Source organism: Megalobrama amblycephala, linkage group LG2, assembly GCF_018812025.1.
Source record: "Megalobrama amblycephala isolate DHTTF-2021 linkage group LG2, ASM1881202v1, whole genome shotgun sequence".
NCBI classification, from domain to species: Eukaryota; Metazoa; Chordata; class Actinopteri; order Cypriniformes; family Xenocyprididae; genus Megalobrama; species Megalobrama amblycephala.
The window spans coordinates 45930282-46156226 of record NC_063045.1 but is presented as its reverse complement, the minus strand read 5'-3'; the positions used below and the strand labels follow the sequence as shown (position 1 = coordinate 46156226).

Below are 225945 nucleotides of genomic sequence, written 5' to 3'. Positions count from 1 at the left end.
TTAAAATCAATTGCAGCCATGAAGAAACATTTCCTCGAATTACTTTTGTTCATACACAAAAAAATACATATTAACATTTATGCAACATGAATTAGCTGATTATATTTGCTATAATTGTACAGTATCATGTACAGTATACACTTGCCTGGCAAGTCCAGAATGATATATCTTCTAAAAGATATATTAGTCTGGTCAGTCCGCCCTCCGTCGCGCCTCGAGTCAACTCCAAACCGTACCGTGCAATCAGATTCGTTTATTTCAGTGACGCAGCCAGCGTCACTCTAGTGCGGCGAAAGTCCCTTCAATATCAACAAAGATTGCGCACGCGAGACCCGAGAGTTTGTTCTATTCAGCCGTGAATTCAGTTTTAAATGACCAAAAACACATTAATTATTTACTTTTCGCTGTTGACTCTCTTGTCGCTTTGCTAACGTCATATCCGCCCCTCTCTGATTGGTTTACTCCGCTTCCTGTTTGCTCGGATTTGCTCCGCCCTAGAAATCGAATTGATTCAATGGTGACCAGACTCATCCACTCTGGACGCTGGTACAGCGGTGAGGCTGGATTTTCCAGGCAACTGTATACAGGAAATCACTCATACGTTCTCATGTCATCATATCATTACATCAACCCTCCTTCTGTTTTTAACAGAGTGCATGTACCTTTCCAGATGCAATAGACAAAAAATACAGTATTTTCATGCACTGTCAAAAAAAAAAAATTAGCCTGTCACTGGGGCAGTACCCTTGAAAGGTACACCTTTGTATTTACGCCTAAAGGCTGCATATTAGTACTTTTCGAGTAACAAGATGCTGTGTAGTTTTTTTTTTTTTTTGTTGTTTTTTTTTGTCAGTGAATATGAAACTGAAGCACACCTTACACCTCACATTATGCCTTTGTTTCTATCGTATTGAGTTTTCTCATTCCCTGTTGTGAAGTTGGTTTTGGCTGAGATTCAGCTCTCTTCCATCTCTGTGCTATGCATGTCTAACTGATTTACACCATCCCAGATATCACAAAGAAATAACAGTCTCGCTGGCTTGCACAGTCAGTGTTTTATAAACACTGCAATGAGTTGTGTGACCACTGTATAAACATGTTTTCTTTATCACTGATATTATTTTCAGGATGAGATTTAACCTTATTCTGGTCTAAGCATTGTGATCTGTGGCCATTTTCACTTATCTATGTAGTCTGTAGCTACTACACAGTTTGTACACTTTTACAGCTCTTTTGTTTGTCAGTCATTATAAGTAAAAGGCTGCTGCAGAATATGGGGCAAGTTTTGTTATGTCTTTCCATTTTTCTCACCATCATTTATTGCCAGTGCTGTGGAACTTTTTTTTCTTTCTTTCTTTCTTTTCTTTTTTTTTTTTTTTTTTGCAAAGCAGTATTTTTTTTTAACTTGCTGCGATTTCTTTTATTTTATATTTTAATCATATTTTATTTTATTAACAGATACTTGTTACATAAAAATATCCAAGTCATAAAAGGTAACACTGTTTTACAGTGTCATTGTTACCTGTTACATGTAGTTACTGTTGTAATAACTAAAAATTATGCATAATTAAACCTATAGTAAGTACATGCAGTTAATTATTATTAACACTCAGTACTTAAAGGTGCTAAAGAGGATGTTTTGTTTTATACATTTTTTCAATATTACTTGAAACTGTCTTTACTAACTTATAAAAGACTATTTATTAGGTGCACTGAAAGAAATAATATTAATATACATCATCTGTGCACGAGGTAGGGCCTTAAAAACATCAGCCAATCGTTTATGCGATCATCGCGTAAACGATTGGCCCTCTGGCTTGTCAATCACTGCCATTACGTTCCTTGTGAGAGACGTGCGCTGATTGGCCCTCTGGCTTGTCAATCACTGCCATGACGTTCCTTGTGCGAGACGTGCGCGGCTGCGCGCTCCAGTAACTTTCCACACTCCACAGGCGCCGAATTTAATGTTTTTGTCAGGAGACAGGAGTAACAACTGCAGATTATGAGTTACCTGCGGTGAGTCCGACATAATGAATCCACTAACACGACACAGCGAATGCCGGTGGTAAACACTCGTGTTCCAGTACTCGTGCACGAGTTTTGGGAGGCGTTCCTTTGAAATGTGAAGGAGGGGGGTTGTTCTTACGCATGCGCTCATTTCAAAAACTCACTAACAGTCTTTGGTTTCTCAGTCGACGAAAAGATCCTCTTTAGCACCTTTAAATGTATAATTACACTGCAATACTGACACCTTAAAATAAAGTGAAACCCATAAAAATGATAGCAGAAAAAATATTATATTTACCATGTATAAAACCATAAAGCTTTGTGTGGGTCTCTGCTGCTGAAATGGGTTTATCAGGTAATCAAACATATGTCAAGCTTTTCCCATTAAAGATTATAGATAAGAATAATTGTGAATGTTCACCCTGCATTCCAGTGTAAAACCTCTGGTTTTGATATTAAACTTCAATGTTTTTTGATTTATAACATGAGATAAATTAAAAAGTGATTAGTGGGCAGTTTATGCTTTAAGATTTATCATTTCTTAAATGCTTTGGTAGAAAAACAAGGGAAGTCTCCATAGCACCATTCAAATTGAAAATACACATCAAAGAAAGATTCCGCAGTCTTGGACTTGGCTATTAAAACAAGTCTGCTACTCCCATCAGGTCGGTAGTAAATTGTAATGATCCCTGCATTCCTCATGGAAAAAAAGTCAGATGTATCTTTCATTGATTAGAATCAATGAATCGCTCTGCATAGTCAAAATTTGTTAAGTGAAATAGAAACGGTAAATGTCTCTATGAAATTTGAGTTATGCCAAATATATTTTAAATTACAGGACCGTCTTTTTGGCTCTTAGATCTTATCGTCCTGAGATGCTATAAATTGTTCTTGAAAAGTGCCTATAAAGAGGATCTGTTAATTAAGAGCAGATCTAGCTCAAAGAAAGGGAAGGTTTCTGCATTTTCTTAAATACAACCTCCTCTGTTCTCAATTTTATTCAAGCTGACTCAAAGTCACCCTCAAAATCTGTCAGATTCAGTGGGGAACACTCAAATTCAGTCCATGAGACTGTATTATGCTTTTTCTAACACTAGAAAGGTTGTTTTGCTCTTATAGCATGTTTTTTCTGTGTGTGTAATCTATCCATTCCTGTCTTTCTAAGGTACGTGCTTTCTTGCTGCATGTCTGATATGCCGGTTCATATTTGCTTTCTTAATTAACTTTTAAGTTGTCTTCCGCCATCCTAATCACCAACCTGGAAACTTACCAAAATAAATATTATTTATGGTCATGAAATATGTATATTTTTCATTGGTTAACATGGTAGAAGTGCCAAAGTGAGGATCTTTTATTTGGAGACTAAGAGAGATGGAAGAGGTCTGAGAAAGGTTATATCAGAAACAGCTTTATAATGTCACAATTGTTGTTTTACTTCAGAAATTCTTGCTCGGTTTCATTGTTTACTTTGTGTATATGTAAAATTAGATTATAATAACACTGCTGTAAGGAGTGCTTCCTCATTTAGGAGTTGTTTGTCGTCTTTCAGCAGTGGTGATCAATAGTGCTAACTGAGAAGAGTTTGTGGCAAATGCCCTCTCTCATGGTCTGTGCATGAACCGGAGCTGAATGCGGAGGTGGACAAAACTATACCAGACACGGCTGATAGATCGCATCAACAGCTCCTGATTTATGAAAGTCCAGGCTTGAGAGAGAAGGAAATAGCTGTAGAAGTAAAATACAGTTTGACTTCATCTTGGATTCTGGTCAACAGTGTCATGTCCTCTTAGATGTTTGACCTAATATGATTTTAAAGGGATAGTTCACCCAAAAATGAAAATTTGATGTTTATCTGCTTACCCCCAGGGCATCCAAGATGTAGGTGACTTTGTTTCTTCAGTAGGACACAAATGATGATTTTTAACTCCAACTGTTGCCGTCTGTCAGCCGGATAATGCGTGTCAATGGTAACACAATTTATAAGAGTCAAAAAATATGCATAGACAAATCCAAATTAAACCCTGCAGCTCGTGACGACACATTGATGTCCTAAGACACGAAATGATCGGTTTGTGCGAGAAACCGAACAGTATTTATATCATTTTTTACCTCTAATACACCACTATGTCTATCTGCATTCAGCATTCATTTAGTAAGGTCTGATTGCGCTCTGACAATGTCTTGCGCATATACTTCAATGAGTGCTAGACATCACTGCCGTTGTCAGAACACGGTCAGACCTCACTAAGCGAATGCTGAACGCAGTTGGACATAGTGGTGTATTAGAGGTAAAAAAAATGATATAAATACTGTTATACGGTTTCTCGCACAAAGCGATCGTTTCGTGTCTTAGGACATCAATGTGTCGTCACGAGCCGCAGGGTTTAATTTGGATTTGTCTATGCATATTTTTTGACTCTTATAAATTGTGTTACCATTGACACGCATTATCCGGCTGACAGACGGCAACAGTTGGAGTTAAAAATCATCATTTGTGTCCTACTGAAGAAACAAAGTCACCTACATCTTGGATGCCCTGGGGGTAAGCAGATAAACATCAAATTTTCATTTTTGGGTGAACTATCTCTTTAACTCTAACTTGCATGATTATTATAGATAAAACACATTTCATCAAGGGGCAGGACAATCTCATTATAGAAAGCTTTTGATTGGACAAAAATCTTTGTAGTGCAGGATGTCATCAATATTATTTCTTTGTTGACCCAAAAAAGAAAGACACAAAGCATATAATGTATTTTAAACTGTAATTTATTACTGTGCTGCATGGCAAAGCTCAATTTTCAGCATCATTACTCCAGTCTCCAGTGTCACATGATCCTTCAGAAATCATTCTAATATGCTGATTTGGTGCTCAAGAAACATTTCTTATTATTACGAATGATGAAAACAGTTGTGCTGCTCAATATTTTAGGGCTCTTTCATGATTAGATGCACATCTGAATCTAATATTAGCTTCAGTTCCTGTCTCCTGAGAGACCATCATCTGATGTATCATAGATGTATCATTCATTGCCTTTGATATCCCACAATCCTGTGCGTTCCATTCTGTGACAGTCAAGCTAAAAAATAAAGATGGAGCTGGCGGTCAATTTGTGTGTAAATGTACATGTTTTCCACTTTTGATGTCGTTTCTAGCACAAAATGACTATAAATTAAATATTTGCGTAGTTTTCACTAAAAGTTTGTTGTAGATCATTAAACCATTATGCTGCCTCAGAAGTCTGTACGAAATGATTTTCTTGAGGTACCTTTGTGCACAAACGCTGCCTGCAAAGTATTTGCTTGATAGTGCAGTGATAAAATCTTTTGCACAGTTCTGTGTTTTTTTTTTGTTTTTTTGTTTTTTAGCCCTGTCGGCATAAGACGGAAGGTTTCCTAGCTCCTAGCTTAAAGCAACCCAAAGCCATGTATCGCTCCTGCTTAGTGTCTTTCTGCCCCCACTCTATTATTATAACTTTCTGTTTCTGCTGGTTAAAATCAAGGGAGAAGCAGTGAGATTGAACTGTTGAATCAGATACAGGTTGGAGTCACAGCGTTCAGTAAATAGCCTCTGTTTTTCCACTCAGTTGCTGAGTCACTGCAGGTCTGTACTAGCATTGAGTCACAGGCCTGCGGCTTCTGCTCATTGTTACATCTCTTCACAGGGCTCTCACATCTCCCGGGGTGTCTGGAGGAGATGCACCCGAGAAAAGCATGGGAAAAAGTAGGGCGCTGTGGTTCAGCTCTGGAGACGCTTTTGGCAAGTAATTCATATAAACGTAATTTTGTTTAAAAAAAAAAAAATGACTAGCACCATTCAGATTTCTGTTCCTGCTTTGCTGAATTAAATGACTCAGCTGTTGTTTTGGATGCAGAGATGTTGAGTTACAAATGAAGATGATGAATAGATGTGCTGAAACAAGGAAGTTGTCAGCGTCTTTGTGTTGTAATGTGGCTGTTCATAAACAATTCCCTCCAAAGCTCTGACAGATTTTTTCCATTCAAGTGAATAAATGGCAGCATTTAGAGTTGAGGAGAATGGTGGATTATTTTTGAAGATCTAATGAGCCAAACAGTGTGACAGTAACAGTTTCCCACCTGGTTTTGATTTATCCACCCTCAATGACTGATCTAGCATTTGTGTACAAGTCGATTGTAACTCTGAAACTCTGAATATCTCACATAAACCCTGAATAAAATTGTGGAAGAAAAGTGAATTCAGATATCAACCTTAATGTTGTGTGAGAGAACAAGATGAATCACAGTTAGCAGAGGCTCTGAATCAGTGAATGTCAGTGTTCTCGTCACCTCCTCCTCTTTCGTGTGGTCTAAGTTTACCTCAACAGCAGGAAATAGGCCTCATCCATAACTTCTGCAAAGAGCTGCTCCCATTATCAGAGCCTTCTGTTGCCCCCTTTTTCCAGCACTCCCCCTGACAAGACCATGTTTACTTTATTGCGCAAAAATCCGTTAGGAATAAGATTTTTTATTTTTTCCCCCCAAAGAGCTCTCTCTCTCTCTTTGTTTTCTATGACACTAAAAGTAGAAAAATATCTAAATTGTTCCTCATTAACTAGAAAAAAAAAGGTAATGATGAATCTACAACATGTTTGAAATGTCATCTAAAAATGTGTATTAAGTTTACATATTTCATCATCTTTAATAAGTTAACTTTTGTGGACAGGGGGAGAACACATTATTTCCCAGAATGCATTTTTTTTATACAAGTGCAACAGTGCCCGCCCCCATTTTCAGTATTGTTTGAAGAAGTATTTTTTATATTATTCATTTTTCCCATACAGATTTTAAAAGTCTTCATTAAAGAGTTATAAGCCATGAACCAAGCCAACCAGCTATGAGGTAAATCACAACACTACAAACTTTGATTTGAAACTAAAAAGTTTTTTTAAAAAATCAGATAAAAAGACAAAGATACAACACTGTATACTTAACGGTTTTAGTGAGGGAAAGAACATTGCTAACAGCATAATCAAATCAAAAACTAAGGAAAAATATAAAACTACTCATTTGCAAATGTTGATTATATGCATAAACACAATAGTTATATATCTTCAAATATTTCAGTAGTTCAGTAGTTTGAGAGCGTAGGGAGATCGATTTGATTGGTCTATGTCATTCACATTGCTTCATTGGAGTGGGCGGAGCTTAAGAGCTATTTTGGAGTGTGCTGCTTTTTTTGACTCTGACTGGTGTAACTTTTTTACAGCATCAAGGGTAATATAGTTTTTTTTTTTTAAATCAGGAATTCCACTGTTAAACACGTTTATTTTTAAAATAAGCTGAAATAATGCCGATTGACGACTTCAGCAGAAGCAAATATAATGGATTAACAACCTTGTAGCTCACAGTAGGTCTGTCTTTAAAGTTTTGGTTCAAAATCAATTTCCTTAACTTCCAGAACCCAGCAGTTGCACTCTATTCAGTCAATTCCGCTTCTTGCCATTGCAATTTAAATTCCAATTCAACTTCCTGTTTGGTGTGGCCATTCCAGTCCAAGCCTATTCCTGCATCATACTCTTTTTATCAAACATAAGATTTTCCTGCATCGAACATAAGATCATAGTGACTGGATCACAATTTTCAAAAGCCAATACAATACTGTTCTGAATCACATGATCGCACATCACCTTGGTCATTTAGTTGCATTCAGACGAAAACTGTTGGATTACCAAAAAAAAAACAAAAAAACAATTCTTACAATTTCTAAAAATTTCTCAAATTATTTTAGAGCTTGGCATAATTAGAAAAACTTATATTTGTTATAAAAATACCCACAGCATTTTAAGATTTTATTAATTTACATGACTTCTACACATCTAGACATGATCCAGGTCTAGAAATCTCATATATCCAGGTTTTCCAAGATTGTTAGAACACTGCTTCTACAAAGGAAACAAACAGTTGTTGAGGAGGGAAACTTAATTAAGACATACCTTGATTTTTAGTAGTTTTAAATTATTTTAAAGGTGCCCTAGAATTAAATATTGAATTTACCTTGGCATAGTTGAATAACAAGAGTTCAGTACATGGAAAAGACATACACTGAGTTTCAAACTCCATTGTTTCCTCCTTCTTATATAAATATCATTTGTTTAAAAGACCTCCGAAGAACAGGCGAATCTCAACATAACACTGACTGTTACGTAACAGTCGGGGTGTACGGCCCCAATATTTTTCATATGCCAGCTCATGTTCAAGCCATTAGACAAGGGCAGCACGTCTGGATGTGCACAGCTGAATCATCAGACTAGGTAAGCAAGCAAGAACAATAGCGAAAAATGGCAGATGGAGCAATAATAACTGACATGATCCATGATATCATGATATTTTTAGTGATATTTGTAAATTGTCTTTCTAAATGTTTCGTTAGCATGTTGCTAATGTACTGTTAAATGAGGTTAAATTTACCATCGTTTCTTACTGTATTCACGGAGACAAGAGCCGTCGCTATTTTCATTATTAAACACTTGCAGTCTGTATAATTTATAAACACAACTTCATTCTTTATAAATCTCTCCAACAGTGTGTAATGTTAGCTTTAGCCACAGAGCATACTATCAAACTCATTCAGAATCAAATGTAAACATCCAAATAAACACTGTACTTACGCGATTAGACATGCTGCATGACGAACACTTTGTAAAGATCCATTTTGAGGGTTATATTAGCTGTGTGAACTGTGTTTATGCTGTTCAAGGCAAGCGCGAGCTCCGGGGGAGGGGAGCACGAGAATTAAAGGGGCCGCAACCTATATATCGGTGCATAGTTAATGATGCCCCAAAATAGGCAGTTAAAAAAATGAATAAAAAAAAATCTATGGGGTATTTTGAGCTGAAACTTCACAGACACATTCAGGGGACACCTAAGACTTATATTACATCTTTTAAAAAGACGTTCTAGGGCACCTTTAAAGCTTGTTTTGTCTTATTTTAAATCATTTAGGTCATCATTTCAGGCCCCTTTGGCCGTCTGGTGGGCCCCAGCCTCCTGGTTGAGAAGCACTGCTCTAAATGGTTTAAACTCTAAGACTTAATTCAGCAATAGAGCTCCTGCTTGTCCATTCAGTGACCTGTACCAAGAATGATGGTGTGCTTCTGAATTGAGACTTAACCATATCCAACAAAAAATATTTCACCCAAGGGTATGGCTCTGAATATTGAACAAGGAAATTTACTGCATTTATTTTATTTATGTTGGACATAAGGAGTCATATATAGTGTTTGGTTTCAGGAAGTAAATGTGAATTGCATTAGTGTTAGCTAGCTGGATCTAATACACTGTAGATCTTATAGTTTTTTTCAGGATTTTCTGGTTCAAAATAGGTTTTGTAGTGATTTCCACTCAAAATTAACTTTCTCTCTGACTGTCACACCAGTTTTTTTGTTTTTCAGTACGTCTGTTTGAAAACACATGACAGTGGGCTGTTGCTGTGCATAAAGCACCTCGGGCCGTACCTTAAATATTACCTTAAAGACGTACCTTAAATATTACGTCTTGGACGTGACCTTCTCAGACAGGAGTGGGGGTTCGGGTTTAACTCTGGCTCTCAGTTTCATCTTTCAGCACAGTCTGACTTTTGGCAAGACACTCAGATTGTCAGCAATATGTTTATGGCAATGTTACAGTACTGAAGGGGGAAATTTTGTGTTTGAGAAAAATACACTGCGGTCAGTGCAAGTAAAACTGAAGTGTTACTCTGAATTGTTGAATAAGGCAAAAGTGTTAAAAGCTATTTTACTTGCTCAGAAAATGTTAACCCAACAAAAGAGACAAATGAGGTGGAACCAAAGACTTAACAGGTATTAAAAACGAGTGTTTGACATGTGTGTTGAGATATTTACTGTAAGTGTCAACAAGTTAAATCCAGGGCTAAAAGCAGTCTCGTCAATACTACAAGGATAGACTCTACCCATGTTACTTGCATGCTTATGTTGTCCTGTTGTCTTCCATCCTCTGCCATTGGTCTTCATCCAGTCATCATCTGTGAAATAAGAATGTTTAGTACTAAGTTAAATTGCCTTCACAGTACATCTATATCTGATCAATTTCATGAACTTATAAATTTTCCTCTAAGTTCTGAGTGAGACTTGGTAAATGTAATTATGATCTATCTGTTTGTCTGTGTGTCACAGATCAGAGCCATTTGGACATTGAGGCAGAGCTGTTTGGACACTGCCAGAGATTTTATCTTAATGTTCACATACACACTGACACAAAGCTTTGAGTGAATTCCAAGGCATTGCATTTTAAAGCTACTATTTAAACTCTCAAAACAAAATAACCAATAACTAAATGAATCCAAATTAGTTTTTTTTTTTTGCTTTTGAGAAGGTATGCCTCTGCATCCATCTCAAACATGTGGTTTAATTGTCCCAGATCTTGTTTTATGGGACTGCAGATGTTACATCTAAACTGGTTTTCCAATCAAATCATCTTAACACATTTTGTGCATGACCTCATATTAATTGAGGCACTTTACCAAATGCATTTTTTTTCACAGCAGGTCCATTTAAATAAATTAGCAATTAAATTAATCCTGGATCTGGTTTTCATCTTTTTCATGCACATGCAGGCCCCAAAATCTGTCTAAGCTCCAGAAACTGTTGTGGAGATCTGAAGTCGACCCAGAGTAGCTCAAACAAGAGCCACATACTTCAAATGGAAAATATTCTTGACTATAGTACCATCTGCTTTCACTTTAGAGTCCAATTCCACACCTAAATAAAGATCCCTCCTGAACACTTTTATTGCTCTCCAACCCCCTCTTGTTCAGTTTTTCTTTTCTTTCTTTATTTTTCCTCCTTTCCCTATGGCTATATTGCAGCAGGCAGTGCACCTCTCTCTCCCACTGACCTGTATAAAACCTGCCCGTGTCAGATCGTATTGCTTGTTTGAAACATCAGGATTGTTTTTTATTGGTGTGTGATTCCTTTGGTTTGATTCTCTTACTCATTTGATTCGGTTGACTCATCTGTATTCCACTGTTTTATGTACAATAACTGACAGGTCCCAACTTAACAGCAACTATAAAAGTTCCTGAGGAAAAAGCTTAGTAGTATATGTTATTTTTTTTGACATTTTATTGATAGAAGCAAAGGATGTATATACAGGAGGAAATCCAAATGGTAGTTGATTGGCTCAAAGGGTCAAAACACTGCTTCACAAACTTAGAAACATTTAAAAAAATCTTTATGAAACTTCAAATCAGTGCTTCAGAGTATTTTAGCAAGCAAGGCTTCATAGTGGTTTTGGGAGTTGATCTAAAGCAAACTTATTAACATGTATTAAATGTATGGCTCATAAACATTTATCAGAATCTTCTATAAAGTCTTGAAACTTATGTCTGTAGAAATGTTGTTACTTGTTGGTACACAAAATAAGTTACAAATGCATAAAATGCCACATATTACAGAGATAATTATTTACTGGTATTTAATAATATTATAGATTACACTTTGTAGATTACTCTTAAAAAAACATTTTCCAAGTTTCAAAAACAAGTTTTGAACAGCTTTATGAAATGGAATTGGGACTAAAAGCATGGCTGCCCTCTGCAACATTTTCTCACTTAATAATTATTTTTCAACAGATGAAGTTGATAGAAGTGTTAGTAAAGATCTTAATTCAAATTGTGTCGTCTTGTCATCAAGGCAATGTGCTCTGCCAGGACGCTGGCCTGTGCTTTGGCATATAGTGCTTTAAATAAATGTTTGCCTTATATTGTGATAGGACAGTATGCAGACAAGAAGCAAACTGGAAGAGACAGAGGGGGATGGGACCAGGAAAACTACATGAGACGGGAATTGAACTCAAGGGGCCTCATATATAAAGCATGCATACGCACAGATTTGATCTTATGGTGTGCGTATGCTTAAATCCATGCCAACGCTCATATTTATAAAAACGGTCTTTGACGTGGAAAAGTGCTTAGCGCCACGTCAGGGTCTGAGCAGACGTGCGCACTATTCCTTGCGGGTTTTTGGAAATCTAAGCTGTTCTTGCAGCTTGCCATTCTAAATGAAAGGATTTGGATGATGACTGGTGATCTTTTATATGTAAATGACATTAATTGGGTGTTGTTTACAATGCGGAGAACTGAAGCCATTCAGCTGCACACAAGTTCAAGATCATTTGCAATATAAAGATTTCACATCTGAAAGAGAGGCTTATGCTCATTTTCTGTGTGTATGTTCATTCTATGAATCACACATACGTACATCTGAGAAATAATCATGAGATCAAATTTAGGACGGTTTCTGTGCAACATTTTATAAATGAAGCCCCAGGTCTCTCGAAGCACTAGCTCACCATGTGTCAGCATGCTGCCCACTGGGCTATTGGCATGAACACACCAGCCAGAGTATGATAAATATTAGAACCTCATTGTGTATTATCCATGGGGGAACAGAACCCGATGGCAAAAATCCAGCTGTCAGAATCCGTCCCTTCATCCAGCTGTCAGAATTCGTTCCCCCATCCCCATGATGAGAGATGTTTCTGTAAGTGGCTTAAAAGATGCTGATTCTGTTCTATATGTGGATGGATCTTAACCAGCATCAGCATCTTGTGATAGGACAGTATGTAGACAGGAAGCACAGTGGAAGAGACATGAAAAATACATGAGCCAGGACTTGAACTCAGGTCTCTCAAAGCACTAGTGTATTACATGTCAGTGTGCTGCCCACTGGGCTATTGGCATGAACAAAGCAGCCTGAGTTTGATCAATATTACAACCTCATTGTGTATGATCCATGGGAGGAACAGAATCTGACGGCAAAAATCCAGCTGTCAGAATCCGTTCCTATATTTGCTGCCCTTGGCCTGATATCCCCACAGAGGGGGAAAGATGTATATGGTAAAAAGTACATTGCCAAAATAGCCTAAATGTTATTATCTTGTTTTTCATCTGTGATTAAGATAATTCAGAATAGCTGATTGTCACTGAGTATTTAAAGTCCCCCTGAAATCAAAATTGAAGTTTTTTAGCTTTTAGTATATGAATATGTTAGCCTTAATGTTATGAATAAGCTGGTGTGTTCAAAACAATGACAAAATTGGCATTTAGGAGGTATAAGCATTCAAAACTTACAGGCTCTCACTTTCGCTAAAATGGATCACGGATTTTCATGACATCACATCACACTTCAGTTACTCGTCAAATCTTTGGTCCAGTCAAATGCTCTTTAGAATCTGAAATCCCACCCCCTCCTACACTCTTACAGATGCTGGAGCAGTGGCTGAAATCGGTCACTTGCTCACACATTTACTAGTTTCTACCTGGTAAATGGCACATAGTGGGCCTTTAAGTGTCACTGAGTGTTTAAGAGTCACTGTATATCCTCTGGCCCTCTTCGTTTAGGAGCCACACTTGCCTTCTTTACGGTGAAAAGTAACTTTTTTGTTTTTCAGGAAAAACAATGTAATACGTTTTTGTTCAATAATATTTTTTTGATTACTGTATAAAAAATTGAGGGTTCTTTATGATACAATGCAATATTTGTACAATTTTTATTAGCTATTTTTCCCCATTGGAAATAATACACATTTTTTTCTAATATATTTTTTAATTATTTTTACATTAAAGCAGTATTCCATGTTAAAATAGAGACAAGGCATTTGAAATCCATTTTTTGAAGGTAGATTAGTGCCATTTGGTGAGAGTAAAAAAAGAAAAACTTTTGCAATGCCATGTTGTAACCACTAGATTCCTATAGAGCTCTATATAAAGTGGCTTATAAATTCTCTAGTGGTTTTTGGACACAAACACTTATTTTTATTAAGTTTTGGATTTGGATTTATACTTAGACATTCTCAAAGACTACTTTTTGTCAAGGTTTAGATTTTTTTTTTTTTTTTTTTTTTTTTTTAAATGTTGATTTGAAGTGTTGGTTTTTGCATTAATTTTACTACAGTCAAACCTGAACACATTCTGTCACACTTAACATCAAAATTCAATAAAAAAATATAACAAAAATGAACAGGTGTGTTTTATAACAGCTTAATATATCTGGGTCTGATCTGATTTCATCCTCTTATTTGAGTTTTGGCTCAATTTTACCATATTGTTACAGCCACACTGGTTCATTTGTGTGTGTATAATGGTGTGTTGTGTGTGTGTTTGTCTGTGAATGTGTGTAAGTGAGTGGGTGTTTCTGTTTTGTACTCTCTGTGTTTTAAAGTGTAACCTCTTTTTTGCTGTTCTTTTTTTTTTTACTGCTTTGTGGCTGAATTTTTTATTTTATTTGTAATGACTGAGACAAATCAGACACAATTATTTGTTATAGTTAACCAATAATTGTTTAAAGCACTCTGGGGCCTGTCCCCCATCCCCCGAGAAGTTCTTAGTTACAAGTTTTATTGCACTAAAGAATGTGGTTATCACATTGAGAGCAGAGAAGAGACACACGAAAACGTGCATCTTTCCTGCATTATCCCCACATAACACAGACTCTCTTGCATTAATGTATAGACAGACTGTTCTATAAATGAACATGCACATCCCCAGGAAATGGTATCCATTATTACCGTTGCTGTATTACAATCATTGTATTCACATGTTTTATGATACATTTAAGGTAACTTCAATTATGCCATGTTTAGTGTCTATGGGTTCGTATCGAGAAGATTTAAATGCTTGTGTATGCAGTATTTCCATACCTGTGCAACACATCAGTATTACAAGAATCTTTAATAGTTCTTCTTCAAAAACTCAGCCAGTTAATCTTGCTCGGTAGTAAAAGCCCTGACAGGAGGTGTGTTGTCACCCGGAAATACAACATCTTCATTGGTCCGGTCAACAACTAGGAGGTGTGATTTTGACCAGAGGTTAAAATCCAGTCAACAATGCCACTCCCCCTCTTTCCTTGCTTCTTGGACAACTGAAGAGACCCCCTTCTTGCTGCAGGCCTTTTCAGGCCAAGGCCTGTAGAACCTACAACCCAGCCATGTGCTCATCTATAAGTTGTTTCATAGTATTTCATCTAACACAGAAGACACTGGCAACAACTTCGGACTGAATCAAGATTTCTCCTCAGCCTGCAGATCCGATGCTCCTCAGCCTGAAGGCATCTTGCAAGTATCACACATTTGAACACTAAACAGCGATTTAGTATTGATTTGTAAAATTTACCTTTGTCAGCAAAGGTGTTTTTATTACTGAGGAAACTGATGATTCTTTTCCAGATTGTCTTTGACTTTTCCTATAGCTCCATTAACGGTTCCCCTTCCAGTTCAACTCTATCATTGCTCATTCTTACCTACGTATGTGTGTGACCTGCGTGTATGTTATGTGTTTGTGAGTTAGTTAATAAAGAATTGTGCACAATACATGTTTGGTTCTGACTGCTAATAAATTGTCTCTTAAGTGATTTAGATCCTGACTACATGCTCTGAGTAGTACTGTACAATAAGAACGTTGTTTTTCCATAACCTGGAAATTAACATTTCTTAGAATTAATAAACAGTAAACACTGAGTGTTCACTGGACGAACAGGTTGATTGTAATATTAATCTTAATGTAGCTACATCCAGTTAATCAGATTAACTGATTTACATATTTATAATTAATCATAATTAATAATCATAATGAGTTATGAATAAGTATTAATATTTCCCCTTTGAGTTAATTCGCTACATATTTCACACATTTGTATAAACTTGCTGTCTTATAGTCCTGCTAGTTCATATATATATATGTGGGCGGTTGGGTGTGTCTATTTTGCACTTTTGGCATTTTAGAGTGTCCCCCCTTCTGTGCACTTCTGTGATTTGTAATTTGTACCAACAAAAGATTCTCTGAGTTTTCGTATTTTTTCGTATTTCCCATTCATTTCCTATGTCGATCGTTTTTGGCCGAAAATAATGTAAGTGTGACTATTTTTTTTACGACCCTTTAACATGTCCAAATCATGTCCTTGTTTTTTTTGTGTGTTCATATTGCTAATGCGACAAAAGTCACCAAGTGTCATCTCATTCCAACGAAACTATGATTTTTAACATTTCAAAATATAAAATTTTTCGATCAAAAATGACCGAAGAGGGCCAGAGGGTTTTTAAGTTGTAGGTGACTATATTTTACTGATATTTCCTTGGCAAATGCTAATCTACAGTATTTGTGACTATAAGGGGAAGTTTTTGATGTGTGATTCTACCTCAGGATCCCTTGACCTGGTCCACCTATGCCTCCCTGTTATATCCATATTTATGGCATTCCTGAACATGAATAAAGGATGAACTGCAAACCTCTCATATTTCCAAGGTGATGCTTTACCTCCTTATGGCACCAATGGCTCTTCTCTTTAGAAATGGGTGATTTAACCATCAACATATTTATTTGTCTGTTTGGACCTTTTGTGAAATTGATTTCCCCCAGGAGAGTGCTGGATTTGACCTATTTAGTGATTCCAGACAAACCTCCTGCACATTATCACTGGCAGATCAGGTTGCTGGAGAGATCAGACCAGGCATTGTGTTTTGGAAGTCACAAGAGACTTAATCCAGAGCCCTGCCAACCTGATCAGCTCACAAATATGATAAACCTTGACAGAAGGAAGAAATGACTCCATGATGGGCTGAATAGGGAGTTCAACACATTGCCTAAATCCATTAATTCATCTGAAGTCTGCAAGAGGTTTATAGGGTGGGGTGATGGGGCTTAGGACTGAGCGGTACTGGATCATGCTTTAAAAAAAGCCTGAAATGGATGTAAAGGTTGCTGGGAAAGGTAAAGACAGAAAAGGGTGCACACTTTTAGTCACGCAATCTAAAAGTCTTCACCTAGAATATTTTAAACTGTGTAATTTCATCCAAGTGCAAGTCACGCACCTTGGCAGTTTTATCCGCTAATAGTCATCGACGCAAAAAGCCTGATTCAGCTCCATGGAAATAAAATCCATCTGTATGGTCACAAGACTTCAGAGATGTAGTGTGAATCACTGACATGTTGCATGCTTTGATTTCATTTTCTCATGCCACTGCGTGCCAAACAGCCCCTTGTTTTTCAGTTGACACACAGGAAAGAGATGCTGACTTCCCAAAAGTGATGTGATTCTAGTCTGGCAGAGTATACAGCAAAAAATAACTTTGTACAAACACAACAATGAGTTTTGTTCAAAACAAAGTAGAGAGTAGAGTAATGCTCTCACTCATTATAGCAGTGAAAGATTTCTGGCTGAGCACTTCTGTGATGTAGTACAGTAAAATTCCCTTTTTGAGAACCACATTAACAAAAACAATAGAAAATAAATTTAGAAGAACTGGAAACATTGTAAAAAAAAAAAAAAAAAAAAAAAAAGATTTAAAAATAAAGAATAAAGACTGATATGTGAGGATGTTCTTAAAATATTAGCAGTTTTATTGTATGAGTAGTGTAGATGGTTGAGGTTTAACTTCTCTGATGTTTGCATATTAGATTTTTTTATCACATAAAAACATCAAAAAAATAAGTTTACGGTTCTCTGATGTTGGTTAATTTTAATGATATAATTACTTAATAGCTTTTCACTAAACTCACAAACCCAAGTCTAGTAAACCCTGTTGTTATATAATAATGCACTTCATGTTGATTACAAAAAAAATAATATACACTGCTCAAAAAAATTAAAGGAACACTTTGAAAACACATCAGATCTCAATGGGGAAAATATTATGCTGGTTATCTCATATGGACTGGGTAATGTGTTAGGAATGAAAGGATGCCACATCGTTTGATGGAAATGAATATGATCAACCTACAGAGGACTGAATTCAAAGACACCCCGAAAATCAAAGTGAAAAAATGATACAGCAGGCTAGTCCATTTTGCTGAAATTACATTGCAGCAACTCAAAATGGTACTCAGTAGTTTGTATGGCCCCCACACAGAGGTGGGTAGAGTATCCAAAAACTGTACTCAAGTAAAAGTACAAGTACTTAAATATGTTTTATGTTGTCGTTCACTAGTACGTCTAACATGTTTCATTAGAAACAAATAAATACAGTGCATCCTAAAATTGGTTGACATTTTTCATGCTTTACAGTTTGACTTATTTAAACATGCTGCTTTATATTCACTGTGAAAAGTGATATATCTGAAATTAAAGTTTCATTTTATTCAAAAGGGTGTTAAAAAAAAGTCAATTATTCAAAATCTAATTTATTAACATAAAAATGTGGTCATGAGTTTCACAAACAAACAAAAACAGTAGTCAGGCTGAATGAAAATTTAAACCACAATGAAACAGCAGAAATAGAGCTGTTTCCCATTTATGCACATGTAAGCTTATCAGTTTGACAGAATTGTCTACTTCAATGTGCCATAATAAGTCAAACTATATAATTTTCCATTATCATAGCATGTGTTATGAAAAATAGCAACCTACACATAGCCTATAGAAACAACAGAACATGTCACAGGTGTAATATAAATCTAGTGAATATATATTCCCTTAATAGATTATAAATTCTACAAGTTAGCCAAATTTACCATAATTACTACAATAAAAACGATATAAATTCTAGTTAGGGTGGGTTATGAATAGTTTAAAAAGCTCCCTAATAGCTAAATGTTGGCACAAGATGATGTTTGTCCTCTTTTTTTGAACTCAATAGAATTCAAATGGATCGCACATTTTATCATCAGTGTCGGGATGGCTCGTGGGAATCTTACCAAACTTTTGGAGCATGATAAGATTCAGAGTAGCAGCCTAGTATGTTTATGATTCCCGCACCACAAATGCATTAAATAAACAAGGCTTCAGTTGCGCTGATGGTCTTTTCAGTTTGTACGGGAACTTAACACTTATAAAAGCTCCGAACACATGATGTAGGCTATATAATTGGACCCACTTTATATTAAGTGGCCTTACCTACTGTGTACTTACATTTTAATTAATCATTTGATACAATGCACTTATTGTGTACATACATGTTTTTACATTGTACTTATATTTTAAAAACACCTGCATGTAATTACATCTGTAATTCATTTCTGTAATTACATTCATAATTACTCTGTTGACCCATCCCTTAACCCTTACCCCTACCCTTAAACCTACCCATACCACCAAAGCTTTCCCTAACCTTATCCGTATCCACCTCAATATCAGCAAAAGTGTTTTGCAATTCAATATGAACCCAATAAGTACATTGTACTTATTTTTTGATGTAAGTACATAGTAGTTAAGTAGGCCACTTAGAAAGTGGGACCATATAATTAATTAATAGTAGCCTAGGCCTATTATTTCGTCACCACCATATTTCTCACCCCGAGACCGCTGCAGTGAGAGAAATGCGCTCAACGCACTGCTCAAAACACAGAGCGGCGTTGATCGGAGTTCTCTCGCTGCAGCGCGAACACGCACTGTGAAGCCTGTTTTTTAGCCGATGATGAGCGGGAAAAGGTAGAATGACAGAAGTGCTCATGCACCAATTACAACAAAGAATAACGAGTTTACACAACAGCATTGGGCACACAGTTAAAGGGGAAGCTAACAGGACAATATTTTATGGACTTTCGAAGCAAAAAACAAGTGGGTGTACTCAAATACTGATCCTTAGAAGTCGTAATACGCAAACAGTCCTGAGCAAAAAGTAAGTAGCCTATAGGCCTACGGCGTATGCGTGCGTATCGCCCCGACTACACCACTGGCTCAACTGCCACTTCATCCAACGCTCCGAGTGAGAAACCGCTTCAGACGATTCAGTGCGTGTAGGGAAATTAACTCCTTCACACTGATTCGCGAACCAATTTAAACAGTTTGGCCAACTTGTTTGATCAAGGCTGCGTCCGAAAACTGGAAAATGCTGCCTTCGGAGGATACATTTCAAGGTAGGACGGCATTATGGCACGTCTAATGTTAGCTTCACTTCCTGTCTCCTGAGATACCTTCCTCAGATCGATTTTTCAAGGCAGCATAGATGTATCCTTAGCTACTTTTGATATCCCACAATCCTGTGCTTTCCATTCTGTGACTGTTGAGCTAGAAAAATAAAGATGGCGTCCGAAAGTTGCGTTTGCTTGCCAGTTTGTGAGTAAATGTACATTTTTCACCAACATTTTCCACTTTTGATGTCATTTCTAGCGAGTAATTACTACTGTAGTAATTAAATATTTGTTTAGTTCTCACCAAATCTCGCGCTATATTGCTGTAGATCATTAAACTGTTACGCAGCCTCAGAAGTCTGTCCTAAATCCTTTTCTTGAGGTGCCTTCATGCACAAACGCTGACTTACAAGTCTTTGCTTGATAAGGCAGCAAGTCAGCTACCTAGGTTTTCGGACACAGCCCAAGTCTTTAAACAGAATCGACTCAAAAGAGTGATTCATTTGTGAGTGGGACATCGTTCATGAAAAAAAGAGACTTGCGCCTAGACTACGCATTTACATGTAACGTTACAGTATTGCATTTAAATAAAGTAACGAGAGGAACGTTGCCCAGCGTAGTGAAGTAAAAGTACAGATTTTTCATTAGAAATGTACTCAAGTTAAAGTAAAAGTACCCACATTTAAATCTACTCTAAAAAGTACAAATTTCAAAAAAAAAAAAAAATACTCAAGTAAATGTAGCAAAGTAAATGTACTTTGTTACTACCAACCTTTGCTCCCACGTGCTTGTAGGCATGGGGCATTCTCCTAATGAGATGATGGATGGTGTCCTGGGGTATTTCCTCCCAGATCTGGACCAGGGCATTACTGAGCTCCTGGACAGTCTGGGGTGCAACCTGGCGGTGTCGGATGGACGGAAACATAACGGTGTTCTATTGGATTTCGGTCAGGCGGGGGCCATTAAATGGTATCAATTCCTTCATCCTCCAGGAACTGCCTGGATACTCTCATCACATGAGGCCGGGCATTGTCGTGCACCAGGAGGAATCCAGGACCCACTGCACCAGCGTAAGGTCAGACAATGGGTCCATAAATTTTTAATTTATAAATGCATTAATACTGGCTGTGATACTCAGAAGTCTGTTTCTCCCACTCTCTCTTCTCTTAGCCTGTGTATATCCCTTCTTTAAGGCAGTATTATTAGCTGGCAGAAGAGGAGAGAAAGTGATGGAATGCAGTAAGAACATGGATGCTGGGTTGGGGAGACAAACACACTCAGTACCCTTATAAGGGCATCACCATTGTGATTACAGCTTTGCTGACACATTCGCTCAAGATATGAGCTGAGCTGGGTTTTCTCAGGATGGATTCCTCATGTGGAGTGCAGCATAATGAGAGACTGTGTCTTGACGGTTTATGAAAGCTGAACGCTAGAACGTTCTGGTGGTTTATTGTTTGGGATTGGTCACAGCTCACACATTACAGCTATTTCTGCATGTGCTTGACATGTGTGTGGAGACTCAAACACTGTGCTCTCTCTCCATTAGTGTAATTAACTTCAGATCTGAATATAATCTCATAAAAAGGCATTGTTGAATAAATCTGGCAACATGATGCATTGAAATTTCATGCCCATATAATAATTACCTTTAATATCCTGTTTAGTCTGTGGATTTGTTCATCCATTAAATGCTACATATGATGTTCAGCTAATAAAATTTTTGTCAAAGGTAATTATTGTTCTGAATTAATGATTATTAATTATTTTTTTTTAAATATATTATTCTTGTTTTAGATGTTCATTTTAGATTGTCTTTTTTTAAGATTTATTGTTAAGCAAATCAATTAGCTATCACAAACATTACACTTCTCACCATTTGATTGGGTTTTACATTATATGTCTTTTATATGAAAACTTGCCCCTAAAGAAGAGAAACTTGTAAAGCAAAAACATTAAGAGCAGTATCATTTTATATAGATGCACACAGACTTCACTTAAACTTTTAAAATTCATGAGTATGCCAGTGCAAATACTCATGAATTTCAGTCAACATCATTAAGCAAAATGATCACCACACAACAAATGTCAACATCGATAGTTAGCAAAACAATGAGAATAAAACACTAAATGCATAATTTATTCATGCTGCAATGCATGCAGGGAGCCAGCAAGTGAGTAATGTTATTCAGCATGATTTTTTTTTTTTTTTTTTTTTTTTTGTCAGACAACATTGTAAGGCTATTTGGGAAACATGTAGGGGAATATTGTTGGTTATAACCAGTGCCTTTTTTTTTTTTTTTTTAAAGAATATTCATATAGTTTATATATAATATAAGTTAAAATATATTATTTAAGTTTTAGTTATTTTAGTATATTAAGTTATACTAAATGAAAATGAAAAATGTTGCTTGCCAAATAGCTGAAATAAAATAATTTTTAAAATATATTTTATTTTATTTCAGTTATTGTTTATTTTATTTCTTAGTATGCTGAATATAACAGTGTTGGATAGAATACTTACAACATAGTCAGTTACTGATTCCAAATTAAATGACAAAAATTGTAGTTAATGACGTAATGCGTTACATTAAACATTTAAGGTAATATAATCAGACTACTACAAAAGAACAAAAGCAGAGAGTTCTACACGGGTATCTTTACATGGTCACTGGTGCTCATTGGATAAACTGGAGGTAAACATCACATGTTACTCGAAATACTCCAAGGCACTCATGTGATGAAAGTAAAATGCCTTTAATTATCTGGGCTAAATCATTAAAAATAATTAAAAGTGTAGATCTGAATTTATTACAAAATTTATAATTATTTTTATGATTTATAACATAATTCATTGCTGTCACGATCCCTGCTTGTGTTTCCTGTGTCTGTTGTCATGGACTCTTATTTTGAAATTTTGTCTTTCCATTGTTCCTTTGTTCACCTCATGTTTCCCTGCTGCTCTGTTCCCTTGTTTGTTGTCATGGACACTCATTTGACCACACCCATCTTGTCAGTTTCCATAGTATTTCATTGGTTCTGCTCAGCAGTTATAGCCCTTCTTGTCACTAGTTTGTTTGTCAGTCATTGTATGTACATATCCTGGATTATATCACGTTTTCCTCCTGTACCATTGTTTACTCAAGCTACCTTGTGTTCTCTGACCTTGTGGACTCTTTTAATAAATCCAGCTGCACGTGGCTCCACTTCCCACCCTGCTCCTTTGCCTGCCTGAATGCCCTCGTTACATTTAATTTAGTTTCGTAATTAGATTCCAAAAATTAAGTACTTGTAATTTAGATTATACATTTTAAAATACTTGTAATCAGACTACATTACTTTATTATTGATTACATGATAACATGTTATTCTCACAGTGTCAGTAAATTATTCATAATTCATTGATTCTCCTTACCATTTCTTTTTTATCATTTAAATGTTCCTTTAAAAAAACCCTACTGCTTGTATATGTTCAGGTCTTTTGTGGAACTACACACAGACCAGCACTGAATTTACAGAAATCATTTCACTTTGAAGTGTTTTCTCAATATTGCAACTAACATTGCTATGCAACCAAGCTATATTTGCTGTAGACAAAAAAAAAAAAAAAAAAAAATATATATATATATATATATATATATATATATATATATATATATATATATATATATATATATATATATATATATATATATATATATATATATATATATATATATATATATATATATATATATATATATATCTCAGTATTCACTTAAGAAAGCTAATGCAAAAAAAAAAAAAAACAGACCAGGTAAATATATCTGAAGATGCGGGAAGCATTTCTAAAGTCCTTTTAGATATATACAGGTGCTGGTCATATAATTAGAATATCATCAAAAAGTTGATTTATTTCACTAATTCCATTCAAAAAGTGAAACTTGTATATTATATTCATTCATTACACACAGACTGATATATTTCAAATGTTTATTTCTTTTAATTTTGATGATTATAACTGACAACTAAGGAAAATCCCAAATTCAGTATCTCAGAAAATTAGAATATTGTGAAAAGGTTCAATATTGAAGACACCTGGTGCCACACTCTAATCAGCTAATTAACTCAAAACACCTGCAAAGGCCCTTAAATGGTCTCTCAGTCTAGTTCTGTAGGCTACACAATCATGGGGAAGACTGCTGACTTGACAGTTGTCCAAAAGACAACCATTGATACCTTGCACAAGGAGGGCAAGACACAAAAGGTCATTGCTAAAGAGGCTGGCTGTTCACAGTGCTCTGTGTCCAAGCACATTAATAGAGAGGCGAAGGGAAGGAAAAGATGTGGTAGAAAAAAAAGTGTACAAGCAATAGGGATAACCGCACCCTGGAGAGGATTGTGAAACAAAACCCATTCAAAAATGTGGGGGAGATTCACAAAGAGTGGGCTGCAGCTGGAGTCAGTGCTTCAAGAACCACTACACACAGACGTATGCAAGACATGGGTTTCAGCTGTTGCATTCCTTGTGTCAAGCCACTCTTGAACAACAAACAGCGTCAGAAGCGGCTACAGACAAAAAGGACTGGACTGCTGCTGAGTGGTCCAAAGTTATGTTCTCTGATGAAAGTAAATTTTGCATTTCCTTTGGAAATCAGGGTCCCAGAGTCTGGAGGAAGAGAGGAGAGGCACACAATCCATGTTGCTTGAGGTCCAGTGTAAAGTTTCCACAGTCAGTGATGGTTTGGGGTGCCATGTCATCTGCTGGTGTTGGTCCACTGTGTTTTCTGAGGTCCAAGGTCAACGCAGCCATATACCAGGAAGTTTTAGAGCACTTCATGCTTCCTGCTGCTGACCAACTTTATGGAGATGCAGATTTCATTTTCCAACAGGACTTGGCACCTGCACACAGTGCCAAAGCTACCAGTATGTGGTTTAAGGACCATGGTATCCCTGTTCTTAATTGGCCAGCAAACTCTCCTGACCTTAACCCCATAGAAAATCTATGGGGTATTGTGAAGAGGAAGATGCGATATGCCAGCCTCAACAATGCAGAAGAGCTGAAGGCCACTATCAGAGCAACCTGGGCTCTCATAACACCTGAGCAGTGCCACAGACTGATCGACTCAATGTCACGCCGTATTGCTGCAGTAATTCAGGCAAAAGGTGCCCCAACTAAGTATTGAGTGCTGTACATGCTCATACTTTTCATGTTCATACTTTTCAGTTGGCCAAAATTTCTAAAAATCCTTTCTTTGTATTGGTCTTAAGTAATATTCTGATTTTCTGAGATACTGAATCTGGGATTTTCCTTAGTTGTCAGTTATAATCATCAAAATTAAAAGAAATAAACATTTGAAATATATCAGTCTGTGTGTAATGAATGAATATAATATAAAAATTTAAATTTTTGAATGGAATTCGTGAAATAAATCAACTTTTTGATGATATTCTAATTATATGACCAGCACCTGTAGTAAACCCAAATAAACAGAAGGCCTATTATAAATGATCTCACTACAAACATGTGGCCTATAAAACTAAACTTAGTGGCTGGTTTCACCAGACTTGCTCTTTTCATCATTGTCTATAAAGCAAGAGCACAGGTGGGTTTAGGCAATGGGCAGTCTGGAAGAGAAGTGTATGCTAAATCTAGATGATTTATATACTCTGAGTTTAGCCGAATAGCTGTGGGTACAACTAACCAAAGAAGCGAACCATTATTCACACAGGTGTTCACACGTTATAAGAGACTGACTTCAAGCAGTGCCTCCCTTCAATTCCCTAACCACTGAGGCCCCCTGGCCTGTACCTATAAGACCCCCTCATGGGTCAAAGGTCACCCCCTTGCATTTATTTATCAGTACATCTTTCAGAAAGCAGTTCTGGATCAGATGACATCGGAGAGGAGTGTTCTGGAAAAGTTATTTGTTTTTGTGTGGCTACGTGTTTTATTTAGAGAAAGAGGCTTGTCGTTTTAAGAGGGGCTAAGGGAATGTTTGCTCACCCTCTTAATGACTTTGTTGAGGAAGACCATCCATCTTTCTCTCTGCGCATTACAGGACTGAACTCCAGGAGGTGACCGCCTGGCAGATACACACGGTTTACATGGAGCCATGCTGGAGACAATGCTATGGTAAACACAACATCACAAGGAGTGCATGCCTTTTTGTTTTGGAATGATAAACATTAGCAGATTTTGAATATTAGTACACAAACAATTAAATTTAGATTATTATGGCCACAGGCCTGAACATGAACTATTTATACTTGGTGAATCACATTGATTCATTTAAAATAAAACAAAATGAAGGAGTCGCGTTCATCTAGCACGCTATGATGTTTAAGCATGCAAGCATTGAAGCAAGATTTAATTATAAGCGCTTATAGTGTGACAAATTCTGACAGAAGAGGGTGAGAATTCAGCAAATACAGCAAGAATGACATTACCTATCAAAATTTCTTGTTTTGAATCGACTACGCTGCCTCAAGCAAACAGATTTGATTCCCGTTTGGTTTCAGCTCTATAGTTTTGATTGAATGTGAAATGATAAAGTGGTGTCAAGAGATATCCTGACATGAACACACCAATCTTGCTTTCACTCTTGCTTTTCACACTTGAGTGTCTTGTGACAATTTATTGATGGATCTCACAGGAGGACACACCTGTATTCACAGCTGTAAATTTGCTCTTTCCTTCTCTCTCGCCCACTTAGTATAATCAAATAATGTCTAACAGGTGAATTCTTTCTTAATTTTGTGTGTACTGAACCAAATGAATTACAGATTTCTCATGATAAAGGCTTAGAACAGTTAAGTCATTTTGGGTCTAAATTTTGGTCCTCATATATGGTTAAAGGTGATTTAAGGGGAACATTTAGATTCCTTGGTCAGAGACAGCTCTGTGGAGAAAACAAGCAGAATTTCTGCAGCTGGCTGCTGAGTTGCGTGTGAACACTTTGTCACAGAGTAATCTCCCACAAACACAGATGCACACACATATGCGTAAATACTCTCTCCTGCTATGCTCACAGAGAAAAACTCCAAACTGTGGAGGGCAAAGCCACATAGAGACTTTTACCTCATGGTGTTTGGAACGAGCAAGAGTTCAGTGCTTCTAAAATACAACAGCCCTGTTACTCGTTTAACTTTGCGGTTTAGATGCCTTGGCAATTCATTGTGGCCTTTTGGCAGCAGTTAGGCGACCATGTACTGTTACTGTTAAATGGGTGAAAGTGAAAGCTTCTCAAGCCATCCTTGACACAGTTAAAATCATTTAGGAAATTGTGGGAAGGTGCTATTGTGCAATTGCCTAGTAGGTGCTGTAAATGAAATTTCCAACCAAATAAATGTGTATCTATATAAATTCACATATAAAAAACAAGTTACATTTCAGACACAATATTGCCAGTCTATATTTGTTCCACCAGTGAAAATAGTTCCTCAGTGAATTAGTGTGTTTGAACAAATTGGTTGAGTAAATGATTCAATGAGTCACTCAAAAAGACATGAACTGATGATTCACTCATAAAGACAATCTTGCCGCCTCCTCATAGCATAATGATGTAACTTGCAGAAAGAGTCACTGAAAAATCCCCACCACTAATGCACAGACTGTCAAATTCAAGCATTAGTGTTGTTTCAGTATTATTTATACTATTATAGTATTTATTAATATTTTCAATTAGATTTTATTTATATATTTTTAAATTTAGTAATTTTGTTGTGCTTTTGTCACTTTTATTATTATTATTTTTTAAATATTCAATTCTACATTTATTTGTATAGCGCTTTTCACGATACATATCATTTCAAAGCAGCTTTACAGAGAATGCATGTCAACATTACAATTTAAAGAATGCAGTTAGCAAATAATGTAATAATTTAGGCAATTAATTTACAATCACTGTTAGAAGTTTAACTGAAGGTAGAAGCAATGAGCTCCTGGAAAAATGAATTGCATTAACAATAATTAGGATATATAGAAATTGGGCAATGTGCATGTTGATCCAGATGATTGCGTCTTCTGAAGTCCTCGCAGGAGTTGGCGCCGTCTCTTCATAGGTGTTGGTCATCTGAGGTCTTCTTAAGAGGCTGGATCCAAACTGAAGCTGATGTCCCGAGGTAAAACAGAAAAGCAAATGGAGAATAATTAGCGTAGCTGCTGTTTATAACATTAAGCAAAGATAGTCATGTGCAATTGATCCGATATGAGATGCATTATGTGAATGCTTGGCTAAAGAGATGCGTCTTCAATCTAGATTTAAACTGGGTGAGTGAGTCTGAGCCCCAAGCATTATCAGGAAGGCTATTCCAGAGTTTCGGAGCCAAATGTGAAAACGCTCTCCCTCCTTTAGTGGACTTAGATATCCTAGGTACAACCAGAAATCCAGAGTTTTGTGATCTTAAAGAGCATGAAGGATTGTAGGGCGATAGAAGATCGGTTAAGTACACAGGAGCTAAACCATTTAGAGCCTTATAGGTCATTAGCAATACTTTATAATCGATATGGAACTTAATGGGTAACCAGTGTAGAGATGATATAATTGGTGATATATGATCATATTTTCTTGACCTGGTAAGAACTCTAGAAGCTGCATTTTGTACTAATTGTAGCTTATTTATTGAGGAAGCAGGACAACCAGCTTATAATGCATTACAGTAATCTAGTCGAGACGTCATGAAAGCATGAAATAAATATATTTCTATTTAGCTTTATAGTTTTGGTAATTTTAGTACTTCAACTTATTTCTAATTATCAACGTCTCTAATTATCCTTTAAGGTTTTTAAGTTTAAAGGTGCCATCGAATGAAAAATTTAATTTATCTTGGCATAGTTAAATAACAAGAGTTCAGTACATGGAAATGACATACAGTGAGTCTCAAACACCATTGTTTCCTCCTTCTTATATAAATCTCATTTGTTTAAAAGACCTCCGGAAAACAGGCGAATCTCAACATAACACCGACTGTTACGTAACAGTTCATTAATATGTACGCCCCCAATATTTGCATATGCCAGCACATGTTCAAGCCATTAGACAAGGGCAAAACGTCTGGATGTGTACAGCTGAATCATCAGACTAGTTAAGCAAGCAAGAACAATAGCGAAAAACGGCAGATGGAGCAATAATAACATGATCCATGATTACATGATATTTTTAGTGATATTTGTAAATTGTCTTTCTAAATGTTTCGTTATCATGTTGCTAATGTACTGTTAAATGTGGTTAAAGTTACCATCGTTTATTACTGTATTCACGGAGACAAGAGAGCCATCGCTATTCTCATTTTTAAACACTTGCAGTCTGTATAATGCATAAACACAACTTCATTCTTTATAAATCTCTCCAACAGTGTAGCATTAGCCCGTTAGCCACGGAGCACAGCCTTAAACTCATTCAGAATCAAATGCAAACATCCAAATAAATACTATACTCACAGGAATCGATGTATGCATGGACACTTTGTAAAGATCCATTTTGAGGGTTATATTAGCTGTGTGAACTTTGTGTTTGCTGTTTAAGGCAGTTGAGAGCTCGCGGGGACAGGGAGCGGGAGATTTAAAGGGGCCGCACACGCTTAATCGGTGCATATGTAATAATGGCTCAAAATAGGCAGTTAAAAAAATTAATTTTAAAAAAATCTATGGGGTATTTTGAGCTGAAACTTCACAGACACGTTCAGGGGACACCTTAGACTTATATTACATCTTTTGAAAAGGGGTTCTAGGGCACCTTTAAGTTTTTCATCTATATTTTATTTCAGCTTTATTACAATTAACAAAATTCCTTAAATTTGTATTCCTTAATTACATTCCCTAATTAATTTACATAATACAGCATATTTTGCTCAGAACGTTTTGATTGAACTTTGGCCAGAGGAGTTTGAACAACGGCTGGCTCTGACAAACGAAGACAAACTGGTGCTGTGCGTCTCGTGGGAGCTGGTTTGGATCAGTCAGCAGCCTCTGATGTACCATGTCTCTGTGCTCTCTGGAGGGTGATTTGGGACGAGAGCTGTGGGCCGAGAGCAAGGGGATTCAGCAGCTGCTTCTAGTTGTGCTTCTTTGTGCAAATACACATATGAACATACATATGTCTGTGTTCATACACGCACAGCCTTTCGAAATGGCATCTGGTTCCTTATGAAAGATGTTGAGGTGGGATGTTGGGGTCATCCGTTGAGCCGGGAGTGCAGTTTGGTACTTAATCTCATAAACATGACTCTGGATTCTTCACAAGTGATGGCAGCATTCCAGAGCTGATCCCACAGGCTGCCGTAGTGCTCGGCATCCAGGAATCAGTCATCTGTGCTTTGGTCCGGACCCAAGTAACAAGAACCACACTGAGGGGAGATCAAGTACATACACAAGGTATGATGTGTCTTTTTGCTGCTGTAGCTCAGCTGGTAGAACATGGCGTTAGTAACTCCAAGGTCATGGGTTCAATTCCTAGGAACATATACACTGCGGGATATAACTTTGGAATAAATAAGAATGTTTTTGAAAGAAATCTCTTAAAAGTAAAAACAGTTCTGTCTTGACAACTCTCTTGAGTGTTTGACACGGTAATGGGTGGCGGAATAGAGCTGCTCCCTGCTGCTGCTGGTTATTGCTGCTACTGCTTCAGAGCAAGTATGGGACTTGCTACTGCCAATACATACACAACACACGGCTGTGAGCAAGTAAGACATGATGCTGCTGTACAATATAGTGTACATGAATTACCCGTAGCAGATCTATACAGGTGGAGCTGTGGAAGGTGGAGGGTTTCTGAAAGTGCACTGCTAAGGCAAATGCTAATCAAGCAATTGAAGGTTGAGCAGGGAGCTCATTGGTTACTGATACAGCAGGAACCAATCAGCTGTGCCCTATAGAGAATGACATGATTGCAAGCAGGTTGAGTTAAGGACCTATTAGCCTGTCCCATCTAGAGTTTCATGACAGAACTTTGTGTCAGTATTGTGAAATATTATTAGAATTCAAAAGAACTGTTTTCTATTTCAATATAAATGTAATTTATTCCTGTGATGGCAAAGCTAAATTTACTGCACTCATTACTCCAGTCTTCAGTGTCACATGATCCTTCAGAAATCATTCTAATATGCTGATTTTATCATCAATTATCATTGATACTCAATTATTAATAATGGTTCTTATTATCAATGTTTAAAAGGTTTTGTTTTTTTTGTGGAAATCATAATACTGTACATACATTTTTTTCAGGATTCTTTGATGAATAGAAAATTCAGAAAAACAGCATTTATTTGAAAGAGTTTTTTGTAACATTATAATTGTCTTCAATTGTCTATTGTCACTTTTGATCAATTTAAGTGTATATCTTCATTGCATCGCAATTTGACAGATAAAATGCAGTGCCTGTGTCAAACTGATTAAAAGCTTTGTGCATGTAACAGAGTTTTCCAATCACATGCACAAATAATAAGCTGTTTATTCGCAGATAAACAAAGACATGAATTATTTTAAACACAGAGACTAAAAAAAGGTTCAAATAATGCTTGGCTTAACAGTTTGTAAAATATAATCAGCTGATGTCAATAATAAATCTTTTCATGCTGGCATGTGTGCTGTCCAGTCTCTTCCGTGACCTTACTTACAATTGTTTTCCTGAGTTCAGTGATGAAAGAGTTAGTCAAAACCAGATTGTATTCAGAGCCAGAGGATGAACAACTTTATGTTTAAAAAAATAGCTTGATCAGGATCCCATTAGTGACCTTATTAGAGTTTTGATGAGGGACATGAAAATTTGGCAGTGTGAGAAGTACAAATCGTGCTATGCTGATGTGTGGCAGCTGTACTGGCCGGATTTCGTCTGTTATGACGTGCATCCAATTGTAAACTACCAAACTCACAAACATGTCACACATCTCAAGACGAATGCAGCCATTTAAGGTGAGCAAGGTTACAAAGAGGTTGTGGCTAGTTTTTAAAACATACATTCTCATGTAATCACTCATCTATGTAGGTTACAGCACCACCAAGTGGTTCGTCTAAGAGTCAATGACAAAAAAGGGTGTACAGAAACCATAAAAAGGAATATATTTATATCTTACATAAAAAATACATCAAATTTAATTTTAATTCAGAAATTGAAAACATGTTCATTATTTAGGTCTTTGTCTGTATGAATTTATGTTTTTGAATAAAGTAAAAGATATAAAAGAATAAGCATCTCATCATTGACCCTTAAGTTCAGGTTACCAAATAGTAAATAGTCTGAGACAGGCAAATGCAGCTATCAATAATCAGATTTCCTTTAATTTGCATATATTTTTGCCTAAACTAAAGTTTTGAAACACTTTTCTTTGTGGAGCTTGTTTTATGTGTGTAATGATTGTGGGTATTCACTTTGTGTGTGGGCAAGGTTTACAACATCACTGTATGTGTAAATCACTCGTTAAACAAAAAGTCATACGTGCAAGCTCCACATTACAGTTACAGTGTGGTGAAATATAAACCAACAAAAACAGTAAAAGCTCAACTTTGGCAGCTAAGGGAAACTTCTGAAACACCTCTAAAGAGTGGCAGGTTGTCCTGTTAACAGCCTTCACCTGCCAGATTAGGGTAGCTGCTTTACAAAACTATATTAGGAATGTATTTACACAGGGTTGAGAAGGCCAACAATTACATATTGCATTAATAACCATAAAAATATCCCTTTATGTTTTGGATGGTTGCTTGCTTGATTCTATCAGAGAGGTTAATATGAAATGAATGGCACCCCTGCTGAGATACTGAAGCACCAGGACCCTCCACAACGCTGCTAACCTGAGGTTTGGAGCTCAAACTCTCCTCTCGGGTCTGAATGCCAGCAGCTGCACCCTGTAGCCCAAGACCCTGTACATTGTTTTTGAATTACCGTAAAGCATTTTGTCACTCTCGCGTGAACGTGAACATGAGGCGAGATTGTGTCGGGTCGATGCAGCTCAACTTGCAAGTGCTGTATTCTGGCGTAGACGTGCCAGATGGGGTTAGTGCTCGCCTCAAACACACCACTACAAGTCAATTAACCATCGTAAGGACTTAGAAAATTATTTATGAAGGTAAAAAAAGTTACTTAGTTCTGTTTTAAATCAAAATCTCTTAGTGTGTGGAATATTTTTGCACATTTTTTTTTAAAGTAATATCATTAACCATATTGTTTAAACGCATATGATTTCTAATTTAAAAAGCTTTTAAAAGCATATCTATTATTGCATGTTGCTGGATCAAGTAGGCCAGACAGCAACATAGTGCGGCCCAGACCCGGCCCACAATTGGTACATGTGAATAACATGCGGATCAGATGAGGGCCGGATCTGGGCTGACACTTTGTTGCTGTCAGGGAGGCCTACCAGTGAGAAAAAAAGTAGGAGCACAAGTCAAAAAGGGACAGATGAGCCAGGCATGGCCTGAAGGACAGAGAAAAAAAACAGTAGCTACATGGTTCAACCACTTTAAAAAAACAGAGCGCCTTGCATCATGGTAAATTGTGCTGTCCTAAGGCAATAACGCAACATTTCAATGTTTTTGTGGGTAAAGATGGTTGAGGGCCACAAAAACAAAACAATAGTCCTATAATATCTTTCTAGCAGAGGTGTAAAAAGTACTCAAAAATGTTACTCAAGTGAAAGTACAAGTACTGAGTGAAAATTTTACTAAATTAGAAGAAAAAGTATCTGGCCAGAATCATACTTGAGTAAAAGTAAAAAAGTACTACATTAAAATTGTACTTGAGTATTAAAAAAGTAAAAGTAACAGCAAGAATGAAAACTAGAGATTCTTTTTTAAGCTTTTAATCTCTAAAAACATGGTGAATGAACCACATACAAAGTTTTATCCTCTTTTAGAACTGTTTGTGTTTAATTGTATTTAATTATCAAACTATAAGACTACTACCTAATGCCAGTATGCAACATGCTACTCAAAGTTGCAAAACCTCGGATTTAACTTAAGCAGAAGCTGATTTTCAAAATTGTGAGTGTCAAGCCTAGCTCTTTTGGGGCTAAAAATCAATCCTGCAGTGCCTGAAACACTGATGTCTGAAACACAGGCCAGATATCCATCCAACTCTTTGCTGGCTTCATGTGTTGTCTGTTTCAAAGAAGCGAAAAAATCTTCATCATCAGATGAACTGTTGGCCACAGGTGCTCTTGATTCTGTGGCTGATTTTTGACTTCCTCCATTTTCTTCCACTGACTGTTATAATTTCCAGGTCAACAAAGAGTATAGAACCCAAGAGGCGACACTCTGATACTTTTTAGGCAACAGTCACTAGATGGCGCTCCGGTAGTGCAGCCGCCATTATGGGGTGAAAATACTAACTGGAGCATTGAATCCTTCACATCTTACACACCCAAAATCGGCGAATTTCACAGCCAAATCAGAAGCGCAGTAGAACAGTTTTTTAAATTAAGTCACCAGTAAATTGTACGGCTCCCACAGTAAATGTTGTATTGTCCTATATATGTTTTATTTTACCAGTTGTGGAATCAACCATTCAACCATCTGAGGTAACGTAGTTAGCCTACTTTATTGAGTATTTCCATTTTATGAAACTTTACACATTTATTAATAGTAAATTAATAATTAATACATTTAAGATCATCATATTTACAGCGATCAGTATATTTCAGACCTAGTGGAGTAATAGTAATAATATCTAGGTCTGAATTGAAATAAGCTATATTATACGTTTTAATGGATCATGCTAAAAACATAATGATCTTATAATACATGATGCATTGCTGTGTCCGTTATTGCATAATTCCCACTTTTGGACACTTTTGCTTCAGTGGACTATAGACAACACTGCAAAATCAAGCTGTTATATTCATATATTTATTGCAATCCAACATTCCCAGTTTTTCTGATACATGTCATAATTTAATTTCATATGTCAGTATTAATTCAGTGTTTATAAGTCTAATACTAATACTAGATCTTTTAAAGAGTTTTAACCCAAACTGACTGAGAGCAAAAAGGTTTTGTGAAAAAGTTTTTTTTTTTAACAAAGCAGCTGATATTGCCATAGAAACTAGTGGACAGCCAAGTCGCCTTCACCCCAAAATGGCAGAAATGCAAGGCCGCTGCTGGACGCAGGTGTTGCAATGGAACATTCTGTTGAGTGTCGCTTCTTGTTAGTGTATATTCTTTGAGGTCAAGGTGCTGTGCATTGTGGTAATTGATGCAACATGACGTCACTTCCAAAGGACCAATGAACAAGTCTGACCAATTTTATGGAATGTGAAAATGAATCTCATTGAATAAATAACCATTAAATTAAACTGGTCATAAGCGCAATTCAATTGGTTTGGTAATAGCAAGGGAAAATAGAATGAAGTGATCTCCAAAAAATAAGTACTTTTTGACTGTAAATAAAATTGCAAGGAGTAAAAAGTAGTCTTTTTTCTCAAAAAATGTAATCAAGTAAAAGTAAAAGTATTGATTTTTAAATGTACTCAAGTAAAGTAAAAATCCCCAAAAATAATACTTAAATACAGTAATCAAGTAAAATTACTCAAGTACTTTACACCTCTGCTTTCTAGAGAAAATAATTGTGAATTTTATGTGTGAATTCTATGTATTTTGTAAATTTGAAAAATAAACATGCTTTTTTTTTACCTGAAGTCTACAAATCTTTGATATTCATTTACATTCAGTTCACATTTATTTCGTATAGCCTAATGTTTTTTTTCACAATTGTCTTTGCTGCTTTGCCTTGCCTTATACTGCCACCCTCTGAACAACAGAGGAATTTACTGGTTGCTGGATCTAGTGGTTTTCTTGTTATTTTTGTGGTCTGATATACTGTATAACATAATATAATAAATAGTTTTAAGTAAATATTTAAAAATTCACACCAAGGTTAAGCATCAAGACAGACTGAAGAAATGTGTTGTTGTTGTTGTTGTAGGTTATTATTAGGTATTTGATAAAAGTGAAATTAAGATATAATAATAATAATAATATTTTTTTTTAATCATCATCATCACCTTTTTCTTCTCTGTACGTTTAGTTTTTATTCTTCACACATAGTAGGTGATCCTGGTACCAATGCCGTGTGCATCGTCTGCTCTCTTCCCTTCTCATCATGGCTTCTTCCTCGCGCTAGCTGCTTATTCCACGTCGGTTAAAGGAAGGTCGGCGCCTGTCGTCAGATCCGCAAGGCATTTCGGGCTACTGGAGGCTGATTCGCCCAATAATACAAACAAGCCGCCGGACATAGTGGAATCGGTTGAACATGCGAAAAACCGCCTGCTTATGAATTAACATAAATTCAGCCTTCATGAATGCATGCTTTTATGATTCCCGCATTCTTTTGGAAGTGTCAGTGTTTGATCGCGCATGAACTGGGATAAAATATTCAGCACGCGTGTCAAATAGCTAATCCTAGAATAGGAAACACACAGGTAAGATAACATTTATAGTGATATTTATTAATGCAGTCCTTATCGCACTAAACAGTAAGCAGACATTGAATCAGTGAATTGCTGTGAAATATATAACAGCAAAAATTAATATGTGGCTTTACCTAGCGATCTTACGGTTCAAGTGTGTTATATCTGTTTTGATGCACGAAAAACGGGTTCTTTTAATGAAAGGCCCTTGGGCGACAAGGACCGTCACTTGGACATTGGATGCTTGAGGTAGCCGACTGTACCTGACACATTATGACAATGATGCGTTATGAGAAATAAAATGCTTAACTGTTTCACGGTTGAACGAGCCATATGGTCGGTTTACATTTCACTGCTGGTTATAAATTCTCCATGACTCTGTATGTGACAAATGAAATCTTGAGTCTTATTGATGTAATACATCATCGGAGTAGAAATCTTGAGCTGTTAGAGAAAAGATGTATTGAAGGTATTTGTTTCTCGAGGTGAATTTCATGAAGTCACTGTCAATGTCTCACCTGTTCGCCCAGGTAGTTGCCCACGCAGATCAAAGATTAGATCACCACTAGTTTAGTCTTAAGTAAACGAATCATTTTCGTTCTCGTCCATGTACTAAAAGTTCTTTCGTTTGAAGCTCCTCATGTTTTCAAGTATAGTACGAGCCAATAACATCGGAGTGCTGTCTGTGAAGGAGCATTTCATTGGTTGGACATATTGAAGAATCATTAATTGAAGGAGTCGCTGTCTAGGCTAATGATTTTTTCCCCCCAACAACAATAATACCCTCAGTCATTGCCAACAGTTGACAAAATATAGATAGAATTGCTTTGTTGTTTGTGAGGAATGACTATGACACTGTTTTTTGAGTCTTTTAGTAGATTTATAAGCATGCTTTAAAGGGTTAGTTCACCCAAAAATGAAAATTCAGTCATTAATCACTCACCCTCATGTCATTCCACACCCATAAGACCTTTGTTCATCTTTGGAACACAAATTAAGATATTTTTCATAAAATGTGATTGCTCAGTGAGGCCTGCATTGACAGCAAGATAATTAACACTTTCAGTGTCCAGAAAGCTACTAAAGACTTATTTAAAACTGTTCATGTGACTACAGTGGTTCAAACTTAATGTTATGAAGCAATGAGAATACTTTTTGTGCACCAAAAAAAACAGAATAACAACTTTATTCAACAATATCTAGTGATGGATGATTTCAAAACACTGTTTAATGAAGCTTCGAATCAGTGGTTCGGAGCGCGTATCAAACTGCTTAAGTCACACTCCCCATTGGCGAACCATTGAAATTTCGAAACACTTATGACGTAACAAAGCCTCATTTACTGAAATCATGTGATTTTGACAGTTTGATACACACTCTGAACCATTGATTTGAAACAAAAGATTCGTAAAGCTTCCAAGCTTCATGAAGCAGTGTTTTGAAATCGCCCACCACTAGATATTGTTGAATGAAATCGTTATTTTGTTTTTTTTTTCGTCGCTTCATAACATTAAGTTTGAACCACTGTAGTCACATGAACTGTTTTAAATATGTCTTTAGTAGTTTTCTGGGTATTGAAAGTGTTAATTGTCTTGCTGGCAATAGAGGCCTCACTGAGCCATTGGATTTTATCAAAAATATCTTAATTTGTGTTCTGAAGATGAATGAAGGTCTTACTGGTGTGGAACGACCTGAGGGTGAGTAATTAATGACAGAATTTTCATTTTTGGGTGAACTAACCCTTTAATAAAGGATGTAATTGTTCTGGTCGACTCTGTGTTTGCAAACTAATCTGTTGAGTGAATGACTCTTCGTAACACACTGGCATAATACAGAACTGGCAACTGAACGAATAGTTTCAGTAAATAGATTCAAAATATTCAAATTCTCTGAGAAGATTTAAAATCCTCACCACTAGTCTAGTCTTGTGTTGTTATAAAGAGCATCTTGTTACCATGCTAGTCCCTTGAGATTTAATTTTAGGAAGGTGCTTAATGAGGCAACATCACCTCAGCCAGCTTGAGTTGTGTCCTTTCACTGTACTGGTTGTCATAGATGCAGCCTTGGTTAGATGGCACGCTGCCTCCGCAAATCCTGTGGAAAATCACAGGAAAAAAGGCCAAAGTCATTGATGCATGTTTGTAGTATTATCATAGCTGCCAAATTACAGGCCTATCTGTTTTTCTTCCAGATTATTTTGTAGATCTTTGAAGCCATTGCGAAGTTCTCATGTAGCAAGGTAGAGCAACATAATGGCACTTAAGTTCCATAAAATATCTGTCAGTAGTCATCCACCCATCCATGTATCCATCAGATGAGCTGTAATTGAGGGTTTGCATGATTGACAATAGGTTGCAGGCACGTCAACCAAATTGATCCCAAATGATCATGTGTTTCAGATGTGCAGCTGCAGAGAATGTAATTCACATATGCTGGTTAATCAAGGGTGACACTGCAAGCCACAAATTGAATCATTGTTTTCTGGTGTAACGACATGGCATAATGAAATTGTGGCAAAGTAAATGGTGCTCATTTTAATGTCTTCAATAAGGTCACAGTATCCCACATTCCCTGACCATGGTCCTATCCCCTCCATTCCATCATTATAGTAAAGGAGCACTTGCACTGGCTCACCGCCATCACCACTTCTCACTGAGTGCAAATTTATTAATGCTAGTTTTCCATTCCTGTGGTTCACAGATAGGACCTGAACCATTAGCTTTTATCCTGCCTAAATTTCATGCTCCAGCACTCAAGAGAATTAAATGGCTCTTATGTGAAGGCAGGCTATGATGCCTCCGCTCAAATCAGGCCTCTGAGCACCGAGGCTCCCTCTCTGAGCGCCTGTCTAAAGCTGAAGCTTAGACAAACTTGCATGAGTCACATGATTGTTACATAGCTCCCCACATTCCTATATTTTCCTCAGCCCATTGAGGAGGCCGAGCCTGGGAGCTTTATGAGTACTAACAATGAAAGCCTGCTTGAGAAGTTGCTCACTCATCGCTGTGAAGCCCCTCCCGCAGGTGTGAGAAGAATGAGCTCTGAAGGAGTAACCGAAGGAAATATCAATGGAAATATCACAGAGGTATAGAAACTCACAGGGGGTTTTAACCAGGTTAATTGGTTTGAAGTGAAAGATCTAGTCCTTGAACTCCATGGCAGTTCCTTTTGTGGTAATGACTGGGTTTGGCTCTGTCAGATCTGATAAGTGCTTTTGATTAGAACATTCCTGAGTAAACTCTTTTCTGTGTTTTCGCCAAGCGTAGCTATGTGGAGTATAGAAGGCCTTGTAGATTTTGCAGTTAAAGGGAGATTTTATCCAAAAATACATTGTCAACATTTATTCAGCCTCATGTTTTGTAAAAAATGATGTGTTATGTAGAATGACAGCCAGCCTTGGATACCATTCACTTTGACCTTGTGAGATAGCCTGTAATAATCTAGTGCTTGTTGTCTGAAGTGAGTTCTGGTCTACATTGTTAATTAGCAGCTGTGAATTCATGAATATATTATTCTGAAATGTCACAGACAACCTTTTGTAATATATTGAAGAGCTCTCTCTGTTTTATTTTCTTATCTTTTTTTTGTCCTTATCTCACTCTCTCTTTCAGTAACACTCCGGTATGGCAGACAGTATGATGAGTAAAGCAGCCACTATGGAGATTCCTATTAGCAGTAATGGGGACTCTAGGAATCTGGCAGAAGATGACAGTCTGGAGCAGGTGAGTGATACATGGTGATTCAGTTACATTTGGGACACATTTTAAGAGTGATTTCAGTTTTAAAAAACGGTCCGGTTTACCTGAACTTACCCTAATGATTGAGTCCCCCTCCCCCTCCCTCTGTTTCCTAAACCTCATATCTTTAGAGTCTGAAATCTAGCTGTCTACCCAGTTTGTTTAGTTTTGTTTCACAATATCAGCCATGAGAAAAAAAATCAAGCTAGCAGGTGATTCAAACACTGCCGTTCATAGTTGCTCAGCTTTTTGTTGGAGATTTGAAATAATCAGTTACAAATTAAGGTTGTTAATAAGTAATAATAATATGCATTTGTTTCATAAAAATGGCTTGTGGTGATACTTTAGTTCAGAAGTCTAGCATGTGTTTTCTTGTCTTTGTGTCTCAGTAACAGGCTAATGCAGCCAAGCACAAAGTGTTTAAATCTCCTTATTGTTCAAACCACTGTAAATAAAAGGTAAAGTGCTAATGTTGTCACAAGACACACCTCTGTAGGACAACTGTGGCACTGGATCCGGGAGAAGACGTGTTGCGCAAACACAAGCGATTTATTTGCTAAGAGGTTGAATCGTTCCTATAGGGAACTAAAGGTTATTTGTTTTAATTTTTTTTTAAAAAAAAAATAGGTATATATTTCTTTTTTTGTCATTCTCATGTTATGTCCATTTTAAAAAGCCCATCCCAGGAGGATTGCGGCTGATCATGTTCACAGTTGCAATAATGTCTAAGCTAAAGGCAGATGGCACTTTGGCGTTACATTGTGTCTTTAAATAGATCAGGAGCATTGAGCCAGAATGTGAAAACACACTTTTTAAGTGTTCTTGTCTTTACCCAGAGATAGAAAGAGTGGCATTTTTTTCTTTTCTTTTTTTTAATCCACATCCTTTTGTTATGAAGAGGGTTTATTCATTGCTCAACAAGGGCTGAAATTATACAGAGCAGTTTAACTCAATGTATTTTTTTATTGTCAAGTCTGTCATTATTGTATTAACAGGTGCTAATCGGCCCTAAAATATGGATTCCGTTGTGTTTTTGATAGATTATTTCATCACCACTGTTTTCAAGTTTGTTTTGTTTCACATTGTGCTTCATTTTTGGTTTCTTTTCTTTCTTTTGTCTTTTTGTTGTCATGTTCTTCCCTGATGTCTGTGCAGGCTGCAAAGATTCAGTGGAGCTTAAGAGAGAAGGTAGGGAGTCCCGCAGGCCTCAGGGTGAGAAGGATCACTGGGAAGGGTGGCAGTGTGTGTGTGTGTGTTTGCTTGCACGTGTATGTCTTTCCAGCAGAAAATGGTTTTAGTTCTCCCCATAATCTTGTAACAATAAACAGGATGTTTTTCAAATCACATGCATTTTTTTCACATCACATTATTTTTTTGGCTTCTGTCAAACCATATTAATCAGTGTTTGAGGTTAGATGCAAATCCAAGTGATAAAGATTTTGTTTGTTTTGAAAAACATCCTGTTTTGTCGCTTTTTGGTATTAACCATTGGATAGTGGCATTTTAGTACCTTTTAACTCTATACAGTATGTTCAGCAGAATTTGTATTAACCTAATAATTAATTCTTTGTTATTTAAAGGTGTCACTGCATACAGTACAGAATGTACTGTATACCAGCATATGTATAACATGAGCCTGCTTATATCCTAGCAAAAACAACACATTCATTTGACATTTCTTTTACAGTGGAAATGAATTAAATTGTACTATCAGTGAAACAGGACTATATTCACTAGTACTACATATTCATATACTTGTACATTACATTTTAAATTGATTTTGTTCATCCCTCACTAAACTTTCTTCTTTAACTTTATTTAAAGGTACACTATGTAACTTTTGACCCTCTAGCAGTTAAAAAACAAAAGTGAATGCATTTTGTGGACGTTTAGATGGAAAGGATCTCAAGCTGACTAGCTGAAGAAAGACATTACTGTAGCTATAATCATTAATAAACACATTACTTCCTTGAAAATAAATTCCAGCATGGCGCTACAGCAACCATAATGAAATGACCCTTCACAATAGACAATGCTTTACAATGAACTCTTTTAGAGAGCTACATATGGCAATTTATCTATTCAGTAAAATACCTTAATCACCTGTTGAGTAATAAAAACGCCATCTCCGCATTGCTTTTACAACATTTCAAATTCCTCAGTTCCCGCCATCTCCGAAAACCTAAGCCAATGTTGATTCTTGTTTTATTACGAGCTCTGTCGTGTTCTCTTTTTGCCAGAAGACACTTTTGTGTTCGGCGTTTGTTTAAAATTGGTGATTCCCCAGAGGTTGGAGATTGTGTGCTCCATGTCAACCTTTCTCGTTTGTTGTATGCCACTCCCACACAGGTCAAAGTAGCCGGAGCATCTTTTCTCTATTTACAGTCCCGGATATGACAAGAAACGAATGGACGAGTGATGTAAATATTAAATTTTGCATGAAAAGCATTCCGCTGTCTAAATTAAAACACTAATAATAGGCTTACCATAGTGAATCAGGGTAAGACAAAAACAAACTTTGGAAGAAGGATTTATGGTGTATTAAATTTTGTTAATTTTGAACAAAAAAAAGTTACATAGTGCACCTTTAAAAAAAAAAAAAAAGTTTACTTAATATTGTGAATCTTTAACAAATAAATTACATACCCCCTGTTGAAGACCTGTTGTTGTTTGTTTGTAAGAAGGTCTTTTTCTTAGTTTATGGTCTCAGATATGCAGTTATCCCATTGGTGTGGGTTGTTGTCGGTTTTTTATAGTCACTAATGTGACTTGTTTTAGATAACTGTTCAGACTGTGTTTCCTTCCTTGTGCTGTAATTGCCTGGTAAGCTTTGGTGTCAAATTCCTTTACTACATCAAGGAAACACATGGAGGGGTTTGTTTTCACAGGAAGTTAAATATTATTATTTTTTTAATATCTCACAGGCACATGATTCTTGTTAATTCTAGGTTTAATGTGATTCTAACCCTAAAATGTTCCTTCTAACAATTTACAACTTTTGCCAATGTTTTTTTGTTTAGAACTTACACAATTGCCTTGCTATTTTGAATTCTTAAGATCTCTTTTTCTCTCTGTTTCCATGTGTGTAGGACTTGCAGCAGGTCATGGTGTCTGGGCCCAACCTGAATGAAACCAGCATCGTATCAGGTGGTTATGGAGGTACAACGGAAGGCATCATTCCGACCAGCTCTATCAAAGGTATAAGAAACTCTGTCATTCTTTAACTCGTCACTGTTCTTCACATCTTCTTCAAAAACCCAGTTGCTTCTGCCACACCTTGCTTCTGCAAAATTGCACATATTCGAAATAACATGCAAAGACATTCCAGTATAATTAGGCTGTTTTTAGATTCACGTGACCCTAAACAAACATTGACATTTGTACTTTCAGACACAAAAGCACTTTTTTTTTTTTTTTTTTTTTTTTTTTTTTTTGGAGATGCAGTTGGAATTGTACAATATTGCTTGCATAATTTCTTTTCTGGGTTTTCCACTGCTTTCTTTCCAATGGTGCAATCCAAATGAGACCCAGGGCCTCCGGCATTGGTCATTGTGTGTATAGATTGTGTGTGAGTCATGCTTTTATGGCTTTAAAGTTTGGCATTAACCAGAGTAAAAAAGGCCACAGATCCTCAGGGATCCTTTTTAAATGAATGTCCTCTGTAATGAAAAGTGAGGCTAACTTTTGCAGAGTATCCCAACCAAAACTGACTGCTTTTGATTTTATTTTAATTTAGCTTCATGTATCTAACAAAATTACTTTTTGTCTGGACAGTATATGTTCTAGAACCAACTGTAAGGTGATCCTGGGGCCTTAAAATGAGTGTAAATTTATTCCCTTCTGATTCCGTGAGGACCTTCTGTCTCTTTTACCTTTTCTTAGGCCCTGCAGTCCGTCTTAACCCTGACTTTCTGGGCAACAGACGCATTCCAAATGAAGGGCAAGGTCATTTATCCCTCATTTGTACCCCGTCTCAATTCTTTCTCTTTTTCCAACTTCCCATTGAATTATTGGCTTGAATTATTGTCCTGTTCAAAACCATTTTGTCCTATCCTAGGGCATGGGATGCTGTTCTGCAGGAATAAATTTAATCACTTCTGTTTTTCTGGGTTTTCCATTTCTCTCTTAGCAGATTGGAATGGGCTGCATTTTTCTTTTTCTTCTTTCTTCCAGGGTTAAGGTTGCTTTTTCACTAGCAAGAACTTTGTAATGAGGAACCTATTGTCATTTTGCTTTGGAAATCAGTTTGAAACTTTAATGTGGCTTTAATCTTGCTGACTTTATTGAGAAAATGTTTAAAAAAAAATCTGCTGCAGAATGGCTGGTTGTAAAGGATGTTTTTTTTTTTTTTTTTTTTTTTTTCATAACAGTTACTGTCTGATACTCCTAGTTGATACTCCTAGTCACACTGCGTTTCTGTGTTAATGAACACTTGTAGTTAAAAATAAATGATCAGACATATTGGGGTTTAAAATAACAGTTGTGTGTTGTTAAGTGAACTGTAAATTTTCTCCATCTGTTTGTCATGAGGCAGCAGATTTAACAAAGTATCAGTCATGTGCTTTCCTGTGTTCATTTCATCTCATTACATTATCGCCTTCTCTCTCTCATCCTCCCCTTTTCCCCTCTTTTCCCTTCCACCATCTTCCTGCTCTTCATTCACATACATACGCACTGACACTTCACTCTCATGTGGTTCAATCCATTCCATTGTAAAACATAATTTTCCCAATTGCCTAAATAATTTTTAAACTTCTTAACATATCCACCACCCACTCCCTGTTCCCCATAACCCTATATACCCCCAACATCCCCTGCTATTCCTGGCCATGACCCCCTCCAGAACTGCGAATGATGTCCAGGGGTGTTAGCATTGCCCCAAGCCAGATTGCAGCCTGCCGAATAGCCAGCCAATCAGATGACATCCCCTGTATCCCAGGTATCCCAAAGGGCGCTGGATCATTTAAGTGCTCTTTGGCAACATGTTCCCCCTATTCAGTGTAACACATTCATTTATTCTCTCATCTCTCATCTGTTTCACATATAGCTGATACACTGTCTGTCTGTCTCTGATGCAATCAATGATGGCCACAATATCTGAAAATGTGTAAATGATTGTGGACGTATAGAAATTTCTGTACGTGTAAAATACTATAAGCATTTTCTGTGTATCAGGGTCCAACATGCATCACACCAGTAGCAATTCCTCCATGACAGCAGAAGAAGCCACAAAAGGCATTGCAGTGGAGAAGTTTGACATCATGAAGAAATGGGGCCTGAACACATACAAGGCTTGTCAATTAACTGTTTGACATTTCTAATTAGATGTTATGTGCTGTTAGCCACTCCCATTTTGAAGCCTTTTGTATTTATGGGTTTCTCCCTTAGTGCACCAAACAGATGATCTCTGAGAGGTTTGGCCGAGGCTCACGTACTGTGGATTTGGAGCTGGAGGCTCAGATCGAGGTTCTGCGGGAAACCAAACGGAAGTACGAGAATGTGCTGCATTTAGCGCGAGCGCTAACCAACCACTTTTACAGCATGGTGCAGACGCAGCACGCCCTTGGTGACACTTTTGCCGACCTCAGTCAAAAGTCTCCAGAACTTCGGGTGAGACAGCATGGCCATCTTGAGATTTATGACATTTGTTGTGACTGCCATGCAAAATTAGGGGGGTGGTGTAAACTTACTCATGTATTTTTAAGTTGTTTCTGAATGTATAATTCAAACTGTCAGTGTTTAAAAATAACTAGTGCCACTGCTTACAGACTGAAAAAAGAAAAAAAAAACTGTCATCAAGCACTAAAAAGCTGTTTTTTTTTTTTTTTTGGTTTTTTTGAAGCTTTTGTGTTTTGCTACTTAAACACCTGAGCAGTCAAGAATGTCTCTAACATTGCTGGATGGATTACCTAAAACTAGTTTAACAGTCAACACTCTACAACATACTGGCTTTTTTTAAAAAATTTTTATTTTACCCGGCAAACTTTTGACACACACACACATATATAATATATATAGTACAGTCCAAAAGTTTGGAACCACTAAGATTTTTAATGTTTTTAAAAGAAGTTTCGTCTGCTCACCAAGGCTACATTTATTTAATTAAAAATACAGTAATAAACAGTAATATTGTGAAATATTATTACAATTTAAAATAACTGTGTACTATTTAAATATATTTGACAAAGTAATTTATTCCTGTGATGCAAAGCTGAATTTTCAGCATCGTTACTCCAGTCTTCAGTGTCACATGATCCTTCAGAAATCATTCTAATATGCTGATTTGCTGCTCAATAAACATTTATGATTATTTTCAATGTTGAAAACAGTTGTGTACTTTTTTTTTTTTTTTTTTCAGGATTCCTTGATGAATAGAAAGTTCAAAAGAACAGCATTTATCTGAAATACAAAGCTTCTGTAGCATTATACACTACCGTTCAAAAGTTTGGGGTCAGTAAGAATTTTTATTTTTATTTTTTTGAAAAGAAATTAAAGAAATGAATACTTCTATTCAGCAAGGATGCATTAAAAGTGGCAGTAAAGACATTTATAATGTTACAAAAGATTAGATTTCACATAAACACTGTTCTTTTGAACTTTCTATTCATCAAATAATCCTGAAAAAAAATATTGTACACAAATATTTTGTACAATTGTACACATTATATGTTTCTTGAGCAGCAGATCAGCATATTAGAACGATTTCTGAAGGATCATGTGACACTGAAGACTGGAGTAATGATGCTGAAAATTCAGCTTTGCATCACAGGAATAAATTACTTTGTCAAATATATTCAAATAGAAAACAGTTATTTTAAATTGTAATAATATTTCACAATATTACTGTTTTTTACTGTATTTTTAATTAAATAAATGTAGCCTTGGTGAGCAGACGAAACTTCTTTTAAAAACATTAAAAATCTTAGTGGTTTTGGACTGTACTATATATTATAATTTTAAGAAGATATATTCATGTGATATAATTTGAAGCTATAAACTAAAACATGGCAACCTTTATGGATGAAAATGTAGGAATGTCATATTAAACAGAACTTACAGAATTATGGTGGTTGAGACATTAATATTTATTCATATTTTGAATTGGCTTTTATTTTTATATTTTCAGGGTTTTTTTATTTTAGGTTTTCATTTTTTTTTTTTTTTTTCTATTTATCTTTAGTTTTTACTTCAGTTTTAGTTAATAATTTTAGTAAATCAACTTTAACTTTTAATTTAAGTTTATCTAAAATTTATAATGAATTTTATTTCAGCTTCATTTCAATTATTTTTTTTTAATATAATTTTAGTTTTAGTTAAAAATAGTAATAGAGTCACTGTCATATATAATATAAAATGTATTTTTTATTTATTTATTGATGTTTGTGGTATTGTTTACACACAGGATGAGTTTGGATACAATGCAGAAACACAGAAGTTGTTGTGCAAGAATGGAGAGACTCTGCTTGGTGCCATCAACTTCTTTGTGTCCAGTATCAATACACTGGTGAACAAAACTATGGAAGACACACTGATGACTATCAAGATGTACGAGAATGCCAGGTAAAAGCTACTTCGGCAATTGTTTTATTTTTATTTTTTTCACTTCTCTGCAATATGAAGAGGCCCTGGGCCTTGCTTTCTGTCAGGACTTGAAATTCAAGCACTTGAATTGTGTTTTAAGTTAATTAGCCTTTGATGTTACTGGATGTTTGAGAGGGTCATTATACGTTACAGTTGTCTGGGTTAGTATCGAATATTGCTGCACGTGCAGACGAGATGGTATTGAATGAACCAACAGGCACTGACACTGGCTGGCCCTCTTACTCAGTCTTTAGACTGAAAAGGAAGAAACATATCCTCTGTCACAGTTGTTTATTTGATGTGGTACATGCTGAGAACTTTGGGAAACATTTTGATGCTTTTGTGCTGTTGTCTGATTTACCTGGGTCCAGATCTAATACCATCTACATTTAGTGTCAGATTGCACCATAAGTAACTTTCAAATTTGGGCATCACCTTGTATAAAAAGTAATAATTGAATGTGCCATTTTTAATGATTTTTCTCTGATGTCCTGTAGGCTAGAGTTTGATGCGTATAGAGCAGATCTAGAGGAGTTGAACATGGGCCCGCGGGACGCTGTTACCATGGCTCGTATCGAGGCTGCTCAGCAGCAGTACCAGATCCACAAGGACAAATATGAACGTCTTCGCAATGATGTCACCATCAAGCTCAAGTTCCTGGAAGAAAATAAGGTGCCCAACCACTCGCATAACTTCCTTTTTAAGTCACTTAAAGAGCCCTTGATCTATCTGTTGTATCTGTCTTGAAATCTAACATGGTGTGTGTATGTGTATCACTCTCACAGGTAAAAGTGATGCACAAGCAACTTCTGCTGTTCCATAATGCCATCTCTGCCTACTTTGCTGGAAACCAGCAGCAGCTGGAACAGACCCTCAAGCAGTTCAACATTAAACTCAAACCACCCGGGGCTGACAAACCGTCTTGGCTGGAAGAACAGTGAAAGTTCCCATTTCTCGCTGGTTTCCTGTTATGTCTTTAGCCACACAGAGCAACACAGTAGGACCACAAGAGACCAGCGATCTGAGATGCTAGCAGAGACCGTGGCTACAACAGAGCCTCTTTCAACTAACTCTCTTCCTTGATTCTTCTCCTTCTCCTATTCTTGCTCTGAGACTTTCAAATGTCTGAATAGTCACCTCTGGTATGTAACCAGTCCCAATGGTCCAATCAAATGTCAAAGGTATCAGTTTAAGCTTCATCCCTATAAATATCATTAAACGGACTGAAACAATCCTTCTAATATGTCAGTCAGAACAGCTGTTTTTTTTTTCTTTTTCCAATACTATTCTCAATATTACACACACACTTTCTCTCTGTCAGTGAACACATTTTGAGGAACCTTTTCCTTTTATTTTCTGTGAAAAGTGTTTTATTTCGTCACTACTATATTTTTTTCTGTATTGTAGATTTGGTGTTGTAGCTGTTGGTGGGGGGGTCCATATCATTCCTATCACAGAGCTTTCAGTGTTCAGTGTCGGTGATTCTTACTAAAAGTGATTTTATTTGGATAAAATCCAGATATGAGTTTCTGATATTGGTATTGCATCCTTGTATGTTTACTAGGCCATGAGAGTACTGTTGAGTCAATGCTTGTCCAGTTGTCTCTCTTTGAAATACTTTGAATACATGAAATATTACATTTAATATTTTAAGCTATTTAACCTCAAATTAATAATTCTTTGACATCCATTTGATTATGGATAGAATTTCACCTATTGTGGGTGTATAGTTTCCTGCACATTTTAACAATGCCCAAAATAGAAGATGAATCTAATATCACTCTCTTATCAATATTGTTACATTTGCTTTATAGCTTTGAATAGATGAAACATGATTGTTTTCTCGAAGGCAGAGGAGTTTAATTTTTATTTTGACAATTATATTTTATTGTAGAATCATATTCCAATGCATAATACAATAGAACGTTTTGTTGCAATCATTTTAAGTTAATAATCAGAAGTTAATCAATGAAGTGTATGTGTGAATTGTATTTGATTAATTTAACATGGGCCAGTGCTTAAGAGGCAGATAATAGTGGGCCTTATCATGTATTCAAATGCCACCTTAGCAATTGGTTCTGATGCACCCTGTGTTTAATGCCTTTATTTGCCTTTGTTAACAAAACCAAATATTTTTTCCCCAAATGAAAGATTATATACTGATTAATATCATGGTAGCATTTTTTTTTACTATTTATTCCATTAACCCTAAATGTTCACAGAAAATATAGTACAAATTCAAACAGATGTGAATATTTCAAAATAACCTTTTTTATTTGTGATGAGATAGTATAATCAGATGAACCTTACTGGGTTTTCACTACATAATTTTTCACCTAAAATATCCACAGTATGCTCATTGCGATAGCCTTCTTTTTATAAATCAGTAAGGTTTGTTTTCTTGGAAATATGTTTTGATCTAAACAAACTTGATGCAGTGGTAATGGGGTTAAATGCAGACTGTCTGATTAGTTTGTCAGTCTAGTTTCATTTTTTATTTCATTACATAAGACTGAAATAACAACTATGATCTAATGTTCAGTACTTTTGAACATTGCACTAAATCTTTCCAAGCTTGAGATGAAGCAATACTGAAGATGTTTCTAGAAAGTTTATTTTCATGTATGCCTGCATTGGCTGTTCCCTGTTTGTTTTTGCATGGCAGGTCTGACATTAGTTGTACATTTCCATGCATTGTGATTCATTCCTGTTCAGTGCTTCAGTAAAACACTACATGGGTATTAGTGCAGGAAAATAATGTTTCTTGGAAAAAGAAAGGTTTCTCATGAATGTTAAAGAATGCTTGAAATTTAGTTTGAATGTCACTTAACCTAGTGAAGATTTTGTTTTTAAATTGCCTTTAATTTTATTTTTTGTTTTGTTTTGTAAGGACCACTCTGTAACCCCAGAAGAAAGAAAAAAAATGTGTCAGATGTTTTTATACCGAGTATTTTATTTGTTTTTTACATTCTGTACAGTTGTCGGACAGCAGAGACGGTACGGTGTGTGATCATTTTCTTCTTGAGAGCTGGAGAAAAGGATTCCATCTCAAGCCATAGAGACTGAACTGATCCATGAAGTGATGGACATTTGTTCCGGAGCAATAGGATTTTAAATGTAGACCTCAACACTAAATCTGGATATTATTTTCCAGGGGGATTATTGTTGTTGCTTTTATTTTGATTTCTGTTAACAGAAGTGTTTGGCATTGAAATGGTCACTCCATTAGTAGGCCTAGTTTAGCATAGCAGAATGAAAGGGTAATAAATATTACCATATTTATGTACAATCAATATTTTAGGCTGCTTTGTGGTATTGTAGTGTATGAATGATTGTATATATGTAAAGATAATTAAGACAGATTTTGAAACTGGAAACCCGTGATGTTAGCTTTTGCTCCTGGCTTTGACCAAACCTTTGACCAACAAATGTACAATAACCTACCAGATAAAATTTGAAAAGTTTGCAAAAATGGACTCTGTGTCATTTGTACTTACCTGATGTCCTGTTTTGCTTTGTTGCTTTGACCCTGTTTGTCTCCTAAATTGAACAAACACATCCAACAGAAGTACAGAAGTCAGGCCGTGCAAAATTAATGCTGACCATTAGAGGGAAATGTCGAATATGATACTACAGATGTTTCTTCAGTTGTAGGGCCAGTGCTCCAGTAACCTAATTAAATTTTTAAATCAATGGATGATAAATAAAAAAATTCATAAAAAATCCATTGTTAACCTTTACACAGTTGTAACATTGACTGAATAGATAACCAGCCCTTTCTTCCAAAAAAACCTTTACATCTGTTTCTGAGCTGAAAGAACATTTACTCAACTAGTAAAGATGTTAGACTGGCTGTATAAAGTCGATAGAGGGCATTATAACGTCATTTTTGAAGAAACATACCGTTTTATACACCGGAAAACGACATGGATTACCTTTAAGCTGCGGCTTCTCAGTTACAATTCAAACTGTAGACCTGTTTTAACCCAGCGTGTTGTGTTGTTACTAAAAATAAAGTAGCATACTGACCCAGTGTGTGTAGTTTCCTTTCTTCTTGAATTATGTACAATGTTCTTTATTTCTGAAGCATATTAAGGAGAAGAGGTGAGAGTTGCTCAGGTGGGGCGTGAGGGGTGTGGCTACTCTCATCCATTAAAGTGCTCGTGCTGGAAGTTGATGGCGTTTGACATGAGGATTGTCTGTTGAGTTTCTCCAGCAATGGACGTCAGTTGATTAAGCATTCATCAGCAGTATCCTAATATTATCTACTTACCGGTACGTACATATAAAATTTGATTAATTTTCTGTCACTTTCTGTTGCTTTTCTCGTGGTTTTCCTGTACTCGGTGATGTTTTACTGACTTTTAATTATTCACTTGTTTGGGAGTTACACATTTCAGAGTTTTGTAATTGTCAGTGTATTTTCACCAACATTTTGGACAATTTCGGAGTTAACTATTTTGTCTAAAACAGCAGAACTCCAATGTAGTGATCTCTATCACAGTATTTGTATCCTCGGCCTTTTTTGTAAACATACTTGTTGAATTGCTGTTGGCTAAGTTAAATAAGTCAAATCTTTTTTCTTTTTTTTTTGCTAGTGTAATTTTACGAAAAATAATGCTTTTATTAAAAATGTATATAAATTAATAGCCTATTTATATAAAAATTACATTAATATTTTCTAGGTAAATTATCATAATAACACAATGTGTAGGCTATATACAATGATAGCCGCGTCCAAAGCATTAAATTATTTTAAATGTTGGAATTTCCTCTTACACCTGAAAAGTACATTAAGCAGCCAATAGAGTTAAAAAGTAGAGACCAAAGTATGTGTCATATGCAAAGTTCTTTATGCCTGATAATGTTAATCAAATGTTTTATTTAACTGCCTATTGAAGTTCATGGGCGAATTGGTCTTGTAAAGTATTATCTGACTTTGTGGTTTGCTCACACGGCTTTTTCAAATAAGCAACTTGCTCTTCCAGTCTAAGTGTTATCATTGGAAATTCATATGTTTGCTGTTTTTAATTATGGACATTTGGTTGCATCCACCATATCCAACAAACATGCTGAACAGTCCACCATCTGTTCCTAAATTGTCTCTTTACTTATCATGTTATTGATGGTAGTAATCTTGGATGGCTAAAGTTATTTTTCAGAAGTGAATTTCATTCCAAGCAAGAGCATTAAATTAAATGTTCTTGCTTCTCTAGGAATTCTGGACCAGTTTTTGCCTCTCATTGTTATGTATTTTTATAATTTTTAAAAAAATATTTCTATCAGATCCCTTCAGCCAGTGAACTGGATTTGAGACCACTGGATGTCCACTCCGTGTCCTCCAATGGATGGAGCTCCAGCTGTTACCACGGCACCTCTACCTCCTGTTTCCTCCAGGTGCTTTCAAAATGAGAACTCACCCTTCAGACGTACCGCCCAGCCCCCTCCCCTGGGCCCTCCACCTCCTCCTCCCCCTCCACCACCTCCACTACCACCCCCACCGCCTCCACCTCCTTCACCTATGGGGGACCCCTTCACCCGGACTGTCCAACGGCGTTCAAAAATGCGCAACTTCAACTGGGACGCCATCCCCAGGCACAGCGTTTTGGGCAAGCGCAACGTGTGGACATCCCAACGCAACCTTGAGAACTTTGAGCTGGACACTAAGCGCATGGAGGAGCTTTTCAGCCACAACGAGCACCAGGGTTTGGTCCGTAAGGGTGGGACAGTCAGAAAAAGTGTGTGGGGCCTTTCGCAAATCACTACAGAAGCAGAAAATGTAAGTGCCTTTACTTAAAAATTGATTAAACCTGTTAGGTGCAATAGATGATTCTCTACAGTAACATTTTTTTCTTGTACTGGTCTCCTCATATCCGGATAGCAATCCCAATGTTAAACGGTCTAAATGTATTTTTTTATAAATGTATATGGTCTATGGAAGGTGTAGGACCATAATATGTTCATCCAATTTTTATATTCAGTCCAAATAAAATAATACGTGTCCTTTCTGCCTATCAGTTTATGTTTTTTACATCGCGCACCCTATTCGCGTGTCATCACACGTCATCAGCGCATTACATGCTATGCAGTTTATACAGTGAGATCTCAGTCACAAGCAACGCAAACAAACTGCAGCCACATTTGACAGTTCCTACCGAATCAAAACAATGAGCTTATGCTGCGTTCACGCCATAACTATCATAATTAAGAGATGGCAACCTGTGACGTTCTAACCGGAGCTGTTCAGTCAGACTCAGAATTGTGCATTTCCATGTCAACAGTATCAACACAATGAAATTAATCTGCAGCAGTCAGGTACAAGCTCTCTAAGTTGTTTGTTCATTATAATTGTTATGTTGACATGAGGTAGTTTAACACCGTCTCTTGTGATGCATTACCAAGAGCAGCTGTGTGTGTGCGCGAGCGCGTTCATGTGTTTTTTTTGAAGGAGGTGTGGCTTTGGATGGCGATTTGCAGGGTGGGTGGGATCATATGTTTTCAATGCTAGCAGGCTAACTTTAGCATTTAACAGATCACCAACTGCACCTTTAACTGTCACCTCCTTTTTGAGCATAGATGTGAAAATGCACTATCCGAACTTAAATGGTTTTAATTCATGAATGCTTTGTTATACAGACCTAAGGTTGGCCTCTTTTCAAAGATGCTTAGCAGTGTAAAAAAAGTTTTACTGTAAAGCAAATGTACTGCACTAAACATTTTTTTTCTTTTCTTTTATATAAAATATATTTTACAAAATAACAAAGCTATATGTCTAACCAATTTGTGTTCCAAATTCTATCTCAAAACAAATATGGAACATTGATTCTCAGTCTTTTCCAATTATATGTTTTGTCAACATTAGAAAAAATTTGATTTTAAAACAGTGCAGTAATTTTGTACAATTTAAAACATCAGACCAGCCTCTAGGGGGAGGAGCCAGCTAAAAGGTTTTAAAGTACTGTTTTTTTTTTTTTTTTTTTTTTTTTTTTTTTTTTTAATTATAATGCAATGTCCAATTTCAAAACTGTTATCACAAGATTAATTGAGTGTTTTTGAGTGTTCAAATAATAATGATAATAATTATGATTACCAAAATATGTGATAAGGAAAAAGGCAGTAAATGTATAAGGAGCCACTAACGGGACACTGACAGTTAAGCTGAGCTTGTTGTGAAGCTGAAGGATTTGTCATTAAAAACTAGTCGTGTATACCTATAGCTGTACTTTCCAGTGAGGCCCTTTGGCTGGGACAGCAATGCAGGGTTGAAAGACAGCTCAGATGTCATCTCTTGTGTATCAAGATTGAAAGTTTAGCAGCAAGTGGGTGAATTAAACATGCCATGTAGTACTTGTTCATGGCCTACATCAACCCAATCAATTACTCATTTGTGTCTCTCACCTTTCAAAAGGCAAATGATCTGGGGAGGTGACTCCAGTACTTATGCTCTGATAAAGCTTCAGTATTGAACATCCTGTCTTCTGAGACCTCATTTAGTTGGAAGCGCAACAAGATTATTAGCGTTGCTTGTTTGGTTTCCAGTGCATTCTTGTTTAACCAACTTGTCCCCGAGGCCATTTCAATAGCTCAAACAACATACTTAACTCTGAAGTATCAACTATAAGAAGAGATAAAATAAAAATAAAAGGTCTAGATGACATGCTTCAAATGTCCTCCATTAAAGAGGATGTTTTGTTTTATAAATTTTTGCAATATTACTTGAAACTGTCTTTACTAACTGATAAAAGACTATTTATTAGGTGCACTGAAAGGAATAATATTAATATACATCATCTGTGCACGAGGTAGGGTTAGGGTGGGGCGCGTAAACGATTGGCCCTCTGGCTTGTCAATCACTGCCATGACGTTCCTTGTGAGAGACGAGCGCGGCTGCGCGCTCCAGTAACTTTCCACACTCCACAGGCGCCGCATGCAATGTTTTTGTCAGGAGACAGGAGTAACAACTGCAGATTATGAGTTACCTGCGGTGAGTCCGACATAATGAATCCACTAACACGACACAGCGAATGCCGGTGGTAAACACTCGTGTTCTAATACTCGTGCGCGATTTTTGGGAGGCGTTCCCTCGAAATGAGCTGTGAAGGAGGGGGGTTGTTCTTACGCATGCGCTCATTTCAAAAACTCAGTAACAGTCTTTGGTTTCTCAGTTGACGAAAAGATCCTCTGTATCACCTTTAAGACATTTATATTAAATGGGCTCACAAGGATTAAACATTAATAAACACATTCACATTTTCCCTTCAAAAGTATTTAAAAGTATAATGAGGGATTAATTTCAATTTCAAATATACTAATATTATTTTGCATGTGCAGCATAGTGTTTCTCTCATTTAAAACGGCTCAAACATGCATTTTAGTCTGGGATTAGCTTAAGCCTTGTCTGTGAAAGGGTAATCTTTTATATTTTACTGTTATCATATAAACCTAAGTGTGACCAGATGATTTAAATGCTCGTCTGCCCTATTGCACTTTTGTTACACATCTATTTAAGGAACATGTACTGTTTGTGTGGAAGTTAATCTCAGAAATGTTGAACTTTTCACAACAATGTTTGCTCATGTCTTTTTGATTCCACTTCCATCTTCTCTTATACAATGAAATATGCATGTTAAATCAGCATCATGTTAAATCAGCATCATGCTTCCTGGATTTTTTTTAATTTTTTTTTTTTAGTTGCTGTCACTGAATATAATATATGCTATTTCCAGCTTATGAGAAACTGACACCATGTATCTGTCTTTTTTCTTTTTTTAGGTATCAATTCTCAACTCTAAGAAAAGTATGAATATTGGTATTTTGCTAAAACAGTTTAAAAGGTAAGGTGTGAAATTTAAATTGTCTGTTTTCCTTAATTCCTAATTTCAAAATTCACAGTAACATTTTTGCTTTTTGGAGTGAATCTTGTACTTGTACTATGATTGCCTGGTTAGCAAGACAATCTAAATTGAGTGTCTAGAAGAACCTTACACTGAATTACATCCATTATAAGTAATATGTGTGACAAGTTGCTGAGAGCTCCCAAAATAACTCCCAAGTAGCCATTTAAAAACATCTTATCTGTGGTTCCGTGCACTTTTCAGGACACCGAAGGACATTGTAGAGGCTGTCAGGCACGGTAACCTCTGCTTTGCTTCCGGGAAACTGAAGGAACTCAACAAGCTGTTGCCCGATGACATGGAGGTAAACTGGCTTTCTCTATATGACCACATTGGGCTGTGCTATTGATCAGCTATGTGATCAGTTATGTTTTTAAAGTGATAGCTAACCCAAAAATAAAAATTCTGTCATTTACTCCCCCTTAAGTTGTTCTAAACTTTTATGAGTTTCTTTGTTCTGCTGAACACAAAAGAAGATATTTTGAAGAATGTTGGTAACCAAACCATACAGGTTTAGAACACCTTGAGGGTGAGTAAATTATTTTTTTTATTTATCCCTTTAACACTGCTTATGTATTGACACTTTCCAGACAAAGAAGCTGATGTCATTCAATGGAGATTTATCTCTGCTAAATGATCCTGACCGTTTCATGGTGATGCTAGTTCAAGTGCCTGGGTGAGTTTTTCTGTCATGGTTCAAAGCATTTGAAAGGCCAATTTCTGTGCTGTTTTTGGGGTAAATTCTGTGGGAACATATTTAAACATGTTGAAATGTGTTAAACAGCTAATTGAAATAAGCTTTAGCTAAAAAGCTGCTAATAATTCTGTGACTTTTGTTTGTTTTCAGGTATAAAGTGAGATTAAAGAGCCTGCTCCTCAGAGAAGAGTTTTTTCCCTTTATAGAGGAGCTCAAGCACTCCATTGCTGTCATGACAACTGCTGCTAATGGTACTTCCAAAAGTCTAAGACCACCAGTGAAAATGCTTCTTTTTTCTTTTTCTTTTTTTTTACTAGAAATGATCAGCATATGAATGGAAAATTGGAAAGTGGAAAATTGGTTTGTGTAAAACCTGATGAACATGTTCTTTAACATTATTTGAAAATGGTCCAAAGTGCATATTGTGCTTCAGTGGACAGTCTGTACAATGCTCATCATTCTAATATGCTGATTTGGTGCTCAAGAAACAATTCTTATTTTTTTTCAGGATTCTTTATAGAACAGCATTTATATGAAATTATTAATGTCTTTACTGTTATTTTTCATCAATTTTGCTAAATAAAAATATTGTTATCTTTCAACAACAACAACAAAAAAAATCATGCTAACCTTGAACTTTTGTTTACCTACTAGAGTTGCTGGCATGTGATGACCTACATTCAATCATCAGACTGGTGCTGAAGGCTGGTAACTACATGAATGCAGTGAGTGTCACATGGTCTGTTCTGTTTGTTATAGATGCACTATTCCTGAGTGTGAACTACAGCTGGAGCAGATAAATGACTTATAATAATAAATGCTGTATCTTGTTCAGGGCGGCTATGCAGGTAGTGCCATTGGCTTCAGGATGACATCATTGCTCAAACTAGTGGACACCAAAGCAAATAAACCTGGCATGAACCTTATGCACTATGTATCCATGGTAAATTAAGTGATCACATTTTTCAGGACTTATTATTGGATGTTAATTCTTTGTGTGTGTGTATATATATATATATTATTTTTAAATGATGCAGTGACTTTTTTTTTTTTTTTTTTTTTTTTTTCTATTTATTACAGCAAGCCCAGCAGATCGATGAAGCTTTGCTGCATTTCCCTGATCAGCTTCAACACATTGGAATTGCTGCAAGGTAGGTATAATACATGTTTTGTAATGTATAGGAGATGCATTTTGGAGTATAATGCCACTTTGTTCATAAATTCTATATAGGATCCAAAAGCAGGAGGTGGAGATGGACCTTCAAAGGGAGTTGGAGAAAATTAGGGAAGCAAAGATGGATGCTAGTAAACAGCCAGATTTACAACATCAGATGGGAGCATTTCTTTGTGTAAGATATTTTGGATTTCTATGTAACCTACAATAAAATGCATTGAAATTGCAACATAATGTCAGGTGATTTGTTTTGTAATTACCTTAATAGGCAAAACAGCATGGAGTATCAGTATTTTGGGAATAATGTATGTCTGCTCTTGTACAGTTGGCAGACATTCGGCTTGCAGACGTGGAGGCCTCTCTTCAGGAACTGGACACCATCAGTGCCTCAGTGGCAGAGTACTTCTGTGAAGACCCAGCCGCATTTAAACTAGAGGAGTGTTGCTCTATCTTTCATTCCTTCTGTGAGAGGTTTGAGAGAGCTACACAGGTAAATTCTCATGTCTTATAAGGGCAAAATGCAGGGAACTTTATTACAAGTGTGGTGCTACAGGTGGTGTTACACACAAAACACTTTAAATACTTTCACTGCATGAAATTTCTGTTGCATATTGTTTACAAAAATGTATTCTGGTTTCAGATATGAAAACTTTAGATATTATTTGTTAGCTTTAAACTTTTTTTTTTTTTTTTTTGTCCCTAATTTTTTTCAGTGTGATGGAAGTGATAACGCAATTTTATTTGTTATTATTTACTTTTATTTAGTTTAAAATGCACACATCAAATTTGTTACAATCAAAGTAACATACATGCACATTTATGCATATAGTACAAAAAAAACTATTTGCATTTGCCAAAGCCTTAGAACAAATGAAGAAAATAATGAATATAGTGTGTGAAGGCCTGTTATGTAAAGCCTCTATAGTGGAGGCTATGAAAGCTTGTTTCCACCAAATAAATAAATAAAGGTAATTGTGACCTTTTTTTATCTCACAATTCTGACTTTTTTCCCCCCTCAGAATTGTGAGTTTATGTCTCACAATTCCGACTTTATAACATGCAATTGCTCGTTATAAAGTCAGAGATATAAACTCTGAGGGGGGAAAAAAGGTCAATCTTATAACTTGCAATTCTGACTTTATATCTTGCAATTCTCACTTTATATCACACAATTGTTTATATGTGTATATATATCTGAGAAAAAAAAATCAGAATTGTAAAATATAAACTCGCAATTCTGAGAAAAAAATGTCAGTCTTAACTCTTATCACACAATTCTGACTTCATAACTCACAATTCTGACTTTATATCATGCAATTCTGAGAAAGAGTCTGAATTGTGTGATATAATCTTGCAATTGCAAGGAAAAAAAGTCTGAATTGTGAGATTAAAAAGTCACAATTACCTTTTTTATTTTTATTTCATGGTTGAAACAAGCTTTCATAGGAGGCCCATGCTTTGATAAGAGCTTTTTTTCTTTGCTAAATTAACACAATATTGAAATGAGATTTAAATCTAAAATTAGATTTAAATGTAACTGTTATATTTGTTATTTACAGTTTTAAAGACTGGGACTAGGAAGGGTAATACAATAAAATCCGTTTACATTAGGCATTTAAAAGTTGCACAAATTGTTTCCAAGATTTTTGAAAACAAAAATGGGGGGAAACATCAAAATCTGTTGTCTATCTGTTCTATCAATGTTGGAGAAACACCCACAGCCTCTTCTGTCCTGTCCTGCAGGAAAACCGTGAGCGAGAAGTGGCCGAGACTCGCAAGCGACAGCAGAGAGAAAGAGAAAAGCTGACCAGAACGGCTAAGCGCCGATCCACCGGCACATGCTCCAGTCGGGATGCGGGCGATGAAGCCTCCGCTCTAGAATCTGTCCTGACCAGTTTCCTCAGTCAGCGTCCTTCTCGCAGGAGGCCCGTTGGGGACAGATCTGTCACAGACAGCCCCATCAAAAACATCCGCCCTCAGGTTAAGGAGCGTGAGGGCAGAGGGCATCTAGACAGCCCTGTGGAAACCAACGAGGAGAAAATTGAGATCTCAAGGGTGCAAGAACCAGAGGACATCCGTCGGAAGGAGGAGGCTCCACTCTGCAGCATTAATGATGTTCAGCGGGCACGCGCCACATCCAAAAGAGGACAGTGCATTGATGATGGACTGATTCCTGAATGCAATGACCATAAAAAAGGTGGGTGTAGCAACACCTCGACCAAACAAGAGTTTGTGGTCACTGAAGGTGGAGTGATGGATAAAGAAGTGGAGGAGACTGGAGACATGGATAAAGGAGAAGTGGAGGAGACTGGAGACATGGATAAAGGAGAAAGAGAGGAGAACGAGAATATAGAGGAGGCAGACAAAATGCCTGAGCTCTCTGGCAAAATCTTCCGCTTTCAGGATTGCGGCGGCCTGAGTGGAACCATTACACCAGATCGTTCCCGAGGCCATGGTGTGTGCATCTCTACTCCTCAACAGAGGAATATAAAAGAGGTGGATCTGGCCTTGCAGAACGGAATGGGAGGTCTAGGCTCACCGTGGACCATCCTCAGCCCTCGTATCTCTCCACATAACACTCCCCACCGGAGACACTCCTTCTCCTTCTCCAGGGTGGACATCCTTGATGATGGGGTGTGGGCGTTGCCTGACACACCTGTGCGCGACAAGCCCCCTTTCTCTCATAAATCAGGTGTGGGGACTTCATCCTCTTTACCAGACTGTCCTTCAAAGCAAACTCCAGCACACGGGATGTCTATAAGGTCTGCATCACTTACTGATGAAAAAGAGCAGGCATCTAACTTCAAATTTGGACAGATCTTTCAGAAACGTAATGGACAGGAGCTTCCTCCAGATAAAAGACCCGAAAGCTCAGGACTTGTATCTTTCTTTCGACGCTTTGGGGAAAGAAACAGGGCAGGAACTGTCGGTTAAGAAGACATGGCATGTCCTACAGAGTTTTATACTTTTAAGGATTTTACGCTGCCGTAAAGGATTTGATGTAGGCAACTGGGGACTTGTCTTACAACGTTCTTGATGTCTTTTGTGTTCTTATGCAAAACTACCTGATGATGTGTGCTGATGTCTTGATATCTTATTAGTTTTTAGTTGAAGTCTTAAGCATTGTTATTTCTAACATGTTGATTTTATTGGTTCACAACACTGAATTTCAGGGACTGAAATGCTTTTTATTTTTGTTCGTCTTTTAAAGTTTGTCTTATTTTTATGTAATAAAGTGTGGATTCCACCTTTAAAGCCTTTGTGTGTGCCTTCACCCTTCAACTAGTAATACAAGAGTTGCTGTATCAGTACCTTGAATCTTCTGGAATCACAAAAAATGTTGAAAACGAATAGCATTATCGTAATTATTAGCAGAAATAAGTGTTGGACAATAGACCTTACTCAGACCCTTACCCAACCCTAACTCAGTATGAAAGTGAGGCTGTGAGGGATGGACTTACCGTGTTTTCATTCATGGTTTTCATTGTAAAAAGATGTATAAAGCTCCTAGATTACTTATTTTCTACAGCTTATGTTTTCTTTTTGAAATTTTACTAAAATTTCTTGGATGGACAATTCAAAAACACATTAAAGGGTTAGTTCGGCCAAAAATGAAAATTCTGTCATTTATTACTCACCCTCATGCCGTTCCACACTTGTAAACCCTTTGTTAATCTTCGGAACACAAATTAAGATATTTTAGTTGAAATCTGATGGCTCCGTAAGGCCTGCATAGGGAGCTATGACATTTCCTCTCTCAAGATCCATAAAGGTACTAAAAACATATTTAAATCAGTTCATGTGAGTACAGTGGTTCAATATTAATATTATAAAGCAACGAGGATATTTTTGGTGCGCAAAAAACAAAACAAAATAACGTCTTATATAGTGATGGCCGATTTCAAAACACTGCTTCAGGTCAGGAAGCTTCAGAGCACAAATGAATCAGCGTGTCGAATCAGCTGTTCGGAGCGCCAAAGTCACGTGATTTCAGCAGTTTGGCGGTTTGACACGCGATCCGAATCATGATTCGATACGCTGATTCATTATGCTCTGAAGCTTCCTGAAGCAGTGTTTTGAAATCGGCCATCACTAAATAAGTCGTTGTTGTTGTTTTTTTTTGGCACACCAAAAATATTCTCGTCACTTTATAATATTAATATTGAACCACTGTACTCACATGAACTGATTTAAATATGTTTTTAGTACCTTTATGGATCTTGAGAGAGGAAATGTCATTGTTCCCTATGCAGGCCTCATGGAGCCATCGGATTTCAACTAAAAAATCTTAAATTTTGTGTTTCGAAGATTAACGAAGGTCTTACGGGTGTTGAACGGCATGAGGGTAAGTAATAAATGACAGAATTTTCATTTTTTGGTGAACTAACCCTTTAAATGACAGTACAACCCACTGAAGAAACCCTCAGCCTCACTGTCATTCCCGTTAAAAGGCAAAACGTTTGAAAACCACTATATTAATGAAATGTAGCACAAACGCTGTTATCAAGCAGTATATACAAGTGTTGAAATTCTAAAAGTATAGCTATACTTTTTTAAAGTAGGCCTATTTGAACTACTATTAGGTTAGTAATAATGACATAGAAAGCAATATAAGAAGTTTCCACTGTAGCATGACGGACTGGCAGCCCTGGACAGAATGGTTGATGTCACTATTCATTCATGTTCATGTTTCTCTTCCACTTTATTTTTGCTGTCTGAACGCAATACATTCTCTCTCTCTCTCTCTTTCTCTGCTCGTGTTCATCAAGATTAAAATGGAAATGAAGAGAATTTGCCATGTTGTCTAGGTAATGGTGTATGTTTACAGTGTGATCTCACTTGGCTGGTGTCTCAGTGAAATAATACCCCCTGGAAAAAAACTGCAGAGCACAAAGTCTTCTTTCATGCGGTCCTCCTCAGCTCTCTCACAAAGGCTGATTTTGTTCATGAAACAATCTAGAACTTCTACAAAATTATCTTCATGTAGCATGTTACAGTACATGTAATTTATCCTTTTTTATGTTTTGTTTAATAGTGTCCCACCATTTAGACCACTCCTAAATAATGGGATGCTTTCCATGCAAGTTGTTCATAAAATAATGCACAAGAAGTAGCTACATCTTGCATTGTGGAAAATGCGTGATTAGTGTGTGTGTGTGTGTGTGTGTGTGTGAGAGAGAGAGAGAGAGAGAGAGAGAGAGAGGACAGGAGAAAGAAAAAACGAGGAAGAAACTCGAGCTTTACAAAAGGAAAGGAAGACATGATCACTTTGTTGGGGACTGGGAATTCTTGACAAAACACATCTGCAAGACCTGTGATACTTTGGTGTCATTTAAAGTAAGTATATTATTTATTTAACAAACCTATTTTAATATTAGAAATGAAAAGAAGTATCCCTCATGCATAACTGCTACAACTGGACTACTACAATCCACATTTAAAAATGGTATTATTTTAGTTATATTAGCAAGTTAAGATTTTACTCAGTAGCGTGAGGTTTTTCATACATTGGGAGCAAATGTCCCAGAGAGAGTAAAACCTGAATCATTTAACGTGAGGGTGTGGGCTGTGTGTGTTATTTAAAATTATTATAATACATTTAAAATAGCTTAATTATATTGAGTATTGTGACGAAATGTAAACATTTTGACATGGAATCTTCAAATGTCTCGTTCATAGTAAGCAAGTAAGCTGTGGAGCGAGTTATACAAGGAATGACAGTGAACTGCCTTTGGGTTGTTAAACAATTAAATAGTACATCATTTCTGTTTACGTTTGTAATTAAATGTTATCTTAGTGGCTCAGTTGGGCTTTTCCCACACCTAGTAATTTAAAAAGTATCCAGGTATCAAAAGTGTCCAGGAGATGGCGCTATATTTTAGTAAACGATTTGACAACACCAAGTTCTTGACTTTTTTTTTTTAATTCAAAGAACAATAACATACGGTATGTGATGAAACAACAAAAGGAAGAGGAAAAAAGGGAAAAGAACAAATTACAACAAATAAAACAGGGTGCCAGGGGAAGTAAATATAAAAGATCAAAACATAGATAGAAAATATACATACATTTATATATATATATATATATATATATATATATATATATATATATATATATATATATATATATATATATATACATATCATATAGATATACACATACAAATCAAATAAATGTATTATAAAATTCACAAGCTTTCAAAGTTCTTAAAGATTTCTTGTTTAAATAGTCTCTGATACTGTCAATATATATATTTCAGTCAACAAAATCATAAAGTTTGGTATCTTATTAGTAAATTTGCACTTATGAATGTGAAATGTGGTTAACAATATAATTAGATTTATTAGATAAAAGCACTGTTCTTCTTGATCAGAATAATCAGTAAAGCCAAAGAGTACGTTTTCCCACAAGAGTGAAAGATTTTGAACACTGAATATTTTCTTTGATAAATCTTTGAACCTTACACCATAGTGTAACTGAGTATTCTTTGGGCTTTTTTTTATTTTTTTTATAGATTCTAAATAAACTTTAAGGGCTGTTTGAAAATGAGTAAAATTGGGTTTTGAGTTGCTCCATTTAGTTTATATAATAAAAGTCACATATCTTGGAAAACGATTTGACTTTGTTCTGTGCGTGTGAAAGCAACGTCATCACGCTAAAACTTACATAACTCCTTTCCCTGACTATTGTTTCTTTTTTATCTAACATAAAATAATAATAATAATAAAAAATTTAGCTCCTTTCCCCTGACTATTGTTTCTTTTTCATCTAACATAAAATGTTAATAATAAAAAAGTTAGCTGTTTTCCCTTAGTATTTTCTCTTTGTTTTTTGCTTGTGGAAACTGCTAGTAGACTTGAACTCACTTTCAGAATCTAGTGATTTATTAACTCTTTTTTTTTTGTCACATTTGTTTTGTCCTTCTTTATAGATCACACATAGTTGGAATGATGTCTCACTCTAATTTAGCTTGATTACTGAAAGCAGGAACATGTTGTGGTAAGTTGTTTAACTCCATATTATGGTTTGTGTTGGGAAATGAATCCTCAAGTGCATGAAATGTTGCATTTTGGTATTAAAATCTGTAATTGTGATTATCACAATTTGCTTTTCTCAATAACTCTTCTGTTGTGGCCCAGCATAAGTGGTTCAATAGACATGCATGGGAGGAAGCTGAGTAAGGTTGCAACTGATAGCAGGACAATGCTGGGCATTCACAGAGTCATTTCCGGGCCTATGTTTGCCGGAAAAGTGTGAAAATGGATGTGACCCTGTGAAGCCATCCACTGATGTATTATGTCAGTCATGAGTAACACTGGATTTCACCTGTATTTGACCTCCCACACCATTGAAAAAAGAGACTTACAAACAATGGTGACCAGATGATTCACATTCAATACCATTTAACATTAAGCATCAGAATGAATGAGTAGAGATAGTGAGAAAGACTTGTTTTGCAATTACTTGCTTTCATCACACCAGATTTTTCCTCTACTACACATGTAGCTGAGTAAGTAAAGTACAGCAGGACTATAATAGGTGAACTTTGTTCCTTAGTTGATTAAGAAAGACTGAGCTTTAAAACGGTTTTAATCCCTGTGGTTCATTCTCCGTACAATGCACTCATTAGTGCAGATGAGAGTTAAACCTTATTATAGTGAATATTAACGTTCTCTCATACCAGGCAGTTATTAAGTAATTAAGCACTGGTATTCCCTGTTTGCATATATTAAGATATTAAATATAATAAGACCCTGATAAATGCTGATGCATATCTTTAGCTTTAGACATCAAACATGCAACCAGTTGGTTATTCAAGCTTTAGATCAATGGCTTTCATCCTTTTTGACTCAAAGATCCCCCTTTGTCCAAGACAAAATGCAAATATAACTCCAAATATGATGTCAGGTTAATGTTGTACGTCTTTATTTTTATTGTTTTGTTTGATTTTAATTAGGATTATGTTAATATAACTCATTTGAACATAAGTTTTATTGGGTCCCCCCTGGAAGTTTGACGCCCCCTGGTTGAGAACCTCTGCTTTAGATGAGATGTTGGCAAGAAGAAAAGGAAAGAATGAAAAGGTTTTAACCTGGAAAGAAAATGTTTGTGGTGCAAAAATATTAGAAATATATAAATATTTGTTTGTGACATTAATGGGTGTTTACTGCGGGCATGTTTTGTGCCAGGCATGTTTTGTGCCATGTTTTGTGTTTCTTTCTTTCTTTCTTTCTCTCTCTCTCTCTCTCTCTCTCTCTCTCTCTATATATATATATATATGTATATATGGATATGTATGTATAAACCTGTCTTGAAAATGTATTTTTACATTTTGTCTAATTTTTTACCTTATCTGTACCTTATTTTAGATGCACTCTTAAACTATCCATCATAAAATTAAGATTTTATTTTAAACTATGATAACAATGATTGAAATAATTACAAACAGTTTTAATATTTATACACAAATTACTATCCTTTGATACAAGTCCCTCGTTTTTCTGCCATTTCAACCAACAATTTTTTCACTAATAAAGTTTTTTTCAATAGTTAGTAGACCTATACTTTGAAATATATGACCCATTAAAATAAAGAAAAATCTAGTTAAATATCACTTATGAAGTAATTTAATTTTGTGTCGTTTCTGAGTATACAAGAATGCAAAAACTGAAACCAACAATTTTGTCACTAATAATTTTTTTTTTCAATAGTTAGTAGGCCTATACTCTGAAATATAAGACCCATTAAAATAATGAAAAATCTAGTTAAAAGTCATATATATCATATATATATCATATGTGTGTATCATGAAAATGTTTTTTTTCCTGTTATTTAATTCAAAAAGTAAAACTTAAATATATTCTAGATTTATTAGACATAAAGTAAAATATTTCCAGACTTTTTTTGTTTTCATTTTGATGATTACAGCTTGCTGCTCATCAAAAGAAAAAAATCAGTATCTCAAGATATTAGAATATTTAATTTCAAGTTCTATTAAATTCTCAGGGTATAAATACTGGGTTTAGGTCAGTAATCCCAACAGCAGTCATGGGGAAGTCTGCTGACTTGACAGTTGTCCAGAAGACGATCATCAGGACCCTCTACAATGAGGGTAAGCCACAGAGGGTCATCGCTGAAAGAGCTGGCTGTTCACAGAGTGCTGCGCCAAAGCATATTTATGGAAAGTTGACTGGAAGGGAAAAGTGTGGTAGGAAATGGTGTACGAGTGAAAGGAATGACCGCAGGCTTGAGAAGATTGTCAGGCGAAGCCGATTTAAGAACTTAGGAGAGCTTCAAAAGGAGTGGACTGAAGCTGGAGTCAGTGCCTCAAGAGCCACCACACACAGAGGTCTTCAGGAAATGGGCTACAACTGTCACATCCCACGTACCAAGCCACTTCTGAACCAAAGACAACGTCAGAAGCGTCTTACCTGGGCTGAGGAGAAAAAGAACTGGACTGTTGCTTAGTGGTCCAAAGTCCTCTTTTCAGATGAAAGTAAATTTTGCATTTCATTTGGAAATCAGGGTCCCAGAGTCTGGAGGAAGAGTGGAGAGGCACAGAAACCATGTTGCTTGAAGTCCAGTGTGAAGTTTCCACAGTCAGTGATGATTTGGGCTGCTGGTGTTGGTCCACTGTGTTTTCTGAAGTTCACAGTAAATGCAGCCATCTACCAGGAAATTTTAAATCACTTCATGCTTCCTTCTGCTGACGAGCTTTATGGAGATGCTGATTTCATTTTCCAGCAGGATTTGGCACCTGCCCACACTGCCAAAGGTACCAAAAGCTGGTTCAATGACCATGGTGTTACTGTGCTTGATTGGCCAGCAAACTCGCCTGACCTGAACCCCATAGAGAATCTATGGGATATTGTCAAGAGGAAGATGAAAGACACCAGACCCAACAATGCAGATGACCTGAAGGCCGCTATCAAAGCAACCTGGGCTTCCAATACACCTGAGCAGTGCCACAGGCTGATCGCCTCCCAGCCACGCCACATTGATGCAGAAATTCATGCAAAGGGAGGCCCAACCAAGTATTGAGTGTATAGAACTGAACATACTTTTCAGAAGCCTGACATTTCTTTTTAAAATATCCTTTTTTTTTATGATCTTATGAAGTATTCTAATTTATTAAGATAGTGAATTGGTGGGGTTTTGTTAAATGTGAGCCAAAATCATCACAATGATGAACTTATTTAATACACGAGTTCCACAATTTGAGTTGAATTTCTGAAATTAATCAACTTTTCCATGACATTCTAATTTATTAAGATGCACCTGTGTGTATATATATATATATATATATATATATATATATATATATATATATATATATATATATATGTGCATATCATTAAATACAAGAGCAGACTGCAGTGTTGGCCAGAGTGTTTTTTAGTGCTCTTTGGAGAGTCTATTTACAAAACCACGACATGGGAATCTGCAGCATCACATGTGATGCCATCACCACCCCCAGGCTTCCTGAAGAGGTCTGCCTTCATACCACTAATAGAGCACACAAATACACACACTCACACACTGCTGAGTGCTGGCTTTGTGTTGCAGTCACATGCAATTTACACTATGGGTCCTGCAGGTCTGTGCTCTTCCTCTATGAGTTTACTCCAGGCTGTTAAGGAAAGAGAGAGAGAGAGAGAGAGAGAGAGAGAGAGAGAGAGAGAGAGAGAGACGACGAGGAGGAGGGGGAGCTAGGCAGCCTGCCATCTGGGTTCTGCTGCACTGGATGCAGTCTCCATGGTAACATCGCTCTCTCATGCAATCAAATCAAGGAATGAGATCAGGCCCAGCCCACCCCCCTCAGCGTGGATGCAGTTGTTGCTTTTGTCATCTAAGCCACACCCCCAGCGTTTTGTCTCCACCCATTCCAGCCCTTCGGTTGGTGCTTAGTGATGAATTGAACTCAATTTGCCACTCTAGATGTTGGTGATATGATATTACTTTGAAGGGTTGTGACTTGGTAGTCCAAGATCTCACCATGAGTCTTTGTCTTTCATTCGACAGAAAGGATATTTTTAGCTTGTCTTGGAAGACTGATGTGACTTAAGTGAATTTCTAGACTATAATTATGCTGGGACTTATTCTATGTATAATGTAGTGAATATCTACAGTGGTGGCATGTCTATCTCTTTCTCTCTGTAGTCATTTATCTTCATTAGCTCTCATGCAGTTACTGTCGTTATCTTGATAGTAAAAAGTCATTATCTTGTCCCCTTGATTTTTCTTCTATCATGTTATTCCTGCTATCTCTTCGTTTCCCCTCATTTCTCCTGATTGTGAATACAAATAAACCCTCCCCCTTACAGCATGCTGGGAAACTGAACAAAAGGGCTTTTCAGAGTCATGCCCATGTGCAAGCAGAAAAGATGTTATCATGCAATTTCTTTACACAAGAGAGTCATTAATTTTCTTGCATATTCACCTCCCTGATTTGACCTCTTGAGGACTTTCTCTTTGAGATAGTCACAAACATGTGATACTTTGTGTGTGTGTTTTGTTTGTTTGTATTGATATGTGGTGTTTTGCACTGCAAAAAATAATTTATTAATCAGTATTTTGTCATGTTTTCCATTAAAAATATCTAAACATCATTAAAATGTTAAATTTACATTGTTGGAAAAAAAATAAAATATTAATTTGTTTATGTTTTTTAGATAATTTATTTGGTATTAAGTTTATTTTTATTACCCCATTGGCATTTTTTATACATAAATCTAATGCTTCATAAAATGTTTTGACTATTTTATGCTTTATTATTTAATGGAAAAAATCAAGATATTCTCTATGAAAACAATCTACACTACTGTTTAAAAGTTTGGGGTCAGAAGAGTTATTTTTCTTTTCATGAAATCTATACTTTTATTCAGCAAGGATGCATTAAATTGATCAAAAGTGAAGTAAAGACATATTAATATGAATATATGAATATATTATTTATATTTTATTACAATATTAATTGTATTAAATATGAATATTAATTTCACAAGATTAAGCAGCACAACTGTTTTCAACATTGATAATAATAAAAAATGTTTTTTGTGCACCAAAATATTAGTGCTGTCAATGTTAACGCATTCAATTAATTTTTTCCAGTTTAACTTTTTAAAAATATTTAACATCCCTTTTTTTCTGCATCCATTTTTTTCATACTTCCTGTTTGTTAGACAGGTAGGAAGGGCACAGGTAAATTTGTTATGGGTTTATGTGAGGATTGTTTATACATTATATATGTAAATGTTATATTTTTGAAGCCTAATAAATGTAAAAAAAAAAAAAAAAAAAGAAGAAAAAAAGATAGCTTTCGGTTACACTGTAATGTTGAATGGCTATAATTCATGTTTAGAATTTGGTAAAAAAAAAAAAATGTAGTCCTGTATTAGTATCAGTGATACTGGCCTTCATTCATAAAAAGATGCCATCAAATAATTATTTAAAATATGCTGTCTTTATGTTGTTTCTACATTAACTGTGAAATTATTACATTATTAAATATATTAAAATCATATATTTTAATCACAGAAAAAATGTATGATTAATCTAGTTAATTTTTTCCGATTGAAATCTAAAATGATTTATTTAAAGCAAACTTGAGTTGCATTTTGTAACCATTTTGACCTCTGTTTCCAAGTGAAAAGAAATGTTCTATCGGAAATTTAATCATAAAAAATGGGTGTTCCATTCCAGAATAGAGCCAGATGAAATGTGACATGTAATTAGCTATTCGGCCATTGGTGAACATTATCCTATAGCATGTGTGGCCCAAGTGACATCAGTAGAAAATGAAAGTCATTTCAAAGGGAAAAGATTAAGAAGACAAACTCTTCTTGGGAATATCATGCACCAGTGAATTCACAGTAAGACAAAAATTGCATTTCATGTTGACTTTAAGGATGTTTAGATATTCTTAATTGAAAACAATACGAAAAATAATACGATTTTTGCAGTGTATATGGTATAGTGGCATCCCTTAGAAACCCTTAGAGACAGTAATAGAGATTCCTCTGTATCTAAAGGATGTCTTCTCTCTCTGCCATTTTCCTGTTGCCTTGCACCTTCACACAGAGCATTGGCTGACCGCATCCCCACCTCCCTTCCTTTCAGCCAATCCCCATCCACTATCTGCTCTTCCCCTCCCTCCCTCTTCATCAGAGTCTCTCTCTTCTCTCTCTCACACACACATTATACACCCTCATTTGCTCACACCCTGCTGCTGCTGCTTCTGCTGCTGCTGCTTCTTCTTCTCTCCTGTCTGCTAGTCTTTCCTGCTTTCTAGATTTGCTCCTTTAATCTGGCTGGTTCTTCTCCTTTGGGATGAGGGGCTGTAAGGCTGGACGGGTCTGTGCTCGGATGCTTCGCTGAGACCTGTCCGTATCTTTCTCTTTCCTTTTTCATCCCTCTATCTCTGTCAGCTGCGAGAACTCACGTGAGTACGGCGTCGGGGAGCTTCCCCCTTTTCCCTCCTTCTCTCTCCTTGTGTTGTGTCACCACTTTCGTTAAACTCTCCATACATCTTGTATGCGTTTTATCAAGCTGTCGTTGAGAAGAACTGTGATGAATAATTTACTGCAGTGTCTGGCCTCTCCCTTTCAGTCAGCTGGGCATCTCTGACACACGCATGCACAAACACACGGACATGATCACAAACACCCTGCCAGCCTTTCAGCGCTTATGTAAAACAACAGTGTGTTTGTGCGTTAAGAAATGAGCTGTGTTTGTGTGGATGTGCACGTAGATGAGTGTGTGTGTGTGTAAACACAAGTATGTTAGCTGTCTGCTTTGACATGTGTGATCAGTATTTGTTGGCTCTCTCTTTATTATCACCTGCTTTGCTGCTTGTACTTTCCACTTATCCGAGTCACGAAGGGGAAAACGTTCAGTTTTGTTGGTGGGATTTTAAATGGGTTGGTTTCAAATTTAATTGTACATTCATGATGAGTGTGTTCAAATAATGCCACAGTGGCTTCCTGTCTCTTAGCAATGATAGGAAGTGTCTGTAGACAGAAGATGTGTGATACATTTTAACGATCCAGCATCTGATGTATTCAAGAATAAAACCATTTTGTTTTGTTTTTAGCATTTATTGACTCACATGACACACCCTATTAGTGACATCATTTTACGGGTACAGTCATAGTAATCAAATAAACTGGCAGCTATAAATAATGTAATAATGACAATACAACTGTGCAATCAAGGGTAGGACTGGTGACAGTCATTCTAATAATGCTTTAGACATTACTCAAATACAGCTGTTGATGTCCTATAAAATTTTGTCTGTAATCATTTTAATTAGCTTTGATGGTTCCCAAGATGGAAATTATATTGCTCATAAGGTTGATCTTTTTAAAGTTCAAAACAATTACCAGAGTTCTCAGATATGATTCATTTGTCTATCAGTTCACTTTTCTCCTAACTTTGCAGTGTTATTATTTATATACTGTTATAGTATTTATTGATATTTTAAATTAGCTTTTTGTATTCGTTTTCATTTTAATAGTTTTTAAGTTTTAGTAATTTTGATTTCAACTTATTTTATTTCAGTTAGTTGCCAGAACCATTTCTAATTTTCATCTAAGTTTTTCATCTAATATTTATATTTATTTTATTTCACCTATTTTAATTCATTATTTTTTAAATAGTTTTAGGTATAATTAACAGACAATATTGCTCCTAACATTACTTAGACAAATAAAAGTAGACACAATGAGACGAGTGATGACATAAGTGTTTAGAGCTGTACAAATGTTTTAATTTTAATATATATATTAATTTAATATTATAATTTAATTTTATTAATTTTAGAATTAATGTTATAATCCAGAGGCACTCTTTCAGGAGAAAAATATGAGAAGTAGGTAGTGGTTTAATGGATCACAAAACTCACGGCTTGGACCATATTATGGTTGTTGAGTCACGGATCGGATATTTTTTCGGATCAGCAAGAAAAAAAATACTTTGCTTTTTATTTATCTCTTAAAGCACATTTTAAAGGTGCTCTAAGTGATGTCACATGTTTTTAGGCCAAAACATTTTTGTCACATAGCTGTCCGATAGCTGCCTGTCCCCTGAACACACTGTAAAAAAACGCGGTCTTTGTAGTCGCCACAAGCTCTGAAAACGGCAATAAAAACAAACTGGTCCAGCCTGGACCACGAATCATAATAAACATGCTCCAGCCAATAACCGACAAGAATGATTTTAAATGTGCGTTCATGACTTTTTCAGGAAGCATGGAGGGGAGGGGAGGGGGAGGAGGAGGGAGGGTCTAGCTAGCCTCTGTTTTGTTTGACAACACTTCGAACGTCAACAGGAAGTTACATCCACCCAGGATCGCTTAGAGAACCTTTAAGTACTTCGATACTACAGCAAAAACTACTAGCCCAACTAATTACGTTCAAACATTATTAAAGTAAACAGTCAGTAAAAAAAGAACAAATACACTAATTAGAAGCATAGATAAATACAATAGAACAAAGATACAAATAAAGTAGAAGTTTAACAGAAATATCCAGGTACAGAAATGTAATAATTAGCCCTAAATGTAAAATAACACTATAGTTTTCACTGTATAAATGATGAATCTTTGTTAAATCTGCACTTTGTTGTTTGATTAACATTAATGACATAGACTGCTGCCACTTTAAATGCATGGATACAGTATAATGATACACATTCGATTTCTTTCTCAACTGTTTACGTTCACTTAAGACATAACCGACTGTGTTTACGAGAATACAGATCACGGATTAACTATGATCTGTTTAACCCTTAGAAGTAGGAGCCTTTAGCAATTTGCTCTCCATTTAAGAAAGGAGAAATAACTGAGATACAGAGATCTCATCTGTGATTTTGCTTTCACACAGGCCGTTCCTTAGATATGAACATTCAATGTATGACACTACACAATATAATTTTTTCTTCTCACATTTTGCATAACAGTTTCACAGACATTAAGATTCACTGTTTGCCATTGCTGTATTCTGTACTGATCCAGCTGTTGGTGTGCTTTCAGAGGAATAAGATTATTCCAAATGTGCTGATCCTCTCTGTACTCTCTTTATCAACTCTGTGGGCCAGTAAAGATGAAGAACGTGAACTGAATTGAAGTGAATGGCACTTACATGCCATTATGTATGCATGTGTGTTGAAGAGGGAGGCCTGTTACAAAGGATAACAGGAATGTCCAACTGGCATTGACGTAATGGCTTCAGAGAAAATTAAGTAAGAGTTGACAGAGTATTCAAAGTCTCAATTAGAGTTAAAAGTAAAGTATGGCTTTTGAAATCCTGTCTTTTTTAACCCAGTTGGCAGTTTGGACTTGTACAAATGCAGATGGACAGCCAACAAACCAATTATGAAGCAAGCATTTCCTCCAAGGCTTTGTTTTCATGTGATAAAACCAAATAAAACCCTTTTTCAGAATGATTTTACTTAAGGTTTGACTGCACAATTCCTCTTGATTGATACTGGGAGGTCAAACAGGGATTGTCATAGTCACAAATGGCATTTGACGTCATTTGGTTGGAGATTATGATGGATGGAAGGGCAGTGAGATGGAGCTCAGCTGACAGATGTCTCTGCTTTAGTGTAGTGATGTGAATTGTCATTCATGGTCATTGTTCATGTATGTGTGTGTGTGTGTTCTTGTGCTCTTTCCACTGTAGGATCACATTAAAGGCCTCACCAGTGACATACAGCCTTTATAGTGATAGTTATGGCTGCCTGAGTGACCATTACTCTATCTAACCTTCTCCTTTAGGGTATTCTTATGTGTTTTGTTTGTGTGTGTGTGTGTGTGAAAGCAATTCACATGTGATGTGTGTTTCTTCTGTGGGGTGTGATAAATTTGTGATGTCGTTAATATGTTCAATAGAACCAGTTTAGCCCATTCAACATGGTTTATAGAGACCCAAGCAGTCATTCTAGTTCATCAACGCACATAAACGTACAGCTATTTTGATGTGACATTCATAATACAAAGACAAACCAGTTTCTATTTAAAAGCTTTTGCTGATTCTTATTGTACCTGAAATATGTGCATCTTTGTTTTTATTCAAAAGGGAAACTTCCTGAAGTCTATTGATATAATCAGTCTCATTTTATTGTGGCAGATATTATTTAAGCTTTTTTTGGCAGTTTTTTTTTCTTTCTTCAGTCACACTATTATTTGAAGTGTCACTTAATATTTATAGCACATGCAAGTGTAAAAATGAAATATGACATACATTATTCCTGCATGATCACACTGACTTTATATTTTCAGTTTGTACGTGTACAACTGTACATGTCAGTAGTGTGCAGAAGTCATCCTCTGAGCTAGTAGTTTGATTGACAGGGACAAAAGAGATCACTGTCTGAACTGGTTAGTGCTAAACTAATGGCTTTTTAGCCTTAGGATGGAAGGGTATGTTCCATGAACATAAAATATAAAATAAAACATATTTTGTTACCTTTTGGAGCTTGAAAGGGCTACGTTTGAGCAGATGTTTTATACCATCACCACTGTCCTCGTCAGAGCTCATTTCCCAGTAAATTAAGCAAATAATAGGCTAGTTTTATGTTTGAGGTCACGAATATGAGCCCATTCGTGATCTCAAACATATTCTCAAAACTCTATAATTTTCAACATCTTCAAAATCAATATTTCAATCACTAACAGCTTCACCAGATCCATCCAGTAAGAGTTACAGTCATATTTGATTGCGTTTAGTACTTACTCTGCAGTAAATTGCTGAGCCATTTCATGTTTTTCTTATTATTTCGTTTTCTGTCTAAATGAGTCGTTACTTCAGCTTTGTGTATCAGACATTGCCTCCTTGTGGAATAAAGGTGAATTGCACTTATTCTGTCATGTAAGATTCAATTATTGTTGTGAAGAAAAAATATACGTACACTCATACACACCTCGGGTCGTTAGCGACCCTATACAATTTTTACAAAAAATGAATACAAAAATAGGCATTCTTTTATAATTTTATGATTTTTTTCTTGTTATATTCTTTATAATGAATTGATCGAGGAATACCAAGAAGGTTGATGTCTAACTTTAAAAAATAAACGAGGAGGAGGGTAGTGAATGGTCACTAAAGACCCGAGGTATGCATTTAAGGGTTAAAGAAATTTCCCTCATATTAATAAGTAAAATGAAACCAAAGTGAAAAATGTTATACAGTATCTTTCAATGCCAGAACCTCTTAACATGTTGAACTCACTGACAGATCCAAAATGTTTGAAGAACTGATTTTAAAAAGACCTAAAGGAGACCATGGATCCTTTCCTTTTGAAGACAGCTGACTATAAATGTCAGTTTTCATGTGAAACAACATGAGAAAAGTATTATTATTATTGCCTCTAGATGCACTTGAGCAATGCATGGATGTGTTTGCATTATGTGTTTGTGTGTGTGTGTGTTTGATGCGATAAAGCGTGCTGTAATGCGATAAAACAAGCATGACACATGCACATCCTCAACAAAACAATCATTTTAAAACATTATCAAGTCATCTTACTTCTCTGCTGGGCTGTAGGGGATTTATTTTGAATCTGATTTATACTCCAGAAATCAGAGTGTTGTGTTATTTCTGTCAGCGTAAGGGGTCTGAGAGAGAATTAGTCTTTCTTGGCTTGGTTACAGACACTATTGTTTCTTGATTATGAAGGCATTCCTGAGAACGAGAGAGTTAGAGAGAAATGGAGGAATTAATGAAGGGTCAGGAGAACTTGAAAAAAATGCTGCCACACAGCGTGAGTATACTGATGGTGAACTATAAATGCTAAAGAAATACAGTCAAATTTAATGATCCTATTTGGTAGCGCAACTATTTTGCTAATTCAAGTCAGTTGACCCTTCTTGGTTTAATATCGCATGCTAACTTTGATAATGTTTCATATTAATTCCCAACTGTCAACATAAAACCACATTTGTAACTGATTTTAATTGCATAATGTGATGCATTTCAGAGTTAAACTGTGTTATTTAATAGGAAAATGATTACCCATCAGGGATTAGGCTGGATTGTCAAAAGCAGGGCAAACATACAAAATTGAAGCCAGACCTAAACCAGACCTAAATATAAGTTTGCATAATAATATTCTCTGAATAACTTTTTGGCGATTTGTTATAAATAGACTACAGCCTACATGATGTCACTGGAATAGGAAAGTAATTTTGATTAATTTGAATTTTAATATAATATTACGAAGACAAATTAAGAAAAGGAATGTCTAAAAAGTGAAATAGATATTTTGGTATTTTTGTTGAAAACACCACGCAATCTATTTCTTAAATTAATATTTTAAAGTCAGGTTCTGGAAGTAAAAACTCCATTCATTTTCTCCATAGAGAAAGTGATTTTTTAACGATAACTTTAAAGACAACCTTATGAGCCACGAGGTTGCTCGATAATATTGATAATATCTGATCCTTTTGAAGACTTCAGCCCGCATTATTTCAAATTAGTTTAAAATAATCATGTTTAACAGCAGAATTTGTGGTGAAAACTACATTACCCATCATGCTTTGCAGAAAATTCCACCAATCAGATAGTCGAAACAAGCAAACATGCCAAAAGATCTCATTAGCTCGGTCTCAATCGAGTCTGTCTTTCTACACTCTCAAAATACTTCAATATTTGAATATATATGCATATTTTGCAATAAACTTAGTGTATTGTTTCTATATACAGTATATAATCAACATTTGTAAATTAGTAGTTTTATAGCAATTTCTCCATTGTTTTCAATTCAATTAAGCTGGTAGCAATGCTTCATGGGATTTCCCTGACAAATTTTTCTCTGATTTTCAAATACTTTTTTGCTTCATATAAAAATTTGCACTGTTATGATTCACCTCATAGCTTGTTTGCTTGGTTCTTGGCTTATAATGCTTTCTGAAGAATTTTTTTAAATCCCTATGGGAAAAATGAATGGAAAAATAATTCCAGAGTCAACGCCCCTGGAAAAGTGGTTGATTTTATTATGAACAATTATGCATGTTTCATTTTTTAAAATTGTTTTGACCTTGTAATGTTTAATCAAAATTTCATGACTTAATCTTCTGGTGAAACAACAGACTTCTCTCTGGTGATTCTCCAATCATTTAGTGCATTTAAATCCTGCCCCTTTCTTACAACTGAATACAAGCTCGCATTCAGTTCTTCCTCCATCCAATCAACAACGAATGGATAGAACTATGTCCCCGCTCAATTGCAGAAATAAAGATTCTTTCCTGACAGCTAGTTCCGCCCTGATCTCATGCAATTGGTTGAGCCTGAAATTGATAAATGAGGCATGTTGAAAGCGCCATGGCCCAACCTTTGATTAGCTTACTTAAAGTTGTCTATGCACATTAAGGTTGGAGAAAAAAATTACACACTTAAAATCCAAAGAAAAATAATGCTGTTTGTGTAACGCAGCATAATAATTTAATGTATCTCGAAATGCCTTTGGCAGTGTTAAGTTATTCCATGTTTGCTCTGGTTATTTGAGAAGGTGTGCGTCACAGCCCACCAGAACTGCACCTCCTCTGAACTCTCAGGAGTCTGGTCCTCTACTCACTATTCAGAAAACACTTGTTCAGTCCTGAACCACAGAATGAGGACACTTCTGCATAATTTATACTCCTAAACTGATAAACATACTGTATAAGTGAGTTTTTCCACTGAAGCACCAGAGGCCTATCTGCAGGGTGACTCACACCCATCTGCGAAAAGCACATGTGCATTAGCTTCATTAAAACACTCCACTTTACATATGGCAAGTACTTTATTAAACTCAGAAGTCTTTGACCTGTTTGTTGGTATTGTTTATATGCTTAAGGCATTAAGTGTTCTTAAGCATCTCTTTTGAAAAAACAATAAACAGTAGTTATTTGAAGGATCAGATTATTTCTGGCCCGTCTTATGTACCCAGCTATGCATGCAGTCCCTCCAGGAATATTTCCACAGTGTAGAGAGAGCGAGAGACAGTGAGATATGATTAGGACATGTGGATAAGCTATTCATGGTCCACTGTCAGGACCAAGCCCGATTAAGAGCCCCTCTCACATAGGAGCGCATAGAGTCTCGTGCGCCTCTAACCAATTTTAAAAAGTTAACGACAATCCAACCCGTTTGCTTTGATCTTCTGTGGTTGACGGATATTTGATGACTGAATTGGAATTTCAGTGTCACGCCTCATTCTGTGTTTAGCAAGGGAAGTTCAGGAGTAATCACGTTTAAAAAACTGTCACTACTTTTCAGGATATTTCATTTTATTATCTATAAAATCTATATTTTCTCTTTAATATCTTGATTATCTTGATTGTTTCTCTACAGTAAGGATTTAAGAATATAGTCATTATTTCTATTTTGTTTTTATTTCTTTTTTTGTTTCTATTTTTATTTTGTCTTTCAATTCAATACAATTATCTTTACATTCTATTTATGTTACATTCCTTTATATATATATATATATATATATATATATATATATATATATATCACACACATATACACCGATCAGGCATAACATTATGACCACTGACAGGTGAAGTGAATAACACTGATTATCTCTTCATCAAGGCACCTGTTAGTGGGTGGGATATATTAGGCAGTAAGTGAACATTTTGTCCTCAAAGTTGATATGTTAGAAGCAGGAAAAATGGGCAAGCGTAAGGATTTGAGCGAGTTTGACAAGGGCCAAATTGTGAGGGCAAGACGACTGGGTTAGAGCATCTCCAAAACGGCAGCTCTTGTGGGGTGTTCCCGGTCTGCAGTGGTCAGTATCTATCAAAAGTGGTCCAAGGAAGGAACAGTGGTGAACCGGCGACAGGGTCATGGGCGGCCAATGCTCATTGATGCACGTAGGGAGCGAAGGCTGGCCCGTGTGGTCCGACAGATGAGCTACTGTAGCTCAAATTGCTGGTTCTGATAGAAAGGTGTCAGAATACACAGTGCATCGCAGTTTGTTGCGTATGGGGCTGCATAGCCGCAGACCACAATACGCTAACAGTGGGCATGTGAGCATCAGAACTGGAAGAAGCAATGGAAGAAGGTGGCCTGGTCTGATGAATCACATTTTCTTTTACATCACGTGGATGGCCGGGTGCGTGTGCGTCGCTTATCTGGGGAATACTAGGCACCAGGATGCACTATGGGAAGAAGGCAAGCTAGGAGAGGCAGTGTTGTGCTTTGGGCAATGATCTGCTGGGAAACCTTGTGTCCTGCCATCTATGTGGAGGTTACTTTGGCATGTATAACCTACCTAAGCATTGTTGCAGACCATGTACACCCTTTCATGGAAACAGTATTCCCTGGTGGCTTTGGCCTCTTTCAGCAGAATAATGCACTCTGCCACAAAGCAAAAATGGTTCAAGAAGGAGGAGCACAACAATGAGTTTGAGGTGTTGACTTTGGCCTCCAAATTCCCCAGATCTTAATCCAATCGAGCATCTGTTGGATGTGCTGAACAAACAAGTCCGATCCATGAAGGCCCCACCTCGCAACTTACAGGACTTAAAGGATCTGCTGCTAACATCTTGGTGCCAGATATCACAGCACACATTCAGGGGTCTAGTGGAGTCCATGCCTCGACGGGTCAGGGCTGTTTTGGCAGCAAAAGAGGGACCAACACAATATTAGGCAGGTGGTCATAATGTTATGCCTGATCGGTGTGTATATAACCGTGAGACATAACTGTGAACTTTAATAATGTCTAGATTTTATAGCCTGAGCAATAAAAGAAAAACTGCTGATCACATAAAAAAATGTAAGAATTAACATAGTGGAGCTTTAAACTTAAAGCTACTTTGTCACGAAGATCGCAGCAGATGCTTTTTCATCGCACACAGTTTTTAGCTTCTCTTTTACACAAGTTACAGCATGTATTCTCCCATATGCAAAAAAATCCAAGTTTAAGAAGTCCCATAGTGTAGCTCTATACTCCCAAATCTGTGTAATGACCAGTACAAGACCGTGACATAGGTAGAGCAAGATCTTTTCTTTCTCTCTGTTGAATCCCTCTCTCTCACTCTCCTGTCTGCGGTATCCTGACAGCATTCTGTTGAGTCATGTTTCCTGCGGCATGAGTACCTCTCCCTCTCTGCAATTGCAGTGACATGCTGAATTACATAACTGGACACAGTAAGAGGACGGTGCCTGAAGGCTCCATCTGAGCCGAGTGGACTAGATGTAGCATCTTATTACACTTTATGTAAAGATTAATTAATGCAGTTGCCAGGAAACTTTAATTACGCTTCACTGTGCTGTATGGGAGAGTGCCATATGTTTGGTTATTACAGAGATGAACACATAAGAAGAAATAAATTATCTCCAATTAAAATATCAAAACTTTTTCTGTTTGAGCTAGAATGATTGCAGAATGGAACTAATCATGTATTGCGATGGAGTTTCCCACAACGCTGTCCCATAGTTCCTTGCTGTTTGAGTAAGCACAGCCAGTTATGATCTACAAGCTTAGAGAAGGTATGGCCAGTGCAAAACCCCTGAGAGATGATATTAGCCCGCTTAGAAGGACAGGAAATTGCAGTGGATATACGTTCAAGATTTCAGTTGGCTGCCTCTCAAGGTTTGGTTGAACAAAGTTCCCTCTTTTTCAGAGCCAGTAAGTTCTCTACCTGGGAGCAAGCGGACAATATTTATAATGTCAGCCCAGATCATTAACCACAAAGCTACTCTGTTACAAAGATTAAAAATATATACAGACTAGACTCTTTTTCATCACACAGAGTTTCTCTGTCTTTAATTTCCCTTTTACACAAGTTAACAGCATGTATTCTCCCATATATACAAAAAAATCCATGAATAAAAAGTCCAGCTCCATTTGTGCCTGTTGTGTTGGAGCAAGTTTGAGCAGCGGCGTCAGTTAGAGGTGTAAGTGTTATCTGAAAACCAGCCGCCGTGGGAGAAATCAGACAGTCAATCCCTCCAGATTAATGACTGTTGATGTTTTCCATCTAATCTACTGACAGATTAAAAATGTCATCCACTCAGAATGTTTTTAAATCTATTTTAAACAAATAAATAATTATATACACAAATATGCAAAACTATAGGTAATAAGTCAAATGATATATTTTGATACATAAATTAAAGTATTGTTATTTTTAAATATCGATATTTATTAGTTATTACATTTTTATTTTATTATGTATTTGTTTATTTATTATTGAAATGTATTATCATGAAAACAGAGGTATTGGAATTCATAATCCTACAATCTGGAGTCACTCCACCCAGCTGTAATGACATCATCTCTTATATAACCATCATACCGAGTGATTGTTTTAATACTTTATATGTCAGTCAGTTCACAAGCAAGCAAAAGCAGGGCAATGTCTGGAGCTAAATCAAGATTAGCATTAATTTTGATGTTTTTTGACATGTTAAAATAGTTGAAACATAAAGGGAAATTAAATAACCTCACAGAATGAAACATCCCCGCTGAAACACTTTTTATGACTCAAAATAATTACTTTTACTCATTTTAAGTGCATTTTAGAAGCAGCTTTTTCCATCTTAAAGCTTTTTCCTTTAGAAGCAGGTGAACGGTGAACTGAATAGTGTTTTTACATGATCATTATGGTTTATTGTTCATCCTAAGCATTCACACACGCACTAAAGTCATTGCACTAAAAAGCTGGCATTCAACTTAAATCCTCTCCCTTTCCCAACCCACTCAATCTGTCAATAGGAATTGTTTCTCTGTGAGGCAATCCATGCCTTTGGGAAGATAACACTGAAAGGCCAATCACAGCAGAGCTTGTGGGAGGAGCAAAAACAGTGCATTCATCCTCAGCCAATGGTGTAGCCCAGTAGACGTGGTTTGGCTTTAGCCCAGCCGCCCCTTTGTGACATCACAGCTGTTGCTCGGGCAGTGAGAGTGCACTAGGCGTGGGGACGACGAGCGGTGCATTCATCTGGGGAGGGGGTCTAGAAACAGGGAAGGGGATCTGTTGTGCTATTCAGCCACCAGGCCCTACTGAAATCTCAGAAAACAACAATGGAACCTGCTTGAGAAGCATTCACTCTGCTTTTGCGTGTAAGTGTGATTCCTCTTTAACCCTCTAGTGCGTTTGAGTCTTGCTGTGTGCACGTGAACGGTTGTCAGTGTTTTTGCGTGTTCACCGGAGCAGTGAAGAGCTGTGGCTTTCAAAGAGAAGAATGCTTTTGTTTCTGTCTCCTGTTTCACATCTGGTCAGAGATGGTTTGAGGTTTCTGAACGATCTCATGCTTCACTCTGTGTCATGTTCACACCTTTACTGCCTATTCTGATTTGACCAGGTCTTTGTGGATGTCAGAAGCAGCTATATGGGATTGGAGTGTGTTTGAAAGGTGTATACACATGTGCCATGCACACAGTGACGTGTGGGAGTGCATTGTGGGATAATTTTGTATGAGGCGGCATGACACAATTGCTGATTGTTGTTGGCTTCTTTTTTTGAACAATGACACAGTGTTTGGTTTCTCAATTGTGGCTGTATCTGGGTCAGGGTTGCTGACCGGTGACTTGACCCATAAGATCTTGTTTTATGGGAACAGGTGGATTTATGTCAGTCAGCATTTAGAGCAATTCATGTCACATATAGTGTTTTGTTTAGCATGCATGTGGATCAGTGATATAACACTCTTTATGATAAGATTTGTTTTTAAACTCTGTATTACAAGTGGTTTTATATATATATATATATATATATATATATATATATATAAAATTAAGAAAAATCACTTTCAGTAAGTAGTTTACACACTACACACACACACACACACACACACACACACAGGTTTGTTTTTGTGAGGGACATTCCATAGGCGTAATGGTTTTTATACTCTAAAAACCGTATTTTCTCTCGCCCTACACCTAAACCTACCCATCACAGGAAACTGCACATTTTTACTTTCTCAAAAAAAACTCATTCTGTATGATTTATAAGCCTTTTGAAAAATGGGGACATGTGGTAATGTCCTCATAAGTCATCCTCTCCTTGTAATACCTATGTCATACCCATGTCATTATACAAATTTGTGTCCTTATATGTCACAAAAACACGCGCACACAGACAAACACACACACATATATATAACTGCTTCATTGCTTTTAAACATTTAAAAAATGTTGCCTGTCATGAGGTCCAAACAAAATGCAGAAAAAAAAACATAAAACAGAAAATTACACTAAAAAAATGAACTTTCACTCTTGTTAGTTTCACTCAAACCATCCATGTTCACATTACTTAAAAACATGTGTAACTTAATTTAACTGAGTTGTTTCTATTTTGTTCTATTTTGTAGAGCAAATAGTTAATTTAATAAGGTAAATTAAGTCAACAAATGTCTTCACCTTATGTAATAAACTTTTATAAATTTAACATTAAGTAAACTGCCTATATAAATACAATGTAACAGTGACAAATTCAAATGATTTGTATTTACTTAAAGAAATTTTGTCAGCTTTACGTGAATTTATTTTGCTCATACAACTAAATTGTTATTTGTACAAATTACTCAATATAGTTGCTTGAAACCCACTTAACACTGCTTTTTTAAAGTAAATCCACCAAATCATTTATTTATTGATTTATTTATTTTAGTGTATGCCATATAGGGGACCTCTGCAGAACCTCATGACTGTGTGAGGGTCAATAAGTTTCTTAAAAAAATCAGACAATGTGATCTTTTTATGACAAGACAAAGTTCGTTCAAGTCAAATGTCATGTAGTCAGACTCCCCAAAAATGTAATATCTATGAATTAATATGTATGTATATAAATGTAAGAAGAAAAAAAATCTTTTTGAAAATAATAATGTGTACTAATGATATGTACATGTATGCAAATCAGTTTTTTGTATATTTTTTATGAACACTGTGTCATTGACCATGTAGCGACTGCAGAAAAGGTTATATGCTTATTTTCAGATGTGTTTCTCATTTCAGACCAGTAAATCTAATTTCAAAATATGCTTTGCATTTTTAGTCACATGATCATGAATTCTATTTGTCAGTGTGTATTTGAGCTCATGTCAGCCCAGATACCTGCACTGGCTCCTCTTTCTGTGTTGTGCACAAGAATCTCAGCCATCCGCTGCTGGACGTGACCCCTTATTAAGCTTACCCCAGTGAGACATGCGTCTAAATATAGCCCGCATATATCAACACATCAAAACAGAAAGGATGAGGGGGGTTTGGAGGAGGAGGATTTTAGAAAGTGGGAGAAGGGAACTAATATCAGCTATAACACTCTCACGTTACCATCACTCATATGTCCATGAGAGCACATGTCAGAAGTATCAGAGCAACACTGGGAACAGAGGCACTGGAGTAAACTGAGAGCAAGACACTCGCTGTCAAAACATGACAGAGAGCAGAAGGGAGAGACTGAAAGTGTCATAATTGGCCTGCAAACTGATCAGACAGAGAGACTTTCCTGAATCAAAGGCCTTATTTTAGTTTTAGTTTTGATACGAGGCATGAATATTGAATCTGACTTGGGGTTAGATGTGTCATCCCCTTAATCTAGAAAATCGTGCATAATTTTGGTCACATGGCATGTCAACTCACATTTTTTGAGCTATCACAGGAGCAGGGTTTGTATAGGCTAACTACATTAAAAATAACTTATCTTATTTTAGTTAGTTCTAGTTCTCATATTCATTTATTTGAAATGTATTTACTATAATAACTCAAATTAATAATCTGGGGGGAAAAAAACTATAAAAAACTAAAAAATGATATAAAATTAAAAAATTATATAGACATTAAAAAAATCTAAATGACAAAAACACAATAAAATTACTAAAACTTTAACATTAAAATGAAAACAGAAAATATAATAAAAATAAAAACTAAATCAAAATATTAATAAAAAAAATTATAATAGTATCTCACTAAAATAACACTGCACAGGAGATGTTGATTATGTTTATTAAATTATTATGTCGGATTTGATCTAGGCCCTTTGTGCTAAACAAAAATCATATAGTAAGACTAATACAACTTTAAAGGTCCCGTTCTTCGTGATCCCATGTTTCAAACTTTAGTTAGTGTGTAATGTTGTTGTTAGAGTATAAATAAAATCTGTAAAATTTTAAAGCTCAAAGTTCAATGCCAAGCGAGATATTTTATTTAACAGAAGTCGCCTACATCGAACGGCCAGTTTGGACTACATCCCTCTACTTCCTTCTTTAATGACGTCACTAAAACAGTTTTTTGACTAACCTCCGCCCACAGGAATACACAAGAGTTGCGTTTGTAGAGTGTGTTTGTCGCCATGTCGTCGAAACGCTGTTATTTTCATCCCGCAGTCCAATCACCGGGTCTGATTCCGGCTTAAATTGATAGGGTAAAATTAAAGACATGTTTACAATAACACTGAGCGCGTGCATCTCCACGTTATGGTAAGAGGCGTGACCTTTCCGGGCAAGGTTCGCTAAGCTGCTGTCGAATCACAACACAGGAACCGCTGGCACAATCAGAACTCGTTACGTATTTCTGAAGGAGGGACTTCATAGAACAAGGAAGTCATCAGCCCGTTTTTATGACAGTGGAAACAGCAGTATACAAATAAGTAAATTATATGAAAAATACTGTTTTTTTTTTACACGTGAAACATGAACACATGTTATATTGCACACTATAAACACAATCAAAGCTTTAAAAAAACACGAAAAACGGGACCTTTAATATTTGTATTCATATTAATTAATTTTGAATAATATTAATATTATTTCCCAAATTATTAAGTTGTATAAAGTGTTTTTTGTGAACATATATATCATATACAGTATATTTGCACATATATTCACTGTGATTGACAGATGCACATGAAAAAGGAATTGCTGTGAAATCGATTAATCACAATTAATCGCATCTAACATAAAAGTTTGTGTACACACACACAGACACACATATTATATTTACAAACTTTTATATTAGATGTGATTTAGATGAATCAGTTTGACAGCACTAGAAAAAAGTGAAAAAGTTTTTATTTACTTAAGCTGAAAATTGCATGTTAAAGTACATTTTCATGCCAGATAATGTTCTTTGTCAAAGCAAATATATACAGATCTAAACCATGTAAATGATTAATTAATTAAATATCCATGAATTATTAAATGAACCTTTTTTTTTTTCGCTTTGGGGTAAAGTGTGTCAGATGTGTTGATACATGATGTTAGTGGATCAACTAATAATGATAGTAATTTTGCTTCTAATGCAGGAAGTACTGTAAGTAAAAATGGAACTGTGCATTAGTATTAAATTTTGTATTTAAATCGTAAATCACTAAACTTACTCCTTAACATGACACGGGTGTGTCAATGAATCTCTTTGAAAGACGGTCATATTTCTATGGCCCTTATGTTAGATGTTTTCTTTTACATCCTGAAATATTAGTTTTACCTCTGTCTCATATCTCTTTGCCTAGAGGACAAATAAAGTAAAAAGTGGCACAGCATGTACCCACATTGCAGGAGCTTGTAATGGCCTCAGCAGTAGCTCATGTCCTTGTATCAGTACTTATCTGTCTGCCCGCTGCTGTTGCTGCTCATCTGGAAAAGTGGCATGAAAATTGTCAGCATTTATTTGCCTCTACAACTCTGTAATCCATTTTTCCATGCTCTTCTCTTCTGATGAAATACAGTGTGTTCTTTGCCCTGCAGAATAACGGTTATTTTCCTGTGTTAAAGTTGCTTGTTTGGTAGCAGCTCAGCAGGCGTCACCTGTTATCTCACTCTCACGTTATCCTGTTCATACAGGAGGTTTTCTTCTCTTGCCATCTCAATATCTCTTTAAAGGGTTAATTCACCCAAAAATGAAAATTCTGTCATCATTCACTCATCCAAACTTGTATAAATTTCTTTGTTCTGATGAACACAATGATATTTGCATATATTTGAAGATATTTGGATGAATACCATTGACTACCATAGTAGGAAAACTAATACTATGGTAGTCAATACTATGGTAGCTATCCCTTTAAGAGATAGTTCACCCAAAAATAAAAATTCTGCCATCATTCTCTCACCCATCATTCTTTCACGTCAATCCAAACCCATCAAACAAATTAATATATTTTTAATGAAACCTGAGAGGTTTCTGTTCTTCCATTGACAGTCCAGGTAACCTAATTTTAAAAGATCCAAAAAGGTCATAAAGTCATCATAAAACAAATTGAATTGATATGAATTGATTGGTTTAATTCAAAACTTATGAAGAGATATGATCGCTTTATATGATGATCAGATTTATTTAGGCTTTTATTTACACCTAAACAATGATCGACACACATACATAGTGCACATCACATCTCGTATGTGTGTTTATATGTGAATAAAAGCCTAAATTAAATTTGTTCATCATAAAAAGCAATCATATCTCCTTACAAGACTTGGATTAAACTGTGCTATTCATATGGAGTCGCTTCATGATGCCTTTATTAACTTTTTGGACTGTTTTTCTGGACTTTCAATGGATGGACAGAAACCTCTCAGGTTTTATTAAAAATATCTGCATTTGTGTTTCAAAGATTAACCAGTTTTGTGGGTTTGGAACGACATAATTGTGAGTGAATTATGACAGAATTTTCATTTTTGGTTGAACTATCCCTTTAAAGGCCAATTCACTCTGTACCAGCAGACACGGAGGTCACGGACCAATGGCAACAGACGCTTTGTCAGGTTTTGTCAGATCAGTGTGTTACCCACGTCAGCATCTGTTGGCGTTGGTTGGCGCTTTGTTTCGAGTCATGGAATGTCTGAGAAGTGACGTACTGTAATCTTTTGATTGTCTGCGTTGGTTGCCCTTTTCATTATTTTAAAGTTAAGGGTGCAATATGTAAGAATTTTGCAGTAAAATATACAAAAACCATTAGGCCAGTGTTATATATTTTGTTCACTTGAGTACTTTCAATATCCCAAATGTTTGCAACTATTTGTAAATCGTGAGAAAATTGCAATTTTAACCAAGGCTCCGGGACGTGTGAGGAGTCGCCTGTCAATTGCGTCATACCCGCGTTACCCTCGGTTTCCGATTTTATTTTGTAGAAACCATTGAAACACCAAAAACGCTTGATTATTTATGTTTTAATAGACAAGGGAACAACTGTTTTGATATATTTGTAGACAGAAAACGAATTGTTGTTATATAGCTATGTTATATAGTCTTATTGTTCAAATCTAATATTCTTTATTTATTTTTTTGCGAGTACCATGCTTTACCATGCCTCAGAGAAAAACACTGTTTTGTCAAGAAGCTAACATAGCATAATCAGATGCAGCTTTATTTTTAGTAACAGTAATACAGAAATTTTTCCATCATACAATACATTTTAAAATGAATTGCATGCCATTTATCAACACAAGCCATCCAGCATTTAGTATGATATTCTAAAATCGATCTAGCTTACTGCAGTGTGTAACAGTGTCTCACAGCAGCTGCCGAGTGAGCGCACAGAGAACCGTTATAACATCACTACATTTTCAACAAACTCAAATGTATCTAATATGATAAAAAGAGCTGCATTACCTCATACTCATGACTGGAAAAGCAGAAGCGGCGCCGATGACTGTGGTATAATAACAGCTCCGCTGCTCACGGCGTGTGTTGCGCAAGCGCTCCAGCGGCCTCATTCAGCTCCCACAACACTCGGTACTGCTCTGCTTCATACTACAGTAACGTTAATAATCGCATCCATGAACATGATTTCATCCCATGTCCTATCCCGATTATTTCCACCGGCTGTGATGTGAAGACCACATGTGCCAAGATTCCGCGCTCAAACTTGGCATCATCAAGCTACGCCTTTGTTTTGAATAGACCTCTAGCGGACAGAAAATATTACATATTGCACCTTTAAAATGATGAAATGTGTTTTTTTTTCCTGTTGGAAGACTTTTAATAACTTCTGACTAATAGCATCTTTTTTATTTCAGGTTAAGGTGTGTCCTGGCCCTCGGCCCCCTCTGTGGATGTCTGTCACCATGGCGAAGTTTGAGACCGGCCGCACAAGCCCAGTGGTCCGCCAGATAGACAAGCAGTTCCTGGTGTGTAGTATCTGTCTGGACCACTACCACAACCCCAAAGTCCTGCCCTGCCTGCACACCTTCTGCGAAAGGTCTGTATTTGTTGCCAATATTATTGATAGTAGAGAGAGAACAGGAAATGATGGGGAGGAGGTCCGGTAATGAAGCAAGCCATACTTGAACTCATATTTCCAACATGAGCACTAGTGCAAGGCCACAGCTCACGGTTTTAATAATGTTCTTAATGATTGAAGCATAGAACAGTTGTTAACCTTTTGTTAGGATTGCAACTTTGTTCACTTACTGCTGACTATCCTTGGCATGGATGCTCTGTCTCTACCACAAATATTTTCTTCTGCATCGATGGCATGAGATGTGTGCTGTGTGACAATGAGACTCTCTGTGTCTTTATTTATCTCTTTGGGTGTTTTGTGCTTTGTATCTGTGGGGTTGAATGTCAGTGGAGTGTTTCCACTGTGATTGTTCGTATTGTGACTGAAATTTCAGCAACGCTTGCCCTCCTAGCCATCTTGCTCTCACACTGTCTCACAGGAGTACATCATTTATGAAATGTGAGATACGCCGCCATTCAAATGTTTGGGGTTAGTGAAGTTTTTTGTTTTGAAAAAAAGTTTCTTATGCTCACCAAGACTGCATTTATTTGATCAAAAATACAGTAAAACAGTAATATTGTGAAATATTGTTACAATTTAAAATAACTGTTCTCTATTTGAATATATTTTAAAAAGTAATTTATTCCTGTGATGCAAAACTGAATTTTCAGCAGTAATTACTCCAGTCTTCAGTGTCACATGATCCTTCAGAAACCATTTTAATATGCTGATTTGGTGCTCAAGAAACATTTCTTATTATTATCAATGTTAAAAACTGCTGCTTAATATTTTTTTCAGGATTCTAAGTTTGTTTGTTTTTTTTAAAAAACTGCATTTTTTGAAATAGAAATCTTTTGTAAATTTATAAATGTGTTTACTGTCAGTTTAAAGCTTCCTTGATTAATAAAATTATTAATTTCTTTAAAAAAAAATCCTATTAACCCCTTTTGAAAGATAGTGTATATTAATGGTTGTTAATATCTGTTCTTCAAAGATACTTTTACATTAAAGTTTACAATATACAGTATGATAAAATACAACATTTAAAATGTATGACGTTAAAATACATTACTTTATACCTATTTAAAGGGATAGTTCATAAAAAATGTCATCATTTACTCACCCTCTTTTCTTTTAAAACCTGTATGACTTACTTTGTTCTGTAGAACACAAAGGGAGTTATTTATAGCAAAATATATGTTACTCCTCTCCAAATAAAAAGAATGTGAATGTTGACTTAACTTTCAGTCATTTCCTCACACAAAGCTATCGTATGACTCTAGAATAAAGTGCATTTAGTCATATGGATTACTTTTATAGAGGTTTATGGTATTTGTCCTTTATTTGTCCTTTTTGGAGCTTGGTCCCCATCTACTTTCATTGTTAGGAAAACAGCAATGTGATCTTTCTTCAAAATATTTCCTTTTGTGTTCTACAGAAGAAATGAAGGGTTTGGAACAACATGAGGAGACCGATAATTGTGGCTGATTGATTTTGTTTGAGTTCGTTAATCATGTCTGTCCTTCTCTCTATCTCACAGGTGCCTACAGAACTACATTCCTGCTCAGTCTTTGACACTGTCCTGCCCGGTGTGCAGACAGACCTCCATTTTGCCTGAGAAAGGTGTGGCGGCACTACAGAACAACTTCTTCATCACAAACCTCATGGAGGTGCTGCAGAGAGACCCAGAATGCTCTCGGCCGGAGGCCTGCAGCGTGTTGGAGTCTGTCAGCGCTGCAGCCGCTGGGAAACCGCTCTCCTGCCCCAATCACGAGGGCAAGGTAAGCCTCTTACCATCTGATGATGAAACCAAATTTGGCAACACTTGGTGGGAACATGAAGGAGAAACCATCAAAAATTAGGTTGTTTGTGAAATCGCGGAATTCCTTTACCACCCCTGGTTTCTCTGCATTTAAGCCAATTTTTCATTGGCATAGGCTGCTGTTGCTTTCTCTTCTTTCTCTTCCCTCTGAAACACACCTAAAAGCTACCAGCGGTTTTCCTTTATGTGTCTTCAAAGTCATAATACACATGAGTGTGTTTACGCTGTTCAGGCCTGTTAGCGCACATTAGCTCCCTTTGATAATCCATTAGGATGCTGAATGAAATGTTTGCTCACTGGTGCCCCTGCAGGTGATGGAGTTTTACTGCGAGTCGTGTGAGACGGCCATGTGCCTGGACTGCACAGAGGGGGAACACCGAGAGCATGTGACCGTTCCACTGCGGGATGTTCTAGAACAGCACAAAGCAGTGCTAAAGAACCAGCTAGATGCTATACGCAACAGGTACATATGTGCCGTTCGTAACAGACAGCTGTTATATACAGTTAATCACTTCAATAATAATACCAATAGAACACACTACATACATATTGCTTTAAAGTTATTTTTTTTTTATTATTATTATTATTATTGTCATTATTATTATTATAAAACTATTTTTAAAAATTTATATATTTAAAAAAAACGATATAATAATAAAAAATAAAAAATAAATAAATAATGATAGCAAAAATAAATATATTATTATGTTAGTTTTAGATAATTTGTTATAAGTTTATTATAAGTATATATATATATATATATATATATATATATATATATATATATATATATATATATATATATATATATATGTGTTATGTTGTGTTAAAATGTTTTACTATTGTTACTGTTATTGCAATTATGAACAAATTATAATAATATTTTTTTAAAAATATAATAATAAAATCATAATGAATATATATAAATATATATGTAAATAGTATTATTAAAAATTAAGGAAATATTATCATGAGAAAAATGTTGATATACAATTATGAAAAAGTAATAATGATAATTTTAAAAAATATATAAATAATAAATAATATAATAATAATAAAATAAATATAATAATAATAAAATAAAAATATATTGATAATAGTAATAATTCTAATATAAATATCATATATATATATATATATATATATATATATATATATATATATTAGAATTATTACTATTATCAATATATTTTTATTTTATTATTATTATATTTATTTTATTATTATTATTGATAATATATATTATCAATATATAAAAATATATTGATAATAGTAATAATTCTAATATATATATATATATATATATATATATATATATATATATATATATATATATAAAAAATTAAGACAAAATGATAATGATAAAAATATTGATATAATGATATTAAAAAAAAAATATGAATATTAAATAATAATATATCTCCTTTTACAAGTAACTAAATATAAAACAAAATTATGCTTTTATAAGCTGTTTTAAGCAATCATTGTGAATAAAATTGCTGCCTGTTTTCCAAATAACTTGGATGTTTTCCATCATTTCTCTGATAAAATTCGTTTTTTTATTCGGTCAGGCTGCCCCAACTAACAGCGGCCATTGAGCTGGTGAATGAAATCTCTAAACAGCTGATAGAGAGGAAGAACGAAGCAGTCAATGAGATCAACATGACATTTGAGGAGCTCGAGAAGGCACTGCATCAACGCAAGGCTGCGCTCATCACCGACCTGGAGAACATTTGTAGCACCAAGCAGAAGGTCAGAAATTTCCTGATAGGTTAAACAGGATGTATTCCTTCTATATCTCTAACACTCCTTTCTGCTGTGTTCTCCATAGGTGCTTCAGGCACAGTTATCCTCCCTTCTGCAGGGAAAAGAGCACATCCAGAGCAGCTGCAGTTTTACTGAGCAGGCCCTGAACCACGGCAGCGCCACTGAAGTCCTGCTGGTCCAAAAGCAGATGAGCGAGCGGGTGAGCGCACTCGCCTGCCACGACTTTCCTGAACGGCCACACGAAAACGCCCACTTGGACTGCCAGATAGAGACGGAGGGCTTGCGACGCTCCATCCAGAACCTGGGCGTGCTGCTGACGACGGGTGCCGTGGGACACACGAGTGTGGCAACGGGAGAAGGGCTCAGACATGCCCTGGTCGGTCAGCATGTGACCGTAACAGTTACCACTAAGGATAAGGACAGCGAGCTTGTGCGGACCGGTAATGCGGTCCTCCGAGCAGAGATAACAGGGCAGGACGGAGTGCGGGCGGCAGAGGTGGAGGTTGTGGACAATAAAAACGGAACGTATGAGGTAGGGTACACACTTAAGAGCGAAGGGGAGTACTCCTTCTCTTTGACGCTGTATGGACAGCCCGTGCGGGGCAGCCCGTTCAGACTGCGGGCGATAAAGCCGTCGGATGTACCCCAGTCTCCCGACGATGTGAAAAGGAGGGTTAAATCTCCTAGTGGAACAGGAGGACACATCAGGCAGAAAGCCGTACGGAGACCCTCCAGCATGTACAGCACCACCAAAAAGAAGGAAAACCCCATAGAGGATGAGCTGATTTACAGAGTGGGTAAGAAACACTGGACAAAAACTTATTTATGTGCACAATAGGAAGTTAGACACGTTCGATTGTTGTTAAATATTAGTTTGATTTTGAATGGCAGTGTTTTTCCTTTGTCTGACCCCTCAGGCTCTCGGGGGAGGGAGAAGGGAGAGTTCACTAATCTACAGGGCATCTCTGCTTCCACTAATGGGAGGGTCATTGTAGCAGACAGCAACAACCAGTGTATACAGGTTAGTCAATATATAGCAATTTTATAAAAATGATAGGCTTCATTTCTAAAGTGATTTATTGGAACCAGTATGTCACAGTAATTGTACTTGGGTTCAGTACAGAGATATCGAAATATTTTCATTGCATTCAGTGCAAAATTTGATCATTTGTTTGCTTTTATGAAGGTGTTTACTAATGATGGCCAGTTCAAAGCACGTTTTGGGGTCAGAGGTCGTTCCCCAGGACAACTGCAGAGGCCGACAGGAGTGGCAGTCGACACAAATGGAGACATTATAGTAGCTGATTATGATAACAGATGGATCAGCATCTTTTCCCCTGATGGGAAATTCAAGGTGATGTTTAACAGTGTATATATGTGTGTGTGTGTATGTGTATAAAAACAAACTAAATCTTACTTGTATGCACATTAAATTGATCAAAAGTGACAGGAAAGAATTTTATATTGTTACAAAAAAATTCAATTTTGAAATAAATGTTCTTTTTAACTTTCTATTCTTCAAAGAATACAGAAAAAAATTATCACAGTTTCCAAAAAAATTTAAGCAACATAACTCAAGGAGCACAAGTCCTTAAAGGTTAGTTCACCCAAAAATGACAACCTTGCGCAAGTTGAGTTCTGGCGTAAGGGTGGCCTCTGACCCGACGTATGATGTTGAGGTGAGAGAAGACACCTCTCGTGGTTCAAACAAATATGGCTCGGCAACAAACTCAAGCTCCTCTTCTCTTATATCGAAGTCCTCCGACATTTCTCTTTAAAAATTCTCGCTTTAGACTTCTAATTCATGACCAGTGTTTTGTTTTGCTCTATCCTCTGCACTTCCGTGTTCATCAATACGTCATGCGTCGGGTCAGAGGTCACTCTTCTGCTGGAACTCGACTCACGTATGGCTGTTCCCAGAAGCCAGTGAATATTGTTATAAATATGGATTTTTTTAAAAAATGCATCGCTTCACTTCAGAAGGCGTTTATTAACCCCCTGGAGCCGTATGGATTACTTTTATGCTGGATGGATGTGCTTTTTTGGGCTTCAAAATCTAGGGTACCATTCACTCCAATTGTAAAGCTTGGTAGATCCAGGATATTTTTTAACAAATCTCTGATTATGTTTGGCTGAAAGAAGAAAGTCTAGGATGGTTTGAGGGTGAGTAAATTATGGGATAATTTACATTTATGGATGAACTAACCCTTTAAATATTGACATGAATTATGACTTTGAGTAAAAATTTTAATTATTCCAATTTAATTAGTTTCTTACCCACTCTGTAAATCATTTTTCTTACTCAATTCTATGAGTGACTAATTTTCATTTATTCATTTAGTGTAAACTTTTATCCAAATCAACTTACAAATGAGGACTACAGTAGTACAAGCTAAAACAAGGAGCAATAGTGAAAACAGAAAAATAAGATTTTTGTTTTGTTTTTTGAAGTCATTTAATTGTTCATGGAAGAGATGATTTATCAGTTTCTTGAATATTGTCAAAGATTCGGCTACTCAGAATCACGTTTTCCTAAGAGCCATTTAATATGGTCCTCTAAACGACCCTCTCTTTGTGTCTGTGCCCCATGCAGAATAAGATCGGTGCTGGCCGTCTGATGGGACCCAAAGGAGTGGCTGTAGACAGGAACGGTCATATCATTGCAGTGGATAATAAAGCCTGCTGTGTGTTCATTTTTCAATCTAATGGCAAACTAGTGACCAAGTTTGGAGCCAGAGGCACTTCAGACAGACAGTTCGCAGGTACAAGGATTGAACGCAGCCTAAACACTTTATCCTGATGCTAATAGAGCCAACATTGAATAATAAGATGTGGTTAACCTATCTAAGCACTAAAGAGTTGCAGAAGTGTTGTTGGCGCCCCCTGTTGTGTGCTGTGACTGCTTGTCCTCTAACATCTCTTCCTAATACCTCATTTGTCCAGCACTCAGGAACTATTCTTGTGACCTAAAATGTTCCAATTCAGTAACAAACTTTAAAGAAACAAGAGCTAAATGAGGTTTTACTACAAAAGCAACAACTAAGAACCATTCTGGGAAGACAAACGCTGCAAAAGGCTGGTGTTTTTATACAGAAATGGCCAGATTTACACAGGCTTCAGTTCCAGTGTTTAAAAGGATCTAGACCTGTATATTTTCCCTGCCTCAGTTCTGTTCCTGTTTCACTTTAGCAATAGCCATGTTTTCAGTTGCATTATCTGTCTGTATGATAAATGAAGGCCAATGCATGCATACATGTAAGAGCCTATATTCTTACTAAGATACTGATAGATACACAAATATTAGTCATGCTTTTTAAAGTTCATCCAGCACTTTTCTTCCTGCTGCTTATTTTACTATTTAAATACATCAGTTCCTTTTCCTAATCCTTGTTAAGCAAGTGCATGTGGCTTGCGGACTGGTTTGGGATGTGCATCTCTAGACAGTTTTCCATTGTTCTTCTGGTCTGCTCCACGTTTGTTCCAGCACTTAAAGATGATTTTCATCCTTGCACCATTTGAAATGTTTTTGAAGTAGCTCTTGCGCCTTTTTATTTGTCAATCCCTTCTGCCCTGTCATTTATTTGTCTCCGCTTACCCTTGTTTGTGTTTTTCCCATTCCTTTTTAGAAAAAAGTGGTGCAAAGTTTGCACTGGAGCAAAAGTTTAGTAAATCTGGCCCTGTGTTCAGTAAGTATGGAGTGAATTCTCGTCCCAGAATGTGGTGATTTATCTTATTGAAATTAAGTTTAATTTTAGAACTGAATTCAAGAGAATATGATTTTGTGCTTTGTGTTTCTAATCAAATGTTGACAAAAATCAAATTGTTCAATGATAAGGATGAAGGCTTTCATACACATTACATCACAAGATCTATAGGTGCATTCACGCTATATCGTAATTACTGTAACTACGAGATTCTGGCTCACGTCCTCGTAGAGCTCGTAATTACAAGTTGTAAGCTGAGAGTTTTCTGAAAGCTCCCACGTCTACCACATGGCTGCTGTACCACCTGACCGCTGTAGATTCATTTAGGCATTGATAGTGCCGCCATAGAAATGCATAATTGAACGGCTCCGAATATAATGTCACATGTTGTCATCTTAAGATTCCGGTAAATACGAGGTGGCGTGAACGCAGCATATATGATCAGCTGTGAGATCTTAATCACATGACATCCCTGCTCTCCTCTCCGCCCTCTTTCTGTGTCTTTATCATGTCTGAATCTTTCTTCTCCCCCATTTTTCTCTGTTTCCACACATGCAGGTCCGCACTTTGTTGCTGTCAACAACAAGAATGAAATTGTGGTGACAGATTTTCATAACCACTCCGTCAAGGTGAGTGTATCTCATGGCCGTACTTACAGTTTTCACTGGAAAAAAAAAGAAGAAAAAAATCCATAGATTTTAAAGTAAGGGACCTGAACCATATCCATATCATATATGTGTGTGTACTTTTAAATATATATATATATATATATATATATATATATATATACAGTGGGTATGGAAAGTATTCAGACCCCCTTAAATTTCAGACCCCCTTAAATTTTTCACTCTTGTTATATTGCAGCCATTTGCTAAAATCATTTAAGTTCATTTTTGTTTTCTCATTAATGTACACACAGCACCCCATATTGACAGAAAAACACAGAATTGTTGATATTTTTGCAGATTTATTAAAAAAGAAAAACTGAAATATCACATGGTCCTAAGTATTCAGACCCTTTGCTGTGACACTCATATTTAACTCAGGTGCTGTCCATTTCTTCTGATCATCCTTGAGATGGTTCTACACCTTCATTTGAGTCCAGCTGTGTTTGATTATACTGATTATACTGATATAAGACCTTACAGCTCACAGTGCATGTCAGAGCAAATGAGAATCATGAGGTCAAAGGAACTGCCTGAAGAGCTCAGAGACAGAATTGTGGCAAGGCACAGATCTGACCATGGTTACAAAGAAATTCTGCTGCACTTAAGGTTCCTAAGAGCACAGTGGCCTCCATAATCCTTAAATGGAAGACGTTTGGGACGACCAAAACTGTGTTTTTCTGTCAATATGGGGTGCTGTGTGTACATTAATGAGGAAAAAAAATGAGGTGACCTGCTCCATTTAAAAAAAAATAAAATTCTACTGACACGACTGGATGATTTTAAATGTATTTTCAAAAGTATTATTCATTTCTTATATGTAAAACTTAAATGAGGGGACAGAATTACAGAATGCATCTTTTATTGTAAGTGACATTGTATTTTATTTAATATGGGTGATTAAAATTTGTATTTCCTCAGGTCTACAGTGCAGATGGGGAGTTTTTGTTCAAATTTGGGTCCCATGGAGAGGGAAACGGCCAGTTTAATGCCCCCACAGGGGTCGCTGTTGATGTTAACGGCAACATCATCGTAGCAGACTGGGGCAACAGCAGAATACAGGTACTGAATCCTCTAAACATCCACTTCCTCTTTACAAAATCTCCAAAAAATTAGTCATTTTAGAAGCACTTTTTAAGATGACAATCTCTACAAAGCAAGTGTGTCTTTTTTTTTTCTCAGGTGTTTGACAGCGCAGGCTCATTTCTCTCTTACATCAACACAACTGCAGACCCTCTGTATGGGCCGCAGGGTCTCGCTTTAACCTCCGACGGCCATGTCGTAGTGGCCGATTCTGGTAACCACTGCTTCAAAGTCTATCGGTACCTGCAGTAACGTCTCAGGTACTGCCACAGGGTGCCACAAACTCTCCTGCGACTTCGGTTCATCATTGTTTGCATAGTCATATCAGCAAAATCCTCCAGAAAGGAAGAATCGAATGAACAAAAAGCACTTTTCTTAAATCTTCTACTGATTTTCATGTTCCAAAACAAAGAACTGCTTCTGTACTAAACCAGGAATGTTGATTGTAAATAACAGAAACCATATCAATAAGCACAGATTCTTATTAGAAATCATGTAAGTTCTGTATAAATAAAAAGTATATATATATATATATATATATATATATATATATATATATATATATATATATATAGCAAAACATTTTGTTAATCACGTCTTAAACCCTTGCCGAAAAGTCGATTATTTCCAAGATTTTTCCAAGATTCCTTTCCCGTCTCAGAGTGATTGACCTTCCCATGACTGCAACAGTTTTAATTCTGTTACATTCTGCATTTGTAAATATACAAATGTATGTACATATGAACATATTTGGTGTATGTAACATGTAAATGACACTGGCTTCTTGTATTGTCAGCATTTACCACTGAGATTTCACCATATCCGAGCTATTCAGTGAGTGCTCTCAGCCAACTGGGTGTTCAGATCATTCAGACTGAACATCTGAGCTGATTATCCCTCACAGATATCAGCAGCACAGCAAGTGAAAGTGCATCCCTGCTGTGCTCTTTTAAAAAAAAAAAAAAAATCAAAAATCAAACCAATTAACAAAAGGAGCCAAAAATGACATATTTTTTTCCATTCCAAATTATTTATTTTTCTAAAGCACAAGGCTACTTTACGTGTTGAAAAATCCAAGTTAACGAGGAAGTAGAAATATAATCAAACCCAAGTATTTCAAGTATAGGCCTATTGCCTCTGTTTTATGTTCTATAAAGATGATCCGCTGTATGGGATTATATCTCTTCTCTGTAAATAATCATGCAGACGCCAGATGTTTACAGTGTAGCAACCAAATGTTGTTTTTAGTCAGTATTAGTTTATGCTTCATTTGTCTATTTATTTAATGTTTTGTACACATTTTCCTTTGAGATTGTCCTTCATCACCAGCGAATGATTTCAAAATCACTTCCCTTTAATTTTGTGGATATTTCCTTTGTCTCTTTGAAGGTTTATGTGGCACCACGTCTCCTTAATAGGCTACTCTGTGTGATACTGTACAAGGTTAATGAACGGTGGCTCACAGCTGAAACGGTGAACGTATATCTTAATATCTGTGCAAATAACGTTTTTGCATGTTAATGATTTTACCAGCAGTCTGAATATGGTTTCTGCAGCAGCGAAATACTTGTAATGATTTGCTATTGCCAGACTGGAAATAAATTTTAAAAAATGTAATAGCCAAAAAAAAATATTCTATACTGTATATTAATTTATAATATATTTGAATTGCAAGTTGAGATAATTAGTTGCTTCTGTCATGATGGGCTCTTTTTTGGAGAACCATCATCAGTAAAGGCCTGTTCACACTAAGAACGATTAACTATAACCATAAAGTTTTAAAATTGCTCTAAAGGTGGTCACATTTACTATTGTTCAGCGAATTTTTGCAGACAAAATCCATGGGTCTGTCTGCGTCCTGCAGTACTACAAACCACGCCCCTGCAAGTTACGCCTCCCGCGAAGAAACAAGTTTGGATGTTGAGGAAAACAATCTTTTGGGACCCACTTTATATTAAGTGGCCTTAACTACTGTGTACTTACATTTAAATTAATCATTTGTTACAATGCACTTATTGTGTACATACATGTTTTTACATTGTACTTATATTTTAAAAACACCTGCATGTAATTACATCTGTAATTAATTTCTGTAATAACATTTATAATTACTCTGTTGACCCATCCCTTACACCTTACCCCTACCCTTAAACCTACCCATACCACCAAAGCTTTCCCTAACCTTACCCGTATCCCACCTCAATAGCAGCAAAAGTGTTTTGCAATTCAATATGAACCCAATAAGTACATTGTACTTAGTTTTTGATGTAAGTACATAGTAGTTAAGGCCACTTAATATAAAGTGGGACCATCTTTTGGAATCTATGGAATGTTTGTAAGGGTAACTTAGCTGTAATTTAATATTTAATAAAATCTAAAATGAATATATTAGGAAAACATAAAATAAAATAAAAACCTACCCTCAGCCCTAAACATTACCCTTACCCAACTCGTTCCATTAAATTAACATTTACTGTAGAGTTTCTTAAATAAATACTTTAAAAACTGAGGAAAACAAACTGGATGACTTGCGACATCTGGTTATTTATGTAATGCAATCTGTGTGCCTTATCACTAGGTGGCGATAGTGAAGCATTAAAAAGCTTAAAAAGTGAAGTAGAAGAAGAGCTGTATGGCTGTTTCATTGTAGGGGGCGTAATTTGTAGTAGGGGGCGTAATTTGTAGGGGCGTGGTTTGCAGGATGCAGTCGGACACACTCATTTCAATAGGAATCCACGTGATCGGGAACTTTGGGAGAGCAAAATAATTCCCCATGCAGATTTTGCAACATCGTCAAATTGGTCACATGAATGCGCCACGTTAACCAATAAAATAAATGCTTGTTTTGAACGTGTGAGCTGTGCTTCATATAGACAATGTGCCCATGAAAATTCTCTATTATGACCGCAGATTTCGGAATATCAGAATCGGAAGTCCACACCACAGCTATAAAAATAAGGACACAGAAGAACGATATTGTTGAAATGACTGAGCAATTTGTTTTTCTGGCTGATAATTCGACTTGAAAGTCGGCATGAAACGGAAGTTGCAATAGTCTTTTCTTTCTTATTGTGATGTATATCCGAGTAAAATGGCTTCTCGAACAAGAAAAAATGTAGGGCGGGACTTGAATTTGTGCATTGGGAATTGATCGGACGGATGTGGTTTGCTATTGCTGTGATCTCATGAGTGACAGGTTGTCCCGCCCTCATGCCAGTAAACGCATCATCAGAGATGTTTTGATTAAAGATTATGACACATTAATGAAAAAAATATTGATGTGCACGGATGAATAATTTATAATAAATACTGCAATATTCTATAAAAAAAATAAGAATTGACAATTTCAATTTCATGGTGACTTTCATGTCGACAACTGCTGCAGCAAACTTGGACTCAATAACGTTATCGTCCGTTGGTGCGAACGCTAATTTCGTTCTTGGTGTGGATGGACTTTAACTCTATCCAATGCATGATCTAGTGCTTGGACAGATGATTTAGTAAATGTGCTTCATGGGTTTAAAAAAAAACAAATCTTGTACAACAAAGAATCAACCGTATGTTCATTTTACTGGTCAGTTATTGCAGTTTAAAAATAAAACTGTATATACACAAGACACTTCTGAAATTTTGGCTTTAAAAAAAAAAAAAAAAAATGCGAATCAAAGTGATTCACTTTAAAAAATGTTATATAATCTGTATAATAAAGTGGAACTTCCTGGTTCTATGAAACATGAAATTAAAAAAAAAAATTGTTGTAATATTTTATTTTTAAATGACTGCAGAGGAAAACATTTAAGATTTTGCAGTGGTTTTAAGTAACACAAAAGTCAAATGTACTGATGGTGCCATCCAGCAGTAACACTCAAAGGTGATGTAACAGTTCTCTTACATCAGCAATTAAAAGAAATCCAAATTAAAAAAAAAATATATATATATATATATATATATATATATATATATATATATATATATATATATATATATAAACATACAAAGAGTCAATGTTTTCAAGTTGAACTCATTTCACATGAGGAAATAGACAGTGATTACTAAAGTACTAAATGTTAAATAAAACTTAGATCCTAGATTTATCATGGATCTGGGTAACACAACGTGTTGTGAGAACATGTTCACGTTAACAGCATATGTACAAAACATCTTAAGATCCAGAAGTGATCTGTTCCAGTGTTTTCTTGATCCTTTGTCAGCTCAAAAAACATTTTGTACAAATGACTGCTGTGGTTCTAATATATAACAAGTTCTGTAAATATCAGCATGAACAACAAACCATCTGAGCTCAATCAAAGGGTGCCGAAATGTCACTTTGTGCTTGTTTCAGTACAAAAGCAAACAAAAACGTACATTCCCAGCATCTCTCTTCACCGTCATCCCGCAAGACAAATTTGACTACCGCTAAACAAATCAAACAGATTAGAATTTTTAATATAATGGATTTGAAAAGTACATTAAAATGATGTAACATGAATGGCACAAAGCTTAAGAATGGACTCATTTACATAATTAAATGAATAAAAGGACGCTCCTCACAGCATATCTGTCCTACTTTGTTGTTGAAAACTCACATACTCAAAGTTGCATAGCACCTACTGCAGTCTGAGCTATTACGATATGTTCAAACAGAGCCTTTATGTAACACTCAATACATTACAGGGTAATTTGTCTAACAAAAACATCCCTTAAAAACGAAACCGCGGCAAAAATATGTAAACGTTTAAAATAAAGAAAAAAATATATGCCATAAAATGGAATACATAGTGATTAAAATGCCCAAATCATTTAACACATTTCTACAATTTGAAACTGATATCAACCATTAATACATTTTTGGCCTGATTTAGTCTTTATTTTCACCTCTACACTGATGTACAAAAGACAACACTGAGGTCTAAGACAAGACGACACAGAGCAGCTAAAGTAGACATTTGCGTAAAAACCGGCAATGCCTCTCTACCTGAATTTCAGTGGGGCTACATCATAATTCAAGAGCAAGAAAAATTCATTTCACTCCTTCAGATTATGGTGTATCAAAGCTCTACGCAACTAATTAATTCAGATCAACTGAATCCAAAGACACGGCAGAGCTTAAAAACAAACTTCCTCCCTATTCCAGGAAGGAAAATGCCCTGAAATGTTTACTTAGATGCAACAACAGGAGCATTTATCATTATTTATTTTATTTGTTGCGAACTACATGTACGCATCGCTTCGTTTTCAGTAGAAATGACATATTTGTAGTCGGCTACCCGGGTCGTTTTTCCCCGGGCTGAAGAAGGGTGAGACTGGCTCGTCAAAGTATGTGACAAAGTTATATATGCGTTTCATCGTAACGGCGTCGAAGAAAGTAACGTGGCCCCGGTCGTAGTCTAAGAAGACGCCGACACGAGGAGAGTTCCAGTAGTCCGCCACGGGTACGCGCGAGTCTTCTTCATTGGCGTACAGTCGGTCTTGGAGACACAGGCTCCAGTAGCCAGCGGAAGGTGAAAGGTTTACAAAACCTTTGCGATTGCTGTATTCGGTGGTGACGCCCAGATACCAGACCCCCTTGTCCCGCACGTCCACCTCCCAGTAGTGCTGACCGCTGGAATACTGGGCAGTGGCGAGCACGCCAAAGAAACGAGTGAAGCGCTGCGGCATGTCGGGCTCCTGGGAGCGCACGCGGCCTTCCTCCACCTTGGTGTCAAAGTCGCTGATGGCCAATGAGGGGTGAGCGGTGTCTAAATCTAGAGTCAAATTCTGAGGCACTGGAAAACAGGGAACATCTGGTTAGCCGTTTGTCATGTCAAAGGGTTAGTTCACCTAAAAATGAAAATTCTGTCATTAATTACTCACCCTCATGTCGTTCTACACCCATAAGACCTTTGTTCATCTTCGGAACAAAAAATTGAGATATTTTTGATGAAATCAAAATGGCTCAGTGAGGCCTCTATTGAGAGCAAAGCCATTGAACATCTCAAGGTCAATAAAGGTACTAAAAACATACTTAAAACAGTTCATGTGAGTTCAGTGGTTCTACCTTAATATAATAAAGCGGCGAGAATACTTTTTGTGCGCCAAAAAACAAAATAACGACTTTTCAACAATATCTAGTGATGGGTGATTTCAAAACACTGCTTTGGAGCTTTACTCCGATACCTCACTGAGCCATCGGATTTCATCAAAAATATCTTAATTTGTAAGATGAACGAAGTTCTTACAGGTTTGGAACGACATGAGGGTGAGTAATTAATGACACAATTTTCATTTTTGGGTGAACTAACCCTTTAACCAAACACTCACACAAAACACATGACTAGGCACCACATATCTCACAGACGAAGGTGCGGTCACATTTTGGCAAAATTTTGCAGACAAACAAAAGGTTCATTGTCTATTGACAATAGTGTTGCGATGCATGAAGCACCGCTTAAAGAGAAGGTCACTTTCAAACCAAGCAGCTTTCTGTTGGTCAACATGGTGATTTTGCATTTGCAGGGAAATCTTTTGCCCTCACACAAAATTCCCTGATCTTCTGGATTCCTACTGAAATGACTGGATTTCGCCCATGAAAAATTGCCAATGGTAAATGTGACCGCACTAAAAGCACTCACTTGTGTGTAACACGTGCATCATCTTCTTCCACATAATGAGCTGAAAGGGGCCTGTGAACTCAGAGAAATCTGGAGGAGAGTTAGAGGCCTGGACGCTGAGGTTAACGTGGCAGGGGCTATGAGGAAAAACACAATATGAGAGATAGAACCCTAAAAATACACAGAACAGGTTATAGAATTAACTTATTTAAAATAATACAGATTTACATACCTTAAGTATGAATTACTGATACTCTGGAAGGGAAAAAAGGTAAATGTTAATAATTTAATGGAGGTCACAGTGAAAATAATCTATTAAAAAAAAAAAAAACTGGGAGGTATAAATCCACAATTTAAAAAAAAAAAAAAAAAAAAACAGTTGCAATTTGCGAAATATAAAGACACATGGCGAGATATATAGTCATAATTGTTTTATTTAAAAAAAGTCAAATTATGAGAAGAAGTCACAATTAAGGGCTGTTTACACCAAGGGCGATACTTATAATGATAACTGTAGCTATAAAATTTATAACAATGGTAATTCTATGAGAATAGAGACTTCCACACCACAGATTTAACGATAATGACACAGAAACAATATCATAGGAATCACTTTCCAGCTGAGTCACAATCCACTCAACTTTGAAGAGCTTGAGCATTTAAGGCGGCAGGTGACATAACTGTTAGACGACATTTAGTGGATGCAAATATAGTTATAGTTACAGTTATCATTCTTAGTGTGAATGGGTGTTGTTTACAAAGAATAAAGTTGTAATTGTAAGAGATAAGAATTCGCAACTATTTTGTGTTGTTTTTTTTTTAAACGGGCTTCATATTAACAAATATGAAAATTAAAAGGTTCAAATTTCTAATTCAGTTAATTTCCAGTTTATGCTAACAACTACCAATAAAAATGTAGTGATTTCTTTCTATTTCCATTTAACATTTTATTATTAATTTACATTATGCATATTTTGCATCCAAATATACAGGGCTTGACATTGCTCACCAGCCACGGTGGCTAGTGGTTTTCCAACGTTACTAGCCACTCAGCATTTTCACTGGCCATGATTTTGACAATCAATACCATGGGGAAAAAATGCCATATAGATATTTTTAATATTATCTCATAATTTGGCAGCAGGTATATTAGGCTGCTGTCACTTTAAGACCTGACACACAGATCCATTATACTGTTACACATGCATTTTCTCTCTCAGTCAGTTAAGTTTTAAATGAACATAAACGGTTGTGTTTACGTGAATACTCACTAAGACTGGCATTATGAAATTTTTTTGTGCGTTTTTGACTGGTTAAGTGCAATAAGCATTGAAAAAAAGAACAATTTAGCACTGAGAGGTGGCTTTATGTGCACTTTAGGTATGAGCGCAAAATCTGCAGGAATATGTAAAATTATGCTCAATCCCACGCCAAAATTAAAAGCCTCTAACAATGAGTATTGGAAGCATTGGAAGCATTTCAGATATTTCAGTGTCAAAAAATGTATATTTTTTACTTAATTATTTCAGATGCCTTTTTAAAAGACTACAATTGAAAAATGTATACATTATATATAAAATCAACCCGCCAAAGTGTAATGCGAATAGCCCTGCAAATATATATATGTGTGTGTGTGTGTGCATGTGTGTAATTGGGAAAATTTTATTTTATAATACATGAGCTGTTGAAGTTCTTCACCTCAAAGTTAGCACTGTCACTCAGGTGGTTTTGAATTTCAGTGATGGCTTTGTCCACTTTGGCAGCCTCGCTCTCCACACGCTTCAGGTTCGCGTCGATCAGCCCGATAGTGGCCACCGCTTCGGCCTCCAACCTTTCCAACAGATCATCCTTCTCATCCAACAAAAACTGAACCAGGGCACCAACATCTTCCTCAATCTTCTCCTTCAACGCTTGTTTTTTGAGCTGTTGAGACATAAAATGTTTGCGATTCAGCATCAGGGCTTCCTCACAGACCATAAATCCACAGCAGGTTACATAACCAGCAATTTTGAGTCATTTGTATGTACGCAAAGTCAGCGTGGGAACAATCGGGCTTTCATACCTTGACATCAGATTTGGCCTGCTCGTCTGTGCTCTTTACTCTGGTACACATGGACTTCTGCCAGTTCAGCTTGATGAGTCTTAGCTTGAGCTCACTCTGCATATTAAAATAAGAGAAAATTTTAAACCTGAAGTGTTACAGCACAAATATTATTTAAAGTACAATCAATAATGGACAAAATATTTGTGTGAAGGATATGATGTGTTGTGGACATATATGGACCTTATTACTGTATCTTAAAGTTTGAAACAGTTAAAGGGTTAGTTCAGCCAAAAATGAAAATAATGTTATTTATTACTCACCCTCATGCCGTTCGGAACACAAATAAAAAAGATATTTTTGTTGAAATCCGACGGCTCAAGATCCATTAATGTACTGAAAACATATTTAAATCAGTTCATGTGAGTACAGTGGTTCAATATTAATATTATAAAGCGACGAGAATATTTTTCATGCGCCAAAAAAAAAAAAAAATAACGACTTATATAGTGATGGCCGATTTCAAAACACTGCTTCATTAAGCTTCAGAGCATGAATCTTTGCATGAATCATTGCATGTCAAACCGCCAAACTCCTGAAATCACGTGACTTTGGCGATTCGAACCGCTGATTTGACACAAAAGATTCATGACGCTCCGAAGCTTCCTGTGTTTTGAAATCGGCCATCACTATATACGTCATTATTTTATTTTTTTGGTGCACCAAAAATATTCTCGTCACTTTATAATATTAATATTGAACCACTGTACTCACATGAACTGATTTAAATATGTTTTTAGTATATTAATGGATCTTGAGAGAGGAAATGTCATTGTTGGCTATGGAGGCCTCACTGAGCCATCGGATTTCAACAAAAATATCTTAATTCACCTTCAGAAGATTAACGAAGGTCTTACGGGTGTGGAACGGCATGAGGGTGAGTAATAAATGACATAAATTTAATTTTTTGGTTAACTACCCCTTTAAGTGCAAAGGTCAACAGTTCCCATAGTGAAACTGGAAACTAGACTGTGAAGGAGTTTAGCATTGCAGACTTCAGCTCTACACAAGAATATTCAATCATTTAGATATGCTTGGCTGCTGCTTTGCATTACCATCAAATATTTGAGTATGTTTGACCTTGGGCTGTGAACAAGGAGTATCACAATAATCCAAAGGAACAGATAATTCACATGTGTGAAATGCGTCACACTTTCCTTAAGTGGAAGTTTCCAGAAAAGTGTAAAAAAATAAATATAACTTTTTGCCCACCAGTCACAGTGGCTGATGAACACCCCATTTTATCAGCCATTTTGATTTTTTAACCAGCCATTTTTATTTTACAAATATATTCAAAATTCAAATACATAACCAAATATTTGGAATTATACAACTATAGTTAAAAAAAAAAAAAAAAAAAAACATACATACATTTTAACAATATGTTAATAATCCCCTGTATAATAATTTATTAATTACAAAATATAAAATAAATAATTTTATGTACATAATTTATAATAATATAATATTTTAACAGTATAAAAGGGTGCTATTCATTAAAAAAAAATTAAATACACAGAGCTCTACATTAACAATGCATCTCAAAGTGAAATAAACAGAATGGTCAATGTTCATTTGGATGCAAATAAACCTCCTCACACACTTCTGTGTATCAGCCACAGTAGATGAGCAAACTTACCTGCTGCTGTGCAAAAAGTACAGCACCCTGTTCCGAACAACACTGGACTACTACAGCTTCTAACAGTTGTCTCGACTTGTAAAAACAACATAAAGACTGTCTGCAATCAAACAATGCCTAAGTGTTAGTGCTACAAGGCTGTGTGTTAAAGAAAAACACTTAAAGTGCTAAATGTCACATGTACATACAGCACTATGGTGACAGATAGTTACTCCTTGTTCCAGCCCCAAGGTTAGCCAAGAAAGAACGTCAATGGTTTCTGGTGCCAACTAAGACATTCAGACTGACATAACAAAAAGGAGGACAAGAAGAGAAAAAAAAACAGACACCACAAAAGAGTGATAGAGACAGAAATGCTCAATCAACCAACCAACAAAACCAAGAGGGGGAAAAGAAATCTAGAACAAACCTTCATGTCTTCAACAACCTCGGGTACAGGAGCAACATCATGGTGTCTAGAAAAATAGAAAATAAACACCATACGTCATTTTATTAAGACCATTTTTATGTAAAATGCTACAATTTTAATGCTACAACAAAGCACACCTGGACCTCAGACAGTGGTCAATGCATCATAACCGACTGAGCTGCTAACTTAGCGTATTTTGGTCATGATATATTTTGTCTAGGTAGATTTTGAGACACAGTCGCCGTCTGTGCTTGAATATGGGGGTCACCGAGCCTCACCTGTGCGCTCTTGATTCCCGACACACCACGCAGATGGGCTTTCTGTCCGTGTGGCAGTACAGTTTGAGTTCCTCGTGGTGTCGCTCACATTTCCCGTCCATTTTCACGGGTTTTGCGGGTGCAGAGGGCCTACACGTCTTCAGATAGTCGAAGTCGCTCAGTTTATCCACTAAGTTCTTTACCAGGTAATTCTTGGTGAAACTCATTTTTGCGAACACCTGCAAAAAAGGACACCGTTTTATGTACGACGCAGAAAAGCATTAGTGCTGTACTAACAAAAAAGGCTTCTGCGGCGATTTGTATATTGTGATTTAATAAACGTGGTCGGAGAAATCACACCTATTATTAACAACATGGTAAAGTACGATTATTATTTAAACTGTAGGTTTGAGTCACTCTGCATGATTAGGACGCAACTGTATATAAACCCGTTATGTGCATTTAAGCAGCTGTAACCAAGCAACCCAGAATGTAGCAACGTTTATCAAAACAAACCACGCACCATCCTGCACTCCGGACACTGGTAACCAACATCATCGCCTCCATTTTCCTCCCAGTGCATCAAAATGCACATGCGGCAGAAATTGTGACCGCATTTTAAAATTACAGGGTCATCGAAATAATCAAGGCAAATAGAACAGACTAATTCCTTCTGAAGCTCTCCTCTCGAATCTCCGGCAGTGGCCATGTTTCCCCAAGCAACAGTGTAACTGTTTTTCAGGGATAGAAGCGATTCTAGACGGAAGAGAGAGAGCCCATTCTGGACTCACTTCCTGGTCCATTCACGTGAGGGCCCAGTTGCAAATCTGATTGGTTCCGTTTTCTAGGCGTGTAGCACGAATCGGTTCTTTCGAAGAGCTAATTTCAAAGAACCGGTCCAGCATATGTTGTCACCTAGTAATTACGCCATTAATATTCAGAAATAAATGAAAAAAATCTAATAAGCCATTACAAAATGAAAAAAAAAAAAAAAAACATCCATGCAGTTTCTTGTGTAAATAAAAAGACGTAATGAATCGCAGTTGAGTTTGTTGCTGCGATGATTCAAAGACAATTTACACTTGCTAGGCTATTTCATTTTGTTGGGTTAGTTCACCCAAAATGAAATTAATGTCATTTATTACTCACCCTCATGCCGTTCCACAAGCGAAGGTAAGATCTTCGTTAATCTTTGGAACACAAATTAAGATATTTTTGTTGAAATCCGATGGCTCCATGAGGCCTCCATAGCCAGCAATGACATTTCCTCTCTCAAGATCCATAAATGTACTAAAAACATATTTAAATCAGTTCATGTGAGTACAGTGGTTCAATATTAATATTATAAAGCGACGAGAATATTTTTGGGGCGCCAAAAAAACAAACTAACGACTAGTGATGGACGATTTCAAAACACTGCTTCAGGAAGCTTCGGAGTGTTATGAATCAGTAGCTGTGTCTCATTTCATTTAATTTCAAAGGCTGCATCAAGAGGACGAATCCTGTGAAGGATGCGGTATATGGAGTGTCCTTAACCAGAATTAAACGAGACGTCCTTTGTAGGACACACAGGCAGGAAAGGAAACAGGAAGTATATCGTTGCTATGCCAACGCGTTCACGGCAGCCTCGTTGCGCTCTCAGCAAATGAATGAAAACTATGTAATTTGAAAATAAAATGTATTTACTTGTTTTATTTTGGTTAATGCTTGAGGAGCTGGCTTATGTACAACATATCTGTTACAGAGACAAAAGAGGAGGATATTAGGAAGAACAAAGTTTAAAACAAAAACAAGCATGAAACTACTTACATTTAAACACATCTTCGCTTGTATGTACATTTGACGCCAATTATTTATTTTATTTTATTTTTTCAAATAAACGATGGTTAACAGCAACGCAAAGAATTATCTGCAGCAGCGAAGGATACACCTCATGCATCCTCCGAATTCCTGTGAAAGAAGGGCGCATTCCAAGGTCGCGTTCGGAAAGTCCTACTTACTTTTCTGAAACGATACAGCCTCACTGAGGTATAAACCTTCGAATGCAACCTCCGGAGGATGCAACCTTCGAAATGAGACACAGCTAGTTGTCGAATCATAATTCGGATCGCGTGTCAAACCGCCAAACTGCTGAAATCACGTGACTTTGGCGATTCGAACCGCTGATTCGACACAAAAGATTCATGACGCTCCGAAGCTTCCTGAAGCAGTGTTTTGAAATCGGTCATCACTTAACTATATAAATCGTTATTTTGTTTTTTTTGGCGCACCAAAATATTCTCATCACTTTATAATATTAATATTGAACCACTGTACTCACATGAACTGATTTAAAGGTGCCCTAGATTCAAATTTTAAATGTACCTTGGCATAGTTGAATAACAAGAGTTCAGTACATGGAAAAGACATACATTGAGTTTCAAACTCCATTGCTTTCTCTTATGTAAATCTCATTTGTTTAAAAGACTTCCGGAAAACACGCGGATCTCAACATAACACCGACTGTTACGTAACAGTCGGGGTGTACGCCCCAATATTTGCATATGCCAGCCCATGTTCCCAACATTATGAAAGGCATTAGACAAGGGCAGCCAGTAATGTCTGGATCTGCACAGCTGAATCATCAGACTAGGTAAGCAAGCAAGAACAACAGTGAAAATGGCAGATGGAGCAATAATAACTGACATGATCCATGATAGCATGATATTTTTAGTGACATTTGTAAATTGTCTATCTAAATGTTTCGTTAGCATGTTGCTAATGTACTGTTAAATGAGGTTAAAGTTACCATCGTTTCTTACTGAATTCACGGAGACAAGAGCCGTCGCTATTTTCATTTTTAAACACTTGCAGTCTGTATAATTCATAAACACATCTTCATTCTTTATAAATCTCTCCAACAGTGTAGCATTAGCCGTTAGCCACGGAGTATATAGCCTCAAAGTCATAGAGAATCAAATATAAACATCAAAATAAATACTTTACTCACATAATTCAAAGCATGCATACAGCATGCATGACGAACATCTTGTAAAGATCCATTTGAGGGTTATATTAGCTGTGTGAACTTTGTAAATGTGCTGTAATATAATCGAGAGCTTGTGTGGCAGGGAGCACGCGAATTAAAGGGGCGGCGCGCTGAAAAAATCAGTGCATAGTTAATGATGCCCCAAAATAGGCAGTTAAAAAAATTAATTTTAAATTATTTTGAGCTGAAACTTCACAGACACATTCAGGGGACACCTTAGACTTATATTACATCTTGTGAAAAAGCATTCTTGGGCACCTTTAAATATGTTTTTAGTACATTAAAGGATCTTGAGAGAGGAAATGTCATTGCTGGCTATGGAGGCCTCACTGAGCCATCGGATTTCAACAAAAATATCTTAATTTGTGTTCCGAAGATGAACGAAGGTCTTACGGGTGTGGAACGGCATGAGGATGAGTAATTGTTTTACATTAATTTTATTTTTGGGAGAACTAACCCATTAAGAAAAACAATTCAATTCCTCAATATACGAGTCTATGAATTCACAACAAATGAACAGAACACATTTTTGTCACAGTAATAAGACTTTCAAAGTTTTCAAGTCTCAAGACTTAGTTTATTTTGTGCTTCAAGGCCCAGTACATAAAAATGCATTTAGCACTGGAAATATGTAGCTGCAAACCAAGTACAAAAACACGATATCTCACCATAAATACCATTTCAAACATAAAGAATATTTCATTGTGCCCGAAATGTCGTGCTTGTGACTGTTAAATAGCCTCCTCTGTGAATATGAAAACAATCCACTGATTTTATTGCATAGCACATTTCTTTTTAAATATTATCAGCCTGATGAATATATTTGTTAGGAGGTGATATGGATTTGACAATATGATGCTGGTTTTTCATAGATGAGTTATTGACTAATAAACATGTGAATATGTTTTTTGAATGCATACACAAACACTTGAACTTTGATGTGTCTAACAATGACAGTGAAGACAACAAAAATGTGATAGTTGATAGAACAAGCTAATTGGAAAAAAGTGGACCTGATCTGGAAAAAAAACAACTGCAAGAGATTCGACAGCAAAATACAGTGAAACACAAATGTGGAAATCTGAGGGATTTCCCGTGTCACAGTTTTCCCCTTATATTAAAACAACACAATATTTAATACATGCTGCTCTCGTGAATACTAACGCTTAAATTATAACAAACAAATTTTAATAAAAACAGCAGCAACAAGATGAAATTTGACAACATCTGAAAGACTGAATGTAAACTTTGTGACAACTATTTGACAATTTGATATGAAATGCATATTCAGCATTTCTCCATTGAGAGCTTGGCACTTGCTGTTAAAAACCAGCATGTCTGTAAAACACACCGAGCAGTTGAGAAAAATCATATTCTCCAAAGACATCACATATCCCAAAATACTGTAGCCAAGTAAACATTTAATACTTGAGATAAAGATTAAATACACAATAGCAGTGTCAGAGTTGTGATCTGTTCATTTGAGTGCACCATTTCACCACTTCATTTCATTAGAAATGACTCCCATAACATTTATTTTTCCTTTCAGAAAGTTATTTTTTGTAAAATGTCTCTTTATTGTACATATAGTGGTAGACACAGTATTCAAAGTGAGGGGTTCTCAGAGGGAGTTTCTTTAACGAAGACTTTCATACACAAGATTGTATTAACTAATGCATAGGATAGGATAGGAATAAATTACCTCAGGGTAGTTAATAATAATAATATTAAAAACAATAATCTTTCTTTCTTTCTTTCTTAAAAAAGAAAAACCAAAAGTTTTTTTTCTTCTCATTGGGGGTCCGCTTCTTTTTGTTCTTATTGATTTAAAATGTTGAACTATTCAAAACAAAACAAAACACAGTTCTGAAACAAAAGTTTTTTTTTTTTTTTCATGAATAATTCAAAATCTAAAATGGAACCAAATGAGCTCCTGTTTCTGTTAATACATCAAATTTAACAAAGGATAAATTCATTTATTTGTTACATTGATTTTATTTTTGAAATTGATTTATTTAAATTGATTTTAATGTACAATTTTAACACCCTAGTCCCCCAAGAGCTCTGAACACTGGACACACCTCAATTCATTTAGGACAAGGAAAATTCAGAGATCCTGTTTACAGCTTGTTTTAAGATGCATTTTGGTCGATTGGATCACAAGTAAACGAGGGAGACACATTCCTGTTTACACCTTGTGTTTTAATCCGTCTCTTTTGTCCACTTTCAACCACTTCTGTCCTGATTTCTTTGAGGGAAGGTTTTTTTTTTCAGATCTTCTGATCTAATGGACAAAAAAAGCTCATGCGATTTACATACGTGCCCGGAGACAATGGAAAAACACACAAAGAGCAGCAGCTTTTGTTTCTGCTCTGATAGCCACAGCACCACGCCGAACACTGTGAGTGTGTGAGTGTGTGTTAGAAATCAGGAATGGTAAGAGAACATTGTGATTGGTATGTTTTTTGTCTTTAAACCAAACTTGGGTCTTCAGCCGACAAAGTTTAAATCCCATCCGGTTCCACATTTATGCATTAGGTCAGTATAGGCGGAGAGTAAGTGGTCTTTAGTGGCTGTTTGAACACATTCGACCACATGAGTGTCCAGTCGAATGCGTTTTCAACTACTCTGGAAGTGGTCGAAAGTGGACGAGCTCAAAACCTTTTAGACCCCGTTCAAGTCTGTATTTAGCGTCGTCCACTTGTGATCCGATCAACCAAAACGCATCTTAATCCCAAGTGTAAACAGGGCCAGAGTTAAAACAAACAATGTCACTTGGCCATGGCATGAAGACTGGATGGCGATTTCTTTGGGCTGGTGATGAACTGGGTCGTGAGAGCTCTGTAAGATAAAACCTGTCAGAGGCACTTGTTTAAAACAAAGAAAACAAAACAAATTGATCCGATGAGTGACTAAGGAGAACAGTACAGTCTCCAAGTAGTCCATTAGTCCTTCAGACCTCTGAGCTGTCTCCATTATCAAGGCTACTTCTAACTATAACAGGCTGCAGGCTGGATGAGACACTTGGGGCCTTTTTTGTAGGTGTCCGCTTTGAGCGAACCATCAGTGCCAACACTACAACCACGAGGATGGTGAGGAGGAGTCCCACGAGGGCTCCTGCCACCATTACCGCATCCTCTTGGGCATCTCGCCCACTGAGCTCCTGTGGAGACAGTCCATCCGCAAACAGCTCCTCCCCAGGCGCAGCACGCCGACGGCTGCGGTCCAGCGCGACATGCATGATATTTGTTCCTCTGTTGTTCTCGGGTCCGATCTCCTCCGTCAGTATCGGGACGTCTCTGTTGGACCGTCTGGAGCGTCCTTTGGCCTCCGCTGGTACAAGGTCACCTGATGTTATTGAGTGGTACTCCACACTTCGCTTGCCAATGCCGCGCTTGGCATTGTCTTTTGAACGCACAGTGTAGATGGTGTGAATGAACCACTCCCTCCCTACCGCCACCTACAGACCAGAAGGATAATAGAGGATTTGATCAAGTCACGTTGATTGAAATAAACCTTTTAAATGACAGGAATCCAGCACAGATTTGCAGTCCCACTCTATATAATCACATCATAGCTAATAAACATTTAAAAGGATTAGACCTGGAAAAGAGGAGTAGAATCCAGCCTGAATCCGTCAGATCCTGGCTGCTTCACCAGAGAGAGGGCAGAGGGGTCATCTACAGCCAGCAGGGCTTTAAAACCTACATCCCCAAAACTCTTGGCCTGAGTCTCTGGCTGAGCTTTGTCCTGGAAGCAAGGTGAAGTCATGGGACTTTTTTAGACAAACTATACAAATTTTTTAGAAATTTTAGAAACATTTCTCAACAGACCAGTTAAAAAAAGTATATCAAATTAATGTATTTCAATTATATTATAAAATAGATCATTTATTAAAATAATTTATATAATAATTTGTTATAAAATAAAATATAAAAAATATTTGACTTATAGTTATTTTAGTATTATTTATATACTATTCGAGTATTAATATTTAGAATTTTTTGTATTTTCAGTTTTCATTTTAATTTTAGTTTAAGTTTTAGTAATTTTGTTTTTTTGTTAAAGGGATAGTTCACCCAAAAATGAAAATGTGATGTTTATCTGCTTACCCCCAGAGCATCCAAGACAGAATTTTCATTTTTGGGTGAACTAACCCTTTAACTCCACTGACAGTCTGTCAGTCTTATAATGCGAGTGAATGGGAACACAATCAATGAGAGTCGAAAAAAACTTGCATAGACAAATCCAAATTAAACCCTGCGGCTCGTGACGACACATTGATGTCCTAAGACACGAAACGATCAGTTTGTGCGAGAAACCGAACAGTATTTATATCATTTTTTTACCTCTAATACACCACTATGTCTAACTGCATTCAGCACTCGGTTAGTGAGGTCTGATCGCGCTCTGACAACAGCAGTGATGTCTAGCACTCATTGAAGTATAAGCGCGAGACATCACTGCCGTTGTCACGAGCCGCAGGGTTTAATTTGGATTTGTCTATGCAAGTTTTTTCGACTCTTATTGATTGTGTTCCCATTCACTCGCATTATAAGACTGACAGACGGCAACGGTTGGAGTTAAAAATCATAATTTGTGTTCTACTGAAGAAACAAAGTCACCTACATCTTGGATGCGCTGGGGGTAAGCAGATAAATTTTCATTTTTGGGTGAACTATCCCTTTAATATTTTAATTGTTTTTTTTTTATATTATTATTTAGGTTTAATTTATATTTCAGATTTGTTTTAGTAATTTTAGTAATTCAACTTACACTTAAAAAGCATTAAATTTAGAAAGTTTGCCTTGGCAATTAACTGAAACTAAAAAAAAAAAAACATTTTCTAATTATTTAATTTTATTTCAGCTGTATTTCAATTCCTGAAAATTATTTAAATTTTTTTTGTGTTTGCTGACACAATACTGCTAACATACTCACAATAATTTTGAATCGGTAGAGCAGGGAGGGAGAGTCTGCTAGGCATCCGAACTCAGATTTGGTGGGGTTGTATTTAGGAACATATCCGTCAGCTCCGGTGCACAGATACACCTTTTCGATGTTACAGTAGAAAGAGTCCCCCAGGTTCTGCACAGGATCCACCATCACTCGTCCATAGATTGTGTCACCTTGAGGAGAACAAGCTCAGTGTTAGTATAACCTAGAACACTGCTGGAAACAGAATTCACAAGAATGGCAGTACTAGATGTTTACTCAAAACTTAAGAATTAAACAACTGAAACAACACAGTGGTTGTTCCAGTAGATGTACCCTCAGAGAAAGCTGCATCACTCTCCTGACCGAAGCCCATAGATCCATCTGACAGCCACAATGCTTTCTTAGACAACAGGAACATCTGTGTGTTTAGACTAAACTCCACAGCGACAGGGTCACTCACCTAAACAAAGCAAAGACATTATGCACACTGGTGTCTGTTAACATTTTTTCTAATGTAATACACTGTTTTCTATTACAAATTATGTTATAAACATAAGTTGAGTAAGCATTTGAAATAAAAAATTAACAATTTTGAGAATTTTTTTCACTTCCTCTTTAAAGACCGAATATTTTAGTTTACCTGCTGGAAGCGGATGTCAAGATCAAAAGTAACCGGCTCTCTGGGGTTGCAGACGGGAGGAACAGTGTACTCCACATTCAGTGCTGTTGTACAGGGGATCAACTTCACTGTATATGTGCCTGAATAATCACGAACCTGCGGGTCACAGACACACAGGTATCATACATGTTTAACACTGCAATAGTTTTTCACAAATCTTCAGGACCCAGATTTTGAAGTGGCGACCCAAAATTGTTTATCATACAAAGTAAACAAAACTGTATAATCCTGTAAAGCTTGACATATGAAATAATCTAAATAGTTTTTTTATTAAATCATTTCATTAAGAGATTCAAAAGAGATTTTTTCTGATTATTATTTCACGTGTCAGGCTTTACACGGTTAGGTAGTTTGGTTTACTTGCATTTAATGGTTTGTTGAACCAAATATTAAATATTAAATATTTTTGAGAATCATATTTAATAAATCTGGCTTTTATGGCTCATATAGTATGATATTGGAGAATATAGAGCTCATACTCTAAAACAAACACCTCATTTTTATTTAAAATAAACAATGTGGTGCAGTTGTTAATATTTATATGGCCAAAAAGAAAGATGAAATCCTGACAGCTTGTAATATAAATAGATCTTTACTTGCATGAAATGCATATATCAGTTGTCTATGGAAGCTTGTTTCCACCACTAAATAAAAAAATTAAGTTAATTGCGACTTTTTATCTCACAATTCTGACTTTTTTTCAATTTGCGATTTCAGAATTGCGTGTTATAAAGTCATAATTTTGAGATATAAAGTCACAATTCTGACTTTTTTCTCACAATTGCGAGTTTTTAATCACAATTCTGACTATATCTGACAATTCTGACTTTTTTTCTCAGAATTGCGAGTTATAAAGTCAGAATTGTGAGATATAAACTCACAATTCTGAGAAAAATGTCGTCTTTTTCCCCTCACAATTGGACATTATAACACGCAATTGCGAGAATTCTGACTTTATATCATGCAATTCGGAGAAAAAAGTCAGAATTGTGAGATAAATGTCGCAATTGCCTTTATTTAGTTTTATTTTTCATGGCGGAAACAAGCTTCCATAGTTGTCACTCTTTATCTCCCAAAAATATGTCTTATGTATTATGTAAAGCGTTATTTAAATGCTTAGTTTTACGATCAAAGCCTTGTAGTTTTTATTGCTGGGGCAAAACATATAATGCACTGCAATACAATGATGATTGATATATGTACAACTAAATGTTACTCAAAAGCCTGATGCATCATATTTGAGATGCACATTTTAACAAAAATGTATGGATAGACAAGTAAACCGAAGTTGCTTCAGTCCAGTAAGTGTTCATCAGTTCTGACTTTTTTCTCACAATTGCGAGTTTTTAATCACAATTCTGACTTTATATCTGACAATTCTGACTTTTTTTCTCAGAATTGCGAGTTATAAAGTCAGAATTGTGAGATATAAACTCACAATTCTGAGAAAAATGTCTTTTTTCCCCCTCACAACTGGACATTATAACACTCAATTGCAAGAATTCTGACTTTATATCATGCAATTCTGAGAAAAAAGTCAGAATTGTGAGATAAATGTCGCAATTACCTTTATTTATTTTTATTTTTCATGGCGGAAACAAGCTTGCATAGTTGTCACTCTTTATCTCCCAAAAATATGTCTTATGTATTATGTAAAGCGTTATTTAAATGCTTAGTTTTATGATCAAAGCCTTGTAGTTTTTATTGCTGGGGCAAAGCATATAATGCAATGCAATACAATGATGATTGATATATGTACAACTAAATGTTACTCAAAAGCTTGATGCATCATATTTGAGATGCACTTTTTAACAAAAATGTATGGATAGACAAGTAAACTGAAGTTGCTTCAGTCCAGTGTTCATCTTAAAATATTACTAACAATATAAGTTATTCTTGTGTCCACTTTATAAAAACCATTAGAGGTTTTTTCAGCAAAAAGTATATGTACAACAGGCTTTTAGCAAGTTCTGATCATGTTGATAATTTACAGGTCTTAGAAATGTGTGTATTGAAAATCACACAGTATAGGGTTAAAGTCAAAAACCTGGGAAAGAGATCAACTCACAGCAAAGTCTGATATGAACATCCATTGCTGGATGGGCTGGCTGTAGGTCGGCTCAGTCCTAACCAGAGTGAGGTTAAAGGTCAAGCCCGGGTGGTCTGCACTCAACACTATGGACTTCACAGAGGATGCTGGGTAATCAGGTGAGAGATAGCAAGTTAGTTTAATCAAATCAACTTCAAATCAAAAACAAGGCATAAGTTTTATATGCTATTTACTGTACATGATCTTTTGATTGTACCTGCAGTCTTCAGACCCCCCAGATTTGCCGCTGGAAAGAAGACAATACATTTAATATAATACGATTTTATTAAAGGTCCCGTTCTTCGTGATCCCATGTTTCAAACTTTAGTTAGTGTGTAATGTTGTTGTTGGAGTATAAATAAAATCTGTAAAATTGTAAAGCTCAAAGTTCAATGCCAAGCGAGATATTTTATTTAACAGAAGTCGCCTACATCGAATGGCCAGTTTGGACTACATCCCTCTACTTCCTTCTTTAATGACGTCACTAAAACAGTTTTTTGACTAACCTCCGCCCACAGGAATACACAAGAGTTGCGTTTGTAGAGTGTGTTTGTCGCCATGTCATCGAAACGCTGTTATTTTCATCCCGCAGTCCAATCACCGGGTCTGATTCCGACTCAAATTGATAGGGTAAAATTAAAGACATGTTTACAATAACACTGAGCGCGTGCATCTCCACGTTATGGTAAGAGGCGTGACCTTTCCGGGCAAAGTGCGCTAAGCTGCTGTCGAATCACAACACAGGAACCGCTGGCACAATCAGAACTCGTTACGTATTTCTGAAGGAGGGACTTCATAGAACAAGGAAGTCATCAGCACGTTTTTATGACAGTGGAAACAGCGGTATACAGATAAGTAAATTATGTGAAAAATACTGTTTTTTTACACGCGAAACATGAACACATGTTATATTGCACACTATAAACACAATCAAAGCTTCAAAAAACCACGAAAAACGGGACCTTTAACAGGAATATAATTAATAACATAAACAAGATTTCATATTTGGAAGACTTTTAGAGAAGGGAGATTTACCAGAATGTACCGCTACGAACAACCCCCTGAAGCGAGCTTCTGTGCGGAAGTTCACCACAAGCTTCCCCTGCTCATTAATCCTCATGCTGGTTGGATATAAAGCTCCTGCAGAGTAAACATGGTCCAATATGAATATCTTTGAATTATAAATATTGAATGACTTTTCACTTTTGCACTAGTTCTGCATTCCTCAAGGGGCAGCTGTGGCCTAATGGTTACAGAGTCTGACTTGTAACCCGAAGGGGTTGGATTCTCAATACCGGTAGGAAAAATGTAGGTGGAGGGAGTGAATGAACAGCGAATGACTGTTTACTTTACTTTACTTCACATGTCCACGTGACATCTGTTACTGTATTTCCCATTTCCCTGATAGCCAAACATAACATAAAAATTACAAACTGTGCGCATAAATAACAAAATTGTATTAAAAATATGATTTTATGTTTGTAGAAAAGGTGTGAAATTTCCCTGATTTGAACTCTCTTTAAACATTTATTATAGAAGAGAAATTTGAATAAAACAAGAGAGAAATTCTGGCCAATTTAACATTAACACCAGTCGTAAATGGGAAAAAGGTCATTTAAGAGGCACAATAAAATATTTAAAACTATTATAATATGTCCTTTGAAACCAGAATGATTTTTATAACATTATATATAACATATAGCAATATATAATTTATATAAAATTTTTCTCAACTTAGAGGAGAGGTTTTCAAAATAGGGTCCGTAGGACCCTCAGGAGGCCGCAAGAGAGTGCTAAGGGGTCAGTGGAAAACTATGTAAATGTGTAAAACATAAAAAAAGGTAAAATAAATAAAATTTGATTAAAATGTATTAATATAAAAAAACACAAATTTTATTTAAATAATACATCTAACAGTTCAGTATTACACATATTTATAATGTTAATTTTTCAGTCTAAATTGAGATTTTATACATGAAAATATATAGATGCCTTTTAAATTTTAGAATGGGGGGGGGGGGGTGCCTCCCACAAGGATGATCATATTTATGGGGCTAAAAGATTTTGAATACCCCTGACTTGCCTTGCAGTTCTGCCTGCGGAGGGCTGCCAACACCATCCTTCCACAAGATGGCAGTGTCGTACACAAAGGTGAGCCGCAGCTCAGAATGCAGGTCGAAGTGTTGCCAGCCTCCTGCGCCCACAGGGGAATGAAACACGTATGAGACGTGGAGAGGAACTCGCAGGGTCACGTACGACTGCACCAGGTTCAGCACCTTTTAAAAACACATTCAAATAATACTAAAGATGAATATCTATTGCAAAATGCAAACATACATGCGTCATGTAAAAAGATGGACCTATTACGCTTTTTTACATGTTTAAATGTCTTTAGTGTGTATGTGTAATGTTGCTGTTTGAGCATGAAAAAGGTCTGCAAAGTTACAAAGCCCACTCCAACGGAAACATTCTCAATATCAGTAAGCACTGTTTCTGAACTCCCTGAAACGCCTCGATTGTAGTCTTGATATTTGTGACATACACATCACAATTGTACTCACTTAAATAAATCCCAAGACATAGGCAAAAAGGGGGTGGGGCAGATGGTAAGGGGCGTGACATTTCCGAAACATGCTTGAAGCTGTTGACACACTGGTCCAAGCTGACCAATCAGAGCACATTGCGCTTTTCAGAAGGAGGGGCTTCATAGAGACAGGAACTAAACAGAGCATTACCAAAGACATGTCACTCGTATTGTTTTGAATGGGAAAAAGTGTAACGCGCAATATGGCGGAATAAGTCCCGCCTTCAAAATAAGAGCCAATCGCCGACTGGTAAAGTCATCGCGTCACTGCAGCGGCGAAGCACTGGTTTCAGACGCGCGCCTCCGACATGAGGCACAAGAGACGCGCATTTAGGTCTGCGCATGCGCATTAGCTTGATCCAGCCTAAAAAATTGTTTTTTTGTCATGATTCGAGCGTTTGGGGGAAAAAAAATTATGAGACAGTTGATGTCAGATTTCATTGGTGATTTCAAATATGAAATTTAATCGAAAGCTTGGCAAACAGCTTTGGAGAATTTGATGTTTCCCCATTCAAAGAGACTGCATGATGCCCAGGATGCCCGAGAGGCGTTTCAAAGATGGCCGCCGAGTGAAATGACTTGTCTTAAAGGGACTTTGGCATTACTGACAGACTGGGAAAAACAGTGCTAACGTTACAAAAATGTAAAATGTGTAAAAAATAATGTTTGTTTTTTTTAACATTCAAGCATGAAAACCTATAGTGTGGTGTGGGATTGATGCATTTTTGTAGGCTAAAACCTGAAAACGAGTTTGCATTTTAGTATTTTCATTTCCATTGTCCTCAAGTCAGTGTTTTTTTTGTTTTTTTTGAATGGCTTTTTGGTTAAATGCTTGAGGTAAGGTCTCTGGTGAACACAAGCTCAAGATATAAGGCGGTTAAGGTAAAAGGCGGTTGCAAAGTGGCTAAATGGGACTACAGAGGTTGTCTGTAAACATCATTAAACATCACCACAGTGAACAGGTAAACGCGCTCACTAGTCCGCTTTCACAGCCTCGTTGTGTTTAAAATTGCGCTCTTGCAAACTATTACAACTCAAATTTCCAGGGAAAATGTTTTTAAACAATAAATGACAGACGGAAGATTAGTGATGGTGACGTTGAAGTCATGTGACATTGGTGTTGTTCGTTTATAGCCCACGTTTAGCTTTCGACTTCTGCCAATTGTATTTACATTGTCGAGGGAACCAGGGTGATGCTAACTTCTGGGCTGGCCTACAAAAATATGTCATCCCTGCACCACTCTATTCTAATAGACCCCAAAAACAAAATCAAGACTTTGCAAAAGGGCAAAATAGGTCTTCTATAAGATTTTTTAAAAAGAGTTACTGACAGACTAGGAAGAATGGTGCTGCAAAAATGTAAAATATGTGAAAAATAGAGGTTGCTATTAATGAGCGCTGGCTGTTAGACAAAGTAAAGTTCATCAATAAGCCAGGAAACATTTTGTCAGAGGAAAAGATTAGCCGTCTCAAAGCATACTCTGTTTTGATTGAATGAAACATTTGCTAATTTACATAGTCAATTATAATCAAAAAACCAGGCTATAAAAATGTGCTCCTCAGTAATGAGGCTGGTCTGAACACCTGCTGGACTGGGTTTAATCAAGACAAGAAAAATCCCCATGAACACTGTCAAATTCCCATCCTGAGGGAAAGAGGAGCCAGGCTTTTCATATTCAACCAGCTCCTTTCAATATCCTCAGAAGAATCCGAGTATGTCCTTTAGATGAAGTGTTTTGAATTCACATCTTGTTTTACGAGGCTATTTTAAGGCTTATTTTTTATAATAACATAGATCATTCAGACATTTAGACACCAGATTACGAAGGGGAGCCATTGAAGCAAGACCTCAAATTCTGAAATGAAATGAATGAACACAAAAGCTCAGCGGGTTACAGCAAAATCAGTCTCCTCTTCTATTGAGAACAACGAGGAGTGTGGCAGAAATAAAACCCAAGGAAAGCCATGGCTGCCAGTTTATGCTGTGCATAATAATAGATGAAAACAAAGAAAAGTCCAAAAGCAGAAACCTACCTATGGAGATGTGTGTTCATGGAAAGGTGTTAATCAATTTGATGTAACTTGGATGTTCTGTTTAAACATGCCATCTCCTGTTATTATACTCTATATCACAGCAGATGACTGGTACTCAAACATACAATGAACCTAGTTAAGGAAATGATGGGCTAAATTCACACCGCATTTTGATTTTCTGCTTAAAGGGATAGTTTACACAAAAATTTAAATTATCCCATAGTTTACCCACCCTCAAGCCATCCTAGTTGTATATGACTTTCTCCTTTCAGCCAAACACAATCGGAGTTATATTTAAAAATATCCTGGCTCTTCCAAGCTTAAAATGGGAGTGAATAGTGCCTCTTTTTTTTGAAGCCCAAAAAAGTGCATCCATCCATCATAAAAGTAATCCATACAGCTCCCAGGGGTTAATAAAGGCCTTCTGAAGTGAAGCGATGTGTTTTTTTGTTAGAAAAATATCCATAATTATAACTTTATTAACTGAAATTACTAGCTTCCGGTAATGACTGTACACACGTTCATTTGAGAGTCGAGTTCCAACGTATGACGTAGGCGTAGCGTAAGCTTAGGTGAGCGTAGACGCCTCTTGAGGTTCAAAGAAATAGGGCTTGGCAACAAACTCAAGCTCCCCTGGCATTTCTCTATAAAAATTCTCGTTTTAGACTTCCAATTCATGACCGGTGTTTTGTTTTGCTCTATCCTCTGCGCTTCTGCATTCAATATGTCATGCATCGGTCACTCTTCCAAAGGAACTAGAATCACGTACGATGTTTTTAACAGTTAATCATTTTTCAAAGAGTTAAACCAGGCAGGCTTAAACTTTCTGTAGTACTCAACACTGATTACTGTCAGATGGCAAAGGTGAATTTACTATAGAGACTTTACTGTAATGTCGTTACATGTAACTAGTTACTCCTTGTATTTGGCTGAAAGACAAAAGTCATTTACACCTAGGATGGCTTGAGGGTGAGTAAATTATGGGATAATTTTCATTTTTGGGTGAACGTTCCCTTTAAATCAGCCCTTTTAAATATGGCATATTTTGCTTCTAAACTTTGCATCATACAGATTTCCTAATACCTTTTAATATGATACATTTTGTTAATACATGAAATTATAAGAACATTGGACTTCCAGTCTTAAAGGTGCCATTGAACGTTTTTTTACAAGATGTAATATAAAAGTCTAAGTTGTCCCCTGAATGTGTCTGAAGTTTCAGATCAAAATACCCCATTTTTTAAAATTATTTTTTTAACTGCCTATTTTGGGGCATCATTAAATATGAGCCGATTCATGCTGCGGCCCCTTTAAATCTCGCGCTCCCCCGCCCACGGAGCTCGCGCTTGCCTTTAACGGCAAAGTTCACACAGCTAATATAACCCTCAAAATGGATCTTTACAAAGTGTTCGTCATGCATGCTGCATACATTGATCGGATTATGTGAGTATTGTATTTATTTGGATGTTTACATTTGATTCTGAATGAGTTTGAGGCTATGCTCTGTGGTTAACGGCTAATGCTACACTGTTGGAGAGATTTATAAAGAATAAAGTTGTGTTTATGAATTATACAAACTGCAAGTGTTTAATAATGAAAATAACGATGACTCTTTTCTCCGTGAATACAGTAAGAAACGATGGTAACTTTAACCACATTTAACAGTACATTAGCAACATGCTAACGAAACATTTAGAAAGACCATTTACAAATATCACTACAAATATCATGATATCATGGATCATGTCAGTTATTATCGCTCCATCTGCCATTTTTCGCTATTGTTCTTGCTTGCTTACCTAGTCTGTTGATTCAGCTGTACACATCCAGACATTAATACTGGCTGCCCTTGTTTAATGCTTGAACATGAGCTGGCATATGCAAATATTGGGGTCATACATATTAATGATCCCGACTGTTACGTAACAGTCAGTGTTATGTTGAGATTCGCCTGTTCCTCGGAGGTCTTTTAAACAAATGAGATTTATATAAGAAGGAGGAAACAATGGAGTTTGAGACTCACTGTATGTCATTTCCATGTACTGAACTCTTGTTATTTAACTATGCCAAGATAAATTAAATTTTTAATTCTAGGGCACCTTTAAAATTATGCATTAGCTTATTTATATAAACATATTTGAACTATATTACAGGGGTGGCAAACCTGGAGAGCCACAGTCCTGCAGAGTTTTGCTCCAACCCTAATCAAACACACCTGAACAAGCTAATCAAGGTCTGAAGGACAGAGATTGTAAATTATAGGGAGATGAGGGGGTCTGTATCTCTTACCATTGGAGAAAGCATAACGGCTAACTTAATCACGTGCGGCACCTCTCAGCCTATCGTGTAATGGCCTCTGGTCTCCTTCCCTGCCCGGTACCGCCAGAGCGTTAGCATTAGCAGTTATGCTTTTTTGGCTAAAGGTTGCAGGCAAGGTTACTAGGAAGCTACAGGCAGGTGAGTTTTTAAATCAGGGTTGGAGCAAAACTCTGCAGAACTGAGGCTCTCCAGGACCGGAGTTTGCCACCCCTGCTATATTATATAATTTAACTTATACTGTCAATATTTTCATACTGAATATTTTGCAATTCCTATTTTTTTATGGCAAGCATGCAATCATTTGTCTAACGTTGAGTTTGACTGAAAAAAAAAAAAAAAATGGAGAATTCACATAAAAATTATATGAATTTTAGCCTGACTGTTACAATATGTATTAGATTTATTTCCACACACACTAATGTTCAAAAGTTTGGGGTCGGTAAAACTTCGTAATGTTTTCTAAAAGAAGTCCCTTATGGTCACCAAGGCTGAATTTACTTGTTCAAAAATACAGTAAACATTAATACTGTTAAGTATTATTACAATTTTAAAATAAATGTTTTCTATTAAAATGTGATTTACTCCTGCATGGCAAAACTGAATTTTCAACATTATTACTCCAGTCTTCAGTGTCACATGATCCTTCTCATTCTAATATGCTGATTTGGTGCTCAAGAAACATTTCTTATCATTATCAATGTTAAAAAAAAAAAGTTGTGCTGCTTAATATTTGTTGAAACTGATATTATTTCTGGATTCTTTGATGATTCTTAGAAAGTTCAAAAGAACAACATTTATTTGAAAAGGAAATCTTTTGTAACACTTTAATGCATCCTTTAAAAAAAAAGAAAAAAAAAAAGACAATCTTACTGACTAACTTTTAAATTGTACTCTATGAAAGTGACCCAGATCAGAACTGAAAATGTCAGATTCATGTAATTGACAAATCTGGTGCACTTTGACAGTTTGAACTTACCTTAATGGAGTTTTGCTATGGCCTGTAGATCTGGCTAAAACTATAGTGGTGTAAACACGTCTACAGGAGTGAAGAGATAAATGAGGAACCAGAATATCTATTGTCTTCTCAAACCTAGGATTCTTTTAAGTGCATTTTTTAGCTCTAGGACAAGAACAGTGGCGATTTATGAACCATTAATCATTAGAATTCAGAGGATTCTGAAAGCTGCAACGACGTCTCACCTGCCCATCTGTTCCGATCGTTCCCCCGCAGTCTGTGAGCAGCTCAGACATGTCATAATAACTCACAAACTCCCACAGACAAGCCTCCAAGTTTAGGTTCCTGTAGAAGCGTAGAGCGCTCTGGCCTCTGAGGACAGGGCTGTACTGATATGGCAAAGCCTCACCGACACTCTCTATATTCTGCGTGGCCTTGGTCAGGAAGCCATGCCGTGTGGACACCTCATTAAAGTCCAGCAGATTGGAGCACCTGTGGTTTCCCACACGAGTGCCATCGGGGCTTAGAGTCAGCTCAAAATTGGACAGTGCACGAGTGGAGACCACAGGGAGCATGCCTGGAGCACATAAATGACAATTAACAAACTAAAATCACATTCATTTTACTGCCATGATATTAAAGAATGTGTCATACCACTATTAATAAGCTATAACACTGAAATATAGATGTGAAAAAGAAAAATCTTAGAAGCATTACATAATATAAGGTATAGTTCACCCAAAAATAAACAATTTTCAAAAACAATAATTTTCTTATTATTTACTCACCATTTTTTGCTAATTTTTCTGTATATTATTTTTATGTTGAACACAAAAAGGAGATATTTTGAAGAATGTGAATGCTCCACTTTTCTATATAACATTTTAGTCATCAAAACAACAAAAAAAGGCAATAAAAGTAGTTATGACACAGATTCAATTCTATACTTGCATATTAGTGCAAATGAGATTTTCATTGAATAATGTCTTAAATTTTGATTTTTTCCTCACACAAAGCTATCATATGGTTTCAGAAGATGATAAATATGGCGTACAAATCATATGAATTACTTTTATAGTTATATATAAAATATATATAAAGTTATATTCAAGAATGAAAAGCTATAAAATTTTCATTTATATTGTTTTTTGAATATTTTCAATAATGAAAAGCTATAAAATTTTCATTATATATATATATATATATATATATATATATATATATATATATATATATATATATATATATATATAAAGGCAATCCAAAAAGCAATATAAATGAAAATTTTATAGCTTTTCATTATTGAACAATCTTCAAAAATGGTCAATTATGTTAGAAGTTTTATGTAAAATAATCGTTAAATTGTTCATTTTTGCATGCAGTAAAGCAAGTTATCGCAGGGTATCATGGTATTGTAGGAAAATTTATGGAAAAGTATGGTTAAAAGCAGCTTTTGATGACTTAAGAAGTAATATTAACACATCCATTTTTGGTCTTGCTTGGCCTAGATTTCTGATGTGAAATATAACTTGACATTTTTTTCCCAAAATACTTCAAAATGCTGCACCCTTTTATTATTTTCATCCCAGAAATCATTTTGATGGAAAACGTTGCAGGCAAATTTGTGACATGACACTTCATGTTTATGTATCTTTCAGACTTTGATTTAGGCTTTTGAAGAGGGCTGTAATATTTAGTTTTGACAGCAAATAACGCATAAATCCCAAAAGAATACCATCCCCCCCCCCCCCCCCCCCCCCAAGGGGATATACGAGAAGTGTTTCTTTCGAAGGGGCTGAACTAAGCGAACAACCTGGCAGCCAGAGGGGAAATAATTCTCTCACCGTCTATGTGGGGCATGGTGACAGTAAGCTTGATGAGATTGGCATATTCAGAGTCTTCAGCGCCTGTATAACGTAGTTTGGCAGAAAAGGGCTCAGCACCTACTGTGCCCAATTTACGTGGCTGGCACATCCCTGCCCAGGAACATCAAAGACATGAAACATTACTTCAAGCATATTACCACCTACTGACAGTCTAATTCCACATTGCAAATGGTATATTATAACCAGCAGCTCAGGAAGAGCATAATGTTCTTTGGTGCTGCTATACAAAGCAAAGCATTTTTATATGATCCCACTTAATGTGATGGTTTCAGGCTCACCTTCCTCCATGCTAATAGACACAATGGGGCTGCTCAGCTCCAGCCCTTCATTGCCGTTAGAATTCACGGCACGGGCCGCGCACTGCACTCTAGAGCCCGCTTGGAAGTAAATGGAGTCTAGGGTTATCATTTTGGAAGACGTAAAGAAGGTATCAAAGTCAGCCTCTCTCATGGGGCTGGTGACGCCATCCGGACCACTGGGGGCGCTGATGAGCCATCGGTAACGAGTCAGTGTGTCGTTGATGTGTTCGCTTATACAGATAGAGCCTGTTTTGTCATAGTCAGGATATTTAGGGTTGCAGGCCTGGATAAGTCAGAGAAATATACAAGAACAAGAAATAAAATATGATCGTGGAGCCACAAGGAAAACACTACCGTTCAAAAGTTTGAGGTCAGTATGATTTTTTTTTTAAAGAAATGTATATATAAAAATGTTTCTTGAGTGCCAAAAACAACATATTAGAATCATTTTTGAAGAATCATGTGACTGAAGACTAGAGTAATGGCTGCTGAAAATTCACCTTTGCCATCAATACAATTCAAGGAATAAATTACATTTTAAAATATATTAAGTTATTTTTTATATTTAAATTAAAATTTAAATTATTTAATATATTAAAATATTAAAACAATTATTTTAAAATCATAATAATTACACTATATTTTTGATCAAATAAATGCAGTCTTGGTGAGCATAAGAGACTTTTACTTTCAAAAACATAAAAAAAAAAAAAATCTTACTGACCCCAAACTTTTAAACAGTAGTTATATTATATTAATAGTTATAATATAATATAATATAATATAATAATCGTGATATATATATATATATATATATATATATATATATCGTATAATATATATATAATACAATATAATAATCGTGATTAATCGCACCCAAAATAAAAGTTTGTGTTTACATAATATATGTAAATTTTATATATATAAAATGTATATTATATATACACACACACACATTTAAATATTTTATATATAAATATAACATATTTTTGTGAAATATATACATGCGTGTGTGTATTTATATATACAGTACATAATAAATATACACAGTACACACACATTATGTTAACACAAATTTTTACTTTGGATGTGATTAATCACGATTAATCATTTGCCAGCACTAAAATATAATATAATACATGAATATGGTAATCATTGAATACCATGGTACACATTTCTGTGGTAGCAGTCCTTTACTGTAAGGGAAAAATCCACACAACAAGGTTCGCACACAAGCGACTTCTGTTTAATAATTTATCACAAGGAACAACACAGAGGATTTAAAAGATTAAACATTGTTTGTGTTTCTTGTGCTCTTTCATAAAGTCCTTATGATTTAAGAACATCACAACTGTGAGGCCTTTATTACCATATTTTTTATAGCTTAAGATTTGAAAAATCATTATAATCTTATAATCTTTTTCATTCACTTGTACCTCAAGGACCAAACAAAACTTGATAAAACAACCACATAATTAGTATTAAAAATGCATTGAAACTTAATATATTAATGATGTTGGTCAAGTGGGAAACCTTCTGAGAACCTTCTGACTGACTTATCTACTGACAAACCTACCGTGACACAGACGACGGGGTATCCGGCAGGTGGGTGGGCATTTTCTTTGGTTCTTCTGACATCATCATAGTGTAACAGTGACACAACATGAGGCAGGGAAGGGAATGTGACGTCAGCCATACTGTTGCTCTCCTCAATGTACACTATGGCTTTAGTCATCTGCCAATACATGAGACAGATTTTAAATTCACATTAATTGTTCATTAAACTTAAAATCTGAAGAATGTACCGCGAGGAACATTATGAACATTTCTCACCTGGATTTCAGCAATCATGTTCTCGTCTGGTTTCAGGTGGACTGTGAAGGCCTCTCTCATCTCTCTTACGCTATCAAACAGAATCTCCACCTCCACTACATGCTCGATCTCACCCGTTTTAAACTCGACATCTGCACACACAAAATATCTAATTGCATACACTAAAAGATAAACAACATCCTGATATTTCTTCTCCTAAATGCTTCCACACCTGATTGGATTTGTCATTTGCATTCTGAACTCTATATAACCTGATGTAGACAGGAAATGCATGCATGTGGAAGCTGCTGGGAGCCACCTGCCAATCTACAAAGGATAATTAGATGCTGCATATTCAGAATGCAAATGACCCGTTCTGGCCTCTAGAAGCCCTACCGAGGGAGATGGGATGGTAGTCTTCTCCGGATATGGCAGAGCCGTCCTTTGTGTGCACCCTCACCAGAGACACTTTCGAAGCATCTCCTGTCCTGCGGATGGGGATCTTCACCAACGTCATCTGCCCTGACTCTTTTGGTTCACTAACACTGAACTTTGTCTCGGCAAACTTGATGATAGGCTCTGACAGTGGAAAATAAATGGTTAGAGAAGACAGATGAGAATTGAGAAGTTTTTGTTCATTAAAAGATTCTGAGCCAAAGAGAATCTGTAAGAGTGTACTGAAGTTTGACCCAAATTCTAGAAATCTGAAACGAAATGTCAGGTATTTACATTTAATATTCATCTAAAGTGCATTTCAAATGAAAACCGCTGTGATGAAAAATGTGTCTTTCTTACTGTCAGTGTTGTCATTGATCTTTACGAGCATTTCGTTCTGAATGCCTATGGACGCTCCATACGGCGAGTCACTCTTCGCGCTCCCCAGAACCAGCCTCAGTTCCTCCTCCTCCTCATGAATCGAATCATCCACAAGTTTTAGCACACACGGTTTGTCAGCCTCACCTAGGGATCAAAACATGGAGACCAAAGTCTGAACAAAGAAAACAGCTTAACTATTTTTTCACCGTTCTAGATCTGACATTGTCTTGTGAGATCATGACCTCCTTTTTGGACAAATGTTTTTCACTTGAATGGCAGATATCAATTAAAGGTAAAGTGTGTCATTTTTACTTGTATATTTCAGGTTTTATTCGTTCATTCATTCATTTCTTTGTTTGTTCATTCATTTATTCAGTTGTATTCTTCCTATTACATATCCTAGCTTACAAAGTGGTTCATCAATTTCATATTACAAAAGCCACTTTTCCACCATCATGCCAAACAGTTCTCATTGTTTAAAGGTGCCGTAGAACATCTTTTTAAAAGATGTAATATAAGTCTAAGGTGTCCCCTGAATGTGTCTGTGAAGTTTCAGCTCAAAATACCCCATAGATTTTTTTAAAATTTATTAAACTACCTATTTTGGGGCATCATTAAATATGAGCCGATTTAGGCTGTGGCCCCTTTAAATCTCGCGCTCCCCGCCCACGGAGCTCGCGCTTGTCTTTAACAGCCTAAACACAGTTCAAACAGCTAATATAACCCTCAAAATTGTTCTTTACAAAGTGTTCGTCATGCAGCATGTCTAATCGCGTAAGTATGGTATTTATTTGGATGTTTACATTTGATTCTGAATGAGTTTGATAGTGCTCCGTGGCTAAAGCTAACATTACACACTGTTGGAGAGATTTATAAAGAATGAAATTGTGTTTATGAATTATACAGACTGCAAGTGTTTAAAAATGAAAATAGTGACGGCTCTTGTCTCCGTGAATACAGTAAGAAAAGATGGTAACTTTAACCACATTTAACAGTACATTAGCAACATGCTAACAAAACATTTAGAAAGACAATTTACAAATATCACTAAAAATATCATGATATCATGGATCATGTCAGTTATTATCGCTCCATCTGCCATTTTTCGCTGTTGTCCTTGCTTGCTTATCTAGTCTGATGATTCAGCTGTGCACATCCAGAAGTTAATACTGGCTGCCCTTGTCTAATGGCTTGAACATGGGCTGGCATATGCAAATATTGGGGGCGTACATATTAATGATTCCGACCGTTACGTAACAGTCAGTGTTATGTTGAGATTCGCCTGTTTTTCGAAGGTCTTTTAAACAAATGAGATTTATATAAGAAGGAGGAAACAATGGTGTTTGAGACTCACTGTATGTCATTCCATGTACTGAACTCTTGTTATTTAATTATGCCAAGATAAATAAAATTTTTAATTCTAGGGCACCTTTAACTGTTCAATTCCATGCCAGTCCAGCCAAGCAGATAGGGTTTCATTTTCCACTGTGAGTTAACAAACGACATGATTTATAAATAGCGACCGTGTTATGGAGGATGATCAGATATTTCTTTTAATTTTATTATTAGCTTGTGTTAACTTTTGCTACAGAGAAACCGATAGCCAGTCAACAGACAAATGACAAATCCTGAGTGGTGATGTCACTATACACAATATTCATTAATTACTCACCCTCATGTCGTCCCAAACCCGTAAGACCTTCATTTGTCTCCGGAACACAAATTAAGATATTTTTGATGAAATCCGAGGTTATCTGATCCACACATACGACATTGCACCTTTTGAGGTCCAGAAAGGTACTAAACTGTATGAAATACTAAAGCAGTAAGAGAGGGGACAGACAAATTTGTTCGTTATTTTTGTTTTGTTTTTGCTCACAAAAATTATTCTCGTCACTTCACTGTAGTCACATCGACAGTTTTAATGATGTCTTTAGTACCTTTCTGGACCTCAAAAGGTGCAATGTCGTTGCTGACTATGTGTGTATCAGATACCCTCGGATTTCATCAAAAATATGTTAATTTGTGTTCCGAAGATGTTCCAAATGAAGTTCTTACGGGTTTGTAATTAATGACAGAAATTTCATCTTTGGGTGAACTAACCCTTTAACTGGAAACACTTCAGGATTTTCGAAGTCGTTACCTGCTTGGCTGAAATCTACAGGATGTCCGGGAGACGTGTATGTCGCGTTCTTTAACGGTCCGCCTGGAAACAAATGCCGTGACACCAAACACCCTCGTGGAAGAAGAATGTCTTCGTATTTACAACTGTGAGAATGAGCACTTACCAGGATCAACTAAATGCTGGATTTTCAAAAGTATGTGAAGTTTGCGGATGCATTGTTGCAGTAAACTTGCACAACATTCTTAAATTAATAATTTATTAGATGCACGCCAGTCTGTTATTGTAGGGACATCAACTTCACATTTTCATGCCCCTAAACATGATGCGTGACAAAACGAACTAATTGGTTGCGTTACATGTTAGTCAAACGTTCTCTTGGGCAGTCCTTAGCCAATGAAAGCTGCGATAGAGCCCAGACCCTCTGCCTTTAGTCTGAAGTTCTAGCTACACGAGACCTCTACACACATTCTATATAAAATATAACTGGAACCATTCCTTACTGTTCTTAGAACCGTTCGGCCCAACAGTGGAAAATCAGCTAATGGCGAGCCTTGCAAATGTGAAGTATATGTTTTGTTTTGTTTTCTGTTTAATTCACTAACCTAATTGTTCGTTCGCTAGTTTTTTTTTTGTTTATTCAGTTGTACACACCCCTTACCCCCATTCTACATCCCAACTTACATAAAGGGTCATCAATTGTATATTTTACTTGAATTTGGGAAAATAAATTTGAAGCATGTGATTTTTTTTAATGGTTTAATTCTCGTTCGTTCGTTCGGGCAGTTGTGGCCTAATGGTTAAAGAGTCCGACTGGTAACCCGAAGGTTCTGGGTTTGATTCTCAATACCCGCAAGAAATGACTGAAGTGCCCTTGAGCAAGGCACCTAACCCCCAGTCGCTCCCCGAGCGCCACAGCAAAATGGCTGCTCACAGCTCTGGGTGTGTGTGTCCACAGTTTGCAGTGTGTGTGTTCACTACTCGCTACTCCTAATATGTGTTCACTAATTAGAGTACAGTTAAATGCAAAAGACAAATTCTGAGTATGGGTTACCATAATTGGCCACAATTAATGTCCCATCCATCCATCCATCCATCCATCCTTTGTTTATTCATTTATTTGTTTGTTCATTTATTAATTCATTTATCATCATTTGTTTGTACTTCCCTCCAATCCATATCCCACCTTACATAAGAGCATATTTACCAGGCAAGAATGTTACGATGGACACATCAGTGTTGGGTCTCTCATCAAAGTCAGACACCACCTGTGCAGAGCCCTGCCGGGTGTAGCAACGTACAGTGGACTTGTGTCTGATGTCTCCGCTGCGGTGTACCATTGCAGTGATGTGACCTTCACTCTCCTCTGCAGTCATAATGGCCTGTTTAAATTGCAACTTTGGCACTGAAAAAAAAAAGAATATACAAATCTAGATGGTCTAATACAACAATCTACCTATAACTAATGAACAAAAACTAGTAATAAGCGAGTCATTCATTCAAATATATGAAAAATTATAGGCCTTTCCCCACTGTGTTTATCATTGTGTTAAACCCGGCTTTTAACACTGGGTAGAGGAACGTTTCACACTTAGCACTGCTTTTGCAGCGTTAACTTTGAATTACGGTGCTAAACATGCAACACTGCTGTTTTAGAATGTTATGGCTAGATGCTTAGCAAAAGGTGCCCAATCGTATGCCTCATATTCACATGCGTTGGACAGTAGATGTGTAGCATAAACAATAGTCTCGGGGGAAAAATGGCAAATGGTGATGAAAAAAGCATAAACGAAAGTGAAGAAGAGACTGTTTTATTCTTAACTTTATAGTCCACTCAGGAAAACCTTGATACCTGAACCTTTATGTAAACTGGTTGCATGCTGCACTCGTTCAATAAAATTGACACAGCAAATATGCAAATAAGGATGTTAAGCCAGGGTTTAGGAATGTACATTCTGAACTATTTCAAGCATGAAAAGTCCTTATATATGTGTGTGTGTGTGTGTCTCAATCACAATTTTGTTAGGAAAAATCTTCAAAAATACTCACAGTCTGAAATGGAGTCGTTGATAAAGACGGTGACTTTTGCCGGCTCTCCCAGAATTCCATTGGAGGGCATCCGGAGAATAAGCTCAAATCTCTCTGTTCCTTCCAGAACGGGCTGGCCTAGGTCATCCAGTATGGTGACTCGGACCATCTGCATGCTCACACCAGGTGCAAAGTCCACGTTTCTGCTGATTCCCACATAGTCTATCCCCGCTAGTGGATGAACACACAGAAATACGGCTAAGGTCAGAGAGAGATCAGACTGGATTTAATGGTAGAAGCACTGGATTCTCACTTTCGATTAATCCTCTCTCAGAGAGACTGCCGTTTCTGCTTTTTCTTCTTTTTTGTTGAGGGATCAATGTACATTATAGAACTTACAGCTAAGTTTGGGTTGACTGAGCACAGAGGACTCGGATGAACAGAGATTTTTTTTTATTTCAGCTTTGCGAAGAGCTCATAGCTGCATCTTTGATGCCACAAGTCACTTGCTCAAGGACTAAGCCAAAAGAGTCAATAACACTTACTCGCACATTTATGAAAGACCCTGAACTGTCATGTTCAGCATTTTACAGTTCCCAAGTTTGCTGGGATGACAGGAACTGGAGATATAAGACTTGAAAAGAATTAAAGATAACTTTTAAAAAATGTTTTGTTTTTTTTGTTTACCCCCTTACCCCCATTCTACATCCCAACTTACATAAAGGGTCATCAATTGTATATTTTACTTGAATTTGGGAAAATAAAGTTGAAGCATGTGATTTTTTTAACGGTTTAATTCTCGTTCGTTCGTTTGGGCAGTTTTGGCCTAATGGTTAAAGAGTCCGACTGGTAACCCGAAGGTTCTGGGTTTGATTCTCAATACCTGCAGGAAATGACTGAAGTGCCCTTGAGCAAGGCATCTAATCTCCAGTCGCTCCCCGAGCGCCACAGCAAAATGGCTGCTCACAGCTCTGGGTGTGCGTGTCCACAGTTTGCAGTGTGTGTGTTCACTACTCGCTACTAATATGTGTGCACTAACTAGAGCATTTATTTTTTTTCAGGTCAGGATTCATCAACCAAAAAAGGATTCATTTAGTTTTACACTGAGTTTCACTGGCCATTAAATAAAATGAACTCTACCTCTAAGGGCCAGATTTACTAAAAAGGGCAAATTAGCATGAGACCGCAACCCCATAAAAATTCAGATGGGAGTGGAAAGTTCTGCGGGTGATTTACTGACAATGCACATGTTAAAGAACACGGATGCAGCCAGATCATTTCCATATTGACCAATGCAGTAAGTCTATCAAGAGCAGCGCAAATTCACATAGGGTCGCAAACAATCAGAGCCAATGATAATCAAGTGCATGTGATCTACCAACAACACAGGTGCAAAATGGCTTAAGGGGATAGTTCACCCAAAAATGAAAATTTTGTCATCATTTACTCACCCTCAAGTTGTTCCAAACCTGTACAAATTTCTTTGTTCTGCTGTACACAAAGAAAGCTATTTGTAACCAAGCAGATCTTGCCCCCCATTGACTGCCATAGTATTTTTTTCCTACTATGTAAGACAACTTAAGGGTGAGTAAATGATGACAAAATTTTTGGGTAAACTACCCCTTTAATACATGCTTTTATTTTGGGGTATTAAATAATGGCACAAATACTAGTAAACAGACTAGTCGCAAACCTTCGTAAATCATGTTGCATTTAAATACTCTCCTCCCATAAATACTGCGTCTGAAAGAGAAACTCCTACAAATGCACATGCAATAAGATCACATGCAAAAATAACTGTCGCCTTTTCATCGCTAATTTTTCACTGCATGTCTTATCCTGACAGTAAATCCTGATAGTATATTATTTTTTACTATTTTTTTTTTTAGTTTTTTTAACTCCAAAAGAGGGTTTGCGTTGGCGCAAGCTGTTAACAAATCTGGCACTAAGGCTTTTATATGTAAATGACCTCTGTTATGATTGGCTAACTTTGCCGAAATCTGTATGAAATGAGTAACAATGCTGGTTGAGGATGGGGAAAAAAGGATGGACTACTGGGAAAATCCAACGGCACTCACCTTCAGCAGAAACAGGGTCTGTTTTGCGGGATCTCACAGTGACTGTAGCTTTTTTAGAGAGATCCGTCCCTGTCCTCCATACAAGGACTTCAACGTGGCCATCGCTCTCATCGACGTGATACTCCTGATTGCCAAAGTAGAACATAGGAGCTGTGGGGCATAAACAGAAAATTTTACATGGGCAATGAATTTCCATGAGCTACATTCTTTAAATTTGAAAATCATTCAAAACCCCAAAAAAGTTTAATTATTTGATCTAATGCTATTATTTTTCTTAATTTTATTTTGTTGCTATGTCTAGCTATTTATACATATATACCACATTAGTATACACTCCTGGCAAGGCAAAAATGGCAAAATATTCAGTGGTCTTTTAATGTTCTTAACCATTTTAAATTTTTGAATCAAATCACTGGTCAGGAAATTAGCAAGAATTGCACAAATACTGTAGATAAATTAACTTAGCACAGAATAGCCTTCCCCAACTTGTAGACACCTTTTTACAGGAAGAAGGGTCAGTGTTGTTCCATTCAATGTTAATGGCTTCAAACTGTTCATGAGCAGCTGAAAAATGTTCATTTGAGTTTACTGTAAGACCAAATATTCACTACAGGGTTCAAACATAAGCCTGATGGACTTGTTCTCAAGCCACTTCTTGGTTGTCTTTTCAATTTTGGCAGGAGCATTGTCTTGTTGAAAAATAACATCTGATCATTCCTCTTTATATAACTTTTCATTTGTGGGAAGCAAGCCACTCTGCAATATTCTCCTGTACTCTAAAGCATTAAATGACTTTTCACAGTGAAGTAGCTCACCAATACCAGCAGCTAAAAAGGGTTCTCACACAATGACACCTCTTCCTCCATGCTTCACTGTGTTAGAGATGCATTATTATTATTATTATTATTATTATATTTCTCACCAGATTTTCAAAGACACTTCATTCCGTCTTTGATGATTTTATGAGAAAGCAATAGCTTTTTTAAGTAATGCATTTGCTTAAATTTTGCTAATTTCCTGACCAAGGTTAAAACAATTAAAAGCTTAGAATTTAGCTATTTTGGGCTTGGCCCATTATTTTTTTTTTTTTGTCCAGGAGAGTGTACACATATAAACAAACATGCAAACTGAATATATTATAAACTTATATTCTATACTTTATTTACATTTATTGTTAAATGTACATGTTTATTTATGTTTATTGCTATTATAATGATTTTTTCTTTGTTTTTTCTTCATTGCTTTATTTAGTTATGATATTGGACAGTTTTAATATTTTTCTTTAACATGAAGGATGAAAATATGTAAGCCTTGTAAACCCAATTAAATATAATGTTCAAAAGTTTCACTGTTAATGTTCACAGTTACACAAATGCAATTTCAAACCAATTTAAAAAGTATTTTAGAGCAGAACATAACTTTACAGTTTTATTCATTACAGAAATTAATGAATTTTTCATGACCTTTAAGATTTTTTAATTTAAATATTTCCAGATATGTATTCCATGACTGCGGGAACTCTGTTGATTGCAGTTATTGAAATTAAACTATATGAACCATCTCTCAAACTCAACCCACCTCCATTTTATTCTGTGGCATACAAGAACATCTTATTATTTGCATTTAATTGTCAAGTGTGAGAAAAACCCTTGCAATATTCATATACTGAATAGTAAATCAACCTCCTACCAAGTAATAAAAGGTGTACGATTGCTAAAACCACCATCTCAACACCACTGTTCAGTTTGCTGAATGAACAGTGGATGCCAGTCTCCATGACAACAAGCTGACACCTTGCATCAAGGTTTCTGTTTTTCTCACCCGCAGTGTCTAAGAGCAGAGGTCCCTAGGAGAGGATTCAACAGCTGTCATCTTGCATTATCTACAGGAAGCCACTTACAAAGAAATGCCTGTAACCTGCCTATAACCTCTCTGTTCAGAACACACTCCAAACATAAGATCAGGTCACAAATTACAGGGTTTAGAATGGATTCATGGTATATAAGGTATAAATACCCTGTGCTAAGTTTTTGTAGATGTTGTTGTATATCTGCAAGAATTAACAGACCAAAACACTATCATTTTCTAGCTGGGGCATAGTGGTTAGTGCAGATGGTTCTGACATACACACCGCCATAGATTTAATACATAGATTCCTCAATAGCATCTCCATCAGCCATATTGGAACACTTGAGAGCAAGTTGACTGTGTGTCCACAGTTATACACATGTATGGATAATCTATATCTGCAATAGACTTCAGCAAATTATTTTCATAGGATTTAGGTTTTCATTAATGTTAGATAATTCTGCGAATACTAAAAAAGTATATATTGAGTTAATACGCATAAAAACACGAACCAACACATTCTTACCTGTGAAACATTATCCCATTTCTTCGGGAATTTCAGCAGTTTTACAACCAGAGACTGCGCAATGTTGTGGTCAGTGTTGGGTAACTGAGTTACGTAATCAGATTCCTTTTTCAAGTAACTAGTAAAGTATCACATTACTTTTTCAATTTACAACAAAATATCAAAGTTACTTTTTCAATTAAGTAACTTTTTCACATTTATTGTCTGACAGCTCTCCTGTCCTCATGTTGAGAGAAATAAAGTGCAGAGGTGTTGTGTGCGCTGTGTGAACATGATGGTTATTGTAGTTCTAGACTAAATGAATAACAACAGTGAAATGCAATCTCAGAATTTTATCCAAACCTGTAATAAATAAATATATTAAAATTACACAAATACACTTTATGTATTTAATTTCATTTTATTAACTATTGTCCTTGCTGCTGACCTTTAATGATCTAATTCAACCATACTAATAAGCAAAAATGACTTTAGATTAGATTTAGAAATAAGAGTGTTGAACTTCCTGCTCCTGTATCCTATTCTTCTTTAATTCAAAATGGCAGCACAGCTGAAAGGTTTGTTTGAGCTGCGCCCTCTACTGTACAGGTGAAAAACATGCATTTCCTTCAGCTTGAGGCTTATTCATTTCACTTTACTTTTCACTTGAGGGTGTTAACATTTGCCAAAAATAGAACATTTTTTTTTTTTTATGTTATTAAAAAAAACAAACAAAACAAAAAACAAGCAAGCCCAGTCAAGGTTAGAAAAAGTAAGCATTACTTTTCATAAAAAGTAACTAAGTAACACAATTAGTTAGTTTTTAAATGGAGTAACACAATATTGTAATGCATTACTTTTAACTGGTTGTGGCACCTTTGAAAACTCATTGATTTTTACTGAGTGACAACAGCACTCACATGTTGACTGTTACAAGATGGTGGATGTGCCGACGTGTTTGGAGCGACTGATTGTGGCATCTATGTTTACATATCTATGTGCACCACAGCTATACTCTCATGCAGTCATGAGTCAGTGTTGTTATTGCTAACTAAAACAATTTTAAAAAAAAATCATAATTTCAAATAAAGCTGAAATGAAATAAAATATATATTATATGAAAAACAAACTTGTTTTATTTCAGTTAGTTACCAAGGCAACATTTCTAATTTTCATTTAAAGGCAGGGTAGGTAAAAAATTGTGTTCCAAATTTGTTTAAACTTTCTATATATATCCATGCATAATTAAAATGTAAGAACTCTGATAAAAAGAGTATAAAAATCGAGTGACTCTAGACTGTTTAATCTGTATTAAACACAGCTCATTATTTCCATCCGGGACGAAACATAGGATTGGCTTAGGCGACTGTCACTCTCTCGCAACCATGGCAACCACCCTTTTGCCACACATGACCTGCCCACTTGCGCGCGCACGTTTGATTTGGGGAATTCAAGAGGCATGGATCCTAGGAATACCAAAACAATGGCAGAGAAACAGCAAGCAAAATTCACAGTACCGGCCTATGCAGTTAGTGAAGGCAAACCAGGCAAAAAAAGGAAGACAGTAACAGTACAAGAAAAGGCAATGAACAAAAAGTCTTTGGATAAACAAAGAAATAAAACGCGAGTTAATATCGGCGTGGCTTTCCAGCGATGGCGAGAACTGAGGGAACTCAAGGGGCTGAAAAGTGACTCCTTGATGGCTTTATTTCTGCTGGACAGGTAAATCTTTCTTTTTGTATTTTGATCATACATATTTTTTTGTTTATTTTTTCATGAAGCATGTGTCATTAGCACACGTAGCTGTGTAATATAGCTAACATAACATTACTTAGCGAGCCGTAGTAGAGACGATAAATAATCTATAGGCCTAGCTCAAGATGATAGCTATAGTGTTGAATTGTGCATAATTTTGCTTTAGATATCTAAATACATGTTTAACAGATATAGGCCTAACGTTACTCCGCATCTAGGAACTTTTCTTAGAACTATATTTACCCTCTGTCTAACTCTTTTACCATGTTCACCTGTAAGTTTACCTGCACTTTTTTTTTCGCCTTTGTTTTGTTTTTATATTCTCTACCTATGTTTTCTGATGTCTTTATCTTGTATCTGTGTGTGTCGTACACACTTTGTTGTATGTGTGTGTTATTATTTTGTGTCTGCAATGCAGTTGTGAGTTGATATTTGAGTGTATGTTACTCTGTTTATCTGTAGAACAACGTATATGTTATGAATCTTACACGAAATTCATCTTCATCACAGTGTAAATGATGGTAATGGAAAAACGTGTATCATGCAACCTGTTTTTAGCTTTGCCTTATAGATAACTAGCTCGTTAGCGAATCAAAAAATATATATTTTAAACTTTACCAATATCAATATGCTAGCTTGATAGTGAGTACTAAAATACATCTTGTTTGTTTATCTTCATAATTATAAAGTTATTTTTATTACATGTGATTCTGACATGATGTCACTACATGCACTGTGCTCCTTCCTCTCCGCTCGTCTCAGGTAAATAATGCGTCTTCCAGCTCAGTGGTCGGAGTCGCACGTTCATGTGTTTTGGGGGCGTGGCTTTGGAAGGAGCCCAGAAGGGAGGGGGTGGAGTGAATGGAAATAATGAGCTGTCTTTAAAACAGTCGTGAGAGGTCTACAGACACTCGATTTTTATACTTTCTTTTTCAGAGTACTTACATTTTAATTATGTATTGATATATAAATAAAGTTTAAACAAATTTTGAAAAAAAGTTTTTTTATACATTTTTTACCTACCCTGCCTTTAAGTAGAAGTACTCAAATAAAAATACTAAAACTAAATCAAATTGAAAAGCTAAATAGAAATATTAAAAAGAACTGATAAAAAGAAAAACATAAAAAGAAAAACAGTTTAACATGAACAAACAATGAAAAACACTTTTAAACAATTTATTAATCTTAGTTAATGTTAATTTCTACATTTACTAATACATTATCAAAAGCAAAAGTGGTCTTTTAATATTATTTAATGAACCTGAACTTACAATGAACAGTTACAAATGGAACCTTATTGTAAGGTAAAGTTTAAAAGCCAATTCAAAATATTAATAAACATTATAATAGTATATAAATAGTGTGAGTTTTGTTCTGGCTCATTTTCCTTAATAGAAAACATACAAATATCAATAATTTCTGTATTTCAGTGCTTAATTCAAAACACCAACAATAAGATTATTTTATGTTTATATATTTCACATTTTATTTTTGACTATGCAAAAGACGCTAAAGTAATGTGAGTATTTGCAAATGTGTTTGTATTCAGTTCTCAACAACTGGGTTGTTGCCATGTGATTTTTCCCTTTTTAAAAAGAATTTTATTGTTTGCAATCACAAAGGTTGTAATAAAAAGAATAAAAAGAAAGAATAGCATTCATGGTTAAAATATTTTAAAATGATTCAATTCTTGAAAATGAGGGGAAGCATTAAAAAAGAATTAGCATGTTGAAATATTCAGAGCCGCAAGAGACGAAGGGTGAAGCTGAAGGTTAAAGCCCCCTCAGGGTAAAATCTCACACTGCATTATATTTTGATACACAGGCAGAAGCTTCAAGCAAACCCTTTTCAGGACTTATCACAGCATATAAGAACTGTGCTGAATCATCAGAGCGTTATTATACTCAGTAGGGGTAATGAGGAATGATTCATGCACAAAGCAGATGAGTGACGACATTTGCGCCACAGAGAGAAACTTGCACAAGATTCAATTTTAAGAAGAAGATACAATTAGACAAAACTGGTAATTATCAAATCCGTATGGATGTAGGCACATGGGGATAAGCCATATGCAGGTGTCCAAACAAACAGTCTGGATTAGACGGACACATTTTCATCTGCACTGTAAGATGCATATTCCAATTATGAAAAATAGCTTGTGTTCTTTCAAAACCTTCATTGTATTTGGCAAATATTGGTGTCTGTCTACCCCGAGATGTCCAGTTCCAATCAAAACCTCAGCACGTCATTTCTATTTCCGGAAGCCTGCTCTCAGGCACGAGTCTGTCAGTGCTTTTTAAAGCTTCAGGTGATGGATAAAAAAGTGTGTGTGTTCGACGTTTGTGGAAATTCATGTTTGAACTCGCTAGCGTGTCTGTCGGTAGCATGGAGTGCAGATGAGTTTATGCCGTTTTGACAGCTTTGTGAAACATCTTTGTGAAAACTAAGTATGAAATGGAGGTGGGAAACATTGAGATTTGTGCAGTATTTAGTTTTATCTGTCAAAAGCTGCAGCTATTTTTAAACTTCAAGGGAGAAATAAGATTATAAATTACTGTTAACATGGAACTGATTCTGAAAAGAGACATTAAAAGGGTGTTTTTGACATGTAGAGTCTTCTTTATGACATTCTTGTAATATTAGCTATAGCTGAACTGATTTGTAGTGAAACCACACTAAATCACTGGTAAACCATGGACTGTTCCTCATTACTGTGGTGAAATCAATGGAAACTGTTATTTCTATTGCAAAAAAAAGGACAATTTTACCACAGTGATCATAAAAATACATAACATGCAATGTTGTGTATTTTTAGTTTTATTTGAGTATTACATTGATTCTCTCACTACCTCACAAAACACATGCATAAGAAATATTTCAGTTTTTGCATGAATACTAACATTGTTTTTAGCTAGAGAAATACTGCTCTGATTAAATAGTTTATCAAAAATGTATATAGAAACATACTCGCTCAAAAGTTTGGGGTTGTTAAGATTTTTTTTCAAAGGTTTTGTAACAAGTCACCTATGCATTTTTTTAAACAAAAAAGAAATACAGTAAAAGCAGTAATATTGTGAAATATTATTCCAATTTAAAATAAAATTTAAATAACTGTAATTTATTTTTTATTTTTATTTAAAAAAAAATTTTTTTTTAAATGTTGAAAACAGTTGTGCTGCTTAATTTAATGTAAACTTTACAATTGTGCTGCTTAATAATTTTATGAAAACTTAAATTTTTTTTAGGATAAATACAAAGTTCAGAAGAACAGCATTTATTTGAAATAGAAATATTTTGTAACAATGTTAAAGTCTTTACTGCCATTTTGATCAATTTAATGTGTCCTTGATGAAAAGTATACATTTCTTAAAAAAAAAAATATATATATATATATAATAATAATAATAATAATAATAATTGTACTGACCCCAACCGGTAGTGTAAATAATAAGACCGACTGACAGAAAGATAGAAAGATAGGAAGGAAGTTCGTGAGGAAGGACGTTTGGAAGGAAGTACGGAAGGAAGTTCTCAAGGAAGTTCGTAAGTTGTAAGTAAGGAAGAAAGACAGACAGACAGACAGACAGACACTGTATTTAAAAGTAATATTTATTTTCTCTTGAACTGTAAAGAAATATACAGTGGGTACGGAAAGTATTCAGACCCCCTTAAATTTTTCACTCTTTGTTATATTGCAGCCATTTGCTAAAATCATTTAAGTTCATTTTTTTTTCCCTCAATGTACACACAGCACCCCATATTGACAGAAAAACACAGAATTGTTGATATTTTTGCAGATTTATTAAAAAAGAAAAACTGAAATATCACATGGTCCTAAGTATTCAGACCCTTTGTTCAGTATTTAGTAGAAGCACTCTTTTGATCTAATACAGCCATGAGTCTTTTTGGGAAAGATGCAACAAGTTTTTCACACCTGGATTTGAGGATCCTCTACCATTCCTTCTTGCAGATCCTCTCCAGTTCTGTCAGGTTGGATGGTAAACGTTGGTGGACAGACATTTTTAGGTCTCTCCAGAGATGCTCAATTGGGTTTAAGTCAGGGCTCTGGCTGGGCCATTCAAGAACAGTCACAGAGTTGTTGTGAAGCCACTCCTTCGTTATTTTAGCTGTGTGCTTAGGGTCATTGTCTTGTTGAAGGTAAACCTTCAGCCCAGTCTGAGGTTCTGAGCACTCTGGAGAAGGTTTTCGTCCAGGATATCCCTGTACTTGGCCGCATTCATCTTTCCTTCGATTGCAACCAGTCGTCCTGTCCCTGCAGCTGAAAAACACCCCCACAGCATGATGCTGCCACCACCATGCTTCACTGTTGGGACTGTATTGGACAGGTGATGAGCAGTGCCTGGTTTTCTCCACACATTCCGCTTAGAATTAAGGCCAAAAAGTTCTATCTTGGTGTCATCAGACCAGAGAATCTTATTTCTCACCATCTTGGCAAACTTCATGCGGGTTTTCATGTGTCTTGCACTGAGGAGAGGCTTCCGTCGGGCCACTCTGCCATAAAGCCCAGACTGGTGGAGGGCTGCAGTGATGGTTGACTTTCTACAACTTTCTCCCATCTCCTGACTGCATCTCTGGAGCTCAGCCACAGTGATCTTTGGGTTCTTCTTTACCTCTCTCACCAAGGCTCTTCTCCCCCGATAGCTCAGTTTGGCTGGACGGCCAGCTCTAGGAAGGGTTTTGGTCGTCCCAAACGTCTTCCATTTAAGGATTATGGAGGCCACAGTGCTCTTAGGAACCTTAAGTGCAGCAGAATTTTTTTTGTAACCTTGGCCAGATCTGTACCTTGCCACAATTCTTCAGGCAGTTCCTTTGACCTCATGACTCTCATTTGCTCTGACATGCACTGTGAGCTGTAAGGTCTTATATAGACAGGTGTGTGGCTTTCCTAATCAAGTCCAATCAGTATAATCAAACACAGCTGGACTCAAATGAAGGTGTAGAACCATCTCAAGGATGATCAGACTAAATGGACAGCACCTGAGTTAAATATATGAGTGTCACAGCAAAGGGTCTGAATACTTAGGACCATGTGAAATTTCAGTTTTTCTTTTTTAATAAATCTGCAAAAATGTCAACAATTCTGTGTTTTTCTGTCAATATGGGGTGCTGTGTGTACATTCATGAGGAAAAGAATGAACTTAAATGGCTGCAATATAACAAAGAGTGAAAAATTTAAGGGGGTCTGAATACTTTCCGTACCCACTGTAAACTAATACAACCATGGTGATTTTTCAAAACCAATAAAAAGAATAAATTAACCAACATAAACTACTATAACAGCATGTGAGCATTGGTCCACTATCCACATCTGAGCATTAAAGTAAGTATTGATTTAGTCTGGAGCTACACAGGTGGTAAACACTAATGCAGAGGCAGTCTTTATGGCCCGAGGCTTCAACAGCACTGATTTAGTACTGACAGATTTATGTGAGCAATAATACCTGTGTGTACATTCCACACAATAAATGACAGAACAGGAAACAGCACAAAGCATTTCTTCAGACAGCTGACTCTCTGATACTGCTGATACTGCTGACTGAGAACACCATTTTAGCTCAGTATGCGGCAGTTCTTGATGATCTACATGGTTTGGGGTGCATCTTCATGCTGCGTACTGTTTTCTACGTCTGTGAAAGCTAATGCACGAGGAGGTGATTTAGTGTATGTAATGTGAATATAATGCTCATTGACAGTCACAGTGCATGCCGTGTTGTGTGCTAATATTGGAGTTTCTCTAGACATAAACATTTGCTGTTCTCCGACTATGAACATCTGTCAGACAGACGCTCATGCTGACAGGCATTAATTTCAAACTACAGACAGGTGTCTCTGTAGATATACTTCATTCAAACAGATTTGTACACCACATTTTCTCATATTCTCTACCTACACCCAGGGCTATGCTGTCATACAAACAACGCTGAGCAGATAGCATCATGTCAAGCACTAATCTCTGGTTCTTGAATGGTCTCAGCCTCAGGCGGCACACGTACAGACCTCTAACAGTACATTCACTGACCGTCTGATGCATGTTGCACTATTGAGCAGCACAACTGTATACAACATTGATAAATGTTTCTTGAGCAGCAAATCAGCATATTAGAATGATTTCTGAAGGATCATGTGACACTGAAGACTGAAGTAATGATGCTGAAAATTCAGCTTTGCCATCACAGGGAATGCATTATATTTTAAAGTGGACCTATTATGCAAAATTCACTTTTGCATGGTGTTTGGCTATAAATGTGTGTTGGCAGTGTGTGTACACAACCACCCTATAATGATAAAAAAAAAAAAATCCACCCTCTCCTTTTTTTTTAATCCTCATAAATCATAAGCAGTGTCTCAGAACAAGCCGTTTCCAGATCCCTGGCAATGTGACATCACATTAGCCATAGGCCCTGCCCACGAATGTTGACAGACACTGCCGTTTTAACATAGAACCGCCCTGAGCGAGTTCACAGTGAGTTGTACAGTCTGCCATTGCTGCACTGACGGGAATGTCTCCCAAGCGTTTTAGGCGTTCTGTAGCTGGATGTATTAATCCACATACCTCTCCCATTTACTCCTGAAATCTGAGCCGCTGAAGACGAGGTGGATTAATTTTGTTTTCCAAGAAAATTCTCCCTCAATTCTACCGAAATTCATTTATGTCTGCGTGAATCATTTCACACCGAACTGCTTTGTGAATGAATATCAATACAAAGTGACAATACAAAACAGAGGTTGTGCTAAATATGTGCTACTCAAGGATATACAAGTACAAACTGTTTGTGATCCAGCTTACAGTCTCCAGAGTGATACTGGATACGGCAGTAATGAAGGTGAGAGCACTTTATTACAGTTCATCGGAGTTGATTTACGGAAATAAAGTGTACCAATTTATTAAGCACCTCCCGAAAAGGCATAAGGTCTTTATATATTTGTTTACTGTTAGTTGTAACAAGTGTTTCTGTGTACTTCATGATGTATGTTGATGATAATGCAAGGGAGAGAGAGAGTTTATGGATAATATTTTAATGCACACTTGCACTGTGTTTTATTAAGAACATTATCTAGAGTGAAAACATACGCTTCTTATTTTGTGTGAAGTACAATAAACATCATAAAACTCATCTGTAAAGTTTTGGCCATCATTTGGACGGTACAACAGGCCTGTACTAATATAGTGGATAAAAACAAGAAGACAATATAAGTTATAACCGTAATTAAACTAAACTATACCTGTTCTATCTCCATGCAGCATATATTCAGAAATACGTAACGAGTTCTGATTCTGCCAGCGGTTCCTGTGTTGTGATTCGACAGCAGCTTAGCTTACCGGTTGTGGTCCATAAACAACGCCTTCTCCAGACAAAGAGGGAACTGCTCCATCTTTCAAGAATAATCTTTGTGCGAATCCGGCATTAAACTGATTGAGATTGAGGAAGCTGTCCTCAGCAAAATGTGCTGCACATAGTTTTACATGTGGATTATAATTTTCGGGAACCGAGTTAAACATAAATTGTAACCATTGATCTCTAAGTACAGCGTCCCTGGGAAGGCCAAACAAAGGTGATTGGACTGCGGGATGAAAATAACAGCGTTTCGACGACATAGCGACAAACACACTCTACAAACGAGACTCTTGCTCTTCTCCGTGGGAGCGCAACAAGACCACGCCCCCTTTTTTTGTGTATTCCTGTGGGCGGAGGTTAGTCAAAAAACTGTTTTAGTGACGTCATTAAAGAAGGAAGTAGAGGGATGTAGTCCAAACTGGCCGTTCGATGTAGGCGACTTCTGTTAAATAAAATATCTCGCTTGGCATTGAACTTTGAGCTTTAAAATTTTACAGATTTTATTTATACTCTAACAACAACATTACACACTAACTAAAGTTTGAAACATGGGATCACGAAGAACGGGACCTTTAAAGGGCACACACTGAAACGGCGCGTTTTTGGTCAACCACAAAAAGTGGCAAATTTAACATGCTATAAAAAATTATCTGTTGGGTATTTTGAGCTAAAACTTCACATGCACACTCTGGGGACACCAGAAACTTATTTTACATCTTGTAAAATGAGGCATAATAGGTCACTGTTAAAATATATAAAATAGAAAACAATCTGCTTTAAATTGGCTTATTATCATTAATTTTGAAAACATTTGTGCTGCTTAATATTTTTTTTCAGGATTCTTTGATGAATAGAAAGTTTAATAGAAAGTTAATGAATTCTTGCTGAATAAAAGTATTAATTTCTTTCAGAAATCACATAGAATGGAAATTCTACACAATTATATTTATGTAGTAAAATCAATTTCAGTGGTCATGATTGGTCATTTTACATATACTGTAAAACAAGTGGGTCTTTCTGTTTAAGTACCCAGAATACCCTGCAGTCTGGCTGTTCGACTATTTACACTAGATGCTGTATTCTTTATCTCTGCAGCAGAACATCTCTTCAGTTTTAATCTGCAGTGTGCTCACTCGCTGCCAGCCAAACAACACTGAGCTCGGCATTCGGGCCTTGTTTGTTTTGATGCTGTTCATTAGCTCTCAGAGAGAGACAGCAGTATGAAGAAGAACTTCCTAACTCAGTCCACCCGACTCAATGACTTACTGAAAAAGCAACACTATTTTAAAAAGCAGCTAAACTACTGTTAAGCAACTAAAAAAATTGTAGTTTATTCACAAGATTTATTAATTTTTACCAACACTGTTTATCTCATACAGAGGCAGGTTTAAACTAGTTCTCTTTTAGCACACATACACACAATTGAGAGAGAGTAATTGAGTTTTGGACTGATTTTTCAGCTGTAGTTTTGACCTTCTTTCCTTGCTCGTTGAGATGTTCTCTCCAGCATTTGGAGATAAAAATCATTCCTGCATTGCCTGAGGGAGTCAACCTTTGTCTGTTTACCTGCAAACTCCTGCCACACACACACACACACACACACACACACTTTCAGTCTATTTCCTCATGGTGTCTGGTCATTTGGGGAAGGTGTACTGCTTTACTCTGCTGGAGTGATGTTTATCTCTCCATCTGCAGTTATCCACTCCACATAAATCTAAATGACACAGTAAACAGCCTAAATTTCACAGACTCTCTTCATTCTGTTCTGAAACCTTGATAAACAGAAAAATAAAAACAGAAATGATACACAACCTACTTGAGCAGCCCAACTAGGGCCATCAGATCAATAATTCATGCGTAGGTATATGCGAATGTGTGTTCACATAAGAAATAGAACTGAGGAGAACGAGATGATACCAATTTAGTATGTAGTATTTCATACAGAATTTCATTATTACCATTTACAGTCAGCATTTCAACTAGAAAGAATGTAGAAAAACAACCCTCTTCAAACACACACACACAAAGACGTCCGTTGTGGCATGTCTGTTTTTCAGTGTCTCATGCACAAAGTTAAAAGAAAAAATGAATGAATTTGAAATTACCACGATGCTAAGCCAATGAAGCTATGCTCTAAAAAGAATATAAAATACAAATCATGTACACATACACTGCCGTTATAAAGTTTGCGATCTGTTAGATTATTTTCATGTTTTTGAAAGAAATCTATGTTCACTAAGACAATAAGACAAGAGATAATGTATTTCTGTGATGAATTTTCAGCATCATTACTCCAGTCTGATCCATCAGAAATCATTCTGCTCAAGAAACATTCCTTATTATTATCAATGAAAACAGTTGACCTGCTTAATATTTTTTTGTGGAAACCATGATCATTTTTTAAAGATTCTTTAATGAATTTAATGTTCAAAAGAACAGCATTTATTTGAAATTTAAATATTTTGTAACATTATAAATGTCTTTATTGTCACTTTTGATCAATTTAATGCATCCTTGTGGAACAAAAGTTAATTTTTAAAAATAAATAGTATGTGTATACTAGGTAAAATAGTCATTTAATAGTCATTGAACTATTTTGATTGATACTTTTCATTACATAATGAAATATAGAGTATATAAATGAACATGTTTGTTGACTCTTGATTTTGGACAACTTGAGCTTATTGCAATGCAAAGAAGCATACATGTGACACAGCTTTAGAATTTGGCCACAATTAGGTACTTTTAGAGGGCAGAATAATGTTGCTTCCTACCTTTTGATGCTGTAATATGCTTATGATGCCTTAAAATGCTGTATACAGCGAGTTGCTCACTTGGTTCTGAGCTCTCATCTTCAGAGAAATCAAGACATAAACAGGCATACACAGAATTGTATCTTCCACATTCGCAGCTCATGTTCTGGATTAAGTAAAGACAATTTATTATAGTTACACTTATCTTATAATAAATGTTTAAAGCCTTTAGGAGCCTTGTAACCTCTATGTTAAGCATAAATAAATCACAATAGGTTAAAACTATACACTCATTTGCAGCTCTACCCCTGAATTTAAAGAGTGTTTTGCTATTGTATGCTGCTGATTGATGTTTTGGTGGTTTTAGCCCAGATTTACTGATAACAGAGCCTCAGATAGAGGCAGATACAATCTAATACCCTTAGGATATTGTACCACAGACAAGAGGATTGCCCCAGAAAAAACTTCAGTAGCCTGAGGTATACTGTTTGTGTGTGAGAAAGGGAGGATTTAAAAGGAAGATAAAGAGTCAGAAAGACATGCCAAAACAAAGCGGCATGAACATCCTCTAATTACACGGTCCCTTTCTTAAACGCGCACACACACACAAACACACACACACAAACACACACACACAATTTACGCTTTAATAAACACTATTTGTCAGATATACCGAATGCAGCACGCTCAGCTGAACTTAACTTGATGAAAGCTTTCACCTTCGTGTCACATGGGAATTACCACTAATCCACATTCAGCGTCGAACAGCACAGGGATTCAGACAAACAGCGGTATATACATGTATGTTAATGTATAGTTTCCTAGTCATAGTGAGCCAAAGGATGAACTCTATCCCTTCTAGCTTTCTCCTGAGTGCAATTTCACGGTTTCTGTCTGAGGTGGGCTAAGCCAGCGGCTCCTATTTTCCTCAGCAAACTTTTGAGAAGTGCCATAATAACAGCAAAACAGAGATAAAAGAACAAAAATCCGTTCGCTTTCCACCAAAAAATAATTAATTCTCTTGCTTTGAGGAAAGAAGGCTTTAGAATAACTCAACTTTATCTGTGATTTCAGGCCTCATAACGCTGGAGAGAAAGAGACTCCTGTGCAAACTTCAGCATTGCCCATTTACATGTGCATTGTGTCTATTCTGGGTTCATCCGCTGGCTGCTGTATGCGCATGAGACACGAAAATTCTGATGCTATACGAGGCTTTGGAGAACGATAAATTGCTCCTTAAATATCACTGCGTGTTGAACTAACAAAAACATATCTGTCTGAGCATGATATGGACAGTGAATAGCTCTAATTTGTATGGTTCACAGACTGAATTGTAAGTCTGCATCATCATTTAGATTTTTTATTAAAAGAAAATATTCTACATTTATTTTTTATTTGTTAATTTTTGCACTTTTTATTGATACAAAAAGAAGAAAGATATTATGAGGGGAAAAAAAAAAAATGGAACAGGAAATGACAAGCCAGACTCAAACTCAAATTTCCCACATGAGCACCACAGCTCCAAGAGCACGTGTAAGCCACAGCTCTGACGTATTCAGCCCTTTTATGGCTCAGATGAGAGTTTGTAACTTTCTTTGTCCAGGTCACGTGTATATATAATCAAACTGTCAATATTAGAATCATTATTTCCTGGAGAGAAAATTTCCTGTTCCTTTACTTTAAATCGTACAAAAGCAAACAAGTACTTACCGTCGTCCTGGTCCGGCAGTATGTGGATATGCGCAGTGGGGTATTTTGGCCCCAGACGGCCTCCCACAGGCATACTGAGGGTTACGTTGAAGCTCTCCTCACCCTCATACAGCGAGTCATCAATGATCACCACACGACAGTGCTTTTCTGTCTCATCCTTATCAAAGCGCAGAATGCTGGCCTGCTCCTCTGGACGAGAGATGTAGTCAGAGTAGGACAGAACAGAAGTGGGGACGGTTCCTGTGGCAGAGCCTACAGCAGGCACAGAAAGGACACATGCAGGGAATTCATTCAAAATGCACATAAAGTGTTTACAGATGCTAGGACGTAGAACACACATCTAAAGAAATGTTGCAAGTAAGAATCTTTAAAGGGATAGTTTACCCAAAAATGACAATAAAAATGTTCAAAAATGACTGTCATTCTTTACTCACCCTCATTTTGAACCCATTTTATGTTTTTAATGGGACACAGAAGTAGAAGCACACAAAAATGAATGTTGTTTTGGAATGAATGACACTGACAAAAACCATTCTAAATTATTTACAGTACTTATACCTCCTGAGACTTTAAATAATAATGAGCATTCAATAAATGTAATGAATTTCTTAACATCAAGTTTTTGGCATAAAAAATTTAAATGAAATAGACTGTAAAATTAAATATATGATATTTTATATATTCATTTAAATAAGAACTTCTAAAGGTTATTTTGATCATTTAATTTATAATTAAAATGTACATTTTTATTTAATTTAGTATTGAATTTCTATTGCAGTTTCACAAACTCCCTGTAGTTCCATCACTAACAAAAAGCATTACATGAAAATAAATAACTTGTAAAACACATTTATATAATTCTTTTCTTACACAATTAAGCTCCAGTTTAGTTTTTATGCAAAAAAAAATAAAAATAAATAAATGTTAGTAGAAGTTAATACTTTTGGCCATCATAATCTATCATTCTATTAAATATAAAGACTGTCTGTAAAAAATTGAGAGCATATATAATGTTGTATATGCTGTGTATTGCACCTTGCTGGGTGTGACAGACCACCATCAGTTCCTCACTGACATCTCCACTCCTGTGCACCGGGATCAAGAGTTCTCCGATATCTTCTTCCACAGCAAAGCTGGCCTGAGGAAAGAACACCGTGGACTCTGTCAAAGGGAAAAGAAGATATGACTCAGTATTAGGACTGCTGTTCTGTTATATCAGTCACAGAGGGATTTAGCAGCTCCCTGTCAGAAAGACTATTACCGCAGGGCTTTAAAACACCACAGGCGGTGGATTGATTCTTCAATATATAATTATTTCAAATCATACGGCTCTGTACTGAGCGTGCAATGCACATTTATCTTGCACAAAAGGCAAAAACACATTTAGTATGAGAAAATAGATTTTTTTTATATTGAGCGCCTTATATTAGGTTTTTAGTGGCCTTTGGACTATGCGGCATCGATATCTGTACGTACTGGCTGTGTATTGCATTGTGTTGCAGTGTAAACCGTCTGACTGAGTGGGAGCTTGTTCAGGCATTGCTATTTTCAAATACCGTAGGTCAGGATTGAGTCAACATCTAAACAGATTTTTTATAGCACACTGAACTGATGGAGAAAAAAAAAAAAAAAAAAAAAAAAAAAAATCTAGCCAGAGATGGAAAATCTATAGAATAGACAGAACTAGTGAAAGCCTGGTGGTGTTTTTGAAACAGAGGCACACAGGGACCAATAAGAAAAAAAAAAAGATCCCTCTTTGCATGGCCTCTCCTGCCCCGGATCCTTCTATGCAATTATACATGATCCTTTGCAAACATCTCCAATCATCCAGTCTGCAAGTGGTCATTTGGCACAGAGGGAGAGTGGAGGTAAAAAATAGGGCAACTAGCTACTCAAGTAATAGGTAAACAGTGACATCTTTGAAATATAAAAAGTGCTTTCAATAAGTACAATTTGTTGTCCCAGGATAAAATATTATATTCACAAATGTTGTGTAATAAAATTAACTCAGTGGGCTAGTTTTGAACAAATCAAATGTTTATTTTTTAACATAAATTGTAGTGTTGATGCTCACCTCATTACTCAAGTTATTATTTAAAAAAAAAAAAAATCAAATATTTTTCTTTAATTTATAGGAAATATGAGCTAACTATATTCGGTCTAAAACTAGCTAGCCCCTACTGAATTACAACTTTGCAACCCTGTTACAAATTCTGACATATTTTTTCAAATATATATATTTTTTAATTTTGTCTCTTTAGTTATTTCATGAGTATTTAATGTATATTGCTAGAATACAATATCAAATAATTAATGGATTTAATCTGTATTTATACAAAGATTCAAACCTCATAGAAAATGAATAGAAAATAAAACTGCTCATATAATATTTACAGTTGTTTGTTCCTATGTTTGACAGGTCAATCTTCTATTCTTCCCATTTGTTTAAAATGAAAAAAGAGAGAAAGACAGCAATTACTATATTTTAGTTTATCAGTTTATTCACCCCAGATTTTTTTTTTTTTCCAGTCACATGACATTTGCAAGAGACTGTGAATTTCAGAACAAAATATCCTCTGCAAAACCATAACATTGTTCACTGTTCAGTCTTTGAGTTTTGTGTAGACTGAGTGACTGCTCTGGTGATAAAAGAATGAATCTTACAGCCCTCAAGACTCAAACACTGGCTCTACGAATAACAATGAGGCGAATGTATGTAGCCTCTCAGGTATAAGACATTTTGAGAGAGACTGTGTCTTACCCTCACACAGGAAACTCTCATGCATAAGAGGCCAAAATAATGACCTTGTTTTGTAGGGAACAAAAACAAGACCGATTAGAAAGAAAAATCTTGTGCATTTATATTCAGCTCTTGGTTGAGTCCTCTGCAGATAGGCGGTCAAATTACTTTTGATTGACAGAATAGCATGGTATAGATGGGATTTATTTTAATTATATACATGTCAATCATGACAGATTATTTAAAAAGAATTACAGTACTTTTCTATATTCACTTCCAATGAACTCACAAATATATACTGCATTAGGTTAACATACATACATTATAATTACACTGGGGAAAAAGCCTCTTAAACCTCAATTTTTTCTTAAATGTGTTGTTTTCCAATAATAAATAATACATGCCTCTAAACAAGATAAATCTACTTGAGAAGCAAAATTGCATAAGACATTAGAAAAATATTTTTTCAGAAAATATCCTTCCATCCTTCCTTCCTTACGAACTTCCTTCCTTCTTTACGAACTTCCTTCCTTCCTGACGAACTTCCTTCCTTCCTTACAAACTTCCTTCCTTCCTTACAAACTTCCTTCCTTCCTTACAAACTCCCTTCCTTCTTTACAAACTTCCTTCCTTCTTTACAAACTCCCTTCCTTCCTTACAAACTCCCTTCTTTCCTTACAAACTCCCTTCCTTCCTTACAAACTTCCTTCCTAATGAATTTTCTTCCTTCCTTATGAACTTCCTTCCTTCCTTATGAACTTCCTTCCTTCCTTATGAACTTCCTTCCTTGCAAACTTCCTACCTTACAAACTCCCTTCCTTCCTTACGAACTTCCTTTCTTACGAACTTCCTACCTTACAAACTTCCTTCCTTATGAACTTCCTTACAAACTTCCTTCCTTCCTTACAAACTCCCTTCCTTCCTTACAAACTTCCTTCCTTCCTTACAAACTCCCTTCCTTCCTTACAAACTTCCTTCCTTCCTTACAAACTCCCTTCCTTCCTTACAAACTTCCTTCCTTCCTTACAAACTCCCTTCCTTTCTTACAAACTTCCTTCCTAATGAATTTTCTTCCTTCCTTACGAACTTCCTTCCTTCCTTATGAACTTCCTTCCTTGCAAACTTCCTACCTTACAAACTCCCTTCCTTCCTTACGAACTTCCTTCCTTACAAACTCCCTTCCTTCCTTACGAACTTCCTTCCTTGCAAACTTCCTACCTTACGAACTCCCTTCCTTATGAACTTCCTTACAAACTTCCTTGCTTCCTTACAAACTTCCTTCCTTCCTTACAAACTTCCTTCCTTCCTTACAAACTTCCTTCCTTCCTTACAAACTTCCTTACGAACTTCCTTCCTTACGAACTTCCTTCCTTACGAACTTCCTTCCTTACGAACTTCCTTCCTTGCGAACTTCCTTCCTTGCGAACTTCCTTCCTTGCGAACTCCCTTCCTTATGAACTTCCTTACAAACTTCCTTCCTTCCTTACAAACTTCCTTCCTTCCTTACAAACTTCCTTCCTTCCTTACAAACTTCCTTCCTTACAAACTTCCTTCCTTATGAATTTTCTTCTATACTTACGAATTTCCTTCCTTCCTTATGAACTTCCTTCCTTCCTTACAAACTTCCTTCCTTACAAACTTCCTTCCTTACTTACAAACTTCCTTTCTTGTGAATTTTCTTCCTTCATTACAAACTTCCTTCCGAACTTCCTTCCGAACTTCCTTCCGAACTTCCTTCCGAACTTCCTTCTGAACTTCCTTCCGAACTTCCTTACGAACTTCCTTCCGAACTTCCTTACGAACTTCCTTACGAACTTCCTTACGAACTTCCTTACGAACTTCCTACCTTCCTTACGAACTTCCTACCTTATGAACTTTCTTCCTTCCTATGAACTTCCTTACGTAGTTCCTTCCTTCCTTACGAACTTTATTCCTTCCTTCCTTACGAACTTCCTTCCTTATGAACTTTCTTCCTTCCTATGAACTTCCTTACGTAGTTCCTTCCTTACTTCTTTCCTTCCTTACAAGGAAAAAAGGAAGGAAGAAATATAAACTTAATTAATAAATATAAGATATATTATTTAAAATAAATGTCTAAATGTCCTACACAGTTTTGCTTCAAGAAAATGAAATCTTGTTTTAATGATGTATAGTTTTAATACTGATTTTTTGCAGTGTAGATTGTTTGACCTTTTCAAGTCACATGATCTTCAAAATGATCTGAAAATCAAAATGACATGATCTTTCAGTGTGTTCCAGCAGGAAAAGGTAAAGCCATTTAAACTTTCATTAAAACCTTTTTCAATGTAAGACACTAAAAACAGAAAGCAAAGTTCAAGTAAGCATCTTTAAAATGCTTTTCTAGCCTCTCCTCTTCCTTAATTGCTCTTTACGCTAATGAGCAGTGAAAGGTTCTGGCTGTAAAGTAGGAAGCTTGTCACATCACAGCCATTCCAGTCATAGATGTGACTCCAGATGCAGGCTTTTGTCTGAGCCCGCGGGTCGGTGTAAGCCATCATGTGTGAACGACTCTGTGGCAACTGGGTCAGACAGGTCTCCAAAGGCCTTTGTCAGAAGAAAACCACCTCCCACTCGCATTCAAATATTAATGCCTGACCTCACACTGCCACACACGCATAAAAGCTAAAAGGATAATTAACCTGAAAGGAAAAAAAACTGCACGTGGAGCAACAGGACCACAGCATGCCGACCGCCCCATCCTCCCCTCCCTCTTGCCATTAGAAAGAGCAGCCAGACTCCGTCACGTTAAGCCTCCCATGGGGCACCAGCCTCAGCAAACAAACCCCACCGTAAGACTGATAATTAGCTCACTGGGGAAGCAGCAGAGTTTTCTTTCTTTTTTCTAAGGAGAATAACTTCTGTAAAGATAGCAAGGCTTAAGTAACATTCAGATGGAAACTATCGCAGCGTTTGTGATTATAGATGAAAATTTTAATTATCCAGGGACCCCGAGGAGGCGATAAAGACAAAATCTCACCGAATAAAATAATGTAAGCCTCCGGTTATTTGCACTCCACATCTAAATATGCCCATAATTGTGAGAATATGAGATGATGTCGTGATGATGAACAGGCAAATAATTCCGCCACGGCTCTCAGACAGTGTGCGACGAACGTGGTTTGATCAACAGACTGACAAAGCCATATTTTGTAACAAGAGCTGCTTGGAGATTTATATAAAAAAAAACTTTTGTGAAAAGTGTTTCTGATGACAGGTTTATCCACGGCTGTCTCATTATGCCTTTCTGTTGTTGTTATGCCGCCTCTCTGTTTAGGTCCTCATAGACAAAAGTGCAGCGCTTCCTCTGAAAGACCCCTCGAAAACTGTGCAACTAACTTTCAAATGCGAATGGTTTAATTACAGAGGGAGCCAGTGCAGAACTGTCAAACCTTTCTCAAACACCCGTTGTCAATTTACATTTATCGACGAGACGCTTTCAAAACAAGACGTAGAGTTGTGCTGTGAATTGGAGATGAAAAGAAGGGCCGCCGATATGCGGGGGTGGGCGGTGCGCTGAAAACTCGCAGGTAGGAAGAGATATCAAATGCTATAATAATTGAGGTCCACTGAAAGAGAAAAAAAGCACCTGCAATATGGAGATAAGGCCTGTGTTTTTATCTGCAACATTGAAAATGAAAAAAATAAATAAAATAGCCTGGGATGATTTTAGCAGCTTTGTTTGTTTTGTTTTTTTCTGGTCTCTTGTACATCCTACCTACCTCTGACTCACTTATATCTTCACTAGATATAATGGGGGTTCAGTATATTGAGCAGCTGAAGCGGAGATGTTTGAATATTTTTGAAAAATTAAATGTGTCTGAAAAAAGGACTGATCTCATATAATCATTACATAAGTTTGAGTCTGAGTCTTTCATACTCACAAAGGCTGCATTTATATGGTCAAGCATAAAGTAAAATAGTAGCATTGTGAAATATTATTACAATTTAAAATAAATGTTTTCTATTGTAATGTATTTTAAAATGAAATTGATTCCTATGATGGCAAAGCTGAATTTTCAGCATCATTACTCCAGTCTTCAGAGTCACATGATCCTTCAAAAATCATTCTAATATGCTGATTTGGTGCTCAACAAACTCGATGAATAGAAAGTTCAAAAATAGTGTTTGTTTGAAACAGAAATCTTTTGTAATATTATAAATGTCTTATTAATTTCTTTCAGAAAAAAATAAATAAATAAAAAAAAATAAAAAATTTACAGACCCCAGACAACAGTAGTGTAATTCAGATAATACAGGAAAGTACTGGTCTGCAACAACCAGCATTTTTCCAATTATAAAATACTTATATCCCAGCTTAATATGCAAAGACAACCATATGTAAGCCATTTTCAAGTTTATACTTGACTTTACCCCAAAAAAAAGGTGTAAACCCTGTAGCACTTTTAAAATATTGCTGTTTTGTTTGAGTAGCCGGACAACAGTAGCATATTGACTCTCCCAATGATGCGAGTTTATAATATATTTATTTATTTACAATATTATCAAATAAATAAAGCCTTTGTGAATGAGCATTAAAAACTTATTTCAAAAACATAAAAAAAAAAACATAAAAAAAAAAAAAAAAAAAAAAAAAAAAACAGACATCAAACTTTTGAATGGTGGTTGTATATCACCTTTAGCTAATGCACATGGGCTTTTCATCGCATTTGAATGCTTATTAGCCTTTTAACTCCAATTAAATATAGACCCAACAAAAGGTTGGAGCCAGAACATAAAAACACAGTTTCTGCTCAGGGGCATATTCTTCGTACATCGCTAACTCACTTAGCTGGATTTGACTGATGGCGATTTGGCATGATCTTGGATTGTTCGGTTCTTCGACGCTCATCCTGGACTTGCTGTCATAGCAACAGGTCCGTAAGCTCAAACCTGCTCGGGTGCAGGCTTATTTCATGTAAACAGGATTAGATTGCATCTTTTTAAGTGGAGGTGATACCTAAAGTCTGTCCCAGCCACTGCTACTTTCCCACAAGAGTACCCTAATGTAAACCAGGGACAATAATAATGATTAAAAAACAAATTTGCAAATAATACTATAATGCCGTGTAGTGTCATAATATAGACACAGACATTTTTACTCTTTGAGAGATTCATTCGTTAGGGAATAATTACGTATTAATTTTTATTGGAGTCTTACACACGTGATGTACAGATGTCTATGTCGTACATGCATTTGTGCATTTGAACCGCGACAGATATTATGGGAGTGGCTTGATGAAGCGCAGGAGATGCAGATAACTTGATCTTGACCCTTAAGAAACTTTAATTAATGCTGTCAAATATGCTTCGAAGGTAAATTAGTTGCTAATTACAACATTGAAATAAAAAATTGCCTGTACAAATACTAGAAATTGTGAATATAGCCTAAATAATTGGGTAATCATGTAAAAAAAAAAAAAAATAGTGCACATTTCATTTATGTATTATAACATAATAGATCTATTATAACGTTCTTCTGTCATTTATTCGCTTGGCTGTTTCCTTATAAATGTCTAGAAATTCGTCAAGTTTTTCGTCAGGTGTCTTTTCTCATTCTATGATGTCTTTACGTTGCCGTCTTGACTCCAGCCAATCGCTGCATTGTTGATCGTGGTTTCGTGTATCGATACATCTGCCCTTTTCATGGAACACGAGAACACGCAGTAATCTTAGACAACTTAATCCAGATATTTTAATCCAATCTGCAAATTCGTTTGAAGAACCAAATTAGCCAGAGTTCAGTTATCACGATTAGAAGATCTGGCATCTGTCAAATCATCTCAGATGTATTAAGCGAGGTACGAAGAATATGCCCCAGAATGAACCAAAATGAAAAACATTTTGTTCCAAATCCCTGTTTTTACCATTCCATTTAGTGATGCTCAGGGGTGCAGAAAATACTCTTCGGTTGTAATATTTATAAATTTAAAATGTACAGTTTATAATTCTGGTAGGTTTGAAATTTAAAGAAGCCTTTTACAATGTCTTGATTTTGTTTTTAGGGCAGACTAGAATATGTTTTCATGCTTGATTGTTCAAAAAACATTTTTTTTCCCACATATTTTACATTATTCCAGCACCCCTCTCCCCAGTCTGGCTCAAACAAGCCAAACAAAAGAATCATGCACAACAGATTTCATAGGACATTTCAGAGTGGTATGTTTTTTTTGTTTTGTTTTTTGTAATTTTCTTAGATATCCACAAACAACACAAAGTAGGAACTGCTCTATTTCAGGAGAAGCTTTTGTGCGTAGCCTACATTGTATTCTCTTAGGTTCTGGAAGGTTTATGTGCATTCCGTGGGCGAGGATTATTTAATTAGTAACATTGTGACTTCACAAAACCCGGAAAAAATGTGCTGTAGTCCAAACAAATAGTTTGTTGTAGTTCTTGGAAAGTGGATTCTGTTAAATTAAATATCTACCTTTGGAAAGGACTTTAAGCTTTTTTATGCTCAAACAGCAACATTAAACACTAACTAAAATTAAAATTGTGAAAAAGCATAATAAGACCCCTTTAAAAATGTGTTCATTGTCACATGTTTATCAGAATATGTTTGGTCAACTTCTGTTGGACTTACCATCACTCGGATCCACAATCTCAACTGTGGCTGTTGCTGGTGACTCCAAAACACTCATCACCGGCTCAGTCAGGACAATCTGGAACGTCTCGGACTGCTCGTATTTCCCATCAGAGAGAACCCTCACTCTCCATGTGGCTGTAGTCTGGCCGGGGTTAAACTGTACCTGCTTTTGAGATTTTCCCAGGAAATCCTTCTCCTTCTCTGCACTGCCATCCAGAGTACCAATCCCTTAAAACAGCACAAATACAACAATTTTGACAAACTTTTCCTGACTTCATATCTCCAGCCTCCAGATGTGTCATAACTCATGACTTTGAGAATGATCTACTCAAAGAAGCTTATTATGAAATTCATATGCTCAGATTAGCTAAGGTCTGCATTTCCCAGGCTTATAAAGATCGCACACAACAGCGCAGGCGCCTAAGCATTATCGATGCCATTCAGAAAGAGATGCACCATGTACAGAAGTTTTAAAAAGCCCCAGGTCTGTAAGTGACTAATGCTTTGAGGCTAAGATGTAGTAACACAATCAGGGAACATGTTGAACTAAAGTACAGCATGTACACTCAACTTCCTCTCTACTGTAACATAGGTACGAAGCTGTGATGGGATTCCCACACAGTGGGAAAACCTGAAGTGAACCTGCCCGGAAGCGTTTGATCTCTGATACATCAAGCAGAGACACTGTCAGGGATCCGTCTGCCAGAACCTCCCTAACAGATGTGAGGAATTAAATCACCACAGTCTTTCAGATCAATGCTGGATGATCGCTGCTCTTCAAATCCATAACACTCAAGATACTACATGACAAGAAAAACAAAATTGTAGAAAAAGACTGTAGATTTAGGGATCTAATTATAAATATAGATTTTTTTATATTGTCCCACTTGAAACATGACAAGCATAAAAAAAAATTTACATGCTTTGTTACAGTTTACTGCATTTTCTTTTTTTTTTCCTCCTTGTAATCTAAAATGTTATTTCGGTTAGCTAAAATTAAATGTCAATTTATTATGAGTAAATTTGACTCAAATTTATGAATTTGCCATGCCCATAATGAAATAATGATTACATACAAAAGTATGACTACAACAAAAACCTGTGGAAAAATGACCACTTATTGGAGCAGTTATTGATGCATAGAGTTGAAAGACTATTCTACCATATTTAGTGCAGAAATTATGGCTGATATTGTGTGGAATTTTGTCTGGGCAACCATCCTTTTAAAGGATTAGTTCACTTTAAAATGAAAATTACCCCAAGCTTTACTCACCCTCAAGCCATCCTATAGGTGTATATGACTTTATTCTTTCAGCTGAACACAATCAGAGTTATATTAATAAATATCCTGACGCATCCAAGCTTTATAATGGCAGTGAACGGGACCAACAAGTATGAAGCTCAAGAAAGTGCATCCAGATCCATCATAAATGTACTCCACATGGCTCTGGGGGGGTTAATAAAGGCCTGAAGCAAAGCAATGTGTTTGTTCACGAAAAATATACATATTTAACAAGTTTCAGCATCATTACTTTAACAAGTAAAATATCTAGCTTCCGCCAGACAGCTTTCAGTATTTAATTTACGAAAAAAGGATTACTGACGGAAGGCATAGGATGTAGTGTAAGCATTTTGAACAGCAAGGGGCATTACACTTTCTACATATACAGAAGTGGTCTGGCGGAAGCTAGATATTTTGCTTTATAATGTGTTAAATGTGGATATTTTTTCTTACACAAACGAATTGCTTCGCATCAGAAGGCCTTTATTAACCCCCCCGAGCCGAGTGGAGTACGTTTATGATGGATGGATGCACTTTCTTCAGCTTCATACTTGTTGGTCCTGTTCACTGCCATTATAAAGCCTGAAAGAATAAAGTCAAATACACCTAGGATGGCTTGAGGATGAGGATGCATCAGAATATTTATTAAAGGTGCCCTAGAACCAGTTTTAACAAGATTTAATATAAGTCTATGGTGCCCCCTGAACGTGTCTGTGAAGATTCAGCTCAAAATACCCCATAGATTTTTTTTTATTAATTTTTTTAACTGCCTATTTTGAGCCATAATTATATATGCACCGATTCAGTGTGCGGCCCCTTTAAATCTCACACTCCCCTGCCCCCGAGCTCTCGACTCTATCATTGCATAAACAAAGTTAACACAGCTAATATAACCCTCAAAATGGATCTTTACAAAGTGTTCGTCATTCATGCTGCTTGCATACATCAGATCATGTGAGTATTTATTTGGATGTTTACATTTGATTCTGAATGAGTTTGAGGCTGTGATCTGTGGCTAACGGGCTAAAGTTAACATTACACACTTATGGAGAGATTTATAAAGAATGAAGTTGTGTTTATGCAATTATACAGACTGCAAGTGTTTAAAAATGAAAATAGCGACGTCTCTCTTGTCTCTGTGAATACAGTAATAAACAATGGCAACTTTAACCATATTTAACAGTACATTAGCAACATGCTAACAAAACATTTAGAAAGACAATTTACAAATATCACAAAAAATATCATGTAATCATGGATCATGTCAGTTATTATTGCTCCAGCTGCCATTTTTCGCTATTGTTCTTGCTTGCTTACCTAGTCTGATGATTCAGCTGTGCACATCCAGACGTGCTGCCCTTGTGTAATGCCTTGAACATGGGCTGGCATATGCAAATATTGGGGGCGTACATATTAATGATCCCGACTGTTACATAACAGTCGGTGTTATGTTGAGATTCGCCTGTTTTTCGAAGGGCTTTTAAACAAATGAGATTTATATAAGGAGGAGGAAACAATGGTCTTTGAGACTCACTGTATGTCATTTCCATGTACTGAACTCTTGTTATTTAACTATGCCAAGGTAAATTCAATTTTTCATTCGATGGCACCTTTAATATAACTCCAATTATTTTCATCAGAAAGAAGAAAGTCATATACACCTAGGATGGCTTAAGGGTTGAGTAAATCTTGGGGTAAATTTTCATTTTAAAGTGAACTAATACTTTAAGCTAGAAACATCACAAGTAAAAAGTTATTTCAATACAGATATTTCAATAGAAAATTTAAGCTATTAAAAATATAAGGACTAAAGAATCGCATATGATTTTTGTATTTAAAATAATTTTATTTCGCACTAGAGTTGTTGTGAAACTGATGTTCATAAGGCTCCTTAAGTGACCATTAAAGGTCTTTTTAGCTGCAGCATTAAGCTACAACATCATAAAAACCTTCACATGTTCCATCCAACCATGTGAAAAAAAATCTTCTGAGAAAGCACAGAAAGACAGAAATTGACTGAAAGATATAAGGTGAATACAATAAAAAGAGAATGAGAGAGAGTTCACTTTCAATTCCATTTCTCTAACAACAGGGGGGCCCATTCTAACCACAACAAGCAGCATAGGACGCCAGCCACAGTGAGACGTGAGGAAAAAGAGAGAAAAGGACAGAGGCAGGCGTGTGTGAAAAAGTAGAAAGCTTTGTTGAGGGGCAGGATGATGTTTGTCAGAGATCGGAGCTCCAGGCTCCAAAGAGCACAGAGGCAGATGAAACCTGATCTCAAATACTCTTCACTGGTTGCAAGCTAACTAACACTATCACACTTTTGCTGTTATAAGGATGGTTCATCCGAAAATGAAATTCGGACATCATTTTTTCCTCGCTGTGTTTTGTTTACACAGTGATATAAAGCAATCATTCTTGCTGTCCAATTCAAAAGAATTGTGTTGAGTTTTATTTAATTATATACTATACATTGCCTTTCAAAAGTTTGGGGCAAAAGTTTGGATTTTTTTAAAGGTGCCCTAGAATTAAAAATTGAATTTACCTTGGCATAGTTAAATAACAAGAGTTCAGTACATGGAAATGACATACAGTGAGTCTCAAAGACCATTGTTTCCTCCTCCTTATATAAATCTCATTTGTTTAAAAGACCTCCGAAAAACAGGCGAATCTCAACATAACACCATTAATCATTAATATGTACGCCCCCAATATTTGCATATGCCAGCCATGTTCAAAGGCATTACACAAGGGCAGCCAGTATTAACGTCTGGATCTGTGCACAGCTGAATCATCAGACTAGGTAAGCAAGCAAGGACAATAGCAAAAAATGGCAGATGGAGCAATAATAACTGACATGATCCATGATATCATGATATTTTTAGTGACATTTGTAAATTGTCTTTCTAAATGTTTCGTTAGCATGTTGCTAATGTACTGTTAAATGTGGTTAAAGTTACCATTGTTTCTTACTGTATTCACGGAGACAAGAGAGACGTCGCTATTTTCATTTTTAAACACTTGCAGTCTGTATAATTCATAAACACAACTTCATTCTTTATAAATCTCTCCAACAGTGTAGCATTAGCCGTTAGCCACGGAGCATAGCCTCAAACTCATTCAGAATCAATGTAAACATCCAAATAAATCCCATACGCGATTAGACATGCTGCATGACGAACACTTTGTAAAGATCCATTTTGAGGGTTATATTAGCTGTGTGAACTTTGTTTATGCGGTTTAAGGCAAGCGCGAGCTCCGTGGGCGGGGAGCGTGAGCATTTAAAGGAGCCGCAGCCTAAATCAGCTCATATTTAATGATGCCCCAAAATAGGCAGTTAAAAAAATAATAAAAAAAAAATCTATGGGGTATTTTGAGCTGAAACTTCACAGACACATTCAGGGACACCTTAGACTTGTGTTACATCTTTTAAAAAGACGTTCTACGGCACCTTTAATGTTTTTGAAAGAAGTCTCTTATTTGGAGATTAAAAGATTAATATTGTGAACTATTATTTCAATTTAAAATTGTTTTCTATTGTAATTTATATATAGAAATATAATTTATTCCGGAGATGGCAAAGCTGGATTTTCAGAAGCATTACTCCAGTCTTCAATGTCACATGTTCCTTCAGAAATCGTTCTAATATTATCATCAATGTGGAAATCAGTTGTTCTGCTTAATATTTTTCCAAAAGAATGGCATTTATCTGAATCTTTTGTAACATTATATCAATGTCTTTCCTGTCACTTTTGACCAATTTAATGCATCCTTGTTGAATAAAAGTATTAATTTCTTTGAAAAAAAAAAAAAAAAAAAAAAAAAAAATTATATATTATATATCTTACTGATTGGAGTGTCTATTTACATTAAGTGCAAATAGCATCTCTTGTTGGCAAACACTATTTACACTAGCTCCGCCCACCAATGTCTGGTTTTTAAAAAGATGCACAGAAAAAACATCTTCAATGGTGCAACAGTAGCGAGTAAGGCTCGCAGACCTGGCTTTTAATGTGATCGACGCAGGTTTGAATCCGTCTTTTGAGGAGCTTGCATTTATTTCCAATAAAAATTAAAATAATGTAATAAAAGTGGAAAAAATTGCGAACGAGTGGTTAATAATATTAAGTGTTTGTTGGGTAGGGTTAGGGGAAGGTGTAGGGAGGGTTTTTTTTCTCCCAATAAGGCAGAATCCATTTAATAATTTTAATAAATATAATCATTTACACTCTATGATATTATTGCATCTTGTTAATAAACAAAAATACTGAGGTGCAAATAGTATCTGCCAATATAAAGAATAGATAGCATCTAATTACTATTTACTCTTATTGCAAAGAACTGATACTTTTACATAGTGTAAATAGAATCTATCGCTATTTTCACCTAGTGTAAATAGCATATCACTAAGAAAATGCTGGTATTTTCACTTTGTGTAAATAGCATCCATTGCTATTTGCGCAGTGCAAATAGCCACTGCCTATTCAAATATTTCAGTATAAGAACATCTATATGGAAGCCAACTTACACTTCAGATCAAAAAAAGAAACATTAAAAAAAAAGATCAAATGCAACTTCCATAGTTTCATCTTTTAATAGGGTATAATATACATTTTATTTTAAACTACCAAAATTACAGCTGTCTAAACTACATGAGATGATGCTTCTGTATTATACACATCTCTTTGGTAGCTGCTTTAAAAAGAGGTAGGGACAAAATTGGCAATGGTGACAGAAAATGAAGCCAATGGGGACACTCACACTAAACATGCTTTTTAGTTTAAAACACAAGATGCAAGAATGAAAAAAACTAGCAGAGTGTCCGAAATACTACATTTGAATTTGAACGTACTTTGCGGCCGTTAAAAAAGAATGTTATATATAGTATGAATGTGTGTAGTATGAATGTAATCCAGACGTACTACATCCACCATGTTGTCATTATCACGCGACCTACAGTACCAGCGTCAGTTGCATCGCTTCACCTCCATTCATTATTCCTCTGTTTTTCGCATATTATAGGCCTATAGTAGGTAAGTATTCGATTTCGATTCGATGCGTTTTCTTAAAAGTTAAACTACTTTTAACCACAATTTTTAAAAAAAATCAGCGGCTGTTGGTATGCAAAAATTAGCTCTGTGAGAAGGGCCCCTCAGATTATAGTGATGTTATCCATAACAGGAATAAGAAAAGCAGGAATAAGTGGACTGATTAAGGTCAGAGAGGAGACAGCTTGATCACTCATTTTCACTTACCTGCATAGAACCTCATTATTTACACCCCATATCCATCTTTTCTATCAGCTTCCTTCCTTCTCATCTCGCTTGTTGCCTTCTGCTCTCCACTTTCACATTACCTCTTTTCAACTTCAACATCCCTCAAAGCCAACGCACACAAACCACAAATCCAAAGCAGCGTGAACAAAGACCCTTGGTTTCATGAATACTGACCACATGTGGGGCTGTGCTGAGCACAGTGCAGGGCAAGATAAGCAGGTGTACGCTAAAAAAAAAAAAATGTTCAGACTGTTCTACGGATGTCAGAGAGAGCGAGGGCTTTCATCTCAGACACAAAGAAGCCAAAAGCACTTAGAAAAACATCTCTAACAGCTTCCCGTTGATAAGCTTTAGTAATAACAGCTCTCGCTGTGAACACGGGCGCTACTGAATGCTAATGATTCACTGTTGTACTGGTGACTTCTTGTCAAAGTTAATCAATTCTGAATAATAGTTTGTTTTTGCAGCAAAAATAGGTGGAGGAGTATTTTGATGGTAGATAAATCAAATAAAGAATGATGCACTGCTCTGATACTCACCAACAAAAGACGTTTCACCCAGAAAACCTCGACGTCTGAGGATCACCTCGAGAACTTTATCCTGCTCATCCACAACATATTTCGGCTTCTCCAGAGAAATCCAAGCCCAGTTCAGACGAAACTGCTGGTTCTTCAATTTGTTCCCTCCTAAAAATAACAGATAAAATGTGTACAACGGGGCACTATTATTGGCAGATGAAAGCATTGCTAAATTAAACAAAGTGCTGCAGCAATTACGAAATTTTGTAGGCCAACTCGGAAGTTACCATTACACTGGTTCGCGTGACAAAAATATGAATTTTTCCAATGGCTTTTGGATTACTGCAGGAAATAAGCTCTGTGACTAACAAAAGTTTATGAATCTTACAATTTGTTCATCATGATAATCTTCACAAATTAACAAAACTATTATGAATACAGTTGCCAAAAGTAAAAAGTTAAACGTAGAAATACACCGCGAAAAAAAACCCAAAACACTGTACAAATAGATCTGACACAAATCTGAGGTATATTTTTACAGACTGCCGAAAGCTACAGAAAAAAGAAGCAAAAAGATCACCACAATTCACATAACAACTGGACTTCAGGCAGAGAAACATGGATTTGCAGTTATCATTTTGTGTCAAAATGTTGGATTTTGCAGTGAAATCATACCCTATATATTGTATTTTTATATATTGTGTTGACAACTCATCAATTAAAGGTGCCCTCGAATGAAAAATTGAATTTATCTTGGCATAGTTGAATAACAAGAGTTCAGTACATGGAAAAGACATACATTGAGTTTCAAACCCCATTGCTTCCTCTTTCTTATGTAAATCTCATTTGTTTAAAAGACTTCCGGAAAACACGCAGATCTCAACATAACACTGTTACATAACAGTCGGGGTGTACGCCCCCAATATTTGCATATATGCCAGCCCATGTTCAAGCATTAGACAAGGAAAGGCAGTATTAACGTCTGGATCTGTGCACAGACAAGGTAAGCAAGCAAGAACAACAGCGAAAAAGCAGATGGAGATGGCAGATGGAGCAATAATAACTGACATGATCCATGATAACATGATATTTTTAGTGATATTTGTAAACTGTCTTTCTAAATGTTTCGTTAGCATGTTGCTAATGTACTGTTAAATGAGGTTAAAGTTACCATCGTTTATTACTGTATTCACGGAGACAAGAGAGTGTCGCTATTTTCATTTTTAAACACTTGCAGTCTGTATAATTCATAAACACATCTTCATTCTTTATAAATCTCTCCAACAGTGTAGCATTAGCCGTTAGCCACGGAGTATATAGCCTCAAAGTCATAGAGAATCAAATATAAACATCAAAATAAATACTTTACTCACATAATTCAAAGCATGCATACAGCATGCATGACGAACATCTTGTATAGATCCATTTGAGGGTTATATTAGCTGTGTGAACTTTGTAAATGTGCTGTAATATAATCGAGAGCTTGTGTGGCAGGGAGCACGCGATTTAAAGGGGCAGCGACTGAAAAAAATCAGTGTATAGTTAAAGGTCCTGTTTTTTTGAAGCTTTGATTGTGTTTATAGTGTGCAATATAACATGTGTTCATGTTTCGCGTGTAAAAAAACCCAGTATTTTTTACATAATTTACTTATCTGTATACCGCTGTTTCCACTGTCATAAAAACGGGCTGATGACTTCCTTGTTCTATGAAGTCCCTCCTTCAGAAATACGTAACGAGTTCTGATTGTGCCAGCGGTTCCTGTGTTGTGATTCGACAGCTCTGCGCGCACCGTGCCCGGTAAAGTCACGCCTCTTACCATAACGTGGAGATTCACGCGCTCAGTGTTATTATAAACATGTCTTTAATTTTACCTAATCAATTTGAGCCGGAATCAGACCCGGTGATTGGACTGCGGGATGAAAATAACAGCGTTTCGACGACATGGCGACAAACACACTCTACAAACGCAACTCTTGTGTATTCCTGTGGGCGGAGGTTAGTCAAAAAACTGTTTTAAGTGACGTCATTAAAGGAGGAAGTAGAGGGATGTAGTCCAAACTGGCCGTTCGATGTAGGCGACTTCTGTTAAATAAAATATCTCGCTTGGCATTGAACTTTGAGCTTTAAAATTTTACAGATTTTATTTATACTCTAACAACAACATTACACACTAACTAAAGTTTGAAACATGGGATCACGAAGAACGGGACCTTTAATGATGCCCCAAAATAGGCAGTTAAAAAAATTAATTTAAAAAAATCTATGGGGTATTTTGAGCTTAAACTTCACAGACACATTCAGGAGACACCTTAGACTTATATTACATCTTGTGAAAAAGCATTCTTGGGCACCTTTAAATATTTACCATCTCATATTCTGCATAATTGGGTGTTTTTAAATAAACACTGACAAAAACTTTACAAGTTTTAGGGCTGGATGATATGACGATAGAAGTGATCACTCCGATTTAGACCTACCTATATTGTAGTTATATAAGGCTTTCATTGGCAGATTTGCTTTATGCATTTCCCCGGTGTCGAAATCAGGCACATATAAATGTCAGGAAACACGACTCCTGGCTGCATGTCAAAGAAACCTAATCCATGGATATTGACATGTTATAATGAACATTTTTGAGCCCAAGGTTTTGAGTAATCGTTTGTTTTACTCTCATTTTCGCAGTTTCCTCTATTAAACCAACTCATGCAGCAGGTTCTTTTGCCACTCAGTCCAGCTGAAGGAGCGCGTTCCGGCGGGAAAGTGACGTTGATGCATACCCTCTATTTTATGTTGATGAATAAAACGTGAAAAGATCTTAAGCTTGTGTTAACCACATACCTCATTTCAGAAATTACCAAGTACCAATTTAAAAAAACCTATTGACTTCACGACAATAGAACTCAAAGTTCAAAAATGGGTTTTAGGACTAATTCCTGCAGACCTCTATAAAATATTTTTGTAAACATTTAAAAATAAAATATTAGTCCAGGTGGAGACGTGTAATACTTCAGGTCGTTACAAATCGTTGGGAATCTGCAGAGCTTTTCATTGGAGTTCTGTGTGCACGTTGCTACTAATACATTATGAATATGACCCTCATAATGGACTCAGAAGGGATTAATTAGAGATCATTATTCAAACATAATGTGCACACAACCAGTTGTGTTTACTTAAGGGGTTCATGTTAAATAACTCTCTTATATGCTACATCTTACATGTAAACCGTTTGGGAAAACCCATTTCAGGTTTTATAGCATAAAAGCAGCCCAATATACAGGACCCATGTAGCATAATCTTAAAAATGTTGATATTTTCATCACCCACAAATGTCTCTACACTCAGGTACACGCCCCAGATTGCCTTAAACTAAAAATAATGGTTTGTTTATATAGAGAAAGAATGTAGTTCAGTGCAGAACAGACATAATGTAATATTTATATCTTGTGCATGCTGACTTCGCACTTCACATGCTTGGTTTCACAATTCTTGGTGTATCTCGCATTAATTGTATCATCCAGCTGTAACTCAATCACAATCATCATTTAGTTTAAGCACAAACTGATCCCAAGATACTTGGATGATGATTACCATGGTACCCCCGACCCCAGTCAAACCGCACTTCCCAAGGCAGTCTACGCCTCCAGTAAATTAAAAATGAGTGAATACCCAAGAACAAAGTGTTTAGACTTCATGTATTACGAAGCCTAGTGTCAAAGGCAAAAGTCTGTGTGAATTTATCACATTTAGTGCATACATACCTAATCTATATTTACATCATGTTTCGGAGTTTGCACGCATATTGATGATTCGCTTCACGTGCGCAGAAAACATCAGAGACAAATTCCCAATTTCTCAACGAGCCAGACCATGTATATTCATGACTTTTCAATGCTTGTTTCACTTGATTTCCTCGAGCTAACCCGGGGCTCCTAATATCTCACTCTCTAACCTTGCCCGAGAGATGTCATGACAAAAATTGAAATGTTGGTAATGCTGTAATATCTACAAATGCTCTAACTCAATATTAGTCTGTAATGATGTACGGTTGCTATGCGATAACTGTTAGGCAGATGATATACAAATATACAAATTCAGAATGCAGGAAACCATTTCACACGTTGATTATATTTGACATTTCATGAAGATTAGCAGTGTAAGCCTAATGGTTCATTCGTTGAATTATCATAGTGGTCAACATAATTAGGAGTCAAGGGTCCGCCAGGACTTATCTATTCATATTTCGATTCCATATATAGATGTGGATTGCAGGTGAATTGTAAAAGGAAGCTGTAATAAATATACATATAATTTAAAAATAAATATTTCAATATAACTATACATTAAAAATATATAGTTAAGCTACATGCGACTGTTAAAACAGGTGACAATATTTAAATCATTTTACTGTCTTGTTTTTTATTATGCCACTGTGAGTAGATATAAGCAGGCAAAAAGCATTGCTCCCATCATTTCTGCGATCAATGCAGACAGAGGTATTAATGCAGTGCATTATCCGAGCAGCAATGACACTTTCTTTCGTCTTGTCATCTTCTATCAGTTTAGGGAAGAAGTGATTGATAGGGTGTGGTTTAAATGTCTGCAAAGACCATTTGCAAGTAAAGAAAAAGGTCTCAGCTCAAGGACTCCACTATTCTGTGGGTTTGTGTTCATTCAGGTCAATGAACTGAGCACACACACAACACCATCAGTTACTAGAAAGATAAACAAATTCAAATGGATTTTTACATTTTCTAAAGAAACTGTGAGTGAGGTTTGCCTGTGAAAAACATGCCACAATGCTAGCTAGCTGTAATGCTTATTGCTATTGTTAACTCCTCTTTCGATTTTATGGATTCAAAAGATGTTGTCAATCATATAACCAAACACAAAGTATTTTTTGTCAGCATAAATATCAGTATCACAGGATTTTAATAAGTATCACAGTATGTAAATGTCATCCATATCTGTAGCATAAATGAGATTAATACTTGGGGTTTTGAAAAACGTTAACTAAGTATAAGAATTAGATTCTTGCCTAAGTAGAAGCCACTGAAAAGAAGAAAACTAAAGACAACAAAAGATCTGAATAAGTTAGAAGAAAAGAGAAAACAAGTCATTTAGACATAAAAGGATAGCATTACACATGTGAATATAAAATTTGTTTGTATTTGTTCAGTTTGTCAAGCTGAACAATAACATGCTCTCATTAGCTTTGCCTCTGAAAAACCAACAGACAGTTGCTTTGAAGCCCAGTGGATTTGTCCAAACCCTGATACTGACAGTTTCCATGAAGCTTCTCACACAAAAAGCCCCTAATGACTTTATTAAACAGTAGTGTTTCAAAGCTGGATAGTTCAGACAGTGTTTCCTAGAAAGACATGACAGCACAACAGCTGACATTCAAGCTGACATTCACTCAGAATAGCTCATTAAAAGCTAATCAGTGTCTAGTGCATGAGAATCTTTACTCTATCCAGAAACTTTGAAGAACTTCTTAACAACATCTAAAAATAGAGCTCACAAATAATTCATCAGATACACTCTCAATCCTCCCGAGAGACTGGATAAAGCCTGACAGAAGTCAAATGGAGATGACCCCTGAGGGTACTTACAAACTGCTATAGTGATTCATAAAGGTCTTATATCAACAGGCCTGGAAAATAAATCTGAACATGAAAATGAATGAGTAGAGTAGAGTATTATGTGCTTTAAAGCACAATTCCTTTTTATTAACGGAACGCCAAAAGCATCAACAGCAACACAAATCCTCAGGAGCTTTACACTCCCAAAACTTAGTTAAAGTCATATACTTTGAGGCCTGTTTATCAAAGCTGTTCTTATCTGTTGCACATACTAATATTTTTTCATTTCCTAACCTTTAGTTTATGGAATTAATCTGTGACAACTGAATTAGAAGTAGAAAAATCTAAAAAGAATATGACCGTTTCAAATAATACAAGATATGTGCTATAGTCAAGACGTACGTTGTGAATACGCTTTTTCCGTAACATACACTACGTCTCTTATGCTCACCAAGACTGCATTTATTTTACCAAAATACAGTAAAAACATTAATATTGTGTGAAAAATAGTATTATGTTAATTTTTCTACTTTAATATATTTTAAGTGTCTTCAGTGTCACATGATCCTTCAGAAATCATATGCTGATTTGCTGCTTTAGAAACATTTCTTCTTACTATCAAAGTTGAAAACAGTTGTTCCGCTTAACATTTTTGTGGAAACTATGATACTTATTTTTCAGGATTCTTTGATGAATAAATAGTTCAAGAGAAAAGCATTTATTTCAAATAGAAAGCCTTTACTGCCACTTTTGACAAATTTAATGCATCATCAAGTATTGCGTTTGAAAGTATTGCTATTATTATTTTTTTTTTTAGGTGCTTCTTGAAGAGCAGAAAACATAACTTACAGCTTGATTATCAACACATGCATTCTGATGGATGGTTGCTCAAACAGTGCTTCAGCTAAAAACAGCAGTTTGTTGGTCTTTTCACGGATCCTCTAGCCTCTTATCGTCTAGCTCAATGTGCTCTTGGCTGCAGACACAAAGTCTTGGCTGTCTGCTTTACTGTTTTCTTGGATTGAGAAGGCTGAGCTAGTCAGAACTTGGAAACATTCAACAAGGACATGTGGACAGGCAATGAAGACAGTTCAGAGTATCTAGGCTGCTCAGATTTAAACGAGAGGTCCACAACCTCACAAAACACAGGAAGTTTTCTTCTGCAAAAGTCACTACTTGCCTGGATGCCCTCAATTACTCCCTTCTGTCCCTCTGTCTTCGGCAACGACCTGCATAACCTTATTCAGAAGGTCTTTGTTTGAAGAACGGCAGATCTTTTGACCGCCAACAGACCGACAAAAGACACTGGTCGCAAACCCTTCATTGGTCTGACACCTGTCCACTCGATCAACCGCACTTCAAAATGTTTAACCAGGAATACCTGCAGGTGTGGTCTTGTCATTGAATCAGTCAGCCAAGCAGGTCTAAGGTTAATCTAGAAATCCACATCTGAACTGACCCTAAATACCTGCGCTACCCCCAAAACCAAACAAAACATCCCACCTTTCACTTAGTCTGAAGAGACAAGGCTTTCAGTGGAAATTCAATGCTAGCTCTTGCTAATCCACATGTGAATACACAATCTTATGTCTAGCCAACAATGAGAAACAGAGCTACAAAAACATCCCATTGCAACATTATTTCTGGTTAATATGATATGGAAGAGAAAAAAAATGGCTCAAACATATGGTTATCTACATTCACACTAAGATTAGCATTGTTCTTTATTGTTCATACAGCGACCTGGACCATGTTCAACAAATCAACAGCTAAATTATATTAATACAATTTTTATTTATATTTTAATATTAATACTCCATAATACAATGTGCATACCAAGGAAAACCGAGCGAGCAATGAGTTGTTGTTTTTTTTTTTTTAAACGCAGACACAACAGAGCTTTAGGAACAACCTAAAAGGTGGTGAACAGTCTGCAAAACTGTTTTCCAGGAAACTGGAAGTTTAAAATGGCATAAAATAGGCACCATTTTGTTTCCCAACCTGATGTTGATGATCAGGTCTGTTGAAAATAAACCAAACTTTCTTTTTAATGGTACATAAAAAAACAAACATTTGAGTACCTAATGGCATTTTTGCTTTAGAGCAAACACTTGCGTACGTTCACATTAATAATTGTTGAAATTTTTTTTTTTCCCTCAGTCCAACAGGAAAAAATAAAAAAAAAAACATCCCAGAGCTATGATGTGTCACGTAAAGCTTCCCTCTGTTCTTTGTAGCCTCTGTGTGTCCCTGCAGTCATTCCTGTCATATTTCTCCCTCTGCCTCGAAGGCATGATTGCAGGGAGAGGGGTAGAGGATTCAGAATGAGTGTTATCTGTCATGACCTTATGGAAAGGAAGGTTAACTGATAAATCTGTCCTCTTTTAGCTATTAAGTTTGGTGGCTACAAGTTTCAAAACCATTTAAATGGAGAATAGCATTTATTAGTGTCAGTCAGAGGGTGTTTATGTGACTAAAAACAGTTTAAACAGCTATTAGCTCCAAAACCTAATGAGCTGCCTCACTGACTACATAAGGTAGAAACCAAGCCATTACAGAACATCTTAAATAGACTGTGTCCAGAATGAGTGAATGAGAGTATGGGGTGATTTCAGATTGTTTGCAGTTAGCATGTTGCTAAGCTAACAGCACAACTCTCTAGTTATAAAAATACATAGCACAAACAAATATTGCGTTTAACAAAACATTTCAGTTTTGAATGAAAATTGATTTATTAATTGCCTTGTCCACCTTTTAATATATATATATATATATATATTTTTTTTTTTTTTTTTTTTTTTTTTTTTCACTGAACTTATTGCATTATTGGATTATCTTTTCCATAAGGGATACAAGATGCAATGAATTTGGCTAAAACAAAGTTTTTTTTAAGTCATGTTAATATTGTACTAACAACGATTTGCAACAACAAAACAACCTGATATTAATTTTCAATGAAAGCTGGTGATTTCAGAGACTATTTTAGAAACCAACAGCCCAGCAACTTGCTGACCTCCAAGAATTGAATCGCTGTCCTTGTGAACAGAGATTTAAGAGGCAGAATAATGAAGTTGCCAGCTTCCGTGTTAGGAACACAGCTTTGATGCCTTACAATGTTGTCTCCAGAGGAAGCTCACTAGGTTTTGGAACAGAGCAAAAGAGACATAGGCAAAGATAAACAAAAACTAGATGACCTAGCCCAAAATCTGATGGACAGTTTACAGACATAGATGAAGCTAGCATTCAGCACAAGCCATACACCAAAATAATGGATGACTTATACAAAAAGTGAATCCAGAAATATCTTCAGAAGGCCACAATCTTTTTTTTAAAAACTCAAATAGTCCTTTAAACTGCATGTTGAAAACATGATAATAGTCCTTTACATTGAAAAACAGCCTCATCATCATTATAGGCTATGCAAGGAAAGAACATTTTGGAAAACAAAACAATTAATTAAACCCCTCTGGAATACTACTTGTGCTAAATATGCAAGTTGCAATCTAACAGAGTGCATTATATAAATGCAGCTGTTTAACACAAATTGGCTGTAAAATGGAGTTTATGATGTATGCTGTGGTTGTTGGACTCTTTGGACAAGCACGATCTAAGATAGTCTAATTACCCCAGCTTTTTCAGGCATAATGTGGCAGAGTGTTTGTAATCACTGAATTTCAAGCTGAAGCTGTATATTGCTGCACAAATATGGAAGAAAGGGGTCCTAGGAGAAAGCCTTGAGGCACCTTGTGATAAAAACAGCTCAATTGAGCCCTTTGTGTTTGCACACTACATCTATAAAAAGAGATGAGAAAGATACAGATAGTCCCTTACTGCTTGGGATTTTTCCTATAAAATAAAATGCCTCCGCCACCAATGGAGTGAAACCATCCACAGGAATGCACAGAAACAAAACCGGTAATGACCCACTGGGCTCAGAGGTCAGACACCAACACAGCTGCATAACAAAAAAATCCTGCTCCTCAGTCTTTCCTGAATTGAGAGATGACTGACGGTGGGACAAACGACAACCACTCCCAAAGTGGGGGGAGGGGGTGGGTGGGGAAGAGGAAAAAGAACTTAAGGGAACAAATAGAAACATAAACCAAAACCTGGGCCATGTTTATAAAAATGATGTAAAATATAATAATAATAATAATAATAATAATAATAATAATAATAATAATAATAATAATAATAATAATAATAATAATAATAATAATAATAATAATAATAATAAACATACAATTAGCACACCATGCAATTAATTTTATTAAAACTGTTAATCAGTTAACATCCTGACTAAAAACACAAAATGCAGCCATGTACCAATCCTTTCAAACAGTTAAAGGGTTAGTTCACCCAAAAATGAAAATTCTGTCATTTATTACTCACCTCCATGCCATTCCACACCTGTAAGACCTTTGTTAATCTTCGGAACGCAAATTGAGATATTTTTGTTGAAATCCGATGGCTCCGTGAGGCCTGCATAGGAAGCAATGACATTTCCTCTCTCAAGATCCATAAAGGTACTAAAAACATATTTAAATCGGTTCATGTGAGTACAGTGGTTCAATATTAATATTATTAAGCGATGAGAATATTTTTGGTGCGCCAAAAAAAAAACCTAAATAACGACTTACATAGTGATGGCCGATTTCAAAACACTGCTTCAGGAAGCTTCGGAGCATAATGAATCAGCTTGTCGAATCTGCGGTTCGGAGCGACAAAGTCACGTGATTTCAGCAGTTTGGCGGTTTGACAAGCGATCCGAATCATGATCCAATACGCTGATTCATTATGCTCCGAAGTTTTGAAATAGGCCATCACTAAATAAGTCGTTATTTTGTTTTTTTGCCGCACCAAAAATATTCTCGTCGTTTTATAATATTAATATTGTACTCACATGAACTGATTTAAATATGTTTTTAGTACATTAATGGATCTTGAGAGAGGAAATGTCATTGCTGGCTATGGAGGCCTCACTGAGTCATCGGATTTCAACAAAAATATCTTAATTTGTGTTCCGTAGATTAACGAAGGTCTTACGGGTGTGGAACGACATGAGGGTGAGTAATAAATGACATTATTTTCATTTTTGGGTGAACTAACCCTTTAATGCCTCTTGACTTGAAGGTGTTAAGAAGTCTGTAATTATTATCTTGTTTCATGCTGCAACAGATTATTTCATGACACAACTGGTAATTGTGAGCGTGAGAGAGACATGAAGCCTTTATACTGCAGTTAAACCAGCTGTTTTTCTATTGAGCTTGTATTTTCCCAACTCTTTCCAATGCCAGAGACCCTCTAATACTTAAACTAATTGTAAGTCTGACAAGGGGTGTGGCTTATAATCACAGGTACAAGCTATAATTTTGCATCAACTTACCACTACTTTTATACATCCAACGGCCCTTTGTGTAGTGTATATGCAGACCCTTCAATCCATGATGTGCCCTTCTGAGGCACTTACAAAGACAATCCACGTGTCACTCCTATAGTGTGCTTTGTCATGTGCATATCACATATATTTGGCTTTCCAACTAAAACACAAATCATTACTAATCGCAACAAGGTCTTTAGCTGCAAGCTCTTCCAGTAGCAGTCACTAGATTGTCACATTCAACCTAATTTATACATGATTATCTATGCTTCACCAGATTTAATCCTACCCTGTTGAAATATGTTCTTAGGGTCATTCTAAGTCACTTTTAAGTTTTACTTTGATGTAATAAAAACTCATTTTAATTTTCTTTTCTTTCTTTTTTTCCAGTCAAAGGTAGCACAGCATGTAATAAGCAGCACACAGACAGTTCACATACCATGAAAGAAAAAGAAAAAGCCTTTGAATGCTACATATCTGAATATATGCCTCTCGGGTCTAAACGTTCACAATTAATCATCTAAGCTATTCCGTATGCAATGACACCTAAAATCAGAGCACATTATATCATTCATGAACTCAAATAATTTGTGCTGTATTATTCCTCACTTTATATGGCTAAATGTTCTAAATGCATAATTAAATCATTAAAAAGCCTAAAAAAAAATAAAAAAAAACTTTTTAGGACTTACCATTGTCCTCTACGGTGAAACTAAAGAGGTCACTGGTGGCATTGTTCTCATCCTTCAAGATATAGCAGATCTTAAGGTCATCTATGTCAGCTGAAAACACAAACACAAAACAGTAAGATTGCACAAATTAAAATTATTATTTATTCAGAAGAAAACAGATCAAAACAACCTATGCAAATCCTCATTTTTTGATGATCTACAGACCCTAGAGTGAAACGCTTATTATTCTATAAGCCGCTCAACTTACAAATATCTTCATTTTAATGCAAAACACATTCTTGGTTTTGCAAAAAACATTTGCAGATAAAAAGGCTTTTTAAGTTTTAATAAATCCAGGTGAGATTTTTCACCAAAGCAGCAGGGAGTGAGTCACAAAACAATCAGCAAAACAGGTGAGGAGCTGTTACATAATGACAGGCGAGAACAAGAATTTTAAACACAGGATTCCAACCTAAGACTTCCCTACATCTACCAAATTAGACCCCTTAACCACATCTGCACTGATACACAGTGGTTAAGTTACAATGTACCATGAACAACCTGGCTCTCTGTTCTCTGGCTCAACCCTTTGCTCTGACCTACTACTTTAAATTATTGATATCAGAGGAAGAGGCCTCATAAAAATGTAAACCTGTGATGCTTTATGCATGGATGAAACCGCTTTTCATATCAAAAATAAAATGTCTACTTTCATCACTGGCACACACTCTCATATGTGAAATATTTAGTGAATGCCAAAGAGCAAGCGGTAGAAGAATATGGGGAAAGGGCAAAGTAAATAAAGAGAAGTGATTGTCCCTTCTGCTTCACTGCTCGTACTGATGAGGTCAAGTTAGGTTTGCCAGGTTTCTCCCTCTCGTTTTCACAGTTCTGCCCTCTTCCAACGTCTAGGACACATTTCAGACTAAGTTAGTCTGACATGGATTTCACACCTTCTCACTAGGCACTCATGTTTGAAGGAGTGCGTTTATGCTTTCGCTGTTAATGGTCATGAACCTGTGCTGATTAAAACACCTTGTTTCAAGGCAAAATTATTATTCTGACTAAAAGGCACTATAGGGATGTGCATAAAGACATTTTTTTTTAATGAAAAGCCAGATTATTAACTTTTTTTTCTTTTCAAAAATTTGCATAGAGTTTGATAAATATTTAGATAAATTGTATATATTTTTGTTTGTGATATGTAGAACATTTATGTATTTTTACGATTAAGATAAAATTTATTATAAAAAGTGATATGATCATACAAAGGTTAAGCTACTTAGTTTATAAACCTTTGCATAATCTGAAATATACATATAATTTAATTTTAGAAAAAAGCCCTGATGTAGATTTTTATGTATAAAATTATAATTTTAGATATAAAATTAAAATGATTATAAATATACATTTTTATTTATTTATTTATTTTTACAATTACAAGATTTCATTCCTATATATGCCATACATACATGCCACTGGTTGAGCTAATGTTGTTATGTACAGCCTAGTCAAGATGCTTGTTGCAATTCTTTTTGTTATGGTTAGTGGCACAGAAATTACTCCGTTTACCTTTAACTCTGCTAAAAATGTGGTTTGCCTCCAACCAGTAACTTTTTCAAAAAATAGTCAGTTACTACAGGGATGTTAGAAGGCAAAAGTATGAGAACTTAATAATTGAAAGGAGATGTGTGAACGCTCTAGTTGTCTCATCAAGAATTTAAGCCGAAGGCTAAGAGACAGACACATCTTACAGCCTGTGTTCTTGGCAAAGGGCTGAGTGTCTGTTTCAAGATTGAACTACATTATTTCAAGCATTAATAAGAGCAGAGTACCTGTCCTGAACATGATGGGTACATAGCATTTGAATATAATTCTTACACGTGTATCTTCAAATGATAGTTCAAAAGGGCATTACATTGCACAGTTCTAGCACACTGAGTGTAAAAGGTAATAAGATTTCACAGAACTGTGCATGTCTGTGCTGATGACTCATTTACCTTGTGTGAAGGTGTTGATGGAGTTATTCCCTCTGTCCAGGCTAATCAGGTACCCATGCTCTGGCTGTGCAGTGATGTGAAAAACCAAAATATCAGGGCTGCTGTCTCTGTCCACTGCCTTCAGGACTTTGCTTGTGATCTGATAACCAAACAGACCTGCAGACAAGACCTTTAAAGTCGGTGCACCCTTGTTAACCACTATCTGAGGCATACCGTTGTCCACAGAAACAATGGTGATCTTCATGGTCTGAGGCCTTTGGGTCTCAAAAATGGTATCAGGGAATACAAAAAAATCTGAATGGGTTCCATCAGTGACTGTAAACGAAAAGCTGTCCTTGTCCGACTCAGTGCCATCATGCTTGTAGCTGATCATATTCTCATTCAGGTCCTGCTTTGTGAACGATGTCACTGGTCGGCTGTTGTTGAAGAGCAGTTTGCCATGAACGGGCAGTTGGGTAACGGTAAACTTCAGCAGGTGCTCAGCTGTGTCTTGGTCCTCAACAGTCAACTCAAAGGGCGTAATGAGTTTGGTCTGTCCCTCGGTCACTAGAAGGTCATGAATGGTCAGTACTGGCTTTTTATTGTCAACATCAACAATTGAAACACGGAATGTGCGGAACACAGGGTTGTAGCCATCGGTCACCTCAAACTCAAAGCTGTCCATCTTGACCTCATCATCAGCAGTATGGATGTAGTAGATCTTGCTCCCTGCCAGCTGTAACTGGGTAAAGGACACAATAGGCATACCTGGTGTATCTGTGCTTTCCAAATGCCCCCTCACCGGGGCTCTTGTAATGGTGAAGACTAAGTTTTCATCAGGGCTGTTGAGATCGCTAGTGCTGAGGAGGTTCGTAGTGAGTGTAACTTTGCCACCTTCTTTAAGAGACACCCCCTTACTGATGACATCAGGAAACACCATGTCAATGCTGTCCACAGTAATATAGAAATATCTATCAATCAGTGGATTGATGCCATCGGTTACGTCAAACTTTACAAGGTCACGAATGCCTTCCTGTCCATTGTGAGTGTACAAAATGAGACCCTTGTTCACCTCGTTTTGTGTAAAATTCATGCCAATTGTTATGTTCTCCAGAGATTCAGCAGATCTTTTCTCCACATATCCTGCTGATTTTCTGTGAAGGAAGCCCTGACCGGGGCCGTAGCGAACAATGTAAGTAAGCAAATCATCATCCGAGTCCAGGTCAGTAGCCTTTAGTACTTTACTATTTATCTCTTTTGTCTCACCAATCTCGATTTCAAGTCCATCGTTAATGGCAAGCCTTGGTGTCTCATCATCCACAGGGATAATCATGATCATTATGGTGCCTTCAACTGAATGTTTCCCATCTGTAAGAAGAACATAAAACTTATCTTCAGTGGTTTCAGAATCATCATGCTCATAAATTATGCTAGAGGCTTCCTTGATTTGTTCCAGAGTGAAGTTGGTGATTGGGACGGAGCCACTAGCAAGCTGATTGAGGATGAACCCATGATTTGGAGGTTTGGTGATGATAAATGTCAACTCTTCTGCAGGAACATCAGCGTCGACTCCATTCAAGAGTGGCGTGTCAATGATAACATTCATGCCCTCCATTACGACAAACTCTCGCATAAATATCTCTGGTTTTTCATCATTGGTGGGAATAATGACAATGGGAAAGAACTGCCTCTCTGAGAAATTCACACCATCTGAACATCTGAACGTGAACCTGTCCTCCACTGGCTCAACTCCTTTATGTATGCTTTGGACATAATGAATATGACCTTCATTCACATCTCTGATGGTAAAAGCACTTACTGCCATTCCCAACCTTGACTTTTCAGACCCTGGTGATGGAGAGATGTTCTCCACATATCCTGAAGTGGGCTGAACAATGATGGTACAAAGGATGTCCTCAACTGGAGTGTCTGGATCTTCAACCCTTATCTGATTCCTACCGATTGTGTTTTTATCCCCCTCAAAGACGTTAAAGGTATTGCCAACTGTGACCTCTGGAGTCTGGTTATCAACAGGGAGAATGGTAACGTGAACACGGACTCCGTTTAATCGGTTACCCCCTACATTCCACTCATCAGACATGTCAGAGAGGGTCAGGTTGAAAAAATCTTCTATCGAAGTAAGACCAATCTCACCGCTGGTGTGAGCATACACAACCAGACCACTGATTATATCAGCTTGGGTGAATCTGCTTGATGAAACTCCACTCACCAGAATTTCTCCAAACTTTGGGGCTTCGTCCACAATGAACGTCAACCGCAAGTCATCAGTGTCTTCATCTTTTCCCTGGATGATATTAGAGGTAATTTCTGTGGCACCATTTTCCAGCACATCCAAGCGAGAGCCAAAGGTGCCCTTTGTGAGTCTGAGCGTTGGGGTCTCATCATCAATAAGCTTTACCGCTACCTTCACAGTGATCGTTACAACATGAACACCATCACTGACATCAAGTTTAAAAGAGTCACTTATCGTTTCATCTCCATTGTGGACATAAGATACTCTGCCATCAGAGATATCCATCAAATTGAAACTACTCCCTTGTTTTAAATCAGTAAATATATGTTGAACATGGCCGTGTAGTGGGGTTTTACTTAGCGTGAATGAAATTTGCTTACTGTCAGTGTCAAGGTCATTTGCGTCAAGTTCGGCACTCGTGATGACATGCACCCCTCTCTCAAGGACTGTGAATCCAGTGTTCGTTATCTGTGGGGGTTTGTTGTTTACAGGCTGCAGAAAAATTGTAAAAACTCCATCAGCGCCATTTCCAGCCGTGTCCTCTACTGTGAAATGGAACTGCACCACATGAGGTATGATGCCGAGCTCAAGGTCTGGTGGACTATAGGAAATCTTATGATGGTTGATTTGTGCTTGGGTAAATTCTGTTATGTCAGTATCAGAGCTATCAGTTAAAACAACAGACCCAAATTTAATGGGATTATTCTCATCCGTGTCAGTTGGTGGTCGAGTTATTGTATATTTCAGGTCACGGTCCTCAGAGTCCAAGTCAGTGTAACGAAGAACATTCTTGCTAAAATGAGTCAGCTGGTATTCATGTACAGTCATCTGCAAAGTAGTGCCTGGGAACAGCACGGGTGGAATATCATCAATAGGTAAAATTTTAATAATAAATGAATGCTCACCAGATTGATTGGGAGGATCAGCATCATCTTGTACTTTAAAAATGAACTGATCAGTAACGGTCTCTGTGATGTGTGAACCTGAATGCCTATAGAAGAGCTTTTCATCTGTAATATCTTTCTGTAGCCACTGTGTCACTACTTTCTCATACACACCATCTTCTGCATTGAATTTCCAGGATGACGGGTCCTCAGGTGCTTCAGATTGCCTCACCACAACTTCACCAATAGCAGAAAGGGGAGGCTCGATTGTAAATTTAATAGTGGAATCTTCAGAGTCAATATCTGCTGCACTGAGCATAAGCTGCGAGATAGGCACCATCTGATTTTTGAATAAAATCAGCCCCGTGTTTGCATTTATGATGGGCGGCTCGTCGTCTGTGGGTACAATTGTGATGGGGAACAAAAACTCAACTTCATTCTTGCCATCTGACATTCTGAATATAATATTATCACTGTATGTGTCACTGCCATCATGCTGGTAAACCACAATGCCGACCTCCAGGTCAGCTGGGGTAAAATACTTCCTGCTGGTGCCCAGAACAGTTAAGAGACCGTGACGCAGCCCATCAACCACCGTTATCTTCACACTATCCAGGTTGTCTTCATCACTAATTTCTAAATTGCTCTGAGTAAACAAAGGCCTAGACTGGCCTTCATATAATAGCTGGCCGGTATTCTTAGTGACTACTGGTGCTAATGTATTCATGGGCTTCACAACAATCATGAAAGCAAAAGGATCTGAAATGCCACCATCTGTGTCTATGACCTCCAACTCTATTTGAAAGATCCTCTCAGTATCTGAGTCCAGAGAGGGAGGTTTGTAGGCTATTTTCAGATCCTTCAGATCCCTTTGATAAAAGGATGTGATAGGTAAATTCCTATCATCTGTACTCACAATATAACCCTCCTCAAAAGACAGAGGAGAAGTGATGTTGAAAATGAGATCATCAGGATTGGATTCCGTGTCCTCCGCAGCCAACATATCAGGAGTTAAAGCCGTCATAACAAACTGATCGACTTCCATCATCATCATAGACACGAAACTCGGTCTAGGGGGAGTGTTTTCCTCGCCCTCTTTTATGCGGATCATCACATGGAAAAACTCTTGTTTCAGTAAATTATTTTCTGTGCTCCGTAGCTCCACGACCATCGGGATGTAATCCTTATTGGGTGATTTGTGGGTAGACGTGTGCTCGTAGCGGATATCTGATTTGAGAAACAGGTCACAGTCCATCATTTTCTCCAGTTTGCTCTCATCAACAACTTTACCATATCTAGGAAGAACACTGCTGGCAGCCAGCGATGTTACCTCACATTGTTCAGAGTCTTTATCATATGTAAATTCTAAAACCTTTCTGCCAATAGGATTACTAGTACCACGCAGTTTATCAACAATAAGAGGCATGTTCTTAGTAACAATCTCCAACTGAGTGAAAACAACCTCAACTTCCAGCATGAAGGGGATGATAATAGTTTCAGTCTGAGTGTCATACCTGAGTTGCAGCTTCACCCTGTCACCCGCAGGGCTCCTAGAACCTAAATGAGAGTATCTCACATCGTTTGGACCAAATTCACACGGGAACTTTTTAGGAGTCACATGTCCCGGTCTCTGAGACAGTGGATCATTATCCAGAACGGTAATACTGCACCTGTCTCCAGGCTGAACTTCAATGACCAAGTCGTTGATGGGATCGATGTAAACAGATCTCCCGAAAGGCACGTGTATGCCGTTGTTTGCCACCAGTATCGCGTCCTCGGAGAGTTCTGGCGTGTACGCGTACGACAATCCGTGTGTTTCAACTCCTCGCGCTGAACTACCTGTCAATGAAAGCAAGAGAATGAGAAATCTGTAAAGTTCCATGCTGAACGCGAATGTGAACAACCACAGGATGTTCTTGAGTAATTTGAATATCCAAATAGTGCTCGACTGGGTTTTCCGCTGTTAGGATTACATCCACGAGGGAACAGGAGACAAACACAGAAAGTTCAGAAATCCTACACGCGCGCCAGGATGCTCGCGCGGCATTCCCACGGACTCAGAGCGAGCTCAGTTTTAACTTGTGCATGGATGGCAGCAGGAGGACACGCCCATAGTCTAATTCTATTGGATGGAGAGTTGCATTCCCACGTTAGCAGGTGGTATTCTCACAGGATTTGACTGTCACTGTTAGTTGTGATGGTCGCGTCTGGGTACAAATTCTATACATTTCTCCAGTTTGATGAACTGAAGTGATTTATTCTGTTTATTATCAGTAAAATGATATCTATCATTTTGTGGAAAATACATATATTGGTATATATGTAGCATATATATGCTATATATTTTTTTTCAGTGATCCAGTACTTAAGTTTTAATGCCTTTCAAGTTATATTTATTTTGTTAATACATATACAAAATTGTTTTCATTTGGCAACACACATCAAAGTTTGTATTCCCAAGTCGCTTAAACAGTAATAAAACCGTTGGGTTCGATTCCCAAGGAATGCATGAACTGACAATAGCATATATGTGAGCCTTGAATGAAGTGTAAATTCCTTTTGATTGAAAATCTATGACAAATGAATAAAAATAAATAACTTATAGAAGATATCAACATTTCCCTTGAAGTCAGATCTACAGTTAAGAGTTTTTATACAAAGTCTCTCGACCTGCCTTAGGGACCCTTTTTAATATTTTACTCAGATATTAGGCCCGCTCACTCATGAATCCTCCCTTCAGCCTCTCAAATATCTGTTACCCCCAGGATACAGAAAACACTGAAGAGTTAATATAACCGTCACATACTCACACTGTCACTGGGAGCCATAAAAGACTTAATCTTATCTTTAGCTATAAGGTCGAGGGCAATTGAGCCATTAGCTATGAAATAAAAATTGTATGACTGAACCGAAGTATTGAATATTTAAAATACTGTATGTAATGAACATTATATTATAAGTGTCTAGATTAAAGACAGTTTTTGACTTCAGTTGATAAATATATTTTAGTAAAAGTGATTTAATCCATTTCTAATAATGTAGGTGGCTACTTAGACTTTTGCTTTACACACATTATTCCTGACAGATAAAAGAATTAGTATCATATAAAGATAAAAATTACATTGCATGAAATATTAAGAATTTAATATATGGTCAGCTCTTATGTGAGATGCAGTAGGTTAATATTGTTCTATTAACATAACATTCAAACTTTATGTATTAAATTTAAAATTATGATCAGGTCTTTCTTAATCTAAATATTTAAATGGTGCTATTACATTTGGGGTTTTTTTTTTTTTCTTATACCAAAAGATGGACAGCAGATTTGTATTGTGTGCAGTCTCTTAGATAAGAAATAAAATTATCTATAAAAAAAAAAAAGCTCTGGTTTTCTCTACAGTTTATGAGATGTTTTACAATGGTTCTTTCTTCAGTGAAAGAAAAATGCATGAGGGAGAGGACAGGACAGAGTCTTCAGAAGTTTTTTTGGGACAGATGTTTTATAATTATAGTATGAAAAACTACAGTCAGTGTTTTCACGTGTGCTCTCTGAGAATGACTGTTTCCCACAAACCTTCAAACCTGTAATCAATCATCTGTTCAGACACCATAAAAACTCCTGATGGCTTGACTGAGTTAGAGTCTTGGTATTTTCTCTCCCCCATCTCAGTTTTTCAATTTATTTTCTTGTCTGAATGTAGCTCTGGGAAAATATGCCCACTTTATTGGTGGAGGTAGACAGAATCAATCAGACCTCTAATCTCTGTGACTACAACAAACTTTGTCCAAAGGGACCAAAAGCATTGAAGTTTGTAGTTCTGCAAGAAGTGGGGCGAAACAGCACTTTGAAACAACAAAGAGAAAAAAAATGTTTCAGTGCTTAAATTGATGTTATATGATAAGGATTTTAAGGTATTAAAAATGATGCATTCAAGACTTGAGCTTTCCATTGATATAAAGCACACAACAATAACTGACAAAACCATCTGTTTATTTATTTATTTGATATCCTAGAGGATTTTTACAGTGCATTTTATTTTCATATACACAACATTATCCAAATACATTTGAGAAATAAGGCAGCCTGCTTATATTAAAGTTCACAGCTGTTGAACATCTTTTCTCATGTTTCTTCTGTTCTCCTGTGGTGACAGTCTGTCATTTGGTGTGACTGCAGACTGAGAAATGTTCAGAATTACAATGCCAAATAGTACATGTCTAGTGAATAAAAATACCACCTAAACAAATTTAAAAATGCTCACTTGTCAGATATTCTCACTGAATGATTCATGAAACAAATACAGTTTAAAACTGGATATTATTTCAGAAACTGCAATTTCTCAGTCACTAATGGGATGTTCTCGTGCAGATGATCAGATTTATTCCTTTTTCGAATTATGCTGGATAACATAATCAGGTTCTTCACAAGCTTGTGGAGTTTATTTATCTCACTTTATCTCAGATGAACGCAGATAAGAATAGTAAGGACATAGGTTGCCCATAATGATCCTGAAGAAAAGAAAAGATATGTGAAACACAGTCTTGGTACTGCAATAACAAAATATTTTCTAGGTTTTGTCCTCCCAATGGATCTGGAAGAAGCTAAACCACAGTTAAAAATACCTCCCGTTAAAGTCAACGATGCATCTTTGCACCTTGCAAAAGAATAAAACATCATCTGGGGTTTGTCAGAGAGAACTTTACAATGCATTTTCTGAAAGGTCACTTGTTCCTCTTGAGTACTGTTGCCATTTCTGTTACAAATGCTTGAAGGGACGGGAAATATTCTTAAGCCTGTGCTCAGTGTTGTCTAAATGTTCATTTAACATTATATGTTTTTCAGCTACTCTCACTCTAAAGACCTGAGAACAGCGGGTGGTGGTGGTGGGGGGTTCAAATTGAAAGCTTTAGGTTCAAATTAGACCTCTGTTTGGAGCTAAATGACAATCATTGAGTAACAACTGCTGTGCTGATGCCGCTGTGCTTGAGTCAGACCAGACGTGCATTTGCTCTGAGGTATAACAGTTGCCATTTTGTTTTTCTAACAAAATTCCCATTCAAGCTGCTGTAAATTGGCAGCATCCGACAATAATAAAATAATGAAAGAATATAATATAATCAAAATTATATAGGACTATAAACATTTCCATTATATAAGAAAAAATACATGGTAAACACTGTTAAATCGTAATTATGACATGAAAATGTCGAAATTATAGGATAAAAAGTCAATTATTACATAAAATTCATAATTGTGACAAAAAGTCAAAATTATAAAATAAAAAGTTAAACTTATTAGATGCTAAGTTATTATTAGCACAATAGCATCATACATTTTTATTATTATTATTATTGAAGCCCATTTCTTCCATTCAAGAAAAAGAACCAAAAAATCATGCTTTGGTAACTTATAATTATGACATAAAAGTCATAATTATGAGATAAAAAGTCATAATTAAGAGATAAAAGGTCGAAATTATAAGATAAAAAGCCCCACTTATGAGATGCCAAGAAATAATTAACATAATTTGCATCATACATTTTTTTATGGAAGCCCATTTCTGCTACATAAGAAAAAGAAACTATAATTATGACATAAATTCTTAATCATGCCATAAAAGGCCAAAATTATGACATAAAAGGTCAAAATTCTGGGACAAAAAAGAAGTCAAAATTATGAAATAAATATCATTGTTGTCTTACAAGCTCATTGATCCGATATAGGCCTTGATTGGCTTCTCCTTATTCCTTCTCTTAAATTTTTGTAACACCTTTTTATTTCTGAATTTCTTTGTTTACATTTTCTTTAAATCATTTGTTTGCTGAATTATAACAACAAATTTAAAGGAGACCTATTATACCCCATTTTACAAGATGTAAAATAAGTTTCTGGTGTCCCCAGAGTGTGTATGTGATGTTTTAGCTCAAAATACCTCACAGATAATTTTTTATAGCATGTTAAAATTGCCACTTAGTGGTTGAGCAAAAACGAGCAGTTTCAGTGTGGTCCCTTTAAATGCAAATGAGCTGCTGTGCTCGTCCTAAGAGGGCGGAGCTTCAAGAGCTGATTCTCTCTGTCAGGATTCAGTCAGGACCTACAGTCTATGGTCAGGACGCATTATAATGTCAGAAACTGCGAATATATGCTGCATGGAGATAGAACAGGTATAGTTTAGCTCAATTACGGTTATAACTTATATTGTCTTCTTGTTTTTATCCTCTATATTAGTACAGGCCTGTTGTACCGTCCGAATGATGGCCAAAACTGTACAGATGAGTTTTATGATGTCTATTGTACTTCACACAAAAGACGAAGCGTCCGTTTTCACTGTAAGAGCTTAATAAAACACTGCAAGTGTGCATTAAAATATTATCCATAAACTCTCTCTCTTTCCCTTGTATATTTACCAACATACATACACAGAAACATACAAAAGTACACAGAAACACTCGTTACAACTAATAGTAAACGAATAAATAAAGACCTTATGCCTTTCGGGTGGTGCTAATAAACTTTATACCCGTAAATAAACTCGATGAACTGTAATAAATTGCTCTCACCTTCATTACTGGCCATTCGAACAGTTTTTACTTGTATATCCTTGAGTAGCATATTTCTAGCACAGTCTCTGTTTTGTATTGTCCCTTTGTATTGATATTCGTTCACTAAGCAGTCCGGTGTGAAATGATTCGCGCAGACATACACGAATTTCGACAGAACTGAGGGAGAATTTTCTGGAAAACCAAGTTAATCCACCTCATCTTCAGCGGCTCAGAGTAGTAAATGGTAGTAAATGAAGAGAGCTATGTGGATTAATCCATCCAGCTACAGAACACAAAACGCATGGGAGACATTTTCAGTGCAGCAATGGCGGACGCGCTCAGGGCGGTTCTATGTTAAAACGTCAGTGTCTGTCAACATTCGTGGGCGGGGTCTGTGGCTTTTGTGACGTCACACTGCCAGGGATCTGGAAACGGCTTGTTCTGAGACACCAAAAAAAAAAAAAAAAAAAAAAAAAAAAACCTTGTTCTGAGACACTGCTTATGATTTATGGGGATTAAAAGAAGGTGTGGTTGGATTTTTATCACTATAGGGTGGTTGTGTATACACACTGCCAACACACATTTATGTCCAAACACCATGCAAAAGTGAATTTTGCATAATAGGTCCCCTTTAATAGAAGTGGAAATAGAAGATGAAATATGACAAAATTCTGTAAAAGGTTCACATTTATCACATGTGTGTTGAAATTTTAGGTGAATTCTCTGTGGCGCTGGGGGGAGTGTGTATGTGTGTGTGTGTGTGGGGGGGGGGGGGTGCGGTTATTAGCTTAATTAATGAATTGTTACAGTTTCTTTAAATGTCACACGCTGTTGTAAATATTTACATATCTCCCTCAGACATACCAGAAGAGCCCTCATTAGTGCTTCATGTACGTATTATTCTCTGTATTGCACTCTATATCTGTGCACAAGCACTTGTTAGCTGAGTAACATTATGTCAATGACCGCTGTCAAAGTTCAAGGACAAACTACCATCTTAAGCCTACCATCTTGTTAAATGTTGTTTCATAACTTTTTTTTTTTCATGTATGGTCTAAAAGTACATATGAGTCAGAGTCAGTGAGGTATAATATATTTGTTGGCAGCCAGTGGTGCGTCACCTGCTGCTATTACCAAGGCTAATTTTCAAAAGTAACCTGCAGGAGAGTGGAAACTCTCAGTACTGTTGCCTGTTTGAGAGATTAATTGAGTGTTACATAAAGGGTTCTGATTGTAGGGGTTGAAAAGTAAAGACCTCATCAGCTCTGTGGCAGCAAGTTATAATTAGGCATCATTACGGCTTCATGGCAAATGTCCAAAATCCTCGCGCAATAAGGTTGATGATCCAGAAGAGGGCACTGTTGTACCATTCCACATCATTTAACGTCCAGACTTCACTGATGATTCAGAGAGTAGTAATGCCTCAGCTGATTACAGTATTGATCCAAACGAGCGCAGAGTTTCAAGGGATATTACAGTGTTAAGCTGTAATTGAAAGAATAAGCTTGAACAAGAGTGGAGATAATCAAGGAAGGAAACAAATATTTGTCTTTCATGCGTGTTCAGACACTGTCAGTGAAAGGTCTCTTAGATTTCCATTTGAGGCAGATAATCTAAAATTAGATCTAATGCAGGCCCTGTGAAGGGTGGACAGGGTGGACTGGTGTCAGGAGAGGCCACAGGCGAAGATCTGCTCAATCAGAAAAGACTGTGCCACATAAGGTTAATAGTGTCTGATTTCACTATTTGAGAGAGAATGAAATACAGTTTTCAAGTCAGACCCTAACATTGAAACTGACTGTGGCGATTGAGAGAAAATCCAACATCCATCAAAGCTCATGTGAAGCTTTTGAAATACCAGAGTGTGAGAAGGTCAGACCTGTGAATTTTAAATCGTGATGGAGGAGAAAAGACCATTTATAATGGACTGCAGCAGACTTCATTACATTCCTTGGGCTACCTCAAGGTACAAATATGACATATAAGAAGGAATAGGTGAAACACTATTTAAATTACCCATAAAATTTGATCTGATTCACATGAAGTCAAATATACAGGCTGCCTGACAAAGGTTTTCTGTAGTTCTTTTTGTAAACTATGAAAATGCATCATAAACATATTAATTCATTTAATATTTATTATTGTTATTATTATTATATTTATCATTTTACTTTTAAAAAACAAAATTTCACAATTATGCTATAAATAAAATACACTAATGAGAATGTGAAAAGTGTGTTTTCAGAGACTTTCATTTCTAAAAGTGTACAGGGCTAAAAACCCATAGTTCATCTACAACCCGAATTCCGGAAATGTTGGGACGTTTTTTAAATTTGAATAAAATGAAAACTAAAAGACTTTCAAATCACATGAGCCAATATTTTATTCACAATAGAACACAGATAACATAAATGTTTAAACTGAGAAATTTTACAACTTTATCGACTAAATGAGCTTATTTCAAATGTGATGCCTGCTACAGGTCTCAAAAAGGTTGGCAAGGGGTGGCAACAAATGGCTGAAAAAGCAAGACATTTTGAAAAGATTCAGCTGGGAGAACATCTAGCAACTAATTAAGTTAATTGATATCAGGTCTGTAACATGATTAGCTATAAAAGGGATGTCTTAGAGAGGCAGAGTCTCTCAGAAGTAAAGATAGGCAGAGCTGTGCAAGAGTGCGTAAAAAGATTGTGGAATACTTTAAAACCAACAATGTTAAAAACAATGTTCCTCAACGTCAAACTGCAAAGGCTTTGCAAATCTCATCATCTACAGTGCATAACCATCATCAAAAGATTCAGAGAAACTGGAGAAATCTCTGCGTAAGTGACAAGGCCGAAGACCTTTATTGGATGCCCGTGGTCTTCGGGCCCTCAGATGCATCACTCATTGGCATGATTGTGTCAATGAAATTACTAAATGGGCCCAGGAATACTTCCAGAAACCACTGTCGGTAAACACAATCTGCCGTGCCATCTGCAGATGCCAACTAAAGCTCTATCATGCAAAAAGGAAGCCATATGTGAACATGGCCCAGAAGCACCGTCATATTCTGTGGACCAAGGTTCATTTGAAATGGACTGTTTCAAATGGGAAAAGTGTTCTATGGTCAGACAAGTCCAAATTTTACATTTTTGTTGGAAATCACGGACGCCGTGTCCTCCGGGCTAAAGAGGAGAGAGACCTTCCAGCGTGTTATCAGCATTCAGTTCAAAAGCCAGCATCTCTGATGGTATTAGGGTGCATAAGTGCATACGGTATGTGCAGCTTGCGTGTTTTGGTGTATAAAGGTTTTAGAGCAACATATGCGACGTCTATTTCGGGGAAGGCCTTGTGTATTTCAACAGGACAACGCAAAACCACATACTGCAGCTATTACAACAGCATGGCTTCTTCGTAGAAGAGTCCGGGTGCTGAATTGGCCTGCCTGCAGTCCAGATCCTTCACCTATAGAGAAAAATACGTCAAAGATGACCACAAACTCTTCAGCAGCTGAAAACCTATAACAGGCAAGAATGGGACCAAATTTCAACACCAAAACTCCAGAAACTCATAACCTGGATGCCCAGTTGTTTTCAAACTGTTTGCGATGCTACACCATGGTAAACATGCCCGTCCCAACTATTTTGAGACCTGGAGCAGGCATCAAATTTGACGAGCTCATTTTGTGCATAAAATTGTCAAGTTTTTCAGTTTAAACATTTGTTATGTTATCTATGTTCTACTTTGAATAAAATATTGGCTCATGTGATTTGAAAGTCTTTTAGTTTTCATTTTATTCAAATTTAAAAAATGTCCCAATATTTCCGGAATTTGGGTTGTATACCACTTCACTGCAATACCGTCATTTATTGGCATAAGTCATAGGTAAATAGGCTTTACTTATTCTTATTAAAAATGTTTATCTGACATGGGAAAAGGTGCTGTTTAATTTTCAAATATTCCAACTGAGGGCATTCTGTATATTGCCTGTCTGCAACAAGCCTCTGTCAGATTAATTGTGAGGCCCTTTGACTTTCTAATCAAAGATCATGCACAATATTAACAACAGCTAAACACTGAGATGAATTCTTAGCTCAGGGCTCCGAGAGGATCAAACCAATCAAACATGCTCACAAATCACTACACAAGCCATAATTTAATCTTTCTGTTCATAGGCAAAGTACTTCAGCTGTATTGCAGTTTGATCTGTGGTTTCTAAAATGCTTTTATGGACAGTAATACATCAGTGGTTGCGGAGTGAGATGGTCATTAATGAGGCTGACAAAAGCAGTGGGAAGGTTGACTGCTCTAATCTTGCTTTCTGGAGAACCCTGCTGCTGCTTTGTAGAGCCAACTTTCAACCTCAAGCCTTTTCACTAAAGAAAATAGGCTGTTATAATTGGTGCCACCACATCATACTTTTCCTGTCCAAAGTAATGGGTAGAAAGCAAGGAAGGAGTGGCATGAGAAAGAGAGAGAGAGGGATGGATGGAGGTTAATTATAGGCCGCATGCTGTAGAGTGACATAATGGCGCTTTCATAAGTGTTCGCATTTTGTTTGTACGCATGCACAAATGTGGTTCTTCAAAGCTGAGATATCAAATAACACATTTATAAGAAGCTGATTAGGTTGAAATGCTTGTAACATTTGGTGAATCAAAACGATGATCATTAGAATGTTGGATTTGATGGGTTTTGAGGATTTTAGCTTACAGCCGTCTCATGTTTCGGGATTTTTATTTGTATCAGATTCCATCTTAATTGTGTTTGCTGATTGAATTAACATAAATTGCATTTATAAAGCTTTTCTCTGATGCTTTGTTCTGAAGATGGTACCGCAGCTTAACAAAAATGTTAAAAAAACGTATTGCTAATGTTCCCATTAAGTTATGAAAACATTTTTAACTGCAGTGAAGCATGCAGAGAAATCCAAACCAGTGCCAACACCAGGGGTTGGTTCAAGAGGAAAGAAATCTTGTTTATGTTTTTCAGACACATATTTCTATTCCTTCAGAGGCATTTTACTACCCAAGAGCTTTATCATCACTTGAACTGTCTTGAGGCTTTTCATTTTCTTTAAGCACACCCAGACGCTCACTGTGACATTAGCCTCAAGCTGCATGTGATTTTCACGCTGATCTATGACCAACCTTCCAAAGGTGTTTCCATGCTATGTTAATAGCCTGATGTTTTTCCATTGCCTAGTCTATTTGTCTAGCATTGTTGTTTGTGTAAACATCACTGGGACTATACTCGACAAATGCTGATAGCTGGATATCAGATTGGTTTGTTGAAAAATGTGTGCAAAACATGTCTAATGTATCTAGATTTCACATAATAATGAATTGAAATTGAGATGCCAGACTAGATGCTTTTTTATAGCAAATAATATGCAATCATGAAAAACACATTTTCACAACATATTACATTGAATCAACATTTCTTCGCATGTTGGAATTGCAGATGATTCCGTGCACTGCTGCTAACGTCCTGTTCAGTCATTCCTGTCACATCAAGTGTAAAATGAAACTGAAGTCGAGCTTTAAGAAGGTGCCACCTCGTGCCAGCATGACATTTCATTTAATAGATTTTAAAGCAGGGCAAGACACCACTAGAATACGAAATAAACAATTAAGAGAGGTGCAAGGGTGAGACTGATCTCATATCTTAGGATGACCTCTCAAATAATATGCTGCAAAAGAGAATTTAAAGACAATTCCGAGACAAATGTTAGCTATTTTCTAGTTTAAGAGCAAATTTAGTGGTAGCAAGTGTGAAGGCAGACCATGCTACAGCACAAGTAAGGAGTATTTGAAATATAACAATCCAACCAAAACAAACAAACAATAAATAACTGAATCAAGCATTTACTTTTCAAGCATGTAAAATAAACCAAAATCATTCTGATTAGGAGTTTATTTTGTTTCAGTCTTTGCTTTGATTTTTGGATTTGCTTCCGTTTTATTTTTGTTTTTGTTTTTTTCTTTGTTTTAATTTTTGTGTTGTTTTATGGCTTTGCTTTGATTCTGTTTGATCTTTTTGTTTAGTTTTTTGCGTTGCTTCGTTTTGATGTTTTTGTCTTTGACTGCTTTACGGAAGAGGATTAGGGCCAAGCAATAATAAAAAAATAAAACAATCTCGAGATTAAAGTTGTTAAATTTCGAGAAAAAAGTTGAAATAAAATGTTGAGAATAAACATTAGATTACTAGAAAAAAACTCATTAAATTTCAAGAAAAAAGTCGATAAAATGTTGAGAATAAACTCGTTAAATTACGAGAAAAAACTCGTTAAATTTCGAGAAAAAAATCGAGATAAAATGTTGAGAATAAAGTCATTAAATTATGAGAATAAAGTCATTAAATTACGAGAAAAAAGTCATTAAATTATAAGAAAAAATTCGTAATTTAACGACTTTATTCTCAACATTTTATCTCGACTTTTTCTCGAAATTTAACGACATTTTTCCCATAATTTAACGAATTTGTTCTCGTAATTTAACGACTTTATTCTCAACATTTTATCTCGACTTTTTTCTCGAAATGTAACGACATTTTTCCCATAATTTAACGAATTTGTTCTCGTAATTTAACAACTTTATTCTCAACATTTTATCTCAACTTTTTTCTCGAAATTTAACGAGTTTTTTCTCGAAATTTAATGAGTTTATTCTCGTAATTTAATGACTTTATTCTCATAATTTAATGACTTTATTCTCAACATTTTATCTCGACTTTTTTCTCGAAATTTAACAACATTTTTCTCATAATTTAACGAATTTGTTCTCGTAATTTAACGACTTTTTTCTCGTAATTTAATGACTTTATTCTCAACATTTTATCTCGACTTTTTTCTCGAAATTTAACGACTTTTTTCTCATAATTTAACGAGTTTATTCTCGTAATTTAATACTTTATTCTCGTAATTTAATGACTTTATTCTCATAATTTAATGAGTTTATTCTCATAATTTAATGAGTTTATTCTCAACATTTTATCTCGACTTTTTTCTCGAAATTTAATATTTTTCTCATAATTGAACGAATTTGTTCTCGTAATTTAATGAGTTTATTCTCAACATTTTATCTCGACTTTTTTCTCAAAATTTAATGAGTTTTTTCTTGTAATTTAACAAGTTTATTCTCAACATTTTATTTAGACTTTTTTCTCGAAATTTAACAACTTTAATCTCGAGATGGTTTTATTTTTTTATTATTGCTTGGCCCTAATCCTCTTCCGTACTGCTTTTTATTTTGTTTCTGGCTTTATTTGCTTAGATTTTTGTTTTATTTTTGACTTTGCTTTGATTCTTGTTATGTTTTTGGCTTTGCTTTGCTTTAATTCTTCTTGTGGTGTACCTCCAGTTTATTGTTTATGCAGAAAGCATCTTTGACAATTATGATGTTACAATGTTACAGTCTCGTAAAGTCAAAAAAATTATTTGGCAGTGACAGAAAAAAAACAATAACATTTCTTTAATATTCCCTGAACCTTGCTATAACAAAAGAACACAGATAATCCATTTTTTAAATAAAAAACGGAACAGCACAAAACCACAGTCTTTCAAAGGCCAAACCAATTTGCTACTGTACACTATAGCAAAGCAAGTATTTCCTTTGCTTTAAAAAATATAGCAAATTAATTACTTCTGTGAACTCCAGAAAACAAATCTGCTGCTTGAATGCACAAGACTAAATCTAAATTCGTGCCACATATCTGCTCATCTAAAAGATACATTGAAAAGCAGAACTGACAGGCAGCAGTATAGCTTATCTGTAATACATGTGGACAACATTCAGCCACTCAGGAGGTGTGGGGAAAAAATGACTTATTTGACAACAGCAATTCAGAGTGCCAGCCTTTGTGCGAGCTTTCATTCTCTCACAAACCTCTTAGAAATGTTCAAAATAAGTTTCTATAGAAATATGAGGGAAAATAAGGTCAGACAAACACAAGACCCCAGCTGTTTCATAGGCTTAGCTGGCCCATATGTGCCATCATAAGACTTTAAGCTCTGATTAAAAGGTTGCCAAATAATGGCTTGTTTAACCCCTCAAATCACACAATCATGTCCATGACACCTATATAACATAAATATTCAACATTTGCTTGCTTAAGTAAGCCTCTTACAGATGGCACAGGATTGAATTTATGCAAATAACAACATCACTGTCTTTGTACCATAAAGGAGACTTTTGAAGCCTATTGTATCCATTTAAAGCTTTGAAACATGGTTTATGTTTACATTAAAAGAACAAACTGAAAAGAAAAAAATCGTAGCACAACTACAAGCAGAGCATCTTTATTTAACAAAAAACAGGCACTATACAGTTTGTTATTCAATGCTTTCTTTAATGTTTATGACATGAACACTCAGAAGTGTATTTGTAACTTTTTTACTTTTCAATTTGACATTTGTTATACGGGCAAAATCATTGGCTTCAGTAAAAGCACAACTTCATCCACGGCTAATGAACAAACCGCATCATTTCCTGCCAAATGAGGCTGGAAACAAGTGATGCCTTTTCAAATGTGATCCAGAGTAACATGTCTGCGTTTGAATAATGTTGGCCTTGCTGTATTTATAATGCACTTCTCCCCTTTTCCCAGTAATGAGTGGCATGGAAAGGGCACAGCATGCCTGCTCTTTTATTAAAACAAATGAAAGATCCATTACGACACTGAATAGTCAGACTCTCCTCCTCCGCCTGGCAGTAATGTAAGAGAAGGAGGGAAAGTAGAGGGTGTAAAAGCAAAGGTAGAAGCCTGTCATTCATTAGCCTGATGTACTATTCAGCTCTTGCAGGAAGTCACGGTTTTAAGCCTTAATAAAATGGCACAGCCGCTGAGTGAACAAGAAAGCTCCAAAAAGCAACTTAGACGTCAAATTGGTTTATGTAACATTGCACTTTTTAATAACTACGGGAAGATTTTTTAATATATACTTTTACATAGTAAGTATATTATGAATTGCTTGATTTATTATCATATTTAGAGCTTCTTTAACCATATTATTTTGTATAGTTACTGACCTACACAACTGAAGGACTTTCATAACGCTGACATTGTCATTATCTGCCTATAATAACAGCTACATAATACATAGCTCAAAACAACCATTATGGGACCATAAAACATGAAATGGAAAGAAAAAGATATTAAATTGACTATAAAATTATGCATTATAAACACATTAAGTATGTGATCTTAAACTATACAGCTGGAACATTTTGTGAAAGATCAAAATACCTAGTGGTTTGGAATTCTGGGGCAAAAACGACAACGTCCAGTGAGTGTTTATGTCGAAAAGGGGGAAATGATGGCAGCTCGGTGAGATTTGAGAGGTCCTCTGACAGACTTAGAGTCATAGCAGTGCCTGTTAGAGCAGCAAAGAGTTGACACCTCAGGGCTGGACAATAAATACACAAGTATGTTTATCGTCTGTGACAGAAAATCACTGGGTAGTCACATCCTGGGCTGGCAACCTCCTCCGACCCGATCTCTGGGAATGATTCGTAGCTCCGAGCCGTGTTTCAGGAACACATTTCCTGTAGAATCAGAGACATCCGTGACATTGCATACAGTATATGACACATTTTTTCAGCTAAAATCATATCAAACAAAGACTATTTGTTGGTTAATTTTCATAAAATAATATGAAAGCGCTTGTATGTTGCATACAAGCAACAAACTGAGATTCGCTCAGTTCCCTCTGCTGTAAGACACACTCTCAGCTCAGCATATGAAAATAAATCTATTCAGGTGTCGGAGTATAGGCTATATTTAGTATGAGATTGTATAACTTCAATCCAAGCTAAAGGTACATGTCTCTATAGTACAAACCTGCTAAACAGGGTCAGGCTATATGTGTTGTTACTATAAAACTAATGAATTACAGCTCATTTGACATTTAGGGCTCAACCCATGACAAGTATGAAAAATTACAGGTCATTTTCATGTGATTACATGCAGCAAAGCACTCAGGGAAGAAAACATTGACAGAATGCCATTGATTAGAGATAGATGGCTTCTGTCTTAAATGACAAGTATGGAAAACATCTGCAAAGGAACATTTAGTCAGGGGAATAAACTCACAACAATGGGGAATTGTATAATTGAAGCGCATCATCAGTATTCATTAGGTAATATGTGAAATTTACATGCAGATCCTATTGAAGGAGTCTTAGGAAATCATTCAATCTCTCAAAAGGTCCCCAGGCAGATAAACATGAACAATATGAGGTAGTAAACAGAAGGATCCATTCATTTGCATGCGGGTGATTATGAAGGATAGGCAGGAAATCTCAGCCACGCATGTAAATGGTGAGAGTGTAATGAGGTATCTCGTTTCATAAAATGATAAAATGCAGGGAAGAGGAAGTTAAAAAATAAGGAAGGTGGATTAAAGCACCACCAACAAACAAACAAACATGCATTTACATGCATTTGCACAGGCAAAAAATTTCCAGGCCTGTGTGATATTTGGATATATCGAAACAATTTACAGCTGACAAAATGACATTTATTACAGCCAGATGCTGCAGCAGAGGGCAGCCCTGATCGAGTGAAGTAGAGACACCGACCTGCTGTCTGCGCCGGGTTGATTCCGATGCCATCTACACAAATAATAATCACAAAGAACATCAGCAGTGTGAATACATGCACAAAACAATCCTTCTTAAAGACAATCAATGAATCAGACAGATGGGCAAAAGCACAGAAAAACCCTGATGCACTGAAATGCTGAACGATCACAATTCAAACCATCTCATTTACAATAACTGCCTTGTGTTGAGAGAGATGAGTTATGTCTTTGTTCTGTTTAGCATTTGTTCAACTACTTATGAGTCTACAGCTGTACAAGTACACACAACGGCTCATTTTGAATGTGCTCTGACAGATTTAAAGGTGATAAAGAGGATGTTTTGTTTTACATTTTTGCAATATTACTTGAAACTGTCTTTACGAACTGATAAAAGACTATTTATTAAGTGCACTGAAAGGAATAATATTAATATATATCATCTGTGCACGAGGTAGGACCTTAAAAACATCAGCCAATCGTTTACGCGATCATCGCATAAACGATTGGCCCTCTGGCTTGTCAATCACTGCCATGACGTTCCTTGTGAGAGACGTGCACGGCTGCGCATTACAGTAACTTTCCACACTCCACAGGCGCCGCATGCAATGTTTTTGTCAGAAGACAGGAGTAACAACTGCAGATTATGAGTTACCTGCGGTGAGTCCGACATAATGAATCCACTAACACGACATAGCGAATGCCGGTGGTAAACACTCGTGTTCCAATACTCGTGCACGAGTTTTGGGAGGCGTTCCCTCAAAATGAGCTGCGAAGGAGGGGGGGTTGTTCTTACGCATGCGCTCATTTCAAAAACTCACTAACAGTCTTTGGTTTCTCAGTCGACGAAAAGATCCTCTTTAGCACCTTTAAGTGACTTTAAAGTCCCTGTGTGTGACTTTAAAGTATGTGTTTTGAGCTTTGCACACCACAGAAAAATGTGTTATTAACCACCCAGCCAAATCTGAATCATTAAAAAAAAATCTGCAAGTAAATGAAATAAGTTATCAAAATCTCGAAAAAATAGGCAGCAAAGTATATGTCCCGTGCTAAGAAGTGTCTGTCATGTCTTCATGACACAGCTTTTCTCCCGATGTCTCTATACGACCAGCAAACTTGTATTGTATAGCTCTGGAAATTCCAACACAGTAAATGGCTGTTCATCCATTTTGCTTTCCGATTGTTTGGATGCCCCGTTGCTATTGGTCGCGCGGGTAATCGTCACAGAGCGCAGCGGCAAGAGTTGAACTATTTTGAACTTTGACCGCGGCGTGCGCGCAAGCTGCGCTCCGCTGCGTCTGCGCTTTGGTCGACGCAGTTCTCGCGCGGCGCAAGCCATTGAAACAAATGGGTTTCATAGCGCAGCGCAGCGCATACCGCGTCCCGCGTCCGGTGTGAAAGGGCCAAGACGGCCGAGGCGGGAGGGGGGGACGAGGTCTGTTCAGTCACATTCACCAAAAACAGCGGATTATCTGTGAATCCCAGCTGTCTGATGAAAGTTTGTAAAATTGTCCGGTGTAGAACGATCACTTTAGAATCCTTCATATCATCGTTTTAGGAAATTTAAATAAGGAGACCGAGCATATTGTATATTTTAACAACCATGTAATATGCATTTGTGTGACGAAGGCATTACTAGCTAAATGTACAAAGGGCTGTATGACTGTAATGACACTCGAGATTGAGCGAGTAAACTGCTGTAGAGTTACGCTGCATTCACACGGGGCGTCAGCGTCAACGCTTGACGGAGGGCGTGTCTGAAGCTTGTGTTGACTCGACCGTTATAGTGATAACAGCCAATCACATTACTTTCCGGTGTTGCACAAACACAATTGGCTAGCAACTGCTCTAGGGTATTTGCATAGGGTGATCTGATTGGATGACGCCTGCGTTGGCGCTTGAAAAGTTGAGAAATCTTCAACTTCTGCCGCTTGCAACGCGAGTGAAGCGACGCGACGGAACCCACAATTCAGTTCGGCAACGCATGACGTCACCCATTCAAAGTAAATGAGAAGCGTTAACGTTAGAGGCGGCGCCACGCTCGGTGCGTCATCGACAGTTATATAGTGTTAGGGGAGGGGCCATGCTCGGGGGACGATGTGCGTCATTAGACCCCCGTTTTAGCTCCGCCCAAAAAATCCTGAGCAGAGACTTGGTGAAAAACTGTTTAACGCTCTAACTTCACAATTAAGCATTACTCAATTCACAGACTTTGTAATGTGTTTCAGCAATACATTTGTAACTTTTATAAAGTGTTTAGAAAGAATTCTCAGAATTGACTTTACAGGGACTTTAAGTGAAGAATTCACCAGCCTTTTTGTCTGATTCATTAAAAATAACTGGTTTATAATAGTCAGCTGTTTGTAAATTGGGCTACTTTAGTTGTGCAATTTTTTTCGTGCAGTTATCGAAGAACCCAACACATTGATGATACAAATGTGTATGAGTGGTTGCCAGGATGTTGCTATGTGGTTGTTAGGGTGCACTTGGTGGTTGCTAGGTGTTTGTTTGTAAGTCTGGGCACTTCAGAAACGTAATCAGCCACGTCATCAAAGAGCGCTTGGGGAGTTTGATTGACAAGCGATCTAACCAATCAGAACGCCGCATCCAACATTTTGTCCGACAAAGCAGTCAGGAGTTAGAAGATTAACCTCGGTGGAGTTAAACTTGAAAAATTGTGCATATTGACGTCTTTCCGCGTTTGAAACAACATTCATTCTCATGTTCATTCATGTTTATTTGATGCTATAAATGGACTAGTAGGAAGAGATGATCGGTTCACGAGCCTCTTGAGCTGAGGCGCTACAGAAATCTGTCACGATCATGGTCACTCACAACCCATTAAAGAGCCACAAAACGGTTTTTATTGTTTGAATTTTTTTAATAACTACACAGTTTGAAAGCTGGGACTTTGTTTAATATCATAAGTAACCTGCTCTGTCTCGTCTGTCGATGTGTTGTCAGTTTCCTCTTTGCTCCGCGATGTATTTTCCACTCTGTGTGGCGTGACAGCGCCACGGCTTGTCGGACAAAGCAACAGTAACTAAGGGGGGCGAGTCTTTGCGAAAGGTCAATTAGTTTACAACAATGATGGCTGTTGAAGAACTGAGATGTGTAGATTCCGCCATCGCGTCCGTTATAGAAGATATCGACAGCGCATTAATTTGAAAAAAGGAACAGAGGACCGCGATCAAGGCATTTGTCGATGGGAAAGATGTCTTTGCCGTCCTTCCTACGGAATTCGGCAAAAGTTTGATTTATCAGCTGGCCCCGATGGTCGCTAAGAAGAGTTCTGTTGACAACTATGCGTCGCTCAACAGACGTCACTTACTCTGTAGCTCTGATTGGTTGTAGGTCTATCCAATTGAGGTCTTTCCTGGATCGGTTGAAATACGCCCCCATAATCAAAGCCCAATGGAGCAGTATCAGACTCATATTCGAACTAGAATTGAGTATGACCACGTCAGGCTAGGCACTTTAGCAAAGTTTAATACTTTTAGGTTTAAGTGGTTGTCAACCAAAAGGATGGGCAATCATCCAAGTGAGCCTCAAGATGACTTAATAACATGATTTAAAATAAGAACTTTTATCTTAAAAAAGGGGGTTTCCCATGGTCTTGGAAAACCTGAATATATGAGATTTTTAAAATTGTGATTTCAATCCCTGGTCAAACTAATAAAATCTTAAAACGCCATGGGCATGTTTATAAAGAACATCTATGTTTCTGGTTATTCCAAGATATAAAATATTTTATTGAATAGGAATTGAGTAAAATTGTTCTAAGAATTCTTATCCTTATCATGAATAACTGCAAGAGTCATGTAAATGCATTGGTTAAAAAGAATGGGATCCCTGAAGAACATTCAACTCTTAAAACTTTGGGAATTCTGAAAGTGTATTATTTTAATTATAATCATTGTAGAGACTTATTTTTATTTGAAGACAAAACTGGGGCTAGGGGGACTTTATGGAGTCAAAAAGATTTAAGATTTAATCAAATAAGAGCATTATGATAATGACAATAATAATATCAACAACTTACCATTTGTAATGATGGCACTGGTGGCTGCTGGCACTTTAAACTTTAAATCAAAGAGGAATAAAAAAAATAAAAAAAAAGTTTTATTGTTCATCCATCAACAACTTATGCTGATAGTCAGACAGATCCCATAAAGAACCCATCAGTCCCTCTGTCAGGCAGGGATAAGAAAAATTCAACTTGAGTCTGCATTTGCATCAGGTGATTTAAAGAGTCTGTGCTAGAAAACAGCAACCTTGAAACGTCTCAGGAAAGAGCTCTCTGGACAGAGCTTTGAACAAACTGTGACTGTCACTATGAGCCACAGGAATCAAACAAACAAACAAACAAAAAACAGGCTAATTCATTCAGAAGGGACTTTGAAACACTTTCTGGGTGTCTTGAAGGCATTTGTACACCACTGAACAATACAAAACTGATGGGAAGCAAGATGCCTGACTGGTGCCAGAATTAGTGACCAGCAAAATCAGTTGTGTAACTGTTCAGAATGCATATTAAATTCAATGAATACAGATTTTTGTGGGGGTTTATTCTTCTCCTTTGCTTAATTTTTTCAGTCAGTTTTGTCAGGAGGAAAAGAGACAACAAAAACAATGAATGATCGCATAACCATCACTTTACATCACCTGAAGCAGAAATACAAAGATAATTTTTGAGAGGGGGAAAAAAAAAAGAAAATAAACCTGCCACTTTATCATTCTTTCTGGCTCCCACTTGATGCATTACATCTTCCTATTATGAGGCTGTCAGAATTGGCATTTCATTATGTCAAAAAAGGAGCAACGACCCAAGCTAATCTGCAACGTCATTCTGCCATGCCATACGTCTGCGTGCTCTGAATACAGCCGTGAAACAGGCCAGACAGCCCACAGGAAAACAAGAGGATTTTGTCAAATTCTTACCTAATTTTAAAAGATTTAAGGCTAATCACAAAGGATGTATATTAGTGAACATATTGGTATAAGCCATAAATTGTTATTATGTAAATTATTGCATAATTATTGTATCAGCTTGAAAAGATTATGCCTTACTTTTCCAGTTTAAATAGCTGGTCTACTCTTTGCCTATGCCAAGTGTCAAAAATTAAGTACTCGACTGATACGTTTTTTTTTTTTTTTTTTTTTTATGGCTGAAGCTGATGTCGATATATAAAAAGCAAAATAGAAAATACAAATGGAGATATTTAACCAAAATTATTTAATGACTGCTAATGAGATTTGTTAAATGCATCAAATCATTCTTTTATACATTTACTCAAAATTCACACACACACACACACACACACACACACACACACACACACACACACACACACACACACACACACACAGAAAACATAAACTACTTACAATCCACTGACAATCTATTGACATTACATAAATATTAAATTATTAATATTAATGAGTATTAAAATATGCATATTGCTTATATAATGCATATTGTGTTTTATTGTTGTTGGCAAATAAATTAAAATAATAATAAAAAAATATTTTTACATATATAATGTATCCTATAATCCATATATATCCATATATATATATATATATATATATATATATATATATATATATATATATATATATATATATATATTTATTTATTTATATATTTCTACTTATATCACTTAAATGTTAAAAAAAAATATTACAAAATAACAATATTGATCAATCCCTAATGTCATTTTTTTTATTTAAACAGTATAACTTTATAATATCAGTCTTCATTTGGATAATCTGCAAAAATATATATTGATATATACCTACTTTAATTAAATGAAATGTTGTCAAACTAACATTGGTCTTAGTTTCATTATGACTTAGATCCTTATCAACTGTATTATCGGATTCTGCATTGATCATGTTCCGATTTTAATGAGGCTGTGGACAGAGATAAGCAGCGTGTCTCAAAAAAAGATAAATCAGACTAAAAAGACACAGTATTAAAGCTATAGGATATAATTGATTTAAAGTTCACGTCATGATCCATGCTATGGGATGTAGACCATTTTAATCAATGCCTTCCCAGAATTGAGCAGAAAGACAGCCATAATACAAGATCATTGTCATGCAGGATATTTTTTATCATGTTTTAAATAAAACATGTAACTATTGTCAGTCAGAAGCATCTGAGCTTAATGGCAAAGACACAATGCTACACCTCAGCAGATCTGTCAGAATTTTTTTTTTTAAATAAGGTTGCAATAAGAACTTAACACTTATATGCACAACTGCACCAATTCTTTTTAAACAGACAATGGATCAACTCACCTCTTCTGCTGCAAATTTCAAAACTGCAGTGAACGGCGTGCTCTCAGGTACACTTAACCTGAAATATAATTATGCCAATGAATCTTTGTGTAACAATGAAAAAAAAGAAAAGAAAAAAAAACTACCGTGTAGAAAGTGTTGCTATAGAGAATGGGCTGTCCAGAAACTAAGCACAACAGTAGCATATTATACGAAGCATAATACTGCCTTGTTTTGTTTTAAAACAGAGTACATTAAGAAACATCATGCTTTTTCAAATTATTCTCTGATCATCTTAACCAGCTCATGTCTATCGCTTGTCACTGAATGAGATAAATAATATTTTCAAAAACATGGCATGTGAAAAAAAAAAAAAAATCATCAAACTGGCCAGTGACCAGCAGCATTGCAGGCCCTCAAGGCTGAGCTGGTAAATAAGTCTGTTTGAAACTGAATGGCACTTAACAGACCACTCTCACATGTGTGTTTGCTATCAGACACACAGTATGATATAGATTACCACAGACCATAGCACTTTTACAGTGACTGCAATCAATATCGCGAACAGACTTAAAGGGTTACCAAAAATGAACATTCTGTCATTAATCACCCATATGTCTTTCCAAACCCGTAAGACCTTCGTTCATCTTTGGAACACAAATTAAGATATTTTTGATGAAATCAGAGAGGTATCTGACTTGTCCATTAACAGCAATATAATCACCACTTTCAAGTTCCAGAAAGGTACTAAAGACATTGTTAAACAGTTGACGGGACTGCAGTGGCTCAACCTTAATTTTATTAAGTGACAAGAATACTTTTTGTGCACAAAAACAAAACGAAAATAAGGACTTCATTCAACAATATCTTGTCTTCTGTGTCATTCTCATACATTGTTTACATCCATCGTTTCCAGGTTCTACGTCAGAACGATTCATTATTGGCCGGCTCTTGCGTCAGCATCACACGTATGCATCGTGCTGCCCAGGTGATCAGCTTTGGCCAATAATGAGCCGCCATTCCGACTAGGGCTGTCAAACGATTAATCGCGATTAATCGCATACAAAATAAAAGTTAGAGTTTGCCTAATATATGTGGGTGTACTGTGTGTAATTATTATGTATATATAAATACACACAAATTAATGTATATATTTAAGAGAAATATGTTATTTATGTACAAAATATTTGTATTTATATATAATATAAATTATATAAAAACATAAATAAATACATATACTTGAAAATATTTCTCAAATATATACATGAATGTGTTTGTATTTATATATACATAATAATTACACACAGTACACCCACATATATTAGGCAAACTCAAACTTTTATTTTGTAAGCGATTATTCGCTATTAATCGTTTGACAGCCCTAATTCAGACGTAAACACGGAAGCATTCACTGTGCTTACTGCGTCATCTGCGTAAGGATAATGACAGGGAAGAGAAGAGATTGTTGAATAAAGTACTTATTTTTGTTTTGTTTTTGCGCACAAAAAGTATTCTCGTCGCTTCATAAAATTAAGGTTGAACCACTGCAGTTTTGTCGACTGTTTTAACGATGTATTTAGTACCTTTCTGGACCTTGAAGGTGTTGGATATATTGCTGTCTATGGAGGAGTCATATACCTCTCGGATTTCATCAAAAATATCTTAATTTGTGGTCCGAAGATGAATGAAGGTCTTACAGATGTGGAACGACAAGAGGGTGAGCAATTAATGACTGAAAGTTTTGGATGAACTATCCCTTTAAGAACTGACATAAGGCAAGACCCTACAGGAAAGAAACAATGTTTTTTTGTTGTTTTGTTTGTTTTTTTCCCCCATGCACTGACCGATTTTAAGGTTTTGGCCTATTTTGCATCCATAACATGTCTTCTTGCATAATAGTGTAAAGAAAATATCCAAAACACACATTTAAGAGTTTATTTCATTACACATTAACTATTTACATCTGTAGATTTGAATCAAAATACATATTTTAAAGGCTCTCACGCACTGTGCCAGAAACCTACACTTCAGTAGCATTTACATACACCAACTCTATCTATGTTCTGAAGGTTTTTTACAGAAGGATTAATATACATGATATATTCTTCACTTGATTTATATAACATTTTATTCCTAAAAATATGACACTTCTTTTTTTCTTACTGCTAAACGTATTTTCTGATTTATGGAGTAGAAAAAAAGTTATCCAATGAATTATTCCCTATGAAAAACCTTCTTTAATATGTCAACAAAATGAAACAATAATTTTGAACCTGGCTGTATCCAATGATCTGATTTTTGTTCTGGAAATGTATGCAAATTTAATTAGATAATGTCTCATGTGCACTTTTAATCATAGTATTTCAGAAAAGTTAGAATACAAAACAACTGTCATCCTGTACTATTTATTTTAATCAACAGGGGAAGCATGGTTATAGTTAACCTATTTTATCTTGCCTTACATTCCTCAGTTGATAGCTGTGCTAAAACTAAATTTTAAATATATAAATCGGTCAGTTTGGCAATTATTTTATGAATTACCTAATTAACGAAGAAATGAATGAATGAATAAATGAATAGAATTAAGCAATCAAGGTTAAAAATAATTATTCAGCTCCTCAAACTGCAGAGCTGCGGCACATAATAATTTACGCTCCTATTAGAATCAATAAAATCAATAAAATCAGGGCTAATGAAACAGGAATATTAAAGTTGATGGTGTGTGTGAGTGTCATGTGTTGAATGATGTGTCACTCACACTTTATATGGTAACCGAGGGTCCGACGTCAACGTGATTTTAAACGTTACTTTCGACCTAATGCAGACAGAGACACATGGAGTTTATTTATAGATGAAATACACGGTATAACTAAAATAAAAAGTTTTTAAATGATGAATGGCTTTACTTACATTTTACTGATTTGAATGAGAAGACGGCACACTGTTTACACCGACCCGGAAGATTCAAGGACCTACTGTAACACGTCATCTGTTCGATGGCCCTCTCTTTTCCGTCTCTCTCAATTTGCCCTTTTTAAAACTGATAGTGTTACATTTTATCGATCGGATCATATCCAGGTATTTTAGAGAAATTAAAGGAAAAAAAGCGGATAAAACAGAAACTGTTGCGGCTAGTGCATTTCAGTCAGGCAAATTTCAAGCCGACTCGAAGTAGGTATTACCGTAAAGTGTGTTGTTAATGCACCGGTACATTTTAGATGTGAATGAAGGGTGATGAATTCCATATGCAGCGTCAACGAAAAGAATTAAATCATACTTAAAATGTGTAAATATTTATTTCATTGCTTTAAAAACGACTAACAGGAGTGGTATCTGCATACAAATTATGCTGAACCATTTTCTCTATAATAACTTCAAAATTACCTCCAACTAGCTGATGTAAATAGGCTATCAATAGCCTATATGGCGTTTCTCTGTTAGCATTTTAAACCTAACAAACATATTTTTGTGAAATGTTTGGTGTTGAAAATGTGCCTGTGTAATACAGTAGGTTATTTCTTTAAATATTAAATTAAATTATTCCCACAGATAAGGCACAAAATAGGGTCTGTTTCATAATTTTTTTCAACAAATGGTAATTGGTTCAAGATGAGCCTCAGGGAATGCTTATTGTTAAAGCTATTTTATTTTATTTTTTGTTTGTTCTTTTTAAGGGATAGGCTAAAATCTCAATTCTGAAGACATTTGATGTGTTTAAAACTTGCTGCTTATCATTCTTGGTTAATTTATTTTAGTTAATAATTGATCATATGATTATATCTAATAATATGTCTCATGGCCAAATCACTGGAATTTAAACCTCTAACTTTTGCCATTGACTTCCTTAGTATGAAGAGAAAAAAAAATACTATGGAAGTCAATGGTTACCCATATTCTTCACTCATAGGTTTGAAACAACTTGAGGGTGCAAAATGGAATATTCCTTTAATGTTCACATAACAAAAACATAAAAACATTTTTAAAACATAAAAAACTGGATTATTCGCATTGTTAGATGGGAGCTACAGGTTCAAATTAGGCTAAAATAACCAGGATCAGTCTAGCAACATTGATGGAAATACACTTTTTTTTTTCTTTCATATGCAAAAGCCCACTTAGGCCCAATTACAAATCGGGGGTGGACTGGTGTTGGAACAATTGATTAATCATATTTTAAATACACATTTGCCATAATCTGTTTAGCCCAAAGGTCTATTTTCTGGCTGGTCTCAGAGTGAAGCTTATATAGCGCTGGCGGCTGCTGGATTTATGGAGGGCTGTAAGCTAACTTGAGTCTCATGAGTCATCCTCATAAAGCAAACCCTGCTTGTTGGCACCATAGGGCATACTGCCAGCAGCTTCCCTAGAGGGACATGTGGGTGTTGAAGAAAACAGACTTTTCAGTGTGACTCGAAACCCAAATTCACTAGACGCTGACAATTTTGCAGGAGTCCATTTCACTTTTGTCACAGGCTTATTGAAACCACTTAGATAAAGCGGAAAAGTTGATCCACTGAAAACCAACCAGAGAATAGTGCAACTGCATTATTACTGACACTGAATGAAGTTGTTTTGCATTGATGCTATTAAGACCACTATGAATCTATCAAATCTTTTGTCGAATCACACCCAGAGGCAGGAGCCATGACATCTTCAAAATGTCAAATATTCAATTATGTATACTGTAACACAGTTCGTATGTACTGGAAGAAGGAGGCGGGAACCGGCGAATGTTTAAACAAACTTTAATTCAAAATAAACAAATACAAAACGAAAGTAAAATGCTGGCAGTTTCTCACGGACAACTGCCGGCCACACAAACATAACAAAACATAAAATAAAGTCCAGGCCCGGTCCTCTCTCGTCCTTCACTGTCGTTGCTCCCCTTTTATGCTTTCAGAGCTCCTCCGTGAGAGACTCGAGACCGGTGCAACACGCAGCTGACGCTCATTATCACTCGAGTCACCGGCCTCGCGCAGTTCCCTCACGGCTCTCGCCCGCCCTGCTCGTCACATATACTAAGCCTTAATTAATATTACAGACATGTGCACTGAAAGACCTTTGATCAAAAGTCTGTTCCTCTCTTTGACAAACATCTCCTGAAGGAATTTCCTAACTCTGTTGTCTAAATTTATCCTAATCATGTCCCGCGCTGAAGCCCGTAGTGAGCCATTTGTGGCGACAAGCAGCTGTGCGGTTCGTGAGGTGATGGGGATGAGATACCAAAAACATCGCTCATACTGTCAGATGAACATTTTTCATGTAGACAATCTAACAAATAATTCAGCTGTGACAACTGAAGGCAGAAGGCTGATGTGGTTAACACTTTAAAGGTGCCCAAGAATGCTTTTTCACAAGATGTAATATAAGTCTAAGGTGTCCCCTGAATGTGTCTGTGAAGTTTCAGCTCAAAATACCCCATAGATTTTTTTTAATACATTTTTTTAACTGCCTATTTTGGGGCATCATTAACAATGCACTCATTTACACTCGGCGCTGCCCCCTTAAATCGCGTGCTCCCTGCCACATGAGCTGTCGACTATATTACAGCGCATTTACAAAGTTCACACAGCTAATATAACCCTCAAATGGATCTTTACAAGATGTTCGTCATGCATGCTGCATAGTATTTATTTGGATGTTAAAGTTTTATTCTGAGTGAATTTGAGGCTGTCCTCCGTGGCTAACGGCTTGGAGAGATTTATAAAGAATGAAGTTGTGTTTATGCATTATACAGACTGCAAGTGTTTAAAAATGAAAATAGCGACGGCTCTTGTCTCCGTGAATACAGTAAGAAACGATGGTAACTTTAACCTCATTTAACAGTACATTAGCAACATGCTAACAAAACATTTAGAAAGACAATTTACAAATATCAGTAAAAATATCATGCTATCATGGATTATGTCAGTTATTATTGCTCCATCTGCCATTTTTCGCTGTTGTTCTTGTTTACCTAGTCTGATGATTCGGCTGTGTGCAGCTCCAGACGTTAACTGGATGCCCTTGTGTAATCCCTTTCATAATGTTGGGAACATGGGCTGGCATTATGCAAATATTGGGGCGTACACCCCGACTGTTACGTAACAGTCGGTGTTATGTTGAGATTCGCCTGTTCTTCGGAGGTCGTTTAAACAAATGAGATTTATATAAGAAGGAGGAAACAATGGGGTTTGAGACTCACTGTATGTCTTTTCCATGTACTGAACTCTTGTTATTTAACTATGCCAAGGTAAATTCAATTTTTGAATCTAGGGCACCTTTAAACAATGAAAATTTAGCCTATAAGGATTGTTATTTTTGAAGAAAAAGTAACATTTAAATTTGGTTTATGATGATAATAGGCCGTTATCATTATTAGTAATTTGTCTTTTGATGTGAAGTATTGAAATAAATGGTAATGTATCAAATATCAAATTTATTGATTAGTTTACAAAATATGATGCAATAATTCTAAATAATGGATTTGCACTGACTTGTATCAATAATCATGGATTATGAATGTTAATTCAATATAATAATATATAATAAAATATAATAATTATGTATTGTGACATATTTTAGAGTGAAAAAAGATAATATTAATTAAATATTATAAATAATATTCTATTTTGATAAAAGCTTACAAAGAAAGCATTTTCTTGGGTATGACATGTAGGAACATGCAATAACAAAATAAATAAGGTCAGTGTTGATTGTTGTTTGAACAGAAGAATTACTGCTTTATATCCTCAGGCTTCAAAGTCTTTATTTGTAAATTTCACCATTTTTTTAATTTTTCACATTAGGACAGGCTTGATTTAATGTGCAATGTGTAATGGTAACACCTTCTCCTGACCAAGCTTGTTAGAGGATCAGCACAAATTTATTTATAATGAGAGGAAGTATTTTGGAGAATTGAAACAGTCACGGTTTCAGTAGTCTTCAGTAGTCTCACCGTGTCGCTGTCCATGGTCCTGAATCCTGGGCTGTACAATCAAAAGCAACCTGTATTGATATTACAAGAGCAATGCAACTTTATAGTACAAATATTGAGAAGTCATTATGACTCAACTAGGGACTGTTCAGTTTTTTTCAGGGTTTTTTTTTTTTTTTCTCAGTTTGTGTGTGTGTGTGTGTGTGTGTGTGTGTGTGTGTGTGTGTGTGTGTGTCTTAATGCTTTTTTTTTTTTGGCTAGTGATTCAATTGATTTCAACAAGTGAACAAAATGTGAGAGATCCAAGCAGTATAATATGCAATTTCTGATTTAAAATGAGTCATATTTTTGGAGGATGAGGAATCTTTGTTTGCTTCGTTTCTAAAAATAAAACCTTTCACACCTACATGTTAGGTTCCTCTGTACTGTGAATTAATATATAGCCATTATCTTTGCATTCACTGCAAGATTTTCATAGGCAACCATAGGACTTTATCAAACCCATTTCCCCTTCCATTGTCTTGAGTGTGACACCTCACCTGTGCTATAAATAACACACAGAGTCAGTTTGTGGTTCCTTGGGGCTTGACAACAGAACCTGGAGGCTATTTTAGGTAGAATTGTGCTGTTTTCTGGAGGAAGAGAGGATTTGGACAGGTTTAGAACATCTGCCGGTTCTTGATAAGGGCAAAGGAGTGTGGCATCCTCAGTGCAGTGGAACAGGACTGCCCTCAGGGGTATGAGCTCCTAAATATCTCTACTTGCTCTTGTGCACATTTCTTGTCTGTCCTTGATTATAAAAATGAAATACAGTGCATGTCTGCAGTGTTATGGTATTCAATTTCAATTGTAAAGCATGAACAACATTACATTAAAACTAAAAATTGAATGATAGAAAATGGTGTCCTGGTCAAAAACAGCATTTTGTCTTTTTTCACATCTAACTGATCAGCTTATTTTTTTCTGACTGTGTGATTCTTGGTTCATTCAGGGTTTCCTATCAAGTAGTCAGGGAATTTTGGCTGTGTTTGATAGGTGAAGTTATTTCAAAAGGTTAAATGTTTCAGTTGAGCCTGGAGGAGAGACAATTAATTGCAAATTACATACTTTGTATAGAAAAAAAAAAAAAAGATCCAGTTTGAAAATTTTGAAAAAGTTAATTTTTGACGTAGTGACAATGTATTTTTGAAGTAAAGAACAAAAAGACTCGGCCGAACTGATAATCAAATGCTGCGTTCACACCATGACGTAATTACCATATTTTCGAAATGACAACACGTTACATTCTATAATAATACCATATCTGGTATAGCTATAACTTTCACGTGTTACAAGTAGAAGCTTTCAGAAAATTCCCAGGTTACAAGTTGTAATTATGAGTTCTATGAGGACATGAACGCTTTTTACAAGTTGGAATCTCGTAATTACGGTAATTACGACATGGCGTGAACGCACACAGCACTCCTTACTATATACCGTAATTAAACAATTTAGTTTATATTTTAGTATGTATTTAATTGTCTAATAAAAAATTATATCTAAAATGAAAAATGAATGAATTAGGAACTGTTTGTAAAGCACAATGAAAAATGCCTCACAATGTTTCTGGTTTCTGGTACTGAGAGCTATTAGGTGCGTTCACGCCATGTTGTAATTACCGTAAATACGAGATTTTAACTTGTAAAAAAGCATTCACATCCTTGTATAGAGCTCGTAGTTACAGCTTGTAAGATGGGAATTTTCTGAGAGCTCCTACTTGCACCACATGAAAGCTCTGACCTCTACAAATTAATTTAGGCATCGATAGTGTTGCCATAGAAACATAAAATTCCCAGTCTGAGGATGTGAACTGCTCCGAATAGAACGTCACGTGTTGTCATTTCGAGACTACTGTAATTACGACATGGCATGAACACAGCAATAGTGCTAATCATGTGGAAAAATGGGCCTCTTTTGTAGACTGGCAGTTCATCCATTTACGATGTTTAGAAATGCTAACAACTCCCACATCCCCCTTGAAAAGAATTGAACAGTGAGACATTAGCCTTAAACACATCTGAATGTACCTGTCAGGTCTCAACTGAAGTGCTTGTACATCAAAAGAAATAAAAATAAAATGTAGAAAAGGCCAACATTGTTCTTCAATTGCATATATTCTAAAACAAAGAGCATATGCAATCATTTCGTATAATTGCATATGTTTTGTATTTGTTCTGCCACACATTTTAAGTGCCATTTGAAGTACATTCTCTGCTTTAGACCTTTATCAGGCAAAATGTATCAGTTTATGCAAAAACATTTTTAATATTTTATATTAAAGTAAACATGTCCATGTATTTTCTTCTCATTTATCTCATTTATATTTGTAATTTTATTTTTAACATTTTTTTAAATGTATGTAATGTAATTACATATGTTAACAGATAAAACTTTTGACCTTAAATGTGTTTGTAGCATTGTTATTGTGTGTATTAAAGTATTGTTCCCTTTCAAGGGAACTCATGCTGCGTTGTAAGTTTACGACACTATGGGAACAAACTCTGCGTGATTGCGTCTTGAAGCACATGTAAAATCAGTCCAATCGGCGAGACGGAACTTCATAGGAAGGGTGACGGTCAAAAAGCCTAATATTAACTTTGAAGCAAATCATGACTCAAATCAGGTCTGAGGACTGGTTTGTCATGATAGACCTTGAGGATGCATACTTCCATGTGCCCATCATACCACAACACAGGAAGTTCCTCAGATTTGCTTTCAGGGATGAAGGGTATCAGTTTTGGATTCTTCCTTTTGATGATCATTGTCACCCCGCACTTTCACGAAATGCGTGGATGCCGCTCCTGCTCCTTTGCGACTCCGGGTCATTTGCGTGTTAAACTATAGCAATGATTGGTTGATATTAGCTCACTCAGAGCACTTGGCGGTTCAACATCAAGATGACCACCTGGGAGCTGGGATTGAGGCTGAATGCCAAGAAGAGTGAGCTTTCTCCAGCACAGAGAACCATAAAATAAGCCATAAAATAACTGAAGCTAGGACAGTTACACACTGTCAAACTGTTTCAGAGACTGTTGGGTTTGATAGCAGCAACAGCCAACGTGGTACCTTTTGGCCGTTGTACCTGCTGTAAATGAGACCCTCGCAATGGTGGCTCAAGACCGGGGAGGAAGCAACCCAATTAGCATAATCAAGGTTACATGCAGACTCCTTCGTACCTTGGCGATGTGGAAGAAGCCCTGGTTCTTTTCCCAGGGCCCCATGCTGAGAGCTCCTTCTCCTAGTGTGATGCTTACAATGGACGCTTTTCTCACGGGCTGGGTGAGGGTCGCTTGACTCAAGGTCTGTGGAAGTGCCATCATCTCTTGTGGCATCTAAGTTGCCTGGAAATGATGGCTGTTTTCCTGGCTTTGAAAAACTTCCTCCCAGACCTAAGGGGCCACCATGTCTTTGTCCAGACAAACAATGCATCGGTGCCCACTTTACAAACTGGCACACTAGATCCTTCTGTAGGCTCAGGGGAGCAGATTACATTTCTGGACGCCTAAATCAGGGAGCAGACATCCTGTCGAGGCAGGGGCTGAGGTGGTGGATCTAAAATGGAGAGGTTTGACCGAGTGGAAGTAGATGTACTTGCGTTGCAAGAAATGACACGTTACATTGAGCTCTGAGGAGTAACATAAATGAAGAATGTCACATAAGGAAAGCGAAGATTTGCATTTATTGTAGGAGCAATTAGTAGTTTCTTTTGTTTACTAGCCACTATGTCAGCTTCCGAAATGGGCATAAGCCAAAATAAACAAAACAAAAACTAGTTATTTTTAAAAGGCTACCTTATCCTAACAAAGAAAACAAAAATACATCCCACTTCCCTATCTCCCCTATCTGTTCAAAACCAGGAGGAAAATATAGGTACCCATTTCCTACAAGAGTGGCATTACTCTATTTACAGATTACCTTTTAATACCGACACAATATTAAACATAGCAATAAAATAAACTCCCACAGAATAGTGACATTTCCCCATTTACAGATTACCTTTTAATTTCGATACAATATTAAACAAAGAATTAGCAAAAATAACCAAAGAAAAAGATGGTGGGAAAAGCAGTTGGAAAACAACGTTAGGAATGCATCAGGCTACTTCACTTCACTTAGATCAACTTTACAACAGGCCAGAGGAACGCTCACACCAACGCGTCCTCCCGGTAGAACACACACTCAGAGCCGCGCCTCCCTTTAATTGAGCAGAAACACATTTTTAAAGGATGCGATGCCAAGAGAGGAGCCAATCCACTTTCCCAGATGATTAGCAGCCGGAGCAATGAGGAGAGAGAAACTCGAAAAGGAAAAAGAAAACATAACCACAAATCACAGCATAATATTATATACGTCCGAGGACATAACACACACTGTCTGTTATGGTTTCTCTGATGCATCCAGCTCCACTGGGGTTGGATGCCATGGTGCAGATGTGGCCGGGGCTATGAGACGCTGCATCACCCTGCCACACTTCTGGCATGCCTGTGATCGACTGCTTCAGCCTATCAGAAGCTTACAATGTTTGGTCTGGGTGTGCTTCATAGCTTCCTGGTCATGACGTCACCCGCCTATGACGTTCCGTCACGCTATTGGACTGATTTCACACGTTTCAAGACGCAATCACGCAGAGGCGTTCCCATAATGTCATAACTTGTTCACAGCATCTCGTTCCCTCTTTATCTGAAAACAAAAAAATCTGATTAAACTTAACCAACCTCTCCATCAAGAAGGTGCGTCACACCTTACAAATAACAGACAAAAACACAAGAGACAAGATTTCGATAGAGGGGGGTGGGAGGGACACATGTAACCATGACACACTACAGGCAGGGCCAGTAGAAAAAGTAGAACAAGTAGAAGCCAGGGTGGCATTCCCAGCAGAATGTCCACGCAAGCCCATGGCGGAGTCGAGGGAGGAGCCATGGTGGAGGCTTGTCAGCTGGAACCAGGGGGATGAGTGACTGAGATGAAGCTGGTTGTGGAACCAAGGTGGACTGCAGGGACTGGGTGACGGTGCAGGTTCTGAAGGGCAGGGCGGAGCCGCAGTGACGAGCAACTGAGGTAAGGCCAGGCTGTTGGTGGACCGAGGTGAAGGTGGAGTTTAAAGGGTTGGAGGGACGAAGAGCAGCTGAAGCCACGGAAGTCAGTGGCATAGGCAGAGCGATGACCAACCAAGGCAGAGCCAGAGAGACAAGGAGGCCCAGTGGAGCTGAAGGGACAATGTCCACAGGTGGAGCCACTGTGAAGTCAACTGCTCGACAGACCTAGGAGAAGTGGCTGGCACAGAGGTCCTAGGTGGAGCTACTGGGTCAACTATCCAGGGCTGGACTGATGAATTCTCTGACTGAGGCAACCCAATGATGATCAGAGAGGGAGCAGAAGGACTGAGGAGAGGCAGTGTAAGCAAGGCTGGAGTCTTGGGCAGGACAGATGAGGGAGAACAGACAGGCACAACAGGGTAACACAGAAAAGGCATAAAATCCAGGAACAGGTCTCTAGGCTGGCACAGAACATGCAGACTTGAAACAGGCAGACTTTGAGGTGGGAGCCGGAGGCAGGGGATTCTCCCAGTCTATGTGCAGTTCGTCGAGTTTGTGCAGTCGAGGGGGTTGGGCTCCAAGACATAACCTCATACTCTACCAGGACTCCCAGGGGCACAGGCGATGTTTCTGGCTCACAAACCTGATCATACATGATCGACACAAGCTCCTCGGCAATCTTTGGCTTCAAATGGTTTAATGTGTGGTGAATATGCTCATTGTCTGCGGTGGGCTCCAGCGTCGCTGGGCTGAAGGTAATGGCTGGCGGAGGAGGAGGAGTACCCACACTACATACTCCTTAAAATTCCCCAGAGGCCTGTCTCTGGGAAGGAGTGCCCTGGTCCTCTCATTCAGGCCTGCCCGGAAAAACACACACAGTCTGGTGTCGTCATAGTAGACTAGATGTTGAAGGTCCAGGAAAGCCTGTGTGTGTTCCTCTATTGATTGGTTCCCCTGCGAGAGCCGTAGGATCTGGACTGTTGCTAAATCCATATTATTTGGTCAGTTAGTTCTTCTGTCACAAATTGGTTGCAATAACGAAGAGAAAAGGATCTAAATGCAGCAGTCTTCATTTTATTAACAAAAGGAACTCAGAAACAGAACAACCAACTTAGAACGCAAAGTAGAATGAACTGAAAGAAACACAGGGCTTAAATAGACAGAACAAACCAATCAAAGAAACGTGAAACACCTGTGACAACTTAATTAAACCATTTGTAATCTAGGAGACTAACTGAAATTCAAAGAAATGAGAGAAAACTGAGGCACAGAACTGAAACATAATACAAAACCCATCCAAACATAACAC

The 225945-nt window shown here is 36.5% G+C and overlaps 6 protein-coding genes and 1 long non-coding RNA gene across 23 annotated transcripts; 3 read left to right on the top strand and 4 right to left on the bottom strand.

Annotated features, from left to right (window-relative positions):
• Positions 1–9024: 9024 nt before the first annotated feature.
• On the bottom strand, positions 9025–51092 carry LOC125260646. The gene is made up of 3 exons (XR_007183093.1): positions 51024–51092; positions 38218–38302; positions 9025–10009 (listed from the first exon to the last, which is right to left on the bottom strand). It is a non-coding gene; the product is annotated as an uncharacterized LOC125260646 (long non-coding RNA).
• Positions 35959–50998, top strand: arfip2b (ADP-ribosylation factor interacting protein 2b). Of its 12 annotated transcripts, XM_048179031.1 has the most exons (11): positions 35959–36220; positions 39135–39293; positions 39820–39930; positions 41101–41157; positions 43035–43143; positions 43828–43890; positions 45121–45236; positions 45334–45555; positions 47348–47505; positions 48024–48198; positions 48312–50998. In XM_048179031.1, the coding sequence occupies exons 3-11, from the start codon at positions 39832–39834 to the stop codon at positions 48465–48467; spliced, it is 1155 nt and encodes a 384-aa protein (XP_048034988.1). In that variant the 5' UTR covers positions 35959–36220; positions 39135–39293; positions 39820–39831; the 3' UTR covers positions 48468–50998. The 12 variants fall into 12 exon arrangements, with proteins under 12 accessions (XP_048034988.1, XP_048035069.1, XP_048034996.1 ...); XM_048179112.1 differs by lacking the exons at positions 39135–39293; positions 43828–43890 and adding an exon at positions 44789–44884; XM_048179039.1 differs by lacking the exon at positions 39135–39293 and having other exon boundaries at positions 45346–45555.
• A 549-nt stretch (positions 51093–51641) lies between the features above and the next one.
• Positions 51642–61546, top strand: fhdc3 (FH2 domain containing 3). Its single transcript, XM_048179013.1, has 12 exons — positions 51642–51801; positions 52813–53305; positions 56299–56360; positions 56625–56724; positions 57011–57096; positions 57268–57368; positions 57772–57842; positions 57953–58060; positions 58198–58268; positions 58349–58466; positions 58617–58781; positions 60035–61546. The coding sequence occupies exons 2-12, from the start codon at positions 52850–52852 to the stop codon at positions 61223–61225; spliced, it is 2529 nt and encodes an 842-aa protein (XP_048034970.1). The 5' UTR covers positions 51642–51801; positions 52813–52849; the 3' UTR covers positions 61226–61546.
• A 2011-nt stretch (positions 61547–63557) lies between these two features.
• Positions 63558–101117, top strand: trim3b (tripartite motif containing 3b). Of its 6 annotated transcripts, XM_048178985.1 has the most exons (14): positions 63558–63628; positions 65226–65293; positions 90241–90422; positions 91984–92224; positions 92577–92728; positions 93837–94017; positions 94097–94829; positions 94950–95053; positions 95219–95386; positions 96626–96794; positions 97659–97718; positions 98295–98365; positions 99323–99463; positions 99584–101117. In XM_048178985.1, exons 3-14 carry the CDS (start codon positions 90277–90279, stop codon positions 99734–99736), a joined length of 2319 nt encoding a protein of 772 aa, XP_048034942.1. In that variant the 5' UTR covers positions 63558–63628; positions 65226–65293; positions 90241–90276; the 3' UTR covers positions 99737–101117. The 6 variants fall into 6 exon arrangements, with proteins under 6 accessions (XP_048034942.1, XP_048034932.1, XP_048034923.1 ...); XM_048178975.1 differs by lacking the exons at positions 63558–63628; positions 65226–65293 and adding an exon at positions 71512–71735; XM_048178966.1 differs by lacking the exons at positions 63558–63628; positions 65226–65293 and adding an exon at positions 83184–83350.
• Positions 101118–103236: 2119 nt separating this feature from the next.
• Positions 103237–111275, bottom strand: trim47 (tripartite motif containing 47). The gene is made up of 8 exons (XM_048178955.1): positions 111004–111275; positions 110502–110719; positions 110224–110269; positions 108137–108232; positions 107773–107997; positions 106307–106329; positions 106096–106211; positions 103237–105249 (listed from the first exon to the last, which is right to left on the bottom strand). Exons 1-8 carry the CDS (start codon positions 111187–111189, stop codon positions 104720–104722), a joined length of 1440 nt encoding a protein of 479 aa, XP_048034912.1. The 5' UTR covers positions 111190–111275; the 3' UTR covers positions 103237–104719.
• A 2785-nt stretch (positions 111276–114060) lies between these two features.
• frem2a (FRAS1 related extracellular matrix 2a) lies at positions 114061–191368 on the bottom strand. The gene is made up of 25 exons (XM_048178943.1): positions 186137–191368; positions 184158–184247; positions 172524–172670; positions 165421–165651; positions 157115–157240; positions 156080–156331; positions 140148–140297; positions 138091–138300; positions 137249–137446; positions 133899–134063; positions 133500–133682; positions 133125–133255; positions 132868–133026; positions 131271–131574; positions 130951–131082; positions 129352–129683; positions 123298–123490; positions 122250–122354; positions 121432–121461; positions 121194–121321; positions 119087–119221; positions 118780–118906; positions 118450–118637; positions 117112–117258; positions 114061–116968 (listed from the first exon to the last, which is right to left on the bottom strand). The coding sequence occupies exons 1-25, from the start codon at positions 191133–191135 to the stop codon at positions 116462–116464; spliced, it is 9369 nt and encodes a 3122-aa protein (XP_048034900.1). The 5' UTR covers positions 191136–191368; the 3' UTR covers positions 114061–116461.
• Positions 191369–204106: 12738 nt separating this feature from the next.
• On the bottom strand, positions 204107–215797 carry ufm1 (ubiquitin-fold modifier 1). Its single transcript, XM_048178936.1, has 6 exons — positions 215553–215797; positions 215401–215457; positions 212664–212721; positions 210400–210439; positions 206359–206391; positions 204107–205323 (listed from the first exon to the last, which is right to left on the bottom strand). Coding segments are annotated over exons 1-6 (273 nt in total). The 5' UTR covers positions 215555–215797; the 3' UTR covers positions 204107–205240.
• Positions 215798–225945: the final 10148 nt, after the last annotated feature.

Bases quoted from the DNA above. Each gene is read 5' to 3' on its own strand.
- trim3b (XM_048178985.1), top strand. From the start codon at position 90,277: ATGTCTGTCACCATGGCGAAGTTTGAGACCGGCCGCACAAGCCCAGTG. The intron at 90,423-91,983 runs GTCTGTATTTGT...TCTATCTCACAG, and splicing joins CTGCACACCTTCTGCGAAAG to GTGCCTACAGAACTACATTC. The intron at 94,018-94,096 runs GTCAGAAATTTC...TGTTCTCCATAG, and splicing joins TTTGTAGCACCAAGCAGAAG to GTGCTTCAGGCACAGTTATC.
- fhdc3 (XM_048179013.1), top strand. From the start codon at position 52,850: ATGTCCACTCCGTGTCCTCCAATGGATGGAGCTCCAGCTGTTACCACG. The intron at 58,269-58,348 runs GTAGGTATAATA...AATTCTATATAG, and splicing joins CACATTGGAATTGCTGCAAG to GATCCAAAAGCAGGAGGTGG. The intron at 58,782-60,034 runs GTAAATTCTCAT...CCTGTCCTGCAG, and splicing joins GGTTTGAGAGAGCTACACAG to GAAAACCGTGAGCGAGAAGT.
- ufm1 (XM_048178936.1), bottom strand. The intron at 210,440-212,663 runs GTGAGTTGATCC...TTTGATTTAAAG, and splicing joins TGAAATTTGCAGCAGAAGAG to TTTAAAGTGCCAGCAGCCAC. The intron at 206,392-210,399 runs GTAAGTTGTTGA...TTATTTGTGTAG, and splicing joins CAGTGCCATCATTACAAATG to ATGGCATCGGAATCAACCCG.
- trim47 (XM_048178955.1), bottom strand. From the start codon at position 111,189: ATGGCCACTGCCGGAGATTCGAGAGGAGAGCTTCAGAAGGAATTAGTC. The intron at 107,998-108,136 runs GTATGAAAGCCC...ATGTCTCAACAG, and splicing joins AGGCCAAATCTGATGTCAAG to CTCAAAAAACAAGCGTTGAA. The intron at 106,330-107,772 runs GTGAAGAACTTC...TTTCCCTTCCAG, and splicing joins GTGACAGTGCTAACTTTGAG to AGTATCAGTAATTCATACTT.
- arfip2b (XM_048179112.1), top strand. From the start codon at position 39,832: ATGGCAGACAGTATGATGAGTAAAGCAGCCACTATGGAGATTCCTATT. The intron at 39,931-41,100 runs GTGAGTGATACA...ATGTCTGTGCAG, and splicing joins AAGATGACAGTCTGGAGCAG to GCTGCAAAGATTCAGTGGAG. The intron at 44,885-45,120 runs GTATCCCAAAGG...TCTGTGTATCAG, and splicing joins TGACATCCCCTGTATCCCAG to GGTCCAACATGCATCACACC.
- frem2a (XM_048178943.1), bottom strand. From the start codon at position 191,135: ATGGAACTTTACAGATTTCTCATTCTCTTGCTTTCATTGACAGGTAGT. The intron at 184,248-186,136 runs GTAAATGAGTCA...TTGTGTTTTCAG, and splicing joins CATCAACACCTTCACACAAG to CTGACATAGATGACCTTAAG. The intron at 121,462-122,249 runs GTAAATCTCCCT...TCTTCTTTCCAG, and splicing joins GTTCGTAGCGGTACATTCTG to CGGCAAATCTGGGGGGTCTG.